At 45.5% G+C, this 272,641-nt stretch overlaps 1 protein-coding gene across 1 annotated transcript; it reads left to right on the forward strand.

Annotated features, from left to right (window-relative positions):
- The first annotated feature begins 45,571 nt into the window (after positions 1 to 45,571).
- GPR107 (G protein-coupled receptor 107) lies at positions 45,572 to 213,937 on the forward strand. Its single transcript, XM_082264241.1, has 18 exons — positions 45,572 to 45,778; positions 59,088 to 59,210; positions 64,935 to 64,985; positions 74,086 to 74,171; positions 77,986 to 78,179; positions 92,091 to 92,233; positions 97,546 to 97,587; positions 100,908 to 101,006; positions 113,664 to 113,797; positions 132,036 to 132,111; positions 139,224 to 139,297; positions 143,898 to 144,015; positions 146,544 to 146,674; positions 150,081 to 150,124; positions 185,232 to 185,281; positions 194,944 to 195,027; positions 200,500 to 200,627; positions 213,293 to 213,937. The coding sequence occupies exons 1-18, from the start codon at positions 45,680 to 45,682 to the stop codon at positions 213,387 to 213,389; spliced, it is 1,773 nt and encodes a 590-aa protein (XP_082120367.1). The 5' UTR covers positions 45,572 to 45,679; the 3' UTR covers positions 213,390 to 213,937.
- Positions 213,938 to 272,641: the final 58,704 nt, after the last annotated feature.

Here is a 272,641-nt window from a genome sequence, read left to right on the forward strand (position 1 = left end):
AGCGCTGCCATTCGAGGCAACGGGGCGCCACCTGGTGGAGGGTGGCTGTATGTGTAATACTGTACATCTAAAGCTGCCCATATATTATACGATTTTTTATGTTAATTTTTCTTTAGATTTACCAAGCCAGAAATTACGGTAAACCCCCAAAAAACTGTATATTTTCTGAAGAAGAGGCCCTGGCAGTTCTCATTTTTTTATGTGCAGTTTTTAGTTAAATACACATTTTTTTTTAGTAAAATACACATTTTTCTATATTTTTTTAGTTAAATACACTTTTTTTATTTTTTTCGTTAAATACACATTTTTCTTTATTTTTTTAGTTAAATACACATTATTTTTAGTTGAATACACATTTTTCTTTATTTTTTTTAGTTAAATACACATTTTTTTTAGTTGAATACACATTTTTCTTTATTTTTTTTAGGTAAATACACATTTTTTTTATTTTCTTATTTATTAAATACACATTTTTTTGTATTTTTTTAGTTAAATACACATTTTATTTTTCAGTTAAATACACATTTTTCTTTATTTTTTTTAGTTAAATACACATTTTTTTTATTTTTTTTAGTTAAATACACATTTTTCTATATTTTTTTAGTTAAATACACTTTTTTTATTTTTTTCGTTAAATACACATTTTTCTTTATTTTTTTAGTTAAATACACATTATTTTTAGTTGAATACACATTTTTCTTTATTTTTTTTAGTTAAATACACATTTTTTTTAGTTGAATACACATTTTTCTTTATTTTTTTTAGGTAAATACACATTTTTTTTATTTTCTTATTTATTAAATACACATTTTTTTGTATTTTTTTAGTTAAATACACATTTTATTTTTCAGTTAAATACACATTTTTCTTTATTTTTTTTAGTTAAATACACATTTTTTTTATTTTTTTTAGTTAAATACACATTTTTCTATATTTTTTTAGTTAAATACACTTTTTTTATTTTTTTCGTTAAATACACATTTTTCTTTATTTTTTTAGTTAAATACACATTTTTTTTAGTTGAATACACATTTTTCTTTATTTTTTTTAGTTAAATACACATTTTTTTTAGTTGAATACACATTTTTCTTTATTTTTTTTAGGTAAATACACATTTTTTTTATTTTCTTATTTATTAAATACACATTTTTTTGTATTTTTTTAGTTAAATACACATTTTATTTTTCAGTTAAATACACATTTTTCTTTATTTTTTTTAGTTAAATACACATTTTTTTTATTTTTTTTAGTTAAATACACATTTTTTTTATTTAGTTAAATACACATTTTTTAGTTAAATACACATTTTTCTTTATTTTTTTAGTTAAATACACATTTTTTTCTTAGTTAAATACACTTTTTTTTATTTTTTAGTTAAATACACATTTTCCTTTATTTTTTTAGTTAAATATACCTTTTTCTTTTTAATTTTTTAGTTAAATACACATTTTTTTATTTTTTTAGTTAAATACACATTTTTATTTATTTATTTTTTTAGTTAAATACACATTTTTTAGTTAAATACAAATTTTTCTTTATTTTTTTAGTTAAATACACAATTTTTTTATTTTCTTAGTTAAATACACCTTTTTTTTTATTTTTTTTAGTTAAATACACATTTTATTTTTTAGTTAAATACACATTTTATTTTTTAGTTAAATACACATTTGTCTTTGTTTTTTTTAGTTAAATACACCTTTTCTTTTTATTTTTTTTAGTTAAACACACCTTTTTTTTTATTTTTTTTAGTTAAATACACATTTATTTTTATTTTTTTAGTTAAATACACATTTATTTTTATTTTTTTAGTTAAATACACCCAAAAAGTGTATTTTAATTGGTTTTCACAAATGAATGCGGGGCTGTAGGCATGGTACAGGAGAATGCAGGGCTGTGGGCATGGTACAGCAGAATGCAGGGCTGTGGGCATGGTACAGGAGAATGCAGGGCTGTAGGCATGGTACAGGAGAATGCAGGGCTGGGGGCATGGTACAGGAGAATGCAGGGCTGTGGGCATGGTGCAGGAGAATGCAGGGCTGTAGGCATGGTACAGGAGAATGCAGGGCTGTAGGCATGGTACTGGAGAATGCAGGGCTGTGGGCATGGTGCAGGAGAATGCGGGGCTGAGGGCATGGTACAGGAGAATGCAGGGCTGCGGGCATGGTACAGGAGAATGCAGGGCTGCGGGCATGGTACAGAAGAATGCAGGGCTGTGGGCATGGTACAGGAGAATGCAGGGCTGTGGGCATGGTACAGGAGAATGCAGGGCTGTAGGCATGGTACAGGAGAATGCAGGGCTGTAGGCATGGTACAGCAGAATGCAGGGCTGTAGGCATGGTACAGGAGAATGCAGGGCTGTGGGCATGGTACAGGAGAATGCAGGGCTGTGGGCATGGTACAGGAGAATGCAGGGCTGTAGGCATGGTACAGGAGAATGCAGGGCTGTGGGCATGGTGCAGGAGAATGCGGGGCTGAGGGCATGGTACAGGAGAATGCAGGGCTGCGGGCATGGTACAGGAGAATGCAGGGCTGTGGGCATGGTACAGGAGAATGCAGGGCTGTGGGCATGGTACCGGAGAATGCAGGGCTGTAGGCATGGTACAGGAGAATGCAGGGCTGTGGGCATGGTACAGGAGAATGCAGGGCTGTAGGCATGGTACAGGAGAATGCAGGGCTGTAGGCATGGAACAGGAGATTGCAGGGCTGTAGGCATGGTACAGGATAATGCAGGGCTGTGGGCATGGTACAGGAGAATGCAGGGCTGTAGGCATGGTGCAGGAGAATGCAGGGCTGTGGGCATGGTACAGGAGAATGCGGGCTTCGGGCATGGTACAGGAGAATGCGGGGCTGCGGGCATGATGCAGGAGAATGCGGGGCTGCGGGCATGGTGCAGGAGAATGCGGGGCTGCGGGCATGGTGCAAGAGAATGCGGGGCTGCGGGCCTGGTTCAGGAGAATGCGGGGCTGAGGGCATGGTGCAGGAGAATGCGTGGCTGTGGGCATGGTGCAGGAGAATGCGGGTCTGCGGGCATGGTGCAGGAGAATGCGCGGCTGCGGGCATGGTACAGGAGAATGCGGGGCTGTGGGCATGGTGCAGGAGAATGCGGGGCTGTGGGCATGGTGCAGGAGAATGCGGGGCTGAGGGCATGGTGCAGGAGAACGCAGGGCTGCGGGCATGGTGCAGGAGAATGCGGGGCTGAGGGCATGGTGCAGGAGAATGCGGGGCTGCGGGCATGGTTCAGGAGAATGTGGGGCTGAGGGCATGGTGCAGGAGAATGCGGGGCTAAGGGCATGGTGCAGGAGAATGCGTGGCTTTGGGCATGGTGCAGGAGAATGCGGGGCTGCGGGCATGGTGCAGGAGAATGCGCGGCTGCGGGCATGGTACAGGAGAATGCGGGGCTGTGGGCATGATGCAGGAGAATGCGGGGCTGCGGGCATGTTGCAGGAGAATGCGGGGCTGCTGGCATACTACAGGAGATGCAGTGCTGCGGGCATGTACCATGCCCGCAGCACTGCATCTTCTGTAGTATGCCTGCAGCCCCGCATAATGGCAGGTAGTGTGGCTGTGAAGCAGTCTCCCTTACCTGTTCCTAAAGGCACCTTAGGATTTAAAAATGGCGCCGCCCGGAGCCAACACGTCACCGCGCAAAAAAAAAAAAAAGGTCCGCGGCCGGCCTGACATGCACACTGCGCATGTGCCGCCGCTCGGGAAAGCCCCTACATGTTCAGCTATTCCCGGAAATAGCCAAACGTTTACAGGCTTTCCGGAGCGGCGGCACATGCGCAGTGTGCATGTCAGGCCGGCCGCGGACCTTTTTTTTTTTTTTATCGACTTATAGCCGAAGAAGAGAAGAAGGGTCGGGAGCCGCCCCTCTCTAAGTGCCGCCTGGGTCCCATGGTCCCACCGGGACCCATGGTAGGGCCGGCCCTGAGTGTATCTTACATATAGTTACATAGTAGGTGAGGTTGAATAAAGACAATAGTCCATCCAGTTCATGTGTGTAGGTGTGTGTGGCTGTAATCATCTCTCATACCCCTGAATGTTCTGATCCTTGAGATGTACATCTAAGAGTCTTTTGAAAGTCACCATACTTCCCGCAGAAACCACCTCTTGTGGTAGAGAATTCCACAATCTTGTAGCCCTAACAGTAAAGAACCCCCCACGTTGCCTGAGGTTAAAACGCTTCTCCCCTAATCGCATTGTATGCCCTCGAGTCCTCATGCAGTCCTTTCGACTGAATAGCGTTTTTTCTATGCTGAGATCACCATTGAGATATTCATAAATTGCTATCATGTCCCCTCTCAGGCGTCTCTTCTCCAGGGAGAATAAATCAAGCGATTGCAGACGCTCTTCATAATTAAGATCCTCCAATCCCCTAATTAGTTTAGTTGCCCTTCTCTGGACTCTCTCCAGCTCCGACACATCCCTCCTGAGGACTGGCGACCAGAACTGGACAGAATACTCCAGATGTACCTGAGTACCTGTCTGCAGCCCATCAGAGTACCTGAGTACCTATCTGCAGCCCATGCCTCCTAGATTATGTGTTGGGGTGTTTGCTTTCCAAAATGGGGTGTTTCCATTGTCCTGGTGCTCCAGGGCCTTCAAAAGTGTGATGGGTTGTAATGAAATGATATGTGTAATTTATGCTCCTAGAACACCTGACGGTGCTCCTTGCATGTTGGGCCTCTGTATGTGTATAAGGTGAGGGTAAGGAGCATATGGTTATAAATTGCTGTTGTGGGTCCCTGTATTAAAATAATACTTGTCTGACCTAACCAAGGCAAGCATACAAAAGGTGTTCTGTTCAGGTGTCAGAACTAAGGGTAGGTTAGATGGTCAGTGCAAAAATATAGGGATTCAAACGTAAAAAGTAAACATAGCAATTTATTGTGAAATAGTATTATCTTTAGTACATTTCCGTACAGATATAGGCTCAGCCTTTTATATGAGACCAGTATAAACACAAAAAACATACGTAAAAAACAAGACATACAACGTAAAACATTAAACATTTAACAGGGTACCGGCCGGTGCATAATAAGACATCATTAGGGTATTAATAATCAAAATTGAATCATTCTGGCGATGTACATCGTTTTTATATTCTCCTATGATGTGTGTCTGTGGATTTGTGGGGGAAATTGTTAGTCAGTAGTTTTTTGCTTGAAATGTATGTGGCCAGGCTGTGACAAAGTCCCACACATGTGGTATCGCCATACTCCAGAGGAGTAGCAGAATGTAGTTTGGGGTGTCATTTTTGCTATGTACATGCTATGTGTTAGAAGTATCTTATAAATTGACAACTTTGTGTAAAAAAAAAGAAAATGCGTTTTCACTTTCTTACCACATTTTCCAAAAACTTGTGGGAAAAAATGACATGTTCAAAAGACTCATTATGCCTCATTGAATATATGTTGGGGTGTTTGCTTTCCAAAATGGGGTCATTTTGTGGGTAATTCCATTGTCGTGGTGCTCCAGGGCCTTCAAAAGTGTGATAGCTTGTAATGAAATGATATGTGTAATTTATTCTCTTAGAACACCTGACGGTGCTCCTTGCATGTTGGGCCTCTATGTGTGTGGCCAGGCTGTGTAAAAGTCTCACACATGTGGTATTGCCATAATCAGGAGGAGTAGCAGAATGTATTTTGGGGTGTAATTGCAAGTATGCATATACTGTGTATAAGAAATAACTTGTTATTATGACAATTTTGTGTTAAAAAAAAATAGTATTTCTTAATTTTCCCAAGAATTGTGGGAAAAAATTACAAACTTCAAAAAACTTACCATGCCTCTTACTAAATACCCTGGAATGTCTACTTTCCAAAAAGGGGTCATTTGGGGTGTATTTGTACTGTGCTGACATTTCAGGGCCTCAAGAAATGAGATAGCCCGTCGGTACGTCAGGTGTGATCAATTTTCAGTGATTGGCACCATAGCTTGTAGACTCTATAACTTTCACACAGACTAAATAATAACCACTAATTTGGGTTATTTTTACCAAAGATATGTAGAAGTTCAGAGGTTCAGATTGCAGTGACCTCATTAAAATTGGTCAGCAACAGGACAGTTTTACATCAACAAGAACACAGAAAGCCTCAGCAAAGCGCTAGGCAATTTCTATCTGCTGGTCTGCAGGCCTGTTGCCACCTCTGTGTGTGGGTGGTTGCTGCGCAGTGCGGCGGCATCAACACACACTCAGTCCAGAGGCATCTTTTTGCCTCTGGGGCACCAGGAGCTAGAGGCTCTAGCAGCAGAGGGGACAGGTACCATTCCTCAGGCACCTCCTGTACTGGTGGGATATCCACAAAGTTGAATGGTTCTCTGTCTCCAGCTGGTTTGGTAGGCAATCGCCACTCAGCACACAGGGTTTCAGTAGGTTACAGTAAAGATGTCTCTTAATGGGCCTAGGCCCTTTCAAGACTACATCGTACACTGGAGTTGGGGGGAAAGGCTGCCCTTCCACCTGATAGAAAGTACGTTCCCGTTTGGGTTCCAGTTTGCTGCCTCTCTCATTGGTATTTTTTTTACCAACACCCAGTCCCCCGGTCGCAACGGTGTCCAGGGTTGGGAGTTCCCTGAAGAGTCCATCAGGAGGTTCACCGGCAATCTCCCATAGCTTCCAAACATAAGGAAGAAGGACGTGTGTCCTGTAGCATAGTGGGCTGTATTGTTGTAGGCCCGCACTACGGCCCCTACATGCTGATGCCAGTAATCACAATGTCCCTGCTCAAGGGTCCTTAGCATGCCCAGAAGACTGCGATTGAACTGCTCACAGGCCCCATTACCCTGGGGGTGATACAGAGTGGTATGCAACTTCCTGATGCCACTGAGATGACAACATTTGGAGATCACTTATTCAAAGTTCAGGCATTGATCCGAAAGAATCTGCTTCGGGCAGCCATAAGGTTGTACCACATGCTTCCAGAAATGCTGGAGTGGGCTATATCTGTGACATCCAGGCTTTGGATTTTCTTAAATCCATACTATAACTGGAATCAATGTCCATGATTCCTAGTAATTTTAGACGATTCCTGGCTCCTCTGGTCTCACCTCCATTGTTTCTCTTGGAATATACTAATTGCAAGTAAAGTAGAGAGCGTAGAATCTAAAACTCCAGATGAAGCAATTTTGCGAAACATGTTGAATGCTCCAGCTCAATAGATTCTGCTTATTATATGTACCTGTGGTGACCACTCCGATTGATTCCGTCGCAGGACAGCCTCATCTACCTGTCTTCTCCGACGGATCCCTCTCATGTGGACTTCACTACAGATAACTATTGTAGCACTACTCCCATGGGAGCTGCTGGTTATGGATTACCCTGGGTTACCCATAGCAACAACTTGACAATATAGCATTTTCAAAGTGCTTGGCTCAGTCAGAAAACAGTCCAGGGGTTTTGGTTTTTGTTGTTTTATTTGAGAACTTGGATAGGAGAAGGGATGAGTGGGATACTCCAACTGATGAACTATGCACAATTGCTGGGACTGCTGAATATAACTGAATGCGGCAAGGCCGCTGCTTCACCTTGACAATGCAGTGAAGTAGTATTAGATGAGCTGTACTCTACTGTAGATAACTCTTCAGGGTCCTACTTGGTACCCCCTTCGTCCCTATTCTTCAGGGTTCTACACGGCACCCCCTGTACTGTAACACTCTGTGTGGGCTGACCCCTTGATCCTCTGACTTCACTGGAGTGGTCCCCCTTTCCTGGGCTGACCCTTTGCCAAGTCCCCTGGTACTCACGGACACTGTTTTTCCTGGAAGACTCTGCCAGCAGCTCCGGGCGCTCCACTGAATCCTCTGCAGCTCAGCTCCACACCTGGTTCACTAGGCCGACTGCCTATGACCACCCTTCTCATGTAACAGGAGGAGAGACAGCCGTCACCCTCCTCCTGCAACTCTGCTTCCCGCCAAAGACGCCCTGTCACATGTCCCCTCAGCTTTTATGAGCAATCCCAGGATGCACTGCAAGGGTGCCTTCCCACTGGGACTCCCACAAAAGCCAATGTGTCACTGGCTGGGTTTTCTCCACTGTCCAACAAGCTCCCTCATTGGATGCAGTGGGGACACTCCCTCAGACCCAGTGAATCACACCTGGAGACATGCAACAGGCAACCTAACAGATCAGGCTCCCCTGATAAGCAGATGGAACATTAGATGCATTTACCTAGCACCTGCCTATCTAGGAGGGTGCTACATACAGGTACGTGATTTCGCACAGGGGGGGGGCGAGTTGCCGCAGTAAAAGTACGTTAGGCGGTTGGCAAGAGGTAATGATCATGGTATCGCTCTGCTTGATTGGCCAATAAACTCGCCTGACCTAAACCCCATACATACCTCCCAAATTTTGAACTTCAGAATGAGGGACAATTGAGGGAGTAAGTGAGCTGCGGCATGGTTAACGGCAAAATGTGGGTGTGGCCAAAGCCTTAATGGTGGGAGGAGCTTAATGGGTCTGATTACTCTCAATAATGCCGCCCCAGCTCTCTCACCTCTCACAAATGCCTCCCCAGCTCTCTCACCAATGCCCCCACCCTAGCTTTCTCAGCAATGCCCACCCCCCAGCTCTCTCACCAATACTTTCCCTCCTCTCTTACTATAAAATTCGCTATTGTCACACGGATCCTCCTCCTGGCCAATCAGGAAGCGGGTCTGACACTCACTTCCTGATTGGCCGAAAGTCGAGTTTATGCCATTGGCCGAGGAGGAGGCGGGAGGACTCGAGGAGATGCTGGGGGACTGAAAAGAAGCCGCCGCTGCAGGTAAGTGCACTGACTGGTCTGTCTGCATTGAAGGGGGCACGCTGGTCTCTACATTGATGGGGGGCATACTGGTCTCTGCATTGAAGGGGGCATGCTGGTCTCTGCATTGAAGGGGGCACGCTGGTCTCTGCATTGAAGGGGGCATGCTAGTCTCTGCATTGAAAGGGGGCACGCTGGTCTCTGCATTGAAGGGGGCACGCTGGTCTCTGCATTGAAGGGGGCACGCTGGTCTCTGCATTGAAGGGGGCACGCTGGTCTCTGCATTGAAGGGGGCATGCTAGTCTCTGCATTGAAAGGGGGCACGCTGGTCTCTGCATTGAAGGGGGCATGCTGGTCTCTGCATTGAAGGGGGCACGCTGGTCTCTGCATTGAAGGGGGCACGCTGGTCTCTGCATTGAAGGGGGCACGCTGGTCTCTGCATTGAAAGGGGGAATGCTGGTCTCTGCATTGAAGGGGGCACGCTGGTCTTTGCATTGAATGGGGGGCACGCTGGTCTCTGCATTGAAGGGGGCACGCTGATCTCTGCATTGAAAGGGGGCACGCTGGTCTCTCTGCATTGAAAGGGGGCACACTGGTCACTCTGCATTGAAGGGGGCACAATGGTCTCTGCATTGAAGGGGGCATGCTGGTCTCTCTGCATTGAAAGGGCGCACGCTGTGGTCTCTCTGCATTGAAAGGGGGCACACTATACCTTGATTACTAAAGGCCCCTTTCACACTTTTGTGACCTCAAAGTCACACAATTTTTTACAGCGTTTTTTGCCGCAAAGCAATGCCTGCTATTGTCACACGGATCCTCCTCCTGGCCAATCAGGAAGCGGGTCTGACACTCACTTCCTGATTGGCCGAAAGTCGAGTTTATGCCATTGGCCGAGGAGGAGGCGGGAGGACTCGAGGAGATGCTGGGGGACTGAAAAGAAGCCGCCGCTGCAGGTAAGTGCACTGACTGGTCTGTCTGCATTGAAGGGGGCACGCTGGTCTCTACATTGATGGGGGGCATACTGGTCTCTGCATTGAAGGGGGCATGCTGGTCTCTGCATTGAAGGGGGCACGCTGGTCTCTGCATTGAAGGGGGCATGCTAGTCTCTGCATTGAAAGGGGGCACGCTGGTCTCTGCATTGAAGGGGGCACGCTGGTCTCTGCATTGAAGGGGGCACGCTGGTCTCTGCATTGAAGGGGGCACGCTGGTCTCTGCATTGAAGGGGGCATGCTAGTCTCTGCATTGAAAGGGGGCACGCTGGTCTCTGCATTGAAGGGGGCATGCTGGTCTCTGCATTGAAGGGGGCACGCTGGTCTCTGCATTGAAGGGGGCACGCTGGTCTCTGCATTGAAGGGGGCACGCTGGTCTCTGCATTGAAAGGGGGAATGCTGGTCTCTGCATTGAAGGGGGCACGCTGGTCTTTGCATTGAATGGGGGGCACGCTGGTCTCTGCATTGAAGGGGGCACGCTGATCTCTGCATTGAAAGGGGGCACGCTGGTCTCTCTGCATTGAAAGGGGGCACACTGGTCACTCTGCATTGAAGGGGGCACAATGGTCTCTGCATTGAAGGGGGCATGCTGGTCTCTCTGCATTGAAAGGGCGCACGCTGTGGTCTCTCTGCATTGAAAGGGGGCACACTATACCTTGATTACTAAAGGCCCCTTTCACACTTTTGTGACCTCAAAGTCACACAATTTTTTACAGCGTTTTTTGCCGCAAAGCAATGCCTATTACATTTTTATGTTTGCGCCCCCCCCCCCCCCCCAAAAAAAAATTTGAGCACCAGCCGCCACTATATAAATAAAACAATAAAAAATATGCACATTGGAATTCGTTCATATTTTAGTCCGGCCCCCAACAGTGTCTGAGGGACCGTGAACTGGCCCCCTGTTTAAGAAGTTTGACGACCCCTGAGCTAGAGTGAAAATTGACCTTTGCTTGGTACTGTATATGTGTTAGTGTAACCTGTTCCTATATAGATGTAGTAGGCAGCCAAAAAAAAGAAAATATATATAGTGTGATACCGCTTACAAAAATGTATTGTATTAAACAAGGAGCATGCACATATGTTCACCCAACACCAGACGAGTGTATAGTATACCATATTATTTGATAAGAGTGTTTAGACCTTATCCTGTTTGGTGACGGCACATCACGCATTCTGGTTGATTACCCTCCCACCGGTTCCACTTCTCCTGCATGTGAATGTTATCTGTGAAGTGTGTTTTAGCCTATATACTATAAGGTATTATAGGCACATATCATCTGGTAAGGGTACATATTATTGTCACTTTCCCAATGGTGATGGGACCCAGCTGTTAAAGATTTGTTGGTGGATCCCAATACTCTCACCGGATGACTAACCGTGTCTGGTTATTTCATCTATATGCTCTATAGAAATGCTATTTCTGGTAAATGCACATCTCATCCATTTCACTTGGTGATGGGCTGATCTGAACACTGAATTGTAGTTCACATCTTTTTATATATTTTTTAGCATTTTTTATTATATATCTTTTCTGGTTCTTTGGAGGATTCATAGATCCAGAATTTATATTCTCCTATACACTCGTCTGGTGTTGGGTGAACATATGCGCGTGCCCCTTTTTTAATACAATACATTTTTGTAAGCGGTATCACACTACCATATATATATATTTTCTTTTTTTTGGCTGCCTACTACATCTCGTTTTTGATGAGGGACCCATCCTCCTTCTTCTGAAAATCATACATCTATGAGCAAAAGTTCGGCGACACTTTTTCCAGAGACACTCCACACCTCTTTTGATTGGCTCAACTGACTTGCTTACCGTAAGGTAATGTAAGTCCACTTGTTCTGGCAAGCGTGTATATATATATATATACCACTACAAATGGATGGCAAGATTTGAATATCTTCCTTAATCCTCTACATTTATGTCTGGACTTTCTACAGAATTCTTTGTCTATTAAGTCTTTAAAGATTTAAGACCAAATCAAACATTGGTTCATAGACCATGAAAAACCTAAGTGGGCCCTATTAGAGGAACATCTAGTCCCAACTAAAAAACTGATACATCTACTCTTGAGTGATCTTTGGATCCCCTGGCAATGGACGAATTTACCGATCACTATTAAAGCTTCACTTCAAGCCTGGAGAGCTATCTTTAACATATCACCAAAAACAAACACCCTCTCCACCCACAACATCCCCATTCAGCTACTCGACCATAAAATTAAAAAATTGAACACAATAGAGCTGGGGAACTATGGATTGTCCTCAACCTCACAATTCTACACTGAGAAAAAAACTAAAAAAAACTGAAGAAATTCTAGAAGAATTTTCCCTCCCCCAAAATCTGTCCATTAACATCTCTAAAATAACATTGTTATTGGCAAAACACCCAATCATAGACCTACCCACCAATACCCAAGCATGGAAATTCCTCACTACGTTTCCCCTCCAAACCAAAGGAATATCTGTCTTCTACTCCATCCTAACGGCCATTACCCTCACCACAAAATCCTCACATATGGAAAAATGGGAAGAATTAGTAAACCTATCTTTTACTCTTAAACAGTGGCAAAAAGCACTCATCTCCACTCATAAATTGTCACATTGCACTAACCACTGGGAGATGATGACAAAAATTACCAACAGGTAGTACTTCACACCATATAGACTGTCTAAAATGAACCCAGCTATATCACCACTTTGTTGGAGAGAGTGCTGAAAATTGGCACACTTCAACATATCCTTTGGGAATGCCCATCTTTAACAAGCTTTTGGAATGCCATATTTAAATGTATAGCGTCCACCACGGGTATGTTATCCCCACCTAGACCAGAATTGGCCCTTTTGAACCTCAACTTAGAATACTATCCGCCCAATTTCCGACAAATAATTCTTCACCTCCTCCTAGCTGCCAGAACTTTAATAGTGCGTAAATGGAGAACCGTTGAAACGCCAAACATTTCTGAAACTATACGTTTAGTGAATGAGAATTATAAACTAGAAAAAGCTCTTTCTCTGAATAACTTATCCTACCACAAATTTAAAAAAGCCTGGTTGGCGTGGCCTTAAAGACCACAGTAATTATTTAGCAATTTCTTACTCAATAAATGACTACGTTTTGTACAATGCTGCCCGTGCAGGGGGGGGGGGCTTCGCCACCCGACTCGGCAACATTGTTCCCCTTGGGGCTCTGGGCCGGGTGGGCGGGAGCTACCCCTTCCCTTCTCTTCCCATTTGGAAGTTTGAACCATAGTTCCACCATTAAATATATATTTTCTCCTATGTATATGTTCTCTCTTGCTTATATATTTACTATTGCCATCTACTATTGTAATATTTGAATGACAATCTTTGAAATGAACTCCACTACCCTGTTTCTACCCCTGTTTTCTACATCCAGTTGATGTAACTTTGTTGTTATTGTCTTTTTTGATGAAACCAATAAAAATTTATTGATTGAAAAAAAAAGTCTTTAAAGATTTCAAGTCCTCACAGACTTACTTTGTCTGATCAATTCAGATTTCTTCCATTTCATGGACAGTTTTGATTAGACATTTTCTTATGTGGATTTTATCTTCACATGGGACTCACTTCATTCATTTATTATTCATCTTTTGATTTATTTTAAAGTTATTGTGTCTTCTTACAATTAACTCTTATACACTTAACACATGAACAGTCATAGTTCATTTTTATATTATCATTAGCGTTGCACTTTTTTACACTATATTCTTTACCAATTTTTTGTCAGTTGGCAGTGCCAGCAGCTTTTTTAGGGTTAGCGAGATATTTATACTCTTTTACATTTTGTGACACCCTATATAGATGTACTCTATATGGCCAAAAGTTGCCGACCCTGACCGTCAGGCCTACAATGAAAGGCCAAAATATGTGGACATTCTTCCAAACGAATGAGTCCTAGTTGTTTCCAGAGGAGGGTACTGGTAATATTATAGACATTTTGGACGACTGTAAAACCCCAACCAGTTTGGGTAAGGCCTTTTTTTGATCCAACATGACTAAGCCCTTGCGTACAAAGCCAACTTCATAAAGACATGGGTTGATGAGTTGGGTATGAAGGAACTTGAGTGGCCTTCACAGAGCTCTGACCTCAACCCTACTGAACACCTTTGGGAAGAATTGGAATGCCCATGGTGATGTCTGACCTCAGCCCTACTGAACACCTTTGGGAAAAATTGGAATGCCCATGGTGATGCCAGATCTTTTTTTTCGCAATACCTTTATTAGATTTGTTTTGAGGAAAGCACACTGCATGGTTTACAGAAAAAGAAACGGAAAGGACATTAATGGACCATACCATCTGTCCCATAAACAAATATTCTTCTAAGCTGCCCATGGATGGCATTAACAACAAATATGAGTGCCAATGTAACATTGAGTTCCCCTTAAGGGGTGGTGATAAACAGAATTTATATAATTTAAGCAATAACAAACGTGTATTGAGATATAGGGGCGCCAAGCCTCATAAGTTTGGTAGAGCAGCACGTGAGAACAGTGATTGCCGAGGGCCGGTCTATAACAAAATAGAGCTACTGAGACAACCACTGAGGCTAACACTCAAAATGGTGCCCTCCCAGGTTTGATCATGAAGGTTCACATGAGGTTTACACTGATTATATTCTATTTGATCATGAACAAAGGTAGGTTTCAAGGGGACCAAAGATGATTAGATGGTCCTATCTTAATTACCTATGATATTCGTAGACCTAACAAAATAAAAGGAAGGAAGAAAATGAAGGGAAGGAAAGAAAAAGGAGGCAGAAAAGTTTGGGGGAACTCTCTGGGGGGCATATGCCTTTGGTGAGGAATCGGATTCTTTTCATTCAACACCAGTACCCAACTTCACAAATTGGCACAAATTCCCACAAACACTCCAAAACTTGAAGCAAAGTCTTCAGATAAATGTGAACACATGGGCTCCAACTCCATATTAGTGCCCATGGGTTTGGAATGAGATTTCCAACAAGGTCATATAGATGTGAACGTCAGGTGTCTACAATTGTTTGGCCATATAGCTTATGTGTATAAAAGCACTATTTACATTCTAATCGGATAAAAGTGGATGTGAGGTTTTTGTTTGGAGATTGTTATATGTGTATTGTGTTTCGGCCTGCTGCCATTTTATTGGTAGTCCCTCAATCTAATACTCACCCTTGATATAGTTTTCTGTTTGTGCAACTGGATTTACCCTATTTGTGCCCTAAATAAATCAGACAATGTTCTCTGTATAAGTTACTTTTGTGGTATTATGACTCTTTTATTGCTCTGCAACACGTCCATTTTGCTTGACATTGTATTTGGAAATGAATATTACTGTATATGTTTAGAGAACAAAATGCATAACCTAGACTTTTTCAACCTTTTGAACACAGAGGAACCCTTAAAATATCTTTCCGGTCTCAGGAAACCCCTACTAAATATTACGATATCTACAAGTCATGATACATTAGTGTTATATTCAGTGGGAATGATGTTCCTTACACCTGTAGGTATTGGAAAGAGTTATCCCCTTACAGATGGCTAAAAACAAATTAATGTTGTCAGTGGGAAATTATCAGAGGCAGAAATTGCTCATTGCTCAAAAACCTCAAGCAACCTCTGGAGGAACCCTAGGGTTCCATGGAACTCATAGCAACCTCTGAAGGATCCATAGGGTTCTATGAAGCCCATAGAAACCTTATGGAGGAATCCTAGATTTCCATAGAACCCTGGTTGAGAACCCCTGATATAACCCAACTAAATGTTGTTGTAAAAAAAAGACACTCACACTTTAACCCTAAAACGGGTTATGGGGAGATGGGAAAGAATTATCCCCTTACAGATGGCTAAAAAATAAATAAAATAAAAAAATAATGGTGTAAGTGGGAACCTTATCAGAGGCAGAAATTGCTCATTGCTCAAGGAACCTATAGAAACCTCTGTAGGAACCATAGGGTTCCATGGAACTCATAGCAACCCTCTGGAGGATCCATAGGGTTCCATTGAGCCCATAGCAACCTCTGGAAGAAAAAAACATGAATTGTGTCAGTGGGAACTTACCAGAGGCAGAAATTAATTGCTCATTGCTTAAGGAACATCTAGCAACCTCTGGAGGAACCCTAGGGTTCCATGGAACTCATAGCAACCAATGGAGGATCCATAGGGTTCAATGGAGCCCATAGCAACCTCTGGAGGAATCCTAGAGTTCCATGGAAGCCTGGTTGAGACGCCTAATATAATAAAATGAAATGTTATCGTAAAAAAGAGAGACACTCACGCTTTAACCCTAAAAGGGTTCTGAGGAGATGGGAAAGAATTATCCCCTTGCAGATGGATTAAAAAAAAAGAATGATGTCAGTGGGAACTTATCAGAGGCAGAAATTGCTCATTGCTCAAGAAACCTCTGGAGGAACCCTAGGGTTCCATGGAACTCATAGCAACCTCTGGAGGATCCATAGGGTTCCATGGAGCCCATAGCAACCTCTGGAGGAAAAAAAATGAATGGTGTCAGTGTGAACTTATCAGAGGCAGAAATTGCTCATTGCTCAAGGAACCTCTAGCAACCTCTGGAGGGACCCTAGGGTTCCATGGAGCTCATAGCAACCTCTGGAGGATCCATAGGGTTCCATGAATCCGATAGCAACCTCTGGAGGAATCCTAGAGTTCCATGGAAGCCAGGTTGAGAAACCCTGATATAGCCCAACTAAATGATATTATAAAAAAGAGAGACACTCCCACTTTAACTCTAAAAAGTGTCATGAGGAGATATGGATATTTATTGTGCCCAAAATTAGACAAAAGGAAACATATATAAAAACACATTTATTTTTACATTAAAAATGTGTTTTCCAGTTCATAAAAGCAATTGTCCACAGCTGAAAATTTCAACATTCAATGTATACAGTGGGATCAGTATGTAAGTATAACCATGGATCAAAGTGTTTCACCCAAAAACAGGGCTTCCTCAGGATCCACTTGATTGTAAACCCTTTCATTTAATGCAGCTGATAAAGAACAAAATGTATATTATTAAAAACAGCCATGTATAGATAATACATATTAATATAATATATAATGTTTGTTTTGGCACTATAATTTATAGAGTTTACAATAAAGTAGATCCTGAGGAAGTCCCTTTTTGGGGTGAAATGGGTTGAGCCATAGATTTACTTACATACTGATCCTACTGTATACATTGAATGTTGAAATTTGCATTTTTCTTTTTGTCTTATTTTGGGTACATTAAATATCCCCATCTCCGAATGACCCTTTTTAGGATTAAAGAGGAAGCGTCTCTGTTTTTTACAATTTGATATTATAGGGAGTAGCGCCATGCATATGTGACAAGGACTACCACCTATTTTATTTTAATCTACAATAAAATTTTACTGTCAAGCAGACAGAGTCACATTTAAGTCTTGCGTGTGTCAAAGAAAGACTCTCACTAGGGAACGGGGGCGGGTAGGTCAAACTGATTCAGATATAAAGTGGCAGCAGCCCGAGATGCCTCCACATAACCTGCAACTACGGTCCAATCTACGGGCCATTGGTAAAATTTAGGCTGTTATAAAAAGGCTTGATTTGCATATTTGGTGTGCTCTGGCAAGTGGTCCATCAGTCTGCCCTTGACCCCATGTAATCTTCCAGGATTCAAAAAGAAGGATCAAAGCCACCATGACCATGAAAGGGAACACCGTCAGCCTCAGGAAAGGAGGTTTATAGGTTCCTCGGCAGCAGGTGTTTCATCTGTTGCCCCCTTCTGTATGGGCAGGATGAGCTCTTCGACTTTTCCTTTATAATGACCAGGAGGGAGCTAAACAAGTAAAAGTCCCTCTGATGCCACAAATTATGGGGTCCTATAGCAGGCACTGGAGCATAAAGAAGTCAATCTACCACATATCACCAGAGGTTACCAAAGGCAGAGGAACCTGAGTCCTCGGACAGCGCTGTCCTCAGCTATCTCTCCTCACCCAGAAGTCCCAGGGTTTGTGAGGGATGAAACCCACCCCTGGAAGAAGGAGTGATCTTGCAATGATCTATAAGTATATGTGTATGTAATACCACCTCATTCCAGAATCTGAAGACGTCGCACTTTGATGACGAAACGCTTCATTTTTGAACGCACGCAGGGGGCACGTGACCGGTAGTCGGATAGACGGAGTGGAACGCACGCGGAAGCCGGCGCTCTCCGTCTTTGTTACCTACTGACTCCAGCGAGTCTTTGTCCGTGCCTGCCTCCTTATTATTAAAACCTTGTTTTACTTTATGTTTTTACACTAGTTATGACTAGTGTTTGAATCTGTCTCCTATGCATATGCATGTGCATGTGCAGTGTTTTATATGACAGACCAAATCTTTTTGCATGGAATTTTTTGCATGAAATAAAATTTTAAATGGATTTCACTATGAAGTTTCCTATATATTTTGTCTACCTCATCACTGGCCGTCCATTGGAGTATATTAAAGGGGACCCTGTGCCCAGGAGCAGTGCGAGGATCAGCCATATTGCTTTAAGCCTTGGAGAGAGGAATCCCCCCTGCTATAAGCCTGTATGACCCCCTACCGTAAGGTTAGAGGGGATCCAACGTATCTGGTGAGCCTCCTGACAAACCCCCTTGAGCACCTTATGAACACCTTTATCACCGTCTTACCCTTCTTTTTGGATCATTAACATTTGGGAATTTTTTTTGGACATTATATTCTATATGTATGGTTCATACCCCATATAGATCAACTAGTTGTGGACATTATTTATATATTTGTTATCCCAATTTTTATTGTATTTATACCTCTATTAGTTGGTTGTAATATCTTGGTATTATTGCATTTAGTTAGTTGTTGGTATAATCCTTGAGGTGGTATTACATACACATATACTTATAGATCATTGCAAGCGCACTAAACGTGGGAGATCACTCCTTCTTTCTTTGTATACACTTTACCCATCTATTAGACGGGCAGGAGTTTATTGCAGCTGCACTTTACATTATTTATACTATTTATTATCTTTATATACCAACTTTTACAAAATTATATAAGGTGCACTTATTTATATAATTTATTTATTATTAAGTACCCATTGGCGCAGGTGAATCCCTCATTTTTCTGTCCACCCCTGGAAGACTACTCAATGTTCTCCTTCTTCTAAATGCATCCTGTGCCTGTTGTCGCCTCACAAGGACCGGGTCAGCATAAAGTGAACCCTGAAACACCAGAAAGTCCCCTTTCTTAGTTTGCTGTACTTCCAGTGCTCAGTCTATTACCCTACACTGTGTCTGCTCCATCAGATTGAGGACACATGTCTGGAAACAGCTTGCTTGTAAACCTTCCCTGCTAAATGGTGAACAGTGGGTTGGTAACTTTTTTACCTATGACCTTTCCTGCCACAAGATGGTGTGGGATTAACAGCCTCTGGACCTGCCCCTGCAGAGTTGACAGAATCTATGCTCCAGTGTTTCTCCTGTCCTTTAGCCATACCAGCTGCACAACTGTGTGGTAGCATTTTGCCTGAGTTGTTGGATAGCCTCTTGAACGCTTGAGGAGATTGGTGGTTCTAGGAATTGCTCACCAGAAGAGGGAAATGAGGTGGAAGTGATTTATCTATCACCTAACACAAGATTGAGTGGGATTAACAGCCTAAGGACCTACCCCTGCAGAGCTGACAGAATCTATGCTCCAGTGTTTCTCCTGTCCTTTAGCCATAGCTGAAAAACTGAAGGGTAGCATTTTGCCTGAGCTGTTGGATAGCCTCTTAGATGCTTGGGGAGACTGGTGGTTCTAAGAACAGCTCACCGGAAGAGAGCATTGAGATTAAAGTGACTCATCTGTCACTGTCACCAGGTATCGGGATAGAAAGGGGCACAAGCAGATCCAGCAGTGTGCCCCATCTTTCATCCTTCCCTGCTACAGCAAAATGACTCAATGGGCGATAGACAAGGTATACCTTCCCTACCTATACTTGCCGGATGCATATTTGTGGCCATATGGACAACGCATCTGACCACATTGTACAGGACATGGAAACATTACATTATACATTATGGTGGAGGGAAGGGATGGCCTTACAAGATAGCAAACAGATGGCGGGTGGGAACCAGTCACTGCGGTAGGGCAGAGGCTGAAAAATTAATAGAAAGGGACAAACTCCACCAGATGGAACATCAGCGGCTGTAAAGTCAGATATTTTGCAAAGTTGGCATTGAAATGCCTGGCATGGGGGTGGTTGAGGGTGCAGAAAAGCTGGAAGAAGATGGAAAAATGTGGCCCTTTTGCTGCCTACCAATATTCTTCAGGTGCTGCTCTCACCAAGCTGCATGGTAAGTGCTTCATACATGTGTTACCCAAATGACTGATGTTATTAACACACTTGAGACCCTTCTGACTGCAAATGACCATGGTGAGGGTTGCATGTGTTGAAAAAGGAAGGAGATAGCAGGGGCCTGGACCCCACAGCTCTGCCATCCAGGAGTATAATGGCTGCTTCCTCTACTTCTCATTGAGCTGCCCCTAGCTGACCTGCTGCCTCTCTTATGTTATGCCTGTCCCTCACTTGCCTCCTCTAGTATATCTGGTACTAAAGCATGGTCAGAGAGCTCAACATCATCATCCAGACCCAGTCCCTAAGAGGGCTCCATTATGCAGAGGCCCTAATGTAGGGACCCTGCTGTTTGACAGGGTGGACCATACAGCCACTAATCCACACCTCCGACTGAACCTCTATCACCAGCCACCACCACCTCCTGCCCCGAGCTGGCTGCTTCCCCTTCTCTTTTCTTTTTACTTTTCATCACCCACCAGGCTAACATGAAGCATATAGGTAAAAGAAAGCTGGCAGCTTGATCTTCCACAATGAAAGAGTTTAATATATCAGGTGTAGTACAACAGGGGAATTACAACAGGTGTTTTCTACTATATTTCAAGTGATTGTTCTCTCTTGTTTTTTTTTTAATTAACAAACATGTAATGCTTACCTGCTCTGTGCAGTTGGTTTTGCACAGAGCAGCCTGGATCCTCCTCTTCTCGAGTCCCTCTTCAGCTCTCCTGGCCCCTCCCTCCTGTTGAGTGCCCCCACAGCAAACAGTTTGCTATGGGGGCACTCGAGCCGAGTCACAGCTCCCTGGGTCCATTCAGACACGAAGCTGTGGCCCGGCCCCCTCTCTTTCCTGTTTGGCTGAATGCTTTTGATTGACAGCAGCGGGAGCCAATTACGCCACGCTGCTGTCTCAGCCAATGAGGAGGGGAGTTCCAGACAGCTTAGACACTCCTGCAACATTGCTGGATAAAGACTGGCTCAGGTAGGTATTAGGGGAGCTGAGGGGGGCTGCTGCACACAGAAGGGGTTTTTTTTATCTGAATGCATAGAAAAAAAAACCCTTTGACTTTACAACCCCTTTAAGGTTAAAATGAAGGTTTACACTTCCTTTCCCATCACCATTCACTATAGGAGGGGGCCGCATATATTTTTTGCTATGGGAACTTGTGATTTCTCGCTTCACCTCTGCTTTCAATTGACATATCTATTTAATCTCATGTTGCAATGTAACAAGATCAAAACCTTCCCCGTGGGGGTTCTGGAGGATCTAAATCATAGCTACAAAGGATCACTTGCAAGTACAAAAACCTGGGTTTGAACCAGGGACCTTTAGACCTTCACTGAAAGCCTAACGCACTCCCAACTGAGCTATTTTAGCCTGTTAATGTCCCCAATAGATATGCAAGTAGGATCATAATGTTGATAAAACGCATCATGCCTACCAAAAGGGATGATGGTTCTCTAGTACTAATGGCATGGAAATGATTGTGATAGGAGACATGAACTAGGAGGTATAACATTTCTTTTATTACATATGCAGACATTTTGTCATGTACTTGTACTAGCAGTTGTCCATAATTGTCCATTTGACTGCAAGGGATGCACAGGCATTTTGTGCATCCATGTAAGGCAGTCCCATTAATTTATTGTGTTTTTCTTGTTTCTCTTTGAATTTTGTTGGTTTTATTGTGTTGTTTTGGTTTCTTGTCTGTCCGATGGTTTGACATTGCAGCCCTGTGGCTGCAGTATCTGACTGCTCGGTGTCAGTAGCTGTCCATGGTTGCTTGGTTTTGGTAGTTGTCCATTGTTTCTTAGTTTTGGTATTTGTCCATGGTTGCTTGGTTTCGGTAGTTGTCCATGGCCATATGGTGGGACTAAATCCCCATTTTTATTTATGGATTGTCTCCATATTTAATAGTCATTTCTTTTGCATGGTTGCGCTATTCTTTTTGAATATACATGTTGCTTGGTCCATAGCTGCACCGGCTTTAGATATACATGTTCAGGGTTTGCTCCCCCAATTTTTTGCTTGTTTATTATGTATTCGGTCTGACCAGACTTCTGAGGTTGAGCATCCCACCCCCCACACACACCTGTACTCTATCAGAGTCCACCATCAAGTAGATATAGGAGGAGTCCTTTGTAGTGCATTAGCACATCCATCCCAGCAAGGAGTGTTGTCTCCAAGGCTTGGAGAGGCTGGATTCACCCCTTTCTTATGGATAGTGTAGGACCCACTGATAATGGGGTACTTTGACGCAGTGGTGGGCTTGAGCACGATATGGCCATATGGTGGGACTAAATCCCCATTTTTATTTATGGATTGTCTCCATATTTAATAGTCATTTCTTTTGCATGGTTGCGCTATTCTTTTTTAATATACATGTTGCTTGGTCCATAGCTGCACCGGCTTTAGATATACATGTTCAGGGTTTGCTCCCCCAATTTTTTGCTTGTTTATTATGTATTCGGTCTGACCAGACTTCTGAGGTTGAGCACCCCACCCCCCACACACACCTGTACTCTATCAGAGTCCACCATCAAGTAGATATAGGAGGAGTCCTTTGTAGTGCATTAGCACATCCAGCCCAGCAAGGAGTGTTGTCTCCAAGGGTTGGAGAGGCTGGATTCACCCCTTTTTTATGGATAGTGTAGGACCCACTGATAATTGGGTACTTTGACGCAGTGGTGGGCTTGAGCACGATATGGCCATATGGTGGGACTAAATCCCCATTTTTATTTATGGATTGTCTCCATATTTAATAGTCATTTCTTTTGTATGGTTGCGCTATTCTTTTTTAATATACATGTTGCTTGGTCCATAGCTGCACCGGCTTTAGATATACATGTTCAGGGTTTGCTCCCCCAATTTTTTGCTTGTTTATTATGTATTCGGTCTGACCAGACTTCTGAGGTTGAGCATCCCACCCCCCACACACACCTGTACTCTATCAGAGTACACCATCAAGTAGATATAGGAGGAGTCCTTTGTAGTGCATTTGCACATCCATCCCAGCAAGGAGTGTTGTCTCCAAGGGTTGGAGAGGCTGGATTCACCCCTTTTTTATGGATAGTGTAGGACCCACTGATAATGGGGTACTTTGACGCAGTGGTGGGCTTGAGCACGATATGGCCATATGGTGGGACTAAATCCACATTTTTATTTATGGATTGTCTCCATATTTAATAGTCATTTCTTTTGTATGGTTGCGCTATTCTTTTTTAATATACATGTTGCTTGGTCCATAGCTGCACCGGCTTTAGATATACATGTTCAGGGTTTGCTCCCCCAATGAATACAGCTTCTGGCTCTTACTCTCCTTGTTGCAGTAAATGAAATCTAGCTTCTTCTCACTCTTTTGGTGTTTTTTGCGCCTCTTTGTTGGACATTGGCATCGGAATCAGCAGTTCCTGGTTCTTTGGAGGCTTGCTTGATCAAACTGTCACCTACGAATTGTAGTTTAAGTGACTTACACTTCCTGATATTGCTGGATGGGACCAGTTCAGATGTATTCTTGTTGGTGGTGGGGGATGGACGGAGCTGGGAAAGACTTTATACTTTCAACATCCCTTGCTTACCGGAGATCGGTCATTCACCTTTTCACTGTCAATTTTGCTCTGTGGGTTCAGCCCATGCATTTTGACTCCAAGATGTGAAGACACCAGAGGTGATGGCTTACTCCTTTTAGACTTTGGAGTTTTTTTGCTCTTTAAGGGGCTGGTGGATGGAGCTAAAAATATTTTTTTAATTTCAGTGGTGGAAGGAGTGGTAGGATTTTGTTGGTCCTCCATAACTGCTTCTGATTCAGTGTTTTCTCACTCTCCATGGTATTTTATGTGACCAGATTTTGCTGGTCCTCCATTGTTGTGTTCAGTTTGGTTATTATACTCTCACTGGAAGTAGTAGCCAGTGGAGTTTTCTCATTGTCCTTCTTGGATGGGATGACTGGGCATTGCTGGTCTTCCACAGTCAGAGATACTGTAGTTACCTCAACCTCATCCCGACTGGTGGATCAAACCAGTGAGGTTTCCGCCCTCTCTTTGGTGGATGGGGTGACTGCAATTTGTTGGTCATCCACAGTCATAGAAGGTGTTGTTGCCTCGCAATGACTGGTGGATGGAACCAGTGCAGTGGTCTCCCCTTCAATAGTGGATTGAGTGACTGCATTTTGTTTGGTCCTCTACAGTCAAATATGGTGTTGCCTCGCTGTCACTGGTGGATTTAACCAGTGCACTAGTCTCACCCTCAATGGTGGATGGGGCGAGTGCATTTTGTTGGTCCTCCATGGACATAGACAGTGTTGTTGGCTCACTGTCACTGGTAGATGGATCCAGTGCAGTGGTCTCGCCCTCAATGGTGGATGGGGTGACTACACTTTGTTGGTCCTTCATGGACATAGCTGTTGTTGTTGGCTCACTGTTATTGTGGATGGATCCAGTGCAGAGGTCTCGCCCTCAATGGCTGATGGGGTGAGTGCACTTTGGTAATCCTCCACAGACATAACTGGTGTTGTTGGCTCGCTGTCACTGGTGGATGGATGCATTGCAGAGGTCTCACCCTCAATGGTGGATGGGGTGAGTGCTTTTTGTTGGTCCTCCATGGACATAGCCAATGCTATTTGCTCACTGTCACTGGTGGATGGATCCAGTGCAGAGGTCTCACCCTCAATGGTGGATGGGATGAATGCATTTTGTTGGTCCTCCACAGACATAGCGGTGCTGTTGGCTCGCTGTAACTGGTGGATGGATGCAGTGCAGAGCTCTCACCCTCAATGGTGAATGGGATAAGTGCATTTTGTTGGTCCTCCGTGGACATAGCCAGTGTTGTTGGCTCGCTGTCACTGATGGATGGATCCAGTGCAGTGGTCCTCCATCGAACATAGCTGGTATTGTTGGCTCGCTCTTATTGGTGGATGGATCAAGTGCAGAGGTCTCACCCTCAATGGTGGATGGGATGAGTGCATTTTGTTGGTCCTCCATGGACATAGCCGATGCAATTGGCTCACTATCACTGGTGGATGGATCCAGTACAGAGGTCTCACCCTCAATGGTGGATGGGGATTAGTGCATTTTGTTGGTCCTCCACCAGACATAGGCAATGCTATTGGCTCATTGTCACTGGTGGATGGATCCAGTGCAGAGGTCTCACCCTCAATGGTGGATGGGGTGAGCGCTTTTTGTTGGTCCTCCATGGACATAGCCAGTGTTGTTGGCTCGCTGTCACTGGTGGATGGATGCAGTGCAGTGGTCTCACCCTCAATGGTGGATGGGGTGACTACACTTTGTTGGGCCACTCGTTAACTTCCGTAATCTCCTGCTGCTTCCATGATTGGGCTCGAGGTACAGGTAGTATTTCTGAAAATACTACCTTGGAGGTCTTAGTCCTCAACTTAGCTCCTAAGTCCCTGAAATTGTTTAGGACTCTCTCTCTCTCTCTCTCTGCCTATGTCATTGGTACCCACGTGCACCATGACAACTGGGTCTTCCGCATACCCACCCAGAAATCTGTCCACCCAATCCGTGATGTCCCGAACCCGAGCACCCGGTAAACAACAGACAGTTCGGTGCTCACGGTCTTTGTGACAGATTGCCCTGTCTGTCCTTCTAATGATTGAGTCCCCTACCACCAGCACCTGTCTTTCCTTTCCCTTTCTCCCGGCGTCCCTGGAGAAGTTCTTCCCCTGGCAGCTAGGGGCGTTGCTCTGGTTGCTTTGTTTCTGCAGTTGTCCATAGTTGCTCGGTGTTGGTAGTTGTCCATGGTTGCTTGGTGTTGGTAGTTGTCCTTGGTTTCTCAATTTTGGTAGTTGTCCATGGTTGCTCAGTGGTGGTCGTTGTCCATGGCTGTCCATAGAATGCAGATTCTGGCTCTTACTCATTTTGTCGCAGTCAATGAAATCTAGCTTCTTCTCAAGCTCTTTTGGTGTTTTTTTGCGCATCTTTGTTGGACATTGGCATCGGAATCAGCAGTTCCTGGTTCTTTGGAGAATTTTTGATCTTTGGTGGCTTGATCAAACTGTCACCAATATATGAAAAATTGATGAACTTCTCCTGATCTTTTGGCGATATTGCAGCCTTTCGTTGATCGCAGTCCATAAAATCAGCTAATTTTATACTGCTAAATGATGGCTTCTCATGAATCTGTAAAGAGAAAAAGGCATTCAGCACTGTTTCTAATTGATAAAGAAAATGGTCACAAAGCATGGTGAACCCCAACCCCTGAGGTGCGGCAGATTTCACATAACAGGCTTTCTCCACGCTAGCTCCCTATAGTGGTCAAAGGAAACATTAGACTGCATTATTCCACCCTTGAAGAGTATCTAAACCCAATAACAAATGTAGTATTTTTCAGCTTAGACCTTGAACCAACACACCTCTATGCAATGGAGATAAGGAGAGGTGGAGGAGTTTTTAACCCTAATCAGAAAAGCAGGCTAGGGTGACAACACTGCTTCTCCATAGATGCTGTACAGTGAGTGATTGTTGCCACCCTTGGGCAGGAAATGTGGAGCAGACAGGATTAATTAAAGTAAACCAGGTCTAAACTGTGCACCTGACCCATACTCAATAATCATCTCCAGTAATAACTAGAATTAATTCAGACCAGGCCGTATGATTGTGTAGTTATCGCAAGTTCATAGACAAGTCTAAAAATACTATAAAAACAATTGTCTTAGGTGGTTGAAGTGCCTTCCGGTGAAAATCTTCCCTCACCCTCCAATGTGGTTGGATTCCATTATCCGCATACTTACCAGTCCTGATTCAGATGGCGTGCGTAGCTTTCTTCCTTCTAACTCTGCCCAGTCAATGGTCTTGAAGAATGGGTGGTTCCTGATGTCACTGACTTGGTGTTTTCGTTCATCTTGGTCTTTCCACAGAAGCTGTAAAATAGAATGAAATATAATGAGACACTGAAGGAGCAATAACAATATCTGAGCAATAACAATATCTGAGCAAAAAGCAATAGAGAAGCTGAGGCTCTAAGTATATACTTACGTTCTTTAGGAGGTCCTGTAGGTCAGGGTCCATATTCTTCGGATAATTAGGATCCTGGCTGATAGTTCTGTCGATACAATTTTGGAAGGCGTCCTTGCGTTTGTAAAAGGGGTGTTTGCCAACCGCCATCTCATATACTATTACTCCAAGGGAGAAATAGTCAGCCATAGTGAAATAATTCATGTTTTGCAGGACCTGTAGAAACATAAAAGAAAGAAAGATGAGCACATTGTAAGAGCAGGCAGGGGAAAGAAATGACAACATAGTGACATATGTGATGTAAGAAGCTCATGGAGGACTAAAATCGTGCTCAAACGGCACCAAACTGAGGTGGAGCTTGTGACCATTGGAAGTAGAGAAGGGGTCTCCAAACTTACTAACTTTACTGTCCTTCAGACATTAGGAGGACTATGTGGTTAGTGGGAGTAAAAAACCCTCCTCTTTGGTATTGTGTTGGTGTCAGTGGGAGGAATAGTGCCCCGTCATTAGTATCAGTGGGAGGAATAGTACCCCATCCTTGGTATCAGTGGGAGGAATAGTGTCCTATCATTGGTATCAGTGGGAGGAATAGTGCCCCATCATTGGTATCAGTGGGAGGAATAGTGCCCCATCCTTGGTATCAGTGGGAGGAATAGTGCCCCATCCTTGGTATCAGTGGGAGGAATAGTTTCCTATCATTGGTATCAGTGGGAGGAATAGTGCCCCATCATTGGTATCAGTGGGAGGAATAGTGCCCCATCATTGGTGTGAGTGGAAGAAAAATGCCTGGCTGATTAAGAAGAAGGAATGGTGCCCCAAGGGCCAGATAAACGCAAGTACTTTGCGTATACTTACCTCTGGGGCCATGTAGATTTCTGTCCCCACAAATCCATTAGTTCTCTTAGACTCGGTGACTCCCCTCACTGCCACTCCAAAATCTGCAATTCTTGCGTGTCCGGTCCTGTCTAAGAGAATGTTTTCTGGCTTCAGATCTCTGTGAACGATCTCTTTGGCGTGCAGGAATTACAAGCCACATATCATTTCCGCCGTTAGGTTTCTGATGGAGCGAAAAAAAATACATGGATTAGCATTGAAGTTCATCAAAGACCAGTTAAAGCTAAAGATGAAGTGACTTCTCACTATAGGACATAGGGGTATGGATGTAATCAGCTGGAGGAGCGTGGCTAGGTAACTGCCTGTCCTCAGTGGTCAGCCACCCCCGGCTCCACAGTGACCTTAATATAATATTGAACTTACCTTATCTTTGCTCTGGTTGCTTGGTTTCGATAGTTGTCCATGGTTGCCTGGTGTTGGTAGTTATCCATGGTTGCTTGGTGTTGGTAGTTGTCTATAGTTTCGCAATTTCGATAGTTGTCCATGTTTGCTCAGTGGTGGTCGTTGTCCATGGTTGTCCGTTGAATGCAGCTTCTGGCTCTTACTCTCCTTGTTGCAGTCAATGAAATTTAGCTTCTTCTCAGGCTCTTTTGCCCCATACCCACCTTGGATTTAGGAACTCTGAACACCCTACTGCTAATGTCCCCATTTGTGCCCTCTGAATCTTGCTCCCCGCTGGCTAATTCTACATCTTTACCCCCCCCCCCCCAGTCACCTAGTTTAAAAGCTCCTCTAACTTTTTGGCCATCCTCCGACCCAGTACGGCTGCACCCTCCTCGGTTAGGTGCAATCCGTCCCTCCAAAAGAGTCGGGGGCTGACTGAGAAGACGGACCAATTCTCCAGGAACCCGAAACCCTCCTTACTACACCAGTTTCTCAGCCATTCGTTAACTTCCCTAATCTCCCGCAGCCTCTCTGGTGTGACTCGAAGTACAGGTAGTATTTCTGAAAATACTACCTTGGAGGTCCTAGTCCTCAACTTAGCTCCTAAGTCCCTGAAATCGTTTAGGACACTCCATTTCCCTCTGCTTATGTCATTGGTACCCACGTGTACCATGACAACTGGGTCTTCCCCAGCCCCAGCCAGTAATCCGTCCACCCGATCCATGATGCGCCGAATCCGAGCGCCCGGTAAACAACAGACAGTTCGGTGCAAAGGGTCTTTGTGACAGATTGCCTTGACTGCAAATCTAATGATTGAGTCCCCTACCACCAGCACCTGTCTTTCCTTTCCCTTTCTCCCGGTCTCACTGGAGGAGTTCTTTCCCTGGCAGCTAGGGGCGTCGCTCTGGTTGCTTGGTTTCTGTAGTTGTCCTTGGTTGCTTGGTGTTGGTAGTTGTCCATGGTTGCTTGGTGTTGGTAGTTGTCCATGGTTTCTCAATTTTGGTAGTTGTCCATGGTTGCTCAGTGGTGGTTGTTGTCCATGGTTGTCCAACCGCAGTTCCTGGTTCTTTGGAGAATTTTTGATCTTTGGTGGCTTGATCAAACTGTCACCAACATATGAAAAATTGATGAACTTCTCCTGATCTTTTGGCAATATTGCAACCTTTCGTCGATCGCAGTCAATAAATTCAGCTAGTTTTATACTGCTAAATGATGGTTTCTCATGAATCTGTAAAGAGAAAAAGGAATTCAGCACTGTTTCTAATTGATAAAGAAAATAGTCACAAAGCATAGTGAACCCCAACCCCTGAGGTGCGGCAGATTTCACATAACAGGCTTTCTCCACACTAGCTCCCTATAGTGGTCAAAAGAAACATTAGACTGCATTATTCCACCCTTGAAAAATATCTAAACCCAAGAACAAATGTAGTATTTTTCAGCTTAGACCTTGAACCAACACACCTCTATACAATGGAGATAAGGAGAGGTGGAGGAGTTTTTAACCCTAATCAGAAGAGCAGGCTAGGGTGACAACACTGCTTCTCCATAGATGCAGTACAATGAGTGACCGTTGCCACCCTTGGGCAGGAAATGTGGAGCAGACAAGATTAATTAAAGTGAACCAGGTCTAAACTGTGCACCTGACCCATACACAATAATCATCTCCAGTAATAACTAGAATTAATTCAGACCAGGCCGTATGATTGTGTAGTTATCACAAGTTCATAGACAAGTCTAAAAATACTTTAAAAACATTTGTCTTAGATGGTGAAGAGCCTTCCGGTGAAAATCTTCCCTCACCCTCCAACGTGGTTGGATTCCATTATCCGCATACTTACCAGTCCTGATTCAGGTGGTGTGCGTAGCTTTCTTCCTTCTAACTCTGCCCAGTCAATGGTCTTGAAGAATGGGTGATTCCTGAGGTCACTGACTTGGTCTTTTCGTTCATCTTGGTCTTTCCACAGAAGCTGTAAAATAGAATGAAATATAATGAGACACTGAAGGAGCAATAACAATATCTGAGCAATAACAATATCTGAGCAAAAAGCAATAGAGAAGATGAGGCTCTAAGTATATACTTACTCTCTTTAGGAGGTCCTGTAGGTCAGGGTCCATATTCTTCGGATAATCAGGATCCTCGCTGATAGTTCTGTCGATGCAATTTTGGAAGGCGTCCTTGCGTTTGTAAAAGGGGTGTTTGCCAACCGCCATCTCATATACTATTACTCCAAGGGAGAAATAGTCAGCCATAGTGAAATAATTCATGTTTTGCAGGACCTGTAGAAACATAAGAGAAAGAAAGATGAGCACATTGTAAGAGCGGGCAGGGGAAAGAAATGACAACATAGTGACATATGTGATGTAAGAAGCTCATGGAGGACTAAAATCGTGCTCAGACGGCACCAAACTGAGGTGGAGCTTGTGACCATTGGAGTTAGAGAAGGGGTCTCTAAACTTACTAACTTTACTGTCCTTCAGACATTAGGAGGACTATGTGGTTAGTGGGAGTAAAAAACCCTCCTCTTTGGTATTGTGTTAGTGTCAGTGGGAGGAATAGTGCCCCATCATTGGTGTCAGTGGGAGGAATAGTGCCCCGTCATTAGTATCAGTGGGAGGAATAGTACCCCATCCTTGGTATCAGTGGGAGGAATAGTGCCCCCATCATTGGTGTCAGTGGGTGGAATAGTGCCCCATCATTGGTGTCAGTGGGAGGAATATTGCCCCATCATTAGTATCAGTGGGAGGAATAGTGCCCCATCATTTGTATCAGTGGGAGAAATAGTGCCCCCATCATTGGTGTCAGTGGGTGGAATAGTGCCCCATCATTGGTATCAGTGGGAGGAATAGTGCCCCATCATTAGTATCAGTGGGAGGAATAGTACCCCATCATTAGTATCAGTGGGAGGAATAGTGCCCCATCGTTGGTATCAGTGGCAGGAATAGTGTCCCATCATTGGTATCAGTGGGAGGAATAGTGCCCCATCATTGGTATCAGTGGGAGGAATACTGCCCCATCATTGGTATTGGTGGGAGGAATAGTGCCCCATCATTGGTGTCAGTGGGAGGAATAGTGCCCTCATCATTGGTATCAGTGGGAGGAATAGTGCCCCATCATTGGTATCTGTGGGAGGAATAGTGCCCCCATCATTGGTGTCAGTGGGAGGAATAGTGCCCCATCATTGGTATCAGTGGGAGGAATAGTGCCCCATCATTGGTATCAGTGGGAGGAATAGTGCCCCATCATTGGTATCAGTGGGAAGAATAGTGCCCCATCGTTGGTGTCAGTGGGAGGAATAGTGTCCCATCATAGGTATCAGTGGGAGGAATAGTGTCCCATCATAGGTATCAGTGGGAGGAATGGTGCCCCATCGTTGGTGTCAGTGGGAGGAATAGTGTCCCATCATAAGTATCAGTGGGAGGAATAGTGCCCCATCATTGGTATCAGTGGGAGGAATAGTGCCCCCATCATTGGTGTGAGTAGAAGAAAAATGCCTGGCTGATTAAGAAGAAGGAATGGTGCCCCAAGGGCCAGATAAACGCAAGCACTTTGCGCATACTTACTTCTGGGGCCATGTAGATTTCTGTCCCCGCAAATCCATTAGTTCTCTTAGACTCGGTGACTCCCTTTACTGCCACTCCAAAATCTGCAATTCTTGCGTGTCCGGCGCTGTCTAAGAGAATGTTTTCTGGCTTCAGATCTCTGTGAACGATCTCTTTGGCGTGCAGGAATTGCAAGCCGCATATCATTTCCGCCGTTAGGTTTCTGATGGAGAGAAAAAAATACATGGATTAGCATTGAAGTTCAATAAAGACCAGTTAAAGCTAAAGATGAAGTGACTTCTCACTATAGGACATAGGGGTATGGATGTAATCAGCTGGAGGAGCGTGGCTAGGTCACTGCCTGTACTCAGTGGTCAGCCACCCCCCCGACCCTGATATTGAACTTACCTTATCTTGTCCACAGGTAGTCGAGCTGAAGGTTTCATCAGTTCACGGAGCTCCCCTCCACTTAGATACTCCATTACAAAGATCAGATGAGTCTATAAAAATAAGAAAAACAGGTTACGTTAATGAGATTGAATATTTCAGATTGGAAAGGAATATATGTAGATGCGCACACTGGCAGACAGTGAATTGTGACATCTTTACTAAGTGCTTCCGGGGGGAACTGAGAGACAGGTGACAACGACACTGGAATTTCTTGTCTGGCTGTTAGGGTGATCCAATGACTTCCATACTTTGGTTCCCAAACCTGGAAGATGCATTTAGATTGGGAGTCCTGACTTCTCCTGTCTTGCTAGTTATAGACTTGTTCTGGCTCAGTGACTCAGCTTTGAGACAGCTAGCAAAGTCTGAACACTATCATCTTATGGGGTAGGGGGATGCTTAGCCTTGTATAGGTTTTGACTTCCAAAAAAGTCACCATTTGCAGAACAATTGTAGGGGGTCTGGATGAGTAGGGAAGCACAGTAAAGGGAGGAGATGAAGAAATTGATAGATGAAAAGACTTACCTTTGTCTGGAATGATCCGTACATATGGACAATGGATGGGTTCTCTCTGCTTGCTTCCAGGATGTATCTCTCGGTAAGGGCAACACCGGGATCATTTGCCAGGAGTTGTGTCTTGCTGACAAACTTCACCGCTAGCTTTTGGTCAGTGGCGGGATGGGTGGCCAACACCACTTTGCCAAAGCTCCCCTCTCCAACTACCTTATAGAAGGTGAAGCTATTCAATTGTAGTTTGGGTGACTTGCCCTTCATGATATTGCTGGGTGGAGCCAGTTCAGATGTATTTTTGTTGGTGGTGGGGATGGATGGAGTTGGAAAAGACTTTTTACTTTCAACATCCCTGCTTACCGGAGATCGGTCATTCAACTTTCCACTGTCAATTTTGCTCTGTGGATTCAGCCCATGCATTTTGCCTCCAAGAGGTGAAGACACCAGAGGTGATGGCTTACTCTTTGGAGGTTTTTTGCTTTTTAAGGGGCTGGTAGATGGAGCCAAAAATATTTTTTTGACTTCAGTGGTGGAAGGAGTGGTCAGATTTTGTTGGTCCTCCATAACTGCATTTGATTTAGTGAATTTAATCTCACTGTTGGATGGAACCAGTGTTTTCTTACGCTCCACTGTGTTTGATGCAACCAGATTTTTCTGGTCTTTTATTGCAGTGTCCAGTTTGGTTATTATACGCTTACTGGCAGTAGTAGCCATTGGAGTCTTCTCATTATCCTTCTTGGATGGGATGACTGGGCATTGCTGGTCATTCAACTTTCCACTGTCAATTTTGCTCTGTGGATTCAGCCCATGCATTTTGGCTCCAAGAGGTGAAGACACCAGAGGTGATGGCTTACTCTTTTTGGACTTTGGAGGTTTTTTGCTCTTTAAGGGGCTAGTGGATGGAGCCAAACATATTTTTTTGACTTCAGTGGTGGAAGAAGTGGTCAGATTTTGTTGGTCCTCCATAACTGCATTTGATTTAGTGAATTTAATCTCACTGTTGGATGGAGCCAGTGTTTTCTTCCTCTTCCCCTTGTTTGATGCAACCAGATTTTTCTGGTCTTCCATTGCTTTGTCCAGTTTAGTTATTAGACGCTCACCGGTAGTAGTAGCCAGTGGCGTCTTCTCATTATCCTTCTTGGATGGGATGACTGGGCATTGCTGGTCATTCAACTTTCCACTGTCAATTTTGCTCTGTGGATTCAGCCCTTGCTTTTTGGCTCCAAGAGGTGATGGCTTACTCTTTTTGGACTTTGGAAGTTTTTTGCTCGTTATTATACTCTCACTGGTAGCAGTAGCCAGTGGAGTCTTCTCATTATCCTTCTTGGATGGGATGACTGGGCATTGCTGGTCTTCCACAGTCAGAGATACTGTAGTTACCTCAACCTTATCCCCACTGGTGGATTGAACCAGTGAGGTTTCCGCCCTCTCCTTGGTGGATGGGGTGACTGCAATTTGTTGGTCATCCACATTCATAGAAGGTGCTGCTGCCTCGCAGTGACTGGTGGATGGAACCAGTGCAGTGGTCTCACCCCCAATGGTGGATGGGATGAGTGCGTTTTGTTGGTCCTCAATGGACATAGCCGGTGTTGTTGGCTCGCTGTCACTGGTTGATGGATCCAGTGCAGAAGTCTCACCCTCAATGGTGGATGGGGCGAGTGCATTTTGTTCGTCCTCCAAGGACATAGCCGGTGTTGTTGGCTCGCTGTCACTGGTTGATGGATCCAGTGCAGAAGTCTCACCCTCAATGGTGGTTGGGATGAGTGCGTTTTGTTGGTCCTCAATGGACATAGCCGGTGTTGTTGGCTCGCTGTCACTGGTTGATGGATCCAGTGCAGAAGTCTCACCCTCAATGGTGGATGGGATGAGTGCATTTTGTTCGTCCTCCAAGGACATAGCCGGTGTTGTTGGCTCGCTGTCAATGGTGGATGGATCCAGTGCAGAGGTCTCACCCTCAATGGTGGATGGGATGAGTGCATTTTGTTGGTCCTCCACGGACATAGCCGGTGGTGTTGGCTCGCTGTCACTGGTTGATGGATCCAGTGCAGAGGTCTCACCCTCAATGGTGGATAGGATGAGTGCATTTTGTTGGTCCTCCACGGACATAGCCGGTGTTGTTGGCTCGCTGTCACTGGTTGATGGATCCAGTGCTGAAGTCTCACCCTCAATGGTGGATGGGGCGAGTGTATTTTGTTGGTCCTCCATGGACATAGCCGGTGTTGTTGGCTCGCTGTCACTGGTGGATGGATCCAGTGCAGAGGTCTCACCCTCAATGGTGGATGGGATGAGTGCATTTTGTTCGTCCTCCATGGACGTAGCCGTTGTTGTTGGCTCGCTGTCACTGGTGAATGGATCCAGTGCAGAGGTCTCACCCTCAATGATGGATGGGATGAGTGCATTTTGTTCGTCCTTCACGGACATAGCCGGTGTTGTTGGCTCGCTGTCACTGGTGGATGGATCCAGTGCAGAAGTCTCATCCCCAATGGATGATGGGATGAGTGCGTTATGTTGGTCCTCCATGGACATAGCCGATGGTGTTGGCTCGCTGTCACTGGTTGATGGATCCAGTGCAGAAGTCTCATCCCCAATGGTGGATGGGATGAGTGCATTTTGTTGGTCCTCCATGGACATAGCCGGTGTTGTTGGCTCGCTGTCACTGGGGGGTGGATCCAGTGCAGAGGTCTCACCCTCAGTGATGGATGGGATGAGTGCATTTTGTTCGTCCTCCATGGACATAGCCGATGTTGTTGGCTCGCTATCACTGGTTGATGGATCCAGTGCAGAGGTCTCACCCTCAGTGGTGGATGGAGTGAGTACATTTTGTTGGTCCTCCATGGACGAAGCCGATGGTGTTGGCTTGCTGTCATTACTGGATCGAACCAGGGGAATGTTCTCACACTCCAGGATGGTGGCGGTGACACTGGGAGATGGTGGATCATTTTCGCCTGCAGAGAAAAAAAAAATGTTTAATTCTTTCTGTTTATGTTATACAAATCTGTGGACATTTAAATATATTTTGCTTTTCATTTGTATGTGAGTGTCATGAAAATAATCTGTGCTACACGTCTATAGAATATATCTTCTATACAATATTGTTGTCACCCCAGGAGTCCATTCTCAGCTCATGGCTTTCTGTGCCTAAACACGTATACCTTAAAGTGCCCCCATGTCATCTCTAACACCAATCCCCCCCGCCCCCGGCAATATCCTAATGTGATATCTTGGTGCCATGGACCACCGATCTGCTGCAAAAACGGGGGGAAGGGCACCATATTGGTAAAATATGCATGCAGGTTGTGCTGCCTTTTTAAAAGTGTTTGTGAGGTCATGTGACTTCCTCTTACTGCATTTACATCATTCTGCTAAATATTAATAATAATCCCCGTATTCTGTATTTGGTTTGGTTTCAGTAGTTATGCAGCAAGGGTACTGTCTGATTTCATTCATGCTCCAGAGGCATTCATAGTGTATATATGTTATGCAATATCTATCTATCTATCTATCTATCTATCTATCTATCTATCTATCTATCTATCTATCTATCTATCTATCTATCTATCTATCTATCTATCTATCTATCTATCTATCTATCTATCTATCTATCTATCTATCTATCTATCTATCTATCTATCTATCTATCTATCTATCTCTAGATCTAGAGGCATACACATAGTGTATATATGTCACACAGAATACAGTATATATATATATATTTATATATATTTATGTATTTATATTTTATACATAATATATAAAGTATGAGTATCTATATATATATATATATATATATATATATATATATATATATATATATTTATATATATGCTCTAGAGGCATACATAGTGTATGTATGTATGTATGTATATGTATATATATATATATCTACATCTATATCTATATGTATATATATATATATATATATATTTTTTTTTTTTTATGCAATTTCTATCTATCTATCTAGCTATCTATACACTGTACTTATATGTGTATACAGAATACAGTATTATATTATTATTTATTTATTATAGTATATTATTTTGTATATATTTCTTTGTTTGGTTTAGTTATAGTAGTTATGCAGTAACGGCACTGTCTGTTCATCATGCTCTAGAGGCATATATAGTGTATATATGTATGTATTTATTTATATATATATATATATATATATATATATATATATATATATATATATATATATATATATATATATATATATACACTATATATGCCTCTAGAGCATGATGAACAGACAGTGCCGTTACTGCATAACTACTATAACTATATATTTATAACTACTAATATACTATATATATTTATATTTATGTTTTTTTTTTGTTTTTGTTCTATCTATCTATCTATCTATCTATCTATCTATCTATCTATCTATCTATCTATCTATCGTATATATATGTGTACAGTATATATATATATATATATATATATATATATATGCATACATTATTTTATTTATTTATATTTTTTGTATATTATATACAATATGTGTGTATATATAAACACACACACAGATATATATGTGTATATATATATAATATATATAGATAGATATATATATGTGTATATATATGCATATATATATATATATATATATGTATATATATATATTTATTCATTTTTTTATGCAAGGTCCTATTATCAATACACTGTATATAATAATATACTGTATGTATATATATATAGTTCATCGATACATAGATCTTGCATTTAAAATCATAACTGAAAATGGTGATGGGGACCCGGGTGTTTGTCAGTCTGTTGGGTTTTCTCCTTCACATTGGGCAGCCAATCAGATCTGGCCATTCCTCCTGCACACCTGATACATGTCTCCTGCAGACCAACTGACATCTGAAGGAGTGGGCAGTTATGAATGGCTTGATATGAAATATGTGAAGATTTAATTATGGACATGGCTGTGAAATGGGGGTGACCTGTCATTAATGTCCATGGCAACCCCTATACATGTGTACATATGGGGGGGGGGGTGACCTGTCATTAATGTCCATGGCAACCCCTATACATGTGTACATATGGGGGGGTGACCTGTCATCAATGTCCATGGCAACCCCTATACATGTGTACATATGGGGGGGGGGGGTGACCTGTCATTAATGTCCATGGCAACCCCTATACATGTGTACATATGGGGGGGGGGGGGTGACCTGTCATCAATGGGGTGGAAGGATCCAATGAAAGGGTGTCGGTTATTTTGTATCTATCAATATCCATAACACTTACCAATCCCGGTGTCTGTATTTCGGGGAGGTCCACTGGCTTTACGGCCGGAACCAATACAGCTAAGAACGGCTCTGGCGCAGCCGCGCACAAAAGCCCGAGCCCTCTTCATTTTGGAGGGCTTCTTGGTTGGGGTATCTGCAGGATGGTCAATGATACCTCCTTCCATAGCTGCTCTTCCTATGGGGGTTTTCTCTTTGGTGTTTTTCAGAGAAAAAAGCTGTTTACATTTAAATTGGTTCATTATTAAGAATAACGAAACACGCTTTAAACGTACAACAATGAAATCGCAATGAAATTGAAATCGAATGAAATCAAATCCAATGAAATCGCAAGAAATATCTCAGCAGAGATGAAGACAGGTCTTCACTGGTCAGCGTCAACACTTGTCTCAGTGATTTCCCGCTCCTGCGGCTCCTTATATAGGCTCAGCCACCTCTGGCTCCTCCCACTGGTCATGTGACGTTTTTCTTTTTTTTCTCATGGTGACTCAGCAAAAAAAAATAACTGACGATTTTTCTTAAAGGAGCCTCGTCCTTGTTTGTGAGCTGTGTGAATTCAGCCTGTAGGCTCAGTATACGGATCTAATAGGGATACGGCTCCTGTAATAACAGGTTTTTCTGGAAGTGACAGTTATTTTCACTGACATTTAACCCTTACAGTCCCATGGCTGAAATAAAGATCTGTATTCCTATGATAAGACGGTGAGTGGAGCCTCCATAGAGATCAAATCTTCCCATTTATTTGATCATTCTTACAAAACAATTATTTTTCCATTTTTAACCCTTTAACTGACAAACCATTTTATTTTTTTGCTTTCCACTTTTAACCCATTCTCTACCAAACTATATATTTCATTGTTTTTTAAACACTCAACTGTAAAAACCAATGTTTTCCCCTTTTCATTTATTAACCATTTTACTGCCAAACCAAGTAACCCTCTCCACACACACTTTAACCCTTTCACTGCCAATTTTTTTTTTATATATATATATATATGTTAAAAATATAAATAGTGGGAGGGGTTTAAAGGTGTGGGTAACTAAAACAGAACATGCAAGAGTTCCACAGACATGTATAAACTTCAGCACAATTATTTAAAAAATAAAACTTTTCCATTTTGTCTGATTTTGTGTACATTGGAAATAAATGCAGAGCTAACACTTCATCTGAGCCGACCATAAAGAATTATTTCACCTTTTACCTAAGAATAATAAATGTCAATTTTTGGGCAGGTAAAAAAATATACATTTCCTTCTTTTTTTTTTGTTTTAGGATCCTGTAAAGCATTGCAGTGAGATTAGCAGATCCCGGGTACCATGCCGCTCTCCTTCACACTGACAGTTTAAAGAAATAAATAGGTTGGCAGCTAACAGGTGAGGAGAGAAAGTTGGGGGGGAGACTTGGCTCCCTGTATACAGCTCCAAGATTTATAATTTGTTTCTCTTGATTTAAAAATCTGCAGATTTCTGTTTACATGACAAAAGCCAGCAATGTCCATGGCAATCCCTATACATGTATACATATGGGGGGGGTGACCTGTCATCAATGTCCATGACAACCCCTATACATGGGTACATATGGGGGGGTGACCTGTCATCAATGTCCATGGTAACCCCTATACATGGGTACATATGGGGGGGTGACCTGTCATCAATGTCCATGGCAACCCCTATACATGTGTACATATGGGGGGTGACCTGTCATCAATGTCCATGGCAACCCCTATACATGTGTACATATGGGGGGGTGACCTGTCATCAATGTCCATGGTAACCCCTATACATGTGTACATATGGGGGGGGGGTGTCCTCTCATCAATGTCCATGGCAAAAACTATACATGTGTACATATGGGGGGGGGGGCTGACCTGTTATCAATGTCCATGGCATCCCCTATACATGTGTACAAATGGGGGGGTGACCTGTCATCAATGTCCATGGCAACCCCTATACCTGTGTACAAATGGGGGGGGGGTGACCTGTAATCAATGTCCATTGCAACCCCTATACATGTGTACATATGGGGGGGGTGACCTGTCATTAATGTCCATGGCAACCCCTATACATGTGTACATATGGGGGGGGGGGGGTTACCTGTCATCAATGTCCATGGCATCCCCTATACATGTGTACATATGGGGGGGGGGGGTGACCTGTCATCAATGTCCATGGCAACCCCTATACATGTGTACATATGGGGGGGTGACCTGTCATCAATGTCCATGGCATCCCCTATACATGTGTACATATGGGGGGGGTGACCTGTCATCAATGTCCATGGCATCCCCTATACATGTGTACATATGGGGGGGCTGACCTGTCATCAATGTCCATGGCATCCCCTATACATGTGTACATATGGGGGGGTGACCTGTCATCAATGTCCATGGCAAAAACTATACATGTGTACATATGGGGGGGGGGGGTGACCTGTCATCAATGTCCATGGCAACCCCTACACATGTGTACATATGGGGGGGGGGTGACCTGTCATCAATGTCCATGGCATTCCCTATACATGTGTACATATGAGGGGGGGAGGGGTGACCTGTCATCAATGGGGTGGAAGGATCCAATGAAAGGGTGTCGGTTATTTTGTATCTATCAATATCGATAACACTTACCAATCCCGGTGTCTGTATTTCGGGGAGGTCCACTGGCTTTACGGCCGGAACCAATACAGCTAAGAACGGCTCTGGCGCAGCCGCGCACAAAAGCCCGAGCCCTCTTCATTTTGGAGGGCTTCTTGGTTGGAGTATCTGCAGGATGGTCAATGATACCTCCTTCCATAGCTGCTCTTCCTATGGGGGTTTTCTCTTTGGTGTTTTTCAGAGAAAAAAGCTGTTTACATTTAAATTGGTTCATTATTAAGAATAATGAAACACGCTTTAAACGTACAACAATGAAATCGCAATGAAATTGAAATCGATTGAAATCAAATCCAATGAAATCGCAAGAAATATCTCAGCAGAGATGAAGACAGGTCTTCACTGGTCAGCGTCAACACTTGTCTCAGTGATTTCCCGCTCCTGCAGCTCCTTATATAGGCTCAGCCACCACTGGCTCCTCCCACTGGTCATGTGACTTGTTTTTCTTTTTTTTCTCATGGTGACTCAGCAAAAAAAATAACTGACGATTATTTTTCGTCCTTGTTTGTGAGCTGTGTGAATTCAGCCTGTAGGCTCAGTATACGGATCTAATAGGGATACGGCTCCTGTAATAACAGGTTTTTCTGGAAGTGACAGTTATTTTCACTGACATTTAACCCTTACAGTCCCATGGCTGAAATAAAGATCTGTATTCCTATGATAAGACGGTGAATGGAGCCTCCATAGAGATCAAATCTTCCCATTTATTTAATCATTCTTACAAAACAATTATTTTTTCCATTTTTAACCCTTTAACTGACAAACCATTTTACTTTTTTTGCTTTCCACTTTTAACCCATTCACTACCAAACTATATATTTCATTGTTTTTTAAAACACTTAACTGTAAAACCAATGTTTTCCCTTTTTCATTTATTAACCCTTTTACTGCCAAACCAAGTAACCCTCTCCACACACACATTTTAACCCTTTCACTGCCAATCTTTTTTTTTTATATATATATGTTAAAAATATAAATAGTGGGAGGGGTTTAAAGGTGTGGGTAACTAAAACAGAACATGCAAGAGTTCCACAGACATGTATAAACTTCAGCACAATTATTTAAAAAATGCTGTAAAGCATTGCAGTGAGATTAGCAGATCCCGGGTACCATGCCGCTCTCCTTCACACTGACAGTTTAAAGAAAAAAATCGGTTGGCAGCTAACAGGTGAGGAGAGAAAGTTGGGGGGGGGGTAGACTTGGCTCCCTGTATACAGCTCCAAGATTTATAATTTGTTTCTCTTGATTTAAAAATCTGCAGATTTCTGTTTACATGACAAAAGCCAGCAATGTCCATGGCAACCCCTATACATGTGTACATTTATACACCCATTTATTAAAAAAAAAATGACAAACATCAGATTAAAATTTAAAATGATTTATTAAGTATAAATACAAAATTCACAAAAGCATAGAAATCAGTTTATCAAATGTTTACATTAGTATTCATGAAGAGAAGAAAAGAAAAAGAAAAGAAAAAAGAAAAAGAAAAAGAAAAGAAAAAGAAAAGAAAAGAAAGAAAGGAAGGAAGGAAAAATAATAATCACCCACAAAGAACTCCTCCTACAAGCTTTAACCAGACACTGATAGAAGTCACAAGACTGCTACATACTGATGATGAGAAAAGGTATTTAGCAGTTTATATTTACTAAAACTATTGCATTTCCATGTTCTGTGTGGTGTGACTGTGGGAGATCAGATATTGTGAATGCAGGGTCCTGGGGAGACCAGATATAGTGAATGCAGAGTCCTAGGGAGACCAGATATAGTGACTGCAGGATCCTGGGGAGACCAGATATAGTGAATGCAGGATCCTGGGGAGACCAGATATAGTGAATGCAGGATCCTGGGGAGACCAGATATAGTGAATGCAGACTCCAGGGGAGAGCAGATATAGTGAATTCAGGCTCCTGGGGAGACGAGATAAGTGAATGCAGACTCCAGGGGAGACCAGATATAGAAAATGCAGGGTCCTGGGGAGACCAGATATAGTGCCATGAGAGGCGGGATCAGGGGCCATGAGAGGCAGGCTGGGTGCAGTGAGAAGTGGGATCGGTGCTGTGAGAGGCGGCATCGGTGCCATGAGAGGTGGGCTCGGTGCCATGAGAGGCGGGCTCGGGGCCATGAGAGGCGTGATCGGGGCATGAGAGGCAGGCTCGGGGCCATGAGAGGCAGGCTCGGGCCATGAGAGGCGGGATCGGTGCCATGAGAGGCAGGCTCGGGGCCATGAGAGGCAGGCTCGGGCCATGAGAGGTGGGATTGGTGCCATGAGAGGCAGGCTCGGGCCATGAGAGGCGGGATCGGTGCCATGAGGAGGCAGGCTCGGGGCCATGAGAGACAGGCTCGGGGCCATGAGAGACAGGATCAGGCCAAGAGAGGCAGGCTTGTGCCATGAGAGACAGGCTCGGTGCCATGAGAGGCAGGCTCCGTTCCATGAGAGGCAGGCTCGTGCCATGAGAGACAGGATCAGGCCATGAGAGGCAAGCTTGTGCCATGAGAGACAGGCTCGGTGCCATGAGAGGCAGGCTCGGTTCCATGAGAGGCAGGATCGGGGGCCATGAAAGGCGAGATCAGGGCCGCTGAGAGGCAGGCTCGGGCCATGAGAGGCGGGATCGGTGCCATGAGAGGCAGGCTCGGGGCCATGAGAGACAGGCTCGTGCCATGAGAGACAGGCTCGTGCCATGAGAGACAGGCTCGGGGCCATGAGAGACAGGCTCGTGCCATGAGAGGCAGGTTCGGGGCCATGAGAGGCAGGCTCGGGGCCATGAGAGACAGGCTCGGGGCCATGAGAGACAGGCTCGTGCCATGAGAGACAGGATCGGGCCATGAGAGGCAGGCTTGTGCCATGAGAGAAAGGCTCGGTGCCATGAGAGGCAGGCTCGGTGCCATGAGAGAAAGGCTCGGTTCCATGAGAGACAGGCTCGTGCCATGAGAGACAGGCTCGGGGCCATGAGAGACAGGCTCGTGCCATGAGAGGCAGGCTCGGGGCCATGAGAGACAGGCTCGGGGCCATGAGAGACAGGCTCGTGCCATGAGAGACAGGATCGGGCCATGAGAGGCAGGCTTGTGCCATGAGAGAAAGGCTCGGTGCCATGAGAGGCAGGCTCGGTGCCATGAGAGAAAGGCTCGGTTCCATGAGAGGCAGGCTCGGTTCCATGAGAGGCAGGCTCGGTTCCATGAGAGGCGGGCCCGGTGCCATGAGAGGCAGGATCGGGGGCCATGAAAGGCGAGATCAGGGCCGCTGAGAGGCAGGATTGGGAACCGAAGATAGGGGAGGAGCTGAAAGAGGCCTGCAAATGATGTCATCAGTTGCTAGGACGCCAGCGGTCCTAACAACCGGTGACTGAGGAGGGGGGAGCAGAGATTGCCGGCCAGATCTTCTCCCAGGAATCCTCACTTGGTGCTGCGTGGGAGAGTCCACATTGCACCCATTAAGTCTACCACTGAGTGGAGCCCAGGGCTGGAACTTTTTCCTGGGACTCCAGCCCAGATCCGCGGGACTAAGTTAATATCGTGGGGTGGTCCCGTGGAATCCGGGACGGTTGGGAGGTATGCAAATCTGTGGGATATTGCCAAGAGGAAGATGAGAGACACCAGACCCAACAATGCAGAGGAGCTGAAGGCCGCTATTAAAGCAACCTGGGCTTCCATAACTCCTCAGCAGTGCCACAGGCTGATCGCCTCCATGCCACGCAGCATTGATGCAGTAATTCATGGAAAAGGAGCCCCAGCCAAGTATTGAGTGCCTCCTATACTGTACATGGACAGACTTTTCACTAAGCCAACATTTCTGTATTTAAAAATTGGTATTTTTTTTTTTTATTGGTCTTATGTAATAGTCTAGTTTTTGGGGTGTCACTCGCTGTAAGCCTTAATCATCAAAATAACAGGAAAGAAATCTTTTACTCTGTGTGTAACGCATCTATATATATAAAATATAGGAATTTCACTTTTTGAATTGAGTTACTGAAATAAATAAATTGAAGATATTCTAATGTTATGTGATGCATCCTGTATATCAGGGATATGCAAACTCTGGCCCTCCAGCTGCTGCAAAACTACAAGTCCCATCATGCCTCTGGGTGTCATGCTTGTGGCTGGCAGTCTTGGGACTTGTAGTTCTTCAACATCTGGAGGGCCACAGGTTGCCCTATCCCTGCTGTCTGTTTAAATGTATGCGGATCTCCACAATGTGACCCCGCTTGTGAGTGCACAGCCCCGCCCCGCGCTCTCTAAGAACTAGTGAGACACCGGTGGGCGCGCCGCTTGCGACACCACGTGACCCCCTCCGCTCCTCCCCGCGCTGCACTGACACTCGCTTCACATCAGTTCCGGTGTAACGTTAAAAAACCATACCCGTGGAGAAACCATACCCTCGTCACTTCCGGGCTGAAACAGCTGAGCAGCGCAGCAGTGCGCATGCTCAGAGCCCCGGATACGTGATTGAACATTAAAGAATGAGACAAGTGCGCATGCTCGGTGGGCATGAAATTCTCACGGCACTGTGTCTAATGTTATACTTGCGGCGCTTACATTAAAACAGCTCATCTGAAACGTAAATCATCTCCGCTCTTCGCCCTGTCACTGCCCTCATCTCCGGTAATAAATATAAAAGCGGCGGCGGGTGTATGAGATGTAAATGTGACGGCGATCGCGGCTCCGTGATCCGCTTTTATATTTATTACCGGAGATGAGGGCAGTGACAGGGCGAAGAGCGGAGATGATTTACGTTTCAGATGAGCTGTTTTAATGTAAGCGCCGCAAGTTTAACTACCGTGAGAAATCCATACCCTCCGTAGCGGAACCGGAAGTGATGAGGGTATGGTTTTCTCACGGGTATGGATTTTTCACGGAACACCTGGTTCTGCGGCTGACGTCATCGCCGGGTCTGAGCCTCGTATGGTCGGGCTGCGGCTGTCATGTGACTAGGGGGGCGGGATTAGCTCCCGGAAGTGAGAGGGATGCTGATGCTGGAATAAACATGGCGCTGCGCAGTACGCTCTGCTCGGGGCTGGTGGTTTTTGTTGTACTGTTCCTTGTGTCTGTGTGCCGGGCCCGGATCCACCATCTCACTCTCAAGGTAAGATCGGCAGACGGGTCGTGGGCAAGCGGAGGAGGAGCCGGACTTCTATGGGGGGGCTGGAGGCCCTGGACACTGACAGGAGAGGGGGACACTAATGAGGGAACACTGACAGGAGAGGGGGACACTGAGGGAACACTGACAGGAGAGGGGGGCACACTAATGAGGGAACACTGACAGGAGAGGGGGGCACACTAATGAGGGAACACTGACAGGAGAGGGGGGCACACTAATGAGGGAACACTGACAGGAGAGGGGGACACTAATGAGAGAACACTGACAGGAGAGGGGGACACTAATGAGGGAACACTGACAGGAGAGGGGGACACTAATGAGGGAACACTGACAGGAGAGGGGGGCACACTAATGAGGGAACACTGACAGGAGAGGGGGGCAATAATGAGGGAACAATGACAGGAGAGGGGGACACTAATGAGAGAACACTGACAGGAGAGGGGGACACTAATGAGGGAACACTGACAGGAGAGGGGGACACTGAGGGAACACTGACAGGAGAGGGGGGCACACTAATGAGGGAACACTGACAGGAGAGGGGGACACTAATGAGGGAACAATGACAGGAGAGGGGGACACTAATGAGAGAACACTGACAGGAGAGGGGGACACTAATGAGGGAATACTGACAGGAGAGGGGGACACTAATGAGGGAACACTGACAGGAGAGGGGGACACTGAGGGAACACTGACAGGAGAGGGGGGCACACTAATGAGGGAACACTGACAGGAGAGGGGGGCAATAATGAGGGAACACTGACAGGAGAGGGGGACACTGACATGATAGGGGGGACACTAATGAGCGGACACTGACAGGAGAGGGGGACACTAATGAGGGAACACTGACAGGAGAGGGGGGTCACTAATGAGGGAACACTGACAGGAGAGGGGGACACTAATGAGAGAACACTGACAGGAGAGGGGGGACACTAATGAGGGAACACTGACAGGAGAGGGGGGACACTAATGAGGGAACACTGACAGGAGAGGGAGGGACACTAATGAGGGAAAACTGACAGGAGAGGGGGACACTAATGAGGGAACACTGACAGGAGAGGGGGACACTAATGAGGGAACACTGACGAGAGCGGAGGGGGACACTAATGAGGCGACACTAATGAGGAAACAATGACAGGAGAGGGGGGGACACTGAGGGAACACTGACAGGAGAGGGGGGCACACTAATGAGGGAACACTGACAGGAGAGGGGGGCACACAAATGAGGGAACACTGACAGGAGAGGGGGGCACTGACAGGATAGGGGGGACACTAATGAGCGGACACTGACAGGAGAGGGGGACACTAATGAGGGAACACTGACAGGAGAGGGGGTCACTAATGAGGGAACACTGACAGGAGAGGGGGACACTAATGAGGGAACACTGACAGGAGAGGGGGACACTAATGAGGAAACAATGACAGGAGAGGGGGGCACACTAATGAGGGAACACTGACAGGAGAGGGGGGCACTAATGAGGGAACACTGACAGGAGAGGGGGACACTAATGAGTGAACACTGACAGGAGAGGGGGACACTAATGAGTGAACACTGACAGGAGAGGGAGACACTAATGAGGGAACACTGACAGGAGAGGGAGGGACACTAATGAGGGAACACTGACAGGAGAGGGAGGGACACTAATTAGGGAACACTGACAGGAGAGGGAGGGACACTAATGAGGGAACACTGACAGGAGAGGGGGACACTAATGAGGGAACACTGACAGGAGAGGGGGACACTAATGAGGGAACACTGACAGGAGAGGGAGGGACACTAATGAGGGAACACTGACAGGAGAGGGAGGGACACTAATTAGGGAACACTGACAGGAGAGGGCGGGACACTAATGAGGGAACACTGACAGGAGAGGGGGACACTAATGAGGGAACACTGACAGGAGAGGGGGACACTAATGAGGGAACACTGACAGGAGAGGGGGACACTAATGAGGGAACACTGACAGGAGAGGGGGACACTAATGAGGGAACACTGACAGGAGGGGGGACACTAATGAGGGAACACTGACAGGAGGGGGGACACTAATGAGGCGACACTAATGAGGAAACAATGACAGGAGAGGGGGGAACACTGACAGGAGAGGGGGACACTAATGAGGGAACACTGACAGGAGAGGGGGGTCACTGAGGGAATACTGACAGGAGAGGGGGACACTAATGAGGGAACACTGACAGGAGAGGGGGGTCACTGAGGGAACACTGACAGGAGAGGGGGACACTAATGAGGGAACACTGACAGGAGAGGGGGACACTAATGAGGAAACAATGACAGGAGAGGGGGGCACACTAATGAGGGAACACTGACAGGAGAGGGGGGGCACTAATGAGGGAACACTGACAGGAGAGGGGGACACTAATGAGTGAACACTGACAGGAGAGGGGGACACTAATGAGTGAACACTGACAGGAGAGGGGGACACTAATGAGGGAACACTGACAGGAGAGGGAGGGACACTAATGAGGGAACACTGACAGGAGAGGGAGGGACACTAATGAGGGAACACTGACAGGAGAGGGAGGGACACTAATGAGGGAACACTGACAGGAGAGGGAGGGACACTAATGAGGGAACACTGACAGGAGAGGGGGACACTAATGAGGGAACACTGACAGGAGAGGGGGACACTAATGAGGGAACACTGACAGGAGAGGGAGGGACACTAATGAGGGAACACTGACAGGAGAGGGGGACACTAATGAGGGAACACTGACAGGAGAGGGGGACACTAATGAGGGAACACTGACAGGAGAGGGGGACACTAATGAGGGAACACTGACAGGAGAGGGGGACACTAATGAGGGAACACTGACAGGAGGGGGGACACTAATGAGGGAATACTGACAGGAGGGGGGACACTAATGAGGCGACACTAATGAGGAAACAATGACAGGAGAGGGGGGTCACTGAGGGAACACTGACAGGAGAGGGGGACACTAATGAGGGAACACTGACAGGAGAGGGAGGGACACTAATGAGAGAACACTGACAGGAGAGGGAGGGACACTAATGAGAGAACACTGACAGGAGACGGAGGGACACTAATGAGAGAACACTGACAGGAGAGGGAGGGACACTAATGAGGGAACACTGACAGGAGAGGGGGACACTAATGAGGGAACACTGACGACAGCGGAGGGGGACACTAATGAGGCGACAATGACAGGAGAGGGGGGACACTGAGGGAACACTGACAGGAGAGGGGGACACTAATGAGGAAACAATGACAGGAGAGGGGGGCACACTAATGAGGGAACACTGACAGGAGAGGGGGGGGCACTAATGAGGGAACACTGACAGGAGAGGGGGACACTAATGAGTGAACACTGACAGGAGAGGGAGGGAACTAATGAGGGAACACTGACAGGAGAGTGGGACACTAATGTGGGAACACTGACAGGAGAGTGGGACACTAATGTGGGAACACTGACAGGAGAGGGGGGACACTAATGAGGGAACACTGACAGGAGAGGGGGACACTAATGAGTGAACACTGACAGGAGAGGGGGAAACTAATGAGGGAACACTGACAGGAGAGGGGGAAACTAATGAGGGAACACTGACAGGAGAGTGGGACACTAATGTGGGAACACTGACAGGAGAGGGGGGGACACTAATGAGGGAACACTGACAGGAGACGGGGACACTAATGAGGGAACACTGACAGGAGAGGGGGCACACTAATGAGGGGACACTGACAGAAGAGGGGGCACACTAGTGAGGGGACACTGACAGGAGAGGGGGGACACTAATGAGGGAACGCTGACAGGAGAGGGGGGCACTGACAGGATAGGGGGGACACTAATGAGGGAACACTGACAGGAGAGGGGGCACACTAATGAGGGGACACTGACAGAAGAGGGGGCACACTAGTGAGGGGACACTGACAGGAGAGGGGGGACACTAATGAGGGAACACTGACAGGAGAGGGGGGACACTAATGAGGGAACACTGACAGGAGAGGGGGCACACTAATGAGGGGACACTGACAGAAGAGGGGGCACACTAGTGAGGGGACACTGACAGGAGAGGGGGGCACTAATGAGGGGACACTGACAGGAGAGGGGGCACACTAGTGAGGGGACACTGACAGGAGAGGGGGAACACTAGTGAGGGGACACTGACAGGAGAGGGGGCACACTAGTGAGGGGACACTGACAGGAGAGGGGGACACTAATGAGGGGACACTGCCAGAGGAAAGTGACAGAAGATGGGACACTGACAGGAGAGGGGGCACACTAGTGAGGGGACACTGACAGGAGAGGGGGAGACCAATGAGGGGACACTGCCAGAGGAAAGTGACAGAAGATGGGACACTGACAGGAGGGGAGACTAATGACAGAAGGGAAGACACCAGCGAGGAGACACTGACAAAGATGGAGAGAGGACACTGAAGAGGGGTTGGTTATCACACTGATGAGGGGCCAGTGAAAAGTAAGGGGGGGGGGGTCATGACAGTGTAGTTCAGGGGTGTCAAATTCAATTTCATTGAGGACCGCATCAGTATTATGGTTTCTCTCAAAGGGCCAGCTGTATCTGTAAGACTATGTATGCAGGGTTCAGGAGTTGTGCAGAACTCAGTGCTCAGGAGTTGCGTGGGGGCCCAGGAGTGTGCAGGGCCCAGGAGTGTGCAGGGCCCAGGAGTGTGCAGGGCCCAGGAGTGTGCAGGGCCCAGGAGTGGGCTACGTACAGAGTGCAGGGTTCAGGAGTGGGCTACGTACAGAGTGCAGGGTTCAGGAGTGGGCTACGTACAGAGTGCAGGGTTCAGGAGTGGGCTACGTACAGAGTGCAGGGTTCAGCTCTTTCACAGGCTGTCCATATCTCATTTCTACCCCTCCTTCTCGGGTCTTACCTCTGCACCACACTCCCTGAACCCCCCCCCCCCCTCTGCAGACATCTCCATCTTCCATCATCTCTTCCCCCACCCCGAAAAGCTTCCTCGCATCTTGCCCACCCAGCCCTGCTCTAGTAGCTCCCGCCAGTGTAGGCGTCTCCACATCTCTCTCTAACTTGCAGAGAGATCATTGGTCATCATCTGTCCCCGCCATGAGTACATGCAGGGCAGGCAGGGATATGTGAGAGCCGCGAGCCACCCATAGGAAAGCTGTCCTTGTAACCGCCAAAGTCTTCTGTGTTTACAAGTGATAGCGGGGAGCAGAGGGCGAGAGCCAAAGGTGGCAGAATGGAGCTCGACCACGTTCCGACTGGAAAAAAAGCCCTGGCTGCCAGAGCAACATGAAAGGGCTCAGGAGTTGTGCAGGGTTCAGGAGTGCGCGTTTTACAGAGCGCAGGGTTTAGGGGGTGCAGGGTTCAGCTCTTTCACAGGCTGTCCACATCTCATTTCTACCCCTCCTTCTCGGTTCTTACCTCTGCACCACACTCCCTAAATCCCCCCCCCTCCTCTGCACTACTCTCCCTGATACCCCCCCCTCCTCTGCACCACACTCCCTGATACCCCCCTCCTCTGCACCACACTCCCTGATACCCCCCTCCTCTGCACCACACTCCCTGATACCCCCCCTCCTCTGCACCACACTCCTTGATACCCCCCCCCTCCTCTGCGCCACACTCCCTGATACCCCCCCCCCCATCCTCTGCGCCACACTCCCTGATACCCCCTCCCCCCCTCCTCTGCACCACACTCCCTGATACCCCCCCCCTCCTCTGCACCACACTCCCTGATACCCCCCCTCCTCTGCACCACACTCCCTGATACCCCCCCTCCTCTGCACCACACTCCCTGATACCCCCCCTCCTCTGCACCACACTCCGCGATACCCCCCCTCCTCTGCACCACACTCCGCGATACCCCCCCTCCTCTGCACCACACTCCGCGATACCCCCCCTCCTCTGGACCACACTCCGCGATACCCCCCCTCCTCTGCACCACACTCCCTGATACCCCCCCTCCTCTGCGCCACACTCCCTGATACCCCCCCTCCTCTGCACCACACTCCCTGATACCCCCCCTCCTCTGCACCACACTCCCTGATACCCCCCCTCCTCTGCACCACACTCCCTGATACCCCCCCCTCCTCTGCACCACACTCCCTGATACCCCCCTCCTCTGCACCACACTCCCTGATACCCCCCTCCTCTGCACCACACTCCCTGATACCCCTCCTCCTCTGCACCACACTCTGCGATACCCCCCCTCCTCTGCACCACACTCTGCGATACCCCCCCTCCTCTGCACCACACTCTGCGATACCCCCCCTCCTCTGCACCACACTCTGCGATACCCCCCCTCCTCTGCACCACACTCTGCGATACCCCCCCTCCTCTGCACCACACTCTGCGATACCCCCCCTCCTCTGCACCACACTCTGCGATACCCCCCCTCCTCTGCACCACACTCCCTGATACCCCCCCCTCCTCTGCACCACACTCCCTGATACCCCCCTCCTCTGCACCACACTCCCTGATACCCCCCTCCTCTGCACCACACTCCCTGATACCCCCCTCCTCTGCACCACACTCCCTGATACCCCCCCTCCTCTGCACCACACTCTGCGATACCCCCCCTCCTCTGCACCACACTCTGCGATACCCCCCCTCCTCTGCACCACACTCCCTGATACCCCCCCTCCTCTGCACCACACTCCCTGATACCCCCCTCCTCTGCACCACACTCCCTGATACCCCCCCTCCTCTGCACCACACTCCCTGATACCCCCCCTCCTCTGCACCACACTCCCTGATACCCCCCCTCCTCTGCACCACACTCCCTGATACCCCCCCTCCTCTGCACCACACTCTGCGATACCCCCCCTCCTCTGCACCACACTCCCTGATACCCCCCCTCCTCTGCACCACACTCCCTGATACCCCCCCTCCTCTGCACCACACTCCCTGATACCCCCCCTCCTCTGCACCACACTCCCTGATACCCCCCACCTCTGCACCACACTCTGCGATACCCCCCCTCCTCTGCACCACACTCTGCGATACCCCCCTCCTCTGCACCACACTCTGCGATACCCCCCTCCTCTGCACCACACTCTGCGATACCCCCCCTCCTCTGCACCACACTCTGCGATACCCCCCCTCCTCTGCACCACACTCTGCGATACCCCCCCTCCTCTGCACCACACTCCGCGATACCCCCCTCCTCTGCACCACACTCCGCGATACCCCCCCTCCTCTGCACCACACTCCCTGATACCCCCCTCCTCTGCACCACTCTCCCTGATACCCCCCTCCTCTGCACCACTCTCCCTGATACCGCCCCCTCCTCTGCACCACACTCCCTGATACCCCCCCCCTCCTCTGCACCACACTCCCTGATACCCCCCCCTCCTCTGCACCACACTCCCTGATACCCCCCCCCTCCTCTGCACCACACTCCCTGATACCCCCCCCCCTCCTCTGCACCACACTCCCTGATACCCCCCCTCTTCTGCACCACACTCCCTGATACCCTCCCCCCCCTCCTCTGCACCACACTCCCTGATACCCCCCCCCCTCTTCTGCACCACACTCCCTGATACCCCCCCTCTCCTCTGCACCACACTCCCTGATCCCCCCCACCTCTGCACACATCTCCATGTTTTTCCGGCTGAAAAAAAGCCACATAAAATGGCCTGGAGGGCCTGATTGGGCCCCCGGGCCTTGTGTTTGGCAGGTGGTGTAGTGGGATGTGCTGAATATTGTCTTATGGCAGCACACAAATATTTTGAGTTTCATTAAATTGCGATCTTAAAGTGATTGTACAGCAATCTTTTTAATTGAAATAACAAACATAAAGAACTAGAACGGTCATGGGACTGTAAATGAGGCAGGTGACTCGTAAAACATAATAATACATACAAATACATAATAATTCCATTCTAGTTCTGTTTTGTATACACATTAGGGATGGAGGCATTGCCACTGCAGATGCTGCAGGGCCACAATCCTTTTCCTATGTATAAATAACAAACATGTTATACTTTCCTGCTCTGTGTAATGGTGTTGCACAGAGCAGCCCAATCCTCCTTTTCTGGCGTTCCCGGCTAATCCTCTTTCTGAGTGACGCCATATCAAGCTGCTTCCTATGGAGGCACATGTGCCACTTCCATCCAGACCTGAGCTCTGTGTGTCCATAGATACACACAGTGCAGCCTCGGCCCCGCCCACCCACTCCCTCCTCCCAGGAGTTGACTGACAGCTTCCCAGTAAAGCCCACCAATTGGGCTGGATTGAGATTGGCGTCAGGTAAGTGTTTGGGGGGCTGGATAGACACAATTTAAAGGGTCTGTAAAGGCAAATGTATTTATTTATTTATTATTTTAAATTTACGAAGGTGAAGAAAAGACTGTAAAGGAAGAAACACAGAAGTGGAATTATTTATGATACAATTAAGTAAACTAAATGTCACTTATTGGGGCTTATCGCTACTTTCATGTCACCTGGGTACTGTGTGACATTGTTCTCTGTACAGTAAATGTTTGTGTAATGAGGACAGACGGTTGTAGTGAAGGAACTATTGAATGATCTGTAATGTTTATTTAACACAGCTTTGCTAGTGTGTGTGTGTGTTTTTTGTGAACAAGTAGTACAGGTTCTCTATGGTGAGTGACTCATGGTTCAGGGTAATTGATAACAGAACTGTCCTGGTGGGTATCCTTCTAAGATTAACCACTTAAGGACTGCAAGGTTTTACCCCCTTAATGACTAGGCCATATTTTGCGAAACGGCACTGCGTTACTTTAACCACTTAAGCCCCGGAAGATTTTACCCCCTTCCTGACCAGGGCCTATTTTGCGATTCGGCACTGCGTGACTTGAACGGACAACTGCGCGGTCGTGCGACGCCGTACCTAAACAAATTTGACGTCCTTTTTTTCCCACAAACAGAGCTTTCTTTTGGTGGTATTTGATCACCTGTGCGATATTTTGATCATGCGCTATAAACAAAAAAAGAGCGTCCATTTTGCAAAAATAACAATATTTTTCACATTTTTTTTTATATGAAATTCCCTCCAAAAAATGTAAAAATCAAAATTTTTTTTAACATTTTCGGCCAATTTGTTTTATGCTACATATGTTTGGTAAAAAAAAATTGCAAAAAGCGTATTTTGATTGGTTTGTGCAAAAGTTATCGCGATTACTAACAAAGGGAAAGATTTTTGTTGTTTTTTTTTAACGCGTAATGGCGGCGATCTGCGATTTTTTTTTTTTTTTTTTTTTTTTTTTTTTTTTTTTTTGTTTTTCTTATTGCAACATTGCGGCGGACAGATCGGACCCTTGACTGACATTTTTGACACTTTTGGGGTTACCAGTGACATTACTACAGTAATCAGTGCTATACATATGCACTGTTACTGTAAAATGACACTGGCAGTGAAGGGGTTAACTTTATTTGAGAGGGAGGGGCTATGTGTGTCCCTAGGGGCGTGATTCTAACTGTGATTGGCTGTGGCTTGAGCTGTAGGAACAGTGATCAACGGTCCTACATAGTAGAACCATATAATCACTATTCCTACACAAGGGAGAATGACAGGCGGCTTGTTTACATCAGCCCCCTGCTTTTATCCCGCTGTACCGGACGATCGCCGAGTGACCGGCAGACATCGGATCCGCCGCTCACACGCGCAGGGGGGTCCGTGACCGTGCGGGAGCGCACGCTCACTCCCCAGAGCCTCACAGGCTAGTGACGTGTGTGTGTGTGTATATATATATATATATATATATATATATATATATATATATGTCGCTTTGCCTGTGAGCTGCTGACCGCCGCAGTATATCTACTTGCATCGTTCGGCAAGTGGTTAACGGACAATTGCGCAGTCATGCGACGCTGTACCCACAAAAAAATTGAAGTCCTTTTTTCCCCACAAATAGAGATTTCTTTTTGGTAGTATATGATCGCCTCTGCGGTTTTATTTTTTTTGTGCTATAAACAACAAAAAGAGCGACAATTCTGAAAAAAAAAAAAAAAAAAAAAAAACACAATATTTTTTACTTTCTGCTATAAAACATTCCCAATAATAAAAAAATCATCATTTTAGGCCAATTTGTATTCTGCTATATATTTTTGGTAAAAAAAAAATGCCAATAAGTGTATTTTGATTGCTTTGCGTAAAAGTTATCGCGTTTCTAAACTAGGGGAAAGATTTTTTTTTTTGCTAGTAATGGTGGCGATCTGCGATTTTTTTTTTTTTTTTATGTATTTTTTTTTTAGCGGGACTGCGACATTGCAGCGGACAGATTGGACCCCTAACTGACATTTTTAACACTTTTGGGGGGATCAGTGTAGGGCTACAACGACGCGCCAACACGCATACCAAAGATACAGCCGGTTCTTTCAACTTCACTTCCGCCGCGAGTACGAGACTTCTAATAAGACTTCCAATGCGATGCTCGTGCACAGTGGAGAACACTTTTTATTTTTTGTGGATTACAGATCAGGTAGGAAGACGGACCTACAAAGACTTTGACGTCTTTAGCAGAACTGGATTTTCACTGTCATGTTGTGGTTTCGTCTTTCTCACAGTTGATGACTCATTTTGTTATCACCGCAGAATGAATATCTTTATCTTTATCTTCATCGCGTTCTCGTTCAAATTTCCAGCTCTTCACACTTCTAAACAACAAACTTCTCCTATTTGCTCCCTTCTGGGCTATTTAATATAAATCCTTAAAGCGGAGTTCCGGCCGCAAAATCGTTACTTTACATTTTGTGGCATCCGCTTCCTTATTGTAACCTGAAAAAGAATTGGATATTCCCGAATTTTTATTTTTTTTTACTCACCTTGTTTCAAAAGAAAATATACTCACCTTTCCTTCCACTTCCTCCCTGTGTGGCCGCGGCCCCGGGCCGTCACTTCCTGTCCCGCAATGCGTCCTGGGAGCTCTTACTCATCACTCCCAGAAGGCAATGGGCAGTGACGTAGGCGACCAGCCTCTCCTCTCACCGCGTTATTTGCAAAAAGGAAATGATGCGATGATAGGGAAACGATCGCGTAGTACTGCGCATGCGCGAGATTTCGCGCTGCATTCTGCATACACAACCAGGAAGAAGGGAAGACATCTATACACTGCGGCTTCGTATAAACCCAGCAAAGATGGCCATGCTCAGCAAAGGATTTTAAAAGTAAGAATTTCTGATAAAAACATATAAAACTATTAACTACCGGATTAGCGGATATATTAAGGGCTAAGGATCACTATTTGGGCAGTATTATTATCAAAAGAAAGTTTCTGAGGCCGGAACTCCGCTTTAAATGCGTTTAATCTTACTAATGGGTGCAAAAAAAATCCCAGTTGATTCTGTTAGAAATCCAGTGTTGTCCTGTGTTCAATGCTTTCTGCATTATCAGCCCAGGCTAGTTGACCTCTTAACTACAGAACAACTTACCCTTTGTTATGGGGGTATAGGAGCGAGGGAGGCATCCTGTAGTCCTAACTCACTTCCTGGCCTAGAGTGATATAGCTGCTTCTACGTAGATCCAGTACAGTGTGTGAGTGTTGTCATCCTAGGACAGGAATTGTTACAACCGCATTTCCCCGAAAATAAGACCTACGGGGAGGGCTGCAATAAAAGACCTACCCCGAAGATAAGCCCTAGTTTAAAGTACCGAAGATATAAAATCCTAAAATCCACTCTATTACTGTTTTATATAATGTCCAGTGTGTGTTTCTGTATTCTAATTGTGTGAAATACCTTCGGTTCAGCACCGCATGGCGCTCAGCTGACCCCCCCCCCCCCCTTTTCCTCTTCTCCCAGCTGTCAGCGGGAGATCTTAGCCTCTCCCCTCTGCAGTGTTGAGAGCAGGTCACGGAAGCGCCAAGTATTATATTATAAATGTGTGAAATACCTTCAGTACAGCGCCGCTCACGCTTCCGTGACCCGCTCTAAGCTCTGCAGAGGGGAGGGGCTGAGATTCCCCGCTGACAGCTGGGAGAACAGCTGAGCGCCAAACGGCGCTGTACCGAAGTATTTCACACAATTATAATATAATACCTTTTGCTTCCGTGACCCGCTCTGAACACTGCAGAGGGGAGGGGCTGAAATCCCCTGCTGACAGCTATGAGAAGAGAATGAGAGCAGAGCGGGAGATCAGCTGAGCGCCGAGCGGTGCTGTACTGAAGGTATTTCACACAATTATAATATAATACTTGGCGCTTCCGTGACCCGTTCTGAACACTACAAAGGGGAGGGGCTGAGATTCCCCGCTGACAGCTAGGAAAAGAGAAGAAGAGCAGGCGGAGATCAGCTGAGCACCGAACGACGCTGTACCAAAGTATTTCACACAATTACAATATATTACTTGGCGCTTCCGTGACCTGCTCTGAACACTGCAGAGGGGAGGGGCTGAGATTCCCCGCTGACAGCTGGGAGAAGAGAAGGAGAGCAGAGCGGGAGATCAGCTAAGCGGTGCTGTACTGAAGGTATTTCACACAATTATAATATAATACAGCCGCTTCCGTGACCCGCTCTGAACACTACAGAGGGGAGGGGCTGAGATTCCCCGCTGACAGCTGGGAGAAGAGAAGGAGAGCAGAGCGGGAGATCAGCTGAGCGGTGCTGTACTGAAGGTATTTCACACAATTATAATATAATACAGCCGCTTCCGTGACCTGCTCTGAACACTACAGAGGGGAGGGGCTGAGATTCCCCGCTGACAGCTATGAGAAGATTAAGAGCAGCAGCGGGAGGTCAGCTGAGCGCCTAGCAGGCGCTGTACCGAAGTATTTCACACAATTATAATATAATACTTGCTGCTTCAGTGACCTGCTCTGAACACTGCAGAGGGGAGGGGCTGAGATTCCCCACTGACAGCTGGGAGAAGAGAAGGAGAGCAGAGCGGGAGATCAGCTGAGTGCCGAGCGGCGCTGTACTGAAGGTATTTCACACTATTGTATTACAGAAGCACACACATTGGACATTATATAAAACAGTAATAGAGTGGATTCTAGGATTTTACAAACACATTTACTCGGTTCACACAGGGGATTCCTGACAGGCAGGGAGGGGAGAGAAGACAGCATGTTACAGATAAGACCTACCCTGAAAATCAGCCCTACTGTGTCTTTTGGTGCCAAAATTAATATAAGACCCGGTCTTCTTTTCGGGGAAACACGGTGACAGGGTCATAAGTTTAAAAAAAAATGTTGTACCCTTTTCTAATGTGTACTTTGTTCAATAAAGCTTTTTTGGAAAAAAAAAAAAAAAGTCAGAAAAAATAAAATAAATTTAACCACCTGACTGAAGGACTGGTAAGCATTTGTTCTTGTGTTCAGAAACTCTTTAAAACACACTTTCTTTTCTTTTTTTTTTGTTTCATTGAAGGATGACCTGCGACAGAAAGTCCATCTGAACACATTTGGCTTCTTCACTAATGGATCCATGGATGTGAACATCTCCAGCTTGTCTGTGAAGGATGAAGACCTGACTCGTGTGGGCAGTTTACTGGTAAGTGATGTGCTTTGCTGAAACTTTTATTGGGAGCATTTAAAGTTGTTCTAACGCCTAAACATTTTTTACCCGAATGCATTCCTTGCGTGAATTTAAAAAATGCTTAGGCAGCCGTTTTGGCACCTCACCCCCCCCCCCCTTTTTAAATACCTGAGCCCTCATTCGATCCAGCGCTTTGCACTTCTGTGTCTCACTGGCTTTGCTGGGCTGCCCAGCTGCTGCTAATCAAAGCCAGTTACAAGGAAATGGGGGGGGGGTCCGAGTCCTGCTGTATGTGTCAATGGATACAGCAACGGCTCGGGAGTGAGCATGCACAAGTGCCCCCATGGGAAGCTGCATAGATCAAGAATAGGAAGTTCAGGGCTGCTCTGTGCAATTCCATTGCCGAGAGCAGATGTGTATAGAAATGTTACTTGTGTGTTTTTTTTTTTTTTTACTTTATAATCAATTTAAGCCTCCGTTCACATCGATGCGATTTGACAAACAAAATCGCGGGACGCAATACGCTCCAAAAAAGTACAAGAGCTTCTTTGGAGCGTATTGCGTCCCGCGATTTTGTTTGCGCGATGTTGCCGCGATTTTAGGGGGCGTAAATCGCGGCAACATCGCTCGGCGTTTGGGGGGCTATTGCAAATCAACGGGCAACGCTAGGCGTCCCGCGATTTGCAATAAATCTCCGAATCGCGGGCGGAACCGCGGCGGTTCTGCCCGTGATTATAAGCTGACATGTGAATGCAGCCTTACGAGCAAGGCCCTCTGATTCCTAACCACTCTGGACCTTGTATCTAATCCTTGTAAATGGGATAATGAGGGAATAACACACACCTGGCTATGGAACAGCTGAGCAGCCAATTGTCCCATTACTTTTGGTCCCTTAACCACTTAAGCCCCGGAAGTTTTTACCCCCTTCCTGACCAGGCCCTATTTTGCGATTCGGCACTGTGTGAATTTAACGGACAATTGCGCGGTTGTGCGACGATGTACCTAAATGAATTTGACGGCCTTTTTTTCCCACAAACAGAGCTTTCTTTTGGTGGTATTTGATCACCTGTGTGATTTTTATTTTTTGTGCTATAAACAAAAAAAGAGCAACAATTTTTCAAAAATAACAATATTTTTTTTTTATATGAAATTCCCCCCAAAAAAAATGTAAAAATCAAAATATTTTAACATTTTAGGCCAATTTGTTTTATGCTACATATGTTTGGTAAAAAAAATCACAAAAAGCGTATTTTGATTGGTTTGCACAAAAGTTATTGCGTTTACTAACTACGGGAAAGATTTTTGTCATTTTTGGTGTTTTTTTTTTTTTTGTAATGCGTAATGGCAGCGATCCGCGATTTTTTTTTTTTTTTTTTTTTTTTTTGCGGTACTGTGACATTGCGGCGGACAGATCGGACCCTTGACTGACATTTTTTATACTTTTGGGGGTACCAGTGACATTTCTACAGTAATCAGTGCTTTACATATGCACTGTTACTGCAAAATGACACTGGCAGGGAAGGGGTTAACTTTATTGGGAAGGAGGGGTTAAGTGTGTCCCTAGGGGCGTGCTTCTAACTGTGATTGGACATGGCTACTGGTGTAGGAACAGTAATCAAAGGTCCTACATAGTAGAACCGTGTGATCACTATTCATACACAGGGGAGAATGACAGGCGGCTTTGTTTACATTAGCCGCCTGCCTTTCTCCCTTCACGGCGGACAATCGCGAGTGACTGGCGGACATCGGGTCCGCCGGTCACACGCATGGACTTCCCTGCGAACGAGCCGGGGCGGGCGCGTGCCTCAGCCAATAGCTCGCTCGCTATTGGCTCACATGCAAGTGACAGGTGAGTGACGTACTGATACGTCACTTTGCTTGGCCGGGGCTGACCGCCGCAATATATGTACTTGCGGCGGTCGGCAACCGGTTAATGGAGTTTTTATGGACCGGAAGGATTTGCCCCCTTAATGACCAGGCCATTTTTTTACAATTCGGCACTGTTATTTTAACGAACAATTGCGTAGTCTTGCGATGCTGTACCCAAATAAAATTGATGTCCCTTTTTTCCACAAATAGAGCTTTCTTTTGGGGGTATTTGATCACTTTTTAGACCCCCAGATCCCTCCACAAGAGTACCTGTCAATTAGAAAAATAAAAACATTTTTTAAATGTACGAAAATATCAGCCGATATACGATGATCAAAATATGGGCAATAAAATAACGATATCGGTCGATCAGTGATAGGTTTTACCATGTACCAATTACACGTCTATTGCAATATCAAACCTTATTCTACTTTTATATGAACGTCCGTGTGAGAGCGGATTATTTCACCAAAAGGAAGCAAGAAAAATAATGAGAACAAAGCCAAGTAACTGAGAATCTTTAACAATATGGAAATGAAAGGAAGCAAATTGGCTTTTAAAAGGAATTGCTATTTTGTTATTCAGCTGCCAGCCGCCCTAAAATCATCATTTCTCTGCAACACACATACATTAGAAAAGTCATGTCACCAAATAGAAGAGGCTGCAGTGTTTGGAGGTTACACAATAAATGCAAACACGTCTTTCAGATATGCATGCTCATTGTTGATCTGTGTTGTCTCATAATGCCCCAGCCTTGGTGAATTCATATATAAAGAGATGTCACAGATGCTTTTTTTATATAACCGCATCCTGGATTTGATGGTAATGGGTCTCAAATAGTGGCCTTGATGGCTACAGAACCGCTATCCATAGGATAGGAAGCAATGGAGCCAAAGGTGAAAGATATTTGTTTGCATACTTAGTTGATTTGTCTGGATTTTTATCAAAGGAACTCCTTTTTTTTTTTTTCACTGTTTATTACCCTAAGTGCCGGTTCACATATATGCGATGACAGACATTGCATGTAATTCGCAGCGCACTGCTTTTTAAAACGTGTGCGATGTCCATGAGATGCAAATTCAGCCATATGGATTGTAAGGCTGGATTCGCATCACATTCGGACACAACTCGCACACGACACTTTTTTGTGTCCGCACCAGAATCGGATCGCATGAGTGTTCACACATATGCGATCCGATTCATGTCCAAACTGATAGTGTGTACTGCGATATGCAAACTGATCTGGGGGTGTCATTAACTTTGTATTGTATATGGCAGTGTGACCTGCCTGCGAGTTGAATGCAATGTGGATTTGCAGGGTTCCTGCATCGCATGTGTGTGAACCCGGACTTAGGCCTCATGTACACTGCTGCTGATAAATGGACGTTTAGGAGCAGTTGGGCGTTTTTTTTTTTTTTAGCAGCCCCCGGACTCTCCTCTGTTATATTATCTGTCCATGTACACTGAGACATTTGAAGTCGTTTAGAGGCAGTCGAGTTTAGGCTACATTCACACCTGAGCGTATCGATTTCTGGTGGTTTTTTTGGGCTTTTTTTCCGGTGTTTTTTGGGCTTTTTTTCAGGTGTTTTTTGGGCTTTTTTTTCAGGTGTTTTTTGGGCTTTTTTTTCAGGTGTTTTTTGGGCCTTTTTTTTCAGGTGTTTTTTGGGCTTTTTTGAGGTGTTTTTTGGGCTTTTTTGAGGTGTTTTTTGGGCTTTTTTTCAGTTTTTTTTGGGCTTTTTTTCAGTTTTTTTTGGGCTTTTTTTCAGGTTTTTTGGGCTTTTTTCAGGTTTTTTTGAGCTTTTTTTCAGGTTTTTTTGGGCTTTTTTTCAGGTTTTTTCGGCTTTTTTTCCAGTGTTTTTTTATGCTTTTTCCGGGGTTTTTTTGGGCTTTTTTCAGGTGTTTTTTGGCCTTTTTTTCAGGTGTTTTTTTGGGCTTTTTTTTCAGGTGTTTTTGGGGCTTTTTTTCAGGTGTTTTTTGGGCTTTTTTTCAGGTGTGTTTTGGGCTTTTTTTTCAGGTGTGTTTTGGGCTTTTTTTCCAGGTGTTTTTTTGGGCTTTTTTTCCAGGTGTTTTTTTGGGCTTTTTTTCCAGGTGTTTTTTTGGGCTTTTTTTCCAGGTGTTTTTGGGTTTTTTCAGGTTTTTTTGAGCTTTTTTTCAGGTTTTTTTGGGCTTTTTTTCAGGTTTTTTCGGCTTTTTTTCCAGTGTTTTTTTAGGCTTTTTTCCGGGTTTTTTTGGGCTTTTTTCAGGTGTTTTTTGGCCTTTTTTCAGGTGTTTTTTGGCCTTTTTTCAGGTGTTTTTTGGCCTTTTTTCAGGTGTTTTTTGGGCTTTTTTTCAGGTGTTTTTTGGGCTTTTTTTCAGGTGTTTTTTTGGGCTTTTTTTTTCAGGTGTTTTTTGGGCTTTTTTTTTCAGGTGTTTTTTGGGCTTTTTTTTTTCAGGTGTTTTTTGGGCTTTTTTTTTTCAGGTGTTTTTTGGGCTTTTTTTCAGGTGTGTTTTGGGCTTTTTTTCCAGGTGTTTTTTGGGCTTTTTTTTCAGGTTTTTTTGGGCTTTTTTTCAGGTTTTTTCGGCTTTTTTTCCAGTGTTTTTTTAGGCTTTTTCCCGGGTTTTTTTGGGGCTTTTTTCAGGTTTTTTTTGGCCTTTTTTCAGGTGTTTTTTGGGCTTTTTTTCAGGTGTTTTTTTGGGCTTTTTTTCAGGTGTTTTTTTGGGCTTTTTTTCAGGTGTGTTTTGGGATTTTTTTCCAGGTTTTTTTTGGGCTTTTTTTTCCAGGTGTTTTTTTGGGCTTTTTTTCCAGGTGTTTTATTTGGGCTTTTTTTCAGGTGTTTTTTTGGGCTTTTTTTTGGGTGTTTTTTGGGCTTTTTTTCCGGTGTTTTTTTGGGCTTTTTTCCAGGTGTGTTTTTGGGCTTTTTTTCAGGTTTTTTTTTGGGCTTTTTTTCAGGTGTTTTGGGCTTTTCAGGCATTGTTTGGGGGCTTTTCTCAGGTGTTTTTTGGGGCTTTTTTCAGGTGTTTTTCTGGCTTTTCAGGCGTTTTTTTTGGGGCTTTTTCAGGCTTTTTTTTTTGCAGTGTTTGGAAGCAGGCATTGACAGTTGGAATCACTCCCCTAGGCTTACATTTAACCCCTTGATCACCCATATATTAACCCCTTCCCTGCCAGTGTCATTAGTACAGTAACAGTGCCTATGTTTTAGCACTGATTCCTGTAGTAATGCCCCCCAAAAGTGTAAAAAATGTCAGTTAGGGGTCCGATCTGTCCGCCGCAATGTCGCAGTCCTGCAAAAAATTGCAGATCGCTGCCATTACTAGGAAAAAAATAAAAAGCAATAAAAATTACAAATTTTTCCTGTAGTTTGTAGACGCAATAACTTTTGCGCAAACCAATCAAAATACGCTTATTGCAATTTTTTTTTTTTTTTTTTTACCAAAAATATGTAGCAGAAAACAAATTGGCTTAAAATGTTAAACTTTTTTTGGGAATGTTATATAGCAGAATGTGAAAAATATATATATATGTATTTTTTCTTCAAAATTGTCGCTCTTTTTTTGTTAACGCAAAAAATAAAAATCGCACAGGTGATCAAATACCACCAAAAGAAAGCTCTATTTGTGGGGGAAAAAAGGACGTCAATTTTGTTTGGGTACAGTGTAGCACAACCGTGCAATTGTCCGTTAAAATAACGCAGTGCCGAATCACAAAATAGGGCCTGGTCATTAAGCAGCAAAATCTTCCGGTCTTAAAGTGGTTAAACAGAGACCAATTGTCACGATTTCGTTAGAAATATCTATTCATCTTGTGTGAAATTCCATCTTCTATTTTAAATATATGTCTCTGTTGATGCACACCTAACACAATACTATTTTTTTTTTTTACTTTTCATGCAGTTTGGATTTAGCATAGACAGGACCAAGAATGACGGCTTCTCATCTTACCTGGTAAGTTTATGTGATTTCCTGCACTAAAGAAATCTAAAAAGAAAATACTTGTTTTGGGGGCTCGTTTGGCTGTACATCTCCTGTGGGTCACAGGAGTGGATATCCTTCTGCACTCCTGTGACCCCTTTTCAGCAGACGACGATCTGAAGCCCACTGTCGGCTGATGTCCCAGAGCCGGTCCAGGTTCAGGAAAGATCGTGACCATATGGTCGGGGATCGGCCTACATGCTGGGACCTGCCACTCCGCTCAGCCTCTCAGCCAGCCGCTGAGAGCCTCAGCTGGCCTCCCCCTCACCCTCCACAGCCCAGCACTCCAATGAGCGTGGGGGGGGGGGAGCAGAACAGAGAGCCGGTGACTGTTTTCAGCAGACAACGATCTGAAGCCCACTGTCGGCTGATGTCCCAGAGCCGGTTCAGGCTCGGGAAAAATCGTGACCATATGGTTGGGATCCGCCTACATGCTGGGACCGCCAGTCCGCTCAGGCTCGGGAAAAATCGTGACCATATGGTTGGGATCCGCCTACATGCTGGGACCGCCAGTCCGCTCAGCCAGCCGCTGAGAGCCTCAGCTGGCCTCCCCCGCCCCCTCCACAGCCCAGCACTCCAATGAGCTTGGGGGGGGGGGGCAGAACTGAGAGCCGGTGACTGTTTTCAGCAGACAACGATCTGAAGCCCACTGTCGGCTGATGTCCCAGAGCTGGGCCAGGCTCGGGAAAAATCGTGACCATATGGTTGGCATCCGCCTACGTGCTGGGACCGCCACTCCGCTCAGCCTCTCAGCAAGCCGCTGAGAGCCTCAGCTGGCCTCTCCCCCGCCCCCTCCACAGCCCAGCACTCCAATGAGCTTGGGGGGGGGAGTTGAACTGAGAGCCGGTGACTGTTTTCAGCAGACAACGATCTGAAGCCCACTGTCGGTTGATGTCCCAGAGCCGGGCCAGGCTCGGGAAAGATCATGACCATATGGTCGGGATCCGCCTACATGTCAAGACCGCCACTCCGCTCAGCCAGCCGCTGAGAGCCTCAGCTGGCCTCTCCCCCGCCCCCTCCACAGCCCAGCACTCCAATGAGCTTGGGGGGGGGCAGAACAGAGAGCCGGAGACTGACAGTCACCTGCTCCCTGCTCAGGGAGCACTGACAACCGAGAGATCAGCAATGTTTGATCGTTCGGTTCTCTGCCTTAGAACTGGAAGGGGATGGAGGTTGCAATGGACCAATGCTGCATCCACCTAGATTTAAAAAACAAATTCCTATACTCTTTTAAAGTGATGGTTGCATAACAGCCCCTTTAAATCTAAACTCTTTGCTGCCAGAACACAGCGCTATATATTGTATGTGGCTGATGCTCACAGCAGACACATCTTTTAGTAAAGATAATCGTTTGTTTGGACCAGCTTGGCCCAAACAAATTATTTGTAAAGTTACAGGAAGCTGGGGTTAGGCTTAAAGTCCAATGACATATTCTATGCATGGAGCATAGAAAAAAGGGTCCTCCTTATTCCTGAAGTTTAGCTTTAAGCTTGTAAACCCTTGTATAGAATCTCTGTATTGTAACAAATTGTTAGAAATGTAAAATTTTTTAATTTACGTAATAAAAAAAAAAAAATCATACGCAATACTTGCACAATTCTCTGTTTAATTAAAGAGGAACTGCAGTCTGCTCACATAATTTGTAATAAAAACATTATTACCGTTCTGAAGCTTCCCTCCAACCACTTTGCATATTATTTTATATATATACTGTGATTCTGTACTTGTCAAATATGTTGCAGAAATCTCCCTCCACTAAGTCTGGCTGCAGCCATTTTAACTGTGGGCTGCTGAAGCTGCTGCCTGTTCACTTCCTGGATTTACAAACAGACACACACACTGTACATGTATATGTATATATGTGTGTGTGTATATAATATGTATACAGTATCTCACAAAAGTGAGTACACCCCTCATATTTTTGTAAATATTTTATATCTTTTCATGTGACAACACTGAAGAAATGACACTTTTCTACAATGTAAAGTAGTGAGTGTACAGCTTGTATAACAGTGTAAATTTGCTGTCCCCTCAAATAACTCAACACACAGCCATTAATGTCTAAACCACTGCCAGCAAAAGTGAGTACACCCCTAAGGGAACATGTCCAAATGGGGCCCAAAGTGTCAATATTTTGTGTGGCCACCATTATTTTCCAGCACTGCCTTAACCCTCTTGGGCATGGAGTTCACCAGAGCTTCAAAAGTTGCCACTGGAGTTCTCTTCCACTCCTCCATGATGACATCGCAGAGCTGGTGGATGTTAGAGACCTTGCGCTCCTCCACCTTCCATTTGAGGATGCCCCACAGATGATCAATAGGGTTTAGGTCTGGAGACATGCTTGGCCAGTCCATCACCTTTACCCTCAGTTTCTTTAGCAAGGCAGTGGTCATCTTGGAGGTGTGTTTGGGGTCGTTTTTATGTTGGAATACTGCCCTGCGGCCCAGTCCCTGAAGGGAGGGGATCATTGCTCTGCTTCAGTATGTCACAGTACATGTTGGCATTCATGGTCCCCTCAATGAACTTTAGCTCCCCAGTGCCAGCAGCACTCATGCAGCCCCAGACCATGACACTCCACCACCATGCTTGACTGTAGGCAGGACACACTTGTCTTTGTACTCCTCATCTGGTTGCCGTCACCTACACTTAACACCATCTGAACCAAGTACGTTTATATTGGTCTCATCAGACCTCAGGACATGGTTCGAGTAATCCATGTCCTTAGTCTGCTTGTCTTCAGCAAACTGTTTGCAGGCTTTCTTGTGCATCATCTTTAGAAGAGGCTTCCTTCTGGGACCACAGCCATGCAGACCAATTTGATGCAGTGTTCGGCGTATGGTCTGAGCACTAACTGGCTGACCCCCCCCCCCCCCCTTTATCCTCTGCAGCAATGTTGGCAGCACTCATACTTCTATTTCCCAAAGACAACCTCTGGATATGATGCTGGGCACGTGCACTCAACTTCTTTGGTCGACCATGGCGAGGCCTTTTCTGAGTGGAACCTGTCCTGGTAAACCGCTGTTTCATGTTGGTCACCAAGCTGCAGCTCAGTTTCAGGTTCTTGGCAATCTTCTTATAGCCTAGGCCATCTTTATGTAGAGCAGCAATTATTTTTTTCAGATCCTCCGAGTTCTTTGTCATGAGGTGCCATGTTGAACTTCCAGTGACCAGTATGATAGAGTGATAACACCAAATTTAACACACCTGCTCCCCATTCACACCCGAGTACTTGTGACACTAACGAGTCACGACACCGGAGAGGGAAAATGGCTAATTGGGCCCAATTTGGACATTTTCACGTAGGGGTGTACTCACTTTTGTTGCCAGCAGTTTAGACATTAATGGCTGTGTGTTGAGTTATTTTGAGGGGACAACAAATTTACACAAGCTGTACACTCATTTCTTCAGTGTTGTCACATGAAAAGATATGAGAAGACAAATATGTGAGGGGTGTACTCACTTTTGTGAGATGCTGTGTATATATGCACACACACGTACACATATAAGCTGACACATACAGACAGACATGCTCACACCTCTGCTTGCTTGCACATTTCTTCTCTCTTGATGAATACTCATGGATCTCTGCAGTCTCCTGCTATCTCAGCCCTCTCCAGCTCTGCAGCTGTCCTTTGCTTTCCTATGACCAATCCCTCCCTCGCTGGCATTAGATGTGCATGATGTCATTACCTGACTGTTCACTTTCTAGATTTACACAGACATACACGCCTACACACATATCCCTCCTCCCCTGCTGGCAAACTCTGAGAGTGAGAGAGAGATGTGCATGATGTTATTAGCCTAGGCGCAGTGATGGCAAACCCTGGCACCCCAGATGTTTTGGAACTACATTTCCCACGATGCTCGACTACACTGCAGAGTGCAGGAGCATCATAGGAAATGTAGTTCCAAAACATCTGGGGTGCCAAGGTTCACCATCATTGGCCTAGGGGCAGATTACTAGACAAGAAAGAATAAGTGGGCTGTATAAGGTATTTACTGGCAGAAAAAAAGTTTTACTATCCAAAGTTAAAACAACAAGGGCAAAAGATTTAATAGATGGAAAATGAAAAAAAAAATGACTGAAGGTCCGCTTTAATTTAAAGGCTCTGTAAGGACAAAAAAAATAATCTGTCGATCTGCCAGAAATGCACTTAGGCCCCTTACACAGGCGGATAGCTTATTCAGAGCGGACGCAGACACATCTCAAGGGGCAGTGGGATGTAAACGGGCTGTCTGTCCATTCACACCCAACTGCCATCTGATCCGCTAGACCAGTGATGGCAAACCTTGGCACCCCAGGTGTTTCGGAAATACATTTCCCATGATGCTCAACTACACTGCCGAGTACATGAGCATCATAGGAAATGTAGTTCCAAAACATCTGGGGTGCCAAGGTTCCCCATCACTGCGCTAGACTGATGAGGCACGGATCCTCAGCCATATGTTTTATTAGCTTGGCTGTCGGCTGGTGTAAACAGACATGTCCGATCAGATGTGCCTGAAAGACTGACAGGCGGTCCTGATTGGTCCGCCCTTGTGAAAGGGGCCTAAGCTGTTAAAGCCACTTGTGGGCTGACAACACACAGCTTTTTTGTTTAACAAGTGTTGTCATTTGCTAAACTACTCCAACCAGTCTAACTCTCCGATTTCTAAAGCATAATTGCTATCATTTTGTAGTCCAAAATAACAAATAGGTGAGCTAATCGGGTGGGCTTCTCCGGTGTGTGTGTGTGTATATATATATATTATATTCAGTGCTGTGCAGGGCTGCATCTATTCTCCTCGGAGATTCAGCGCTGTGCACGGCTGCATCTATTCTCCTCGGAGATTCAGTGCTGTGCACGGCTTCATCTATTCTCCTCGGAGATTCAGTGCTGTGCACGGCTGCATCTATTCTCCTTGGAGATCCACTGCTGTGCTTGGCTGCATCTATTCTCCTCGGAGATTCAGTGCTGTGCACGGCTGCATCTATTCTCCTCGGAGATTCAGTGCTGTGCTTGGCTGCATCTATTCTCCTCTGAGATTCAGTGCTGTGCACGGCTGCATCTATTCTCCTCGGAGATTCGGTGCTGTGCACGGCTGCATCTATTCTCCTCGGAGATTCAGCGCTGTGCACGGCTGCATCTATTCTCCTCGGAGATTCAGTGCTGTGCACGGCTGCATCTATTCTCCTCAGAGATTCAGTGCTGTGCACGGCTGCATCTATTCTCCTTGGAGATCCACTGCTGTGCTTGGCTGCATCTATTCTCCTCGGAGATTCAGTGCTGTGCACGGCTGCATCTATTCTCCTCGGAGATTCAGTGCTGTGCTTGGCTGCATCTATTCTCCTCTGAGATTCAGTGCTGTGCACGGCTGCATCTATTCTCCTCGGAGATTCGGTGCTGTGCACGGCTGCATCTATTCTCCTCGGAGATTCAGCGCTGTGCACGGCTGCATCTATTCTCCTCGGAGATTCAGCGCTGTGCACGGCTGCATCTATTCTCCTCGGAGATTCAGTGCTGTGCACGGCTGCATCTATTCTCCTCGGAGATTCAGTGCTGTGCACGGCTGCATCTATTCTCCTCGGAGATTCAGCGCTGTGCACGGCTGCATCTATTCTCCTCGGAGATTCAGTGCTGTGCACGGCTGCATCTATTCTCCTTGGAGATCCACTGCTGTGCTTGGCTGCATCTATTCTCCTCGGAGATTCAGTGCTGTGCACGGCTGCATCTATTCTCCTCGGAGATTCAGTGCTGTGCACGGCTGCATCTATTCTCCTCGGAGATTCAGTGCTGTGCACGGCTGCATCTATTCTCCTCGGAGATTCAGTGCTGTGCACGGCTGCATCTATTCTCCTCGGAGATTCAGTGCTGTGCTTGGCTGCATCTATTCTCCTCGGAGATCCAGTGCTGTGCACGGCTGCATCTATTCTCCTCGGAGATTCAGTGCTGTGCATGGCTGCATCTATTCTCCTCGGAGATTCAGTGCTGTGCACGGCTGCAACTATTCACCTTGGAGATTCAGTGCTGTGCACGGCTGCATCTATTCTCGGAGATTCAGTGCTGTGCACGGCTGCATCTATTCTCGGAGATTCAGTGCTGTGCACGGCTGCATCTATTCTCCTCGGAGATTCAGTGCTGTGCTTGGCAGCATCTATTCTCCTCGGAGATTCAGTGCTGTGCACGCCTGCATCTATTCTCCTCGGAGATACAGTGCTGTGCACGCCTGCATCTATTCTCCTCGGAGATCCAGTGCTGTGCACGCCTGCATCTATTCTCCTCGGAGATTCAGTGCTGTGCACGGCTGCATCTATTCTCCTTGGAGATTCAGTGCTGTGCAGGGCTGCATCTATTCTCCTTGGAGATTCAGTGCTGTGCAGGGCTGCATCTATTCTCCTCGGAGATTCAGTGCTGTGCACGGCTGCATCTATTCTCCTTGGAGATTCAGTGCTGTGCACGGCTGCATCTATTCTCTGGAGATCCAGTGCTGTGCTTGGCAGCATCTATTCTCCTCGGAGATTCAGTGCTGTGCACGCCTGCATCTATTCTCCTCGGAGATCCAGCGCTGTGCAGGGCTACATCTATTCTCCTCGGAGATTCAGTGCTGTGCACGGCTGCATCTATTCTCCTCGGAGATTCAGCGCTGTGCACGGCTGCATCTATTCTCCTCGGAGATTCAGTGCTGTGCACGGCTGCATCTATTCTCCTCGGAGATTCAGTGCTGTGCTTGGCTGCATCTATTCTCCTTGGAGATCCACTGCTGTGCTTGGCTGCATCTATTCTCCTCGGAGATTCAGTGCTGTGCATGGCAGCGTCTATTCTCCTCGGAGATTCAGTGCTGTGCAGGGCTGCATCTATTCTCCTCGGAGATTCAGTGCTGTGCACGGCTGCATCTATTCTCCTCGGAGATTCAGTGCTGTGCACGGCTGCATCTATTCTCTTCGGAGATTCAGTGCTGTGCACGGCTGCATCTATTCTCCTCGAAAAATTCAGTGCTGTGCACGGCTGCATCTATTCTCCTCGGAGATTCAGTGCTGTGCACGGCTGCATCTATTCTCCTCGGAGATTCAGTGCTGTGCACGGCTGCATCTATTCTCCTCGGAGATTCAGTGCTGTGCACGGCTGCATCTATTCTCCTCGGAGATTCAGTGCTGTGCACGGCTGCATCTATTCTCCTCGGAGATTCAGTGCTGTGCACGGCTGCATCTATTCTCGGAGATTCAGTGCTGTGCACGGCTGCATCTATTCTCCTTGGAGATTCAGTGCTGTGCACGGCTGCATCTATTCTCCTCGTAGATTCAGTGCTGTGCTTGGCAGCATCTATTCTCCTCGGAGATTCAGTGCTGTGCACGCCTGCATCTATTCTCCTCGGAGATCCAGTGCTGTGCACGCCTGCATCTATTCTCCTCGGAGATTCAGTGCTGTGCACGGCTGCATCTATTCTCCTCGTAGATTCAGTGCTGTGCTTGGCTGCATCTATTCTCCTCGGAGATTCAGTGCTGTGCACGGCTGCATCTATTCTCCTTGGAGATTCAGTGCTGTGCAGGGCTGCATCTATTCTCCTCGGAGATTCAGTGCTGTGCACGGCTGCATCTATTCTCCTCGGAGATTCAGTGCTGTGCACGCCTGCATCTATTCTCCTTGGAGATCCACTGCTGTGCACGGCTGCATCTATTCTCCTCGGAGATCCAGTGCTGTGCACGGCTGCATCTATTCTCCTCGGAGATTCAGTGCTGTGCACGGCTGCATCTATTCTCCTCGGAGATTCAGTGCTGTGCACGGCTGCATCTATTCTCCTCGGAGATTCAGTGCTGTGCACGGCTGCATCTATTCTCCTCGGAGATTCAGTGCTGTGCTTGGCTGCATCTATTCTCCTTGGAGATCCACTGCTGTGCTTGGCTGCATCTATTCTCCTCGGAGATCCAGTGCTGTGCACGGCTGCATCTATTCTCCTCGGAGATTCAGTGCTGTGCACGGCTGCATCTATTCTCCTCTCTCTTCCTCTTTACACAAGGCCTGGAGCAGCAGCAGAGCCAGTGGCTGCAGCTAATCGAATGTAGTAAGGAGGAAGTGGGGGGAAGGGTTAGGCTCCATTGTGTGTGTCTATGGGGCGTGGCTCCAGAGACGCACACAGCTCAGGAGCAAGCAGGCATTGTGTGCCCCCATAGTAAACGGCTAGCTTTGGGGATACACAAAAGTGAAGGAGCCACGACTGATGGCGGGGGACCCAAAAAGAAAAGGATCAGGGCTGCTTTGTGCAATACCATTGCACATAGCGGGTGAGAATAACATGTTTGTTATTTTAATTTAAAACAAAAAAAGAATTAGAGCCGGTTCACACTGGGGCGACTTGGTCGCCTGACAAGTTGCCGCGGGTCGCCTGCCATAGATTAGCACAGGACCCGTTCTAATAGGAAGGACACAAGTCGCTCCGACTTAGAAAAAGGGTCCTGAGCTACTTTGGGGCGAAGTGGAGCGACCTGCATTGACTTCAATGATATGAAGTCCGTGCATGTCTCTCCGAGGTCGCGGTGCGAGCTGCGCACCGCGACTTCACAGGTCGCCCCAGCAAGTCGGGTCGCGCCTATGTGAACCGGCTCTCAGACTTTGGTAACACTTTGAGATGTCAAGGGTGTACTGTTTATTTAACAAGACGATTGATCATTAACTAGTAAGAGGGATCTGCCTATAGTTAAGGCAAATCCTTCTTAACATAACTCAGTAATTACACTGACAGTCTGCCTCTTTCATTGCAATATATTATTATTATTATTATATTATACAGGATTTCTATAGCACCAACAGTTTGCGCAGCGCTCTACAATATGAGGGAAGACAATACAGTTACAATACAATTCAATACAGGAGGAATTAGAGGGCCCTCCTTATATCGTTAGAGCTTACAATCTAGAAATATATAGATATACTTTCACTGTAAAGGTCTAAACATTGCCTATAACATTGTCTAAACTTGCCTGTAGGAATCATATAACGTAATATGTACATGAGTTTTCAACTGGTTTGATTACATTTTCGGATTAAATTGATGTTGCATATCTCACGTTATTCCCTTTTTATTTCCTTTTAATTTGTTGGAGGACCAAGATTTGCATACCTGTATTCTACAGAAACGTCCACCAGGGGTCGCTCTACTCAAGCTGAATTTCTTAGCCAAAAAGTGAGGTTTTATATATTTTTATATATATATATATATATTTTATATTTGTTTTGTTAAATTATGTTCAAATGTAGCTAGTGCTCTCTAAAATCTTCACCTCAATTTTGAGTGCCGGTTCACATATTTGCTATGCGGGAATCCTGCAAATCTACTGCGGGTTCCCACATAGCATTCAAATCGCAGGCAGTTCACACTGCCATATGTGAATCGCGGGGGGTGAAAAATACAAGGTAACGACACCCCCAGATCAGTTTGCACTTCGCAGTGCGAACTGTCATGAATCGGATTGCATAGGTGTGAACCACCATTATTATTATTATTATACATGATTTATATAGCGCCAACAGTTTGCGCAGCGCTTTACAGTGTGGGGGAAGACAATACAGTTACAATACAATTCAAAACAGGAGGAACTAGAGGGTCCTGCTCGTTGGAGCTTACAATCTAGAATGCGATCTGATTCTGCTGCAGACCCAAAAAAAGGGTCCTGTGCGTCTTCTGTCCGAATCCGATGCAAATTCATCCATACAATCTGTGTGGCTGAATTTGCATCGCACAGATATCACATGTGATTTGCAGAGCAGTGCGCTCTGAATCAGATGCGATGTCTGCTATCGCTATAGTGTGACCAGGGTCAGTGCAATTGCAGCATTGTTTTTATGCAATCTGCCATGGGCAGTATAGAGAGCAACATAGCTACAGACCAAGACTGAGAACCATAGGGAAGGCATCAGTGGCGGCCCGTCCATTGGGGGCGCCGCCCCCCCTTTCCATGCGTCCGGCCCCCTAATCTACATGCAGGGAGCCGGACGCATGGATTCCAATGGGTTTTTTTTTTTTTTTTAAGCATATGATTAGAGCCAGAGGCTCTAATAGGCTTTAAAAAAGGGTGGGCTCGGGGCGCAGAGCACTGCGCCCTGACCCCACCCAGTTGACAATAGCAGATGAAAATTCGCTATTGTCACATGGATCCTCCTCCTGGCTAATCAGGAAGTGGGTCCTGAGACTCATTCCCAATTGGCTGAAAGGAGAAGCCATGCCATTGACCGAGGAGGAGGAAGAGACGCAGGAGAGTGAGGAGAACCTGCTGCTGCTGTCTGCCTGCCCTTCACATGTTCAGGGTGAGTGAGCCAACGACCAGGGGGGGCAGGGGTATGGTGTGCGGGCTGGTGTGGTCCGGGGGGGGTATGGTCCGGACCACAGCAGCCCCCCCTAATACTTTTTTTTTCTCAAATAAAATTTTTATTGAATGAACAATTGTGCCAGCATTACAGTCTCCAGCTCAGTCAAAATACCATACAACATACAGTTTTAAAAGCATAAAAAGTATTCCATCCATAGAAACATAGTAAATCATAACCACTAACAGATACACAACTTGTATGAATATGCCCATAACCCCACACCCCATTACCCAAGGGTAACTTCTAAAACCTGAGCCCCCTCTCTATCCAGCGATGTCCATGAATCCCTCAGCCGTTCGGGACTCTCCCTCCTGATTGGCTGAGACACAGCAGCAGCGGCATTGGCTCTTGCTGCTGTCAAAGTCAGTTAGCCAATCAGGGGAGAGAGGGGCGGGGCCAAACCACAGCTCCGTGTCTGAATGGACACAGGGAGCTGCAGTTTGGCTTGGGTGCCCCCATAGCAAACTGCTTGCTGTTGGGGCACTCAACATCAGAGAGGGGCCAGGAGCAGCAAAGAGGGACCCGAGAAGAGAAGGATCCAGGCTGCCCTGTGCAAACCCAACTGCACAGAGGAGGGAGGTATAACATGTTTGATATTTTTTAAAAAAAGAGAGAATTTACAATCCCTTTAATGACACCCCCAGATTGGGATTGCGGTGCGAACTGTTAAATGGTGCAGGAATCGGATCACATAGATGTGAGCACCCATGCAATCCAATTCCAGTGCGGACCAAAAAAGGGTCCTTTATCATCTTGGTGCAAATGTGATGACATTTCAGCCATACAGTTTGTGTAGCTGAAATCGCATCGCAATGACATTGCGTGTGATCTGCTGAGCAATGCGGTGCGAATCACATGTAATGTCTGCCATCGCAGTAGTGTGAACCGGCCCTAATGGAAGGTTATAGCCTCCTCCTCATTGGGGAGAATTCTCTTTTCACTCTGCCTCGTAGTGAGTGCGGGAAATAGGTTTGTCACAAAGGTCCCCATTGGAAGATTTCCCCTCTTTTCCTCTCCTGCGGATAGTCCAAAATTTTGGTATTTGCTTTTACTTTCAATGATGATGGAAAACAGGACAAATAAAGGCGGTGAATCCCCCCTAATGGGGGGCACAGACAGCAATAAAGAGGGTAATGGGGGGCACAGACTGCAATAAAGAGGGTAATGGGGGGCACAGACTGCAATAAAGAGGGTAATGGGGGGCACAGACTGCAATAAAGAGGGTAATGGGGGGCACAGACAGCAATAAAGAGGGTAATGGGGGGCACAGACAGCAATAAAGAGGGTGATGGGGGGCACAGACAGCAATGAAGAGGGTAATGGGGGGGCACAGACAGCAATGAAGAGGGTAATGGGGGGGGGGCACAGACAGCAATAAAGAGGGTAATGGGGGGGGGTACAGACAGCAATAAAGAGGGTAATGGGGGGGCACAGACAGCAATAAAGAGGGTGAATCATGGGGGGCACAGACAGCAATAAAGAGGGTAATGGGGGGCACAGACAGCAATAAAGAGGGTGAATCATGGGGGGCACAGACAGCAATGAAGAGGGTAATGGGGGGCACAGACAGCAATAAAGAGGGTAATGGGGGGGGGGCACAGACAGCAATAAAGAGGGTAATGGGGGGGCACAGACAGCAATAAAGAGGGTGAATCATGGGGGGCACAGACAGCAATAAAGAGGGTAATGGGGGGCACAGACAGCAATAAAGAGGGTGAATCATGGGGGGCACAGACAGCAATAAAGAGGGTAATGGGGGGCACAGACAGCAATAAAGAGGGTGAATCATGGGGGGCACAGACTGCAATAAAGAGGGTGAATCATGGGGGGCACAGACTGCAATAAAGAGGGTAATGGGGGGGCACAGACTGCAATAAAGAGGGTAATGGGGGGGGCACAGACAGCAATAAAGAGGGTAATGGGGGGGGGGCACAGACTGCAATAAAGAGGGTAATGGGGGACACAGACAGCAATAAAGAGGGTAATGGGGGGCACAGACAGCAATAAAGAGAGTAATGGGGGGGCACAGACAGCAATAAAGAGGGTAATGGGGGGCACAGACAGCAATAAAGAGGGTGAATCATGGGGGGCACAGACTGCAATAAAGAGGGTAATGGGGGGGCACAGACTGCAATAAAGAGGGTAATGGGGGGGCACAGACAGCAATAAAGAGGGTAATGGGGGGGGGCACAGACTGCAATAAAGAGAGTAATGGGGGGCACAGACAGCAATAAAGAGGGTAATGGGGGGGCACAGACAGCAATAAAGAGGGTAATGGGGGGGGGGCACAGACTGCAATAAAGAGAGTAATGGGGGGCACAGACAGCAATAAAGAGGGTAATGGGGGGGCACAGACAGCAATAATTCCTCTCTGCTCTGTCTAAAATAAAAAGTCTTGTCTTCATTTAACTTCATACATTAAATCTTTCTGCATTGAGGGGGCAGATTATTTTTATTTTTACTCTGCTGCCCAGCGTTAGGCCTTATACATAAACTAGACCTGTGATTAGAATTGTATTTTTCTCCCCTGATGGCAGGATTTATTGAAGTCCTATGAATAATGCCATCAGACAGCAGCAGTATTTGCCTGTTTTCTTGTGTGGTCAACTCTTATTTATTGCCTTCCATAGAATTTGTATCACAAACGATACTGATGTCAAACTGCCAGACATGGTCTTCTACATTTCCAACGAGCAAGAGAAAACCACCCCAACACAAAGCCCGCCTGCAAAAATCAAAGCCAAGGAAATCCCTGCAAAGGAAACCCCTGCCAAGGAAATCCCTGCCAAGGAAACCCCTGTAAAGAAAGAACGCAGAGATGCAGGTAAATTTTATATCCAGGACAAGAAGGGTAATCTACAATTTTTATTATTTTATTTTTATTTTTTTTACAGTTCTACATTTTCAAATTAAATAAACTTATAATACAGGGTGCTTCCGTGACTGTTTTGTGCTTTGTAAAAAGAATGGTGGATTTCCTAAGAGCCCAGCATTTTTTTTTTTATACATAAATCCTCTAAATCCGCGTCTCCGGTGAGCGGGCGGCACTGCGGAGGCTTCGGTCTAAGGTAAGTATTTCATAATGCGATGCATAGTAGCTCATTGTGCCTTTTATCTTTCAGGTTTTTATTTTTTTTCTGAGGTTTACAACCTCTTTAAGATAAAATAAACCTTTCTGACTTTACAATTACTTTATAAAGTCAATGTAAAATACACTATATTACCAAAAGTATTGGGACGCCTGCCTTTCCACGCACATGAACTTTAACCACTTAAGCCCCGGAAGATTTTACCCCCCTTCCTGACAAGGGCCTATTTTGCGATTCGGCACTGCGTGACTTTAACGGACAATTGCGCGGTCGTGCGACACTGTACCTAAACGAATTTGGCGTCCTTTTTTTCCCCACAAACAGAGCTTTCTTTTGGTGGTATTTGATCACCTGTGCGATTTTTTTTTTTTTTGATCATGCGTTATAAACAAAAAAAGAGCGTAAATTTTGCAAAAATAACAATATTTTTCACATTTTTTTATATGCAATTCCCCCCCAAAAAATGTAAAAATCAAAATGTTTTAACATTTTCGGCCAATTTGTTTTATGCTACATATGTTTGGTAAATAAAATCGCAAAAAGCGTATTTTGATTGGTTTGCGCAAATGTTATCGCGTTTACTAACAAAGGGAAAGATCTTTGTCATTTTTGTTGTTTTTTTTTTTTTAACTAGTAATGGCGTTGATCTGCGATTTTTTTTTTTTTTTTTGCGACATTGCGGCGGACAGATCGGACCCTTGACTGACATTTTTGACACTTTTTGGGTTACCAGTGACATTTCTACAGTAATCAGTGCTATAAATATGCACTGTTACTGTAAAATTTACACTGGCAGTGAAGGGGTTAACGTTTTTTGAGAGGGAGGGGCTATGTGTGTCCCTAGGGGCGTGATTCTTACTGTGATTGGCTGTGGCTTGAGGTGTAGGAAAAGTGATCAACGGTTCTACATAGTAGAACCGTATGATCACTATTTCTACACAGGGGAGAATGACAGGCGGCTTGTTTACACTAGCCGCCTGCCTTTCTCCCTCACCGACGATCGCGAGTGACCGGCGGACGATCGGGTCCGCTGGTCACACGCACGGGGGGGGGGGGTCCGTGACCGCGCGGGAGCGCGCCTCTGGACGGCGCGTGCTCGCTCCTAAGACCCTCACAGGCTAGCGACGTAGACCTACGTCGCTCTGCCTGTGAGGGGCTGACTGCCGCAGTAAATATACTGTGAGCAGTCGGCAAGTGGTTAATGGCATCCCAGTCTTAAGCCTCGTACACACGCAACGAATTTCCGCTGACCGGTCGTCCGTCTTTTGTCCAGAGTGGTGTCTGTTGGTTGGAATGTGCTCTAGACCAGTGGTCCTCAACTCCGGTCCTCAGGGCCCACTAACAGGCCAGATTTTAAGTATTACCTTGGGGAGATGCAGACTAGAGTACTGCAATCACTGAGCAGCAAATGATATCACCTGGGATGTATTTCCATTATCTTGCAAATCTGGCCTGTTAGTGGGCCCTGTAGGCCAGGGTTGAGGACCACTGCTCTAGACTGCACACGAATTTTCCCGCACGACAGAATTCTACTTCAGAAGGGATGTCATGTGTTGGATTGCTTTCTTTGTGTTCTCTTATCTCTGAGCATGCCCAGTCTTGCTCATAAGATTTTTCCCCATCGAAATCTGTACTAATGAGATGAAAATCGGACGTGTTTTGACGGTCGACAAAAATTTTATAGCCTGCACACCAGGATTTTTTCGGCCGAAAAGTTGGAGTCGGTTGTCAGAAGCACCATACTAACAAGCCGAAAATCGTCCGATCGGTCGCCGGACGAAAATTCCCGGCCGAATTTCGACTCGTGTGTATGGGGCTTAAGTCCGTAGGGTTCAATATTGAGTTGGCTCACCCTTTGCAGCTATAACAGCTTAAACTCTTCTGAGAATGCCGTCCACAAGGTTTAGGAGTGTCTATGGGAATGTTTGACCATTCTTCCAGAAGTACATTTGTGAGGTCAGGCACTAAAGATGGACAAGAAGGTCATCACAGTTTCAGCTCTAATCTATCCCAAAGGTGTTCTATCGGGTTGAGGTCAGGACTCTGTGCAGGCCAGTCATGTTCCTCCACCCCAAACTCGCTCATCCATGTCTTTATGGACCTTGCTTTGTGCACTGGTGCGCAGTCATGTTGGAACAGAAAGGGACCACCCCCAAACTGTTCCCACAAAGTTGGGAGCATGAAATTGTCCAAAATGTCTTGGAATGCTGACGCCTTAAGAGTTCCCTTCACTGGAACTAAGGGGCCAAGCCCAACCCCTGAAAAACAACCCCACACCATAATCCCCCCCTCCACCAAATGATTTGGATTGTATGGCTAATTTCGCATTGCATTTGGGCCAAAGTCGTGCAGGACCCATTTTTCCGCACCAGAATTGGATTGCATGGGTGTGATCTGTTTCCTGTCCGAATTGACAGTTCCCACTGCGATATGCGAACTAATCTGGGGGTGTCATTAACTTTATATTGACAGTCTCAGCGGTTTGCATAGGGCAGTGTGAACTGTCTGCGAGTCGGGTGCGATGCGGGAACCCGCAGTGGATTCGCAGGGTTTCCCGCATTGCACCATTACGAACTTGCCCTTAGGCAGATTCACCCCCTCTATTTGTCCTGTTTACCATTATCATTGAAAGTGAAAGCAAAAGAAAATCCCACATTTTGGGTTGTCCCCAGAAAACTAATAGCAGGGAAACGTGTCAATAGGGATACTAGTTCTGGTGATCTGGGCGTGCCCAAAGAATTCCCTTAATTTGTAGAGATTCTCTCCCACTTCCTATTTGTCTATTGGACAGGAAGTGAAGGGAAATTTCCACAATGGGACATAGATGTTGAAAAAAAAAAAAATCTTACAGGGGTTATAATCCTCCCTTGCTCTATCCAAAATGGAAAAAAAAAAGTTTTGTCTAAAGTTTTACTTTAACCACTTTACCACCGGAGGATTTTGCTGTCTTGCGTCCAGGCCACTTTTTGCAATTCGGCACTGTGTGACTTTAACTGACAATTGCGCGGTCGTGCGACGCCGTACCCAAACGAAATGTACGTCCTTTTTTTCCCCACAAACAGAGCTTTCTTTTGGTGGTATTTGATCACCTGTGCGATTTTTACTTTTTGCGCTATAAACCAAAAAAGAGCGTTTATTTTGAAAAAATAACAATATTTTTTTAATATTTGACAGTTAAAAATATCCAATATATTCAGTTTTTGTCATATATTTAGGCCAAAATGTATTTAGCTACATGGCTTTGCCAAAAAAAATTCTCAATGAGCGTATTTTTAACCGCTTTAAGACTGGAAGATTTTACCCCATTCCTGACCAGGCCATATTTTGCGATTCCGCACTGCGTTACTTTAATGGACAATTGCGTGGTCGTGCGATGCTGTATCCAAATTAAATTGACGTCCTTTTTTTCCCCACAAACAGAGATTTCTTTTGGTGGTATTTGATCACCTGTGCGATTTTTTACTTTTTGCGCTATAAACAAAAAAAGAGCGACAATTCTGAAAAAATAATATTTTTCAAATTTTTTTTATATGAAATCCCCCCCCCCCCCCCCAAAAAAAAAAATGTAAAAATCAATTTTTTTTTTAACATTTTAGGCCAATTTGTTTTCTGCTACATATTTTTGGTAAAAAAAAATCGCAATAAGCGTATTTTGATTGGTTTGCGCAAAAGTTATCGCAGTTACTAACTACGGGAAATTTATGTCATTTTTTTTTTTTTTTTTTAACGTGTAATGGCGGTGATCTGCGGGACTGCAACATTGCGGCGGACAGATTGGACCCTTGACTGACATTTTTGACACTTTTGGGGGTACCAGTGACATTACTGCAGTAATCAGTGCTATACATATGCACTGTTACTGTAAAAATGACACTGGCACGGAAGGGGTTAACTTTTATAGGTGATCAAGGGGTTAAAGCGGAGTTCCGGGCACAAAAGTCAATTTTCAATAAACATACCCCCGGGACAGTCAGGGCTAGCACATTCCACAATGGCTAGCCTCTGATCTGTCCCGGTTCGCACTTACCTTTTAGAAGAAATACTTATAAAATTTCTTCCACAGCGTTTCCATCTCTCTTGTGGGCAGCTGAAGCCGGCGCGGTCCTCTTCTGTGTCTTCTTCCGCGTCTTCTTGTCCCAGAATGCGCCTGCACCGGCCCCTCTCGTCACTTCCGGTGCGGCGCCGCATTCCTTCACAGCTTCTGGGCATGCCCAGAAGCTGTTTAGCAGGGGAATGCGGCGTCGCCCGGAAATGACGCCGCATTCCGCATTGATTCCTGGGAGCTATGACGTTCAGCTCCCAGGAATCATAGCGAGACAGGAAGTGACGGGGTGAGCCGCGACTCCGAGGGAGGAAGTACCCTGAGGTGAGTATCTTCAATTAAAAGGTGAGTGAACAAAAAAAAAAATAACTATCCAATTCCTTTTCAGGTCAGGTCTACCTAGCGGAGGGTCACAAAAAAAAAATATTGTTTTTGTGCCCGGAACTCCGCTTTAACCACTTAAACCCTGCTCACATTGCTGCTACTGCGGCAATGTGGCACGATCCCGTCCAGCGACGTAGACCTACGTCGCTGGACTCCGCCCCTTGTGGGCGGCGCTCGCGCGCCGCCGGAGGCTCGCTCCCGCTGTATTCAGTCACAGCGGGAGTCGGGCCAGGGGAGGAGCAGCGGCGATCGCCCCTGCTCTGCCCCGATCGTCGGGGAATCGAGTGAGGAGATGCGCCCGCTTGTGTAAACTCCATAGTGACAGGGACTGACAGATCGGAGTGTCCAGCATAGCTGGACATGCGATCTGTCCTTCTGTCACTCAGTCACCTCCCCCCCCACACGTCAGTAAGCACCAGGCATACATTAACCCCTCCCTCTCCAATAAAGTTAACCCCTTCCCTGCCAGTGTAATTTTTACAGTAACAGTGCATATATATATATAGCACTGATTACTGCAGTAATGTCACTGGTACCCCCAAAAGTGTCAAAATGTCAGTCAAGGGTCTGATCTGTCCGCCGCAATGTCGCAGTCCCGCAAAAAAAATCGCAGATCACCGCCATTACGCGTTAAAAAAAAACATCAAAAATTACATAAATCTTTCCCGTAGTTAGTAAACGCAATAACTTTTGCGCAAACCAATCAAAATACGCTTATTGCGATTTTTTTTTTTTTTACCAAACATATGTAGCAGAAAACAAATTGGCCAAAAATTTTAAAAATTGATTTTTACATTTTTTTGGGGGGGAATTTCATATAAAAAAATTTGAAAAATATTGTTATTTTTTCAAAATAAACGCTCTTTTTTTTGTTTATAGCGCAAAAAGTAAAAATCGCACAGGTGATCAAATACCACCAAAAGAAAGCTCTGTTTGTGGGAAAAAAAGGACGTCAATTTCGTTTGGGTACCGCGTCGCACGACCACGCAGTTGTCAGGTAAAGTCGCACAGCGCCGAATCGCAAAAAGTGGCCCAGACGTAAGACAGCAAAATCCTCCGGTGGTAAAGTGGTTAATGTATGCCTGGTGCTTACTAGGGATGTAACGTTATCGAAGATATCGCGATATCGTATCGTCGTGGTCGTCTCGATATCGTCGTGGTTGGGTTACAATATTAAAAGGACAGGTGTCCGTCAAAAAGCAAGAGGAGTAAACACAGTCCCGCGGAACAAATCAGTGTTTTATGTTGTCATGGATCCATAAATACAACAATAAATTGCCTGTTGACTGGCAAAAGCAGAATAAATGTCGGTATTTTTTTGCTATTATCATCACAAACACTATCATGAGCTATTTAACAATACCATGAGCTTTTCCACAATATCGCAATAAATATCGTACCGTGAGGTCAATATCGAAATTGTATCGTACCGTGAGATTTTGATATCGTTACATCCCTAGTGCTTACTAACGTGTGTGGGGGGAGGGGACTGAGTGACACAGGCAGAGATCGCAGGTTCAGCTATGCTGAATCCTGCAATCTGTCACTCCCTGTCACTTAGGAGATCCGCCCGCTTTGTTTACACAAGCTGGCGGATTTCCTCACTTTTTTTTACCCGACGATCGGGGAAGAGCGGCGGTGATCACCGCCTCTCTTCCCCTGGCCCCACTCCCGCTGTGACTGAATACAGTGGGAGCGAGCCTCCGGCAGCACGCGTGCGCCGCCCACAAGGGGAGGAGTCCGCTTGACGATATCGAGCCACTTTGCCGCAGTACAGTCAACGTGACCTGTCGGCAAGTGGTTAATTCTGTTTCTCTCTGCCCTGCGGAAACCAGCCTTTTGCAGCAATCAGGGAAATCCCCTTGGATGATTTCTTTTACAAAGTAGCGATCACCTGTCAGCTGTGTTTTTTTTAGTTCCTTCACAAGAAGAGTGTCTCCTCATTCTTCACAAGGACAAAGTAGTGTTGCACATGAATTAAAAAAGGAGGCGCAAACACCTAGTGCATTACCCGTGGACACCTTTAAAAAAAAAAAAATAGTTTTGTGCCCAAGACCCTCATTTTTCCTAAAGTGGTATCAATCGTCCACTTATAGAAGACATAGTCCTTCCCTCTTTGTGCCCCACTCTTAAGCACCCAAAGGAAATTGCTTTTCACTGCCTGGACATGGTCAGGGCCATCAGAGTCTATCTTAAAGAATTAGTGACCCCAGTATTTCATATTCCTGATATGTGCCTGCTGTATCCTGTGTACTTGTATGGAAAATGTATTGTGTTCTCTTTATAATGCTTCCTTTGTATGAAATCACGGGTGTTACTGCCAGTCCCTTTGCTTTCCTATTAAAAACAGACCACACTAGACATGAGAGCACAAAACTGACCACATTAAAACTGACCACGTTGGGTATGGGAGCACAGCATGGTCAGTGTTCTGGCTGTGCTGGGAACTCAGCCTGCTTTCCTCCCAGTGATCTTGTGCTGACACCCCCCCCCCCCCCCCCCCGCACAGCCAGTCACTGGGAAGTTCCACTGCCGCTGTTTCTCTTCCCCCATCTCTTTGAGCTCCTTATGCGGCTGAGAACAGAGGTTATGTCTTCAGTTACAAAAAAAAAAGGGGGGGGGGCAGTATTTATAATATTTTTCCATATACAATATAGATAGAGAATATAAATATAAATTAAAAAAAATATATATATATCTATAAATAGATAGTGAGATATAGATACAGTGGGTACGGAAAGTATTCAGACCCCCTTACATTTTTCACTCTTTGTTATATTGCAGCCATTTGCTAAAATCATTTAAGTTCATTCTTCTTCCTCATGAATGTACACATAGCACCCCATACTGACAGAAAAACACAGAATTGTTGACATTGTTGCAGATTTATTAAAAAAGAAAAACTGAAATATCACATGGTCCTAAGTATTCAGACCCTTTGCTGTGACACTCATATATTTAACTCAGGTGCTTTCCATTTCTTCTGATCATCCTTGAGATGGTTCTACACCTTCATTTGAGTCCAGCTGTGTTTGATTATACTGATTGGACTTGATTAGGAAAGCCACACACCTGTCTATATAAGACCTTCCAGATCACAATGCATGTCAGAGCAAATGAGAATCATGAGGTCAAAGGAACTGCCTGAAGAGCTCAGAGACAGAATTGTGGCAAGGCACAGATCTGGCCAAGGTTACAAAAAGATTTCTGCTGCACTTAAGGTTCCTAAGAGCACAGTGGCCTCCATAATCCTCAAATGGAAGACGTTTGGGACGACCAGAACCCTTCCTAGAGCTGGCCGTCCGGCCAAACTGAGCTATCGGGGGAGAAGAGCCATGGTGAGAGAGGTAAAGAAGAACCCAAAGATCACTGTGGCTGAGCTCCAGAGATGCAGTCAGGAGATGGGAGAAAGTTGTAGAAAGTCAACCATCACTGCAGTCCTCCACCAGTCGGGGCTTTATGGCAGAGTGGCCCGACGGAAGCCTCTCCTCAGTGTAAGACACATGAAAGCCCGCATGGAGTTTGCTAAAAAACACCTGAAGGACTCCAAGATGGTGAGAAATAAGATTCTCTGGTCTGATGAGACCAAAATAGAACTTTTTGGCCTTAATTCTAAGCGGTATGTGTGGAGAAAACCAGGCACTTCTCATCACCTGTCCAATACAGTCCCAACAGTGAAGCATGGTGGTGGCAGCATCATGCTGTGGGGGTGTTTTTCAGCTGCAGGGACAGGACGACTGGTTGCAATCGAGGGAAAGATGAATGCGGCCAAGTACAGGGATATCCTGGACAAAAACCTTCTCCAGAGTGCTCTGGACCTCAGACTGGGCCGAAGATTTACCTTCCAACAAGACAATGACCCTAAGCACACAGCTAAAATAACGGAGTGGTTTCACAACAACTCCGTGACTGTTCTTGAATGGCCCAGCCAGAGCCCTGACTTAAACCCAATTGAGCATCTCTGGAGAGACCTAAAAATGGCTGTCCACCAACGTTTACCATCCAACCTGACAGAACTGGAGAGGATCTGCAAGGAGGAATGGCAGAGGATCCCCAAATCCAGGTGTGAAAGACTTGTTGCATCTTTCCCAAAAAGACTCCTGGCTGTATTAGATCAAAAGGGGGCTTCTACTAAATACTGAGCAAAGGGTCTGAATACTTAGGACCATGTGATATTTCAGTTTTTCTTTTTTAATAAATCTGCAACAATGTCAACAATTCTGTGTTTTTCTGTCAGTATGGGGTGCTATGTGTACATTCATGAGGAAGAAGAATGAACCTAAATGATTTTAGCAAATGGCTGCAATATAACAAAGAGTGAAAAATTTAAGGGGGTCTGAATACTTTCCGTACCCACTGTATCTATCTATAAATAGACACACACACACACACGTTTTGCCTTTCATTTCTATTTTTAACTGAATGAGCTGTTTTACAAGGTGAGGGTTTACATTTACTTTAAGGGCTCTTTCACACGGGCGGTGCGCCCGACGGAGCCCATTCTGCTCTGCAGTGGACCGACCCGCTGAGCAAGCCGATGACCGCTCCGTCTCCGCTCTGTGTGCAGAGACGGAGCTGTCAGATCCCCGCTGTCCTCTATGGGGAGATCGGATGAGAATGGACCGCCTGTCCGTTCTCATCTGATCCCATCCGATCCTCCAGGCGGATGGAAAATAGGGTTTCCATCCATCTGGAATTCACGGACAGGATCGGAATCGGATAGCGGGTGTCAGTGGGGAATCGGATAGCGGGTGTCAGCCGAGATCTCTCCGCTGACACCCGCTGCCCCATAAGGATGCATGGAACATACAATCCGGTCCGCCTGAAAAACTGACAGGCGGATCGGATCACCCGTGTGAAAGGGGCCAAAAGCTACAGCTTCTGTCAGGAAGATGGACTGCCTATTCATCCTACCTCCAAGATTTCGCAGTGATGTCCTCCTTCAAAATCTAACATCGCTAGATGGATAAGACAGCTCATCTGAAGAGCTTACACTCTGAAAGAGAAGGCTCCTCTTGCACTGTTACTTGCTCACTCCTCTAGATTGGTGGGAGCTTCCTTGCCATTCAGATGTCAAGTCTCAGTTGTTGGGTTTTGTATTGGTGCCGCCTTGTCTTCTGTTCATTCCTTTTCAAAGTTTTACTAGTTGAACATTTAGTGTTTTGTGAATGCAGCTTTCACCTACAAGGTTCTTGCAGTGGCACTTTGAAGCTGGGTCTGTTGACCCTTGTTATTGTTGTGTCTGTTGGCACAGTATTGTGGCCTAGTCGGTGCTTGGGGATGTTCTAGGAATATCAACCCCGTGTCCTACACTATACAATTTTGAATAACCTACAGTGCATCTAGAAAGTATTAATATCGCTTCATTATTTTCCTCAAAATTCTACAAACAATGCCCCATAATGACAACATGAAAAGTGTTTGTTTTAAATCTTCGCAAATGATTTTTAAAAAATTGCATGTACATAAATGTTCACAGCGGTTGCCATGACGCTCAAACTTAAGCTCATCCTATTTCCACTGGTCATCCTTGAGATGTTTCTACAACTTTATTGGAGTCCACCTGTGGTAAATTCAGTTGATTGGAAATTATTTGGAAAGGCACACACACCTGTCTATATAAGGTCCTACGGTTATTGGTGCATGTCAGAGCTCAAACCAAGACATGAAGGCTCCATTCACACTACCGCGACTTGTCAGGCGACTTGTCAGCCTGACAAGTCGCGGTCCGTCGTGGTCCATGCAGTGCTACAGGACCCATTCTAATAGGAGCGACACAAGTCGCTCCGACTTAGAAAAAGGGTCCTGTACTACTTCGGGGCGACCTGGAGCGACTTGCATAGACATTCATTATATGAAGTCCGTGCAAGTCGCGCCGAAGTCGCAGTGCACGGGACTTGTGAAGTCGCCCCCGAAGGCGTGCCGCTTCAGTGTGAATGCGGTCGAAGTCCAAAGGAATTGTCTGTAGATACAAGATTGTATGGAGGCATAGATCTTGGGAAGGGTACAGAAAAATTTCTGCAGCATTGAAGGTCCCAATGAGCACAGTGGCCTCCATCATCCGTAAATGTAAGACGTGTGGGACCACCCGAACTCTTACTAGAGCCGGCTGTCCGGCCAAACTGAGCGATACAGGGAATAAGGCCTTAATCAGGGAGGTGACCAAGAACCCGATGGTCACTCTGACAGAGCTCCAGCATTTCTCTGTGGAGAGAGGAGAACCTTCCAGAAGAACAACCATCTCTGCAGCACTTCACCAATCAGGCCTGTATGGTAGAGTGGCCAGACGGAAGCCACTCCTCAGTAAAAGGCACATGACAGCCCACCTGGAGTTTGCCAAAAGGCACCTGAAGGACTCTCAGACCATGAGAACCAAAATTCTCTGGTCTGATGAAATAAAGATTGAACTCTTTGGCCTGAATGGCAAGCGTCATGTCTGGAGGAAACCAGGCACCGCTCATCACCTGACCAATACCATCCCTACAGTGTACTCCATGAAGAAGAATATGGTACACATTTATTGTTGAACAAAAAAAAAAAGGAAATTTATTACCTTTATACAGTACGGCAGTAGTGGGGTATCAGGGTGGGGTATCAGGGTGGGGGGGGGGGGGATCACTTAAAATGACACGGGGGGAATCAAAATGGCACAGGAGAATCAGAGGGGGGGGGGGATTACCATTTTAGTAACCCCTTCTGATCCTCCTGTGTTATTTTGATTGCCCCCTCTGATCCTTCTGTGTCATTTTAAGTGATCCCACTTCTCCCACCCCTGTGCCAGTGAACACATCCCCCCCACCCCTTTATCAGACATTTCCCCCCTACCTCAGTCACCCCTGTGTTTCCACACAATGTGCCCGACTCCTGCCCCGCGCGACTCACTGTCTAAGTGTGAGTCAGCCAGACTCCATTAGGGCAGAGCGAGCAGCAGGCGGCAGCTTGTCCTGGCGGCGGCGTGGGCTCTCTTATTAAAAGAGACCTTGCACTTCCTGTCTGCTCCGGCTGCGCTGCGGCGCCCGCCGCTTCGGTCCAGAGTCCAATGTTACGGTAGCTTCGGGGGGCCTTATTATCGGGGAGACCTTATGTTCGGGGGAGGCCTTATTATCGGGGGGATGCCTTATATTTCAGCGAGAGGCAAAACTGTAAGTAGGTCTTATTTTCGGGGATGTCTTACTTACGGGGTAACAGGATATATATATATATATATATATATATATATATATATATATATATATATATATATATATGTGTGTATGTATGTATTTATGTGTGTGTGTGTGTGTGTGTATATATATATATATATATATATATATATATATTATACAGTGGGTACGGAAAGTATTCAGACCCCCTTAAATTTTTCACTCTTTGTTATATTGCAGCCATTTGCTAAAATCATTTAAGTTCATTCTTCTTCCTCATGAATGTACACATAGCACCCCATACTGACAGAAAAACACAGAATTGTTGACATTGTTGCAGATTTATTAAAAAAGAAAAACTGAAATATCACAAGTATTCAGACCCTTTGCTCAGTATTTAGTAGAAGCCCCCTTTTGATCTAATACAGCCAGGAGTCTTTTTGGGAAAGATGCAACAAGTCTTTCACACCTGGATTTGGGGATCCTCTGCCATTCCTCCTTGCAGATCCTCTCCAGTTCTGTCAGGTTGGATGGTAAGCGTTGGTGGACAGCCATTTTTAGGTCTCTCCAGAGATGCTCAATTGGGTTTAAGTCAGGGCTCTGGCTGGGCCATTCAAGAACAGTCACGGAGTTGTTGTGAAGCCACTCCTTCGTTATTTTAGCTGTGTGCTTAGGGTCATGGTCTTGTTGGAAGGTAAATCTTCGGCCCAGTCTGAGGTCCAGAGCACTCTGGAGAAGGTTTTTGTCCAGGATATCCCTGTACTTGGCCGCATTCATCTTTCCCTCGATTGCAACCAGTCGTCCTGTTCCTGCAGCTGAAAAACACCCCCACAGCATGATGCTGCCACCACCATGCTTCACTGTTGGGACTGTGTTGGACAGGTGATGAGCAGTGCCTGGTTTTCTCCACACATACCGCATAGAATTAAGGCCAAAAAGTTCTATTTTGGTCTCATCAGACCAGAGAATCTTATTTCTCACCATCTTGGAGTCCTTCAGGTGTTTTTTTAGCAAACTCCATGCGGGCTTTCATGTGTCTTACACTGAGGAGAGGCTTCCGTCGGGCCACTCTGCCATAAAGCCCCGACTGGTGGAGGGCTGCAGTGCTGGTTGACTTTCTACAACTTTCTCCCATCTCCTGACTGCATCTCTGGAGCTCAGCCACAGTGATCTTTGGGTTCTTCTTTACCTTTCTCACCAAGGCTCTTCTCCCCCGATAGCTCAGTTTGGCCGGACGGCCAGCTCTAGGAAGGGTTCTGGTCGTCCCAAACGTCTTCCATTTGAGGATTATGGAGGCCACTGTGCTCTTAGGAACCTTAAGTGCAGCAGAAATCTTTTTGTAACCTTGGCCAGATCTGTGCCTTGCCACAATTCTGTCTCTGAGCTCTTCAGGCAGTTCCTTTGACCTCATGATTCTCATTTGCTCTGACATGCATTGTGATCTGGAAGGTCTTATATAGACAGGTGTGTGGCTTTCCTAATCAAGTCCAATCAGTATAATCAAACACAGCTGGACTCAAATGAAGGTGTAGAACCATCTCAAGGATGATCAGAAGAAATGGAAAGCACCTGAGTTAAATATATGAGTGTCACAGCAAAGGGTCTGAATACGTAGGACCATGTGATATTTCAGTTTTTCTTTTTTAATAAATCTGCAACAATGTCAACAATTCTGTGTTTTTCTGTCAGTATGGGGTGCTATGTGTACATTCATGAGGAAGAAGAATGAACTTAAATGATTTTAGCAAATGGCTGCAATATAACAAAGAGTGAAAAATTTAAGGGGGTCTGAATACTTTCCGTACCCACTGTATGTATGTATATATGTAATTTTTTCTGGCAAAAAGAAATCCTTTTTTTTGTAAACAACAAATGTCAGAAAAAGGCCTGGTCTTCAAGTGGTTGATATATCATTGCTTCATATTAAACATGACAGAAAAATCTGATTGGCTGAATGTTGGTGTTGGCTAGATTCACAAGAAGCATCAGATCAGTGTCTTTATTGGGGCAGTGGGTGTTGCTTTGGGTTCACTGCACAACTTTTGATATCTAACTTGTATTCTGTGTGTTTTGTGTAGACAATCCGCCGGACACAAATAGCAAAGATACAAAGCCGGAAGAAAAGCTAAAGACTGGAAAGTCGGATCATCCCGAGGAACAATCTCACAGCAATGCAGGAATCTCCCTAGCAAAAGAAATCAAAAGTAACGCCAGTGAGCTGGTAAATGTTTTTTTTTTTTGTTACACAAAGTTGTCCATTAATAAGATATTTCTAACACATAGCATGTACATAGCAAAAATGACACCCCAATATACATTCTGCTACTCCTGAGTATGGCGATATCACATGTGTGAAAGTTTTACACAGGTGACAGGGGCAAGTGACACGCTGCATCTGGGGGCAGGAGACAGTGGCAAGTGGCACGCTGCATCTGGGGGACAGGAGACAGTGGCAAGTGGCACGCTGCACCTGGGGGACAGGAGACAGTGGCAAGTGGCACGCGGCATCTGGGTGGCAAGAGACAGTTGCAAGTGGCACGCTGCATCTGGGTGGCAGGTGACAGTGGCAAGTGGCACGCTGCATCTGGGTGGCAGGAGACAGTGGCAGGCTGCATCTGGGTGACAGTGGCAAGTGGCACGCTGCATCTGGTTGGCAGGCGACAGTGGCAAGTGACACACTGCATCTGGGTATGGAAACAATTAAACTCGCTGCTCCAGGTGAAGCCTGATGTTACGTGTGCCCGCCTCGGCTCGCCTCCGCATACAATGGATATAAAAGAAATGGCCGCACTCCAAATTCCATCAAAATTCTTGTTTAATGAACAAACATCCCAAGTGTTGCAAAGAATGCAAGGTAGACGCTGCATCTGGGTTGCAGGTGACAGTGGCAAGTGACACACTGCATCTTGGGAACAGGAGACCGTGGCAAGTGACACGCTGCATCTGAGTGGTAGGTGACAGTGGCAAGTGACACGCTGCATCTGAGTGGTAGGTGACAGTGGCAAGTGACACGCTGCATCTGGTGGCAGGTGACAGTGATGTACAGAATATTGGGACCTGATATCCGCTAACCGCCTGGCATGCGGCTGAAAAATTGGTATCGGCCCTGAAAAAAACATATCGGTCAACCCCTATCCAGTAGTGTATAGCATACCTGAAAAAAAAATCGCCGCTCAACCCTATCCAGTCTATGTGGTTAACATGTATAAGCTGGCCTCCTCCGCCTTGCACCACTCCACTCGCCATGTCCTCTGACCTGTTTCACCCCACCCTCCAGGTCTTAGTCATAGAGGTGTTCCTTTATGTAGCTCTACATTGCCCAATTTCTGGGCTGTTCTGACAGGAAAAGATCTTATTTTTATTTGTGTGATCTTCCTTTTTGAAGCATTAAAATGGAACTATAATCCCCTCTCCGGCACTGCGCTGTCCCGGACCTCTCCATCAGTTGCTGTCATCTTTTGCTGAGTGGCTTCCAGGTACCGATCTCTGGCTATAGCCATGCACAGGAGTTTGTCAGCTCAGCATTGCTAAAATTGTGCACTGCACTATGCATGTCCTGCTTAGTGCACAGTGACAGACTGGCAGGTAGAAGTAGTGAGGTTTATTTACTAAAATTCTACAGTGCAAAATCTGCTGCAGCTCTGCATAGAAATCAATAAGCTTCCAGGTTTTATTTCCAAAGCTTAACTGAACCAGCTAAAATTGGAAGCTTGATTGGCTATCGTGCACAGCTGCACCTGATTTTGCACTCTTCAGTTTTAGTAAATTAACCTCAGCATGTCTGTTTTGCAATAAAAATCCTGCCTGTCCCCAACTTTATTTTCCTTTATTTTTTATACCTAATGGAGTAGTAAAGTCAGAAGGTTTTTTTTTTTTTTTTTTTTTTTTTTTTAATCTTAAAGCATTCTATCCATTAGGATAAAAAGCCTTCTGTATGTAGCAGCCCCCCTCAGCCTCCCTAATACTTAACTGAGCCCCATTTCTGTCCTGCAATGTCCACGAGTCCCTCGACCGTCCGGGACTCTCCTTACTGATTGGCTGAGGCACAGCAACGGCGCCATTGGCTCCTGCGGCTGTCAATCAAAGTCAGCCAATCAGGAGAGAGGGGGTGGGGCCGAACTGCAGCTCTGTGAATGGATACACAGAGCTGCAGCTCAGCCCTGGTGTCCCTATAGCAAGCTGCTTGCTGTGGAGGCACTCAACAGGAGGGAGGGGCTAGGAGCAGCAACGAGGGACCCGAGAAAAGGAGGATCCGGGCTGCTCTGTGCAAAACCACCTGTATAGAGGAGGTAAGTACAGTATAAATGTTTAACAGAGTAAAACACTGCGCTATGAGGTAAGTAGCTAGCACTTGGAATAAAGATACAGACTTCCAAAAACAAAATGGCAAACAAATAGTGCAGCGCTAGTCAAAGTTAAAGCGGAGTTCCGGCCTCAAAATCGAAAAAATCAATTTTGGGCCATCCGCTTGCTGAGGGCCACCTGAAAAAGAAATGGATGCTCCCAATTTTTTTTGGTCACTTACCTTGATATAGAAGAAAATATACTCGCCTTCCTTCCACTTCCTCCCTCTGCGGGTGCGGCCCGCGCCGTCTCTTCCAGTTTGCGATGACTCCTGGGAGCTGAACGTCATCGCTCCCAGGAATCAATGCGCCTGCACCGGCCCCGCTCGTCACCTCCGGTGCAAGCGCAGCATTCCCTGCTAAACAGCTTCTGGACATGCCTAGAAGTCACCGGAAGTGACGAGCGGGGCCGGTGCAGTGCATTGTGGGACTCCGACGTGACGGAAGAGGACACGAAGAGGGACGCTGCGGCTTCAGCTGCCCACACCTGAGATGGCAGCACTGGAGAAGAACTTTTCAAGGTAAGTATTTCTTCTTACAGGTAAGTGCGACCCGGGACAGTTCAAAGGCTATCCATCCGAGATTTTGGAGCGAACTCCGCCAGGAAAGCCGCAGCATGACATATGAGCTGGTTGACGGCTGATCCTTCATGTACCAATGCCTTATGGGTGGATGATCGGTGGATTGCCTATTTGGACCACCTATGATTTAGTGGTCATACATACAGAACATTTTTTTTTTTTTTTTTTAAAAACTAGACTTTACAATCACTTTAACCAATTAAGCCCCGGAGGATTTGGCTGCTCAATGACCAGGCCCTATTTTGCGATTCGGCACTGCATGACTTTAACGGACAATTGCGCGGTCGTGCAACGCTGTACCTAAAGGAATTTGACGTCCTTTTTATCCCCATAAACAGAGCTTTCTTTTGTTGGTATTTGATCACCTGTGCGATTTTTTTTTTTTTTTTTTGCGCTATAAATAAAAAAAGAGCGACAGTTTTGCAAAAATAACAATATTTTTCACATTTTAAAATATGAAATTCCCCAAAAAAAAAAAATGTAAAAATCTAAATTTTCTAACATTTTAGGTCAATTTGTTTTCTGCTACATATTTTTGGTAAAAAAAAATCACAATGAGCGTATTTTGATTGGTTTGCGCAAAAGTTATTGCGTTTACTAACTACGGGAAAGATTTATGTCATTTTTATTGTTTGTTTGTTTTTTTTTTAACAAGTAATGGCGGCGATCTGCGATTTTTTTTTTTTTTTTTTTTTTTTTTTTTTTTGCGGGACTGCGACATTGCGGTGGACAGATCGGACCCTTGACTGACATTTTTGACACTTTTGGGGGTACCAGTGACATTACTACAGTAATCAGTGCTAAAAATATGCACTGTTACTGTAATAATGACACTGGCAGGGAAGGGGTTCACTTTATTGGTGATCAAGGGGTAAATGTATCCCTAGGGGCGTGTTTCTAACTGTGGGGGGATGTGGCTAGTGATGTAACCACAGACACATACGATCCTACATAGCAGGATCGTATAGTCTCTGCACTTACATCAGGGAGAATGACAGACGGATGTGTTTACATCAGCCGCCTGCCTTTCTCCCTCTCCTGAGCGGGAGATCGCGAGTGGCTGGCGGGCATGTGAGCCGCCGGTCACACGCGCAGGGATGCCCGTGAACGAGCGGGGGCGGGAGTGTGCCTCCGGCGGTGCGCTCTCGCCCCCTACAGGCTCCTGGGCGAGCGACGTAGCCCTACGTCGGTTTGCCCAGGAGCGGCTGACTGCCACAGTAAATATACTGACGACAGTCGGCAAGTGGTTTTAAGAGCCAGCCATAGACAGAGTGACTTTCGATCCATGTACGGGCAGGCTGGTTGTACTGAATTCGAACACTCAATTAACTTCAGTACAACCAGGGTTTTTTTTTTTTTTTCGATCCACGCTGCCACCTATAGCAGCCAGCAATGATCATTGTATTCTGGGGGCGGGAAAACCTCCTGCCGTCAGAATACAATAGCTCCTAGGGAGGGATTCCTTCATCCAACACTTAATGTGCTGATGGGGGAAATCAAGCAATGTATGGCTTGCTTTAAAGTTCCACTTTAACTGAAGCTGACTTTCTCACAATTTTGCATAATAGAAAGCCCAGGATTTTGTGAGGTAATTGGAGACATGTAGACCCGGAGGTGCTTGCTCTGGCATATAGCTGGCAGTTGTATAAAATTAATACAGCCACCCTTTTTCACTTTTTGTTTCTGGAAGTATCTAGGGCAGGGGTGTCCAACTCCATTTCATTGCGGGCCGCATCAGCATTATGGTTGCCCTCAAAGGGCCAGTTATATCTGTAAGATTGGATGTCCAGAGCACCCCATGCCCCCTTATACCCTTACATGAGATGTCAAGAGCCGTCCCACTATCAGAAGTCAAGAGTCACCCATCCTTTCTTACATCACAATGCACCCCCTTTCCCTGTGCTGCTGCCAGGAAGAAGATGCGGGTGGATCTGAAAGAAGTGCAGGGTCTGGAGGAGACCCAGAGGAGGGCTGGAGTCCGCTTCCAGAGTCTGCTGAATGCTGAGACCAGGGGAGGCAGAGGCAAGGTGGTGTTGCGGCTGCACAGAGAGGTGCAGGATCTGTAGGAGGAGTTCTGCCCTCCTCTCTGCTGTGGTCTGTTGGTAAAGGGGGGGCAAAGATGAGCCTTTCTGCAGCTGCAGGATCTGGCAAAGGAGTTGTGTCCTCTCTTCTGCCGACCACAGAGCCAAGGTGGGGGCAGAGACAAGGGGGGTGCCGCAGCTGCAGGAGAGGTACGAGGGCCACATGAAATAGGGGGGTGCCGCAGCTGCAGGAGAGGTACTAGGGCCACATGAAATGGCCTGGGGGGCCGCATTCGGCCCGTGGGCCTTGTGTTTGACACTTGTGATCTAGGGCCACCACCAAGCCTGTGTGTTTTGAGCCGCCAGACGGCCATCATTTCAATGATAAATGCACCTTGCAAAAACTTGAGTTCACCAAATATTATTTGATGATTTTTTGTGGAGGATGCATGCATTCCCATGCCACCCAGGCAGCCAAAAATGTCCTAAAAATACTTAAAAACATTTATTAATTTACTTCTGTTATTGTAATTTTATGCAACTTGATCACATCAGCCATTGCTAACCTTTTCTTTTTCTCTGTTGCAGTGTTATCAGATTAAAGTTGATAAAGGGGTTGCATCCTTCCAGGTAAATTTTCATCTTCTATTGATATCCAACTTCCTTTCTGCAGGCTGGGCAGTGTTTAGATCTTGCGGTTCCCTGTATTCCTGCGGTCCGAACATGCACCAGACTTATAGTATTTTAGAGATTACTGGCTGATCATGGCTAGAAGTGGTGTTGATTTGAATTTAGGCATCATTCACACAGCCAGTCAAGACCATACACAGCCAAGAATTCGCAAAAATCTCCGGCAAGAATCACACGTGTGTGTGATCATCCATAACCAGGCAGCCTGTACAAATCAATGACAGGCTGACAGCTGCAGTGGCTGTTGTCATGTAAACGGACATCCGATGTGGTAAATGCAATTAGGAACAAATGAGCAGCCTGTGGCGCAATCCGTCTGCTCAGGGCCACTCACCTGAAATCTTCATTGCTTTGTGTCCTCTTGAGGAATCCCTTTTTCACACGGGCGATCCGATCCCGACTATTTACTGCGGCGGTCAGCCCCTCACAGGCAGAGCGACGTAGTACTACGTCGCTAGCCTGTGAGGGTCTAGGGAGCGAGTGCGCGTCCCCGGAGGCACGCTCCCGCGTGGTCACGGATCCCCCCCCCCCCGCGCATGTGACCGGCGGACCCGATGTCCGCCGGTCACACGGCGATCGTCGGTGCAGAGGGAGAAAGGCAGGCGGCTGATGTAAACAAGCCGCCTGTCATTCTCTCCTGTGTAGAAACAGTGATCATACGGTTCTACTATGTAGGACCGTTGATCACTGTTCCTACACCTCAAGCCACAGCCAATCAGTTAGAATCACGCCCCTAGGGACACACATAACCCCTCCCTCTCAAAAAAGTTAACCCCTTCACTGCCAGTGTCCTTTTACAGTAACAGTGCATATGTATAGCACTGATTACTGTAGAAATATCACTGGTAACCCCAAAAGTGTAAAAAATGTCAGTCAAGGGTCCAATCTGTCCGCTGCAATGTCGCAGTACCGCAAAAAAAATCGCAGATCGCCACCATTAACAAAAATGACAAAAATATTTCCCTTTGTTAGTAAACGCGATAACTTTTGCGCAAACCAATCAAAATACGCTTTTTGCGTTTTTTTTTTTTTTTTACCAAACATAGGTAGCATAAAACAAATTGGCCGAAAATGTTAAAAAATGTTGATTTTTACATTTTTTTGGGGGGGAATTTCATATAAAAAAAATGTGAAGAATATTGCTACTTTTGCAAAATTGTCGCTCGTTTTTTTGTTTATAGCTCATGATCAAAAAATCGCACAGGTGATCGAATACCACCAAAAGAAAGCTCTGTTTGTGGGGAAAAAAAGGACGTCAAATTCGTTTAGGTACAGTGTAGCACGACCGCGCAATTGTCCGTTAAAGTCACGCAGTGCCGAATCGCAAAATAGGCCCTGGTCAGGAAGGGGGTAAAATCTTCCGGGGCTTAAGTGGTTAATGACCAGGCCATTGTTTGCGATTCGGCACTGCTTTACTGTAACGGACAATTGCGCGGTTGTGCGATGCTGTTCCTAAATAAAATTGATGTAGTTTTTTTCCCTCACAAACAGAGCTTTCTTTTGGTGGTATTTGATCACTTGTGAGATTTTTATTTTTTGCGCTATCAACAAAAATAGAGCGACAATTCTCAAAAAAAAAATATTTTTCACATTCTGCTATATAACATTCCCAAAAAAAAAATGTAAAAATCAAAATTTTTCAACATTGTAGGCTGATTTGTTTTCTGCTACAAATGTTTGGTGAAAAAAATCGCAATAAGTGTATTTTTGTTTGGTTTGCACAAAAGTTATCGTGTCTACTAACTACGGGAAAGATTTAGGTCGTCTTTTTTTTTTTTTTTTTTTTGTAATGGCGGCGATCTGCGAATTTTTAGCGGTATTGCGACGGACAGATCAGACCCCTAACTGATATTTTTGACACTTTTAAGGGGATCAGTGATATTACTACAGTAATCAGTGCTAAAAATATGCACTGTTACTGTAATAATGCCATTGGCAGGGAAGGGACTAACCCAGGGGCGATCAAAGGGTTAAATGTGTACCTAGGGGAGTGATTCTAACTGTATGGGGGTTGGGCTTTTGAAATGATCATAGAGACATGTGTTTCTATATAGAAGGATCACAGAGCACTCTGTGATCATTCCAGAGAGAAGAACGGTCGGCTGTGTTTACAACAACTGTGTGTTCTTCTCTCTCAGCAGGTAACGATCGCAGGTGTCAGACGGCAATCGGAGCCGCCTGGTCCGTGCATCAGAGTCCCCGCTGCCGAGTGGGGGCAGGAGCTCGCTGCCGGCTGTGCGCGCTCGCCCCCTAGCTGCTGGCGCGCGACTGACGTATTTGGGCTGGAGGGGCCGCTGTACCGCAGTATTTCTGTGGCGGACGGTCCGAAAGCTGTTAAAGCACATGTAGTACTAGTTAGGGGAATCGTTTTTGTTGTGCCCTCCCTCCTGCCGAGTGCCCCCAGAGCAATCAGCTTGCAGTAGGGGCACTCAGACAGGTTAGTTCCCAAGCCGTGGCTCTGTGTGCCCCACCCCCTCTATCCTCATTGGCTCACTGGCTGTGATTGACAGCAGCGGGAGCTACCGCCTCAGCCAATGAGGAGGATGAGTCCCTGGAGAGCTGAGGTTCTTGTGCACATCGCTGGAGGAAGATCAGGCTTGGGTAAGTGTTAGCGGGACTGCTGCATACAAGTTTTCTACCTTCATGCGTAAAAAAAACCTTGAGTCTTTACATATGCACTGTTACTGTAAAAATGACACTGGCAGGGAAGAGATTAACTCTATTAGTGATCAAGGGGTTAAGTGTGTCCCTAGGGGCGTGATTCTAACTCAAGGGGCGTGGCTTGTGATGTAACCACAGAGACTTACAATCCTACATAGCAGGACCGTATGATCTCTGCTGTTACACCAGGGAGAATGACAGGCGGCTTTATTTACATCAGCCGCCTGCCTTTCTCCCTCTCCAGCGGGAGATCGCGAGTGACCGGTGGACATCGGAGCCGTCGGTCACTCGCGCGGGGATCCCGGTGAACGAGCAGGGGTGGGAGCGCGCCTCCGGCGGCGCTCGCTCGCCCCCTATTGATTTGCGGGCGTGTGACGTACCGGTATGTCACTTTGCCCAGGAGGGGCTGACTGCCGCAGTATATGTATTTGCGGCAGTCGGTAAGTGGTTAAAGACAAATTGAGGTGTGTATACTAGCTGTGTTTAATATGGTGTATTTATGTCTGCTCATAGTTCATTTATAGTGAGTAAGTAAACATTTTTTTAAATTGACTATTCTGTACCTGAACCTTATTGTTTTTTTTCAATTTACTTTCTAGTTTGCATTTAATGTGACTGCAAACTCTTTGGAGGGCCTTTACAGCTTGTACTTCCACATATGTCCTAAAGAAATTGATCAAAACCCCTTCAGCCTTGAGGTAAGTGTACCTATTTTAAGGATAACAATGTACACCCCTCACATTTTCGCTTGTATAGCAGTGTAAATTTGCTGTCCCCTCAAAATAACTCAACACACAGCCATTAATGTCTAAACCGCTGGCAACAAAAGTGAGTACACCCCTAAGTGGAAATGTCCAAATTGGGCCCAAAGTGTCAATATTTTGTGTGGCCACCATTATTTTCCAGCACTGTCTTGAAGTGGTTGTAAACCCACTTTAAAGTCTTTTGCTAATAGTTAATCCTATATTAAGGCTTACCTATAGGTTCTATAATTATCTCCTAAACATGCACCGTTTAGGAGATAATTACAGTGCATGCGGCCGATGACGTTCCTTCAGAGTCCTATGGCGTGAACGGCGGCTCCCGCGTGCATGCACGGGAGTGATGTAATCGCGCCTCCGGCCAATCAGATGGAACAAGGAAGCAGGACGGCCGGACATGTCGGCCATCCTGTTGCTGAGTGGGAGGCACTGCGAGGTCTTCGTTTTAAGGTAAGTATTTCATAATGAGCTAGTCTTCCTGATTCCAGGGGAGTGTTCTGGGAGTTCTTCCTGATTCCGGGGGAGTGTTCTGGGAGTTCTTCCTGATTCCAGGAAGTGTTCTGGGAGTTCTTCCTGATTCCAGGAAGTGTTCTGGGAGTTCTTCCTGATTCCAGGGGAGTGTTCTGGGAGTTATTCCTGAATCCAGCCTTCTGGGAGTTCTTCCTGATTCCGGGGGAGCGTTCTGGGAGTTCTTCCTGATTCCAGGGAGTGTTCTGGGAGTTCTCCCTGATTCCAGGGAGTGTTCTGGGAGTTCTTCCTGATTCCGGGGGAGCGTTCTGGGAGTTCTTCCTGATTCCAGGGAGTGTTCTGGGAGTTCTCCCTGATTCCAGGGGAGTGTTCTGGGAGTTCTTCCTGATTCCGGGGGAGTGTTCTGGGAGTTCTTCCTGATTCCAGGGAGTGTTCTGGGAGTTCTTCCTGATTCCAGGGAGTGTTCTGGGAGTTCTCCCTGATTCCAGGGAGTGTTCTGGGAGTTCTTCCTGATTCCGGGGGAGTGTTCTGGGAGTTCTTCCTGATTCCGGGGGAGTGTTCTGGGAGTTCTTCCTGATTCCAGGGGAGTGTTCTGGGAGTTCTTCCTGATTCCAGGGAGTGTTCTGGGAGTTCTTCCTGATTCCAGGGGAGCGTTCTGGGAGTTCTTCCTGATTCCAGGGGAGTGTTCTGGGAGTTCTTCCTGATTCCAGCCTCCTGGGAGTGATGACAAACAACTCCCAGGATGCAATGCAAAGGCAGAAGGGATGTCGGTGGCCGCGGCCACAGAGGGGGGAGAAGGAGGTAGTACAATAAAAAATGCCCTGAAAATAAGGTAAGGGACCTCCGAAAAAAATTGAAAATGCCCAATTGTTGATCAGCATAGTGAGCACTCCAGGAATCACTAAAGTTGCAAAATAGGCCAGAACTCCACTTATAGCAGCATGGTTAATAGATAATAAACAAGCAAAAAATTGGGGGAGCAAACCCTGAACATGTATATCTAAAGCCGGTGCAGCTATGGACCAAGCAACATGTATATTAAAAAAGAATAGCGCAACCATGCAAAAGAAATGACTATTAAATATGGAGACAATCCATAAATAAAAATGGGGGTTTAGTCCCACCATATGGCCATATCGTGCTCAAGCCCACCACTGCGTCAAAGTACCCCATTATCAGTGGGTCCTACACTATCCATAAAAAAGGGGTGAATGGTTAATAGATACAATAAGGATAACCTAGAACTGGCATCACTGTATGGCGGCCCACATCCGCCCCGAGCTGTTGCACTATCAGGACCGCCGTGATCACGCCATTTGGCTGCTGCTTTTCTTCCCTGCCTCTGCCGCTGTTATTAGCAGAGCAGGGTGGATGGCTGGAGGCGGGACCGTTCTGGACTGGGGGCTGGACCGGAATTGAATGGAGAGAGGCAGCTGCCTGATTTAACTTTTCACGTTGGAGGTGATTGGCTGCTGGGAGGTGATTGTGTGTGTGTGTGGGGGGTGGTGATGTGAAGGGGGACAGTGCTGTGGGTGGTGATGTGAAGGGGGATAAGCAGCTGCACAGAAAACGTGCAGGGGGTACCATTGACTCTTAAACGCAATGAAATACAAGGTGTGGTTTCCCGCACATGGAAATTACATGGTGCAAACGCCACCATGCAGTTTCCATGTGACTGCATTTTTAAAAAGGTGCCGGGGCTTTTTTCCCAGCAGAAAATGCAGACGCAGCAGCCCATTCAAATAAATGGGCTGTCGTGCCTGCACACCTGGGCTGTGATGTAAAGAATCCAAGTCCTCACACAAAAAGGCAATCTGAACCTCTGCTGGAAGAAAATGTTACTAATCGGACCTCCATGAATTTTAATTCAATACCTCTGACCTAGAAATTAGGATATGCCTTTTCCCATGTTTCCATACATTTTTACAATGACATATTTTTTTGATGCGCCTATGTGACAGCAATTTAATGCATATATTCTAAAGTATTTAATGTTTTGCATCTATTATGTTTTATCTGATTTGCTACACAACCCTGCTCAATGGAATTTGTACCCACAGACATCACTGTATCACTCTGAACTAAACAAGTGGCAATTTAAAGCCACAAAATGCATCTTTTTTTTTTTTTTTTTTTGGCAAAATAAAGCAATTTAATGTTGTGTATATGTAAGGGTTTACAATCGCTGTAACGAACTTTGAATTGCTTTATTTTGTAAAAAAAAAAAATGCATTTTGTTGCTTTAATGCCAATCTAAAGTGGTTGTAAACCCTACCATATACCCAGTTAAGTTTCTGGCCTCAGGTGATAGAGATGAAACAAATCCTCCTACATACATTATACTTGTTTAGATGCAGCCCTCTCTTCTCTGAGGCCATTGAAAGTGCAGCATTTGCCCCTTTGACGCAAGAGGAAATAGTTGATTCAATTGCTAAGTTTCCCAGATCTAAGTCCCCCGGATTGGTTGGTTTACCCATCGAATTCTACTCTACATATTCTGAAGTCCTGGTGCCGCATCTTCTGACCATGTTTGAAACAGCTTTTGATACCTCTTCCTTGCCCCCTTCCATGTGGGAGGCCCTTATAGTACTTATACCCAAACCCAGCAAGGACCCCCACCTTCCGGCCTCCTACCGTCCCATATCCCTTTTACAGGTGGATGTTAAAATCCTGGCCAAAGTACTCTCACTCAGACTCAAAAAAGTTATGCTCTCTCTGATTAACCCGGATCAGTCAGGTTTTATGCCTGGTAGAAACTCCTCGTTCAATCTGCGATGCCTTTTCATGAACTTGCAGGCGCAACACAGCAATTCTGGCTCTAGAGTCGTGGTGTCCTTGGATACAGCTAAGGCATTCAAGTCTGTCGAGTGGAACTTTCTTTGGCGCTGCCTAGAGGGCTATGGTTTCGGGCCTAACTTTATTAAGTGGGTTCGCGTTCTTTACCAGGCCCCGGTAGCCAGGGTACTAGCCAACGGGTGCACCTCGGCGGTGTTCCCTCTTACTAGGGGGACCCGCCAGGGCTGCCCTCTATCCCCTTTACTTTATGTCCTCGTTGCCGAGCCCCTGGCGATTGCTATTAGGACGCACCCCGACATCCGGGGCCTAAGGGCTGGCGCCTCAGAGGAAAAAATTGGTATGTATGTGGATGACACTCTACTTTACTTGGCTGATCCAGGTGAATCCCTCCATGTAGCCCTAACCCTCATTGAGCATTTCGGCCGGACGATTAACTGGGATAAATCTCAGATCCTATCGATAGACGATATTCCTCCCCGCCCTGTGGTCCAGCGCTTCCCCCTGCAGATGGTGGAGCGCATCAAGTATCTGGGGATACAGGTCACTAATTTCCCTAAAAACTACCTACCCGATAACCTCCAACCCCTTTTTGCCTTACTCGAGTCTAAAACCCAGACGTGGGCGCGTCTCCCACTGGGGGTACGGGGGAGGATAAACCTGGTTAAAATGTTTTTTCTCTTACGTCCTCCGACAGTCGCCGCCTCTTCATATTCGTCACATATGGGGTATTAGACTTTGCTCCGAAGGAGTAGCTAGGCAACAGAATATGTTAACATTAAAGCTTTTAACATATCCCACCCTCAAGGGGTGGTCCCCTCAGTCAATACCCTCCTACTTCCTGCAACCATATCTCAGTTTTTAATGTCTAGCTTGTCAGGAGTGGCTGGCTTTTCCTGTGCTGGGGCTTTCTGCCCCAGACTCTTTCTTCTTTTTGAAATTTTGTTTGAGTTTTCTCTCTACCTTTACTTAGCTGTTCTTTTTGTCAGCGTTAGTTAGTTCTTCTGATGAAGAGGATCATGCGGGCTGGGTCTCGGGCTGATCCCCCTGGTCGCAGGTCGTGGGTCAGTGGCTTCCCAGCCTGCCATCGAGCGTTCAGCCAGGTAACGCTCCTGGCACAGTGAACGACCCATCCCTGTTCGGTGCAGGGATGATTGGTGAGGTGGCTACCTCACTGGACGCTGTGCGGTTTCTTAACCCCCATTTTGTGCGTCTTGAATGCGACTCTCCCTGCCTCATGTGCAGCGGCTTGTTCGCCTGTGCGGGTCCCCCACGCCATGTGAGGTAAGTGTATTTATGTGGGGACCTGTCTGTCTGGGGGGGTGTCAATCTGGGACTGTGTAACCTGCCTCTATTCACGCTGCTTGTCTCCCTATCTCTCGGCTGCATGCTGTGGGCTGCAAGGGGGGGGGGGAGCTGTATGACACTGTGTGTGTCAGACTGGTCAGTGTGTGAAGCTGTGTGCTGTGGGGCATGTTTTTTTGGCATGTTTGGGCATATACAGCGATCGCTGCGGCGATCTGACATGTATTCTTATACAGGGATGTCATGTGTGCATTACTGCACTGTGGAGCGGCGGTTACGGCGCCATTTTGCCTACACTCGCTCCGGCCGCATGTTTTACATGCATGGCGGCCATTTTCTTGTAGCCTCCATAGGCTTTCATAGAGCGCCCTGGCAGCATCACTTCCTCTTTCCAGGAACACCAAACGAGGCAGCAGCAGCAGCGGCGAGGGTCTCCTCAGGTTTTATCCTTCTGTTCTTGCTATCCATTGCCTGTGTTCAGTTTGCATATTCCCTGTGGGGGTCTCATTGTGCTTGAGTGTGGTGCGGTGGGCTGCGCTTGCCGCGCTTGCTTAAAGGGGCAGATAACCCTTTATTGTACGGCATTACAGGGGCAATGGATTCTCAGGAGGGCAAATTTCCTACCGCCTTGGCGGAAAGCCAGGGGACCGCTGTTTCCCCCCCAGGGGGGGATTTAGCCACTATTGTGGCTGGCCTTGCTGCTCAGGTACAGATGCTGGTGGCTGCTCAATCTACTAAAAGGCCCAGAGTTGCTCTTTCCTCTGATTCTGAGGGTGAAGGTGATGGGGCTGTTATGGCGGGGGCCTCCTTATCGGGGTCCCGCTCCTCCCTAGATCTAGTGGGGTCCGAGGTGGAGGCTGAAGTTGAGGGGGTTGATAATTCTCCCCCTGGCTCGCCTGAAGAGCTTGCAATCATGGATGAGTTGATTGCTTCCATAAAGCAAACGCTGCTTTTGCAGGATGAAGTGTGTCCCCCCGCCGCCTTGGCGGCTTATGGGACGCAGAGAAAACGCAGGGCGCCGCAGGTTTTTCCCTGCAATGATGATTTTCAGTGCGCTGTTAAGGAACAACGGCGCAATCTGCGCAAACTTTTGCTGTGCCAAGTAGATTCAAGCTGCGTTATCCTTTCTCGCCTTCCACTGATGAAAGGTGGTGTGTGCCTCCCCCAGTGGATCACGCAATTGCGGTTTTAAACAAAGCCACTGCGATTCCTGCAGAGGATTCCCCTGTGTTCCGTGATGCCACGGATAGGAGATTGGAGTCTCTTGCCCGTCATACTTATTCTGTTACGGGTTCTATGCTTAAGGCTCTGTTTGCTTCTCTCATGGCGGCCCAGGCGATCGCAAGTTGGACGCAGATGCTTAGGCGCGTCCTAGTGGCCGATTCGGCCTCGCCGGCGACCCTGGATATGGTGGATCAAATCCACCAGGGTGTCATGTATCTGTGTGATGCGGACCTGGACCTGGTTCCGTTGGCTGCACGTGTGCACAGCGTGGCGGTGTTGTCTCGCCGCCTGGTTTGGTTAAAATGTTGGTCGGTGGACCAGTCCTCACGTAAGACCTTAGCCAATCTACCTTATGATGGGTCTCGCCTTTTTGGGGAGTCCTTGGATGTGTTGATTAAGGGGATCACCGGGGGTAAGAGCACTCTCTTGCCCCATTTCCCCAAGGCTAAGGGGGCTTCTGGGAAGAAGCATGCTAATTTTCGGCCCCCTCAGGGGTCCTTTCGTGCCTTTCGGCCGCACTACAAGGGCAAGCCGTTCAAAGGTCAAGGCTCTCAGAAGAAGCCCTGGTCTGGGAAACAGAAGTCCGGTCAATCCGGATCTGCAGCCCATAACAGTTCGGCCTGAAGGGACGCCCTCACCCAGTTTTGGGGTGGGGGGACGCTTGCTCGGTTTTCTTCAGCCCTGGTTGGCCCGTGTGCGGGACAGATGGGTTCAGGAAATCGTTCGATCTGGTTACAAGATCGAGTTTCTCTCTCGGCCGGAGAGCAGATTTTTTCCCTCAAATCTTCAACTGTCTCCAGAGCGTTTGCGGGACCTGCACCTGGCGGTGCGGGACCTGAGGGCTCAGGGAGTGGTGGTTCCGGTGCCTCATCGGGACAGATTTCGGGGGTTTTATTCCAATCTGTTCACCGTGCCCAGAAAGGAGGGCAAGGTTCGTCCAATTCTGGACTTGAAGGCTCTGAACCGCTCTGTGCGGGTTCGCAAGTTCCGCATGGAATCCCTGCGGTCGGTGGTGGCTGCCCTGGTTCCGGGGGAATTCATGGCCTCCATCGATTTGAAGGATGCGTATCTTCACATCCCCATTTTCGAGGGTCACCAGAGGTTCCTTCGATTTGCCATTGCGGAGGATCACTACCAGTTCGTGGCGTTGCCTTTTGGTCTCGCCTCGGCTCCGCGGGTCTTCACCAAGGTGCTTGCACCGGTTCTGGCATTATTGAGGGCCCAGGGCATTTCTGTCCTGGGGTATCTGGACGACATTCTGGTTCGGTCTGCGACCAGCCAGGGTCTGGAGAAGGACCTGTCTGTCACGATGCAAACTCTGCAGGAGTTTGGTTGGACGATAAATTTTCCAAAGTCGACACTGAGTCCGTCGGTTCGTCTTCCCTACCTGGGAATGATTCTGGACTCGGTGCAGGCGAAGGTCTTCCTGCCGGAAGACAAACTCAGAACTCTTCAGGAGGAAGTCAGGTCCCTCAGGGACGTTCCGCACTCGTCTCTGCGGACGTGCATGAGATGTCTGGGGTTGATGGTCTCGGCCTTCGAGGCGATTCCCTTCGCCCAGTTTCACACGCGGGGTCTCCAAGCGGAGATCCTGTCCAGGTGGGACGGGCGACCTCAATCTCTGGATCTTCTAATCTCGTTGAGTCATCGCACCAGAAGAAACCTTCTGTGGTGGCTCCAGACCCCGTTGGTGTCCGGGGGCAAGTCGTTTCGTCCTGTCTCGTGGACGGTGATCACCACGGATGCCAGCCTGTCGGGCTGGGGTGGTGTTCTGGGCGTTCTGTCCGCCCAGGGAACTTGGTCGGAGGGGGAGTCTTCCCTTCCGATCAACATTCTGGAATTGCGTGCGATAAGTCTCTGTCTTCATCGCTGGACGGACCGGCTGCAGGGCTGCCCGGTTCGGGTGCAGACGGACAATGCCACGGCGGTGGCCTACATCAACCACCAAGGGGGCACCAGGAGTGCCCGAGCGGCTCGAGAAGTGGCCGACATTCTGTCTTGGGCCGAGACTCGTGTCCCGGCGATAACGGCGGTTCACATTCCGGGGGTGGAGAACTGGCAGGCGGACTATCTGAGTCGCCAGACCCTGGATCAGGGGGAATGGTCTCTCCACCCGGCGGTCTTCCAGATGTTGTGCGCGAAGTGGGGTCTTCAAGATGTGGACCTGTTCGCGTCTCGTCTCAACAACAAGGTGAGAAGGTTCGTGGCAAGGAGGCGCGACCCTCGGGCAGACGCGTCGGACGCGTTAGTGGCCCCGTGGCATCAGTACAGGCTAATGTACGCTTTTCCACCGATTCAGTTGCTGTCCAGGTTCCTTCGCAGGTTACACTCGGAACGCAGCACGGTGATTCTTGTGGCACCGGACTGGCCTCGCCGGTCCTGGTACGCAGACCTCGTGAATCTGGCGGTCGACGCCCCGTGGCGTCTGCCTCTTCGAGACGATCTACTGTCTCAAGGACCGATATACCATCCTGCTTTACAGTCGCTGGCTTTGACGGCCTGGCTGTTGAGACCGAGGTCCTGAAGGAGAAGGGTCTCTCTCCAGAGGTCGTTCATACCTTGATCAACGCGAGGAAGTCTTCCTCGGGGAAGGTTTATTACCGTACTTGGAAGGCCTATTTTGCCTGGTGTGAGTCCAGGGGGTTTTCACCCCGCACGTACTCGGTTTCCCGAGTGCTGTCCTTCCTTCAAACGGGTGTCGATCAGCGTTTGGCGCTGGCTACGATAAAGGGTCAGGTGTCTGCGCTGGCCGTTCTGTTTCAACGTCCCGTGGCTTCCAACTCCTTGGTTGGCACTTTTGTTCAGGGAGTGCGGCATCTGGTTCCTCCTAGGAGGGATCCTCTGCCCCCTTGGGACATGAATCTCGTTCTGTCTGTGTTGCAACGTGCTCCTTTTGAACAGATCAGGGAGATCTCGTTGTCTATGTTGTCCAAAAAGGTCGCCTTTTTGGTGGCGATCACTTCGGCTCGCAGAGTGTCGGAGCTGGCAGCTTTGTCCTGCAAGTCTCCGTACCTGGTTATTCATTTGGATAAGGTGGTCTTGCGACCTAATCCTTCTTTTCTTCCGAAACGAGTTTCGGAATTCCATCTTAATGAGGATATTGTCTTACCTTCGCCGTGCGCGAAGCCTAAACATCCAAAGGAGGTGAGATTGCATTCTCTGGATGTTGTTCGGGCGATAAGGGTTTACCTTAAATCGACTGAGTCTTTTCGAAAGAAGGACTCCTTGTTTGTTCTTCCAGAGGGTCCTCGGAAGGGCATGGCGGCTTCGGCCTCTACCATCGCCAAATGGATCAGGCAGACCATTGAACAGGCCTATGCCTTGCAGGGGAAGGTTCCCCCTGTACCTGTGAAGGCGCACTCTACTAGATCTTTGAGTACGTCTTGGGCCTGTCGTCATGGGGCTTCTGTAGCCCAGGTGTGTAAGGCGGCGACCTGGTCGACCGTACACACGTTCACAAGATTCTACAAAGTAGATGTTCAGGCATCGGCGGATGCTTCCTTTGGCCGCAAGGTTCTTAGTGCGGCAATTCCCTAGGGTCCCTTGTTGGGGACCTCTGGCTGTTGGGATAAGTTTTGTATCCCCTGGTTTTTTGTCTTTTCCTGGGTTGTTGCTCCTGTTGAGCACTTGTTTTTCCTGTTGCCCAGCTGGTTTCCTTCCTTTGGTAAGGTTCCTTTCTTTGATGCGGAGACTACGTTGCCTTTTCGGCGCGGATGCGTTTCCCACCCCTCATGTTTGCACTGCTTTGGGACGTCCCCATATGTGACGAATATGAAGAGGCGGCGACTGTCGGAGGACGTAAGAGAAAACTGAATTTTTGTAAAATCTTACCTGTAAAATTCCTTTCTCTGAGTCCTCCGACAGTCGCCGCCCCCGCCCCTCTTTTGGGGTTTGGTTGTGTACTCTACTGCTATTCCACTAAAACTGAGATATGGTTGCAGGAAGTAGGAGGGTATTGACTGAGGGGACCACCCCTTGAGGGTGGGATATGTTAAAAGCTTTAATGTTAACATATTCTGTTGCCTAGCTACTCCTTCGGAGCAAAGTCTAATACCCCATATGTGACGAATATGAAGAGGCGGCGACTGTCGGAGGACTCAGAGAAAGGAATTTTACAGGTAAGATTTTACAAAAATTCAGTTTTTCTGCCCAAACTACTATATGTTTTTTGGCACTCCCCGATATATCTCCCCCTTAAATACTTCCTACAATTCGACTCCATCCTCAAACCCTTCATATGGGGTTCCAGCCGGCACAAACTTGCCTGGCGGAAACTTAAAAACCCTACGGATCTGGGCGGACTTGCGCTCCCTGATTTCAACATGTGTTACCTGGCATCACAATTGTCCCATTTTTTTCCACGGTGATCCAGCCAGCCTCTTCTTGCTTTGGGTGACTGTTCTATGTATGGAAGAGCAACAGAGACACACTTGGAAAGAAGCATTGTCTGCAAATAGCCTGCTAAGAGTAATGCTAGGTGGATTACTAGATTTGGATGCACTTCAGGTAAATTTCGAACAAGGAGAAGTCAACCCCAACACTAAAATCTCTACATCTACAGACATCCACATTCTTAGACTAACCTATCTAACACTGTAAAGAAGAAACCGCTATATATACCTTTTTGGAACTTCTCCACTGCAAGTACCGGCTAGTACCGGCTCGGCTCTACTCGGCCCTGCTTGGCCCGGTTTGCTTTTCCACTGCAGTACCGCATGGTATAGTGTCGGAACGGTTCGGTACGGTACGGTATAGGTTTGCTTTTCCACTAAAGTAGTACTAAAGTTAAGTGGGTGGGATAACAACGGGGTGGGTGTGATTCTCTGACCAATCAGTGGCTAGTAGTGACTGCATGCAAAGGATTGTGGGATATGGTACCAGTTTGGTACCTGTTGGAACCACAATCGAGTAGGTACTGTTTTTTCAGAGCCGTACCGTACCGTTCGGTTCCATGCAGTGGAAAAGCAAACCTATACCGTACCGTACCGAACCGTTCTGACCCTATACCATGCGGTACCGCAGTGGAAAAGCACAAAAGCGTGCCGAGCCGGTACGGTTCTATGCAGGGGAAAAGCGCCATTTGTGAAGCTGATCCGGTCCCACGCTGAGCTGTCAGCGGCAGCTTCACTGTGGAGGCGGGTGCAGAAAAAAAAGCAGGCAATGGAACCCCCATAGTAAGTCTATGGGTGACATCACTTCCCATTCATTTCACAGCCATTGTCGGCCGTGTCCTCTGCAGAGCTTCCGCCGCTGGAGACCGGATCGGCTTCAAAAAAGGTAAGTATACTGATTTCTTCTTTACAGGGCTAGGGTGTTCGATCGTGGAGGTCTATAGATGTAGCGATTTTAGTGTTATGGTGGACTTCCCCTTTAAAGCTTAAAGCATTTTTGTGGGGAAAAAAAACAGCAAATAAAGAAAAAAACAATATAGCGTATACAATTGCGACACAAATCATATTGTAATTGAATGTTATTAAAAATTACCTTTCCTTTTTAATCTGCAGCCGTTGTAATTTTCCGAAAATGCAATATGGCCGTCTAGAGGTGTTCTGTACACAGAAGGTTTACTGACCACACCCCAGAAACATAATTTCCTACTTCTGTGATTGGCTCACCCATTTTCCGAGAAGTCTGTCTAACATACAAGTCAGATTTCTGGCATCCCCTCCAACACAAATGTCATTTTTGGTGAGATACTCCCAATAGGAACACACCTAAAGGGATGCAGGCCCAGCATATTTCCTCATTAGTGCCCTGCAGCTGCACAGCTGATAGATAATTATGAAACCACTCCCATTAGACCCACTCAGCACAGAGGAACAAACAATGATTTCTTTAGAATAACAAAAGTTTGGAATCTGCAACAAAGTTTGTTATAATCCTTGCAATGTACAGAGATCACCCAGAGGGGAATGTTTTTTTTTTCTCAACAAAAGTGGAGTTACACTTTACCTAAAGCATATTAAGCAGTTACAGAGCAGGTGTGTGTTTTTTTTTTTTTTTTTTTCCTTTTTGGGATAAATGTTTAACTAAATGAATAGAAGCTGTCCATTGTAAGCACCCCTGTTGCACAGCTTGGGCTGTTGAAGGAAGTTGAAAAACAGCGGCAGGATCAAAAGATGAAACAAAGTTATCGGAAGGCCTCGCAAAATAAACAGACTGCTCTGTTAAAGAGGAAGTAAACCCTCCTCTGACACTTGTACCTATAGGTAAGCCTATGATAATTCTTACCTATAGGTACTGTAAATATCTCCTAAACATGCACCGTTTATTAGATATTTACCTTCCATGCAGCCAGTGACGTCACTGGCGCATGCATTCTGAAGGAACGGCCGCTGGTGCCGTTCCTTCAGAGCTCCGTGCCGTGACGTCGGCTCCCGTGCGCGGGAGTGACGTCACCGCGGCTCCGGCCAATCAGATGGCCGGATGCCGCGATCCCAGAAGACGGGCGACTGGACATGTTGCCCATCATACAGGTAAGTGGACGGCACGGCGGGGGCTCGTTCTAAGGTAAGTATTTCATAATGAGCTAGTATGCCATGCATACTAGCTCATTATGTGTTTCTCTTGCAGGTTGCAAAAAGAAAAAAAAATTTTTTGGGGGGGGTTTACAACCTCTTTAAATTGACAAACTTGCATCATATGTCATTTTTTATTTTGCTTTTAATACCATTTTAAGCTATATGGGCAGATATTAAAGTCCGGATTTTAAGGGGACCTGAAGCATTGTTTTAAAGAGAGAGCTTTGGCCTTTTTTTTTTTCCTTTTCTTTAATTCTGGTTGTTTATTTTTATTTTTTTGCAGATCGTTATCACAGAACGAAACCCCGATAGCTTCCTGTCTGCGGATGAAATCCCTTTACCAAAGCTGTACATCTCAATGGCTTTCTTCTTTTTTCTTGCTGGCCTTGTCTGGGTTCACATCCTTCGGAAACGCAGGTGTGGAATTAACGTCTTATTTATATAAATGCAGCATGAAAGTAGAACAAAGAGACAAAAAAATACCCCCTAAGGAGTGGGACTATGTTGGGCGACCAAACATCCCAAAAATATTTTCAAGTAGAGTTTGATTAAAAAAAAAGCAGTTTTTTATTGTACATAAAGTATAAAATGTTAATATAAATAGACCTGCGCACCCTGCTGGGCACCAGCAGCTAGCTTAAACACTGGCAAGGAATACAATACGATATACACACAGGCAGCGCTGGTTAACCGGTTGCCGACCGCCGCACGACTATATACGGCGGCGGTCAGGCCAGGCAAAGTGACGTGTATATATACGTCACTAGCCTGTCACTTGCTTGGGAGCCAATAGCGGGCGAGCGCGCGCCCGCGGAGGTGCGCTCCCGCCCCGGCTCGTTCCCTAGCAAGTCCGTGCGTGTGACCGGTGGACCCGATGTCCGCCGGTCACTCGGCGATCGTCGGTGCAGAGGGAGAAAAGGCAGGCGGCTGATGCAAACAAGCCGCCTGTCATCCTCCCCTGTGTAGGAATGGTGATCATACGGTTCTACTATGTAGGACCGTTGATCACTGTTCCTACACCAGTAGCCATGTCCAATCACAGTTAGAAGCACGCCCCTAGGGACATACTTTTAACATTTCCATCCTATGAATTTCCCCAATTTTGGCAACCCATAGCCGCACAGTAGGCGGCTGTGTTTGTCTCCACAATGCTGGTATGCAGGCTTTAGCCGCATTCAATAAGTGCGGCAACAAAGAGTTCCTATAATTCTTTACTGAGCTCCCCGTGCCATGTAATAAACACAGCACGGGGTCATCCCGTACCTTGGTCGAGGTTAGGTTCTCTGTTATACGAGCCACCTCATCCCAGAAACTCCTTATTGCTGGGCACGTCCAAAAAATATGCACCATTGTTCCACCCTCCTCTCCGCATCTCCAGCACCTATCCTGATGTTTCCTATCCATTCTGTGTAGTGTTGCTGGAACACGGTACCATCTAGCTAACACCTTATAACTGATTTCTTGATATCTACTAGCTATGGATACCTTATGAGTCAGTCTCAAGATTTTATTTATTTGTCGCTGATTAAAGGAGATACCTAATTCTCCTTCCCATTTTTGCAGGAATTTAAGTGGTTCCGAATCACGCGATGTCCCCAGAAGTGCATATATATGTGATAGTGCATGTGGTATTCTCTCCTCTGCTCTACATAAAGTCTCAAATGGCGTTAGGGGGCGTGGGATATAGCCTGTCTTCTGCATTTGTTTTAAATAATGTCTAACCTGGTAGGCACTGAATGCATCTAAATTTACTTCGGGCCATGCTAGCATTTCTGTCATCGTAGGTGGTTCCCTGTGGGTCCATATGTCACACAATCGTCCTCTACCCCCATTAATTAAACCTATAATTTTAGCATTCGTTCTACCAGGGGGAAAGTTTATGTTATCCCCTAAGGGGGTCATTGGTGATATTGTTGGTGCTACCGAGCTATTTTTTTGTGCTTTAATTGCTTCGCTTACCGTCGCCCCTATCGTCGGATGTAAATGTATTTTATCATTTTTTAATATCGGAGTCCATGGGGCTAAGGCCACTGTTGTATTCATGGCCTCCCTTTCCAATTGCACCCACTGTTTAAAGGTCCCACTGCCGTGCCATTCCATCACTCGCGTCAGGTGCGCTGCTCTATAATACCGCAACAGATCCGGTAACCCTACTCCTCCTCTCACCTTCGGGAGGGTTAAGATCTGCATCCCTATTCGCGGGGATTTTCTGGCCCACACAAAATTTCTGAACACTGCCCTTGCCTGTACAAAATATGTCATCGGGATTGCTATCGGAACAGCCTGGATAGCATACAGTAACCTAGGTAATACGTTCATTTTCACTGCGCTGCATCTCCCAAACCATGACAAAAATAGTGTCTGCCATCTTTGTAGATCTGCTTTAATAGATTTTAAGAGTGGAATGAAATTTGCCTCAAACAAGTCCTTCGGATCTGCTGTAATGTGAATCCCCAGATACACCACCGATTTCTTATTCCACTGAAAGGGAAAGGAAGATCTCATATGGTTCCATCTAGTCCCTAATATAGACACATTCAATGCCTCTGACTTCGACACATTTATTTTGAAGTACGATACTTCCCCATACTCTCTGATAGCCTTTAGGATTGATGGTATTGTTCTGTCAGGGTTTGTAACATAAAAAAGCAGGTCATCTGCGTAGGCTGCCACTTTATGTTGACCTCTACCCACTTGTACGCCCTCTATTTCTGCACTTTGACGGATTTTGCACAGTAAAGGTTCTAACGCCAAGACAAAAATCAACGGCGATAGGGGGCAGCCTTGTCTAGTGCCATTTTTTATCTTGAAAAAACTTGAGCACCAACCATTTGCCCTTACTGCCGCCGTAGGACCGGAGTACAATGATAGGATACACGTCATCATCCATTCCCCTAGGCCTAAGTGTGACAGGGTGGCCCGGATAAAATTCCATGCCACCCTGTCAAACGCCTTTTCCGCATCAACTGATAGCAGCATCATCGGGATTCTCCGCAAACGCACATTATATATCAAATCTATTGTTCGAATAGAGTTATCCCTTGCTTCTCTTGTAGGGACAAAGCCGACCTGGTCGAGATGTATTAATTGTGGTATATATGGCAGGAGTCGATTTGCCAATATTTTAGAAAACAACTTGGTGTCTAAATTTAATAATGAGATTGGGCGGTAACTCCCGCACACCGCGGGGTCCTTCCCTTCTTTCTGGATCAATGTGATGTAAGCTCTCAGAGAATCTGTCGGCATGACCCCTCCCTCCCCGATGTAATTTAGATGTTCCAAAAGGGGGGTCTTTAAATTTGAAAAAAATTGCTGATAGTATAACAGTGATAGTCCATCTGGACCTGGGGCCTTGTGTGGTTTTAACTGAGAGATAGCTGTTTTTAGTTCCTCTTCTGTTATCTTTCCTTCTAATGCCAATGCCTGTTCTGCATCCAGCGATGGCATATCTGTCTTTTTGATATAATTGATCGCCTCATCGAAGCCAGCACCCCCCCTATCAACTGATTCCGATGAGGCGATGTCATATAACTTCTGGTAGAATTTGCTAAATTCTTCGGCAATCTCTGATGATCCATATTTCATTTGTCCCCCGCCTGTTTGAAGTTGTGCAATTACCGTCCGTTTCTGGGGCCCCCTTAGGGCTCTGGCTAACATAGTTCCTGGTTTATCCGAATATTCGTAGTAATGTCTTTTTTGTGACACCAGTACTCTCATGGCTTTTTCATAAAGTAACTCGTTGAGTTTTTCCCTGGCCGCAGTCAGGGGCACTAGATGTTCCATCGCCATCGATCTTTTATGAGTGGCGCTTAATTCTTCTATCTGCGCTAGCAGCTCTGAGATCTTCTCCTCCCTTTCTCGTTTACGTTTTGCTCCCATTCTAATCAACACTCCCCTAATGACGCATTTGTGGGCCTCCCATATGTTCGACGGAGTAACTTCTGGTGTTTTATTTTCCTGGAAATATTTTGTCAGTTCTGCCTCTAACTCTGCTCTTGTCTCTATTCCTTGCACCAGTGATTCATTCAGTCTCCATGATGGTGGCTTTACTGGACCTGCCTCAAAGTTAATTATAATGTGGATGGGGGAGTGATCCGACATGGAGAAAGAGCCAATCTGTGAGGCCACTACTCTAGACAGATCGCCCCTTGAAATTAGGATGCGATCTATTCTAGAGTACCTATTATGTACTGACGAATAGTAGGTAAAATCTTTTTCACTTGGATGCATAATGCGCCAGGGATCGACTAGGTTGAGGAGTGTGATTTCCTTACTAAGTTTTTTAAGTCGGGCATATGAGAGATGTGATGTACCTTGTGATGTATCTAAGAGTGGCTCTGCAGCGTAATTAAAATCCCCCCCCATGATTACCAGCCCTTCTTGAAAGTTTAACTTTATTGGTGCCACCAGTGTTAAGAATGAAATCTGATTCTGGTTAGGGAAGTACACATTAATCATAGTAATCAGCCTTTCACCTATCTTACCCTTTACCATCAAGTATCTTCCTTGTGGATCAATACAAGTTTCTAAAAATGTCCATGGAACCTCTTTGGCCACCAATATGCTAACCCCTTTTGATTTAGGAATAGGGGTGGGGGCGTGATAAGACCATGGGAAATCCTTATTTTGTAATTTTGGGATAGATTCTTTTTTAAAATACGTCTCCTGGCAGAAAACTATCTGCCCATGGTTTCGTCTCATGTCTGCCAGGAAGCGTATTCTTTTTTCAGGTGTAGACAACCCTCTAACGTTTAATGACATAATTTTCACTTCCTGCATTTTTCCTGTCTCAAATGATTCTAACCAATTTACTACTTTACTTCTGAATTTTCTTACTCAGCTGTCTTCCTCCCTTTGTCCCCTCCAAGTGCCAATGGCTTTAGGGCTTACTAGGCCTAGGATTTATCCAAAGTCGATAAACTGATCCCTCTGTACAGAAAGCCCCCTAGACCTACTCAGACCTAATAGAGACAGGGGGAGACCGAGTAAAAAAAAGGGACAGAGAGAGAAAGAAAAAAAAGAAAAAAGAAAAAAAAAAAAAAAAAAAAAAAAAGAGAAAAAAAAAAAAAAGACAGAACAACCCCCCCCTTTTCCACCCCCCCCCCCAAAGAAGTGCCAGTGGGGCGTGATCCTATTGGTCGACTCTCGACCCTGCGTAACTAGACGCAACCTATTTGGGTGGGCAAATCCGAGGATTCATACCGTGAACAGGAGCAAATCTAACACAACCCGCAATATCTGTATCTCCTAATGAGTTGACAAATTAACATAAGCCTGTAGGTGCATTCATTTCCTCCAGTTTAGGATATAAAGAAAAAAACAAAAAGAAAAAGAAAAATGAAAGAAATAAACACACCGACCTCTGCAGGTCCATGTACCCTAGGCATCCGCCCCTGTGTTGCTATCTCTAGGGAGGATTGGGGTTCCCGTATATATTCCCCCCTACCTATACATTCCTGTATCCACCCGCTGTATCAGGATCCCTTTTCTTTTGTAATTACCAAACACATTATTTAACTCCTGAGCCCCCCTAGCTACCTAGTATTGGTGATCCTCCTCCCTCGACCCCCTCCCCCTCCACCATATCACGTATGTGCCCCCTCTGACCTGCTCTGTGCCTCCTATTGGAATTACTCTACCTTTTCTAATCACTCATCTGCTCGTTTCCAAACTCATAGGGCTCCTACTTTCGAAGACCATGCCCAGAGAGTTTTAGACCCAAGAGAGGAACCAAAGCACTAGACCAGCAGGACACCGAGGGGGATAAAGAGAGAACACAAATATAAAGGAAAGAGAACACCGCAAATTACTGCCCTTGAATACCAATTAATCCAGAATAATCATGGCTCCCCAATTACCCCTGGACCCGCATCCTCCCCCGACCGTGACCCCAAGTCAATCCCAGATTAGTCATATATGACTTATATTAATAATAGCTTTATTCTTGTATTGATATTCCTGGGTTCTACTTAAAAGCTGAGGGGCCCAGCCAGTCAGTGACCCTGATCGGCTGAATCTCTAGGAAGGCAAAAAGTCCTGGCAGTTGATCAGGCCAGCGCAGTGTAAAGGTCAGTTCCCCTTTCTTGACTTTTAGATGAAATGGGTGACCCCAGTGATAGATGGCCCCTGCCTTCCGAATTTCCTCCAGTAGGGGTTTCACTGCTGCTCGCATTCTTAGGGTGTTGCTTGATAGATCTGGTAAGAGCCGGATCGTTGCCCCTTCAAACTCAAAGGGGCCCCTATCCCATGCCTTCCTCATTATTTTTTCTTTTAGGGCGTAAAAATGTACCCTAGCCAGGACATCTCGTGGGTATCCCTCGCCCATGCTCCTTGGAGCCCTTACTCTGTGGACCCTGTCCATCTCAATTGCCTCCAACTGGGGTCTGTCCAGAAGGCTATTAAAAATCTCGGTCATTTTGGCAGATAGGTTGGGTCCCTCCACTGTCTCAGGTAGCCCTCTTAGGCGTATGTTATTCCGCCGATGCCTATTTTCTCCATCATCTTGTTGCAGCTGTATCATGATTAGCTGTTTGGCAAATGATCTCTGCGAAGACTCTATGCTCTCCACTCTCTCTGCCATCTGGGCCTGGTCTTTTTCCACCCCCTCTATCCTTCCATCCATTTTCTGTATCTGACCCCTTAAAGAGTTGATTTCGCTGGTTAATGAGCTGACTATCGAGGCAGCCATTGCAGTTAGATCTTGTTTCGTAGGCATAAGAGATATTAACTCTTTCCATTCAGGAGACTGTATTGATAAATTTTGGGGAGGGGGGGATTGTGCCGTTGACTGTTCCTTTCCCGCCACCGCCATCTGCTCAGCTGTGTCCGCAATGTTCTGAGCCTGTAATTCCTTACTGCTGTTATTATTTTTACTGTCTTTCTTTGATCCTGTGTTCCCTGCTGTTCCAGCCTTTGTTGGAGCCATCCTATACTGTTCCTCCACTCTTTCACAACGTGCTCCCCTTAAAAAGTAAGCGGAGATATCTGTGGACCGGCCTGGTCTCTTTATATTGTACAGTTCACTAGTCTGCATAGGAAATGGGGGGGGGAGAGCAGACATTTACCAGCGTCCGTATCCTTTATCCCTCATATTTCTTAATGGGATGTTATATCTTCCAACCCCCCCCTTTCCTGAACCTCCTCCGTTTGTGAATGTACTCGTGTGGCACGGCCAAACATACAGCTCAAGTTGTAATAGTCTCGGGACTCACCAAGGCCGGTCCCACCGTCTCTGCACGACCTCCAACGTACAGCCTGATCGTTCCAAGACTCTCCACTCCGCTCTGGGGAAAAGGAGGCTCCACTCCGGTCTAGGCTCGGCTCCTTTGGAACGGCTGCTCTCTGGCGCGCGGTGTGTCACCACGTGTACTCCCTTCCGGGTCTGAGGGGGGAGGGTGCCGCACGCTGTCTGTTGTGGGCGGATGCCTGCCTACGGGTCTCTGGACTCTGCTACGGTCCTCCTCACGGCATCATCCTCTTGCTCCACCCCTAGGGACATACTTAACCCCTCCCTCTCCAATAAAGTTAACCCCTTCCCTGCCAGTGTCATTTTGCAGTAACAGTGCATATGTATTGCACTGATTACTGCAGTAATGTCACTGGTAACCCAAAAAGTGAAAAAAATGTCATTTAAGGGTCCGATCTGTCCGCCGCAACGTAGCAGTACCGCAAAAAAAAATCGCAGATCGCCGCCATTACGCGTTAAAAAAAAACAACAAAAATGACAAAAACCTTTCCCTTAGTTAGTAAACGCAATAACTTTTGCGCAAACCAATCAAAATATGCTTTTTGCGTTTTTTTTTTTTTTTTTTACCAAACATATGTAGCAGAAAACAAATTGGCCAAAAATGTTAAAAAATTTTGATTTTTACATTTTTTTGGGGGGGGGGGGGGGATTTCATATAAAAAAATGTGAAAAATATTGTTATTTTTGCAAAATTGTCACTCTTTTTTTGTTTATAGCGCAAAAAGTAAAAATCGCACAGGTGATCAAATACCACCAAAAGAAAGCTCTGTTTGTGGGTAAAAAAGGACGTCAAATTTGTTTAGGTACAGCGTCGCACGACCGTGCAATTGTCCGTTCAAGTCACGCAGTGCCGAATCGCAAAAAAAGCCCTGGTCAGGAAGAGGGTAAAATCTTCCGGGGCTTAAGTGGTTAAAATAAATCACAATGGTATTAGAATGTTCATCAAAGTCCTGGCATATGTAAATGATCCAAAAGGCCTTTGAACACGAACTTCCACCCAGGTGCTTGAAACCACACAATCGTGAGATAGAGCCTCCACCACACACTGACTCTTACTGACAGATATGGAATATCAGTGGTCAAACACAGCGGTGGGTGATTTGAAGGATCACTCAACCTTGTATCTCCGGGATGATTCCAATCAGCCAACAGGTAAGAAGCATCAATAGCCAGATCCAGCAAAAGGGGATTTAGGAAATCGATCAGTCTTACACCTCTTAAATAATGTGTAAAAGACATTAATTTTCAGTTGACCTCATGCATAGAAAAAGGTCAAGGAAAGAGGCCCATAGTGTTATGTTTCAAAACATTTACTAAAAGCTTAGACTTGCACTCACCAAACAGCAGATAAAATAAAGCAGGATATGCAAAGAACGCTCATCAGTTCCACCAGAGCAATGGCCGACTTCCGGGCGTGACGATGTGACGTAAGATTAGCTCCTCCCAATGCGTTTCACCATCACAACGTCATCAGGGGTGTATATAAAATGTGTACAGAGACTGAACGTCTCTAAATGACAGACATTAATTAAAATTGAATAACACGGCTTACAACAGTGGGTCATATGAACAAATGGTGACTGTAGTGTGGCATATGTTCCAAACTGACAGTCAATATATTTTTTGGATGTTTTGGTCACCCACATAGTCCCACTCCTTTTTTGGTCTCTTTTCAATTTTGGGATGATGGCCACCTACATCTAGGTATGATGTGGTAAATATTGTTTGGAAAATGGAACAAAGGGTGGGAGTTAGGAAGTAACATGGCACATGCTTTTGGGGAAGTTTAACAGCCAATGCAGTGCTGTTTTTCTCCCTTGTAAAAATGTGGCAGAAATGAGCAGGGAATTATTCTGATATCTAAATAGTAGCGTTGCATCGATACCGGTATCAGTGCCGATACTTAGCATTTGCATGAGTACTACTCGTTCAAATGCTCGGATACTAAAACCGATACCTTCAAGTCCTAAAACTGTAACCGCCGCCTTTATGGAGAGAGGACGCAGGAGGACGTCGCCACAGTGTGAGAGGTGACATCCGGACTGCAGAAGTTCTGGCAAGTGCTCTACCGCTACACCATCAGGGCAGAGACAAGTCAGCTGGGCGTTGTGTAAAAAACGAAAAGTAGGTATTGGTAATTTGGTATCGGTGAGTGCTTGAGAAAAAATATCTGTGCTCGTGCTCGGTCTTAAAAAACTGGTCTCGGTTCATTCCTACTAAGTAGGTGAATTTTGGAAATGTTTCTCAAAAGAACAATCGCGAAAGAGTAATTTCAGCCCTTAGAAATACGTTTCTAAAAGTGAACGCCAAACAAACGGCTAAATTCACAAAAATATTCACAAAAAATATGAGCGCGGTTTTACATGCCAGAGGATTTGTATTTCTGTCCATTCAGTTCTGTTCCACACAGTCCTATCTGAAGTCCTGTAACCAGGCAAAATAAGAAAATCCCTTGCCAACCTTGTTCAAAGTTCAGACCTCATTTGTAGCTTTTTTTGTTAAGACAGTCTTTATATTGGGTATAGCGGTGTTTCTCAACTCCGGGCCTCAGGGCACACTAGCAAGCCAGATTTTAAGTATTACCTTGGGGAAGATGCAGGCTAGAATACTGCAATCACTGAGGAGCAAATGATATCACTGGGGTTTAGTATATATAGTAAGGGTCTTCAAACTATGGCCCTCCAGTTGTTGAGGAACTACACATCCCATGAGGCATTGTAAACCTCTGACATTCACAGACATGACTAGGCATGATGGGAATTGTAGTTCTTCAACAACTGGAGGGCCATAGTTTGAAGACTCTTGCTATATACCAGTTATGGGGAACCTTGGCACCCCAGATGTTTTGGAACTACATTTCCCATGATGCTCAACTACACTGCAGTAGTATTGTAGTGGAGCATGATGGGAAATGAAGTTCCAAAACATCTGGGGTGCCAAGATTTGCCATCACTGGTATAGGCGCTTTAATTGTCACATCGATGGTACAGTGTTGGCCCGCCTTATCCCACCCAAAATACCTCTATGCATGCACGTCTATGTCCCTTTTTTTTTTGCGGAAAAAAGCGGTGCCTGTGGATGTCCTAAGTTGGTGAAATTGAGTGATTTCCACAAATTCTGATTATTAGGACATTTTTGGAACACGAAAGTTAAAGGAGAAGTACAGCCAAAGCTCATTTGGGTGTTTGTCCTGTGCATCACGGTAGTGAAGCTCATTATGTATTCCTGTGACCCGTTTTCAGCAGACAGCAAACTGAAGCCTGCTGTCGGCTGACATCACGGAGCCGGTCCAGGCTCAGGAAGGATCGCGACCATATGGTCAGGATCCGCCCACATGCCGGGACCAGCATCCAGCTCAGCCTCTCGGCGAGCCACTCAGAGCCTGAGACTGCTGCTCCTGCCCCCTTCCACAGCCCAGAGCTCCAGTGAGCCCAGTGGGGCAGAGTAGAGATCCTTCTCAGCCAGTGGGGGAAAGATACAGCATCCACCTAGGTAAGTAAGATTAAAAAAAAAAAAAGGAAATCCCATACTCTTTTAATACCATGTGTTCAAACTTGATATATAACTGCCCAAAGCTCAATCGGCATGTTTTAACATTTTTGAGGTTCTTTTGAGAGTAATTTTAGATGGACTAGTAGATTTAGATGGACGTTCCAAAAAATGACTAACAATTTTATTTTATTATTCTTTTTACTGCTTATTTTAATAAACACAAACATCACCCACGCAGGGGTAACCTTGGGCAGACCGCCGGAGCCCCGTGCGGCCACCAACAACAAAAAAAAGAAATGCAAAGCAACTCAAGGTGTGTGTGTGTGTGCGTGGCTCACCCCAATAATTGAATGTATATCGTAGAGAAAAGAAAAACCCCAGTAGACCAGCCCAGCCCTGCTCACCCTCCCACTGTATTAAGATGGCTGAGCAGAACAAGGAAACAGGATTTTAAGCCTTAATGAGAAACAGGCATGTGTGCTTTAGAGTCATCTTTAAGCCGTTTACCCCAGACTTTGTCAATTGTCGTCGGACAACCTCTATCATAGTAGGTGTCCTTATACAGAGGTATGGCCAGGTTTTTTCCAACAACGTCCGTTCTTCCTCTGTAGGGGTCAGCTCCTCAACCAAGCTCAGTAGGCAAATACGTAAGGAGGGCGAGGTCCCATACGGAAACCCTTTGTTAGACATGAGCCACTGCCTCCCAAGTATTGTGCGATGACTGGGCATGACCTAAAAATGTGAGTGAAGTCCCCTGTAGAGTGAGTGAAGTCCCCTGTAGAGTGAGCGAAGTCCCCTGTAGAGTGAGCGAAGTCCCCTGTAGAGTGAGCGAAGTCCCCTGTAGGGTGAGCGAAGTCCCCTGTAGGGTGAGCGAAGTAGTCCCCTGTAGGGTGAGCGAAGTAGTCCCCTGTAGGGTGAGCGAAGTAGTCCCCTGTAGGGTGAGCGAAGTAGTCCCCTGTAGGGTGAGGGAAGTAGTCCCCTGTAGGGTGAGGGAAGTAGTCCCCTGTAGGGTGAGGGAAGTAGTCCCCTGTAGGGTGAGGGAAGTAGTCCCCTGTAGGGTGAGGGAAGTAGTCCCCTGTAGGGTGAGGGAAGTAGTCCCCTGTAGGGTGAGGGAAGTAGTCCCCTGTAGGGTGAGGGAAGTAGTCCCCTGTAGGGTGAGGGAAGTAGTCCCCTGTAGGGTGAGGGAATTAGTCCCCTGTAGGGTGAGGGAATTAGTCCCCTGTAGGGTGAGGGAATTAGTCCCCTGTAGGGTGAGGGAATTAGTCCCCTGTAGGGTGAGGGAATTAGTCCCCTGTAGGGTGAGGGAATTAGTCCCCTGTAGGGTGAGGGAAGTAGTCCCCTGTAGGGTGAGGGAAGTAGTCCCCTGTAGGGTGAGGGAAGTAGTCCCCTGTAGGGTGAGGGAAGTAGTCCCCTGTAGGGTGAGCGAAAAAGTCCCCTGTAGGGTGAGCGAAAAAGTCCCCTGTAGGGTGAGCGTCTCTCCAACAATCCGGTGGTGCATTAGGAATCATTTTATGCACTCTATATGGCGTATAGTAGGCTCAATGTACTACTTATAAATTGAATAAGGCAGTCCCTAAGGGAGACAAGCTGCTTAAATAGGAAGTCCAATATATTCAACTAATCAACCCTGTCAAGATCCAGAATATCTACTAGCCATTTATTCCAAAGAGCTGACAACTCCCTGAGTGTAACTGAGCATAGGTGATTATAGAGAACTGACACAGGTTTTTTTTTTTTTGAACAGCTAAGTCTGCAAAGTCTCCTCAAAAGCTGACCTGGAGGGGCACAATGAAGAGTCAGGAAATTGGCTGCTAAAGGCATAGGATAGGTGCCAATATCTAAAAAAAATAGGACAGAAGGACATTGTATTTCGAGCAAATATTAGGCAATGAAATCAATTTCCTTTGATCCACAATGTGTAATAGTGCTTTTATATGGAATTTGGTCCAAGCTTGGATCTGGGAGTGAAAAGAAATGAGGTAAGGTGGGATTAATCCCTAAGGGAGTGTTCAGGGGAAATCTGCAAGGCCCATTTTCCAAACCCTAAAGCGGAGTTCCACCCAAAAGTGGAACTCCCGCATTTTAATCACTCCTCGCCTCCTTACATACCACATTTGGCATGTCACTTTTTTGGTGGTGGGGGGGGGTACCTAGTTTTGACAGATACCCAGTTCCCGCTTCCGCTCTGGCTTCCTAGGCGACTCGAGCGGAAGTTCCCCTCTCCCCCTCCCTCCCTGCCATCTTCTGGGACATGTCACAGGTCCCAGAAGATTGCTTGCCACTACGGAGGCACAGTGCGACTCGCACATGTGCAGTGCGCACCCGGCTGTGACGCTGCAAGCTTTCACACTTGTGATGCCGGGGAGAGGCGAGAGAGAGGAGTGAGGATTCGGGCGGCCGCATCGCTCGATCGTGGGACAGGTGAGTGTGTGTTTATTAAGTCAGCAGGTACACTTTTTGTAACTGCAGACTTCATAAACGTCAAAACGAGTGGAACTCCGCTTTAAGAGTGGTAAGCGTAAAAGGCGTCAATGGGTATGGGGCCTTATTCCCACGATAGAGCAATAATTAAAGGCCTTCCATAGATGGGAGCACCACCGCCTGCAGAACTGTTGCAGTATTAGAAATATCAGCCACCAGTAGGCTGTAACTAATTGCGAGGCTAAGAATTATTTAAAACAGTCCGGCATGGCAAGGCCCCCCTGTGAGGAAGCTTTCGTTATTAATATAATTATACAGCTTTTTTTTTTTATAGCGCCAACAGTTTACATAGCGCTTTACAATATAAAAGGGAGACAATAAAATTACAATAAAATACAAGAGTATTAAGAGGACCCCCTGCTCTTTCATTTTTACAAGATTTATGTGACGTAATGGGGATAGTGGCAAGTTCTCCCATACCTTAAAATGGTTGTAAAGGCAGAAGGTTTATTTATCTTAATGCATTTTATGCATTTAGCTAAAAAGCCTTGTGAGCAGCACCCCCCTAATACTCACCTGAGCCACCTATTGATCCAGCGATGTCCATGAGTGCCTCGGCCATCTGGGGCTCCCCTCCTAATTGATTGAGACATTGGCTCCCGCTGCTGTCAATCAAAGTCAGTTCGCTCATAATAAGAAAGAGGGGGCAGGGCCAAACTGTGGCTCCATGTCTAAACAGATACACGGAGCTGCAACTCAAGTCAGGTGCCCCCCATAGCAACCTGCTTGCTGTGGGGGCACTCAACATGAGGGAGGGGCCAGAAGCATCAAAAAGGAACCTGATAAGAGGAGGATCCGTGCTGTCCTGTGCAAAATCACTTCATATAGCAGGTAAGTATAACATTTGTTATTTTTAGAGAGAAAAAAATGAGACTTTACAATCAATTTAAGCTTCGCCTTAACAATGACCAGCGTTGGCAACAAAGTCAACTGTACATATTCAGTAGCAGAGGAAGAAGTTACAATATCTAGTTAATTAAACTTGTCTACCCGCTGTAGACAGGCCTCAGGCAGGGCACTCGCCCTGGTTGCAAGGTGAGCAGGAAAAAGCTGAGACGTCATCCAGTTGGGTCCCGCTCCCGGCTTGCCTTGCTCCTGTCCCACAGACCCACACATGAGGCTTTGGTTGCACCCTGTGGCTCCCTTGCATTATGACATCACATCACATGACATGTTCAGGCACTGCCCACGCCAAACCCGCCCCCACTGGCTCCGCCCAAACACACTGTAGCAAGAACTCGGATAGTCTCGATTGGCTCTGAATGATGTGCATAAGCATCACAGCCGTATTTTTAACTTGCAACCTTTTCCCATCACACCGGCAGGAGAAAAGTACCCATCTTTTATTGGCTGCTAATAAAAATACTGACAGTTGGGAACACCGCCTCGAACATTTTTAGCTGTGGCCATGTTGAGTAAGGACTTATAATTCATTTACTTCCTGGAATCCATCTGCCCTTAGCTCAGGCATGTAGGCAGGAGGGTGTGCTTAGCTAAGAAAATCCCTCCTGAAGACTTCTGGGATGTGGAAACCAGGAAGTAACTGAAGATATGTAAAAAAAAAAAAAGGTTTTAAAAACCAGTGAATGTGATATACTTTTCTATCTATTTACTAATGCTAGCAACATAAGAATTAAAAATCGGTGTTGATTGAGAGAGTGGAGTTTGTCTTTTAACTTGTGCTGCATTAAAGCGAGTCCATTTAAAGACCAAAAATCAGATTTGTGGCAACCTTTGTCAGCACAGCATTGCGGTACACTGCAGTGCAGGTGCATCGGAAAGGTGCGTTGGGATGCTGTTCACAATGAATGTCACCGCAGGGCAATATAGCATCTAATGCAGTAAGAGCGCTCCCAGTGGCCATTTGTGGGAGAGTAATAGGTAAAGGGAAGTGTTTGTCCCATTCTGTAGAATGGCGGGGGAAACCGAGTGTATTTATAATATTGTATATAATAGTGTATTATATAATATAATGTATAATATTGCAGCCATGAAATGATTTAGCAATTCGATGTTTCGGAATTCTTGGGGGGGGGGGGGAATGTTAATAATAATAAAATGATCATTTTAATAGAGCATCTTTTCTCAGAAAGGGGCTTTTGTTCTGCAGTAGCATTGCCTGCTTTTGATGAAATTAGAATTGCCTTCTATAATCCCTGTGACTCTCATCCTTGGTGCCTCTGAAGATAAATCGGATAACTGCACAGTCTCATTTAACAGATTATCTATTTGTGCTTCACTTGCCTTTATTAGGAGAATCTTAAAGGGCCCCAAAATACAATAGCCATATATTTTAAAGCTTAAGTTTATTCATAATGCCTAATGACATACTTTTGGCATATGCGTTTTTTTGATTCATTTATTTTAAATAACATTTCTTCTCCCTTTTGCATGATTTTTTACTTGTCTTTCTAGCTCTTTATTAAAAACATTTGTTGCCTGCTGTGGGTGATCTGTACATGCGCAAAGCCCTGATGTGTGTAAATACATACATACTCTTGCTAGATGTCCTAAAATAATTTTATTTGACCTTGCATATACAATTGATGGAGGAATCCTACCCCTGTAACTTACTTAAAGTGGAGTTCCACCCTACATTTATACTTACCTCCATCTTCTCGCTCCGGGTCACCTGAAAAACAAATGGATAATTTACTTACCTCATATAGAAGAAAATATACTTACCTTACTTCCTTCTTCCTCCCTCTGCGGCCACGGCCCGTCGTCACTTCCTGGCTTTGCAATGATTCCTGGGAGCTAAATGTCATCGCTCCCAGGAATCAATGCGCCAGCACCGGCCCCGACGTCAGTTCCGGTGCAGGCGCGTCATTCCCTTCTAAACAGCTTCTGGGCATGCCCAGAAGCTGTGGAAGGATGACGCGCGCGCACCGGAAGTGACGTCGGGGCCGGTGCAGTGCATTGTGGGACCGAAGAGGACGCAGAAGAGGACTGCGCTGGCTTCAAGCTGCCCACACCTGAGATGGCAGCGCTGGACAATACTTTTTCAAGGTAAGTATTTGTCCTAAAAGGTAAGTGCAACCCGGGACAGATCAGAGGCTAGTCATTGTGGAATGTACTAGCCCTGACTGTCCCGGGAGTATTTTTATTAAAAAAAAGTTTCTCTGTCGCTCATTGACAGATGTAGTCCTCTTTGATTCACATCAATTGGGTTATGTTGTCTCCGCAGGAGTAGGACTAGGCAGAAAGAAAAAACGTTCTGGCTCCACCCTAGGGGCAGTCCCAGAGGGTATATCCTCCCTCTCTCTGCTACAGGAAATCAGTTTTGATTTCTGTCAATCCCACCCCTCATTTGTGGCACTGCTTCTGGATGTCCCAATTGATGTGAATCAAAGAGGACTACGTCTGTCAATGAGCGACAGAGAAAATCGGATTTTTGTAAGATCTTACCGTAAAATCCTTTTCTCTTAGCTCATTGACAGACGTAGTACCCGCCCCTCTATCATTGAGTTGGGTTGGGTTAAATTCTCTGTTACTGCTTTACAACAGAACTGATTCCCTGTAGCAGAGAGAGGGAGGATATACCCTCTGGGACTGCCCCTAGGGTGGAGCCAGAACGTTTTTTCTTTCTGCCTAGTCCTACTCCTGCGGAGACAACATAACCCAATTGATGTGAATCAAAGAGGACTACGTCTGTCAATGAGCTAAGAGAAAAGGATTTTACGGTAAGATCTTACAAAAATCCGATTATTCCAGGGTGGAACTCCGCTTTAACTCCTCAAAGCGCCCTTCCTCCCATATGGGTGCGCACATAGATCGGTTTCATCCCACCCCACACTTTATTCATTGTCAGTGAGGGGTTCTGAATCCCACTCGTCTCCAACTGGGACAGAAGATGGTATTTAGAATCATGAGACATTAAAATAACTTTGATGGAATCAAACACCTTAGCATTACCCTGTTATCTTGAAAAATTCTGTAGTTGCACAGCAAGAAAATATAATCTTGCATGGAGTACAGCGAGGCCCCCCACTATCTTTTGGTAGTTGTAAGCTAGGCAGACAAATTCTGGGATTCCTGCAATTTCAGATAGGAATTCTGAACAGGGAGTCTATCTGGAGAACTCCAACACTGGAGAACTCACACTTTTATGCCAATAATTGGCGCCAAGGTAATTTCAACCAGGCTTTACTTTTTAATTTTCATTTATCCAGGAGAGGCTGCAGATTATTTTTAAATTGTCTTCCACGGCAGGGTGGACCCAAATCCCAAGACATTTATGAAAGGTCACTTCTTTGATCTGCCATCGCATTGGGGTAGAAAGAGTTGCTGGGAGTGTAGAGGCAGGAGAAAAGCTTTGTCCCAATTGATGATGAATCCTGAAAAAGATCCAAATGTAGTTATGGTGGACATGAGGGAAGAGAGTGAACATTTGGTGACTCCCAAGAATATCAATGCGTCATCCATATATGGGGATATCTTGTCTTCCCTCTCTCCCTTCCTGAACCCTGAAATGGATTCCGATAGACAGATAGCCGTTGCCAGTGGCTCAATCGCCAATGCGAAGAGGGGAAAGGGGACATCCTTGCCTTGTTCCTCTATGAAGAGGGAACGAAGCAGAGTGGGATCCATTGATGAGCATGGTGGCCTTAGGAGTGGAATAGAAAAATTTGATCTAGAACAATTTGTTCTAGTAGGTATGAAGCCTGACTGGTCGGGATGCACTAAACCAGGGATCCTCAAACTACGGTCCTCCAGCTGTTGCGGAACTACACATCCCATGAGGCATTGTAAAACTGACATTCACAGACATGACTAGGCATGATGGGAATTGTAGTTCCTGAACAACTGGAGGGCCATAGTTTGAAGACCCCTGCACTAAACTGGATGACCTTGCCAAGTAGGTTTGCTAAAATTTTGCCTAGAAGTTTAACATCTGACTTTTTAGTAATGAGATGGGTCGGTATGACTCGGTAAAGCTTGTCCTTCCCTGGTTTCGGTAGACTATGATACTAGCTACATTCATTGTTTCTGGAAGTTGATGCAACTCCTAGGCCTCATTCAAAACAGCTAATAGCTCGGATGGCAACACTTTTCTATAGGCATTGTAAATTTCGACTGGAAGGAGTTTGTCTATTGTCAGAGGGGAATTTAAGAATCTCCTGTCCTCTTGGGACAGACATGGCAATTTTATGGAGCGTAAAAAGGTCCCCCCTGTCAGAAGACAAAGGCACAGTTGCAGAGATTGCTGCACTAACATTGCTTAGTTAGTACAGCGATCTTAGTTTTTTATATTCTGCCCATTGGCTTGAATGAAACAAATGTGTGTACTAGGCTTTAGTAACAATTTGGTTGCTGTGGGCATCACAAGGATCTTTCAGGCACCTTCATGTAATATGCTCCATGTACATTGTAAAGAGATATACCCAAATGCTTGTGTGTAAAGGAGAGGAATAATCATGCTTATTTCTGCTATAGGAGTGATGTATTCAAGATCCATTGGCTGATGGCTGCTCTACCCTTCACCAAGTCCCTGTCATTGGTGTTCCATGCGGTAAGATACTATTAAGGAAGCTAATTACATTTGATTTTTCCAAATTATTATTATTATTATATAGTATTTATATAGCGCCAACAGTTTACGCAGCGCTTTACAACTTGAGGGTAGACAGTACAAATACAATACACTTTAATACAGTAGGAATCAGAGGGCCCTGCTCGTTAGAGCTTACAATCTAAGAGGGAGGGTCAAATGATACAAGAGGTAATAACTGTGGGGGATGGGCTGATGGAGAAAATAAAAGTACAGTTGGGTGGATGCCAGATAGGTTTCTCTGAAGAGATGTCTTTTCAGGGATCGTCTGAAAGTAGACAAAGTAAGAGATAGTCGGACAGGTTGGGGTAGAGCAGTGATCTTCAAACTGCGGCCCGGGGGCCGGATGTGGCCCTTTGCCTACTTTTATCTGGCCTTTGGGGCACTATTTCCTTCATTGTCATCAACAATGGGAAACATTTCCTCCTAATGACACCAACAATGGGCCTCAATTCCTCCAAATGACACCAACGATTTAACCCAATGACAGTTATGATGGGGCACAATTCCTCCCAATGACACCAATGATTGGGCAAAATTCCTCCCAATTAAGCAAACAATGGGGCACAATTCCTCCTAATGACACCAGCAATAGGGCACAATTCTTCCCAATGACACCAATGATAGGGCACAATTCCTCCCAATGACACCAATGATGTGGCACAATTCCTAGCAATGACACCAACCATTGGGCCCAATGACAGCAATGATGGGACACAATTCCTACCAATGACACCAATGATGGGGCATTGTTTACTCCAACTGATGCTTGGACATTTTCTACTCCCAATGGCCGCAGTCCGGCCCCCCTTAACTCTGAAGGACAGTAAACCGGCCCTTTGTTTAGAGAGTTTGGAGACCCCTGGGGTAGAGCATTCCAGAGGATGGGAGAAGCTCTGTAGAAGTCCTGGAGGCGAGCATGGGAAGTGATTACAAGGGAGCTAGAGAACAGGAGGTCCTGGGAGGAAGGAAGAGAACCAGTTGGTTGGTATTTTGAGACCAGATTAGTGATTTAGCTGGGCGCCAAGTTATGTATGGCTTTGTAAGTTATGGTTAGTAACTTGAATTTAATTGGTTGGTTGAGTGGCAGCCAATGGAGGGATTGTCAAAGAGGGGTAGCAGACATAGAGCGGTAATGTCCTGAGTACGCTATGCTCCGGTTTTGCTTAAGGGTTTGAAACCTCTATAGTCATTAACCACTTGCCGACCGCCGCACGCCGATCTACGTCGGCGGTCAGCCCCTAACAGGCAAAGTGACGTAGGGCTACGTCACTAGCTTGTGAGGGTCTAGGGAGCGAGCGCGCGCCGCCGGAGGCGCGCTCCCGCGTGGTCACGGACCCCCCCCGCACGTGTGACCGGCGGACCCGATGTCCGCCGGCCACTCTGCGATCGGCGGGGGAGAGGGAGAAAGTCAGGCAGCTTGTGTAAACAAGCTGCCTGTCATTCTCCCCTCTGTATGAGAGCTGATCATATGGATCTACTATGTAGATCCGTTGATCACTCTGCATACAGCTGAAGCCACAGCCAATCACAGTAAGAATCACGCCCCTAGGGACACACACAGCCCCTCCCTCTCAAATAAAGTTAACCCCTTCACTACCAGTGTATTTTTACAGTAACAGTGCATATATATAGCACTGATTACTGTAGAAATGTCACTGGTAACCCCAAAAGTGTCAAAAATGTCAGTCAAGGGTCTGATCTGTCCGCCGCAATGTCGCAGTACCGCAAAAAAAATCGCAGATCGCCGCCATTGCGCGTTAAAAAAAAAAAACAACAAAAATGACAAAAATCTTTCCCTTAGTCAGTAAACGCAATAACTTTTGCGCAAACCAATCAAAATACGCTTTTTGCGATTTTTTTTTTTTTACCAAACATAGGTAGCATAAAACAAATTGGCCGAAAATGTTAAAAAATTTTGATTTTTACATTTTTTTGGGGGGAATTTCATATAAAAAAAAAGGGAAAAATATTGCTATTTTTGCAAAATTGACGCTCTTTTTTTTTGTTTATAGCGCGTGATCAAAAAATCGCACAGGTGATCAAATACCGCCAAAAGAAAGCTCTGTTTGTGGGGAAAAAAAGGACGCCAAATTCGTTTAGGTACAGCGTCGCACGACCGCGCAATTGTCCGTTAAAGTCACGCAGTGCCGAATCGCAAAATACCCCCTGGTCGTTTAGCAGCCAAATCCTCCGGGGCTTAAGTGGTTAAAGGACACACTCTGTATTTATCTTGCCCCAGGCCCCCCTAAAATAAACATCTCAGCCAGTAAAGATATGGTGCCAGGCTGCCCATGCCTGTGTATCAATACCCCAAAGACTTGAATTGGATTTTGCTTTTGCAACCCATTCAATTCTGGCCCTACATGTTTCCAGACTGGAAGGTAGACAGCATAGGAGTCAGAGGAGAAAGTAAACTTCTGCAGGAAAATGATTTAGCTTTGGTGAGAAAAAAAATTAATGGCTGTCTTTTTTTGCCAAGATATCCAAGTATGCTCAGAGACCTACTTCTTTCATTAGCCAGTAAGAAATAAAAAGATGGCTGAAAACGAATGAAGTTGACCTGCTGGGCAGCCCACCTAAATTTTAGTTATAAAGAACCAGTTACAACTTGGTTAATGCAAGGCTCCACTATTTAAGCCTTACATTATTAGACCTTTGCAGGCTTCCAGAGATCCAGTCAATATTTGACATGTGAATCTGAATAATTAGTCTTGAATTGTTAAAAATAATGTGGGTAAACCTTTGAAAGATGTATTTATTCACCTTATTTTGGTTTGTGTCTGAGGATGACTGTCAGGACTCTGGGGGCGAGCCTGACGTGCAGAGGGTAGCCTCTAGCTTACCGAGGGATGGAGCACAGATGAGTCACCCAGGCAGTAGACACAGGCTAACCCGAGGTGCGGAATCCAAGTGCCAAATGGTTTTCACCAGAGCCTCTGATGGTGAGGATTGATTTCGCTGCGTGTATAGCACCAGGTCGCGGTCCTTGGGGTTGCCCCGCCAGGAGGTGAACAGGTCCGGATCTGGTGGCAGATAATCAGACAAGGATCAGGCAGAAGAGTGGTCACAAACAAGCCGAGGTGAGTGACTAGCCAGGAGGTCAAACAGGAATCAAACTGGATACAACAGATCTCAGGTTCAGGAACACAGGAGAAGCTGCAGGCAAGACCGCAAAGTGTAAATGAACCATCCACCCTTAAATAGGCCGTTTGGACGCCAAGACCAAAAAGGTCATTGCGTGCGCATGCGCGTTCGCCTACATGCCCGGGTCACGTCCGTCGCACATTGGCGAACTTCTTTTAGCCATTGAATGGGCAAAGGGGAGATTCGCACCTGCGCACTTCAGTGTGCACATGGAGCGTTCCTGACAATGACTCTAGGCCCTGGGAAGTACGACAGAAGCACGTGCTTCAATGTTATTATATTATCTGATATGATGTACAATTTTATCAAAACTATTGAGTACAATCAATCAAATAGCCATAACTTCCCTCCTGACCGTTTTAGACGTGATTTAGAGAGAGTTCCAGCAAACTGAGTCAATCGGCCAGGGCAGACAGTTAGCAATTGTTTTGCATTGATCGGCAGCACCAAATTGCCTTGCTCACGAATATCAGACTATGAGATGGAAGCCGGTCCTGGGCGGGGGAACACAGTAATTTTTGCTTGCAGCTACAACAGCCGCTAGCAATAATTGCATGTAAAATACAACCTGATTGATCTATTAACTTGAGTACATTCAGCCCGCCCATGCATGGTTCGAATCTCAGTAGGAACTGGCTGAGATTTGAACCACATATGGCCAGCTAATGTTACAATTTCTTTTTGGTAATATCCATTAAGTACACACAGAAAAAATACCCACGCCCCCTATAGGACACCAGCTGCCAACTCAAACACTGGAAGGTTTAAGCAAAATGGATACACACAAGAGCAGCGCTAGTAAATTAAATAATGTTAATAAAAAATTGATGCTACATTAATAATGTCCATACAAAATTCCACAGTTTGGTTGGTTGTAGGCAGTAGATGTAAGGGTGTGCATTCTTTACCCAAAAGTGTAACACAACCCAGCCAACACACACTGACTCTTACCAGCTGGTAGAGGAGTACACCGCAGTAAGCGGTTAAGGGACCACTAAACCCCGCTCACATGGACCAAGCAGCTGGGGACATCCACAGTACGAAATAATCACCAATCCTGAGTAATGATACTCCACAAATGGTATATTATGGGACCTGATCCTCCGGTTAATAATCAACCTCATACATGAGAAGAGACACCAAGAGGAAACGGCCCATAGCGTAGTATCTCAAAACGCCTTTATTATAAAAGCTAGGCAGGCACTCACCATAAAACGAAGGTATCAAGAGCATATAAGCATAAGAACATAGGCTGGACAACGTTCCTAAGGTTCCCACCAAAAACATGGCCGACCTCCGACTTCTGGGTGTGATCTGTGACGCTTGGCAAGCTCCTCCCGACGCGTTTCGTCACTACGACGTCTTCATTTAGTGGATTGATTATTTTTATCCGAAGAGATTGATAAGAAAAGATATCGATCATTTATTAAAGCATTTTTGGCCAGCTAAAAAAAGTCATTTTAAATGTTTTATTGTTTCGCTTGCCTAAATGTTTACATCCTTGAATAGGTCCAGACAGGTTTGATTTTTGAAGGTTTTATGTCGGTCCTCTTTTTTATCTTTACTTTTTTTTTTTTTTTAATCATGCTGACCTTTTACGTTCAGGCTGAAAAGCCAAAGTATCAAGGCTTCTGCCCTGCCAGACTGTCACACTTCTGAGTGTGCATAGCAGCAGCACATAACCTCGTCACCTATCCCAGTTCCTTCACCCAGGATCCCTACCAGCTTCACAGTCTATTTCCAGCAAAATCCCCCCACCCCATCCCAATCTTCAATGCAGTGGTTGGCATATCAACAACTTGACACTCTTTTGTCCATTTGGGTTCAAATAAATCAAATCTGTCTATTAACCCAACATCCTATGAGACGCTATGAACATCAGAGAAATGGATTTTCCGTTAAGTCCAAAAATCCCATTATCACTGTGCTGCACATAGACTGTGCAGAGAACGGAGCTGTGGGAGGGGCCTAGCAGGGCCCACCCACTGCAGGCTACCTGAAAAGAAAGAATAGGACGGGCAGGCAGATAGAAGATCAGTCACTTTGCACAGAGGGAGATCGTAGCACTTGCTGGTCTTTAGTCCAGAAAGTTCTTACAGAGAGGCAAAGTATCACACTGGATTACTGCATAAATGTGGAAGAAATACACATAGGACACCAAGATTCAAGTAAGAATGCACATGCTTCTTGCGTTTGTACAATATTTGCTTATTCTGTTCAGTTTAAAATCTTGGTTAACCACTTAAGCCCCAGCCCTATTTCGGACACTTTTTGTTTACTAGTTAAAACCAGTATTGTTTGTTTCCTAGAAAACTACTTAGAACCCCCAAACATTATATATATTTTTTTAGCAAAGACTCTGGAGAATAAAATGTCGGTCATTGCAAAATTTTTTGTCACGCGGTATTTGCGCAGCGGTCTTTAAAACGCCATTTTTTTGGAAAAAATTTGAAAGATCACATTTCACTGCATTTAAAAAATACTAAACAGTAAAGTTAGCCCATTTTTTTCTATATTGTGAAAGACGATGTCACGCCGAGTAAATAGATACCCAACATGTTACGGTTTAAAATTGCGCCCCCCCATGGGATGGCGACAAACTACGGTCAATAGAGATCTCAATCTGCGACGCTTTAAATTTATTTAACGGTTACCAGTTTAGAGGTAGAGTGTAGCTCTTTTTTTTTTAAATTATTGCCCACGCTCTGGCGATCGCGGCGATACCTCGCATGTGGGGTTTGAACAGCGATTTCATTCGCGGCTCGACTTGCGTATATGTTTTTTTGTGTGCGCGAGCTAACGGTGACGGGGGCGGCTACATTTTTTTTTTTTTTCCTATTTATTATTTATTTATTTTTTCAACTTTATTACAGGTTTTTAAAAAAAAAAAAAAAATCTGATCACTTTTATTGCTGTCACAAGCAATGTAAACATCCCTTGTGACAGCAATATGTGTGACAGGTACACTTTATGGAGGGATCGAGGGTCTAAAAGACCCCAAACCCCTCCACTACACTTCCCTGTATGCAAAACGCCGAAAACGGCATTTTTGCATACAGCCGTTTTTTAAAACTGCCGCCTTTTGCAGCACAGTAACCCGGAAGTGACGTCATGGACGCCGCCTCCGGGTTACGTCATCGGAGACCCGATCGATGCCATTTCCGGCATTCATCGGGACTCCATCCAGCCAGCGGACGTGCCGGCTGGGTGCTCGGGGCTCCCGGTGGGACGGGAGCCCCGAGCAAAGCCACGGAAGGCGGCGGGAGGGGGGGGGGACGTCCCCTCCCGCCCCCCCCGGGTAACGATCGAGCGGCTCCCGAGCCGCATCGGTCGTTACCGACGGAAAGCCGACCGTCGGCTTCAAACCACGGTACCGGGATGATGTCTCTAGCTAGAGGCATCATCCCAGTATAAGCCCGCAAAGTTTACCAACGTAGCCCTACGTCGATATGCGGTAAGTGGTTAATGATACTGCTGGAGTACCATGGAGTCTGTGGAATCCATTGCAGACTCTAGATGGCCTTCATTTTTGTCCTGTCCTGACAATAAGCCCACCCGCTAGTCTGCAATTTGTTGCTAGATCCTCTAGTGCAGTGGTCCTCAACTCCAGTCCTCAGGGCCCACTAACAGGCCAGATTTTTAGTATTACCTTGGGGAGATGCAGACTAGAGTACTGCAATCACTGAGCAGCAAATGATATCACCTGGGATGTATTTCAGTTATCTTGCAAACCTGGCCTGTTAGTGGGCCCTGAGGACCAGGGTTGAGGACCACTGCTCTAGTGGACATATGTTTTTGGACCATTGGTATAGTGCAAAGTGTTACATTCACTGTGAACTTGTATCATGACCTGATTTGCAAACCTGGGAGACGATATACACAGTACTGATGTAGTAATGGTTTTGTTATGTTGTTTTTTTCTTTAGATCGATTATCATTATATCTCAACTGAAGGATCTCCCAATGAAGGATGGGCCGTGGTGTACTACATCACCCATTTGTGAGTATAATGTTGGCATACCATTAAGCAGAGGGCTTATATTGGAATTCCATGAAGCACAGCTTAGAAACATAACCACAAAAAATATCCATACTGATTGGACTTCACGGGCTTGAAACAGAACGGAACATATAAATTCTTCACAAATTTTATTACAAAATGTATTCTTAAAAACGCTCAAACCTATAACAGGTCATAAAAGCAAGTGTTAACACATATTAAAGTGGAAGTAAATGCCCATGTATGATTTTTACCTATAGGTAAGCCTATAATTAGGCTTAGCTATACACTACCGTTCAAAAGTTGGGGGTCACTTAGAAATGTCCTATTTTTGAAAGAAAAGCACTGTTTTGTTTTTGTTTTTTTTTTAAGAAGATAACATTAAATTAATCAGAAATACAGTCTAGACATTGTTAATGTGGTAAATGACTATTCTAGCTGGAAACGGCTGATTTTTAAGGGAATATCTACATAGGTGTACAGAGGCCTATTTCCAGCAACCATCACTCCTGTGTTCTAATGGTACATTGTGTTAGCTAATCGCGTTACCACTTAAGCCCCAGAAGATTTTACCCCCTTCCTGACCAGGGGGTATTTTGCGATTCGGCACTGCGTGACTTTAACGGACAATTGCGCGGTCATGCGACGCTGTATCTAAACGAATTTGGCGTCCTTTTTTTCCCACAAACAGAGCTTTCTTTTGGTGGTATTTGATCACCTGTGCAATTTTTTGATCGTGCGCTATAAACAAAAAAAGAGCATAAATTTTGCAAAAATAGCAATATTTTTCACATTTTTTTATATGAAATTCCCCCCCAAAAAAAATGTAAAAATCAAAATTTTTTAACATTTTCGGCCAATTTGTTTGATGCTACCTATGTTTGGTAAAAAAAATCGCAAAAAGCATATTTTGATTGGTTTGCGCAAAAGTTATTGCGTTTACTAACAAAGGGAAAGATTTTTGTCATTTTTGTTGTTTTTTTTTTTTTTTTAACGCGTAATGACGGCGATCTGCCATTTTTTTTTTTGCGGTACTGCGACATTGCGGCGGACAGATCGGACCCTTGACTGACATTTTGACACTTTTGGGGTTACCAGTGACATTACTGCAGTAATCAGTGCTATACATATGCACTGTTACTGTAAAAATACACTGGCAGTGAAGGGGTTAACTTTTTTTTGAGAGGGAGGGGCTATGTGTGTCCCTAGGGGCGTGATTCTAACTGTGATTGGCTGTGGCTTGAGATGTATGAACAGTGATCAACGGTTCTACATAGTAGAACCGTTGATCACTGTTCATACACCGGGGAGAATGACAGGCGGCTTGTTTACACTAGCCGCCTGACTTTCTCCCTCTCCGACGATCGCAGAGTGACCGGACCAGACCCTCACAGGCTAGCGACGTAGACCTACGTCACTTTGCCTGTGAGGGGCTGTCCGCCGACGTAGATAGTCGTGCGGCGGTCGGCAAGTGGTTAAAAGGCTAATTGATGTTTGCAAAACCCTTGTGCAATTATGTTAGCATTGCTGAAAACTATTGTGCTGATTATAGAAGCTATTAAACTGGCCTTCCTTTGAGCTAGTTGAGTATCTGGAGCATCAGCATTTGTGGGTTCGATTATACTCTCAAAATAGCCAGAAAAAGAGAACTTTCTTCTGAAACTCGACATATTCTTGATCTGAGAAATGAAGACTATTCCATGTGAGAAATTTCAGACACTGTAGATTTCCTACAACATTTTGTACTACTCCCTTCAGAGAACAGCACAAACGGGCTCTAACCAGAATAGAAAGAGAAGTGGGAGGCCCAGGTGCACAACTAAGCAAGAGGACAAGTACATTAGAGTCTCTAGTTTGAGAAATAAACGCCTCACAGGTCCTCAACTGGCAGCTTCATTAAATGGTACTCGCAAATGCCAGTCTCAACATCCACAGTGAAGAGGCGACTCCGGGATACTGGCCTTCTAGGCAGAGTGGCAAAGAAAAAGACATATCTGAGACTGGCCAATAAAAGGAAAAGATTAAGATGAGATGGGCAAAAGAACACAGACATTGGACAGAGGAAGATTGGAAAATAGTGTTATGGACAGACGAATCTAAGTTTGAGATGTTTGGATCACACAGAAGAACATTTGTGAGACGCAGAACAAGTAAACAGATGCTGGATGAGTGCCTGACGCCATCTGTCAAGCATGGTGGAGGTAATGTGATGGTCTGGGGCTGCTTTAGTGCTGGTAAAGTGGGAGATTTGTACAAGGTAAAAGGGATTTTGAATAAGGAAGGCTATCGCTCCATTTTGCAAGGCCATGTCATACCCTGTGGACAGCGCTTGATTGGAGCCAATTTCCCCCTACAACCGGACAATGACCCAAAGCACACCTCCAAATTATGCAAGAACTATTTAGGGAAGAAGCAGTAAGCTGGTATTCTGTCACCAGATCTCAACCCCATTGAGCTGTTGTGGGAGCAGCTTGACCGTATGGTACGTAAGAAGTGCCCATCAACCCAATCCAACTTGTAGGAGGTGCTTTAGGAAGCGTGGGGTGAAATTTCTTCAGATTACCTCAGCAAATTGACAGCTAGAATGCCAAAGGTCTGCAAGGCTGTAATTGCTGCAAATTGAGAATTCTTTGATGAAAGCAAAGTTTGGAGGACAAAATTATTATTTCAAATAAAAATCATTATTTCTAACCTCAATGTCTTGACTATATTTTCTATTCATTTTGCAACACATTTGATGAATAAAAGTGTGAGTTTTCATGGAAAACATGAAATTGTCTGGGTGATCCCAAACTTTTGAATGGTAGTGTAGGTACAGAAAATATCTCCTAAACGTACACCGTTTAGGAGATATTTACTTTAGATACAGCCGGTGATGTCACCAGCGCATGCGCTCTAAAAGAACGGCATACCGTGCCATTGTTTCAGAGCCGTGCTGTAAACAGCAACTCGCGCATTGCTGGCTCGGCCATTCATATCGCGGAAGCCCCCAAACCCAGAAGGAAGACGGGGTGAAGATGGAAGCTCGTTCAGCGTTGAAAGCGCACTGCTGGAGTGCTTCGTTTTCAGGTAAGTCTGGCAATGCATACTAGCACATTATTAAACTACCCTGTGCCTATTTTTATTTATTTTTTTTGATTGATGCGGTTTACTACCACTTAAACAAGTACAAAAACCACTATATCTCATTTACCACAATACCCTAGTGTGGCTTATATACTGTACATGCGCAATGTGCTTTCCAATTATGGCAAAAATATACAGTGGCAGGAAGTCTCTGAAGGGTCAGCACATTTCTCATTTTTGCTTCTTCAGGACTTAAGGGAAAATAGCAGTGGTAACTAAAGAAAAAAAGATTTCATTAACATTTGTGTATTAATATTGGTACAGATAACATAATTAACGTAATCTCACTGCTCCACATCTGAGCATGCGTGTATGACCGGCATAGTTACATAGTTGCATAGTAGTTGAGTTTGAAAAAAGACAAAAGTCCATCCAGTTTAACCTGTGTAGGTGTGTGTGGATGTATTCATTTCCCATACCCCTGAATGTTTTGATCTTGGAGATGTACGTCCAAGAGTCTTTTAAAAGTAGCCATGCTTCCTGCAGTTACCACCAATTGTGGAAGAGAGTTCCAAAATCTTATAGCCCTTACTGTAAAAAAAACCCTGCGTAGCCTAAGGTTAAATCGCTTCTCCTCTAATCGCATTGTATGGTTTTGTGTCGTCTTGCACTCCTTGCGACTGAATAGTTTTTTCTTTGCTGAGATCACCGTTGAGGTATTTGTAAATCGCTATCATGTCCCCTCTCAGGCGTCTCTTCTCTAGGGAGAATAAATCGAGCGCTTGTAAACGCTCCTCGTAATTTAGGTCCTCCAATCCCCAAATTAGCTTAGTTGCCCTTCTTTGGACTCTTTCCACTTCCAGCACATCCCTCCTGAGGACTGGTGACCAGAACTGGACAGAATACTCCAGATGTGGTCGGACCAGAGTTTTATAAAGTGGTAGAGTTATAGTTTTATCTCTGGAATATATCTCCTTATGCATGCTAATATTCTGCCAGCTTTGGCAGGTGCAGCTTGACATTGCATGCTATTGCTTAGTCTATCTTCAACTAAGACTCCCAGTTCTTTCTCCATTCTTGATTCCCCCAGAGGTTCCCCCCCTAACGCGTATTTTGCGTTTATGTTTTTATTCCCGAAGTGCAACACCTTACACTTCTCCAGATTAAACCTCATTTGCCACGTAGTTGCCCACCCTCCTGTTGTTTTGTTCAGGTAATTCTGTTAGATTTCTGCATCATGATGTGAAGTTATTGCCCTGCTTAATTTTGTGTCATCTGCAAAAAACTGAGATTGAGCTACTGATCCCGTCCTAGGATAGAATGCTGGGGGACTTTGCAGGAACACCAGAGAGTTCACATAAAGAAAGCAATACAAAGAGAACAGGATACGTTTTAAGTACATGGTACAGCAGGCACATATCAGGAATATAAATGAAATGTTGAGTTTAGATATTCTTTAGGTATAATAATCCTGTTTTCAGAGGTCAAAATGCCTTTTAATACAAGCTGATCGCCATTTTTTCTCATTCATCAGGCTGAAAGGAGCCCTCCTGTTCATCACCATTGCACTGATTGGAACAGGCTGGGCCTTTGTGAAACACATCTTGTCTGACAAGGACAAAAAGATCTTCATGATTGTGATTCCTCTGCAGGTGAGTGCTTTCTAGCTGCTTATGTACTTCAAGTAAAGCCCTAAAATGTTCTTACCCAACAACACAGGCTGCCTATTCTTGTTTTCATCAGCCAGAAAATGTTCTCATCTTAATGGCACAGTACAGGATATAGGAACTCTATTTCCAGACCATGGGCTATTTCAGTGATGGTGAACCTTGGCACCCCAGATGTTTTGGAACTACATTTCCCATGATGCCCAACTACACTGCAGAGTGCATGAGCATCATGGGAATGTTGTTCCAAAACATCTGGGGTGCCAAGGTTCGCCATCACTGGGCTATATGCTTGCTACCCAGTGTGCACTTGTATAACCCCACCCACCCCGTAAAACTGTTTTTCTGGTGTGCTCAGGTGACGTACCTGCTTTCCTCCAGAGAAGCATTTCTTTTTTTTTAGGCCCCTTTTTCACTTATGTGACCTGGCTGCGATTTATTTTTTTTTTTCGCAACAACTCTGAATGGATTTGAAGCAATGCCTGTGTAATCTTGAGGTCTGTTGACCAAAGTAGTGCAGAGAAGTTGCTGCGACTTGAAGTTGCACAGATATGAACGGTACTCATTGGAAATCATGGGGTACAACTTGTCATGCAACTTTACAGTCCCAAGTCACACAAGTGTCAAAGGGACCTAAACCAATTTTTTTTTTTTTTGACACTTCTTTCAAGATCTGACTGCTTATTGACTTGGGCTATCTAGCAGTTTCCAGATCGGTACCCCTCGTTATTACCTCAGGAGGATTGTATTAGGATCCCACTGCATGGGGCCGACCTGCAATGTTTGCTTCGGGCACTGAATTCTGCGGTAGGCAGTCACTTTATAATGAAATGCAACATGCTGCAGCGTATAGTACAGGTCCAGCGTCCAGGTTCTCAGACGCTGAAGACACATTTGGGGTTATGGCCTACGTGATGGATGAAGCCTGAACCTCCGGTAATAGACTGTGTCATGGATAAGGTAAGACTGGGTTTTATTGAGTGCTGGAACTGGTACCTGGCTTTTAATAGGATAAACTATAGTAGGGATAGACCGATATGCTTTTTTCAGGGCCGATACCGATATTTTGGTCACAACGTATCGGTATCGGCCGATATAGGCCGATATTTTGTACATTTAAAGTTTTGAAAAATAGACAATTTTTGGCACAAATCTGGTACTGAACATGTGGGGTAGGTCTTTTAGCTGTAATGTGCGGTCTTCCCTTCTCTCCCTGCCTGCCAGGAATCCTGTGTGAACCAAGTTTAGTGTCATTAAAATCCTAGAATCCACTTTATTAGTGTTTTATATAATGTACAGTGTGTGTTTTTGTAATTGAATAGTGGGAAATACCTTCATTACATCGCTGCTCCGGGCTCTCCTTGCTAATCTCCCATTCTGCTGTTATCTCCTCTCATAGCTGTCAGAGGAGGATCTCAGCCCCTCCCCTCTGCAGTGTACACAGAAGCACCAGGTATTAGATTAGAATAGTGGGAAATACCTTCATTACATCGCTGCTCCGGGCTCTCCTTGCTAATCTCCCATTCTGCTGTTATCTCCTCTCATAGCTGTCAGAGGAGGATCTCAGCCCCTCCCCTCTGCAGTGTACACAGAAGCACCAGGTATTAATTAGAATAGTGGGAAATACCTTTGTTACATCGCTGCTCCGGGCTCTCCTTGCTAATCTCCCACTCTGCTGTTATCTCCTCTCATAGCACAGAGCAACAAACAATGATTTCTTCAGAATAACAAAAGGTAGGAATCTGCAACAAAGTTGATTAAAATCCTTGTAATGTACAGAGATCACCCAGAGGGGAATGTTTTTTTTTTCTCAACAAAAGTGGAGTTATGCTTTAACTGTTTTTCCTTATCTTACAGTATATGACACAGGTTGCACCCCTCTATCTTCACAAAAAATCATTGTCTCAAGGAGTAGGAGGGGTTGTGTGATTGCACACAAGCAAGGTTTTTGCCATTGTTTATCACCTGAAGGTAGCCTGCATGCTGTACAGCCCAAGGTTTATTATTAAAGGTTCGGTGTCCTGTACTGTACTCCAAGAAAAGGAATATTACAGACAAGGCAAAATTCCCATTTTTGCCCTCCTCTGATATTCACTTTGTCGCAGGGGTCTAGCTTTCCCTAATTTCAATCCAACCATGCCAACTGCTATCCGACATCCAGTAAGGCTTCCTTTAGTGGGCAGTCTTGCCTCTCTCATAGTGAAGTTAAAGGGTACATGATTCGCTGTTTGGCTTATTATGTTAATGCATGAGTGTGTCAAAAAATCATCCGCTGAGTGCATTTGCTTCCTTTTATTTTTATTTTTTTTCACACATAATATAACTTTTTACTCACAATTTTTAATTTTGTTGACCCCCAGCTTTTTTTGGACACGCTGAGCACTTATGTTTTCGCAATTGAATTAATTCTACTGATATTTGTTGGGATTTATATCACTCTCACCTTATTACGTGAATTGTTCTTAATAATATATGTATATACATGCATTTTAAATCTTTGATTCTATTGGCAGGTACTAGCTAATGTAGCATACATCATCATAGAGTCTACAGAGCAAGGTACAACAGAGTATGGGCTGTGGAAAGAAATCCTGTTCCTTGTAGACCTCTTGTGTTGCGGTGCCATCTTGTTCCCAGTCATATGGTAAGTCTTCCTGGTTGTCTTGCCATTGAAATCTTTCTGTACAAGGAAGGACTTGTTTTCCGACTTTTTGCACTACAGGCAGGACAGTTAAGGCTCGTACACACTGAACGGGAATCGGACGAGATATCGTCCGATTTTTCTAGCTCTTGCTCAGCGGTCATAACCGTTTTTATTTGACAGTGCATAATGTTGCACGAAATTTCTCATCCAATCTCTCTTTTTTTCTTGGGACGTTTGATCGTAGTGTGTGATCTAAGTACGTATACGTGTATATATCCCCTGTACACTGTATGTGTGGCTAGAGATAAAGAGAGAGAGCGAGAGCTCAGTTCATATTAGTGCAACGAATATAGATACGAATTATCCATTTGTGTTTTTTATTGAAACATTTCCGGGTCGTCAGCAACTTCCAATCATGCGCGGTCTTTCGTATCTGATTTTGTGTATTGCATACACATTAAACGAAAATTGGTAGTGCTGAGGACGGGCGATGAAAAATTTGGAGTTTGTCCCTCCGTTTTTTTTTTTTTCTTTAAAGCGGTAGTATCATTTTTTTTTTTACTTTTACCTACAGGTAAGCCTATATTAAGGCTTACCTGTAGGTACAATTAATATCTCCTAAACCGGCACGGTTTAGGAGATATTTGCAGTGCATGCAGCCGCTCACGAGAGCGGCGCATGCGCTCTGAAGGTCCGGGGGGACCTTCAGTTTTGCTTGCCGGACGGGAGTGACGTTATCGCGGCTCCGGCCAATCACAGCGCCGGAGGCGCCGGAGGCGCCGAACCCGGAAGAGACGCCGAGGGATCATGGCAGCGCCCGCAGCGATGTCCGGGGGTCCGTGTCGGGGCTTCGTTCTAAGGTAATACATAATGAGCTAGTATGCAATGCATACTAGCTCATTATGCCTTTGTCTTGCAGGTTTTTTTTTTTTTTTTTTGCGTTTTTGGGTTTACAACCGCTTTAAGATTGTCGGAATCGGCTGCTGAAAGTTGCGTACACACTAGCCGAAAATCGTTCGATCTTTCCTCGGACGAAGATTTTCGGCCAATTTTCCTTTAGTGTGTACCCCAATTTATGTTCCCGACCTGACCTTAATTGCAGAAAAGCAGCTTGATCATCGCCCCACCCCCAAATTGCTAATAGGACAGTGATGGAGCATCACCACACTGGTGAGGTCGTCATTCTACTCTCAACTCCTGTCAGCAACATCTTGTATTTAATTGACAGGTTTGTGTGACTCAGTAGAGATTCATTGATTTTCACTGATGTCCCACCCTTCTACAGTCTGTGCCCTGCTGTGAAGGGGATCACAAATAACTAATAAGACAAAATTTGGGAGCTCATGTGACTTTTACATACATTTACTGTTGTGTTTTTTTTAATGGGTAGCTTTGCTTTGCTTCTGCACTGCAAAGCAACAAGGTAACTCTGCCAGCTCCCACCGCTGCTTGAATTTACCTTCAATTTATTTCCATGCTGCTCAGTTTACTTGAAATAGAAACCTGACATATCAGGTACTTCTAGGTCCATACCATGGATCCTGTCTTCCCGTGTGTTGGCACTGGTGTTCGGCAATTAGCCACTGATATCCCTGGCCCTGTTACCAGTGGCATCTTAAGAGCATTATAGGCCCCCGGGCAATGCAGTGCACTGTGGACTCGCCTACACAATCACCTACCAGAATAGAAATGCAAATTATCGATAAGGTGATTGTTAGGAACCTGTCGGGAAGGCTCTGGCAGAGGATGAGTTAACCTCACTGGCTATTCCGGCTCCACCCTTCTCATCAAGAAAGAGCACTATTTAAGCTGGATCAGCACACAGATTCAGTGCTGTTTCGTCTTCAGCTCCTGCCGTTGTTCCTGAACCTGTGACCTTTTTACTGCTGATTTCCTGTTGACCTTTTGGCTTGTTCCTGACTCCGCTCGTCTGCTGCCCGTCCTGACCCCGGCTTGTTTGACCATTCTCTGGGATCTCCCTTGTCTACCTGCCTTCGAACCTTGATTGGTTCTCCCTTGGCGGGGCGACCCTGAGGCCGCGACCTGGTATCCACACGCAGCGAAGTCCATCCACACCACCAGAGGCCCTGGCGAAAACCGGTGGATACTTAGACTCAGCACCTCAGCCTAGCCTGTGTCACTTACCTTGGGGGTTCCGTCCAAGCTCCGCCCTCTAGCGGACATCGGGGCCTATCTCTGTCGTCAGGTTACCACCAGCACCCTAACAGTGATATTTATTGGTACAGCAGTGCCAGGCTAATGACACCTCCCAAGTTCGGCGGCTGGGTCCGGTAAACACACACACACACACACACACACATGGACGGGAGTCAGACTTGACTGTCCTGTGTGTGCCTGTTCCCGTGGAGGCGGACAGGCATTCCTGCAGCTGTGGGCTCCCCCTCCACGGCCCTGGTGGCCTGACAGTAGCGCAGGGCCGACATGCGCTTGCCACCTGCTAAGTTTGCCAGTGGGATGCACACGGGAATCAGGACTAATGCTTGGCTATGGCTGGGTCACTGGGCAAGTGGGGACCCTGGGCAACTGCCCAGCGTGCCCATTCGGTAAGATGGCCCTGCCTGTTACATGGGGGCGAATTTAGAGGCCTCAACCCTGTGTAAGCTCAAAGTTGGGGCTTAGGACATAACAATGGCTTCTTTTCACTGCCATGGGCAAACAAGAGTCAGCGGGAGCGAAGGAAGGAGTATGTAGAAGCAGCTAAAACCCAACCAAAAACAGTGGGAAAAATCAAGGATTTGGAACTTTCCGATACCACAAAAATGTAAATGGTAAACAGTATACAAAGAGGGAAAAAAGTATCTAAAATGGCATCATTTTATTAGACAACATCATTGTCTAATGATGGGTTTTTTAGCTGATGGTGTACTAGTTCATGGCACCTGTGTTCATTTATTTTCTCTGGTGCCCCCATAGCAAGCTGCTTGCTGTGGGGGCACTCAGCAGGAGGGAGGGGCCAGGAGCTCCAGCCAGGGACGTGAGAAGAGGAGAAATCGGGGCTGCCCTGTGCAAAACCACTTCTCAGAGGAGGTAAGTATGACCTGTTTTGTTATTTTAATAGAAAACAAAAAAAACAACAAGGCTTTACAATCACTTTAAACTAGAGCAAGCCGTTATTAGAGAGCTTTACATAGCTTGACCTTCCTGACACCAGCAGTACCGCCTGACCAAAAGGGGTACAGCAGGGAAGGACTAACAAAGTGGACTTCGCCTCTCTGTAGGTGTCAAAAGTTAGGCCAGCACTGCTTTTTCAGTTGGTTTTTAATAGTGAGATAGTGTGAAAGGTTTATGTACTGTCAGCTAGGAGATGGGCTGTCATACCATGATTTAAGATGTTTTAATACCCTGCTTTATACGTACTGCAGTTACATTTTGCCTGTCTTACCAGGTCAATCCGCCACCTACAGGAAGCCTCAGCAACAGATGGAAAGGGTAAGTTCATATTTTCCTTTTTTGCTGCCCTCCAAATTCGATCTCTTTTAAATGTCTGTAACATCTTTCTTTGCTCTGACTTCTAATATATGAGTAGTACGGCTGTATAAAATAGGATTTTAAATACCCCTCTTATAAGCACAAATACCAGAACTTGTCTTAAAAATATACAAATCTTTATTTTCACCATTAAAAACATTGGTAATAAAAGCCTATATTTTTCCTGTATACACTTGTACATAACTATCCTCGATTGGTATCATTTAAATGGGTATGGACCATGGTGGTTAAGTTGAAACAGACAAGATGTAAGGTCAACGCATTTCGCAGGGTTATCGCTTCATCAGGACCTTCTGTTTCTGACATATGCATAAAAGGTGTTAGTATGTTATGTATGGGCAATGGCGCTACTCAGTAGGGTTGATTCAAATGGTTATGCACTATCCAATCAATATATTAAAACCATAAATAAAAATATGAATTAAATGTATAAAGTGCTGGTGCCCGCCCGTGAATCCAACTGTATATGTATACAAAATATCAATAAGGTGACATGTGCATCAATAAATATATTAGTAAAGTGACTCGGTGCAGTGAAATCAAGTAGGTAGTGAGTCAAATATTATACCATGTGAGAAGGATTATATACACACACACACACACACACACACACACACACACACACACACACACACACACACGCATGTCATACAATAAAAACAGTAAAAAATGTATACAAAATCAATGGTCTTTATATTGTGCCTTATAATGGAGAAAGCACTAGGACAGTGCTGGATGTAGAGGGGTTCCCTCTATAGCATATGTCCAAGTCTTGTAAATTGCACCTAAGAAAGGTGCTATGTGCAGATGAAACAAACGTGCGATCCAATACACCAAGTGTATTTAAAAAGCCAATGGTGGAAGCGGAGGATGTGTCGGTGCTGTAACATACTTTGCCCTTTGCTGTGCGCGGTGTGGTATTCCGTGCCCCTTAGGAATTGCACTAACCCAATTCCCTCCCCATATAGGGGTATTGTCAGCGAGTCTATGGTAGTGAGCCCTTATAGATCCCCAGCTCAGGATTCCCCAGGGCGCGGAGTTTAAGCCCCAGCCTGCTTCTTCACCAGGGCCCCTGATGGTGGGGATGGACTTGCAGCAGACTGGAACCAGGTCGCGGCCCCCAGGTAGGCCCAGCTGAGGATGTGGAGGCCGCTGGCGTGTGCAGAGTAAACAGGAGACTATAAGGATATCCAAGAGACAAGCCGAGGTCAGGACAGGCAGCAGATGAACATAGACTTAGAAACGAAGCCGGGACGGTACACAGGAAATCAGATACAATAGCCAAGGGATACACAGATGGGAGCTCAGAGAACAGTGATGTTGCTCAAGCAAGGAGCAGAGCACTGAGCATGTGTATATATAGGGAAGCACACAGGGAGGTGACCCAGGAAGTAATACAGGAACAGGATATAACCCACAGTGGAGCAGGCGATGCCCATAGGAGAACAGAGCAGCCAAACACCACATGTGAAGAGGGCAGCAAGGAGGTAAGAGATACAAACAAACTACAGGCTAACTTGTGAAGGGTATGATGCCTTGCACAGCAAGATGGATGGTCCTGCGGTTCCCTCTGGATCCGTTAGATCCTAGCAGGTATGGGTGAACGTGTCTTCAATGTTCCAGGGTGGTCCCTCCAATATGCCCCAAACATGGAAGATAGACACTCCATAGTGAAGTAGGTTTAAAACTTTTATTCCAACAAAAAACAATATCCACTCACAGTTTGGCGTTCAGTTCAGCATTGGTAGTGTAGCGTCCGAGCCAGATGTCCGGGTACTAGTGCGTTCCGAGGTCTGTAACCACTTAAGCAGAAGTGATGGAGCGATGTAAATTACAGCCCTACCAATTTCGTCAGAATGGACGTCATCAGGAGCTCCTGATGACGTCAATTCTGACTAAACCAGTAGGGCTGTAAAAAAACATAACAGTATATTAAAGTTTATTAAAAAAGAATAAAGCACACATGCAAAAGAAATGACTATCAAATATGGAGACAATCCATAAATAAAAATGGGGATTTAGTCCTACCATATGGCCATATCGTGCTCAAGCCCACCACTACGTCCAAGTACCCCATTATCAGTGGGTCCTACACTATCCATAAAAAAGGGGTGAATCCAGCCTCTCCAACCCTTGGAGACAACACTCCTTGCTGGGATAGATGTGCTAATGCGCTACAAAGGACTCCTCCTATATCTACTTGATAGGGGACACGGATAGAGTACAGGTGTGTGTGGGGGGTGGGATGCTCAACCTCAGAAGTCTGGTCAGACCGAATACATAACATTAAAGTTTGGCTTCAGTCAAAGCTTTTTATTTATTTTTTAATACTGGGTGGTGTGTGGAAAGCTTTCCCCTCACTCAAGGCTGATGACACGGCATGATTTGGGGTGTTGGTGCAACAGAAAGGGGTGCAATCTTCCCATTCTGTTTCCCTACATGATTTAAAAAAACGAAACTATCCAAAACTTAAAAAAAAGGTTTATCTTTTATTGTACTTTAACTCTGGCTCTGACTTTCAACTAATGTTGGCTGGCCATACACATACAGTGCCTTGAAAAAGTATTCATACCCCTTGAAATTTTACATATTTTGTTATGTTACAACCAAAATTGTAAATGTATTTTATTTGGATTTTATGTGATGGACCGACACAAAGTGGCACATAATTGTAAAGTGGAAGGAAAATTATAAATGGTTATCCAAACTTTTTACAAATAAATATGTGAAAAGTGTGGTGTGCATTTGTATTCACCCCCCTGAGTCAATATTTTGTAGAACCGCATTTTACTGCAATTACAGCTACAAGTCTTTTTGGGGATGTCTCTACCAGCTTTGCACATCTAGAAAGGGACATTTTTCCCGATTCTTCTTTGCAAAATAGCTCAAGCTCTGTCAGATTGGATGGAGAGCGTCTGTGAACAGCAATTTTCAAGTCTTGCCACAGATTCTCAATTAGATTTAGGTCTAAGCTGTGACTGGGCCGTTCTAACACCTCAATATGCTTTGATCTAAACCATTCCATTGTAGCTCTGGCTGGATGTTTTGGGTCGTTGTCCTGCTGGAAGGTGATCCTCCGCCCCAGTCTCAAGCCTTTTGCAGACTCTAACAGGTTTTCTTCTAAGATTGCCCTGTATTTGGCTCCATCCGTCTTCCCATCAACTCTGACCAGCTTCCCTGTCCCTGCTGAAGAAAACCATCCCCACAACATGATGCTGCCACCACCATGTTTCACGGTGGTGATGGTGTTTTCAGGGTGATGTGCAGTGTTAGTTTTCTGCCACACATAGCGTTTTGCTTTTAGGCCAAAAAGTTCAATTTTGGTCTCATCTGACCAGAGCACCTTCTTCCACATGTTTGCTGTGTCCCCCATATGGCTTCTTACAAACTACAAACTGGATTTCTTATGGCTTTCTTCTTGTCATTCTTCCATAAAGGGCAGATTTGTGGAGTGCCGACTAATAGTTGTTCTGTGGACAGATTCTCCCACCTGAGCTGTGGATCTCTGCAGCTCCTCCAGAGTTCCCATGGGTCTCTTGGCTGCTTCTCTGATGAATGCTCTCTTTGCCCGGCCGGTCAGTTTAGGATGACCATGTCTTGGTAGGTTTGCAGTTGTGCCATACTCTTTCCATTGATCCAATGATGGATTGAACAGAGCTCTGTGAGATGTTCAAAGCTTGGGATATTTTTTTATAACCTAACTCTGCTTTATACTTCTCCACAACTTTATCCCTGACCTGTCTGGTGTGTTTCTTGGACCTTCATGATGCTGTTTGCTCACTAAGGTTCTCTAACAAGAACAGTCTTCACAGAACAGTTGTATTGATACTCAGATTAAATTACACGGAGAAAGTTCTGGCTGGGGTTAGGCTTTAAATGAGATGTACAACCGAAGCTCATTAATCTCCTATACATCACAGGAATGCAATTCGTTCTGCACTCCTGTGACCTTTTTTCAGCAGAGAGCTGGCTGATGTCTCTCTGCTGACATCACAGAAGTTGGTCCAGGCACCGCGTCTTCGCGACCCCGGAGTCGGGATCCGCCAGGTGCTTGGACTGACACCCGGCTCAGCCTCTCAGCGAGCTGCTCCACCCGCTCCTGACCCTCCACAGCCCAGCACTCCAATGAGTGAGGAGGGGGCAGAGCAGAGAGCTGCTGGCTGACAGTCAGCAGCTCTCTGCTCAGCGAGCTGTTGGAACTGAGCGATCGGTGGTGTTCGATCTCTCGGTTCTCAGTGCAGAGGTGCCGGGGGACAGATGCAGCAGTGGACCCAGTAAGTATAAATGGGGGAAAAAAAAAAAAAAATTCTCATACATCTCTTTTAATGGATTGCATAAAAATGATTCAAGGAGTCTCCAGCAGGTGGCAGTGTGTGTACAAATACCTGTAGTGTACAGTGAATCAACTTGCTGTAGATTATAGAACAGCCCAGTGGGCTTTCATTGTTATACCATAGCACTATGCTTATATACAAAATTGTGTATTTGGCTCTTAGGTCGTCCAAGGCAGTGTCGGCAAAATGGGGTCTGTGATGGAAAAACATTAAGACATTGGCACCTTTCTCTCCCAGTGTTTAGTTTTGGGTGGAAATAATGTAATTAATTGTGTCTGCACAGACCTTGCTCTGAGGTCCCTTTTGGTTTACGGGAACCCCAGATACTGTGAAGTTGCTTGTTGAGAGAAAGATGTAATTTGCTGAAATTCCCAGCTTGCACATATTCTTTTTATGGCCAAGTGAGAAGCTAGAGTTGAGTTTAGAGCTGCACAATTCTGGATAAAATGAGAATCCCTATTTTTTTTTGCTTCACGATTCTCAGCGGAACATCATCTTTCACATTATACTTAAAAATTTGGCTAACTGTACTGTTTAGTGTTTTTTTTTAAATTCATTAAAGTGTATTTTTTTCCCAAAAATTACATTTGAAAGACCACTGCGCAAATACAGTGTGACATAAAATAGTGCAACGACCGCCAGTTTATTCTCTAGGGTCTCTGCTACTATATATATATATATATATATATATATATATATATATATATATATATATATATATATATATATATATATTGTACAGGTCCGGGTCCCTCTCAAAAAAATTAGCATATTGTGATAAAGTTGATTATTTTCTGTAATGTACTGATAAACATTAGACTTTCATATATTTTAGATTCATTACACACTACTGAAGTAGTGCAAGACTTTTATTGTTTTAATATTGATGATTTTGGCATACAGCTCATGAAAACCCCAAATTCCTATCTCAAAAAATTAGCATATTTCATCCGACCAATAAAAGAAAAGTGTTTTTAATACAAAAAAAGTCAACCTTCAAATAATTATGTTCAGTTATGCACTCAATACTTGGTCGGGAATCCTTTTGCAGAAATGACTGCTTCAATACGGCGTGGCATGGAGGCGATCAGCCTGTGGCACTGCTGAGGTGTTATGGAGACCCAGGATGCTTCGATAGCGGCCTTGAGCTCATCCAGAGTGTTGGGTCTTGCGTCTCTCAACTTTCTCTTCACAACATTCCACAGATTCTCTATGGGGTTCAGGTCAGGAGAGTTGGCAGGCCAATTGAGCACAGTAATACCATGGTCAGTAAACCATTTACCAGTGGTTTCGGCACTGTGAGCAGGTGCCAGGTCGTGCTGAAAAATGAAATCTTCACCTCCATAAAGCTTTTCAGCAGATGGAAGCATGAAGTGCTCCAAAATCTCCTGATAGCTAGCTGCATTGACCCTGCCCTTGATAAAACACAGTGGACCAACACCAGCAGCTCACATGGCACCCCAGACCATCACTGACTGTGGGTACTTGACACTGGACTTCAGGCATTTTGGCATTTCCCTCTCCCCAGTCTTCCTCAGGGTCCGGTCACCTCTTCTCGTTGTGCAGCGTTTTCTGCCACACTTTTTCCTTCCCACAGACTTCCCACTGAGGTGCCTTGATACAGCACTCTGGGAACAGCCTATTCATTCAGAAATGTCTTTCTGTGCCTTACCCTCTTGCTTGAGGGTGTCAATGATGGCCTTCTGGACAGTAGTCAGGTCGGCAGTCTTACCCATGATTGCGGTTTTGAGTAATGAACCAGGCTGGGAGTTTTTAAAAGCCTCAGGAATCTTTTGGAGGTGTTTAGAGTTAATTAGTTGATTCAGATGATTAGGTTAATAGCTCGTTTAGAGAACCTTTTCATGATATGCTAATTTTTTGAGATAGGAATTTTGGGTTTTCATGAGCTGTATGCCAAAATCATCAATATTAAAACAATAAAAGGCTTGCACTACTGCTCTTTTTTGTTTATAGTGCAAAATCTAAAAACCGCAGAGGTGATTTTTTTCTGTACGGGGATACTACAGCTTTAAGGAACAGTTGTTTTATATGTAATTTACTGATTAAATTTACTTTAACTTCCATTTTTAGATGTGACGGTTTTCTCTGTTCTTCTTTTATTTGCGGTAGACAAAGCTGCCCGGTAGAAGGAAGTGTTCTATAGTCTATGGCAGGTCAGAGGGTTGCACGCTGTATTGTCAAAGACAAGATGACCTTTTATCACCAGCCTTCTGCAGCTTTTTATTACTGCCTCTACCCGCATCAGACATTCACTCTGACATGTGCATGGCTCCCTCCCTTCCCCCCACTTCCTATAGAAGCACCGGCTGCTTATTTAGCATTGAGGGGTGACCCTGCTGCTGGAGGGCACTTTGCGGATCATTAATAACACCTGGAGTTATTGTGTAGGGATAGACGGAGAATGTAAATGTAAGGTTTTGTATAAAGACCTCTCTGTGGGATGAAGTTGGAGCTTTTCTTCCTTCTTACTCCAAATATAAAATTATTAAACCTTTGGCGTTGGCAGCCTTGTAGCTGACCGGACATCTGCAGCCGTATAAACCTCACTATCTGTGAGCTGTTTTCTGTAGATTTTTTATCCCCGTACCAAAGCTCTAAGACTGGCAGAGAACAGGTAAGACAATGCAGCTACGTTGTAGGCGGTTTGATGTGTGCGCGGGATGCTTTGACTGCTGTATTCTGATCACGAAAAGCTCGCCTGTGTGAGTGTGGCACTGCAGTATAGCGGAGGGCCGCAGTATCAAGAGCAATTATCAAGCAAACGCCTCCCCGGGCACACACAGTTACAGAGGTGCCAGGGCATTCATGTACCCGCTGGCTGTAACCTTTCACCTCTGTCAGTTCCATGACTGTCAATGTTCTGAATATAATTTGAGGCGTAGTATGGCTGCTGGAGACAATTACATTGTGGTTATGTAAAAGAGAGCGAATTTTATCACTTCTGTACATGATCGTAGAACATTTAGTTAACAGGGCAGGATAATTATTCACGCTGATGTGGGAATAAAGTATCCCTTAATGGAGAATAATTGTTTGAGCAGTTAAAGAAATGCCCACCCCCCCCCCCCCCCCCCCAAACTGCAGCCCTTTGCCTGCATTTTTTACCTTGGGGAATAATGTCTTCCATTGATGCCAACGATGGGTCACTATTCCTCCCACTGATGCCAATGATGGGGCACTATTCCTCCCACTGACACCAATGATGGGACATTATTCCTCCCATGGATATCAATAATGGGGCACTATTCCTCCCACTGATACCAATGATGGGAAACCTTCCCACGGATACCAATAATGGGGCACTATTCCTTCCATGGATACCAATAATGGGGCACTATTCCTCCCACTGATACCAATGATGGGACACTATTCCTCCCACTGATACCAATGATGGGAAACTATTCCTCCCACTGATACCAATGATGGGACATTATTCCTTCCACTGATACCAATGATGGGGCACTATTCCTCCCACTGATACCAATGATGGGGCACTATTCCTCCCACTGATACCAATGATGGGACACTATTCCTCCCACTGATACCAATGATGGGACACTATTCCTCCCACTGATACCAATGATAGGGCACTATTCCTCCCACTGATACCAATGATGGGGCACTATTCCTCCCACTGATACCAATGATGGGGCACTATTCCTCCCACTGATACCAATGATGGGGCACTATTCCTCCCACTGATACCAATGATGGGACACTATTCCTCCCACTGATACCAATGATGGGACACTATTCCTCCCATGAATACCAGTAATGGGGCACTATTCCTCCCACTGATACCAATGATGGGGGCACTATTCCTCCCACTGATACCAATGATGGGGCACTATTCCTCCCACTGATACCAATGATGAGGCACTATTCTTCCCACTGATGCCAATGATGGGGCTCTATCCCCCCCCCCAATACCAAAGATGGGGCACTATTCTTCTTCCTGCTGATACCAATGAAAGCAGGAAATGAGGGGAGCAGTCCGGCAACCGAGACAGCTATGATAGGAGTTGGTTAAGTGTTTAGGGATGGAGGTAGGTAGGACAGATAGTGGGACATTTTTTTTTACCTTAATGCTGGGACTTTAGAACCACTTTAAGGATTTGTAAACACAATCATCTTTAACACATAACAGGTTAATGTAATTTCAAAAGTCCCTACTTTTAAAGCGGTTCTTAAGGCAGAAGATTTTTTTTTTTTTTTTTACCCTAATGCATTCTATGCGTTAAGATAAAAACCTTCTGGGTGCAGCTTCATACCCCTGGCACCCTCTTATACTTGAGTCCCATTTCAATCCAGCGATGTGCATGAGAGCAGCAGTTTCCCTGGTCTCTCCTCATTCGCTGACACAGCAGCGGGAGCCATTGACTCCTGCTTCTGTCATTCACAGCTAATGAGGAGATGGCAGGGGGGCGGGGCTGAGGCTGAACTCCGCCCTGTGTTGGAAATCGACACTGTCCATTCACAGGAGCGTGGCTCGGAAGCGAGCCTACCCGGGTCACAAAGCAGGGGAGAGTAGCCAGTACTGCCGACAGGGGACCCCAAAAGAAGGGGATTTGGGCTGCTCTGTGCAAAACCATTTCACAGAGCACTTAAGTATAACATGTCTGTTTTTAAAAAAAATAAAAAATACCTGATTCAGGCCAAGCTATCCTGGATAATGAACAATGAGGGACAATAATATTCCATCGTTCCAAAAGATTTGGGAGCCTTGGATTACCTACCTTGTAGAGAATTTGTCTGAAGGCCCTTCTGGAGTCCTGGTTTGGAGCTTTGTCATTGCGCTAAATACCTTATTTACTCTTTTCCTTTTCCTCTTTTTCTTCTTTGACTGCACCCCCAGACTAGTTATTTGCAGTCTAGGAATTCTTCTGATTAAGAGGGTGTAGATTAGGGATCGACTGATATCGGTGGGGCTGATTACCAGAGGCCGATATTCACTTTTTTTTTTTTTAAGACCCCGTTCACACTGGGGCGACCTGTCAGGCGACCTGGTTGCCTGACAGGTCGCCGTAGGTCGCCTGCCATAGAGAAGCTGTGGACCCGTTCTAATAGGAGCGACACAAGTCGCTCCGACTTAGAAAAAGGGTACGGAGCTTCTTTGGGGCGACCTGGAGCGACCTGCATTGACTTCAATGTTATGAAGTCCGTGCCGGCCGCTCCGAGGTCGCGGTGCAAGCTGCGCACTGCGACCTGTGAGGTCGCCCCGGCAAGTCGGATCGCCCCAGTGTGAACGGGGTCTAAGTATCGGCCACAAACTTGCTGATATTGCTTCAAGTGGTTGTACCAGAGTGATGCCTGCAGCTACAGACATCACCCCGATACCGTTTCTTTTAGAGAGGACGATTGGCTTTCTTGTAATAACAACCGATGCAGCTTAGCAGCCGCTCGGCTGTTATTACAAGCATGGGAGGAGATGTCCCCCCCCCCCCCTCCTTCCGTCACTTCACCCGGGTCTCCCGTCCCACCTGGAGGCCCGAGCGCCCAGCCGGCAGGTTCGCCAGTTGGCCAAAGACCCGAACAAAGCCGGACGTGTTTCGTCTTATTGCTTCTTCAGGGATATTTGCACATAGGTTTCACATGAGTTACTTTAATTATAAAAGAATAACATATCAACTTATTCTTCAGCATATATATTGTTTTAATGTAGATTTTTCACAGAACAACACTTACAGATATGTAAACAATATAGCGGTCAACCATAAAGGGATTAGAGATCAATGTATGCAGGTAGGAAGACAGCCTCAGCTAGAGTTTAATGACCAAGAATGGTCACAGGGCACAGCGAAGTACCTCCTAGATCCTCAAACGAATGCAGAGCTGTATCTCAAAAAATGGCCTGCTCATGAGGGGGGGGAGAGTAATGTAAATCTTCTAGAGGTCAAGTGGTTATTCATATCACCTGAAATCTGCCGAAAAAATAAAATGTAACCTTTTAGAATCACTTTAAATCTACAACTTTTTTAAAAAACTATTATATGATGATCCTGCCGTAAATGTCCTTGTTCACGCACTTCCCGTTTTAGTGACAACGCTCTGTTGTCTCCCAGTTGTGCTCCTTCGTTGTCACCTAGGCTGCATTTACAACGCACACAACTGTATTTTATTGCAGAATATTATTATAATTATTATACAGGATTTATAAAGCGCCAACAGCTTTATAATATAAAAGGGAGACAATACAGTTACAATACATTAAAATACAAGAGGAATAAGAGGGCCCCCTGCTCAGAAGAGCTTACAATCTAATAGGGTGGGATAGTCATTTCATGTCTCTCTTCCAATAAAAGAGCCTGCCTGTTCACACCTTTATTTTCTAAGTTCAGTTCTGCTTTAAATAAAAAAAGAAACCCCTAATGCGCTTAACCTGAAATTATGTAAGATTACCGGTGATTCTTTTTTTTTCTGACCTATTTACCTTTCAGATGATACATTTTTGCAGGTTTTCATTCTATATTATTTGTATGTAGCATTCTTGACCTGAGAGGTTGTCTTTGCTAGGTGAGAATTTGTATTCCTTTTCTACAAGTTATTCTGCAGAAGGAATATCTGGGAATGACCGGAATGCTGTTGGTAACAATTTTACAGACTATCACAGCCTTTTTTGTAGAGCCTCCAATCAGGCACACTACTTTGTCCTGTGTAATCCCATCACTACTGCAAATGCTAATAGGTTAATTGACTTCAGCCTCTGCCATCTGCTCCTTTAACAAAAGATTTAGAATTGCCATGATTTGTGAAATGACTTTTGCGTTGAGCTATTTTATAGTCCTAGCATGATCATCTGCCCTCTATAGACCCTCAGCCATGACACGAATTATGCGTGTCTACAGCTGCTGTGAACTATTATTTAAAGTATTCCAGCTCATCCATGTGCTTTCCCTTCCAGAAATGATGGCCCTTATGTTAGACTGGCAGCATTGTATAAAGCAGTAGAGTCTTGTTTTTGCTCTTCCTATCCCATTGTGAGTTAAACCAACACCAGCATATGACACGGCTTCCCAAATCATCGCTGACTGTGGAAACTTCACGTTGGACCTCATGCAACTTGGATTCTGTTCCTCTCCACTAGTGATCCACCGATATCTTTTTTTTTTTAGTGCCGATACCGATATTTTGGTCATTGGATATGACAAGCAAACACAAGGGCACACCGGTCTAGTGCATTATCCTTTTGGAAGGTTTATTAAAAAGAAAGGTTAAAATACTCAAACGAGTACTTGATAAAAGCATATCAAACGAGGTACGCAGTCCTCAGCATCGAGATCCAAGGGTATAACGTCCCCTGGAGCTGTAAAGGCTTACGCATTTCGAGGCTTAGCCTCTTCTTTAGAGCCTCTGTGGAAACTTCACGTTGGACCTCATGCAACTTGGATTCTGTTCCTCTCCACTAGTGATCGACCGATATCGTTTTTTAGTGCCGATACCGATATTTTGGTCATTGGATATCGGTATATATTTTTTTATTTTTCACCGGTACTCTGGTGGAGGGATCTGGGGGTATAAAAGACCCCAAACCCCTCCTCTGCACTTAAAAGCATTCAACCCGTCAAGTTTGGCTGTTTTGAATGCTCAAATGTTTTTGAATTTGGCGCCGAGTACCCGGAAGTGATGTCATGATATAATTTCCGGGTTTTTTTTTACATGGAAACCTTGATCTCTTAGGCGGCTGTGCAGGTAGGAAGGGAAGGGAGACCCGGGCGAGCCGAGGGGGGAGACGTCCCCTCCCGCTCCTTGTAATGACAGCCGAGCGGCTTCTCTGCCGCATCGGTTGTCATTACAAGACAGCCGACCATCAGCTATGGACGCTGATACCGGGTGATGCCTCTAGCTGCAGGCATCACTCCAGTACAAGCACTTTCCCGAAATATCAGCAAGATGGGTAACTTACAGGGCCGATTCCGATATATTGGGGAAAGCGCATATCGGCACACGATATATCGACATTGCCGATGATCGTCTATCCCTAATCTCCACTCTTCCTCCAGACTCTGGGAACCTTGATTTCCAAATGAAATGCAAAACTTTCCACAGTCTGTGGTGATTCGGGCAGCCATGTCATCTGCTGGTGTTGGTCTACTGTTTTTTATCAAGTCCAAAGTCAGCGCAGCCCTCTACTGTGTTTACCCCAAAAATAAGATCGGGTCTTATATTAATTTTGGCTTCAAAAACCACACTAGGGCTTATTTTCAGGGGATGTCTTATTTACGGTATGTACAATGACTATCTTCAAAATGATTGTAACCCTAAAATAAATATCCTGATCCTTTAAAGCATGATAGACAGCACAGTGCTTGTGCTGTGTCATTTAGCCCTCTCTGTTCTAAAAAGCATAGAATAAAACAATAAAATTTTAAAAGCTCTCTCCCCCTGTCAGCTCAGAAATCAGCATTATGACATTCTGTCCAATGCTTATGTTTATTCATTCCCAAAAATAAACCTTGGATAAAGTCATTGTAAAGTTATGTAATCGATTTTGTCAACTTTATTGTGGAAAATACCTTATTTACAACGCTGCTGGGCGCTCACGTGACCTTCTGGAGCTCTACTTTCCCTCTCTGAATACTGCAGAGGGAGGAGCTGAGATCAAGGATTTTACTAGGGTTTATTTTCGGGGTAGGGCTTATTTTGCAGCCATCCCTGAAAATCATGCTAGGTCTTATTTTCGGGTAGGGCTTATTTTCAGGGGAACAGGGTAGCAGGAAATTCTAGAGCACTTAATGCTTCCCTCTGCTGACCAGCTTTATGGAGATGCTGATTTCATTTTCCAGCTGGACTTGGCACCGCCCACACTGCCAAAACTACCAATACCTGGTCACATGATCATGTTATCACTGTGCTTGATTGGCCAGCAAACTCAGCTGACCTAAACCCCATAGAGAATCTGTTGGGGTGTTGTCAAGAGGAAGATGAGAGACACCAGACCCAACAATGCAGATGAACTAAAGGCCAAAACTACCAATATCTGGTCACATGATCATGGGATCACTGTGCTTGATTGGCCAGCAAACTCAGCTGACCTAAACCCCATAGAGAATCTGTTGGGGTGTTGTCAAGAGGAAGATGAGAGACACCAGACCCAACAATGCAGATGAACTAAAGGCCAAAACTACCAATATCTGGTCACATGATCATGGTATCACTGTGCTTGATTGGCCACCAAACTCGCCTGACCTAAACCCCATAGAGAATCTGTGGGGTATTGTCAAGAGGAAGATGAGACACCAGACCCAACAATGCAGAGGAGCTGAAGACCGCTATCAAAGAAACTTGGGCTTCCATAACACCCCAGCAGTGCCAAAAGGAGCCCTGACCAAGTATTAAGGGCATACTATACTGTACTATACTATAGCAGTCCCACAGGCTGATGGCCTCCATGCCACGCTGCATTAATGCAGTAATTCATGCAAAAGGAGCCCCAACCTAAGTCCTAAATAGCAAACGTTGTCCTGGTCATGAAGGTGGTAAAGCCTTCCGGAGCTGAAGAAATGACAGAATCTTGTTGATGTGGACAATTTTCCAACGTCACCTCTGATTTGGTTTCCCGGTAGGTTCTTGGAGCCTAATTTGGGAAATCTAGTAAAGGAAAAGGACAGTGTTGCCTGGGGTGGTATCCGACTATTTGGTATGCAATACAGCTAATCAGATACAACCTAAAGCCACATGCAGCCAGTGCCGTATGGGGTGCAAGGTCACCAGTAGGGATTTTTAGGCCATAGTAAATGGTGACCAAGTAAGATTTAAGCAGTGCTGTACTAAATTGCCGTCTCTCCCTTCCCCCCTCTATTGCACACACCTCTCCCCATCACAGCCTGATCTGTTTGTGCTCCGTTTTGTAATTAATAATGTAGGTTGAGGTAGGAGCTCTGCTCTGTCACATACCTCTACCCTGGGCCTGCCTATATAAGGGCCGGGGGATATGCCGCGCGACTGTTTCTCTGTCTGACGCGGTGACCCCGGGAACACAGCATGTTTACACATGTAAACAAAACCTCCATTACTTACATTAGCCCAAATCATGCAGAGGGGACTGCTACATTTTAATTACTAAACTGTCAACTCCGAGGCTGTGTGCCACCCTGCCATCCCTCGTGATGTTAAAATAAAGCAGGCTTTGTAAGGACCTCTCCACAAAATGTACCTTTTTTTACTTGCTTTATACAGTAGGAATGACGCAGAGACAGGTTTGTTGACGTGGACCAATTTCAAAATATGAACCCGTGTTTTTGCACATGCAGCGCCTTGAAAAATTATTCATACCCCTTGAAATTTTCCACATTTTGTCATGTTATAACCAAAAACGTAAATGTATTTTATTGGGATTTTATGTGATAGAGCAGTGTTTAACTCCAGTCCTCAGGGCACACTAACTTGCCAGATTTTAAGTATTACCCTGGGGAGATGCAGACAACAATACTGCAATCACTGAGCAGCAAATGATATCACCTGTGATGTATTCCAGTTTTCTTGCAAACCTGGCCTGTTAGTGTGCCCTGAGGACCGGAGTTGAGAAACACTGATGGTAGACCAACACAAAGTGGCACATAATTGTGAAGTGGAAGGAAAATGATAAATAGTTTTCCAAATTTTTTACAAATCTGTGAAAAGTGTGGCTGCATTTGTATTCACCCCCCGAGTCAATACTTTGTAGAACCGCCTTTCCCTGCTATTACAGCTGCAAGTCTTTATGGGGACGTCTCTACCAGCTTTGCCCATCTAGAGAGGGACATTTTTGCCCATTCTTTTTTGCAAAATAGTTCAAGCTCTGTCAGATTGGATGGAGAGTGTCTGTGAACAGCAATTTTCAAGTCTTGCCACAGATTCTCAATTGGATTTAGGTCTGGACTTTGACTGGGCCATTCTAACACATGAATATGCTTTGATCTAAACCAGGGGTTCACAACTCCGGTCCTTGGGACCCACTAACAGGCCAGGTTTGCAAGATCACTAAATTACATCACAGGCGATCTAATTTGCTGCTCAGTGATTGCAGTATTCTAGTCTGCATCTCCCCAAGGTAATACTTAAAATCTGGCCTGTTAGTGGGTCCCAAGGACCGGAGTCGAGAACCACTGATCTAAACCATTCCATTGTAGCTCTGGCTGTATGTTTAGGGTCATTGTCCTGCTGGTAGGTGAACCTCCGTCCCAGTCTCAAGTCTTTTGCAGACTATAACAGGTTTTCTTCTAAGATTCCGTTTATTTGGTTCCATCCATCTTCCCATCAACTCTGACCAGCTTCCCTGTCCCTGCTGAAAAGCATCCCCACAACATGATGCTGCCACCACCATGTTTCACAGTGGGGATGGTGTGTTCAGGGTAATGTGCAGTTTTAGTTTTCCACCACACAGAGCGTTTTGTTTTTAGGCCAAAAAGTTCATTTTTGGTCTCATCTGACCAGAGCACCTTCTTCCACATGTTTGCTGTGTCCCCCACATGGCTTCTCACAAACTGCAGACTTCTTATGGCTTTCTTTCACCAATGGCTTTCTTCTTGCCGCTCTTCCATAAAGGGCAGATTTGTGGAGTGCCGACTAATAGTTGTCCTGTGGAAAGATTCTCCCACCTGAGCTGTGGATCTCTGCAGCTCCTCCAGAGTTAACATGAGTCTCTTGGCTGTTTCTCTGATGAATGTTCTCCTTGCCCGGCTGGTCAGTTTAGGTGGACGGCCATATCTTGGTAGGTTTGCAGTTGTGCCATACTCTTTCCATTTTCCGATGATGGATTGAACAGTGATCCATGAGATGTTCAAAGCTTGGTATATTTTTTTATAACCTAACCCTGCTTTACACTTCTCCACAACTTTATCCCTGACCTGTCTGGTGTGTTCCTTGGTCTTCATAATGCTGTTCGTTCAATAAGGTTCTCTAACAAACCTCTTAGGGCTTCACAGAACAGCTGTATCTATACTGAGATTAAATTACACACAGGCTATTTACTAATTAGGGGACTTTTGAAGGCAATTGGTTCTACTAGATTTTAGTTAGGGGGGGGGGGGTGTGAATACAAATGCACGCCACACTTTTCACATATTTATTTATAACAAATTTTTAAAACCATTTATCATTTTCCTTCCACTTCACAATTATGTGCCACTTTGTGTTGATGGCGAAACTTGGCACCCCAGATGTTTTGGAACTACATTTCCCATGATGCTCCGCTACACTGCAGAGTGCATGAGCATCATGGGAAATGTAGTTCCAAAAAATCTGGGGTGCCAAGGTTCACCATCACTGGCCTATCGCATAGAATCCCAATAAAATACATTTATGTTTCTGGTTGTAACCTGACAAAAAGCATGTATAATTTCAAGGGGTGTGAATACTTTTTCAAGGCACTGTAGAACTTCTCCATCATGTAGATAAGTCTTATGATTTTACAGGTGGAAAGAGTTTTATGTTATTTCCACAAACTTGTACAACAGTTTGCTTCATGTGCAAAGACATCAATGGGTAAAAAAAATGGTTAAGCATCAAATTGTGAGCAACTTTATTGGCCAGCAGGAAGAACATCATTTTAAAGCCCCTTTCTTACAGGCAGATGGGGGGATGATGTAAAGGAGGGGGGGGGGGCTGTGCTGTGGAGTTGATGTAAAGGGTAGGCAGTGCTGGGGGGGGGGGGGGTTTGATGGGAAGGGGGCAGTGAAGTCGGGGTCAGGGTTGTATGGGGGGGTTAAGGACACTGATGTAAGAACGGGATTGGGATATACAATGAGAGGGCTGTGATTGGAAGAATCTGAGACATTGTACAAACATGCGATTGGACCTCTGCTGGAAGAAAATTTTACTGATTGGACCTTCATGAATTTTAACCGCTTGCGGATCGCCCATCGCAGGCCGTCTCTACCGCCCATCGCAGGCCGTCTCTACCGCCCATCGCAGGCCGTCTCTACCGCCCATCGCAGGCCGTCTCTACCGCCCATCGCAGGCCGGCTCTACCGCCCATCGCAGGCCGGCTCTACCGCCCATCGCAGGCCGGCTCTACCGCCCATCGCAGGCTGGCTCTACCGCCCACTGCAGGCTGGCTCTACCGCCCATCGCAGGCTGGCTCTACGTTGGCCCCTACGTCGGTTTTTCACGGGAGTGGTCCTGGGGGCGTGTGCCCGTCCCCACTAGGCAGCGAGAATGCCGATCCACGGGACTGGCGGCATTGATTGCTGTCGGGCACCCGCGATCGCTCCCCGCCGTAAACACAGCTGGCCGTTGGTCTCTCTGAAATGATCAGAGCGCCTGGGATCCTCCTACGTAGGATGTTCATTTCACAAGTCCCTCCCCCATACAGTTAGAAAACACTCCCCTAGGCTCACACTTAACCCTTTTGATCACAGTGGGTTAACCCCTTCCCTGCCAGTGTCATTAGTACAGTAACAGTGCATATTTTTAGTGCTGATTACTGTAGTCATGTCACTGGTCCCCACAAGAGTGTCAAATATGTCAGGGGTCCGATCTGTCCGCCACAATCTCGCAGTCCAGCTAAAAATTGCAGCTCGCCGCCAGTACTAGTAAACAAAAAATAAATGACATCAATCTTTCCCCTATTTTGCGCACATTTTTTTAACACTGATTACTGTAGTAATGTCACTGGTCCCCCTAAAAATGTCAGGGGTCTGACCCGTCTGCCGCAATGTCACAGTCCTGCTAAAAATTTGCAGATCGCCGCCATTACTAGTAAAAAAAATAAATAAGTCTGACATAAATCTTTCCCCTAGTTTGTAGATGCGATCACTTTTGCGCAAACCAATCAAAATATGCCTACTGCGTTTTTTTTTTTTTACCGAAAATCTGTAACAGAATAAAAATTGGCTTAAAATTATGAAAAATTAGATTTTTAAATGTATTGTTTTTTTTGGAATGTTATACAGTAAACCCCCCTCCATTGCGGGGGTTACGTTCCGGACCCAGCCGCGAAAAGTAAAAATCCGCAAAATAGAAAAACCCTATTAAAATGCATTGTAGGCATTTTCTTTACTGTCACTGTACGTGTAGAAGCATTTTAAGGTCTTTAAACACACTTTTAAAACCATAGAAACTCATTTAAACACACAAAAGATACTGGGAGACATAGCAAGAGCTATGGAAAACACAAAAATATTTCATTTTTAATGATTTATATAGTAAAACAACATTACAAAAAAAAACGCAATATACCGGGACCGCAAAAACTGAACCGCGATGGAGCGGGGGTTTACTGTATAGCATTTTTTTTTTTTCCAGAATTGTCGCTCTTTTTTTGGTTTATAGTGTAAAAAAATAAAAATCGCAGAGGTGATCAAATACCACCAAAAGAAAGCTCTATTTGTGGGGAAAAAAAGGACATTAATTTTATTTGGGTACAGCGTCGCACGACCACGCAATTGTCCTTTAAAGTAACACAGTGCTGAATCGCAAAAAATGGCCTGATCATTAAGGGGGGAAATCTTTTGGTCTAGAACTGGCTGATTCAATACCCTGCTGTACAGGAGGGCTGCACGCGTTCTATGCAATCACGGTAAGAAATCATTCCTAAAAGGACTCTGCCAGGAGTAAAGTTATGGGGGGGGGGGGGGGCGTTATTACAGGCCTCCTTCTGAAAATACGAAATTGGCTGACATCAGCATGTTGTAGTCACGGTCTCGGAATGAGCCTGCTGTAAATGGGTGTCAGAAAAGTGTATCTCTGTATTTGTTCCGGGTCAGCGACTCCGAATATTCAAGTCAAAGCATCAGAATATCAAGCAGCGAACTCGCATTATAAAAGAAGAGTTCAGTAATGACATGCTCCACTACTAACCTCTCATGACCGTGTCCCTTTAAGGATGGAGACAGAATGGTGGCTGAATAAATGGTTGCTCCTTCTAGTGATTAATCTACACGTCCTTTTTTTTATTTCATTCTTTTTCTCTGTATTTTTACAGTAACAAAATATGGAAGTGCAATATTCGAAAGTCAAAACACTGCTTTAAGTCCTGGTTCACACACATGCGATGCGGGAACCCTGCGAATCCACTGCGGGTTCCCGCATCGCATTCAAGTCGCAGGCAGTTCACACTGTCATTTGCCAATCGCTACATAGTAGTTGAGGTGTGTGTGTGTGTCAGTGGCCTGATCATTTCCCATAACTCTGAATATTGTGTTCTGTGAGATGTATGTCCAAGAGTCTTGTAAAAGTAGCCATACTCCCCGCATCTATCACCAATTGTGGAAGAGAATTCCACATTCTCACTGCCCTTACAGTGAAGAACCCCTTACGCAGCTTAAGGTTAAACCGCCTCTCCTCTAATCTGTCTTCTTGCACTCCTTGGGACTAAACGGTTTTCTACCTATGCTGGGATTACCGTTGAGGTATTTATAAATCGCTATTATGTCCCCACTCAGGCGTCTCCTCTCCAAGGAGAATAAATCAAACGCTTGTAATCGCTCCTCATAATTTAGGTCCTCCCATCCCCTAATTATGGATTTGGAACGTGGGACTTTGTTTTCAATGGTTTTTATTGAGTTTTCAGAGAAGATAACAATAGAACTGCATAAGAACAATCAAACAGCAAGGATTCGCATACAAAAAGTTCAACATAGAAAAAGTATTGTATGTACAAACTGACTTTCTTCCCACAATTGAGGCAGTAGCAATGGCCGAACAAGAAAACGTAATGAAGTGAGAATGCCAAACCAGTGGGAGGGGGTTAGTGGGGCTGACATCTAGGAGGAAGAGCGGGAGCCAGTTCACCCGGGGCACCCCTAAGGGTATCACGCTGTGCCCCAGACTGAAGCAGCTAAAAGAGGTGTAATAGAAGCGAGAAGGATGCCAGTCCCCTAAGAACTGGGAATAAAGATGTAGTAAATCGCGTTAAAAATGGTGAGGCGGATCAGTAGGCCTAAAGCTACCATAAAAATGGGTGGAAGAGTAAAAAAAAAAAAAAGTGAGAAAGAAATAAAGAAAAAGCAATCCTTGCAGACTGATACAAAAGTGAACAGGAAGAGAAAAAGTCAAGGAAAAGAGCGAAAGAGGGAGAAGGAAAGTAAAGGAAGAGAGGAAAACGGAAAACCAGAAGGACTGGGGGGGAAGGGGGAGGAGGGGCCAGAAGGGGGAGGGCAGAACCTAGAGCATCCCATGGTCGGAGCCAGTCCCACCACAGATTAGCAGGGAGGGGGAATGTGGGACTTTAACGGTACTCTGAACAAAATTGATTTTGAGAGATAATCAATAATTGATGTATAATAACATATATATTTGTTTACGTGGACATGCCAAGTCCTGATTAATGTGAATGTGATTTTATTTATATTGTACAAAATAAAGTTGATATATTTTAGAATACTTGATGACTCTCTCAAAATCAATTTTGTTCAGAGTACCGTTAAAGTCCCACATTCCAAATCCTTTTCTTCTATACGTATTTATAGGGATGTTGGTACTCTAATCATTGTTTCCTCTGGCTCCACCCACTATTTTCCTACAATCTCCTAATTAGTTCAGAGAAAGGGAATACAATAAGACACGTGGTCACTCACTAAAACTAGAGGAAAGGCGGTTTAACCTTAAAGTGGAGTTCCACCCATTTTTGAAACTTTAGATCTATGTAATCCCCTTTAAAACGGCTTTTACCAATGGAAACTTTTTTTTTGCTAGTAAATACCTTAATTTCTGCTTTATTCCTCCTCTCCTCACTTCCGGGTCCGATCGGCGATGACGTAATTCGGCGATTCGCAGTGTCTGCTGGGATGTATTCTATTCCAGAAAACTCGCAGTAGCTGAACTGTACTGAGCCGTGCCTGCCCCGCCTCCGCCCCGCCTCCTCTCATTGAGTTGTATTGTATGCATGTATTAAGGCTGTTCTCTGCCCCGCCTCCTCTCATTGAGTTGTATTGTATGCATGTATTAAGGCTGTTCTCTGCCCCGCCTCCGCCAGGCCTCCTCTCATTGAGTTGTATTGAATGAATGTATTAAGGCCGTCCTCTGCCCCGCCTCCGCCCCGCCTCCTCTCATTGAGTTGTATTGTATGCAATGTATTAAGGCCGTTCTCCGGCGGAGGCGGGGCAGAGAACGGCCTTAATACATTGCATACAATACAACTCAATGAGAGGAGGCGGGGCAGAGAACAGCCTTAATACATTGCATACAATACAACTCAATGAGAGGAGGCGGGGCAGGCACGGCTCAGTACAGTTCAGCTACTGCGAGATTTCTGGAATAGAATACATCCCAGCAGACACTGCGAATCGCCGAATGACGTCATCGCCGATCGGACCCGGAAGTGAGGAGAGGAGGAATAAAGCAGAAATTAAGGTATTTACTAGCAAAAAAAAAAAAGTTTCCATTGGTAAAAGCCGTTTTAAAGGGGATTACATAGATCTATGTATTCCAACCTATTAAAAATGGGTGGAACTCCGCTTTAAAGTACGTAGAGGGTTCTTCACTGTCAGAGCAGTAAGGATGTGGAATTCTCTTCCACAGGCAGTGGTATCAGCAGGGAGCATTGATAGTTTCAAAAAACTATTAGATGTGTACCTTAAAGACCACAACATACAGGGGTATACAATGTACGGGTAACAGCAAACACACACACACATCATAGGTTGAACTGGATGGACGGATGTCTTTTTTCAACCTCACAAACTATGTAGTTTAGTTGCCCTTCTTTGGACTGTTTCCAGTTACAGCACATCCTTTCTGAGGATTGGTGACCAGAACTGGACGGAATACTCCAGGTGTGGCCGGACCAGAGTTTTAGAAAGTGGCAAGGGTGTCGATACAAAGTTAACGACACCCCCAGATCAGTTTGCATATCGCAGTGCAAACTGTCGGTTAGGACATGAATCGGATCGCATAGGTGTGAACCACCATGCGATCTGATTCTGCTGTGGACCCAAAAAAGGGTCCCATGCGTGTTGTGCCTGAATCCGATGCAAATTCAGCCGTACAATCTGTATGGCTGAATTTGCATCGCACAGACATCGCATGTCATTTTCAGAGCAGTGCGCTCCAAATCACATGCGATGGACATTGCACTGATGTGAACCGGGGCTAATGGTTAAAAAACGTGCACTCATTGACATTGCAGTAATGTAGATTTTCTCCATGGTCTAATATTGGTTGTTTTTTTTTCTGTTGAAAGAGTTAAAGCAGAATTCTTATTTGTTGGTACAGTGCAGTGTGTACTGACATAGGAGAGGACAGGAAATTAATGGAGGCATCTGATATAAACACAGGGAGTGGGTATCCCAGCTGAGGACGACGTGAGATGTAGAGATGCTATTTTCTTTCCCGGTTATAAAAGAACTGACCTTCCCACAATCTACTTGGCTTCAGGCCCAATTGAACATTCAGTTTAAGTCTGCTAAATACAACTGCTTGATGCCTAACAACAAGTAATGCTGTAATGTTTTTTTTTTTGTTCAATAAAATCTGTTTGAACGAAATCAGCCAAGGTGCATCAAAGTAAACCTTTTTCCCAAGTTATCTTCCACGGCTTAAAGCGGAGTTCCACCCTAAAAAAAACATTTCACCGTCCGCTAGCTTACACAAACCTGAGAAAGAATTGGATAATTAAAAAAAAATTTTTGTTTCCCTTACCTTGTTTTTAATGAAAATATCTTCCTTCCTCTTCCTCCCTCTGCCGACACGGCGCCTGACGTCACTTCCTCCTTGCATTGACTCCTGGGAGCTGAGCGTCATCGATCCCAGGAGTCAATGCGCCTGCACCGGAGTCACTCGTCAGTTCCGGGGCAGGCACGTCATTCCCTGCTGAACAGCTTCTGGGTATGCCCAGAAGCTGTGCAGGGATGATGCGCCCGCACTGGAAGTGACGAGCGGGGCATTCTGGGACTCCGACATCACGGATGAAGACCCGAAGAGGGACGCTCTGGCTTCAGCTGCCCACACATGAGATGGCAGCGCTGGACAAGACATTTTCAAGGTAAGTATTTCTTCTTACAGTTAAGTGAAACCGGGGACAGTTCAGAGGCCATAGTTGCTTAAATGCACTAGACCTGACTGTCCCGGGGGTATTTTTAGGTAATTTTTTTTTTTTTTCGCCTGGAACTCCGCTTTAATTGAGCAAGTAAAAAACTCTTTAGGCTCCTTTCACATGGGCGATCGGATCCGCCCTATCAGTTTTTCAGGCGGACCTGATCGGATGCTCCATGCATCTCTATGGGGCAGTGGGTGTCAGCAGAGACATCTCCATTGACACCCGCTGCTCTCCGATCCGATGTGGTCCGTAAAATACAGATGGATGGAAACCCTATTTTCCATCCGTCTGGAGAATCGGATCGGATGAGAACGGACAGGTGGTCTGTTTTCATCCGATCTCCCCATAGAAGACAGCGGAGATCTGACAGCTCCGTCTCTGCACACAGAGCGGAGACGGAGCTTTCATCCGCCTGCTCAGCGGGGATCGGCGGATTGATCCCCCACTGAGCAGAAAGGACTCCGTCGGGCGTTGCGCCCGTGTGAAAGGGGCTTAACACTGGTGGCTACAGGAAGGCAACCTGGCAATGGGGAGCGAGTACAGAATTTCCTCCTTTTTTGGAGTGGCTTGTTTTTTCAACCCACCATTGCGTCCACTTGTGTTGCAAGGACTCCGGACCTCTGGTTGAAACAATTGCGGATCCTCTTGGAATAAGACACTCCAAAGGAGGAAATTCTGGACTCGCTCCCCATCGCCAGGTTGCCTTCCTGTAGACACCAATGGAAAGATTTTTTTACTTGCTCAATTAAGCCGTCCTGGAAGATGACTGGAAATCAAGTTAACAGGTAATATAAAAAGTATCAACTAAAAAGAGGGTTACTCCCCGCGCCTAGGAGTTGTGATTAATTCTAAAAATTTAAATATATAAATATAAATAATGTGACAAACTATAATTAATTAGCAGCAGCAGTAGTATAAAGGTTTGTATGAAAAAAATAGTCCTGGTAGGGGCTATCTACAGCGCTTGCTAAAAAATGTGCAAATTGTGCAAGATTGTGTGCAAACAAAAATTAATAGTGTATTCTTAATATTCCTGGGACTAAAATTATAATCATTTAAAATTCATCTTTGTGCAAGTGTGCAAATTATGTGCAAACAATCACAATACTACCAAAACTAAAAAATCAGAGACTTGAAAATATATATGTAGTTAGTAAGCGTTCATCTTTGTGATATAAATATATAAAGTGCAACAAAGTCCAAAATTCTGTGGTTTCCATTTTTTTCCAAAAATGGTGAAAAGTGCTTAATAATTATATTCCATTGGTGATATATAAGGTGCAGGTGCTGAATTCCTTATTACCAGTATAATTTAAAAGATGGGTGACTTACCGAATGTCGTGGGTCTCGTATACCCTACGATCCTGAGACCAATCAAGCCTGTCGGTAGGTCCCCTTTAAATATCTCCTGGCTGTGCTGATGGTGATTTCCTCCTCACCGCTCCATAGGACAGCGTATAGTGTTGTTAAAAAAGAAGATAAAAGGCTCCAGATAGTGTAATATTGTTTTTTAAAAGGATTTATTCCATAAATTGTGACAGTTTCCAAAAGACAAATAAGCACCGTTCGGCAGAAATGGTTTTAAACGTTTCCGTGACTCAGTGGTGTAAACCATGCAGAGTGGCGAGCGGAGGTAAATCCGGCTTGCGTTCCAATGCACGTCACGTTGTGCGTTCCACGTCCTGACGTGTTTCGTCACATCCGGAAACTGAAACTTTGTCACAATTTATGGAATAAATCCTTTTAAAAAACAATATTAAACTATCTGGAGCCCTTTATCTTTTTTTTTTTTTACTAGGGGAAGATTTGGCTCTAACTCTTACCAACTCTTCCCCCCCCCCCCCCCCCCCCGTCAGAAGATATTTCTGGTGGCATCCCCTGCAACAAAAATGTAATTTTTGGTGAGATACTCCCAATAGGAACATGTCTAATCGGATGCAGGGCCAGAAGCTTCCTCATTCGAGCCCTGCAGGTGCCACAGTTGATAGATAATTATGAAACCACTCCCACTTAGCACAGAGGAACAAACAATGATTTCTTCAGAATAACAAAACCTAGAAATCTGCAACAAAGTTTTTGTAATCCTTGCAATGTACAGAGATCACCCAGAGGGGAATGTTTTTTAAAGCCAATTTTCGGTTATAACAGTTTTTACATTGGTCCAATGTATGTGCCATACCTGTGGGATTCCCATAGAAGCTGGAAATCACTGTAGTAGGCACCACTGCTGCAGTGATCCCTACTAGCTCTTGGGCCTCCTGCCGAGTGGCTGCCATGCTGCTTACTGAACACAAGAGATCGCCCGCTTACCACCGAGCTCGACCCATGTTGAAACTGCCATACGTGGAATACATCTTCAAGTTCTAATGAGCCTCAGGAAGACGATTAAAGAAGGACTCGGAGTAGTTACAAAATGTTTTCAATATTGCAGAATGGGTCATTTGAATGTAACAGACAGCTAATAGATTAACAATGACCTGGATGAATGAGAACCTTCAATTGGGCTTTTGGAATCTTTTCACTGTGAAAAAGTTCATGTTGGACAAGATGACCGGTTATTGTTAAGAATTCAACTGAACTTGGTGATTATAATAATTTCCAGCCTTAATCAAAATAATTCTCTCTTCCCTCCACTCCTGATTCTAGAAAACCACCACTGTCTGATCCCTTGCTGCCCGCTCTGCCATCATTAATTATTTGGTCACATAGGTACAAAGTGGCCTTATCTGAATGTTTTATAGTGTAACCTTTGGAGATAATGATTTTGATTTTCTGTTACATTGTATTAGAGTGATTTAATATATTTATCCAAAAGAATCAATAAAATTCTGTGCTGCTCTTACAAGACCATATCCATGTCCTGCAACTACAAAATTTACATGGGAAATTTGTAAAGTGGTTTGAATGAGGAGGGGAACTTTTTTTTTCTCCTATTGTACAATTCTTTTACCATGTTTCCCCGAAAATAAGACCGGGTCTTATATTAATTTTGGCACCAAAAGGCAGTAGGACTTATTTGGGGGGTAGGTCTTAACATATAATGTGCTGTCTTCTTCTCCCCCCCCTCTCCCTCCCTGCCTGTCAGGAATCCCCTGTGTGAACCAAGTAAAAGTGTTTGTAAAATCCTAGAATCCACTCTCTTATTAGTATATCATGTCCAATATGAGTGGTCCTGTATTATATTTGTGCCAAATACCTTAGGTACAGCGCCGCTCGGCACTTCTGTGACCCCCTGGAGCTCTCTTCTCTTAGTATATCGTGTCCAATGTGTGTGTTATATTTTTGCCAAATACCTTAGTTACAGCGCCGCTCTGTGCTTCCGTGACCCCCTGAAGCTCTCTTCTCTGTGTATATCATGTCCAATGTGTGTGTTCCTGTATTATATTTGTGCAAAATACCTTAGTTACAGTGCCGCTCGGCGCTTCTGTGACCCGCGAGATCTCTATTCTACTGTAGCTGTAGCTCCCCCTTTGTCTCTGCCTCCACCTTGTCTCAGTAGTTGCCAGCAGAGAGGACAGAACTTCTTTGCCAGATCCTGCTCTCCTCTGTGCAGCTGCAGAAAGGCTTGTCTTTGTAATGTTCCGGTACCTTTGGTACCCTAAATTACACTTTCCACAAGTATATGCGCCCTACCATTTACTTTTGGAAAGGTGCGCATACACCTTTAAGACTGGAGCTGTCATCACTCAGCGCCGGACTAGATGGCTATTTAGGGCGTCGGTTCTCACTCACATGTGTTCGTTCAAACACCCTTATCTGGATGCTAACCTTGCTTGAAGCTTCCATGCTTGCAAGCTTACTTCGCTGACGGAACCTCGCTGCGCTGATCCCTGTATCCCGCTACTGGATCATCCGCCTCTCCTGAACCACCCTTCGGCTGTATCGCTAATAGTGCTAAGTACCCCGCAGGGGAATTCTCTATAAACTTATACTAAGCTTACACTATCTAGCTCTGCATAGTAGAGACTGTTTATCACATCTGCATAAACTAGATTGCTAGCTCTTGAGACTACTGCTACTTTTCTGCACTGGGTTGATCTCTTTTGTATGTCCACCTGCTATTCTATCATCTGCTATCATACAACATTGCTAAACCTTCCTGCATCCATCTGCTACTGTCTCACCTTCAAGTGTCTATCACCTACCACCTCCACTCAACCTATCCCTCAAGCTTCATCATTGTGTTACCACATGCATAAAGTCACTCTAAGAACCAGCTTGCTAATTGTGTGTATTTACTGGCTGAAATAAGACCTTCCACACATGATGAGTCATTGAGGTTGGGAATGGTATCTCAGCATATCTCTTACATGACTGCTGATGTGGAACTATTTCTGCAGCTGAAAATCCACACCATATAAAAACGCAGGAGCGTTACAGTCTTAGCCCATCCCCCTCCCCTCTTCTCAGCAGTCCACAGCAGAGAGGAGGGCAGAACTCCTCCTACAGATCCTGCACCTCTCTGTGCAGCCGCAACACCACCTTGCCTCTGCCTCCCCTGGTCTCATCATTCAGCAGACTCTGGAAGCTGACTCCAGCCCTCCTCTGGTTCTCCTTCAGACCCTGCACTTCTTCACAGATCCACCCGCATCTTCTTCCTGGCAGCAGCACAGGGTAAGGGGGTGCATTGTGATGTAAGGAAGGGTGAGTGAGTCTTGACTTCTGATGGTGGGGGGGCTCTTGACATCCCATGTAAGGGTGTAGACGGACGTGGGGTGCTCTGGAAATATAAACTTACAGATGTAACCGGCCCTTTGAGGGCGACCATAATGTTGATGCAGCCCGCGATGAAATAGAGTTTGACACCCCTGCTCTAAGCACTGCAGAGGGGAGGGGCTGAGATCCCCCGCTGGCAGCTGGGAGAAGAGGAGGAGAGCAGCAGGAGATCAGCTGAGCACCGAGCAGCGCTATACCAAAGGTATTTCACACAATTATAATACAGAAACACACACATTGGACATTATATAAAACAGTAATAGAGTGGATTCTTGGATTTTTCAAACACTTTAAACTAGGGCTTATTTTTTGGGTAGGACCTATATTGCAGCCCTCCCCGAAAATCACAGTAGGTCTTATTTTCAGAGAAACACGGTATGATCTATTCAAGTGCCTGAAGTTTTACTCTGCTCCCCCTGTGTAGTCTGCGAACAGTATGGTCAGAGTGAAGCTATATTGTTGGATAATAAAATATTCACTAGTGTGGCAAAATGTTTATTGGGTTCCAGGACGGAGAATCCCAACCAAACAGCTTATGATGGCTGTTTAACTTCTGGTTACCCCATGTATTCTACCCATAGTCGCTAGAGGTCTATGAAAGCCATAAAGTATGTGTCCTCAAAGGAAACTGTAATGACTTTGGCTCCCTTTTATTTGAACTAAAGAGGAGCTTAACAAATGTGGGTTTAAATCCTCTTACCTTTTTAAGCCAAGCTATCTTAAAAAAAAAAAAAAAAAAAAAAAAAATATATATATATATATATATATATATATATATGCAGAGAGAGAGACTTGCAGTTGGCAAATCCAGTGTTGGAATCCCTACTTCTGAATCCCTGAAATCTGTCACTCCATGATGCACACCAGGTCCCATGCTGCCATCTTCCTTTCTGGCATCTACACAAGCTAGCTGTCTCTTCCTGGTTCAGACATGTGCCCCCCCAATGATGGGCTACAAGGTCTTCCCTCCTGGTCACTCCTGTTGTAGCTGATGTCCCCTGGGATATGTGATGTGCATGCAGTTTCAGAGTTGAAACTTGAAGTTGCATTCTCGTCTAGGGGAAAACTGAGGCAGGGGGCAGGTTGTAGCTAAAAATTAAAGAAAAGAAAAAATCAGCATTTGGGGATTCCAGTAAAGGTTATTGTGAAGGTCTGCTTTCATTTTTGTGTGTATGCTGTATACAGGTATATATAGGTTTGTGTCTATACAGAAGTACGGTGTGGCTTGAAACTGCTTTCTTAAACCTGTGACATCACTATCATGCTTGTAAAATTATTGCTGGAAGATGGGTTCCTATTGGTGTAGGCCCCCAGAACTACACCTCCCAAGAGCCCTTATGCTGCACACACTGCATCGGCAGGCTGTGGAGTCAAGGCATTAGTATTGTTTGCTAGAAAATAAATCAATAGGTTGATTTACTAACATTAGAGAGTGCAAAATCTGGTGCAGCTGTGTTTGGTAGCCAATCAGCTTCTATCTTCAATCGAGATGAGCTTGGGCGTGTTCGATTTCGTACGTGCCCGATCCCGCCAAGAGGTCGACACTGCACTCCACTAATCACAGGCAGTGAGACATTTCCCAGTCGGTGCAGCTGTGGATCCGGAAATGTCTCATTGCCTGTGATTAGCGGAGTGCAGTGTCGGCTTCCTGGCGGGATCGGGCAAATACGAACTCGAACACACCTGAGCTCATCTCTGATCTTCAGCTTGTTCAATAAAAGAGCAGGTCTGGACTCCTTCAGAAAAAATTCATTCAGCAGCTACAAATACTGTAGCTACTGACTTTTAATATTAGGACACTTACCTGTCCAGGAATGCAGCGTTGTCTTCCCCGCCAGCTGATTTTTCCTTCGGCTCTCAGGTGCTGCCACCGCCATTGCTTGTAAGGGAAACCAGCAGTGAAGCCTTGCGACTTCACAGCCGGTCCCCTAGAGCGCATGTGCGAATACAGATATGCTGTATACAGGTATGTACAGTGCATTGCGAAAGTATTCGGCCCCCTTGAACTTTTCAACCTTTTGCCACATTTCAGGCTTCAAACATAAAGATGTAAAACTGTAATTTTTTTTGAAGAATCAACAACAAGTGGGACACAATCATGAAGTGAAAAAAATTTATTGGCTATTTCAAACTTTTTTAACAAATTAAAAAACTGAAAAATTGAGCGTGCACAATTATTCAGCCCCTTTACTTTCAATGCAGCAAACTCTCTCCAGAAGTTCAGTGAGAATCTCTGAATGATCCAATGTTGACCTAAATGACTAATGATGATAAATAGAATCCACCTGTGTGTAATCAAGTCTCCGTATAAATGCACCTGCACTGTGATAGTCTCAGAGGTCCGTTTAAAGCGCAGAGAGCATCATGAAGAACAAGGAACACACCAGGCAGGTCCGAGATACTGTTGTGGAGAAGTTTAAAGCCGGATTTGGATACAAAAAGATTTCCCAAGCTTTAAACATCCCAAGGAGCACTGTGCAAGCGATAATATTGAAATGGAAGGAGTATCAGACCACTGCAAATCTACGAAGACCTGGCCGTCCCTCTAAACTTTCAGCTCATACAAGGAGAAGACTGATCAGAGATGCAGCCAAGAGGCCCATGATCACTCTGGATGAACTGCAGAGATCTACAGCTGAGGTGGGAGACTCTGTCCATAGGACAACAATCAGTCGTATACTGCACAAATCTGACCTTTATGGAAGAGTGGCAAGAAGAAAGCCATTTCTTAAAGATATCCATAAAAAGTGTCATTTAAAGTTTACCACAAGCCACCTGGGAGACACCAAACATGTGGAAGAAGGTGCTCTGGTCAGATGAAACCAAAATCTAACTTTTTGGCAACAATGCAAAACGTTATGTTTGGCGTAAAAAGGTGAGGTGGCAGATGAGTGTAGCTTTCCCTTTTGGGTGGAGCTCCGCTTCAAGCTTTGACAAAAAACCTGGAAGCTGATTGGTTTCTATGCAGAGCTGAACCAGATTTAGCACTCTCCAATTTTAGTAAATCGACCCCAATGTATGAACGTGAAACAGGACAGAGATAATTAGTGATAGGCAGAGTTTTGTTGTCGAGCAGGAAATTGGGCAGGGCTGTAAATCCTGCTTGGAATTTCGGTGACAACAAGCATTTTGTTGTCAATCACAGCAGAAAGATAGGACCTCACTGGCTTTTTGGCAGAATCCGCAGGTATTTTTCTGCTTTTGCCACATTTCTCAAGGGTTGAAACATGGGAGAACGTGTATGTATCTTTTATTTTGCCCAGACATACACTTTAGATTTCCTTCAGAGAAGAAGTACCACTTCAGGGAACCACATAAACTATTTGCAATTAGCTCTGTTGTAGTTCAGCACTCTCATTCTTGGATCACAAGGGTTTCTCCCTGCAGACAATGACCACATGGCCCCACCAAGTGCAGAAATCTCCCAGCTCTTCCTTGTCTGCTCAGTGTTTTCCCAAATAAACATTGAGCTACATTAGCTTAGAGCTGTCCAGTGTTGCGTGGGACCATCGCTGGTGCTGGTATATATCTTCAGTGTTGTCTAAAACACACGGACACTCCACTTCATTTCCCAGGGATCAGTTTTATCATTCCCAAGTGCTAAGCTTTTGTTCGACCATAATTTCAATTTCGGTTTGCTTAGAAGAAAAATGCATTTAATAAATGAATAATCCACTATTTTCAGTCAGTTGCTGAGTATAGAAATTATTTAACAGGATTCCTGTTTTTGATTCATTTATTTAACCGCAGTTATCCTTTTATGCCTCGTTTCCATTGAGCGGTACGGTTCTGTTCGGTTCAGTACGGTTCGGTACGGTTCGGTACAGTTCAGCACGGTTCGGTACAGTTCAGTATGGTTCGGTACGGTTCGGTACAGTTCAGTATGGTTTGGTACAGTTCAGTATGGTTCGGTACAGTTCAGTACGGTTCGGTACGGTTCGGTACGGTTCGGTACGGTTCGGTACGGTTTGGTACGGTTCGGTACGGTTTGGTACGGTTTGGTACGGTTCGGTACGGTTTGGTACAGTTCGGTACGGTTTGGTACAGTTCAGTACAGTTTGGTACAGTTCAGTACGGTTCGGTATAGTTCAGTACGGTTCGGAACGGTACACCTTGATCAGGCTTTTTTTTCCACCGCCAACAGTACCTCAACTCAACAGTACCTCAACATTGTAGCTCCACCCTGTTGGTACAGTACTAATTTGCTTGGTACCCCAACGAAAGGGTCCCAAGAAAGTGGTACGGTACGGTTCAGAATTAGGTTACCATTCACAACTTTTGACACTGGAAACAGCAAAAATTGCGTACCGTACCGCTCAGTGGAAGCGAGGCATTATTGTACTTATTCGAATGTAATCTAAAATTTTCTATGTGTGTCCATTGATCAAATCCATTGATAGTAGGTTGACTTTGCTGTTTCTTTCCAAGCTGGTTGCAATCCCTTAAAGGGTAACTCCCCTTTCGTGGGGGGAAAATAGTACATAAAGAAAAAACAATATAGCGTATAAAATTGCGACACAAATCATATTGTAATTGAATGTTATTATAAATGACCTTTCCTTTTCAATCTGCAGCCGCTGTAATTTTTTGTAAAATGCAATGCATTATGACTGCCTGGAGGTGTTCTGTACACAGAATATATACTGACCGCACCCCCAGAAAGATCATTTCCTGCTTGTGTGATTGGCTCACCAATTTTCCCAGAAGTCTGCCTAAGATGCAAGTCAGATTTCTGGCATCCCCTGCAGTACAAATGTCATTTTTGGTGAGATACTCCCAATAGGAACACCTCTAAATGGATGCAGACCCAGCAGCTTTCCTCATTAGAGCCCTGCAGTTGCCACAGCTGATAGATAATTATGAACCCCCTCCCATTAGATCCACCCAGCACAGAGAAACAAACAGGGATTTCTTCAGAATAACAAAAGGTAGGAATCTGCAACAAAGTTTGTTAAAATCCTTTTTCCAGAAGTCTGCCTAAGACACAAGTCAGATTTCTGGCATCCCCTGCAACAGAAATGTCATTTTTGGTGAGATTCTCCCAACAGGTCTAAAGGGATGCAGCTTTCCTCATTAGAGCCCTGTAAGTGCACAGCTGATAGATAATTATGAAACCACTCCCATTTGTTCCTCTGTGCTGAGTGGGTCTAACAATGATTACTTCAGAATAACAAAAGGTAGGAATTTGCAATGGTTCAACACTCTAAACCAGCGGTCTTCAAACTATGGCCCTCCAGTTGTTTAGGAACTATAACTCCCATCATGCCTAGTCATGTCTGTGAATGTCAGAGTTTTACAATGCCTCATGGGATGTGTAGTTCCTCAACAGCTGGATGGCTGTAATTTGAGGATCCCTACTCTAAACTATATAAAGTAAATTAAAATGAATCCCATTCAGACTGGGTGGAGGGGGCAGCTCTAGTAGCCATTCAGGTGTGCTGCATATATACTCTCCAGGTTGTTGTTCACAGGAGGAATCCGCAGATGGGTGAGCTCCTATGTCTACTGCTGCTCCTTCACTGTCCAGTCACAGGCTGTGGGCAAGGGAGACGGCCCAACTATATTTAATGAGGAAGTAAACTTTCCTATCGTTTTCAACCAAGGAAGCTGCCATCTTGGCCTTTGTTGAGGCCTCATGCAGACAGGGCATTTTTACAGATGCTTTTAGGAGCATCAGACATTTTTTTTTTTTGCAGCTTAAAAACACCCCTCCATGTTATTCTATGGCCTCATGAACACACAGGCTTTTTAGGAGCTTTTTCAAGCTGTAAAAAAAACCCAGGGCCAGTGCGTTCTGGAGCAGAGGCGTTGGGCTGTAAAAACGCCTGACGCACCTAAACGCATACAACGTTCAGCCACGTCAAGCATTTTTAAACTGTAGTAGTTGGATTTGAGAGTGGAAAATAGAGGGCAGAGAAAGGTTGCTAAACGCTAGCGCTGCTAAAAGTGGCTAAAAGCCAAAGAAAAAAGCGCGTTTTTACAACTGCTTTTTCCTTGCTTTCGGAACCGGCTTTGCAGCTCGTTTTTACAAAGGCCCCGTGTGCATGAGGCCCTAATCTTTACCTGCCATGGTGCTGCACATGTGATTTAGTTAGGACACCAGCTATTGGATGGTTTGACAGTTTGGATGACAGCGCAAGCAAATTTGACAGTTATGGCGCTTTTCCACTGCATGGAACCGAACGGTTCGGCTCGCTTTTGCGCTTTTTCACTGCATGGTACGGTGTTGGAACGGTTCGGTACGGTACGGCAGCGCTTTTCCACTACATGGAACCGAACGGTATGGCTCGCTTAAACAGTACCACCATGGTTGTGGTTCCAAGATGGCCGTACCGGTACCATATCCCACAATCCTTTGCATGCAGCCTTGACTGTTTGTCACTACTAGCCACTGATTGGTCAGAGAATCGTTGTTATCCCACCCACTTACTAGTTTAGTGGAAAAGCAAACCTTACCAAACTGTACCAAACCGTTCCAACACCGTACCATGCAGTGGAAAACCAAACCGAGCCAAGCAGGGCCGAGTGGAGCCGAGCCGGTACTTGCAGTGGAAAAGTGCCATTAGCAATCCTGGCATGCTGGGAATGTAACTGTTTTCTGGAACCAATAAATCAAATGGGTTTACTTCCACTTTAAACCCTCATTCACATTAAACGTGTGTTCTAAATTCGCACGTTTTCAAACCGATATTTCAGTGCGAGTTCGGGGGTGACTTGAAAGACATTTCTGCGGGTTCATGAAACCGCCCCCCCAAGTCGCCAAAAGTATTGCAGGTACTACTTTTGGAAATTGGTGCGGCGCCGCATCGATTGGGTCATTGCCGTTGCCGGCAATAGGCTGCGATTTGGTATGCGGTTTGTCAAATTGCGCCAGTGTGAACGGGGGCTATGTGAAAAAGAGAAACGCCAAGTAACCAGGTTGGCTGAAATGTCTGCCAGGGCTACAAAAAATGATCTGCCTAACATATCATCTGTGTGACTTTTTTGGTAATTGTTTTTTTTCTCTTTTTTTCTTTTACAGCGGCCATTAACTTGGCAAAACTGAAGCTCTTCCGGCACTACTATGTGATGGTGAGTGTGAAAAATATAGGGTGCTGGATGACACAGGGAGGGTGTTCTGTATGTTGGAAAATACAGTAAAAGCTGAATATCAATAATGGCTGAATACACTGGCTCAATATTTTATAACATGCATGTAGTTCCAGTGAACATTGTGCCTGACTTGACCTCTGGAAAGGTTTAACCCCCCCCCTTTATGACCAGGCCATTTTTTTTTTAAATACGGTACGATTGGTTTTTCAAAAATTATACAGCTACAGACTATGGAATATTTTTATTTATTTTACTTGTAATGACCAGCAGTTATTATTAGTAGTATTAATATTATAATTAGAGCAGTGACTTTTAGCGAGACTGCGTTACCGAGGCGAACATTCTGACACTTTGGGGACTATTGACACTAATCAGTGCTAAAAAAAACTGTCACTGTACTAATGACACTGGTTGGGAAGGGGTTAAAATCAGGGGCGATCAAAGGGTTAACTGAGTGCCTAGCCAGTGATTTTATTACAGTGCGGGAGGTGCTTTTACTAGAGGATGCATGGATCCATATCCCTGCTTTCCAGAGACAAAGGATCCATGCCTTCCCTTCTGTCAGAACGACAATCTGCCTTGTTTGCATAGGCAGACCGCTATTCTGCGTTCTGCCTCTCTGCTCGATCATCGGCGGGTATCTGCAGACATTGAATGATCACAGCTAACCACTAGCGGTGCAATGGGTGCTTCCTACCCGGAAGAACCAGATCACGGATATATACGTGATTTGGCGCACAGGTGCCAAACTGTAGCAGTAAAACTGCTATAGGGCGAACCTGAAGTATTTAATTTAGTGTCTGATTATATGGAGTCCAGCATTAAACACACTTTCACACGAGCGTACTGTTGAATACACCTGTGCAAAGGGCCAAATTTACCCACAGGGGAGGCACAGGTGTTCGTGCTGACAGTCTGTGCTTAACGTGCAGGGAAAGGCTGGGTTCACACTTGAGCAATGCGGGAACCACAGCGAATCCTGTGCGGGTTTCTGCATCACATTTGAATCGCAGGCAGTTCACACTGCGCTCTGCAAACTGCTGTGGGTGTCAATGTAACATTTATGACACCCCCAAATTGATTCGCAGAATGCAGTGTAAATTATAGAATCGGAGGTGGAGGTGTCTTTTGGGCACGGGCTGGCAAAAAGCGCCTCCTGCCTCATCTGTTTTATCAGATCCTGAATCTAATTTGGCCGCTGCAGACTTGGGTCACCCTGCTGGGTCTGCGACCACGTGCCCTGAATCCTCAGATAATGAGGAGGATTCCTCTACTTCTGCAACTTTGTACGAAAAGGCACTGGTGGACGCACTGATTGTAACTGTGCATGAAACCTTAAAGATGGAGGACACAGCTGAAGCTGTGGCGGAGGCAGCGCAGGTTCCCTTTGGCATTCACAAGTCATCCAGAGCGGAAAAGGTGTTCCCTTTCCTCTCCTACTTTGACAGAATTGTCTCTAAAGAGTGGGGACGATCAAAGCATCCCTTGGGATCCCTAAGAAATTTTGCTAGGCGATACCCCTATGAGGAGTCCCTTCTTAAGAAATGGACTGTTTCACCTGTGGTGGACCCTTCAGTTTCCAGATTAAACAAGGTAACCTTGATTCCGGTTGAAGAGTCCCCAGCATATAAGGACTCGGGTGACAGGAAGGCAGAGGCTGTGGTCCGCAATATGTGCACCCTGGCTGGTTCGGCACTGAGGCCGATATTCACCATTTCCCTGATATTGCAGACTCTGACCGAATGGGCTAGGCTTTTACACCATGACCTGGAGGGGGAGTAGCTCCCCCCTGCCTTTTCTGAGCTGGTGGACCAGCTGGTCCAGAGGCTGCAGTTTATCTATGATGTCTCTTTGGATGCGGCTCCCCTAGTGGCTTGGCTCTCTGTTTCAGCAGTGGTCCTTCAGCGTGTCTTTTGGCTTAAATTCTGATCTGCGGACCCGACTTCTTAAAAGGCCTTGACTGATCTTCTATTTCAAGGAGATCCCCTGTTTGGTGCTACCCTGGATGATGTCATTAAAGGTCTAAAAGGCGGGAAGAGTACCTTTCTTCCCCAGGTTACTAAGGGCAAGGACCCTCGTCATAGACATGGGCCCTCCTTTCTCTGCTCATAAGAAGTTTTTTCGTCCCTCAGGGTCGACTGACAAGGGACCGGCCACCTCTGGAGGATCCAAGCAAACTTGGTCTGGCAAGTCAACAGCTGGCTTCTCCAGACCCGCGGACAAGGCCCCTTCAGCATGAAGGTGTTCCCTCACCCATATCTGGGGTGGGGGGGACGTCTTCGCTGGTTCCAGGACCCGTGGTCTCCCCTGGTACAAGTCAGGTGGGTCCACAAGGTCATTTGGTCCGGCTACAAGATCGAATTTCGTTCTTACCCTCCGGTAAGGTTCTTCCTTTCAAGGTGCGTCTGTCCCCGGTCCGCTTACAGGCTCTTTTTAGGGCGTGCAAGACCGGTCCGCTTACAGGCTCTTTTTAGGGCGTGCAAGACTTTTTTACTTTAAAGGGTGATTGTCCCGGTTTCCAACTTCAGAAAATTTTCAGGAGTTTTACAGTCCCCAGGGAGGATGGCGAGGTGCGTCCAATTCTGGACCGCAAGGCGCTGAACTGCTTTGTGCGGGTGCAGAAGTTCAGAATGGAGTCCATTCGCACAGTGGTGGCTTCCCCGCATCGGGAATTTTTCTTGCCTCCATCGACATCAAGGATGCTTACCTTCACATTCCAATATGTGTCGGTCTCCACTCCAGTGCTTCCTCTGCTTTGCCGTGGGAGAGGAGCATTGGGGGATCGCGATACTGGGCCACTTGGACGGCCTCCTTCTGAGAAGCAGAGTCTCCTACTGCTCTTGTGGAAAACCTGGAAATCACCATAAGAGCTTGAGGGTGTTTGGCTGGATTCAGAATTTTCAGAAGTCTGCTCTGGTTCTGTCCACAAAGCTGGACTATCTGGGTCTGACTCTGGACTCAGCCTTAGCCAGAGTGCTCCTTCCTCTGGACAAACTCCAAAAACTGCAGGCTGTAATTTGTGTCCAGCAGATGGGTATCCCTCCGGACTTGCATGCGGGTGCTTGGCCTGATGGTGTCTTCGAGAGGAGTCTGTTTTTCACCGTTCCATAGGAGGTCCCTGCAAGGGAGATTCTGGCCATTTGGGGACAAGAATCCACAGTCTCTGGACAATCAGATCCGGCTGAGCCGGGGAATGAGAGTCTCCCTGATATGATGGCTTAGTTCTTCGGCTGGGAAAATCCTTCCTTCCCTTGTATTGAACAGTGGCCACCATGGATGCCAGCCTGTCCGGTTTGGGAGGCGTCCTCGGCAAAATTGCCACTGAAGGGGTCTGGACACTGGAAGAGTCCAGACTACCGATCAATGTCTTGGTACTCTGATCGATCAGACTGTGCCTGGAACATTGAACGGATCCTCTTCCGGGATATCCAGTGCACATTCAGTTGGATAATGCCACAGCTTATATCAATCACCAGGGGGGCACAAGAAGTGTCCTGGCGACTCTGGAGGTAGCCGGCAATCTAAGGTGGGCAGAATGGTTTGTTCCAGCCCTCTCCGCTATACACATCCCCGGGGTGGAAAACTGGCAAGCGGATTACCTCAGTCAGCAGGCATTGGACCAAGGGTAGTGGTCCCTTCATCCGGAGGCGTTTCATCACTTGTGTCTCTAGTGGGGTATTTCGAGGTGGATTTGTCGGCATCCCGGCTCAACAGAAAGGTGCAGAGGTTTGTGGCTCGGTCAAGGAACCTCTGGCAGACGCCATAGACGCGCTAGTGGCCCCATGGGGGCAGTATCATCTGATTTTCGCCTTCCCTCCTCTCAATCTTCTGCCAAGACTTCTACGCAGGATCGAGGCAGAAGGGATTTCAGTCATCTTCATGGCCCGGGCTTGGTACGCTGATCTAGTGCGGCTGTCGGCGACGTTCCTTGGAAGCTTCCTCTCAGGGAGGATCTGCTGTCTCAAGGACCAATCTCCCATCCTGCTTTAGTCCCTGGCTTTGACGGCTTGACTGTTGAACACCAGGTGCTGATGGATAGAGGTTTGTCTGAGTTGGTGATTCCAATGCTGTTAAAAGCTAGGAAATCAACCTCTAGGAAGATCTACCATCGTACATGGAAGACGCCCATTGCGTGCTGTGAGTCTCTTGGGGTTCATCCTCGCTCTTTTTTTGGTGGATCGGATCTTGACCTTCCTTCAACGGGGGGCTGAGCAGAAACTGGCCTTCAGTACTATCAAGGGTCAGGTGTCAGACTTGGCGGTCTTCTTTCAATGGCCCTTGTCACATACTCCTTGGTGCATACTTTTCATTAGGCAGTTAGGCACTTGACCTCTCCAGTGCAGTCTCGGTTGCTGCCTTGGGACCTCAATTTGGTGCTCTCAGTCCTCCAGAAGTCTCCTTTTGAAAATCTTCGGAAGATTCCCCTGCTTATGCTGTCCCAGAAGGTGGTGTTTTTGGTGGCTTTCGCCTCTGTGCGCAGAGTTTTTGGAATTGGCGGCGTTACCTTGCCGTTCACCTTACTTGGTGGTTCACAGTGATAAGGTGGTTCTTCGCCCCTGTCCGTCGTTCCTTCCTAAGGTTGTCTCTCATTTCCATTTGAATAAAGACATTGTGTTGCCTTCCCTGTGTCCCAGTCTAAAACATCCGAAGGAAATTGCTTTGTATTCCTTGAATGTGGTCCGGGCGATTAGGGTGTACCTGACAGCTACGGAGTCTTTTAGGAATTAGACTCACTATTTGTGCTTATGCTTGGGACCTGGAAAGGGTTGTCCGCTTCCTCTGCGACCATTTCTAGATGGATCAGACAGACTGTGGTTCGGGCCTATTCCATCAGGGGTCAGGTTCCTCCTTTCCCTATCAAGGCACACTCTACTTGTGCTCTCAGTGCCTCCTGGGATTCCGTCATCTGGCGTCAGTGACGCAGGTTTGCAAGGCGGCCACCTGGTCGTCGGTGCACATTTTCACAAAGTTCTGTAAAGTGGATGTGTTCACATCTGCAGATGCTTCCTTTGGCCGCAAGGTTTTGCAGGCTGCTTTTTAGAGGACCTGGTCCTCTTTGAGGGTGTATTGTCTTTTCAGGTGAGCTACAGTTTTTTTGGTTGAGCTCCTGTTTACCTGGTTGGCTATAGTTTAGCCTTGGGAATTTATTTTTCGCTGTTCCCACCCCTCATGTTTAACACTGCTTTGGGACATTCCAATGGTTAAGAAGTTTAGGAGCTGTGTCTGCCAATGAACGAAAGAGAAAATGGGATTTTTGACTTACCATAAAATCCAATTCTCTGATGTTGCATAGTTACACAGTAGGTGAGGTTGAATAAAGACAATAGTCCATCTAGTTCAACCTGTGTAGGTGTGTGTGGCCGTAATCATCTCACATAGCCCTGAATGTTCTGATCCTTGAGATGTAGGTCTAAGAGTCTTTTGAAAGTCACCATACTACCCGCAGAAACCACCTCATGTGGTAGAGAATTCCACAATCTTGTAGCCCTAAAAGTAAAGAACGCCCCACGTTGCCTGAGGTTAAAGAGGAAGTAAACCCTCCTCTGACACTTTTACCTATAGGTAAGCCTATAATAAGGCTTACCTATAGGTACTGTAAATATCTCCTAAACATGTACCGTTTAGGAGATATTTACCTTACATGCAGCCAGTGACGTCACTGGTGCATGCGCTCTAAAGGAACGGCCACTGGTGCCGTTTCTTCAGAGACCCGTGCCGTGACTGTCGGCTCCCGCGTGCGTGCGCGGGAGTGACGTCACCGCGGCTCCGGGCAATCAGATGGCCGGATGCCGCGATCCCGGAAGACGGGCGACTGGACATGTCGCCCGTCATAGAGGTGAGCAGACGGCACGACGGGGACTCTTTCTAAGGTAAGTATTTCATAATGAGCTAGTATGCGATGCATGCTAGCTCATTATGTGTTTATCTTTCAGCTTGTAAAAAAAAAAATAAAACATTTAGCAGAGTTTACAACCTCTTTAAAACACTTCTCCTCTAATCGCATTGTATGCCCTTGAGTCCTCATGCAATCCCTTCGACTGAACAGCTTTTTTTCTAAGCTGAGATCCCCATTGAGATATTTATAAATTGCTATCATGTCCCCCCTCAGGCGTCTCTTCTCCATGGAGAATAAATCAAGCGATTGCAGACGCTCTTCGTAATTAAGGTCCTCCAATCCCCTAATTAGTTTAGTTGCCCTTCTCTGGACTCATTGACAGATGATGTTCATTGACGGACACAGCACCCACCCCTCTGTGGAGTTGTAATTCTTCTGACACTGCTTGTAACAAAACGGGAGTACCTATAGCAGAGAGAGGGAGTTATACCCCTTGGGACTGCCCATAGGCGAAGCTAAACTTTTTTTTTTTCTGCCTAGTGTCCTTCTCCTGTAGGGGGCAGTATAACCCAATGGTTAATAGGATCAGGAGCTGTGTCCGTCAGTGAACATCAGAGAAATGGATTTTACGATAAGTCAAAAATCCCATTTTCACACAATGCTCAACTACTCTGCAGAGTGCATGAGCATCATGGGAAACATAGTTCCAATACATCTGGGGTGCCAAGGTTCACCATCACGGCCCTAGTGTATTAGGGATATAAAGGGCATGAGGAGTGTGCTCCCCTACCTGAAAGTTCTGTGCTGTCAATTTGGAGCCTGCTGCAGTAAATAACAAACCATGTGAGGTTTTCTTTGATATGTGGGCAGTTACCAGGAACGGAGGCACAGGATGTATCCATAAGGATAAAACACTGAGTATTTAATACTTTTCTACTTTTTTTACAGTAATATTAAAAGGTTCTGCATTAGAGAGAATGTGGCCAAGCCTGTAATGGTCACTGTGTGATCCATTCTATTCTGCTCTATTTGGCTCTTTGATTGGATAATGAGCCTGCCCATCAAACTCTGTAGCCACTAGGGTAGGCGGCAAGCAAAGCAGGAAGGTGTAAATTTTAGAGCAACCATTACCAACCTGGTCACTTTTATTGATTGATTTTATTGGCTTGTTGATTCTACTAGTCCTCCTGTGGTGACCTAATTTCCTGTGCCAGATCAGTAACACCATGGTCCTCGGCACTGTGCCTCCCCATTAAGCTCCTTGGTGACATTATCCTCCATAATACTGTCGTTGTCGGCTGCAAGATAGTGCTAATGATGCAAAGAGCATTAACTTTCTGCTCTGCCCATCCTCCTTTTATTAGAGCCTGCCCACTGCATGGACAGGAAGAAGTACTTTTAAAAGAGAAGTATGGGTCTTCCTTTTTACTTCAGAATCATACCCACCTTGGTGAATGGCAGCATCTGTCCCCTGGCGCCTCGCAGACTGAGAACCGAGCGATCAAACACCGCTGACTGTCAGTGTCCACTCTCTGCCCCTCTGTGCTCACTGGATTTCTCGGCTGTGAAGTGGGTGGGAGCTGCCTGCTTAGGCTCTCAGCAGCTTACTGTGAGGCTGAGCCAGGTGCCAGTCCAGGCATGAGGGCAGATCCTGACCATATGGTTGCGATCCTTCCTGAGCCTGGATCGGCTCTGTGATGTCAGCCGACAGCCGGCTTTAGCTGAAAACGGGTCACAGCAGTGCAGATCGAACTGCTCTCCTAGGATCCACAGCAGAAGTACTGCCAAATGAGCTATGGCTATACTTCTCCTTTAACCTGTTGATAACCAGGCCACGTACAATTACAGCGGGGCGTCGTCTCCTCTGCGCAGAATCCCATATCTGTACGTGATTCTGCACTTCTGGGTCTTGGGCACGCATGCACATGTGCTGCCGTCGACCTGCTCCCACTGTCATTGGACACAGTGGGAGCAAATCAGCGGGTACGACAGACTCGATGTCCCCCCGCACTGGTGCTTCTTAGTGAGAGAAGCAGTACAGCAGTCTTCCTATGTAAACCAGGCAGATCGTCGTTCTGTCAGTAGGGAAGGTAGTGATCTTGTGTTTCTGCTAAGCAGGAACACGGCTCTCTGCCTTCCCACAGTACAAGCACCTCCCTACACAGTTAGTAAGCATTCCCTAGGCACACATTTAACCCTTTGATTGCCCTGGGTGTTAACCCCTTCCCTGCCAGTGACAGTACAGGGACAGTGCATATTTTTAGCACTGATCACTGTATTAGTGCCACTGGTCTTCAAAAAAGTATCACTTACTGACGATTTGTCCGCCGCCATATCGCAATCCTGCTATAGGTGGGGTAATCTAGTGAAAAAAATAAATATATCCCATCGTTTTTAGACGCTATAACTTTTGCGCAAACCAATCAATATATGCTTATTGGGATTTTTAGTTACCAAAAATATGTAGCAGAATACATATTGGCCTAAATTGATAAAGAAATTTGAATTTTCCATTTTTTTTTTATTAGATATGTTTATGTGGATTTGTCACTGCATGCTTTCGTTAGATCTGTGACTTGTATATATTAAATCTGTTACAACCAAGTATTTCTCCCTGTGCAGGTTTTCTGTAAGGCCCCTTTCACATGGGCTTTCCAATCAGGTCCGCCTGAAACACTAATTTAGAATGATGATAATGAAACAGTTTTTCAGGCAGACTTGATCGGACACTCCATGCACCTCGGTGGGGCAGCGGATGTCAGCGGTGACATGTCCGCTGACACCCGCTGCTATCCGATCTGATCCTGTCCTTGAAATCCAGACGAATGGTAACCCTATTTTCCATCTGTCTGGAGGATCGGATGAAAACGGACAGGCGGTCCATTTTCATCCGATCTCCCCATAGAGGAGAGCGGGGCTCTGACAGGTCTCTCTCTGCCCAGTGAACGGAGACAGATCGATTCGGAGTCAGCCGGGCGGAACGCCCGTGTGAAAGGACCCTAACAATGACCACTGAATGAAAGTTTATTTATGCATAATGCTGGCCATCTGGCAATTTAAACCACCTTCTTCAATCAGCTTCTTCAGCCCAAAAACAATCAAATGGATCGATGCAGCCTACCAACACCCCTGCTGTCCAGATATAAATGTAAACTGTCTGTAGTAGGTTGACTTGATTTGTCTCATCACATTTGTAAAAGCAGGTTGAAAGTGCCTCCGGTTGGCAGAAAACGGCAGTATGTATGGGCAGTATAAAAGATAACGATTTTTCTGTTTATTGGTGAATTGGGCATCTGTTCTGCATTAGTTGAGCTGACATACAGACAAGCTCTCCTGTGATTCTTTGTCACATACAAGCTATAAATGTGACCCGCCTTACTTTGCTGCTAACACCCACCAGATCTTTAAACTGAGCTGAGGATGTTACTGTCCCCTGGTGAATGAGAATTGATAGCTGGCTAGGCGGGTGGATGAATAGATGGTCGGCTCCCACAGTAATTGCATTAGATTAATCTATCCTGGAGATGGCCTTGGGTGCTTGAGATGCAGACATAATAACCTGCAGCTCACAGAGTGATATATTAAGTGGGTGCCATAAATTCCTCTCAGCCAGATTAATCCCAGATCTGCAGGCTGACATGTGTTTCGCAGAGATGGCAGGTTGCTGTCAAGCGGAATCAGGAAAAAGGGGAGGGCAGTTTTGGAAAGACGGCTCTGCACGCCAAGTGGTTTGCAGTATACAGAGAGAATAGGCCTCAGCCTTCTAGATAGCATATCTCAATTTTCCCACTTCTTTCTGTCACAGATTGTCTGCTTCATCTACTTCACCCGAATCATCGCCATTTTCATCAAGGTCGCAGTCCCTTTCAAATGGAAATGGATGTACGAGGTAAGCCAAAAATACAGTGTGAACGCTGCTGGCCGGCGAATGTGGTTAAGGTGAATTGTAGGCCTTTTTTGCTTTCTAGTATTAAATAGTATTTCTCTTTCATTCATTGATGGATGCAGCGCTCAATAAATTATAACTAGTGGGTTATATTGCCTCCTCCAGTAGTAGGACTAGGCAAAATAAAAAACACCTTTCTACACCCATGGGCTGTCCCCAGCTTGGTATATAACCCCCCTGTTCTCTAGGTAATCTTTTTTTTTTTTTTTTTTTTTTAATCTGTCTAGTCAGGAGTAAGGACCTAGGCTCCCGGCTGGGATCTCTGGTCCTTGCAATTTTTTCTCCTTCTTTTTTGCGGGGTCCAGTAGGTGGTCCATTGATGGGCCCTCGGTCAGCGGCCCTCCCCTGATTGTTACATCAGATCCTGAAATTGTTTTGGCCTCCACGTATGCGAGTCACCCTGCTGCGTCTGCGTCCGTGCACCCTGAGTGCTCATATAGCGATGATGATTCCTCTGCTCCTTTAGCTGCGCATTAAAAGTCACTGGTGGATGCACTGTTTGTGTCAGTGCGCAAAATTTTAAAAATGGAGGTTGTGGCTAATGCTGCGTTGACGGCGCCGGTCCCTTTCAGCACCCACAGTCCCTCCAAAGTGGCGATGGTTTTCCCCTTTCTGCTTACTTTGACAACCTTGTCGCAAAACAGTGGGGTTGTCCACAACCCAGTGCTTCCTAAGCTTTTTTGCCCTGCGGTATCTTTATGAGTATTAACTGCTTAAAAGGTGGACGTTCCCACCTATAGCAGACTCGTCGGTTTCCAGGTTGAATAAAGCTACCTTCATTCCGGTTGAGGAGTCCCCGGTCTTTACAGATCCAGCTGATAGGAGGGCGGAGGCTCTGGCCCGCCATATGTTCGCTGTGGCTGGTTTGGCAGTTCTTTCCTTAAAAACTGGACTATCTGGGTCCGACTCTGGACTCGGCTTGAGCCAGAGTGTTTCTTCCTTTGGAAGTACTCCAGACATTGCAGGAGACAATTCAGCTTCTGTTGTTCAGGAGACGGTCATCCCTCCAGGCTTGCATGTGGGTGCTGGGCCTGATGGTGTCCACCTTTTGAGGCGGTCTGTTTGCACAGTTCCACACAAAAGAGATTCTGGTGAAATGGGACAAGGATCCACGGTCTCTAGAGGTGGCTTCGTTCTCTGGCGCTTCGACAGGGAAAGTCATTCTCCCCTTGTACTGGACGGTTGTCGCCAGGGATGCCAGCCTGTCAAGGTGGGGAGAGGTCCTCAAAACAGATGTGCTAAAGGGGTCTGGACCAAACTGTCGATTAATGTACTGTTCAGACTTGTCTGGCTCATTGGACAATTTGTCTTCAGGGGTGTCCGGTACAAATTCATTCGGACAAGGCCACAGCAGTGGCCTATGTCAATCACCAAGGGGGCGCAAGAAGTGTCCTGGCAGCTCGGTAAGTAGTAGTAGGCATTCTGATGTGGGCTGCCAATTCGTTCCAGTCCTCTCAAACTCCTGCCACGACTAGGATTTCGGTCATTCTAGTGGCTCCAGACTGGCCTCACTGGTCTTGGTATGCTGATCTGGTACAGCTGGTTACCGATGCTCCTTGGGGACTTCCTCTCAGGAAGGATCTGCTGTCCCAAGGACCAGTCTTCCATCCTGCTTTACAGTCAATGGCTTTCGTGGTTTTTTTTCTAATGACATTTGGCCACACTCGCTGGTGCGTACCTTTGTTCATGGTGTGCGACATTTGGTTCCTTCAGTGTGGGCTCCGTTGCCGCCCTGGGATCTGGTGCTTTCAGCTCTACAAAAGCCTCCCTTTGAAAATATTCTGTAGCTTTTGCGTCTTTTGCTGTCCCAGAAGGTTGCCTTTTTTGGTGGCTTTCACCTCTGCGCGAAGGGTGTCAGAATTGGCAGCAATTATCCTGTCGTTCACCTTATGGTGATTCACAAGGATAAGGTGGTGCTTCGTCCCTGTCCATCATTCCTTCCCAAGGTGGTCTCTGACTTTCATTTGACTGAAGACATTGTGTTGCCTTCCCTGTGTCCCAGGCCTAAACATCTGAAGGAAATTGCCTTGCATGCCTTGGATGTGGTCCGGGCAATTAGGGTGTATCCGCCAGCTACGGAGTCTTTTAGGAATTCAGACTCTCTATTGTGCTCATGGACGGACCTCACAAAGGGTTGTTCGCTTCCTCTGCGACCATTTCCAGATGGATCAGAAAGACAGTGGTTCAGGTCTATTCCTTCAAGGGTCAGGTTTCTCCTTTCTCTGTCAAGGCGCATTCTATTAGGGTGTTTAGTGCCTCCTGAGCTTTCCGTCATCATGCCTCAGTGACGTAGGTTTGCAAGGCGGCCACCTGGTCGTCGGTGCACACTTTTACAAAGTTTTTATAAAGTGAATGTGTTGTCATTTGCGGATGCTTCTTTTGGCCGCAAGGTTTTGCAGGCTGCTGTTTAGAGGACCTGATCCTCCTTGAGGGTGTATTCTTTTTCTGGTGAGCTCCAGTTGTTAATGGTAGAGCTCTATGTTACCCAATTGGCTATGGTTAGCCTTGGGAATTTTTTTCTGATGTTTTTCCGACCCCTCATGTTTAACACTGCTTTGGGACGTCCCATTGATTAAGAAGAATCAGGACATCTGTCCGTCAATGAAGGAAAGAGAAAATGGGATTTTTGACTTAACGTAAAATCCATTTCTCTGATGTTCATTGACGGACACAGCACCCACCCCTCTGTGGAGTTGTAATTCTTCTGATTCTGCTTGTAACAAAACTGAGTGCCCAGAGCTGAGAGTGGGACTGCCCATAGGCGTAGTCTAGCTTTTTTCTTCCTAGTGTCCTACTCCTGTAGGGGGCAGTATAACCCAATGGTTAAGAAGAATCAGGAGCTGTGTCCGTCAATGAACATCAGAGAAATTGATTTTACGGTAAGTCAAAAATCCCATTATTTACAACATTTTCTGACAGAAACTAACAAAAACTTTTTTTTTTACCTAATTTTTCATTTTGCAGCCAAAAAAAAAACCCAGCAGTGATTAAATACCACCAAAAAAAAGCTCTATTTGTGTGAAAAAAATGCTAAAAATGTTGTTTCTGTAAAGTGTTGCATGACCACGCAATTGTCATTCAAAGTGTGACAGCGCTGGAAATTGGCCTGGGCAGGGAGGGGGTAAACGTGCCCAGTATTGAAGTATAAGTCCCATGTTTCAAAAGGACGTATGTAGCCTGCATCTAGGGATGATCAACAGTCCAGAAAATCGCTGGCTGTGAAATTACCTACAAACATCAGTAGACCGCTATGGCTACTGTCCATATATCATTTTGCACAGGCTTCCTATCTGCGGCTGCCCACACACACCTGAGCTCCTGGCTGCGGTTATTCACAGCATATTTGCTGCACCATGGCCAATTTGGCCACGTGAACAAGGCCTAAATTTATGTGCTGGAGCAGCTTCTTCAGGAAGGTGATCCGCACAGAGGGCTTGCACAGTACCTTTTTCAGCGAGTAGTTCTTTTTCTTTTATCTTAAAAGCATTACAGTAAAGAAGTGAAAATTCCTCCAGAAACGTGACATTTTTAACCCTTTGTCAAGCCTGAACTACTGTCAAGCCTGTACTGTATTCCATCACCCAAATACCTAGCACAAATCATGAGGTGACAGCAAGATTTAATGTCCACTCAAAGGACCTGATTTAAGCGGGGGGGGGGGGGGGGGGGTTGATATTGATAAGACCCCATTATTCACAAAGACTCTTCCACTCCCACTCTTGTAGGATCATATTCTCGATATGATCCTACAGCTTTACTGTAGGATAATGCCCTCTTCTTGCGATGGGCCTTTAGTACCTAAAATCTTCATTCATTCACTATTTGAGCTGAACTTCTGGCAGATGTAAAAACACCACCTAATGTGCTTTGCGGTTTTCTTTAACCGCTTTAATACCGGGCACTTTTACCCCTTTCCTGCCCAGGCCAATTTTCAGCCATCAGAGCTGTCACACTTTGACAATTTCATGGTCATGCAATACTGTACTTTTTTGGCACAAATAAAGCTTTCTTTTGGTGGTATTTAATCACCTCCTGGACTTTTTTTTTTTTTTTGGCTAAAAAAACAAAAAAAAAACGAAACGAAAATTTTGAAAAAGAAATTAGTTTTGTTAGTTTCTGTCAGAAAATGTTGTAAATAAATGTTAATAATAATAAATGTTGTAAGTAATTTTTCTTCACTGATGTGCGCTGATGAGGCTGCATTGATGGGAACTGATGAGCAGGCCGCACTGATGGACCCTGATATGCCACATTCATGGGTGGCATTGAAAGTCAGCATTGAGTGCCATTATTGATGGGCACTGATCAGGTGGCACTGATAAGGGAGGCATGAATATGCCGCACTGATGGACCCTGATATGCGACATTCATGGGTGGCATTGAAAGGCAGCATTGAGTGCCATTATTGATGGGCACTGATCAGGTGGCACTGATAAGGGAGGCATGAATATGCCGCACTGATGGACCCTGATATGCGACATTCATGGGCGGCATTGAAAGGAAGCATTGACTGGCATTACTGATGGGAACTGATTGGCAACAATGATGGGGCTGTACTGATGATCAGTGCCCTGATTACCTGTATAGGTCTCCCCAGTGTGAGGCGAGGAGAGCCGATAAAGGGCACTTCTGTGTTTTACATGTGATCGGCTGTGATGGGACACAGCCAATCACATGGGTAAAGAGCCAAGGTCGGGTGTCACGCTGCAGGCACGCAAGAGCGGTGACACTGGGACGATGTCATATGACGTCGTCCCAGGACGAGCGGGAACCTGCCCCCTTTTCTTTTTACTATAAGGCGGGCGAGAGGTGATTAAAAACAATATCTTGCTAGCAGTCTAATGTTATACCACACAACAGCGCTCTGGGAAAAGGAAGGGCAGTAGTAGAAGCCAATTGGAGCTCTAAAGCATGTACATGTGCTGACAGGAGGCGGGAGCACAGCCTAATTTTGTGGTGCATCGTCATTGTCCAATTATCAGGCTGCAGACAGAGAGGTGACAACATTGCAGTAAAGCTATTGGAGAGAGGTGATTTCACTCTCCTGACTTTGCTGTGTTCATCTTTCCAAAGCTTGTTAGAAAATATGTAAATCTTCTAGATTGTAAGCTCTTCCTCTAATTCCTACTGTATTGAATTGTATTGTAACTGTATTGTCTTCCCTCATAATGTAAAGCGCTGCGCAAACTGTTGGCGCTATATAAACCCCTAAATAATGATAATAAATGATTAAGTCAGACAGTCCTGTATTTGCTAGGGAGGAATGTGTTCCTCCTCTGAGAAAATTGCTGATGTTGTTTAGAGCTCAACACCTACTGGTGGCAAATGGTAGATATTTACTGCTTTTTATTAACTATTGAATATAGTAAAGAATACAATATATGTAAAAAAATTATCAATTTGTGGTTTTCGCAGCTACTTGATGAATTGGCCACGTTTGTCTTTATTGTGTTGACCGGGTACAAATTCCGACCAGCATCAGACAACCCATACCTTCAACTTCCACAAGACGAGGACATGGATGACCTGGAAATGGAAGCTGTGTAAGTAGAAAGGAGCAGAGATGTTGAAGCTGATGGGTGACTGTTTATAAAGCGCTATTCTGCTACAAGCAGTTCCTCCTACCACAGCTCACTGTGAATTCATACTATTAGTTCTCTACAGCTGGTGTTCAGAATGCCTCCAAAAATGTAATTTTCCTGCTTGTGTGAAGAACTTTGCACTAATGGCACTTTCCACTGCAAGTACCGGCTCGGCTCCACTCGGCCCTGCTTGGCCCGGTTTGGTTCTCCACTGCATGGTACCGTATGGTACGGTGTTGGAACAGTTTGGTACGGTTTGCTTTTCCACTAAAGTAGTAAGTGGGTGGGATAACAACGATTCTCTGACCAATCAGTGGCTAGTAGTGACAAACAGTCAAGGCTGCATTCAAAATATTGTGGGATATGGTACCGGTACGGCCCTCTTGGAACCACAACCGAGGTGGTACTGTTTAAGCGAGCCGTACCGTTCGGTTCCATGTAGTGGAAAAGCACCGCTGTACCGAACCGTTTCTAACACCGTACCATGCGGTACCAGCAATGGAAATGCGCAAAAGCGAGCCGAACCATTCGGTTCCATGCAGTGGAAAAGCGCCATAAGATACAAGTCAGGTTTTAGGAATCATCTGCAACATAAATGTCATTGTTGGCAATAATTCAGACTCGCATGACCCTAGGCATCAAAGTTTCTTCAGATATCTGGGAGCACTCTATGAGACACAGAGACGGCAGGTGCGATGTCACAGAATGCTCGCTTTATTCAAACAGTAAAGAACGTTTTATAGAGAGAGTAAAAGGGGGAAGTCCCTTTCCAGTAGATTATACATAGAATTGATACAAGAATAGCAGTTTACCATTACGTTCTTCAAGTCACATACTTACATATTAGTTGATTAAAATAAGGCATAGTTATAATTGGCATTACATCAGACTTGGTCTAAGGGTTAAGGCATAATTAGTTACTTCAAACAGGCTTGCTCGAAGGGTCAGTTTGACCACAAAGCGGGGCGTCCTGGAAACTTTCAGTGCCGGTTCACACTTGTGTGGTTTGCGAGATTGCATGTAATTCGGAGCGCACTGCTCCTTCATTACATGCGATCTCATGTGCGGATACGAGTTCAGCCATACACTTTGTATGGCTGAATTCGCAGCGCATCCGCAGCAAACTCGCACATGAGGCTTTTTTTGAGCCGCATCAGAATCGGATCACACAGTGGACCTCCTCTGTAACTCTAAACTGGTAACCTGTAGAAATTTTTAAAGTGTCACCAATGGGGATTTTTAAGTACCAATGCTTGTGCGCAATTTTGAAGCATGACATGTTGGGTATCTATTTACTCGGCATAACATTATCTTTCACATTATAGAAAAAAAATTACTGTTTTCTTATTTTTTAATTTAATAAAAGTGAATCTTTTCCCAAAAAATTGTGTTTGTAAGACAGCTGCGCAAATACGGTTTGATAATAAACATTGTAATAATCTCCAATTTATTCTCTAGGGTCTTTGCTATATATATATATATATATATATATATATATACATATTATGGCTGGGCAAAAAATCGATTTAATCGATTTATCGATTTTGTGATGTAAAACGATTTTTATTTTGCAAACTCGAGTTTTTTGCCACAATAGTTTTTTCGGACTTTTCCGTGTTTCGTCCTTGTGCGTTACCATAGCACGATATGAGCCAGCCCCCGCCCCGCGTAACCGACAGTACACACACACTAGAGGTCACTCAGGGGCCCCCATGGCCTGCATGCGGGACACTTACCTGTACAGGCGGGCCGCCCTGGGCTCCAGCCAGCTCCCAGTCCACTGCACACCGCACAGCCAGGCCCGGGAACCGGCCACAACACACCGAGAACTCCCCAGTAACCGGGCCGCTGCCATCTCTGCTCAGAGTCTACGAGAATTGAGCCAATCAGCGGCCACCGCCAGGCCTGGATGTGACGTCAGCTGCCGGGAGAGGAAGCGGGTGGTGCGTCTGAGGGGAGGTGGGGTTATACCTGTACAGGGGCAGTGATAGGTACAGAGACTAGCCACACCTGTACAGCGCTTCTCCTCAGTCCTCCACACAGGTGTGAACTTTCCTCCTGTTAGCCTTCCCTCCCTGCTTAGCGCCCCTCATTCCACACAGTTCTTGTGCCTTACCATAGATATGAGCCAGCCCCCGCTGCGCGTATCCAGAGCCTCATTTACTTTGTTTTGGGATTCTACGCGTTTTAACTCTTGAGGACAATCCTAGCAATAAAGTTGCACTTTTGACACTATATCTGATGTCTGCTGTCATTTTTTAAGTGCATTGAAAAAGAAATCGAAGATTTTTTTTTTTAGGCAAAATCGCCCAGCCCTATATATATATATATATATATATATATATATATATATATATATATATAATGTGTATGTTTGGGGATTCTAAGTAATTTTATAGCAAAAAAAAAAACTGATTTTAACTTGTAAACAACAAGCGTCAGAAAAAGGCCCGGTCTGCTGTCCAAAAGTGCTCCTTCATCCAGAGTGTAGGCACTCTAATAGAGGAGGAATGCTACTGGCAAGATTACCACATGACAGCAGAGGGAAAAAGCTAAAAAAAAAAAAAACGTAAATAATGCAGCCACCACATCGAATGATTGGTTATCTGCAATATATAAAATTTTTGGTTTTGGGTTCATTACTGGTTTAATATTTGTTAGACCCAAATCCGCCTTTTAGCACCTGTCTAAATCGGTTTTCACGTTCCTTTATTTCTTTGCTTCCTTCCATTTTAATTTCATTTTTTTTCCTCATTTTATATATAAAAACTGTAAATAACACAGCGCGCTGAAATATAATAAAGCAGATTGAAAGAGAATCTTACAATGTATTAGTTTAGTCAATTTATTGCTCATGGAACCTGTAAATCAGGGAGGTACCTGCTGTTTTCCAACAGGCTGTTTGGTAATTGAGAACATAGACGAGGCAGAATAACAAAATAAGATTTATGTAATGATTAGTAATTTTCTAAACACACAAAGCACTTGCTAGCTTTTCAGAATCGCTATAGAAGAGAGAATTGCTGGAAGAATCCATGATGGGAACCTGTAAACACTGGAGCTGTTAATCTAGCTGAAATTATAGAATTTGAAAAATATAATCGGATTGTTCACCCCACTGATTATTCTTTCATAAGCAGTTGTGTTTAGTGTGATGTCATCAGACCTACCCCATACTAATAAATAGTGCGGCATTTTATTATTTATAGTCATTTATGAATCAATTCCTATTGATCCCTGCATACCAGATAAAGAGAGCACATCAGAGTTTTTCACTCATCAGCTGTGTAGTGGCTATATGGAGGCATCCATGGAGCACACATAGTTAAATATATCTGTTATAAACCTGGGCACTTCAAATTAAGCATATGATAAACAAAATGTGTATGCAGAGGTTACTTTCAGTGAAAACCACTTTCAAAATTATCAGTAATTTCTGTGATTTAGGATCTAATCCTGACATTTATTGTATAAGCCCACCTTCTGAGCCCCCATATTGGTAAGTCTCAGTTCACACATATGCGATGCGGGAAACCTGCGAATCCACTGTGGGTTTCCACATCGTATTCAACTCGTAGGCAGCAAATCGCTGGGGGTGTGACTGCAAAGTTTACCACACCCCCAGATCAGTTTGCATATCGCAGTGCGAACTGTCAGTTCGTACATTAATCGGATCCCATAGGTGTGAAAACCCATGCGATCCAATTCTGGTCCGGACCCAAAAAAGGGTCTCGTGCGAGTGGTGTCCGAATGCGATCTGTATGGCTGAATTAGCATCGAGCAGACATCGCATGTGATTTGCAGGGCTGTGCGCTCTGAATCATATGCAATTTGTCTGTGCAATGCAAATTCAGCCATACAGATTGCATGGCAGAATTCACATCACATTAAGACACAACTCGCACGGGACCCTTTTTTGGGTCCGGACCAGAATTGGATCGCATGGGTTTTCACGCTGGTGTCAATCAAAACTCATGGGCCACCGCTGTGTCTTGGCCCATCAGCAGAGAGAGTCCCCGACATCGCTAGAAAGAGATGGGGCTCTGGTAATTATTAGGGGGCCAAGGAGGCTGCTACACCCAGAAGGTTTTTCTCTATCGCTCATTGACAGACGTAGTCTTCTTGATTCTCAAGAGCTGGGTTATGTTGTCTCCGCAGGAGTAGGACTAGGCAGAAAGACAAAACGTTCTGGCTCCACCTTAGGGGCAGTCCCTGAGGGTATATCCTCCCTCTCTCTGCTACAGGGAATCAGTTTTTTTCTGTCTAGTCAGGAGTAAGGACCTAAGTTCCTTGCTGGGATCTTTTGGTCCTGGCAAGACTTTTTTTCTTTAAGAAAAAGACATTTTTTAGGTAGTTTTCTCCAGTGTTTTTTCCTGTGAGATCTTCAAGCAAAAATGCCGGACTGGGCGACACTTGTGGTCACCCCAGCCGGCCTACGAGCGCGCGCAGACCATGGCATTGCGCTTGGTCGGCCGCGACATATTCAAGTAAGTATGCGGGGCCGGGCGACGGGCTGGATGTTGAGATCCAGTGGTCACCCCGGTTTCTGCCTACGAGCGCGTGCAGACCAGAGCTCCGCGCTGGGTCGGCCGCGACGGAGTCCCAGTGAAGGGACTGACTTTGCGAGTTAAAAGTCTCGCTTGGACGCCAGGTACCAGAGAGTCGAGGCGTCCACAAACCCCCACCCCGGTGGAGAGGGTATTGTGAAGAGAGGGTGCCTGTCGGTTCGGTATGGTGAGTAAACGTTCCCTTTTTTCCTCATTATGAGGCAGTATATATTATGGGCCCCTCCATATATGGTCAGTATATATCTGATACTTACAAGTCCCCCTTGTAATACAGCATGTGTTTGTGGGAAGTGGACTTGGTTCAAGAGCTAACACTCTACCCAGCAGACTGTAACATTACAGCAGACATAGGAGGTATAATCCTACCTTATGTGCAGTGTATCTCTGTAGATCCATATGTCACCTCTTAGCAGAGTGCAGGTGGATGTGCTGGGAAGACGATATCGGCGGTCCGCCGCCATTTTGCCGTAGACCGAATGCATGTATGTCCTCAGGTCACGCCGGCCGCCATGTTTTTGGAGTCTTATGTCTCTTCTATGGGGGCGGCCATGTTTTGTGAGCCCAGCTACCTCGTGGAGGGCTGGGAACGCCGGAAGGCGTACACAGGGGGCGGAGCCACGCCTTCTGCCCGGGAAAAAGCAAACAGCTCCTTCCAGTCTGTGTAAGACAGACGCTGACTGCAGTTTGTTGGAAACTGCACTGCATCGGTTGGTGAGCCTTGGGGGTCCCTCTCTCTCTCTCTGGGATCGAGAAGCAGGTACTCTGAGGGGCGCTATTGCGCTAGGGGGAGACACATAAAAAAAAAAAAATTAAAAAAAAATAAAGAGGTATTTTTTATTTAAAAAAAAAAAGTTTTTTTGTGTTTTCTGGCAAAGGTGTTCTGAATTAACATGGACCCTGCCACTCATGTATCTCTTCCGGATCCCCTCGAGGGGTCTGCGGGATCCTCCAGCACCCCACTGACGATTATATCATTGTCCGCTATTATGGAAGCTTGTGTCCCGGGTGGAAGTGGCTTGTCAGGGACTAACCCACCGGCGCGATTCTTCCCTTCCAATATCCGACTATCCTCAGATCGTTTAGAAGATCTGCGGAGAGCAGTCACAGATCTACTACAACAAGGAGTGGTAGTCCACGTTCCTTGGACAGAACGGTTTCAAGGGTTTTATTCAAACCTGTTTACAATACCCAGGAAAGAGGGCAAAGTGCGTCCAATTCTGGACTTAAGAGCACTCAATTCTTTCGTCAACATAAGAAGATTCAGAATGGAGTCCATTCGCACGGTAGCAGCCTTCCTGCATCCAGGGGATGTCCTAGCGTCCATAGACATCAAGGACGCCTATCTTCACATTCCCATTTTCGCAGGACATCAGCGTTTTCTACGCTTTTCCGTAGAGGAGAACCACTATCAGTTTGTGGCTTTACCTTTCGGTCTCGCCACGGCTCCGCGGGTCTTCACAAAGGTGTTGGCCCCAATGTTGGCACTTCTGCGCCAAAGAGGTATATCGATTCTAGGTTACCTAGACGATCTTCTGCTTCATGCAGAGTCTCCTCAGACCTTGCTACAAAACATAGAAATTACTATGATTTCTTTACAGGAATTCGGGTGGCTGGTGAACCAGCAAAAGTCATTTCTGGTTCCCACCCAGAGGCTCGAATATCTGGGTCTAATTCTAGACACAGTCAGGACAAGAGTTTTCCTTCCGGTAGGGAAACTCCGAAAGATTCAATCAGCAGTCCAGTTGTTACTGTCCAACAGCGGGTCTTCCCTTCGGACTTGCATGAGGGTTCTGGGGTTGATGGTGGCTTCATTCGAAGCAGTCCCATTTGCCCAGTCCCATACCCGAATTCTTCAGCAAGAGATTCTTCTCAGATGGAATCGGAATCCGGAATCCCTGGACAATCAGATACGATTGAGCAAACAGACCAGAGAGTCTCTGGTTTGGTGGCTTCGGTCTCCAATGCTCAGCCAGGGAAAGTCATTTCTGCCAATATATTGGATGATAGTGACCACGGATGCCAGTCTATCCGGATGGGGAGGAATTCTTGGTCAGTTATCTGTCCAGGGACTTTGGTCCCCGGAAGAATCCAGGTTACCGATAAATGTATTGGAACTGAGAGCGATCAGACTTTGTCTGATTCACTGGACCGAGCAGCTCCAGGGCAGCCCGGTTCGGATCCAGTCGGACAATGCCACGGCCGTGGCTTATGTCAATCACCAGGGGGGCACCAAGAGTGTCCGAGCGGCCAAAGAAGTGGCTTGCATTCTTCGCTGGGCGGAACGATTTGTTCCAGCAATCTCTGCGGTGTTCATTCCGGGGGTGGAGAATTGGCAGGCAGATTATCTCAGCCGTCAGACCCTGGATCAGGGGGAATGGTCCCTTCATCCAGACGTTTTCCACCAGTTGTGCCTACGGTGGGGCACCCCGGATGTGGATCTGTTGGCATCACGATTCAACAGGAAAGTTCAGAGATTCGTGGCTCGCTCCCGCGATCCTCTAGCAGAAACCGCAGACGCACTGATCGCCCCGTGGGGGCAATACCAGCTAATATATGCCTTCCCTCCTCTCGCGTTACTGCCAAGACTTCTTCGCAGGATAGAGGAGGAAGGAATCCCAGTAATCCTGGTAGCTCCGGACTGGCCTCGTCGAGCTTGGTACGCCGACATGGTCAGACTGGTGGCGGACGTCCCATGGAGACTTCCTCTCAGGGAGGATCTACTGTCTCAGGGACCGATCTTCCATCCTGCTTTACGATCGCTGGCCTTAACGGCCTGGCTATTGAGACCCAGGTGCTGAAGGACAAAGGTTTGTCAGTTTCAGTTATTCCTACTCTAGTTGAAGCAAGGAAAGCGACTTCCAGAAAGATTTATCATCGCACATGGAAGTCCTACATTGCATGGTGTGAACCTTTGGGGTTCCGTCCTCGGTCTTATTCGATTAGTCGAATATTGGCTTTTCTGCAACAAGGGGTTGAGCAGAAACTGGCCTTGAGTACTATCAAGGGTCAGGTCTCAGCATTAGCCATCTTCTTTCAGAAGCCTTTGGCTACTCATTCCTTGGTGCGGAATTTCATCCAGGGGGTGCGACATCTGGCTCCGCCAGTGCACGCGCCGTTACCCCCCTGGGATCTTAATTTAGTGTTGTCGGTTCTTCAGAAACCTCCCTTTGAAGATATTAGGGAGATTCCTCTACCCACGTTGTCCCAGAAGGTGGCCTTCTTGGTGGCTACTACTTCTGCACGCAGGGTGTCAGAACTGGCCGCATTATCTTGTCGTTCACCATATCTGGTGGTTCATAGAGATAAGGTGGTTCTTCGTCCGAATCCATCCTTCCTACCAAAAGTGGTTTCAGAATTTCATCTGAATGAAGAAATTGTATTACCTTCCCTGTGTCCTAAGCCCAGTCATCCTCGGGAGTTTGCTTTACACTCCTTGGATGTGGTCCGGGCAATCAGGGTATACTTGAAAACGACAGACTCGTTTCACAAGACGGATTCACTTTTTGTGATCCCAGATGGACCCAAAAAGGGGTTGCCTGCATCTGCCGCGACCATTTCCAGATGGATCAGACAGACGGTAGTGCAGGCTTATTCTATTAAGGGTCGGGAGCCCCCGTTCCCTGTTAAGGCGCACTCCACTCGGGCACTTAGTGCGTCATGGGCCTTTCGCCATCAGGCGTCAGTGGTCCAGGTGTGCAAGGCGGCTACCTGGTCGTCGGTGCATACCTTTTCTAAACATTATAAAGTTGATGTAACGGCATCGTCTGATGCCTCGTTTGGCCGCAAGGTTTTGCAGGCCACAATTTGAGGAGACCAGTGGTCTACCTCGAGGGTTTTTTCCGTTGGAAAATTTTTCTTTAGTCTCATTCTTTGTTTATAATGAGCCTTTAAAGCTTCTAGTTTGGCACCGGTTGGGCCTTCTAGATTGGATTTGATTTTGTCAATCCCACCCCTCATTTGTGGCACTGCTTCTGGATGTCCCAGCTCTTGAGAATCAAGAAGACTACGTCTGTCAATGAGCGATAGAGAAAAATGGTTTTTTGTAAGAACTTACCGTAAAATCCTTTTCTCTTAAGCTCATTGACAGACGTAGTACCCGCCCCTCTATCATTGATTTGGGTTGGGTTAAATTCTCTGTACTGCTTTAAACAGAACTGATTCCCTGTAGCAGAGAGAGGGAGGATATACCCTCAGGGACTGCCCCTAAGGTGGAGCCAGAACGTTTTGTCTTTCTGCCTAGTCCTACTCCTGCGGAGACAACATAACCCAGCTCTTGAGAATCAAGAAGACTACGTCTGTCAATGAGCTTAAGAGAAAAGGATTTTACGGTAAGTTCTTACAAAAATCCATTTTTTTTATCTTAATGCTTAAGATAAATAACCTTCTGACTTTACAACTCCTTTAATGCATACTATGCATGAAGATAAAAAGCCTTCTGTGTGCAGCAGCCCCCCTATTACTCACCTGAGCCCCCTCTCTCCCCAGCGATGTCCACAAGTGCCTTAGCCATTCGGGACTCTCTCTCCTGATTGGCTGAGACACAGCAGCTGCACCATTAGCTCCCGCCGCTGTCAATCAAACTCAGCCAATCAGGAGACAGAGGGGCAGGGCTGAAGGATCGCTTTGTATCTGAATGGATACACGGAGCAGCGTCTTGGCTCGGGTGCCCCCATAGCAAACTGCTTGCTGTGGGGGCACTTGGCAGGTGGGAGAGGCCAGGATACCCAAGGCTCTGTTCAGGCCTTTTGTCCCATATATCCTACTGCTTAATCCCAACTCCAGACCATGCCCTCATCAGTCAAGGCTCTCTTTCCCTACAGGGGTCAAGAGGCCTTCATTTTGTCTAGAATGAATAAGGGGTGTACTCCCCTGAATTGAACAAGTGTGTCTCTGGACCCCACCTGGATTATATTCATAAGATTTGGTTGTAATTGCAATGTAGCTTCTATTTTGTCTCTATACCATCAGACCCCTTGTGGGTAAACCTATCATTTTTTGGAAAATGAAATTAAAGCATTAAAAAAAAAAAAAAATAGCCATCTGGGCAGCTGCTTGTTTAGATCCCACAAATCTTTCATAGGCTTTTGTGATGAAGGAAGTCCTGTTGTCTCCAACAGATGAAGGAGAGTTTTCCATCGGAATCCGTTCTCCTTCACTGTATGTGTCTGTTTTTTGTCCACCGGGTCAGATGTCCTAGTTTAGGCAGCCCAGGCTAACAACACCCCCCCCCCCCCCCCCACCAACAATCCCTTTTGCATCATATGTGCCTGGTTTTCTGCAGTCCCCTGTTTCTGAGGGATTCTGTGTGTGTATACAATGGCTACAGACCAAGTCTCCTCTTAGGACTTAGTGATTTTCTTTGTGTTTACTCCTTCTCTGTATTCTGTGAGCACAAATTATTACAGTGACGCGGAATTGGTTTTGTGGGTAGCATGCTGATAAAGTAGTAGTCATGTTTGTGGCAGCCAAGGAACGTCTAGCTCTCTTTGACTTGTGTGCAGACCAGGGCCGCTGATAGGGGGGGGACCACCAGTCCTCCTGTAGGGGGCCTGGGCACAGAGGTGGGCCCAACAGCACAGATAATTGGTGCGGTCGGGTAGAGGGGCAATTACAGAAGGAAGTCCTGTGTGGCTCTCTGCAGCAGCTGAAAGCCAGTTTCTCCCCTTTCAGCTGGTGCTGAGTGACCTTGTCCCTGTACCGAAATAATTAAATAAAAACAAATACGCTCGGGTATATCCAACAAAAAAATCTTTGGATGAGAAAATAAAAATTATCAGTTCAGGATTAAAATATATATATATTAATGGGAAGTCCATATAAAACTAAAGTCCAGTGATGCAGTAGGCGGTGACACCTACACCGAGCAGCTCTTCTCAGAAGTAAGGAAAAACTCTGGGAGGAATATAAGAAACACAGAAAAGCGCTCTAAGTGTAGACTGATTTAATAAAGCATTTAAACGTGATAGTAACAACTCACAAGAGCCAAAGATAATCAGGCTTGCAACAAGGCTCAAACGATACTCCTCCTGGTGATGCTGTCCATCCACTCGAGGTATGCGTCCGGGATACTCAGTCCGTCACGGGAAGAAAAACGCCAGCTAACTCCTGTGAACTTCCAGGTCCCGGGCAAAGCCGTGATGGGAGGTGGAGTGATGCGTGTGGCATCACCGGGGAGCTGGTTCAACACGACGCGTTTCTGAGCATGCGCCAAGTCCCGAATGGGCATGCGTGCTTTTTCATCAGGTGTGAGTTGTTACTATCACTCTTAAATGCTTTATTAAATCAGTCTACACTTAGAGCACTTTTCTGTGTCCCTGCACTGGATCCCCGCATTAACACAAGCAAAGTTGGTGCAGGGATCTCTAAAAGCCCCCCCCCAATATACAGATTAGCGCTGATCTTAATGCTGGCTGTACACACAGAAACTGGGGCGATTCCTGCTGAATTCCATTAGGTGTATATCAGGCTTTAGTCAGAAGGAACAGCAAAACACAGTTGAGGTCATCTTTATGCTCTAACTTCTGTATGTTAAGTCAGCCATGCCAAAAGTACATGCAAAGTAGTGGAGATCTAATTGGCTCAGTGTGCAGCCTCTCCTCCCGCCAGTCTTCAGTGCTGCTATATATATATATATATATATATATATATATATATATATATATATATATATATATATATATATATATATATATATATATATATATATATATATTAGGGCTGAACGATAGTCGATGTGATATCGACTATCGTTCTGCGGGCGTGGGCGATATTAATATCGCCGAAGACATGATATTTACCATTAGGCAGGGAGAAGTCGGGACTCGGGGGGGAGGAGGAGGACTCACAGTGCTGGCAGCCGTCCCACACGTTCAGCGGTGAGCAGCGCGCCGTGAGCAGCTGCACAGCTAACCAATCACGCGTGCCTGCACACCTGATTGGTTCCCTGTGCCGCTACTCACGTGATTGGTTTGCTGTGCCGCGCTCACCGCTCGGTCAAGAGAACTAGCTCCAGGGCAGCAGAGGGAACGTGTGGGACAGATGTCATGTCGGGCTGTGTTCCTCTACCTCCTACCACAACTGGGAGTCCCGACTCTGCCTAATCCGTCTTCTGCATTCCACCCAGAGAAATATCGCGATATATATATTTGAAAACGAAATATCGCAATGTTCTTTTTTTCCCAATATCGTGCAGCCCTATTTTATATATTTATATATATATATATATATATATATATATATATATATATATATATATATATATATATAGTTCATCTGAACTCCGATTCTGGGACTCAGCAATTTTTGTGATTACACTTGTGTTGTGATTATATATAATAAGTGCCATAAATGCATATGGGGGTAAGTGCAAAAGGTCCCCTAAGACACAGGTGTCACACAAGGCCTGCGGGCTGAATTCGGCCCCCCAGGCCATTTCATGTGGCCCTTGTACCTGCAGCTGTGGCACCCCCCTTGTCTCTGCCCCCACCTTGTCTCTGTAGCCAGCAGCAGAGAGGACAGAACTCCTTTACCAGACCCTGCACTCCTCTGTGCAGCTGCAGAAAGGCTCGTCTTTGCCCCACCCCTTTTCTCAGCAATTCACGGCAGAGAGGAGGGCAGAACTCCTCCTACAGATCCTGCACCTCTCTGTGCAGCCGCAACACCACCTTGCCTTTGTCTCCCCTGGTCTCAGCAGACTCTGGAAGCCTACTCCAGCCCTCCTCTGGTTCTCCAGACCCTGCACTTCCTCCCAGATCCACCCGCATCTTTTTCTTGGCAGCAGCACAAGGTAAGGGGTTGCATTGTGATGTAAGGAAGGGTGGGTGACTCTTGACTTCTGATGGGGGGGGTCTTGACATCTCTTGTAAGGGGGCGTGGGGTGCTCTGGACATCTAATCCTACAGATATGACTGTCCATTTGAGGGCAACCATAATGCTGATGCGGCCCGCGAATAAATTGAGTTTGACACCCCGGCCCTAAGAGGTTTAGCCAGTACTTAGTCAGTAGTAGATATTTTCATATTGAACACTAAGTGAGTTTTCTATTTCCCTTTCTTACAGAGTTACAACCACGGGAGCCACGGAGGGTGTAAAGAAAGTGAAAAAGGTGGTCAATGGCTCTTCAGATCCTCGTTCCGAGTGGGAAAACTCTGCGTGAAAGGACACACTGACCAAGTGGCTTTTAATTTATTACCAATTCTACTACTCCATGCAAAACAAGCGGGTGAGGGAGGAACCAAGCCTCCATCCCACTTATCACACACACCATATCCTCCCTGTGCAGACACAGAATGGACCTGACCAACAGTAATGGTCAAACAGCACCTCTGAACACTCTCCGCCACGAGGAATTGTCTCCGAAAGGCACACATCCAATACCCTGGATGTTAGGACTCAGCAAATACTTTTCTGATGTTTTAAAATTCCTATTTTTGTTTAAACAAGGAACTAAATTTATTCACGTAGCACCCAATCAGGTTTGTACGTCATATTCCAAGTAATACGTAACCCAGCGAATGGTATCAATTATTTTCCTACGCTATTTGTTGACTGTGCAGCGAGGGCACTCAGTTGCAAATTGCTACTTAAATCGCAGAACTTATTTTTTTTTTGGCTGCGACATGATTTTCTTTTTCCCTGACACTTTTAGGTCAGCTCCATATCTATGCCTCAGTTAGTGAAATAATAAAATTTTGTGTAAATATATATTTTTGTTTTGTAGGAGAAGATATAATGGATTTATGAAACTTAACAGGGAAATTGTGTTTTAACAGATATTAGATACAGCAGAAGCTGCAGTGTAAAGTGCTTTTAGATGCCATGGTTGCCCCTTTCAGTTCCATGCTGGCAATGGCATATTTAAGAGAACCAGTCATGATTGGGCTCATGCATTAATAAGAATGTCCAACAATAGAAAATTGTGTGCTGTCTTATAAAAAGTTTTTACTTGCCTTTCAATCTGTTTTTTTTATTAATCTGTAGCTTGACAGTCAGCACTCCCATTGTGATCTGTATTGCACATCTCCAAGCTATAGCTGACGAGTGCTAAAAAGACTTCAAAGAAGTTGCCGAAACCAAACTGAAATCTGCAAAATTAGGGAACAAATCGAAATTGAAAAAAATAAAAAAATCGAAAAAAAATAAAAATAAGATGGCATGGTTATGTTTGATTCTTACATAAGCCCATTCATGGTTCTCCTTCATGTGTTTATTTCAGCCACACTGAATGGATGATCCTGTTTTTTGGACTAAAACAATATTCTGGTGAATAATGCACAGTGGCTAAGTGGTTGTACTTTTGCCTAGCACTAGGGTTGTTGGTTTCGACTCCCAACCACAACCTGGAGTTTGCATGGAGTGGACTAAAACAATAGTCTGGTGAATAATGCACAATGGCTAAGTGTTTAGTACTTCTGCCTAACACTAGAGTCGTTGGTTAGACTCCCAACCACAACCTGGAGTTTGCATGAAGTGGACCAAAACAATAGTCTGGTGAATAATGCACAGCGGCTAAGTGGTTAGTACTTCTGCCTAGCACTAGTGTTGTTGGTTCGACTACCAAGCACGACCTGGAGTTTGCATTGAGTGGACTAAAACAATATTCTGGTGAATAATGCACAGTGGCTAAGTAGTTAGTACTTCTGCCTAGCACTAGGGTTGTTGGTTCGACTCCCTACCACGACCTGGAGTTTGCATGGAGTGGACTAAAACAATATTCTGGTGAATAATGCACAGTGGCTAAGTGGTTAGTACTTCTGCCTAGCACTAGGGTTGTTGGTTCGACTCCCTACCACGACCTGTAGTTTGCATGTTCTCCCTTTGCCGGCATGGATTCCTCCGGTTTCCTCTCACACTCCAAAGACATACTGGTAGGTTAATTGGCTCCTTTCTAAATTGGCCCTGGTATGTATATGTGTAAATGTGAGATTGTAAGCTCCTTGGGGGCAGGGACTGATGTGGATGTACAATATATATGTGAAGCGCTGTGTAAAATTACCTGTAATTGATACTTAAACATTGCAGAGATCCAAACAGCAAAAAAAATTCAATTTTGGGTGCCCCTCCCCCTGCCCACACTCCTATAATAAAGGTCTAATGTTCATTTAGTCTAGGGGGGGATATAACGGAGATTGCTATTGTCACACAATGGGTGGGCTCGGGGCGCAGTGCTCTACGCCCCGCTCCCATCCTTTTTTGAAGCCTATTAGAGCCTTTTGGCTCTAATCGCATGCTTAAAAAAAAAAAAAAACCCCTATTGGAATCCATGCGTCCCGCGCCCTGCATGTAGATTTGGGGGTTGGATGGATGGGGGGGGGGGGCAGCTGCCCCTGAGTATAAGATGATTGTTATTTTAATTTAAAATATATATATGACTTTAGTAACACTTTAAGAATTTAGCTTCCCAAAATGCCTACTTTCTGCTACTTGTGACAGATATACAGTTTAAAACATAACCCCCCACCTTCTGACGAATCTGATATTGTAAGACCAAACCGTAAAATGATAAACATGCTAAACAGTATTTATAACCCATTTTCCTCCATTGTTGCTGTACCGGCCTTTAAATTGTGAACAATGTCCCCTGGAAAATGATCAAAATTTTTCCCCTTTTGGTCAGTAGCCGTCTACAGTGAAAATAAAATGCTCAATATTCAGTTCCAGCGCTTGGCAGAATGTTGGGCACAAAGCATCCTTCAAAAGCCTGAGCTAAATATATGTAATGTATAATCAAGTCATATATTATTAGCAATCATGTCCTAAATTGTTTCATTCATCCAGAAAGGTGTAAGAAAAAAAATTGATTGGTTATAAGCTGGGTGTTCTCTGCCCCCCAGTTTCAGTTTGAGTGTTGCCTTGAGGGAAGGTAATAATTATGTGACTCAAAAAGAGAAGGAAACTTAATTCACCTTTTAATGGGTACCTGTTTGTTTATATAAGGTGTTCCATTCTAATGGCAGGCTGGTAGCCAAGAACCCTGATATCTGACAACCAGCCAGTAATCCCAGGATGGAATAGCAGGTATCCAAGCCTGTAATGATTTCTCTGGCTCCTATGGGACAGTTCAACTGCAGTGGCGGCTGGTGCTTCATGGGCCGGGGGGGGGGGGGGTAGATGGGCCACACCATACCCCTGGACCACACCAGCCCGCACACCCATCGCCGGCTCACTCACCCCTCACCCTGGATATGTGGACAGGCAGCAGCAGGAGCAGCGGAGGTGGCTTCCCTCTCAGTCTTCTGCGTCTTCTCCCTCCTCCTCCTTGGCCAATGGCATGGCTTCTCCTTTCGGCCAATCGGGAAACTGGTCTCAGGACCTGCTTCCTAATTGGCCAGGAGGAGGATCCATTTGACAATAGCGAATATTCATTCGCTATTGTCACACAACTGGGTGGGCCCCCCACCCCACCCAATGGCATGGCTTCTCCTTTCGGCCAATCGGGAAACTGGTCTCAGGACCTGCTTCCTAATTGGCCATGAGGAGGATACATTTGACAATAGCGAATATTCATTCGCTATTGTCACACAACTGGGTGGGCCCACCACCCCACCCCACCCAATGGCATGGCTTCTCCTTTCGGCCAATTGGGAAACTGGTCTCAGGACCCAATTCCTGTTTCGCCAGGAGGAGGATCCCTGTGACAATAGCGAATATTCATTCACTATTGTCACACAACTGGGTGGGCTCGGGGCGCAGTACTCTGCGCCCCAAGCCCACCCTTTTTTTAAGCCTATTAGAGCCTCTTTCTCCAATCACGTGCTTAAAAAAAAAAAAAAACTCCTTGGAATCCATGCGTCCGGTGCCCTGCATGTAGATTAGGGGGCTCCCAATGGACAGGCCGCCACGGTTCAACTGACTGACCTCTAATTATATAGCAGATTTTGGCACTACTGGTGCCATGCTGCTTAGTGGGGAGGGGGAGCATAGGTCATCCCTAAAGTGGACCTAGCATCACATTTTTTTTTTATAATGTTAAATGCATATTTGCTAAATGTGTATGTGTAACCCTTACAGGTATTTATTGTCCATCACAGTACTCCCTCTGGCAATGCCTTTATCTCCAGGAAGCCAGTGCCATCTTTGTTCCGATATCACTCAGGGTAAGCGTCAACTACACTGAGTGAAGTAGCAGCTCAGAGATGGCAAATCCTGGTGCCTGTGTAGTTCTTGTCTGTTCCTGCTGCAGCTTCTGATCTTTTTTTCTTGCTACAAAATTTACAAATGTTTTAGCTTCATTTTTGGGGGAGAGAAAATGCTTTCTCCTGCTTGCAGCAAACCTCGGCCTACTCAGCAAACTGCAGGTCAAAGACTGTTTTTTTAATGATGAAAGGTACAGCTTTTTTTTTTTTTTTTTTTTTTTTTATTATGTTGCTGTGTGTTATGACATGTCAGGAATGTATTCAAGAAGATTTTTAAAGTTACTGAAAGGTCCACTTTAATGAACAGACCTACTTCAAATTAGGCTCTTGTCTTCAATCACCAGAGATTCCCTTACGAGTTAGTGACCTGTCATCATAGGGCAGTGATGGCTAACCTTGGCACCCCAGTTGTTTTGGAACTACATTTCCCAAGATGCTCAACTACACTGCAGAGTGCATGAGCATCGAAATGTAGTCCCAAAACATCTGGGGTGCCAAGGTTCACCATCACTGCCCTAGTCCATACCAGACAAGGACTCTAGAGATTACCTGTAAAAGAAAAGGCCTTTCCAAGGGCCGTTTGATATGCTGCCTCTTTTCTATCATTCGGCCAATGCAGGCATTTGACCAGATGGATATTTCAGGAGGAACCACTGCATGTGATAGGGCAAACAGGTATTTGATCGATCCATCCATCCAGTGAAATACTTGCAGTGACCTTGGAGAAGTAAAGAGGCAGCATATTAAACAGGCCACTAGAAAAGTAATTACAGTGTTTCCCCGAAAATAAGCCCTAGTCAAGTCCTTGTAAAATGATATATTCAGTTTTTGTAAAAACATTATATGATGTCCAGTGTGTCTCCTTTTGTAACTTTATTGTCAAAAATACTTTATGTATGGACCCGCTGGGTGCTCACGTGACCTGCCGGAGATCTTTTCTTCTCCTCCCAAATTACATCAGCAGCCCCTCCCTCTGCAGTGCTCGGAGCGGGGCTGATATCAGCGGGTATCTCGGGGCCTTCCCTCGGCAGTGCTCAGAGCAGGGCTGATGTCAGCGGGTATCTCGGGCCTTCCCTCATAAGTGCGTGGCTGATGTCAGCGGGTATCTCTGGCTTTTCCTCAGCAATGCTCGGAGCCGGGCTGATGTCAGTGGGTATCTCTGGCTTTCCCTCAACAGTGCTCGAAGCCGGGCTGATGTCAGCGAGTCTCTCGGGCCTTCCCTCAGCAGTGCTCAGAGTGGGGCTGGTGTCAGCGGGTATCTCGGGCCTTCCCTCAGCAGTGTTCGGAGCGGGGCTGATGTCAGCGGGTATCTCGGGCCTTCCCTCAGCAGTGTTCGGAGTGGGGCTGATGTCAGCGGGTATCTCGGGCCTTCCCTCAGCAGTGTTCGGAGCGGGGCTGATGTCAGCGGGTATCTCGGGCCTTCCCTCAGCAGTGTTCGGAGCGGGGCTGATGTCAGCGGGTATCTCGGGCCTTCCCTCGGCAGTGCTCGGAGCCGGGCTTATGTCAGCGAGCGGGTATCTCGCCTTTCCCTCAGCAGTGCTCGGAGCCAGGCTGATGTCAGCGGGTATCTCGGGCCTTCCCTCAGCAGTGCTTGGAGCGGGGCTGATGTCAGCGGGTATCTCTGGCTTTTCCGCAGCAGTGCTCGGAGCGGGGCTGATGTCAGCGGGTGTCTCTGGCCTTCCCTCAGCAGTGTTCGGAGCGGGGCTGATGTCAGCGGGTATCTCTGGCCTTCCCTCAGCAGTGTTCGGAGCAGGGCTGATGTCAGCGGGTATCTCGGGCCTTCCCTCAGCAGTGCTCGGAGCGGGGCCAATATCAGTGTGGCATCTCGGGCCTTCCCTCAGCAGTGCTCGGAGCGGTGCTGATGTCAGCGGATATCTCGGCCCTTCCCTCAGCAGTGCTTGGAGCGGTGCTGATGTCAGCGGGTATCTCTGGCCTTCCCTCAGCAGTGTTCGGAGCGGGGCTGATGTCATCGGGTATCTCTGGCTTTCCCTCAGCAGTGCTTGGAGCCGGGCTGATATCGGCCGGTATCTTGGCCCTTTCTTCAGCAGTGTTTGGAGTGGGGCTGATGTCAGCGGGTATCTCAGCCCTTCCCTCAGCAGTGCTTAGAGAAGGGAAGATCACGTGAGAGCCCAGCAGCATTGTAAATAAGTTATTTTTAAAAAAAAAATTAAAAAAGGAGACACACTGCACATTATATAATCTTTTTACAAAACGGATTACGTATTTTTACAATATTTTTGGGATTAAAGATGTCATAATGATGACTCCTGAGCTGAAATGGGGAGCGAAGACAGGGGACATGGATAAGACATCCCCTAAAAATAAGCCCTAGTCTTCTTTTCGGGGAAACACGGTATGTTGCCTCTTCTTTTACAGTGCTGACAGGGTCAGCTAAAAATGAGTACTTGAGGATTCAATTTTTTGCATTACAAGGGAAACTACCTCTAGCAAAACTATTGTCATGAATGGTTTAACAAAATCCAAACATCATTCAAACACTCCATACAGACAGAAATCCCAGTTTTGTAGGTCTGTAAAGGTGCAAATGGCTTCCAGTACATTGAATAAACTGAACCCAATTACCCAAATGACTGTGTGATCCTGTAAGAGAATAGTCCTGGTATTAATCCGCTTGGCCCTATGTTTCCTCTTGCCAGAGTCCTGTACAAATTGTTTTTAATACTTTTTGAAGTTCTCTGGCAATCGAACAAATGAGTTTAATTTTGATTTTTATTATTTTCTGTTAATTTTAATTTAGGAATATGGATACTGTTTCTTTGTAATAGTTCAATTTTCTTTGCTTCATTCAGTGGTGTGGCTAGGGGAACACAGTCTTATTTATTAGTGCTTGAGAAGGCACATTAATATTCATTACCTGGTTTAATGGCTTGGGGCATATTGGAGGGAGGAGTAGAACACTGTGTGCCTCTGACCCTTTCAGTGCTGTTTTTATTTTTTTTTTAGAGCAGTCATTCCAGAAATAGTTAATCTATATTGGATACAGCACTTTTGCTATCTGTAATAGATGTTATTTGAAGCTAAAATAGGGTCTTATGCCTCGTACACACGCATCAAGTATTGGCCGGGAATTTTCGGCCAACATCCAATCGGCCGATTTTCAGCTTGTTAGTATGATGCTTCCGACAACCGACTCCGACTTTTCGGCCGAAAAAAATCTGGTGTGCAGGCTATAAAATTTTTGTTGGCCGTCAACACAACGGCCGATTTTCCGTCAGTCAGTACAGATTTCGGCAGACAAAAATCTGATGAGCAAGACTGGGCATGCTCAGAGAAGAAAAAACACACGGAAAGTAAACCAGCACATGACATCACTTCTGAAGTAGATTTTTGTTAGCCGAGAAAATTCGTGTGCAGTCTAGGCACATTCCAACCAAGAAAACACCACTCTGGACAAAAGTTGGACGATCGGTCGGCCAATAATCATTGCGTGTGTACGAGGCATTAGGGCTCTTTCACATGGGCGGTGCGCCAGAAGGAGCCTGTTCTGCTCAGCGGGGGATAGATCCGCCTCTGTGTGCAGAGACGAAGCTGTCAGATCCCCGCTGTCCTCTATAGGGAGATGGGATGAGAACAGACCACCTGCCCGTTCTCATCCGATCCTCCAGACGGATGGAAAATAGGGTTTCCATCTGTCTGGATTTCACGGACCGGATCGGAATCGGATAGCAGCAGGTGTCAGCGGAGATGTCTCTGCTGACACCCGCTGCCCCATAGGGTGCATGGAGCATCCGATCAGGTCCGCCTGAAAAACTGACAGGCGGATCGGATCACCCGTGTGAAAGGGGACAAAAGCTACAGCTTCTGTCGGAAAGATAGACTGCCTATTCATCCTACCTCCCAAGATTTCCACTGCCCCGTAGGGATGCATGGAGTATCCGTTCAGGTCCGCCTGAAAAACTGACGGGTCGGTCGGATTGGATTGCCTTAGGCCCCTTTCACACCAGCTGACAGATTCGGTCCACCTGTTAGTTTTTCATGTGGACTCAATCGAACCATCCATTGCCCTCTATGGAGCCGGGGATGTAAATGGACATGGCAGTTTTACACCCGCTGACATTTAATCCTATCTGTCAAAAACAAACGGATCGAATGACAGGCCGATGTAAACTGACAGGCGGTTCTTTTACATCTGACCGCCGATAGAGGAAAACGGGCTGTGTCTGCTCTGCATAGGCAGAACGGACACGGACCTTCACCCGCCTACTTAGCAGGTGTCAGCGGACAGATCCCATGTGAAAGAGCCCTAAAAGTCTTTCTTCAACTAGAGTCCATATCTCTTTATGAGTAGATACTGTTTGGGAGGCTCACCCCATGTGTTTTTATTTTTCAGACACTCCCGCAGTGAGATGCATGAATTCATACAGGGAGCATGAAACTCCCCATTTTTAGTTTGTTGAATGGGTGGAGCTGGGAACTCAGATGTATACATCCCACCAGTGGAGTTTTGACACGATATAAAGGAACCAGTGGATAACCTTCTGCTCATTGGGTGGACGGATGCTTTCATGACAGCACCAGATAAGCCTTGTAGCTGAAAATGTAAGGTTTAGTTGACTGTATACTAGTAGTAGTAGTGGGTAAATGCTGGTGGGTTGAACCACTCTTTAGTGTCTCCTTATCTTTTGGGTGATTGAACACACAAGCATCTGTCCATACACATCCCACCAGTGGAGTTTTGGCACGATATAAGGAATCATTGGATAACCTTCTGCTCATTGGGTGGACGGATCCTTTCATGACAGCACCAGATAAGCCTTGTAGCTGAAAATGTAAGGTTTCGTTCACTGTATACTAGTAGTAGTGGGTAAATGCTGGTGGGTTGAACCACTCTTTAGTGTCTCGTTATCTTTTGGGTGATTGAACACACAAGCATCTGTCCAAAGATGACATTTTGGTAGATTGACCATTTTTATTTAATCATTTTGTAGTTGAACAGTTTTAGTTATATATAACTGCAACTCCTCTAAACGGTTCCTCCTCCAGACCCCTCTTCTGCTCATGCTGCTTGTCTTGGTTAGGATTCCATTGTTTGTCTGGCAGGTGTCCTGACGGGCAACTGCACCCTGATCCAGAGGAGATCTTCAGAGGAACCACATAGTTCTTGTAACTTTACAAGTATACAATCATGTTACATACACATTGTCACTGAAACAATCCTAATTGTTTTCTGTACAGGTCTCCTATCACTGTTTTGGGGCCTAAGTATGAAGTAACACAAAAAGTCCTGTAGCAACCAATCAACTTCTCGGTTTATGGTGTCCATACACATACCAATCTAATCAGCTGAAAGGTTACAGATTTTATGTCTTTAACCAAATGGGTAAAAAGAAAAAAATATTGTTAGAAACAGTAACCAAACCTGCCTGATAGATTGTTGTACGGCATTATTGAAACTCAGGGGATTGGGCGGTGAAGCATTGCAAGAACGATGGTATGGTCAATGAGAAACTAACATCTATACCAGTGATGGCGAACCTTGGCACCCCAGATGTTTTGGAACGACATTTCCCATGATGCTCAACTACAGTGCAGAGTGCATGAGCATCATGGGAAATGTAGTTCCAAAACATCTGGGGTGCCAAGGTTTGGCATCACTGAATACTGTCTGATTCCCATGACCAGTTTCTGTGAGTTTGGCAACCCTGGATATCTTAAGCCCATCCCTCATGCTTTGACCATACATTACTGACATTGATACTTTCAGGTACATTGTCCTCTCAGACCACTTTCTCTCAGTTTCTTTTTTTTCTTCTACCCTACCTTTTCCACTTTCTCCTCTTTCCCTGCATCTTGAAACTCCTCCTATTCAACCTGGGAGGTTTTCTTCACACTATATTTCTTTTTAGACTTCAGTTAGGGCAAGGAGTGGGCAGGAGGGGAGGAGTGGCTGTTCTGAGTGCGGTTGGGGATTTAGAGGGTTGTGCTAGAAGTTGTGATTTGGAGGGAGATTTGTGTTAGGAATAGCAATTTGGGGGGGGGGGGGGGGTTGTATAGGAATGATTAGAGGGGATAAGTGCTAGGAGTGGAAATTGAGGGGAGGATTAGTGCTAGGAGAGGATATTTGGGGGGATTGGGAGAGGGGGTTTTAGAGGGGGGGAGAAAATTTTTGCTTATAGGGAAAATTTAAGGGGTAGAGGATTTGTGCTAGGAGGGGGAGTGGATTTTAGCAGGGAGGATTTTGTACCTGAAAAGGGTACATTTTTTGTTTAGGGAGAATTTTGACTTGCAAATGGAATATTTGCCGGGGTGGGGGTTTGCTGACACACAATGCTTATACATTTAGGGGGGCAGGACGCCATTTGGCATCTTCACCCTGGAAGCTAGATGACCTTGTTCCCTGCACTGCTTCAGTTGACTGACGCTCCTCCAGTGCCATACCCGAGAACACGCTGTAGCGTGGGGGTCAGCAACCAGTAGTTCGCAGCCAGGTGACTGGTAGATGGCAGTCTGGGCTTGCTGAGCCACCATCCCAGAGCATCAAATGGAGTACAATGCAGAGGGACTACTTTGGAAATTTGGAGCTGTAGTAGGGAGCAAGAGCCAGAATGGCCAATGCCTCCTTTGTCGTGCTGGCTCCTGTCCCATGCGGAGTGATACCAACTGCACTCCACCTCTTATCCTGGCTAGTAGTCTCCAGAGTGGTGCCAGCAGAAGGAAAGAAGAGCTCTTCAGGGCTGCTAAATATGTTCTAACCTTTAAGAACATCTGAACATCACTTTCATAGGCCGGATCAGTTTGGGTATTGAAATAATTTACTCGTTATTCCCTCTTATTCCACTGTATTCTGGCGCTCCAAGTTATGTTGCACACTCCGGATTATTGTCAGTTGGCTCTGTATGTCTATGCTACCTGTTATTAAAAACCTTTGTAAAAGAAATTTAGGGGATTTGGTGTGGCCGTAAATTACATTAATTGAAATTTAATTTAAACGCTTAGGATCCATTGTTCGATTTTAATGACCAAAATTAACTTTTGATAACGCAAGACTGATGGATCAAATTTTCACAAAATCTGTTACGATGGGTATCTGATTCCAATCACTTGTTGACGATGCAGCTTAGAATGGTCAACCAAAATCAATCGGTAATCAAGTTGATGCATTTTTGGCCTACTCTAGGTTTCATCCTGCTTGCAACCTGGGAGAAGCTGATTGGTTTACAGGAGGGAGACAGACAATTCATTCTTGATCCTCCTTAGTAGCAGGACAGTTGACCCATGTCATTTACTGAAGGGCCTTATGTGAGAGTGCTTTGTCATTAAGTAAAACAAACCTCAAAAGATTCCTCTTAATCCATCGCTTCGGGGGGCGATGGCTACAAAGCTCAAACCACTTGAGCCATACCTCGGGAAAGTCATAAAAATGTCTGTCATGGTTTGTGATTAAAAGATTTTTTTTGTGACATCAAAGTCAAAGGATTCCAAGAATGGAAAGGGTTACAGTATGGCTGACAGACAATCATTTGGGTGCCAGATTTTGCATGGGCATCCACCCAATGGAAGGGATGACAGACCACTGGTGGAACCCGTAAGGGCCAATCATGGGGAAAAGCCCCCCAATGGACCAGGCAGAGAACCTCAAACCGCCGGATGGTGCAGCTGGTGTAGACTGACGGCGTGTCGGATGTAATGTCACCAACACGGAGCATCACCACAATGAGGCTTGTGATGGAAGGCTGTCAGCAGGCTGTAGTCATGACCATGCATTTTGGTACAAATCAGATGAAATGTGTTGTCATGACTACAGCCTGCTGACAGCCTTCCATCTGCTGTACTACCGCATCTGTGTTCCATCCCAAGCCTTGTTGTGTTAGGTTGGTCAGACATTGCTCCGTGTTGGTGACGTCCCATTCGGTGCGCCGCCCGACTACACCAGCTGCACCGTCCGGTGGTTTGGAGTTCTCTGCCCCGTGCATTGGGGGTCCTCTCTACATCACTGACCCTTAGGGGTTCAACCAGTGGTCTGTCCTCTCTTCCATTGGGTGGATGCCCATGTGACATCTGGCACCCACACATCTTTTGGCAGCCCCCCAGCATACCGGCCCTGATATGCCTTAGTCAGCCTGCCGAGGCTTGGGTGAGATAGAGGTACATAATCAAGCGGGATGTTTAGCATGGATTGTCTGTCAGCCATATTGTAACCTTTTCCATTCTGGGAATACTTTCAATTTGATTTCACAATAAATTTTTTTAATCACAAACCATGGCATAGACATTTGTATGACTTTTGTGAGGTATGCCTCAAGTGGTTTGAAGCCATCACCCCCCCCCCCCCAAGCACTGGATTAAAAGTAATCCGGTTCGTTCTTTTGCACAACACCATCCCTGGTGCTTTGGTTCCCCTCTAGCTGCAGAGGGACTAACATTCATTACACCGACTGCCACGTGTTGGTTCTCCAAACAGCGCCAGAACTTTTTAGGAGTACATTTTGTCATTCTGTAGCCCATTCATGAGGTTCTGCAGCAATTACTGAACTTAGTGGACCAAATTATTACTATCTCCTCACTGTCTTCATAGAACTGGCTGAAATTGTTAGTCAAAAGCAGAATCCCGTTACTTCTATAGGGTTTCGTTAGTCATAGCTGAGCTGGCTTGTTCCACCACACCACTGAAAGGGTTCAGACAGGCAGGTCCAGTGAGCACTGCTCTGATCACGAGTTCTGCTTTTACAGAGACCCTTTATTATGTGAATAAAAAAAAAAACCTGTTGCTTTATTAATAAATGCTCCCTGTTGTACATGTAGCTGCAGACCCCGACCCGACCTCCACTGGTAGTCATTGCAGACGTCCTCGCAGAAGAGACTGGAGAGGGGTCTTTGTGTTTTTTTTTTTTTTTTGTTTTTTTACCTTCTATGCAAGTGAAATAAAAGGGGAGCTGCTAAAAAAAAAAAAAAAATAAGTCTTCTGATGTTTTTGATGTTTGGAACCAAAAAGTTGTACAGTTATTGGAATTAAAATGCATTCCGTTTGTCTCTTGAGATTGAGAGTTCTGGGTAATTACATTGATTAATGTGTGTGCTTAGTCATTCTAAGGAGGAGCTGGAACAAATATTGTTTGCTAATGCGACTGAGAAGTTACTTTGTAAAATAATCTGATTTATTTGCTTGTGTTTATTGCTTGAGGGCTAGCACAATTATAACAGAAGAGGCTCACGGCGCACAAAACAATTGTCAACATTGGGACAGATATTGGCTAGAAATCATGCTAAACTCCAGACAAATCCTAAATTAAAAAAAAAAAAAAGAGAGAAAAACCTAAATGGGAGAGGTTTTACCTGCCAAAGGATTTGTCTGTCTGTGCATTCCTAAGATTCGCACAGCTCTGTTCCCACAACACAAAACACACAAGTGGTTGTAAAGGCAGAAGGCTTTTTTACCTTAAGCGCCGGTTCACATTACCGCGACGCTACTTGCAGGGGCGACCTCCGAGATCGCGGTGCGAGCAGCGCGCCGCGACCTCGGAGCGGCCGCCACGGACTTCATAACATTGAAGTCTATGGCGGTCGCCTCCTGGTCGCCCCAAAGAAGCTCCGGACCCTTTTTCTAGGTCGGAGCGACTTGTGTCGCTCCTATTAGAACGGGTCCGCAGCTTCCCTATGGGAGGCGACCTGCGGCGACCTGTGAGGCGACCAGGTCGCCTCACAGGTCACCCCAGTGTGAACCGGCACTTATGCATTCTATGCATGAAGGTAAACCTTCAAGTGATTGTAAAGTCTTGTTTTTTTTCTACAAAAAAATAACAAACATGCTACACTTACCTCCTCTGTGCAGTGGTTTTGCACAGAGCAGCCCAGATCCTCCTCTTCTCGGGTCCCTCTTCTGTGCTCCTGGCCCCTCCTTTCTGTTGAGTGACCCCACAGAAAGCAGCTTGCTATGGGGGCACTCAAGCCGAGCTGCAGCTCCCTGTGTCCATTCAGACACTGAGCTGCCGTTCCGTTCCCCCTGCCCTGCCCTCTCTCTCCTGATTGGTTAAATGAGTTTGATTAGGAGCAGAGGGAGCCAATTGGGCTGCTGCTGTGTCTCAGCCAATCAGGAGAGAGCGTCCAAGGTGGCTGGGGCACTCGTGGACATCGCTGAAACAAGAAGGGGCTCAGGTAGGTATTAGGGGGCTGCTGCACACAGAAGGCTTTTTATCTTAATGCATAGTATGCATTAAAGCGGAGTTCCGGCCACAAAATTGACATAATCGATTTTGTGGCCATCGGCTTGCTTTTCGGCACCTGAAAAGGAAATGGATAGTTACGATTTTTTTTTTTTTTACTTACCTTGTATTGTAGAAAAATGTACTCACCTTTCTTCCACTTCCTCCCTCGGAGGCTGCGGCCCGCGCCGTCACTTCCGGTTTGCAATGATTCCTGGGAGCTGAACGTCATCGCTCCCAGGAATCAATGCGCCGACACCGGCCCCATTTGTCACTTCCGGCGCATTCTGGGAGAAGAGGACACGGAAGAGGATGCAGAAGAGGATCGCGTTGGCTTCAGCTGCCCACATCCGAGATGGCAACGCTGGAGAAGAAATTTTGAAGGTGAGTATTTCTTCTTGCAGGTAAATGCGACCCGGGACAGTACAGAGGCTATCCATTGTGGAATGTATTAGCACTGACTGTCCCGGGGTATTTTTTTTTTAAAGATTTTTTTCATGGCCGGAACTCCGCTTTAAGATAAAAAAAACCTTCTGATTTTGCAATCATTTTCAGTGTGCAGCTCAGCCCCCCTCATATTTACCTAAGACCAATCTCAATCCAGCAATGTGCACGAGACCCGAGGCTCTCCCAGGACTCTTTTCTCATTGGTGAGATGCAGGAGCAGGAGCTATTGGCTCCCATCGTTGTCAATCACTGAGAGGCGGAGAGCAGGGTTGAGCCGCACTCTGTCATATGGACACAGAGAGCCGTTTTGGGAGCGAGGGCGCACGAGTGCCCCCATAGCACTCAGCAAGGGGGATGGGCCCAGTGTGCCGACGGGGAACCCGCGAAGAGGAGGATCGGAGCTGCTCTGTGCAAAAACTTTGAGAACAGAACAGGTAATTATGGAAAAAAATTCCTTTAAAAACACTTTAATTTTTTTTCCTTCAGTTTATAAATAAAACTAGGTTTTGCCTGCAGCCTGTGATTTTACACGAAAGGAGAAGCAACAGATTGGTGAGATCCATTCTCATTGTTACCATGCTTTCTTCCAATCAGCATGGTCATTGTTGGCACATAAGTTCTTTTGCAGAACTGATTGGCTCATTGTACTGGTTCTTCCACTCGCAGTCTTGATTTCTACTGTTTAGGGGCCTGCAGGAGGCTAACACTTAGTTAAATTCTTACACTAATTGCATTTAAAATAAGCTTAAATCTTGAGCGCATATCTGCAGGATTTTTTTTTCTCTGCCTGGAGATCTGCCTTTGCTAGGTGGATTAGACCAGTTATTGTCAAAACCTAAATGCTACAAGATCAAGTGCTTTTTGGGATTTTCAGCCTTACACATCTCTCCTAGATGCTACCTGGGCTTCTTTAACCACTTCCCGCAAACTGACCTACCTGTATGTCAGCTTGAAGAATTGGTGGTATCGGGATAATGCCTGCAGCTGCATGCATCAACCCAGTACCGTTTTTTTTAGAGCTGGCAGTCGGCTTTCAGGATATAACCAATGCTGCCCAGCAGCTGCTCGAGCTTGGTCCCAGCGAACAGGAGGGGAAGCCCCCTCCCGCTGCCTTCCGGGGCTCTGCCCGGGTTCTTGTCCCACCAGGAGACCCAAGCAACCAGCCGGCACGTCCGCCATCTGGTTGGAGTCCCGATCTAAGTCGTTTTGGCTCCGATCATGTAACCCAGAAGTGACGTCATGACGTCACTTCCAGTTTACTCGGCTGCCAATGGCTCCAATTTTTAAAAAAATGTCAGTGTTCAAAAATGCAGATTTTGGTGTTTTGAATACTTTGAAGTGCAGTGGAGGGGTCTGGGGTCTTTTAGACCCCTGATCCCTCGATAGTGAGTACCTGTCACAGTCTATTACTGTAACAAGGGATGTTTACATTCTTTGTGACAGCAATAAAAGTGATCAGTTTTTTTTTTTTAGAAACCGTACAAAAAAAAATAAAATAGGGAAAAAAAGTGAGCGCACGCAAGAAAACGCATAAGTAAGTCACACCCGCAAATGAAAACTGTGTTCAAATCACACATGTGAGGTATCGCCGCGATCGTCAAAGCAGGAGCAATAATGCTAGAAAAAGACCTCCTCTGGAATTCTAAACTGGTAACTGTTAAAAACTTAAAGGGTCACCTATGGAGATTCTTAAGTACTGCAGTTTGTCGCTCCAACCGTAACATGTTAGGTATACATATACTCGGCGTGACATCATCTTTCACAATATACAAAAAAATTGGGCGACCTTTACTGTTTAGTTTTTTAAACTCGGTGAAAGTTATTTTTTTCCAAAGAAATTGCGTTTGAAAGACCACTGCACAAAAACTGTGACAAAAAATATTGCAACAACCATTTTATTCTCCAGAGTCTTTGCTAAAAACAAATATCTATCTATCTATCTATCTATCTATCTATCTATATATATATATATATATGTTTGGGGGTTCTAAGTAATTTTCTACACAACATGTCCGAAATAGGCTTGGTTCTTAAGTGGTTAAAAAATTTTTATTCATTTTGAATAGAGTAAGGGAGGGTTCTAACGCCTGTAAGGTTTATTTTTGCCATTTGTGTTCCATTGGGTAGATTTCCCTTCACTTCCTGTCCCATAGCCAAACAGGAAGTGAGAAGAAATTCCTGCAAATTAAGGGAATTTCTTGGGGAGCCCCAGGTCACTGGAACTAGTGTCTTTCCTCTCCATTACTTTTCTGGGGCCAACCCAAAATTTGTGATTTTCTTTTACTTTCAATGATAATGGTAAACAGGACAAACAGAGACAATGTGGCAAAGTCGGTCTGTACCTTTAGCAGGGAAACAGCCCCAAAGCATATTGTTTCCACCTCCGTGCTTAACCGTAGGGATGGTGTTTTTAGGGTCATAGTCAGCATTTTTCTTCCTCCTAACAAAGCACGTTCACCTCCACACGATGGCACATGTACAGACCCGTTTGAAGTTTGCCAATGAACATCTAAATTATTCAGAGAAGAATGGGAGAAAGTGCTGTGGTCAGATGAGACCAAAATTGAGCTCTTTGGCATGAACTCAACTCGCTGTGTTTGGCGGAACAAAAATGCTGACTATGACCCTAAGAACACCATCCCTAGTCAAGCACAGAGATGGAGATATTATGCTTTGGGCCTGTTTCTCTGCTAAAGGTACAAACCGACTTTGCCGCATTGAGGGGCCAATAGACAGGGCCATGTATTGTAAAATCTTGGATGAGAACCTTCTTCCCTCAGCCAGAACACTGAAGATGGGTTGTGGATGGGTCTTCCAGCATGACAATGACCCCGTGACTGCCTAGGCAACAAAGGAGTGGCTTAAGAAGAAGCACATTAGGATCATGGCATGGTCTAGTCAGTCTCCAGACCTTAATCCTAAAGAAAATTCCTCTTTCGTTCATTGACGGACACCGCGCTTCATAAATCATAACTACTAGGTTATATTGCCTCCTCCAGGATTAGGACTAGGCAGAACAAAAAAACACCTGGCTACACCCAAGGGCCAACCCCAGCTTGGTTTATTCCCCCCCCCCCCCTGTCTACCCCTGACTAAACAGAGTAAAACTGATTAGCTAGAGCAAAGACCTAGGCTCCTGGCTGGGATCTCTGTTCCTAGCACTTTTTTCTCCTTCCTTACATCTTTTTTGTTTTTTTCTCTCGAGAGATCTACAAATAACTGTCGGACTGGGCAATGAGCTGGATAATCTAGATCCAGTGGGCCCCCCCAGCCCTGCCAGTGAGAGCGTGCAGACCGCAGCTACACACTAGGTCGGCCGCGACATAGCCTCACAGACAGAGGCTGGCCCGTGAGTTAAACGCCTCGCAGGGTCGCATACGGCCGGGCTTGGGTCTGAGTCGCAGTGGTCCCTTGTCCGACAGCTCCCCTACTTTTATTGGCGAGGAATCTGTGTGGAGCGTTACCCACACCATGGAAGGGTAAATACAGTCCCTCCTCTCCCCTTTTGGTGTTTTTTTGGGGTGGACGCGGGTAACCTTCAGGGACAGTCAGACCTACCTGAAGGTTTCCTCCTCACATCCTTAAATCCCTCAGTGAGCTGGGCATCCCCCACTCCCTTTTCCCCTGTCTGGACCTGGAGTCTGGTGGGGGTCCCAGGGCAGAGAATGCAGTGGAGACCTCTGTGGTCTCCCCTGCTATCCCAACTCTGTAAGGGTCCTAGGATAGTGTGTCCTCTCAGTGTAGGAGACCCCTAGGTGCATGCCCTATTAGCAGTGTGAGTATAGTGCATGGGGGTCCCAGTGCAGAGTGCACAGCGGAATCTCCCCTAACACGTGTCCTACCTTCGGCGGGGGGGTCCTCTTGCAGAGGGTGCAGCGTTACAGAGGGCGCAAGGAAGATCCTGGCAGCATGCTTCAGCGTTTGTAGCTGATGGTGGTCATTTTCCCTTATTCTGGCTGGTCTCTTGTTGTTGGCCATGTTTGTGTAGCCTGATGTCACGGGGCCATTTTCCCCTTAGTCTGGCTTAGTCTTAGTCTTTGTGTAGCCCAATGCTTGGTTCAAATTATCTGCGCTTCTCTGGTCGGTAGGGTGAGTCCTTGGGGGTCGCTGTTATCTCTCTCCCTCTGCTGATGGGTACCCTGAGCCTTGAGGGGATCTTTTAGTGGTGGCAAAAGATTGTTTTTTTACTGCAAGGTTTTCCTTTCCTTATGGAGCTTCAGAGTCACATCTCCACCACTGACCCCCTTCATGAAGGTGGGAGGTCCCTCGGAACCCCAGCTTCCAATGGTTGCACTGACGGCCGTTCTGCAGTCCTTAGTGTCCCAGGTGAAAGGCGCGTGTGGGCAAAGGCCCAGGAGGAAGCGTCCCCCGCCTTACCCTGTTCAGTCTGTCTCATCTGATTCTGATTCTGATCCTGATGCCTTTGCCCGTCCAGGGGGATTTAATGTTACACCCTCTGTTCCATTCGATAGTGAGGATGATTCCTCCATGGTCACAGCAGCGAATGAAAAAGTGCTGGTAGATGCACTTATCACTGCAGTGCGTGAGACTTTAAAAATGTAGAATGCGGTTGATGTAGCCATGGACGTGGCTGTGTCCTTTGGTATGCATAAGTCGCCTCGTATTCCAAAGGTGTGCCTTATTTTGACAGGTTTTCCTGTAAGGAATGGGAACAACCACAACTACACTTTGTGGTCCCCAAGCATTTTGCTGTACATCGCCCTTTTGAGGAGTCCCTTTTAAAAAAAGTGGACTAGTTTACCAGTGGTGGACCCCCCTGTTTTCAGGTTAAAAAATGCAACCATGATCTCAGTAGAGGAATCATCATTCTTTAAGAACCAGGCTGACAGGAAAGAGGAGGCATTGGCACACTGCATGTTTACTATGGCTGGTTCGGCATAGCTGCCAGTCTTTGCCTCAGCCCTGGTGTCTCAGACCCTTAGAAAAGAGCCTCTTACAGACAGGGGCCCTCCTTCTCAGCCCATAGAAAATTCTTTTGTGCTTTTGGGACGGAGAATAAGGGAAATCGATCTTTTAAATCTTCCCCAAAAGGTTCCAAGCAACCTTGGGTCTGGTAAGCCTAGAGCTAGCTTCTCCGAAACCAGCAGACTAGACCCCTACAGCATGAAGGTCTGCACTCAACCTACTATTGGGGTGGGGGGGCGGGGCATCTTCGCTGGTTTTCGGCCCAGTGGACTTCTTTGGTAAGTGTCAAGGAGATCTGCAAAATGTTTCTTCTGGGGTATCCAGTTTCTTTTAGGGTATCCAGAAAGGGGGGCAAAGTATGTTCTTTTCAGTTTTTTTAGGTCCTGAGTCTGCTTGTGTGGATTGAATCCCTGCAAAGTTTCAGGTGATGTTTTACCTCGGTCTGATTTTAATTCTGGCCAGGGTGGTCCTTCCTCTGGGCAAATTTCAGGAACCACAGGCCGTGATTCACTGGCTGCTGTCACACAGACAGTTCTCTCTCCCGATTTGCATACAGGTTCTTAGTCTGGTGGTATCCACCTTCAAAACAGTTGTTTGCACAGTCCTACATGCAGCTTCTTTAGCAGGTTCAGCTCCACAGGCAGATTCCGAAGTTCATGACGAGGTCTCAGGGTGCTCTGAAGACACTGCAGGTGTCCAAGGGCCATGGTAAGGCCAGTATCATCCTCGGCTCAGGCTTCTTCCGCAGTTCCTGCGAGGAATCAAGAGCGAGGATCTTCCAATCATCCTGGTGGTCATAAACGTCCCTTGGGCTCTTCCTCTCAGAGAAGACCTTTTGTCCCAAGGCCTAATCCACCATCCTGCTTTACAGTTGCTGGTTTTAATGGCTTAGCTATGGAAAGCCAGGTACTGAGGGATAGAGGTCTGTCTGGATCAGTGATCCCTACTATGGTGAAGGTGAGGAAGTCGTCTTCCAGCAAGATATACCATTGTACGTGGAAAGTGTACATTGCTTGGTGTGAGTCAGCTGGCGCTCATCCTCAATCCTTTTCTGTGACTTGGATCTTCACCTTTCTTCAACAGGGCGTTGATCAGAAGTTGGCCTTGAGTACCATCAAGGGCCAGGTGTCTGCCTTGGCAATCTTCTTTCAGCAACCCCTAGCCATGAACTCTTTAGTTTGTACCTTCATTGAGGGGATTCCACTTGTAACTCCACCTGTACGGTCTTTTTTTGCCGATATGGGATTTAAGTTTAGTGCTTTCGGTTCTCCAGAAACCTCCATTTGAGAATATTCGGGAGATTCCCTTGTCTATGTTATCCCAGAAGGTGACATTGTTAGTGGCTATTATCGCGGCTCGCAGGGTACCAGAATTGGTGGCATTATCCTGCCGCAGTCCCCATTTGGTGGTCCTTTGGCATAAAGTGGTTCTTCGTCCCTGTCAATCATTCCTGCCCAAAGTTGTCTCTGACTTCCATTTGAATGAGGACATTGTGTTGCTTTCCTTGTGTTCCAAGTCAGCTCATCCCAAGGAAATTTCATTGATTACCTTGGGTGTGGTTCCTGCGATTCGAGTGTATCTAGCAGCTACTGAGTCCTTTCAGAGGTCAGACTCGCTTTTTGTGGTTATGGAGGGACCAAGAAAAGAGCTGGCCGCATGTTCGGCTACTATCTCCAGATGGATCAGGCAGATGGTGACTCAATATCGCAAGTTTGCAAGGCGGCCACTTGGTCGTCCATGCATATCTTCACAAAATTCTATAAGGTAGATACTTTGTCATCCCAAAGTTTTGCAGGCTGCTGTTTAAGAGGGACTGTTCCCTCTTGAGGATGTGTTTTTCTTTAAACCTATTTTTTCAGATAGGGCTCCTGTGTCCTGGTTAAGGGCTCTTATGTTTAGCCTTGGGTTATTTTCCCCATCCCTCATTTTCCTTTTGGCACTGCTTTTGGACATCCCAGTAGTTATGGAGCTGTGTCCGTCGATGAACGAAAGAGAAAATGTGATTTTTGTACTTACTGTAAAATCCATTTTGTCTGAGTTCATCGACGGACACAGCACCCACCCCCTCTATGGCTTGCTACTAAACTGATTACCTAGAGCAGAGAGGGGGGTTATATACCAGCTGAGGATGGGCCCATGGGCATAGCCAGGAGTTTTTTGTTCTGCCTAGTCCTACTCCTCAAGGACCCTCGTCCACTCGTGTTACCACCCCCCCCCCCCCCCCCATTCCTTTTCGGTGTCTCGCCTGCTGGAGTTTCCACAAAGAGGTGTAGATCAGCGTTTGGCCCTGGGCACCATCAAGGGCCAGATTTCTGCTTCCTTCTTCCAACGCCTGTTGTTCACAGATTCCTTGGTTCACACTTTCGTTCAGGGGAATGTTTATATTCCTTGTGACAGCAATAAAAGTGATAAGAAAAAAAAAAATGAAAGTGCCCCGCATACATAAGTTGCGCCCGCATATGTAAGCGGTGTTCAAACCACACGCCGCGATTGTTTGAGCCAGAGCAAAAATTCTAGACTTCCTCTGCAACTAAACTGGTAACCGATATATTTATTTATTTTTTTTAAAGCGTCGCCTATGGAGATTTTTAACCAGTTACCGACCACCCGCCACAGTTTTACTGCTGCAGGCAGCCGCTCCTGTGCAAACCGATGTAGGTATATGTTGGTCGTGCGCCTGCAGCTAGGGGGCACCCCCAGCGGCGCGCTCCCACCCTCACTCGGCAGCGGGGACTCCAATGCACGGGGCAGGCGGCTCTGATTGCCGTCTGACACCCGCGATCGCTCCCTGCTGAGAGAGAAGTACGGTCGGCTGTTGTAAACACATCTGACCATTCTTCTCCCTGGACAGAGCCCCTGTGATCCTTCTTTATAGGATCACCGCTCTCTATGATCATTTCACAAGCCACACCCCCCCACAGTTAGAAAGCACCCCCTAGGTACAGATTTAACCCCTTGATCACCCACAGGGTTACTGTAGTAATGTCACTGGTCCCCCCAAAAGTGTCAAAAATGTCAGTTAGTGGTCCGATCTGTCCGCCGCAATGTCGCAGTCCCGCAAAAAATTTGCATATCACTGCCATTACTAGTAAAAAAAAAAAAAATCAATAAAAATGACATAAATCCTTCCCGTAGTTAGTAGACGTGATCACTTTTGTGCAAACAAATCAAAATACGCTTATTGTGATTTTTTTTTTTTTTTTTACCAAAAATTTGTAGCAGAAAACAAATTGGCCTAAAATGTTAAAATATTTTGATTTTTTAATTTTTTTTTGGGAATGTTAAATAGCAGAAAGTGAAAATATATATATATATATATATATATATATATATATATAATTTTATTTTTATTTTTATTTTTTTTGCAGAATTGTCGCTCTTTTTTTGTTTATAGCGCAAACAATAAAAACCGCACCGGTGATCAAATACCACCAAAAGAAAGCTCTGTTTGTGGGAAAAAAAGGACGTCAATTTCGTTTAGGTACAGCGTCGCACGACCGTGCAATTGTCCGTTAAAGTCACGCAGTGCCGAATTGCAAAATAGGCCCTGGTCTTTGAGCAGCCAAATCCTCCGGGCGTAAGTGGTTAAAAAAAAAAAAAAAAATATATATATATATATATATATATATATATATATATATATATATATATATATATATATATATATATATATATATATATATATATATATATATATATACACACACACACAGTGCATTGCGAAAGTATTCAGCCCCCTTGAACTTTTCAACCTTTTGCCATAGATATAAAACTGTAATTGTTTGTGAAGAATCAAGAAGTGGGACACAATCATGAAGTGGAACGAAATTTATTGGATATTTCAAACTTTGTTAACAAATAAAACACTGAAAAATTGGGTGTGCAAAATTATTCAGCCCCTTTACTTTCAGTGCAGCAAACTCTCTCCAGAAGTTCAGTGAGGATCTCTGAATGATCCAATGTTGACCTAAATGACTAATGATGATAAATAGAATCCACCTGTGTGTAATCAAGTCTCCGTATAAATGCACCTGCACTGTGATAGTCTCAGAGGTCCGTTTAAAGCGCAGAGAGCATCATGAAGAACAAGGAACACACCAGGCAGGTTTCGAGATACTGTTGTGGAGAAGTTTAAAGCCGGATTTGGATACAAAAAGATTTCCCAAGCTTTAAACATCCCAAGGAGCACTGTGCAAGCGATAATATTGAAATGGAAGGAGTATCAGACCACTGCAAATCTACGAAGACCTGGCCGTCCCTCTAAACTTTCAGCTCATACAAGGAGAAGACTGATCAGAGATGCAGCCAAGAGGCCCATGATCACTCTGGATGAACTGCAGAGATCTACAGCTGAGGTGGGAGACTCTGTCCATAGGACAACAATCAGTCGTATACTGCACAAATCTGGCCTTTATGGAAGAGTGGCAAGAAGAAAGCCATTTCTTAAAGATATCCATAAAAAGTGTCGTTTAAAGTTTGCCACAAGCCACCTGGGAGACACCAAACATGTGGAAGAAGGTGCTCTGGTCAGATGAAACCGAAATCAAACTTTTTGGCAACAATGCAAAACGTTATGTTTGGTGTAAAAGCAACACAGCTCATCACCCTGAACACACCATCCCCACTGTCAAACATGGTGGTGGCAGCATCATGGTTTGGGCCTGCTTTTCTTCAGCAGGGGCAGGGAAGATGGTTAAAATTGATGGGAAGATGGATGGAGCCAAATACAGGACCATTCTGGAAGAAAACCTGATGGAGTCTGCAAAAGACCTGAGACTGGGACGGAGATTTGTCTTTCAACAAGACAATGATCCAAAACATAAAGCAAAATCTACAATGGAATGGTTCACAAATAAACATATCCAGGTGTTAGAATGGCCAAGTCAAAGTCCAGACCTGAATCCAATCGAGAATCTGTGGAAAGAACTGAAAACCGCTGTTCACAAACGCTCTCCATCCAACCTCACTGAGCTCCAGCTGTTTTGCAAGGAGGAATGGGCAAAAATTTCAGTCTCTTGATGTGCAAAACTGATAGAGACATACCCCAAGCGACTTACTGCTGTAATCGCAGCAAAAGGTGGCGCTACAAAGTATTAACTTAAGGGGGCTGAATAATTTTGCACGCAGTTTTTTTATTTGTTAAAGTTTGAAATATCCAATAAATTTCGTTCCACTTCATGATTGTGTCCCACTTGTTGATTCTTCACAAAAAATTACAGTTTTATGTCTTTATGTTTGAAGCCTGAAATGTGGCAAAAGGTCGCAAAGTTCAAGGGGGCTGAATACTTTCGCAATGCACTGTATATATGTATGTATATGTGTGTGTGTATATATATATATATATATATATATATATATAATTGTTTGGGGGTTCTAAGTAATTTTCTAGCACAAAATACTGATTTTTAACTTGTAAGCAACAAATGTCAGAAAAAGGCTTAGGCATGAAGGGGTTGAGATTGAATTCTGTGCAGGTATCTAGCATGAGAAGATTTAAACCCTTCTTGACGGATAGAGAAAGCAGTGACAGAGCCGTGCATCCTGTGGGCTGTGTTGTCACAGATCAGCATGAACCATGCCTGATGGGCAGTGCTGCAATGCAGTAGCGTGTCCTGTGTGCGATCCCTATGCGTACGGTGCATTCTACACAGAGGAGGTGTCTGCTGCAGGAATATCAATCCCCAGTGCATGGGGAGACTCCGCTGTTGGCTTGCACGGTTTTCTCCAAAGCTGCAGAGGGAGGGCTGCCAGTATCTAGAGACGTCACAATAATTAAACCCATCAACAGGAGAGATTCTTCACTCAGTCTGTCACTCCTCTCCTGCCATGCCGTAATATTAGGAAAAAATCACTTTTAAGCATTCTGTTCATTTAACCACTTCTGGACCGGAAGGATTTGCCCCTCTTAATGGCCAGGCCTATTTTGTTGCTTTCTGATGGGGAAATTCTCCAGAATTTGCACTTTACGGTTGTGCTGCTGTTACTGTCAAAAGCAATCATTCTGAAATTTCCATCGTCTGCTTGGTGGTTTCAAAATATCTTACAAATAGCACTTCCTTTGAGACAAAATTTATTGAAATTTTGCATAGATGAATGTCTACTGAATGATTATAGTTGAGATTTTCCATGCCATCCAATTATCCTCAGTGGTGCGCAATGGTTGAACAGCGTGCCCCATTGTCAATTAGATTGATTCCGCTAAGTCCAATGTGGCTTTTTGTAGGGGCTTGGTGTGTTGTCACTGGGGACTCCCTATCTGCAATAAAAACTGTGACGGTGGCCCCGTATAACCAGTTAGGGACCGCCCGCACTGCAGCAGGCAGCCCCTCCTGCGCGAACTGACGTAGGTATACGTCGGTCGCACACCTGCAGCTAGGGGGTGAGCGTGCGCCGCCGCTGGCACGCTCCCATCCCGCCGCGCTCCCACCACGCCGCCGGCACGCTCCTGCCCCCACTCGGCAGCGGGGGCTCCGATGCACAGGGCAGGCGGCTCCGATTGCCGCCCGCGATTGCTCCCAGAGAACGGTCAACTGTTGTAAACACATCCGACCGCTGTTCTCTCTGCAATGATCACCGAGCGCCTGTGATCCTTCTATATAGGATCACAGGTCTCTATGATCATTTCACAAGCCACGCCCCCATATAGTTAGAATCACTCCCCTAGGCTCACATTTAACCCCTTGATCACCCACTAGGATAACCCCTTCCCTGCCAGTGTCATTAGTACAGTAACAGTGGATATTTTTAGCACTGATTACTGTAGTAATGTCACTGGTCCCCCCAAAAGTGTCAAAAATGTCAGTTAGGGGTCCAATCTGTCCACCGCAATGTTGCAGTCCTGCTAAAAACTGCTGATCGCCGCCATTACTAGTAAAAGAACAAAAAAATACAAATGACATAAACCTTTCCCCTAGTTTGTAGACGCGATAACTTTTGCGCAAACCAATCAATATACACTTATTGGGATTTTTTTTGCCAGAAATTTGTAGCAGAATACAAATTGGCCTAAAATGATGAAAAAATTTGATTCTAAAAAGTGTCAAAAATGTCAGTTAGGGGTCCGATCTGTCCGCCGCAATGTCGCAGTCCCGCTAAAAATCGCTGATCACCGCCATTACTAGTAAAAGAAAAAAACAATAAAAATGACACAAATCTTTCCCGTAGTTAGTAGAGGCGATAACTTTTGCACAAAATACGCTTATTGCGATTTTTTTTAACCAAAAATATGTAGCGGAAAACAAATTGGCCTAAAATGTAAAAAAAATGTATTTGTAATTTTTTTATTTTTTGGGGGGAATGTTCTATATCAGAATGTGAAAAATATTGTTTTTTTTTTTTTTCAGAATTGTCGCTCTTTTTTTGTTTATAGCGCAAAAAATAAAAATCGCACAGGAGATCAAATACCACCAAAAGAAATCTCTATTTGTGGGAAAAAAAAGACATCGATTTTATTTAGGTACAGCATCGCACGACCGCGCAATTGTCTGTTAAAGTAACGCAGTGCAGAATCGCAAAATATGGCCTGGTCAGGAACGGGGTAAATCCATCCGGTCCAGAAGTGAATAAATTCCTGTATTTCCAGAGGGAAAGTCGTACATTTTACTCGATGCTGTGATTGTGTTTTATGAGGATCTCTTTGTTTTCTCCAGTATGCATCAGTGACAACTAAAAACAAAAACTTGCAAGCTGCAGACAAATATATTTGTTTGAAACGGTGTCAGCCGGCCTCCTCCTAATGCGACTTCTTATTACCAAGCAACCGCGTTGTTATGATGCATGTAGAGCGTGCAGCAAACATTAGCTAGGATTCCTCTCCCCCACCCACAGGAGAACCCATACACAAGCTTAGGCAGGAATCCTACACTGCTGATCGGACCAGGCAGGCAGGCTGGGAAATGCTCACACAGGGAAGGGGCGAGCAAATACTTGAATCAAAAGGCTTAAAATCAGCGCAAATCTACCCTCCCCTATTAGTGTTGCAGAATCCTATTATCTCCAATCATAAAAGTGCAAGTGCAATAATCTTAATGAATAATTATAGTTGCCAAATTATTATTATTTACACACTATTATTTCTAATAATTAGTAAAAAAATATATAGATATGATAAAAAAAAATGAACAAACAAAAGGGGGGGGGGGAGTATTTATATATTTAAAAAAAAAAAAAATATACACACACACACACACACACACACACACACACTCACAAAAGTGAGTACACCCCTCACATTTTGTAGATATTTTATTCTATCTTTTCATGTGACAACACTGAAGAAATGACACTTTGCTACAATGTAAAGTAGTGAGTGTACAGCTTGTATAACAGTGTAAATTTGCTGTCCCCTCAAAATAACTCAACACACAGCCATTAATGTCTAAACCGCTGGCAACAAAAGTGAGTACACCCCTAAGTAGAAATGTCCAAATTGGGTCCAAGGTGTCAATATTTTGTGTGGCCACCATTATTTTCCAGCACTGCCTTAACCCTCTTTGGCATGGAGTTCATCAGAGCTTCACAGGTTGCCACTGGAGTCCTCTTCCAATCCTTCATGATGACATCACGGAGCTGGTGGAAGTTAGAGACCTTGCGCTCCTCCACCTTCTGTTTGAGGATTTCCCACAGATGCTCAATAGGGTTTAGGTGTGGAGACATGCTTGGCCAGTCCATCACCTTTAACCTCAGCTTCTTTAGCGAGGCAGTGGTCGTCTTGGAGGTGTGGTTGGGGTTGTTATGTTGGAATACTGCCCTGCGGCCCAGTCTCTGAAGGGAGAGGATAATGCTCTGCTTCAGAATGTCACAGTACATGTTGGCATTCATGGTTCCCTCAATGAACTGTAGCTTCGCAGTGTCTGCAGCACTCATGCAGCCCCAGACCATGACACTCCCACCACCATGCTTGACTGTAGGCAAGACACACTTGTCTTTGTACTCCTCATCTGGTTGCCGCCACACACGCTTGACACCATCTGAACCAAATACGTTTATCTTGGTCTCATCAGACCACAGGAGATGGTTCCAGTAATCCATGTCCTTAGTCTGCTTGTCTTCAGCAAACTGTTTGCAGGCTTTCTTGTGCATCATCTGTAGAAGAGGCTTCCTTCTGGGACAGCCATGCAGACCAATTTGATGCAGTGTGCGGTGTATAGTCTGAGCACTGACAGGCTGACCCCCCACCCCTTCAACCTCTGTAGTAATGCTGGCAGCACTCATACGTCTATTTCCCAAAGACAACCTCTGGATATGACGCTGAGCACTCAACTTCTTTGGTTGACCATGGTGAGGCCTGTTCTGAGTGGAACCTGTCCTGTTAAACCACTGTATGGTCTTGGCCACCGTGCTGCAGCTCAGTTTCAGGGTCCTGGCAGTCTTCTCATAGCCTAGGCCAGTGATGATGAACCTTGGCACCCCAGATGTTTTGGAACTACATTTCCCATGATGCTCAACAACAATGCAGAGTGCATGAGCATCATGGGAAATGTAGTTCCAAAACATCTGGAGTGCCAAGGTTCGCCATCACTGGCCTAGGCCATCTTTATGTAAAGCAACAATTCTTTTTTTCAGATCCTCAGAGAGTTCTTTGCCATGAGGTGCCATGTTGAACTTCCAGTGACCAGTATGAGAGAGTGAGAGCGATAACACCAAATTTACCACACCTGCTTCCCATTCACACCTGAGATCTTGTAACACTAACGAGTCACATGACATCGGGGAGGGAAAATGGCTAATTGGGCCAAATTTGGACATTGTCACTTAGGGGTGTACTCACTTTTGTTGCCAGCGGTTTAGACATTAATGGCTGTGTGTTGAGTTATTTTGAGGGGACAGCAAATTTACACTGTTATACAAGCTGTACACTCACTACTTTACATTGTAGCAAAGTGTCATTTCTTCAGTGTTGTCACATGAAAAGATAGAATAAAATATTTACAAAAATGTGAGGGGTGTACTCACTTTTGTTAGAAACTGGTAAAATTAAAAAATGGAAGTTTTACTTTTTTCTTTAAGCAGACAGAACGGGGTGGGGGAGGGGATGATTAAGATTTCCATTCCTTGCATTCTGTGCCATACAACCTTTGATGTCCACCCGCATTATAAACCGATGTGTTTCAAAATGACGTCTATTTTCAGTTAATTACTGTAGGGCGGCACAGATCAAGCAGTAGAAGGACTTTCAGTGAACCAAAGAAAACATTGCTGGCCATTAAAGGCTTTAGCTAGCACGTTCGAAATACTGTAAAGACCTAACAAGGTCCCGTCACTATGAATTAGCCCGTCTGGATTATACAGTCCATTAGGCACCAACCCTATAGCATGCTGTACATTTCCGGAAAATGCTGCTTTTCAGCCCGCCTCCCTTCTACCTATAATGTTCCATACTGGAATCCGACAACTAAGGCCACTGATTATGCAATTTTCTTTCCCTTCATCCAGGGATTGAATTAAAACAAATCCTCTGCGACCTCCATAAACACAAAATCAGTGTTGAAGGGGTAATTCCCCCCCCCCCCACTGTGCTATTATATTCTGACAGCGGGAGGTTTTCTCGCTGTCACAATACAATGATCACTGACCCCCACAGACTTGTGCTGGTCGTTTCGTTCCAAATAAATTGTTTGTTATTCTGAGAATCGGATATATTCGAATACTCGAATTGCAGTATAAACAAAGTTTACCGAATTCTCCGAATAACGAAACTAAATTCAAATTAAAATTCGAATTGAATTTTATATCAAATTCCAGTAGAATTTGACAGATATTTCTGAAATCAAAGACAGAGGGGGTTATTTCCTAAAATTTAGAGCATGCAAAATCTGGTGCAGATCAGCATAGAAACCAATCAGCTTCCAGGTTTTATTGGCAAAGTTTAAGGGCCCTTTCACACACTCTGTCCGCCGATCCCCCGCTGAGCAGGAGGAGGGTAGCTGTTCTCTGCGCTGTGTGCGGAGACACAGCTGTCAGTTCCCCATGCATCTCTATGGGGGAATCGGATGGGAACGGACCGTCGGTCCGTTCTTATCCGATCCGATCCGCTGGACGGATGGAAAAACCCTATTTTCCATCCATCCAGTGCATGGCATCGGATGAGAACGGACCGACGGTCCGTTTCCATCCGATTCCCCCATAGAGATGCATGGGGAACTGACAGCTAATGAAAACCCTATTTCATTAGCTGTCAGTTCCCCATGCATCTCTATGGGGGAATCGGATGGGAACGGACCGTAGGTCCGTTCTCATCCAATCAGCTGGACGGATGGAAAATAGGGTTTCCATCTGTCCAGATTTGACGGATCGGATGTCAGCGGACATGTCTCCCGCTGACATCCGATGCCCCATAGAGATGTATGGGGGGACCGTTCAGATCTGCCAAAAAACGGACAGGCGGATCTGAACGGTCCGCCTATGTGAAAGAGCCCTAATTGAACAAGCTGAAGTTAGAAGCTGATTGGCTACAAGTCACAGCTGCACCAGATTTTGAGTGCACACGTTTTAGTAAATCTCTCTCTGTGTCTCTTATTAGAGTACCATTTGGAAATAATGCTGTTTTTGTGGGTAACTCCACTTTTGTGGGGGAAAAAAAATAGCAAAAAAACAATATAGCGTATACAATTGTGACACAAATCATATTGTAATTGAATGGTATTAAAAATGACCTTTCCTTACCAATAAAAAGATTTTCAAAAAAAAAATGACCTTTCCTTTTCAATCTGCAGCTGTTGTAATTTTCTGAAAATGCAATACAATATGGCCGCCTGGAGGTGTTCTGTACACAGAATGTATACTGACCACACCCCAGAAACATAATTTCCTGCTTGTTTGATTGGCTCACCAATTTTTCCAGAAGTCTGCACTAAGATACAAGTCAGATTTCTGGCATCCCCTGCAACAGAAATGTCATTTTTTTTTAGATACTCCCAATAGGAACACATCTAAAGGGATGCAGACCCAGCAGTTTTCATCAGAGCTCTGCAGCTGCCACAGCTGACAGATAATTATAAAACCACTCCCATTAGACCCACTTATAAAACCACTCCCATTAGACCCACTCGGCACAGAGGAACAAAGAATGATTTCTTCAGAGTAACAAAAGGTAGGAATCTGCAACAAACTTTGTTGCATATTCCTACCTTTTGTTACTCTGAAGAAATCATTGTTTGTTCCTCTGTGCTGAGTGGGTCTAATGGGAGTGGTTTCATAATTATCAATCAGCTGTGCAGCTGCAGGGCACTAATGAGGAAATCTGCTGGGCCTGCATTCCTTTAGACGTGTTCCTATTGGGAGTATCTCCCTAAAAATGACATTTTTGTTGCAGGGGATGCCAGAAATCTGACTTGTATCTTAGTGCAGACTTCTGGGAAAATTGGTGAGCCAATCACACAAGCAGGAAATGATGTTTCTGGGGGTGTGGTCAGTATACATTCTGTGTACAGAACACCTCCAGGCGGCCATATTGCATTACATTTTCAGAAAATTACAACAGCTGCAGATTGAAAAGGAAAGGTCATTATTAATACCATTCAATTACAATATGATTTGTGTCACAATTGTATACGCTATATTGTTTTTTCTTTATTTGCTATGTTTTTTTTTTTCCCCCACGAAAGTGAAGTTACCCTTTAAAGAAAATCTGTCACATTATTATGTTATGTTTGCAAAATTGGATTGTAATAATTTGAACTTTTAGCGACAACATAAAAGTCAAGGTAATAATAATAAAGGGCAGGAAATGAAGGCCGGTGATGGATGGGATTTTATTGAGTCGTTCAGTTGGGGACAAAATTCTGCTCTTGGAATGAAGTGACTGATGGTGACAGCGGGAATAATTTGGCTTTAACTCACGTATTTGAAAGGCAGGTCTGGTGATAACCATTGATCCGTCACACGAGCAACTTCAAAAATGCGCTGGAATAAAAAATAAAAAAGAAAGTCGCCTGGCGCCGTCTTATTGGTTTTCCTTATCTCCAATGAAGATTGTTGGCGTCCGCGCCGAGAAAAATTCATTTTGTTTTGTCGCTGCGATGTTATCTGACGGTAAACAATACTATATGTGCTTACTGCTGCCTTGTGTTAACGGCCCCTAATAAACCTTTACCCACGATGCACTGCAGCAGCTCGCGCTGACACGCTCAGAGCCTCATGTATGAGAACGGAGGAGAAAGATCTGCGTTATCCATAGGAGAGGAGCCAGCTTATCGTTCTATCCCAACCTGGCATCCTTCTTCTGTCTCATAAAACATACTTCTAGATTTTAAATATGCTTACATTTCTTTTATTTTATTTGTTTTTTATTTTATTTATTTTATTTTAATTTTTTTATTATTATTATTTATTATTTATTTATTTTATACATGTTTGCCCACTTCCTCCTTCTAGCGTCTGCACATAATGATTGCTGTCAGCTGGGATTTTGCCTTTGAAATAACTAAAACTACTTTCCTTTTCCAGTATTGCACAGCTGGTCTCTTTTTCTGTATTTGCACACACATAGAGCGTTACGGTGCTTAACCGCTTCAATACCGGGCCCTTTCACCCCCTCTTCCTGCCCAGGGCCAATTTTCAGCGTTCGGGGCTGTTGCACTTTGAACGACAATTTCACGGTCATGCAATGCTGTACTCCTATATATTTTCTATTTTTTTTTTTTTTTTATACAAATAGAGCTTGCTTTTGGTGGCATTTAATCACCGCTGGGTTTTTTATTTTTTTGCTAAAAAAAGGAAAAAGGGCCAAAAATATAAAAAAAAAAAAAAAAGTTTTTCTCTTGTTTCGGTCAGTAAATTTTCTCCTTCACTGATGTGTGCTGATGAGGCGGCACTGATGAGGCAGGACTGATGGGCACTGTTAAGCTGCACTGATAGGCACTGAGGAGGCGGCATTGATGTGCACTGATGAGGCGGCACTGCTGAGGCAGGACTGATGGGCACTGATACGCAGGACTGATGGGCACTGATGAGGTGGGACTGATGTGGCAGGACTGATGGGCACTGAGAGGCTGCACTGACGAGGCGGCACTGAAGGGGAATGATGAGGAGGCACTAATATGCAGCACTGATGGGCACTGATAGGGGGCACTTATGGGCAGTAATGGGTGGCACTAAAAGGCAGCACTGATGGCCACAGATTGGTCTCACTGATGGGCAGAGACTGGTGTCACTGACGGGCAATGTTGGGGCTGCATCGTAATCAGGGCACTGATGAGGAGGCACTAATATGCAGCGCTGATGGGCACTAATAGGTGGAAATTATGGGCAATAATAGGTGGCACTGAAAGGCAGCACTGATGGGCACTTATGGGCAATAGGTGCCACCCATGGGCACAGATTGGTCTCACTGATGGGCACAGACTGGTGTCACTGATGGGCAATGTTGGGGCTGCATTGTAATCAGGGCACCTGACACGCGGAGACAGAGCTGCCATCTGCCTGCTTAGCGGGGGATCGGCGGATCGATTCCCCGCTGAGAAAAATGGAGTCCGTTGACGGAGCGACAAGTGTGAAAGGGGCCTTTAGGATTTAGAGAAGATCTGTAAAAAAGAGAGGATCAAAATCCCTCCTGAGATGTGTGCAAACCTGGTCACCAACTACAAGAAACGTCTTACCTCTGTGCTTCCCAACAAGGGTTTCTCCACCAAGTACGAAGTCATGTTTTACTTTGGGATCAAATACTTATTTTACTCACTGAACTGCAACTCCATTTATAACATTTGTATCATGTTATTTCTGGATTTTTGGTAAAATCCACCTATGATAAAAATTATAGAGCCTTCATTTCTTTGTAAGTGGGCAATCTTACAAAATCTGCAGGGAATCCAATATTTATTCCCCCCCTGTATGTATGATAATGGCTGTCTAGTGTTGGAGTAATAGAAGTGCAGTGTGCATCCCCCAGAGCACATACTGTGTAATGTACATTTACAGTGACAGGGTGACGGATCTACGGGGACTCTTCTTCTCAGTGGTGTTGGCGCTGTTTAAGCAGCGAAGCTCTCACTGCTATTGATTAGAGCTCTGCAGAAGCCTAATGTATTTACATGCTGTCCATTTACTGCCTGCTCATTGGGCTCTGAGTGCCGTCTATACGATGGGGCATTCAAAGCCGCGATCAATACAGGTGGAACACAGATCTGCCTTAAAGTGGATACAGACCCGCAATGAATGACAGTTTGCTAAAGCATTGTTTATCATAAACAATTTACATTTTAAAATGAATAACTTTAGTTTTTTTTTTTTTTTTTCTAAACACTTCTGGACCGGAAGGATTTTTCCCCTGCGTTACTTTAACGGAAAATTGCGCGGTCGCTGTACACAAATAAAATTGATGTCCTTTCTTTTGGTGGCATTTAATCACCTGTGCGATTTTTTTTTTTTGCGCTATAAACAAAAAAGAGCGACAATTCTGAAAAAAAAAAAATATATATATTTTTCGCATTCTGCTATATAACATTCCCAAAAAAACACATTTAACCTTTTGAGTGCCCCTGATGTTAACCCCTTCCCTTCCAGTGTCATGTAACCGTATCAGAGCACCTCCCCCACATTTAGCAAGTACCGCCTAGGGCAGTGATGGCGAACCCTGGCACCCCAGATGTTTTGGAACTACATTTCCCATGATGCTCAACTACACTACAGAATGCATGAGCATCATGGGAAATGCAGTTCCAAAACATCTGGGGTGCCAGGGTTCGCCATCACTGCCCTAGGGACACTTTTAACCCTTTGATCACCCCTGATGTAAACCTCCTCTCTGCCCGTGTCATTAGTACAGTAACAGTGCAAATTTTTTTTAGCACTGATCACTGCAGTAATGTCACTGGTCCCAAAAAAGTGTCAGATGTCTGATTTGTCCGCCGCAATGTCGCAGTCCTGCTAGAAATCGCAGATCGCCGCCATTACTAGTAAAAAAAAATAAATAAAAATGACCAATCTTTCCCCTAGATTGTAGATGCGATAACTTTTGCGCAAACCAATCAATATACGCTTATTGGGATTTTGTTTACCAAAAATATGTAGCAGAAAACAAATTGGCCTAAAATGATGAAAAAATTTGATTTTTTATTTCATCTTTTTTTTTTTTTTTTTCAGAATTGTCGCTCATTTTTTGTTTATAGCGCAAAAAAAAAAAAAAAGAAATCGCACAGGTGATGAAATACCACCAAAAGAAAGCTCTGTTTGTGGGGGAAAAAGGACATCAATTTTATTTGGGTACGTCGCTTTGCGGGAACGCCCGTGCCCATTTGCCAGAGGGGAAGCTGATCTGCGGGGGCCGGTGGCTGCGATTGCCTCTGGACACCCGCGATCGCTCCCTTTGGAGACGGAACGGCGGTCTGCCGATGTAAACACGGCAGACTGCTGTTCTGTCAGCAATGAACACAGGGATCCTCCTATTTAGGAACACAGGTCTCTGTGTTCATTCAGCAAGCCCATCCCCCACACAGTTAGAAAGCACCCCCTAGGGACACATTTAACCCTTTGATCGCCCCTGGTGTTAACCCCCTTCCCTGCCAGTATCATTATTCCAGTAACAGTGCATATTTTTTTAGCACTGATTACTGTAATAATGTCACTGGTCCCCAAAAAAGTGTCAAATGTCCTATTTGTCTGCCACAATTTCGCAGCCCCGCTAAAAATCGCTGACCGCTGCCAGTTCTAGTAAAAAAAAAAAAATAAAAAAAACTGTAAAAATCCATAAAAATATCCCATCGTTTTTAGACGCTATAACTTTTGCGCAAACCAATTAATATACGCTTATTGGGATTTTTATTTCATTAAAATTTAGCAGAATACAAATTTGCCTAAAATGATAAAGAAATTTTATTTTTACATTTTTTTTAATGGGAATGTTTTATAGCAAAATGTAAAAATAATGTTTTTTTTTTTTCAAAATTGTCGCTTTTTTTGTTTATGGCGCAAAAAAATAAAAATCGCAGAGGTGATCAAATACCACCAAAAGTAACTATTTATGGGGAAAAAAGGACATAAATTTTATTTGGGTACAGAGTCGCATGACCGTGTTAAAGTAACGCAGCGCCGACTCGCGAAAAATGGCCTGGTCATTAGGGGGGATAAAACCTTCCAGGGGCTGAAGTGGTTAAGAGGTGTAAAATGATCTATAGATTTAAAATGATATAAAAATCTTTACGCAATTTTCAGCTGTGGATCAGCACATCTACGACTAAAGTCAGTGCGGAAAACTATAGCTGATTTTATTATTTATGTGCTGCGCTATTTACGTCGCTGGGGGCGAATGCCGAGCTACTATTCAGCCAGATTGCTGCAACGATAGAGCGGCAGAGGCGGACGTCCTGCCCCCAGCGCACAGACAGAGATGTATGCTCTCATTCCTCAGCCAGCTCTAGAATGTTTTACCAATAACATATAGGAATTTTACATTAGACAGCACAGAGTTCCAATACACTTTCACAGGCAGATGACCCAAGTGAGCCTCGCTGTGACTGCAGAGCTGAGGTTTCCACTAAAAGTCTCTACTTTTTCATCTGCGAGTAAACGTAAAGGATAATAAGGCATCACACGGGAGTAGTACGCTATTCACAGCATAGTAAACACCATGTGGAGTAGAGCTTTGTATACATACGAGCAGTCCTCCTAGTCTGCATGTTGAGGCACATTGAAGGAACAAATGTGGTTTTTGACCTCATAAACAGCATTTTTTGCTTCACTTTAGATCAGTGGTGGTCAACTTTCTTCATATGAGGAGCCTCAAGTGTGGCCCCCGATATCACCAAAGGGCCGCTCTTAGAACTCAGTGAATATTTAACATCAGGGACAGGAGATGCACAACAGGGTATAGTCAACGACTATGGGCATAATAGAAGAGAAGGTCAGAGACTGTGGACTCTATACAGGAGAAGGTCAGAGACTGTGGACTCTATACAGGAGAAGGTCAGAGACTGTGGACTCTATACAGGAGAAGGTCAGAGACTGTGGACTCTATACAGGAGAAGGTCAGAGACTGTGGACTCTATACAGGAGATGGTCACAGACTGTGGACACTATACAGGAGATGGTCAGAAACTGTGGACACTATACATGGGAAGGTCACAGACTGTGGACTCTATACAGGGGAAGGTCAGAGACTGTGGACACTATACAGGGGAAGGTCACAGACTGTGGACACTATACAGGGGAAGGTCACAGACTGTGGACTCTATACAGGAGAGGGTCACAGACTGTGGACTCTATACAGGAGAGGGTCAGAGACTGTGGACACTATACAGGAGAAGGTCACAGACTGTGGACTCTATACAGGAGATGGTCACAGACTGTGGACTCTATACAGGAGATGGTCACAGACTGTGGACTCTATACAGGAGATGGTCACAGACTGTGGACACTATACAGGAGAAGGTCACAGACTGTGGACTCTATACAGGAGAAGGTCACAGACTGTGGACACTATACAGGAGATGGTCACAGACTGTGGACACTATACAGGAGAAGGTCACAGACTGTGGACATTATACAGGAGATGGTCAGAAACTGTGGACACTATACAGGAGATGGTCAGAAACTGTGGACACTATACAGGAGATGGTCAGACACTGTGGACACTATACAGGAGATGGTCAGAAACTGTGGACACTATACAGGAGATGGTCAGACACTGTGGACACTATACAGGAGATGGTCAGACACTGTGGACACTATACAGGAGATGGTCACAGACTGTGGACACTATACAGGAGAAGGTCACAGACTGTGGACTCTATACAGGAGATGGTCACAGACTGTGGACTCTATACAGGAGATGGTCACAGACTGTGGACTCTATACAGGAGATGGTCACAGACTGTGGACTCTATACAGGAGATGGTCACAGACTGTGGACTCTATACAGGAGAAGGTCACAGACTGTGGACTCTATACAGGAGAAGGTCACAGACTGTGGACACTATACAGGAGATGGTCACAGACTGTGGACACTATACAGGAGAAGGTCACAGACTGTGGACACTATACAGGAGATGGTCACAGACTGTGGACACTATACAGGAGAAGGTCACAGACTGTGGACATTATACAGGAGATGGTCAGAAACTGTGGACACTATACAGGAGATGGTCAGAAACTGTGGACACTATACAGGAGATGGTCAGACACTGTGGACACTATACAGGAGATGGTCAGAAACTGTGGACACTATACAGGGACGTGCTTCCCACTGGCTACCAATGTAAGAGGCATTCTTCCCAGGGACCACCAATGTAAGGGCCATTCTTCCCACTAGCGACCAATGTAAAGGGCATTCTTCCTACTGACCACCAATGTAAGGGGAATTCTTCCCAGTGACCACCAATGTAAGGGGCATGCTTCCCACTAGCTACCAATGTAAGGGGCATTCTTCCCAGGTACCCCCAATGTAAGGGGCATTCTTCCCAGGGACCCCCAATGTAAGGGACATTCTTCCCAGGGACCCCCAATGTAAGGGGCATTCTTCCCACTAGCTATCAATGCAAGGGTCATGCTTTCATGTAAGGGGCATTCTTCCCACTGGCTACCAATGCAAGGGGCATGCTTCCCACTGACCACCAATGTAAAGGGCATTCTTCCCTCTGGCCACCAATGTAAAGGGCATTCTTCCCTCTGGCCACCAATGTAAAGGGCATTCTTCCCTCTGGCCACCAATGTAAAGGGCATTCTTCCCTCTGGCCACCAATGTAAAGGACATTCTTCCTACTGGCCACCAATGTAAAGGGCATTCTTCCCTCTGGCCACCAATGTAAAGGGCATTCTTCCCACTGATCACCAATGTAAGGAGCATTCTTCCCACTGATCACCACTGTTAGGAGCATTCTTTCTACTAACCCAGCCTGATAAATATATATTTTACTGGGGATTTTCAAGGGTTCCTTTGGGGTAAAAAGTTTGAGAAAGGCTGCTCCAGTGATAAAGAATCCTATTTGCATTCAGTGCATTCATATTGAGGTTCCCAAACTATATAAAAATGTCTTGAAACAGATCCTTCAACACGACCATTCTCATTAAATCCAAAATACTTTCTGCCTAAACTTCTCTCCCTTTCCGGTTATTATCACTGGGACTCAGCCATGGCTCTAGGTCTACTTATGGGCAACGTCAGCGGGCCACCGTTTTTGGTAAATATATACTGTTGAACACTTTCAATCATGTTTAATAGTTTCTCTGGAGCATTTTACATATTGCGGAATGATTGTTCGCTCTCTCTACCACGAGAGGTCAGACAACAACATTGGCCGATCTTATGCATTATAAATAACTTTCTTTTAACAAAAAGGAGATGAAAAAGTGCCCATCTGACCTCACCCAGAAGGCACTGGATAACTTCAAAGGAACATGCTGTAGGATTATGTTCCAACCAGGAGTTCAGCATTTCTGGTGTGTGCAAATGAATAGGTTTCAGTGTGCGCAGCGGTGGTATCTCTGCAATTATGGTTTTGTTTGAATGGGATTTGTTTCTTTACACACCAGGGTAATTTATTAATTTGCGGACGACCCTATAGAAATTTAACTGCTACAGGGTGGCTGCGCTGCGCAGGATCATGTGTATATATACGTAATCCTGCACTTCCAGGTATCGGACTTGAGTGCCCGCCGCCGACTGCTCGCTCCCGCTGTGATGCCTGATGTCCTCTAGCACCCGCTGATCGTTCGGTACACAGGCAGAATGCCAGTCTGCCTATGTATACAAGGGTACAAGAAGGGTGAGTGAGGGTTACAGGGAGGGATGGTGTTACGGTTATGGGGAGGGTTACAGAGAGCCCTAGTGTTAGGATTGTGAGGAGGTTGATTCAGGGTAACGAGGAGGTGAGTGAGGGTTGCAGGGAGGCTGATTGAGGGTAACGAGGAGGGTGGGTGAGGGTTACAGGGATGGTGTTCGGGTAATGCGGAGGTTTACAGGAAGGGCTAGTGTTAGGGTTACAAGGAGGGTGAGTAAGGGTTACAGGGAGGGCCAGTGTTAGGAATGCAAGGAGGGTGACTCAGGGTAACGAGAAGGGTGAGTGAGGGCTGCAGGGAGGGCTAGTTTAAGGATTGCAAGGAGGGCGACTCAGGGTAATGAGAAGGGTGAGTGAGGGTTACAGGAAGGGCTAGTGTTAGGATTGTGAGGAGGGTGAGTGAGGGTTACAGGGAGGACTAGTGTTAGGATTGCGAAGAGGGTGACTCGGTGTAACGAGAAGGGTGAGTAAGGATTGCAGGGAGGACTAGTGTTAGGATTGCGAGGAGGGTGACTCAGGGTAACTAGAAGGGTGAGTGAGGGTTACAGGGATGGTGTTGGGGGAATGAGAAGGGTTACAGGGAGGGCTAGTGCTAGGGTTACAAGGAGGGTGAGTGAGGGTTACAGGAAGGGCTAGTGTTAGGATTGCGAGGAGGGTAACTCAGGGTAATGAGAAGGGTGAGTGAGGGTTGCAGGGAGGGCTAGTTTAAGGATTGCAAGGAGGGTGATTAAGGGTAACGAGGAGGGTGGGTGAGGGTTACAAGGATGGTGTTAGGGGAATGAGAAGGGTTACAGGGAAGGCTAGTGCTAGGGTTACAAGGAGGGTGAGTGAGGGTTACAGGGAGGGCTAGTTTAAGGATTGCAAGGAGGGTGATTAAGAGTAACGAGGAGGGTGGGTGAGGGTTACAGGGATGGTGTTAGGGGAATGAGAAGGGTAACAGGGAAGGCTAGTGCTAGGGTTACAAGGAGGGTGAGTGAGGGTTACAGGGAGGGCTAGTGTTAGGATTGCAAGGAGGGTGACTCAGGGGAATGAGAAGGGTGAGTGAGGGTTACAGGAAGGGCTAGTGTTAGGATTGCGAAGAGGGTGAGTGAGGGTTACAGGGATGGTGTTAGGGTAATGAGGAGGGTTACAGGGAGGGTGACTCAGGGTAACGAGGATGGTGAGTGAGGGTTACAGGGAGGGCTAGTTTTAGGTTTACGAGGAGGGTGAGTGAGGGTTACAGGGAGAGCTAGTGTTAGGATTGCTAGGAGGGTGACTCAGGGTAACGAGGATGGTGAGTGAGGGTTGCAGGGAGGGAAGCTGTTCTGGTTATGAGGAGGGTTACAGGGAGGGCTAGTGTTAGGATTACGAGGAGGGAGATGGAGGGTGATTGAGGGTTACAGAGAGAGATGGTGTTACGGTTAGGAGGAGGGTTAAAAGGAGGGCTAGTGTTAGGATTACAAGGAGGGTGATTGAGGGTAACAAGGAGGGCGAGTGAGGGTTACGGGGGGGGGGGGTATAGATGAGGATCACAGGGAGTGTGTTAGGGTTACAGGGAAAGTATGTGTGCGGGTTATATTGAGGGTTAATGTGAAGGTTACATGGAGGGTCAGTGTGAAGATTACTATTGAGGTTAAAATTAAGGGCAGGAGTCACAAGGACAGTAAAGCCAAAAGTTGACTTCTGTTACGTGTGTACTCCTCTCTGTTCAACTAGAGCTGATCTAACAACTGGCTTCCGTCAAATGGTCATGATCTAAAACTGGCATTCAATCAGCATCTGCATCCAATGGCTGCAGCACTGATCTGTGTATTATGAAGAGGGTTGGGGGGAGAGTATTTTTTGTGCGGTTGTTGTTTTTATTAAATCAGTATTGGCAACACCAAACCCACACAGTGTAAGTATAAACACACTCTCACAGTGTTAACATCAAACCAGCACATTGTATGCAACATCAAACCAGCAGAGTGTGTGCAACGTCAAACCAGCACAGTGTGTGCAACGTCAAACCAGCACAGTGTGTGCAACGTCAAACCCGCATATTGTGTGCAACGTCAAACCAGCACAGTGTGTGCAACGTCAAACCAGCACAGTGTGTGCAACGTCAAACCAGCACAGTGTGTGCAACGTCAAACCAGCAGAGTGTGTGCAACGTCAAACCAGCACAGTGTGTGCAACGTCAAACCAGCACAGTGTGTGCAACGTCAAACCAGCACATTGTGTGCAACGTCAAACCAGCACAGTGTGTGCAACGTCAAATCAGCACAGTGTGTGCAACGTCAAACCAGCACAGTGTGTGCAACGTCAAACCAGCACAGTGTGTGCAACGTCAAACCAGCACATTGTGTGCAACGTCAAACCAGCACATTGTGTGCAACGTCAAACCAGCACAGTGTGTGCAACGTCAAACCAGCACATTGTGTGCAACGTCAAACCAGCACAGTGTGTGCAACGTCAAACCAGCACAGTGTGTGCAACGTCAAACCAGCACAGTGTGTGCAACGTCAAACCAGCACAGTGTGTGCAACGTCAAACCAGCACAGTGTGTGCAACGTCAAACCAGCACAGTGTGTGCAACGTCAAACCAGCACATTGTGTGCAACGTCAAATCAGCACAGTGTGTGCAACGTCAAATCAGCACAGTGTGTGCAACGTCAAACCAGCACATTGTGTGCAACGTCAAACCAGCACAGTGTGTGCAACGTCAAACCAGCACAGTGTGTGCAACGTCAAACCAGCACATTGTGTGCAACGTCAAACCAGCACAGTGTTGACAACATCAAACCAGCACACTGTCGGCATCATCAGACCTGCATAGTGTTAGCAACTTAGTATGGAGATGGCTGGAAGCTGTCATGGCTTTCCTCAGTCTTAGATCTGCAGGTAGAATTTACAACATACAAGATATGAGTAGTTAAATGCAATCCCTGTTGTTGATATGTCCCTTCTTCAGTATGTGAGCAGACATTGGCTCCGCATGTCAATCATGTACCTGTGTTTGTGAATACACATTCCTCGGCAAGGCCTGGCCCCTGGCAGACGGTCACTCCAAACAAAAATGTCTTTATTATGACAAAAATGTGATCTACCTTCTTGTATGTATCAACAAAGCTGCATATACAAAGAAAGGTTTATACACTGTGTGTTGACCACCCACGGTGCAGGTTAAGGTTTGGAAATAAGCAGCATTTTCTATGTACACAATAGTGGCTACACCACCATGTACTGTGGAGGTCACTGAACTCCGGCCTGTCGGCATGCAAATATTTGCAGAAGAAAAGAGAATTTTTAGTTTTAGATTAACCTCGTCCCCAGCACAGACGTAAACGTCACCTTATGTTTTCCCGGACAGGTGACTGTAGCATGTGAGAATGTTACATGTAGCCAGGGTGGATAAAAATGGATGATTTTTTTTTTTAAAGTCTTAAAAGGCCTTTTTGAGTATGAGGCTACAAGCTTGGCACACGTATTTTTGGGCAGCTTTTTCCATTCTCCTTTGCAGGACCTCTCAAGCTCCATCAGGTTGGATGGGTAACGTCGGTGAACAACCATTTTCAGATCTCTCCAGAGATGTTCAAATCTGGGCTCTGGCTGGGCCACTTAAGGACATTCACAGAGTTGTCCTGTAGCCACTTCTTTGTTCTCTTGGCTGTGTGCTTAGGGTCGTTGTCCTGTTAGGTGATGAACCTTCGCCCCAGTCTGAGGTCCAGAGTGCTCTGGAGCAGGTTTTCATCAAGGATGTCTCTGTACATTGCTGTATTCATCTGTCCTTTGATCCTGACAAGTCTCCCAGTTCCTGCCGCTGAAAAGCATCCCCGCAGCATGATGCTGCCACCACCATGCTTCACTGTAGGGATGGTATTGGCCAGGTAATGAGCGGTGCCTGCTTTCCTTTAAACATGACGATTGCCATTCAGGCCAAAGAGTTAAATCTTTGTTTGATCAGACCAGAGAATTTCGTTTCTCATGAGTCCTTCAGGTGCCTTTTGGCAAACTCTAGGCGGGCTGTCATGTGCCTTTTACTGAGGAGTGGCTTCGATCTGGCCACTCTACCATAGAGGTCTGATTGGTGGAGTGCTGCAGAAATGGTTGTTCTTCTGGAAGGTTCTCCTCTCTCCACAGAGAAACGCTGGAGCTCTGTCAGAGTGACCATCGGGTTCTTGGTCACCTCCCTGACTAAGGCCCTTCTCCCCTATTTGCTCAGTATGGCTGAGCGGCCCACTCTTGGAAGAGTCCTGGTGGTTCGGAAATTCTTCCATTTACGGATGATGGAGGCCACTGGGCTCAATGGTCCCTTCAACGCTGCAGAAATCTTTCTTTACCTTTCCCCAGATCTGTACCTCAATACAATCCTGTCTCAGAGGTCTACAGACAATTCCTTGGCCTTCATGGCTTGGTTTGTGCTCTGACATGCACTGTTAACTGTGGGACCCTATATAGACAGGTGTGTGCCTTTCCAAATCATGTCCAATCAACTGAATTTACCACAGGTGGACTCCAATCAAATTGTAGAAACATCTCAAGGATGATCAGTGGAAACAGGATGCACCTGAGCTCAATTTTGAGTGTCATGGCTCAGGCTGTGATACTTATGTACATGTTTTTTTTCTTCTTTTTTTATTTTTAATAAATTTGCAAAGATTTCAAGCAAACTTCTTTCACGTTGTCATTATGGGGTATTGTTTGTAGAATTTTGAGGAAAATAATGAATTTAAACCATTTTGGAATAAGGCTGTAACATAACAAAATGTGGAAAAAGTGAAGCGCTGTGAATACTCTCCGGATGCGCTGTATATGCTTTTTTTTTCTTTTTTTCTTTGCTTTATTTTTTCCCCACGAATGTGGGAGTTCTGTTTATGTTTGAAGCATCATACTTTATGATAAATCAGGCCGTGTCCTCGGGAACACGGACACAAGAACTAGCTGGCTGTACAGGGAAGGAGGGAAGAATTGCTTTTCAAGGACAAATAACTCGGCGGACATTACTGGCGTGTCTCTGGAAATTAGGTACGGGTGGTGGCCATGCAGTGACAATAGTCCTGAGAGTCCTCAATGGTTTTTAGGAGGATACAAAGAATCATGAAAGCCCTTGGGTGTACTAATGAGTTCAAATCTAATTCCATTAAAGTCGCTGGGATGTGCGATCAAGCAGGAGTGTTATCATTAATGGAAGTGACTCACACTGATAACACTGCATGGAGGAGATGCCGTCATTATAGGCCTCTGATTTCTCCGAAAGGACCTGACATGGGATGAGCGGTGTCTTTCTTATTTACACTATATTACCAAAGATATTGGGACGCCTGCCTTTACACACATGAACTTTAATGGCATCCCAGTCTTAGTCCGTAGGGTCCAATATTGAGTTGGCCCAACCTTTGCAGCTATAACAGCTTCAACTCTACTGGGAAGGCCGTCCACAAGGTTTAGGAGTGTCTATGGGAATGTTTGACCATTCTTCCAGAAGCGCATTTGTGAGGTCAGGCACTGATGTTGAACGAGAAGGCCTGGCTCGCAGTCTCCACTCTAATTCATCCCAAAGATGTTCTATCGGGTTGAGGTCAGGACAGTCAAGTTCCTCTTCCTCAAACTCGCTCATCCATGTCTTTATGGACCTTGCTTTGTGCACTGGTCTAAATAATTTAGTGGAGGGGGGGATTATGGTGTGGGGTTGTTTTTCAGGGGTTGGGCTTGGCCCCTTAGTTCCAGTCAAGGGAACTCTTAAGGTGTTAGCAATCAGCATACCAAGACATTTTGGACAATTTCATTCTCCCAACTTTGTGGGAACAGTTTGGGAACATTTAATGTTGACCCCTTCCTGTTCTAACATGACTACGCACCATTGCACAAAGCCTGGAAATATCTAATTGATAGATACATACATACATACATACATACATACATATACCTACATACATAGATTCAGGATAGATAGATTGATCGATCATTTCAGAATAGATAGATAGATAGATAGATAGATAGATAGATAGATAGATAGATAGATAGATAGATAGATAGATAGATAGATAGATAGATAGATAGATAGATAGATAGATAGATACAGAATATAAATAGATACATACCTACATCCATAGTTTCAGGATAGATACATACAGCATATATAGATAGATTGATAGATCAATCATTCCAGAATAGATAGATACATACACACATACATTCAAGATAGATCGATCAATCATTTCAAGATAGATAGATAGAGAAGTGTTGGCTGGAGGTAAATTACCTGTATATAAAAATACTGGCACTGTCCCCAAAAAGTAGAAAAGGTATGTTCCAGGACTCAATGGGAAAAGGGAGAAAAGGGGGAAGGGGAGAAGGAAGGAATAGAAACTGGAAATTGGGGATTTGAGTGAGCCCAAGACAAAAGGCTGACAATGGCTAAAAGCCATACATTTTAATTGGTAATATAATTAAAATATCACACAAAAACATGATACATTAAAATCCCTACATATATACATATAAGAGTACAATACACGTATTGAGATATTGGATAAACCCCGAAAGAGGCACTGATTGACGCGTTTCGTCGACAGTGCAAGCTTCTTCAGGATCCAGCTTCTATTCTATGTGAGCCTCCACAAGTCATCCACAAAACAAAAATGCAAGGAACAATCCTATTAGCATAAATATTGAAAAGGCAGAGGGACCTTAGGTGTAAATTTAAATATAATGTTGAATCTGGATGTTGAGAATAAAATTGGAATACAAAAAAAGCCAATTAAATCTCCCCAACAAGATGAAACTTCAGCTGGTAAACCCCAAGTAGAGCCAGTCATGGTCAAATATGGCACAGTGAGACATCCATATCCCAGTGGCAAATCCCGTATCCAAAAAATGTCCCTCATTTCCCCTATCCAAAAGGAGAAGAGCAGACCATTGATTGGTCGATCAATCGTTCCAGAATAGATGGATACATACATTACATATATACATAGATTAAAGATAGATTATGAAAGATATATTAAATATTAATAACAATAATAGATCGATTGATCGATCGTTTCAAAATAGATAGATAGATTGTAATGACAGAGAGAGATAGGTAGATGCAGAGAGAATAAATTATGTAATTTATGGCTAGATAGATAGATACAGAATAGTTCTGTAATAAATAAATTGATAGATAATAGATAGATTGATCCAGAAGAAATAGATACTGTAGATAGAAATAATAAAAGATGATGACATGCAGAAGTTTGTTTCGGAAGATTGGAAGGATTTGGTAATAAGAGATATGGGATGAAACACACATAAAGAACACAAAACTGAACATGTTGCCAAAACTAAAGAAATTGAATTTTCTGGAACATGTAATGAAGAATTCTGATTGGTCATAGGGACGGATTTTTCTGTTAATTTTCTTTTCACATTTTCATTTCCATGATCCGGCCCCATAGCCCGGTATATAATGATAATAAGACGTATGATGCGGCCCCATAGCCCGGTATATAATGATAATAAGACGTATGATGCGGCCCCATAGCCCGGTATATAATGATAATAAGACGTATGATGCGGCCCCCATAGCCCGGTATATAATGATAATAAGACGTATGATGCGGCCCCATAGCCCGGTATATAATGATAATAAGACGTATGATGCGGCCCCATAGCCCGGTATATAATGATAATAAGACGTATGATCCGGCCCCATAGCCCGGTATATAATGATAATAAGACGTATGATGCGGCCCCATAGCCCGGTATATAATGATAATAAGACGTATGATGCGGCCCCATAGCCCGGTATATAATGATAATAAGACGTATGATGCGGCCCCATAGCCCGGTATATAATGATAATAAGACGTATGATGCGGCCCCATAGCCCGGTATATAATGATAATAAGACGTATGATGCGGCCCCATAGACGTGTATATAATGATAATAAGACGTATGATGCGGCCCCATAGCCTGGTATATAATGATAATAAGACGTATGATGCGGGCCCATAGCCCGGTATATAATGATAATAAGACGTATGATGCGGCCCCCATAGCCCGGTATATAATGATAATAAGACGTATGATGCGGCCCCATAGCCTGGTATATAATGATAATAAGACGTATGATGCGGCCCCCATAGCCCGGTATATAATGATAATAAGACGTATGATGCGGCCCCATAGCCCGGTATATAATGATAATAAGACGTATGATGCGGCCCCATAGACGTGTATATAATGATAATAAGACATATGATGCGGCCCCATAGCCCGGTATATAATGATAATAAGACATATGATGCGGCCCCCATAGGCCGGTATATAATGATAATAAGACGTATGATGCGGCCCCATAGCCCGGTATATAATGATAATAAGACGTATGATCCGGCCCCATAGCCCGGTATATAATGATAATAAGACGTATGATGCGGCCCCATAGCCCGGTATATAATGATAATAAGACATATGATGCGGCCCCATAGCCCGGTATATAATGATAATAAGACGTATGATGCGGTCCCATAGCCCGGTATATAATGATAATAAGACGTATGATGCGGCCCCATAGCCCGGTATATAATGATAATAAGACGTATGATGCGGCCCCCATAGCCCGGTATATAATGATAATAAGACGTATGATGCGGCCCCCATAGCCCGGTATATAATGATAATAAGACGTATGATGCGGCCCATAGCCCGGTATATAATGATAATAAGACGTATGATGCGGCCCCCATAGCCCTGTATATAATGATAATAAGACGTATGATGCGGCCCCCATAGCCCGGTATATAATGATAATAAGACGTATGATGCGGCCCCCATAGCCCGGTATATAATGATAATAAGACGTATGATCCGGCCCCCATAGCCCGGTATATAATGATAATAAGACATATGATCCGGCCCCCATAGCTCGGTATATAATGATAATAAGACGTATGATGCGGCCCCATAGCCCGGTATATAATGATAATAAGACGTATGATGCGGCCCCCATAGCCCGGTATATAATGATAATAAGACGTATGATCCGGCCCCCATAGCCCGGTATATAATGATAATAAGACGTATGATCCGGCCCCCATAGCCCGGTATATAATGATAATAAGACGTATGATGCGGCCCCCATAGCCCGGTATATAATGATAATAAGACGTATGATCCGGCCCCCATAGCCCGGTATATAATGATAATAAGACATATGATCCGGCCCCCATAGCTCGGTATATAATGATAATAAGACGTATGATGCGGCCCCATAGCCCGGTATATAATGATAATAAGACGTATGATGCGGCCCCATAGCCCGGTATATAATGATAATAAGACGTATGATCCGGCCCCATAGCCCGGTATATAATGATAATAAGACGTATGATGCGGCCCCATAGCCCGGTATATAATGATAATAAGACGTATGATGCGGCCCCCATAGCCCGGTATATAATGATAATAAGACGTATGATCCGGCCCCCATAGCCCGGTATATAATGATAATAAGACGTATGAAGGATTCTAGGACAATATCCCCCCCGGACAATATCCCCCCTCTAACCCTAACCCTATGTCCAGGGGGATGTTTTCCAGGGGGATATTGTCCCGGGGGATGTTGTCCCAGGGGGATTATGTCCCGGTGGATGTTTTCCGGGGGGATATTGTCCCGGGGGATTTTTTCCGGGGGATATTGTCCCGGGGGATAATGTCCGGGGGATGTTTTCCCGGGGGATAATGTCCGGGGGATATTGTCCCGGGGGATATTGTCAGGGGGGATATTGTCCTGATACCGATAATAAGACGTATGATGCGGCCCCCATAGCCCGGTATATAATGATAATAAGACGTATGATGCGGCCCCATAGCCCTGTATATAATGATAATAAGACGTATGATCCGGCCCCAAAGCCCGGTATATAATGATAATAAGACGTATGATGCGGCCCCATAGCCCGGTATATAATGATAATAAGACGTATGATGCGGCCCCATAGACGTGTATATAATGATAATAAGACATATGATGCGGCCCCATAGCCCGGTATATAATGATAATAAGACATATGATGCGGCCCCATAGCCCGGTATATAATGATAATAAGACGTATGATGCGGCCCCATAGCCCGGTATATAATGATAATAAGACATATGATGCGGCCCCATAGCCCGGTATATAATGATAATAAGACGTATGATGCGGTCCCATAGCCCGGTATATAATGATAATAAGACGTATGATGCGGCCCCATAGCCCGGTATATAATGATAATAAGACGTATGATGCGGCCCCCATAGCCCGGTATATAATGATAATAAGACGTATGATGCGGCCCCCATAGCCCGGTATATAATGATAATAAGACGTATGATGCGGCCCATAGCCCGGTATATAATGATAATAAGACGTATGATGCGGCCCCCATAGCCCTGTATATAATGATAATAAGACGTATGATGCGGCCCCCATAGCCCGGTATATAATGATAATAAGACGTATGATGCGGCCCCCATAGCCCGGTATATAATGATAATAAGACGTATGATCCGGCCCCCATAGCCCGGTATATAATGATAATAAGACATATGATCCGGCCCCCATAGCTCGGTATATAATGATAATAAGACGTATGATGCGGCCCCATAGCCCGGTATATAATGATAATAAGACGTATGATGCGGCCCCCATAGCCCGGTATATAATGATAATAAGACGTATGATCCGGCCCCCATAGCCCGGTATATAATGATAATAAGACGTATGATGCGGCCCCCATAGCCCGGTATATAATGATAATAAGACGTATGATGCGGCCCCCATAGCCCGGTATATAATGATAATAAGACGTATGATCCGGCCCCCATAGCCCGGTATATAATGATAATAAGACATATGATCCGGCCCCCATAGCTCGGTATATAATGATAATAAGACGTATGATGCGGCCCCATAGCCCGGTATATAATGATAATAAGACGTATGATGCGGCCCCCATAGCCCGGTATATAATGATAATAAGACGTATGATCCGGCCCCCATAGCCCGGTATATAATGATAATAAGACGTATGATGCGGCCCCATAGCCCGGTATATAATGATAATAAGACGTATGATGCGGCCCCCATAGCCCGGTATATAATGATAATAAGACGTATGATCCGGCCCCCATAGCCCGGTATATAATGATAATAAGACGTATGAAGGATTCTAGGACAATATCCCCCCCGAACAATATCCCCCCTCTAACCCTAACCCTATGTCCAGGGGGATGTTTTCCAGGGGGATATTGTCCCGGGGGATGTTGTCCCAGGGGGATTATGTCCCGGTGGATGTTTTCCGGGGGGATATTGTCCCGGGGGATTTTTTCCGGGGGATATTGTCCCGGGGGATAATGTCCGGGGGATGTTTTCCCGGGGGATAATGTCCGGGGGATGTTTTCCGGGGGGATATTGTCCCGGGGGATATTGTCAGGGGGGATATTGTCCTGATACCGATAATAAGACGTATGATGCGGCCCCCATAGCCCGGTATATAATGATAATAAGACGTATGATGCGGCCCCATAGCCCTGTATATAATGATAATAAGACGTATGATCCGGCCCCAAAGCCCGGTATATAATGATAATAAGACGTATGATGCGGCCCCCATAGCCCGGTATATAATGATAATAAGACGTATGAGGCGGGCCCATAGACCGGTATATAATGATAATAAGACTTATGATGCGGCCCCATAGCCCGGTATATAATGATAATAAGACGTATGATGCGGGCCTATAGCCCGGTATATAATGATAATAAGACGTATGATGCGGGCCCATAGCCCGGTATATAATGATAATAAGACGTATGATGCGGCCCCCATAGCCCGGTATATAATGATAATAAGACGTATGATGCGGGCCCATAGCCCGGTATATAATGATAATAAGACGTATGATGCGGGCCCATAGCCCGGTATATAATGATAATAAGACGTATGATGCGGCCCCATAGCCCAGTATATAATGATAATAAGACGTATGATGCGGCCCCCATAGCCCGGTATATAATGATAATAAGACGTATGATCCGGCCCCCATAGCCCGGTATATAATGATAATAAGACGTATGAAGGATTCTAGGACAATATCCCCCCCGGATAATATCCCCCCTCTAACCCTAACCCTATGTCCAGGGGGATGTTTTCCAGGGGGATATTGTCCCGGGGGATGTTGTCCCAGGGGGATTATGTCCCGGTGGATGTTTTCCGGGGGGATATTGTCCCGGGGGATTTTTTCCGGGGGATATTGTCCCGGGGGATAATGTCCGGGGGGATATTGTCCTGATACCGATAATAAGACGTATGATGCGGCCCCCATAGCCCGGTATATAATGATAATAAGACGTATGATGCGGCCCCATAGCCCTGTATATAATGATAATAAGACGTATGATCCGGCCCCAAAGCCCGGTATATAATGATAATAAGACGTATGATGCGGCCCCCATAGCCCGGTATATATTGATAATAAGACGTATGAGGCGGGCCCATAGGCCGGTATATAATGATAATAAGACGTATGATGCGGCCCCATAGCCCGGTATATAATGATAATAAGACGTATGATGCGGCCCCATAGCCCGGTATATAATGATAATAAGACGTATGATGCGGGCCTATAGCCCGGTATATAATGATAATAAGACGTATGATGCGGGCCCATAGCCCGGTATATAATGATAATAAGACGTATGATGCGGCCCCCATAGCCCGGTATATAATGATAATAAGACGTATGATGCGGGCCCATAGCCCGGTATATAATGATAATAAGACGTATGATGCGGCCCCCATAGCCCGGTATATAATGATAATAAGATGTATGATCCGGCCCCCATAGCCCGGTATATAATGATAATAAGACATATGATCCGGCCCCCATAGCTCGGTATATAATGATAATAAGACGTATGATGCGGCCCCATAGCCCGGTATATAATGATAATAAGACGTATGATGCGGCCCCCATAGCCCGGTATATAATGATAATAAGACGTATGATCCGGCCCCCATAGCCCGGTATATAATGATAATAAGACGTATGATGCGGCCCCATAGCCCGGTATATAATGATAATAAGACGTATGATCCGGCCCCCATAGCCCGGTATATAATGATAATAAGACGTATGATCCGGCCCCCATAGCCCGGTATATAATGATAATAAGACGTATGAAGAATTCTAGGACAATATCCCCCCCGGACAATATCCCCCCTCTAACCCTAACCCTATGTCCAGGGGGATGTTTTCCAGGGGGATATTGTCCCGGGGGATGTTGTCCCAGGGGGATTATGTCCCGGTGGATGTTTTCCGGGGGGATATTGTCCCGGGGGATTTTTTCCGGGGGATATTGTCCCGGGGGATAATGTCCGGGGGATGTTTTCCGGGGGGATAATGTCCGGGGGATGTTTTCCGGGGGGATATTGTCCCGGGGGATATTGTCAGGGGGGATATTGTCCTGATACCGATAATAAGACGTATGATGCGGCCCCCATAGCCCGGTATATAATGATAATAAGACGTATGATGCGGCCCCATAGCCCGGTATATAATGATAATAAGACGTATGATCCGGCCCCAAAGCCCGGTATATAATGATAATAAGACGTATGATGCGGCCCCCATAGCCCGGTATATAATAATAATAAGACGTATGATCCGGCCCCCATAGCCCGGTATATAATGATAATAAGACGTATGATCCGGCCCCCATAGCCCGGTATATAATGATAATAAGACGTATGATGCGGCCCCATAGCCCGGTATATAATGATAATAAGACGTATGAAGGATTCTAGGACAATATCCCCCCCCGGACAATATCCCCCCTCTAACCCTAACCCTATGTCCAGGGGGATGTTTTCCAGGGGGATATTGTCCCGGGGGATGTTGTCCCGGGAGGATTATGTACCGGCGGATGTTTTCCGGGGTATATTGCCCGGTGGATGTTTTCCGGGGGGATATTGTCCCGGGGGATAATGTCCGGGGGATGTTTTCCCGGGGGATAATGTCCGGGGGATGTTTTCCGGGGGGATATTGTCCTGATACCGATAATAAGACGTATGATGCGGGTCTACACACAGGTCTGACACTGGATCACAGCTATCCTCTATAGAAGAAAACCAGCAGCATCATGTTATTTCCCCATGGTAACGGCATGCACAGTCATAATTATATAAATTATATAGCAGCAAGCATATCATTTAATGCAGGCAACCTTTTGCCCATATCAGGTTATGAGAGAGGTCTGAGTGACTGCAATGCATTTATAAGCGGATGAATAATCTATAGGGGGAGGGGAGGGCCGGAGAACAAAAAACGCATCCTAGTGTGAAAAAACAAATGGCTTCCCAATGTCGGGATTAGATCCTTCTAGAATTGGTGGTATCAGCCTGCTTATTGGTGCTTCCCCCAGTCTGGGCTCATCTAGTGACTTCACGGACTTTGGAAAGAGTTCAGTAACCAATCGGATTTTAGTGTATTGGAGAAGGCACAATTTGGTTGGATCATCTCCTTTAGGCTGGCCATACACGGATCCTCAAACTATGGCCCTCCAGCTGTTGCAGAACTACACGTCCCATGAGGCATTGTAATACTCTGACATTCAGAGACATGACTAGGCATGATGGGAATTGTAGTTCCTAAACAACTGGAAGGCCATAGTTTGAAGACCTCTGCCCTACACATTCTGATTGTACAGCCGTGGCCAAAAGTTTTGAGAATGACACAAAAATTCATTTTCACAAAGTCTGCTGCCTCAGTTAACAATTACATTAACCACTTTACCACCGGAGGATTTTGCTGTCTTACGTCTGGGCCACTTTTTGCGATTCGGCACTGTGCGACTTAAACTGACAATTACGCGGTCATGCAACGCCGTACCCAAACTAAATTTACGTCCTTTTTTTCCCACAAACAGAGCTTTCTTTTGGTGGTATTTGATCACCTGTGCGATTATTACTTTTTGCGCTATAAACAAAAAAGTGCGACAATTTTGAAAAAATAACAATATTTTTCACATTTTTTATATGAAATTCCCCCCCAAAAAAATGTAAAAATCAAAATTTTTTATCATTTTAGGCCAGTTTGTTTTCTGCTACATATTTTTGGTAAAAAAAATCGCAATAAGCGTATTTTGATTGGTTTGCGCAAAAGTTATTGCGTTTCCTAAGGGAAAGATTTCTGTCGTTTTTGGTGGTTTTTTTTTTTAACGAGTAATGGCGGCGATCTGCGATTTTTTTTGCGGGACTGCGACATTGCGGCGGACAGATCGGACCCTTGACTGACATTTTTGACACTTTTGGGGGTACCAGTGACATTACTACAGTAGTCAGTGCTATACATATGCACTGTTACTGTAAAAATGACACTGGCAGGGAAGGGGTTAATTTTTATTGGAGAGGGAGGGGTTAATGTATGCCTGGTGCTTACTGACGTGTGTGGGGGGAGATGACTGAGTGACACAGGGACAGATCGCATGTTCAGCTATGCTGAACCCTGCAATCCGACCCTGCCTGTCACTTAGGAGATCCACCCGCTTTGTTTACACAAGCGGGCGGATCTCTACACTCGATCCCCGACGATCGGGGAAGAGCAGGGGCGATCGCCGCCGCTCCTCCCCTGGCCCGAATCCCGATGTGACTGAATACAGCGGGAGCGGGCCTACGGCGACGCGCGCGCGCCACCGAGAGAGGGGAATGTCTGGTGACGTAGGTCTACGTCGCCAGACGTTATCGAGCCACTTTGCCGCAGTAGAGCTCTAGTGAGCAGCGGCAAAGTGGTTAAAGCGTAACTCCACTTTTGTTGAGAAACAAACATTCCCCTCTGGGTGATCTCTGTACATTGCAAGGATTATAACAAACTTTGTTGCAGATTCCTAACTTTTGTTATTCTGCTGAGCCTGAGTGGGTCTAATGGGAGTGGTTTCATAATTATGAATCAGCTGTGCAGCTGCAGAGCACTAATGAGGAAATCTGCTGGGCCTGCATCCCTTTAGCCACTTCAGCTCTGGAAGGTTTTACCCCACTTCATGATCAGCCCATTTTTTGGGATTCGGCACTGCGTTACTTTAACTGACAATTGTGCGGTCGTGCGACGCTGTACCCAAATACAATTTGTGTCCTTTTTTTCCCCACAAATAGAGCTTTCTTTTGGTGGTATTTGATCACTTCTGCGGTTTTTATTTAATTGCACTATAAACAAAAAATGAGCGATAATTTTGAAAAAAAAAAAACAATATTTTAAAATTTCTGCTATATAACATTCCCAATGAAAAAATGAAATTTCTTCATCAATTTGAGTCAACATGTATTCTGCTACAAATATTTGGTAAAAAAAATTCAATAAGCGTATATTGGTTGGCTTGCGCCATTGGATTGTGTCCAATCACAGCGAGAGCGGGTCACCGGTGTGGCGCACCCCAGACCCAGTGCATGAACAGGTACGTGATTTTGCCACAGTATAGCTGCATGGGGCCATCCAGAAGGGGTTAATATACACTTATTGGGATTTTTTTTTTATTAAAGACATTTTTGGCCAAATGTTATGAAGAAATTAGATTTTTTTTAACATTTTTGTTATTGGATATGTTTTATAGGAAATAAAAAAATATATTATTTTTTTTTTAATTTTTAGTTTTGGAAAAAAATAATTAGTTTATATTTTCAAAATATAAAAAAATGCAGAGGTGATCAAATACCACCAAAAGAAAAGCTCTATTTGTGTGATTGAACTTTCGTTTGGGCACAGCGTTGCATGGTCATGCACAGGGTTTAAATGTTATGAAATAAAATGGAGTAAAAAAAAAATAATAAAATCTGGCAACAAGAATTAAAAATTAGCACCCCCCACCTTCCATCACAATAAAACAAAGACAACGTTGTCTCTGGTGCAAAAAAAATCTCCCGGAGCTGAAGTGGTAAACATTTTTGTAACTAAAATTTGTTCTTCCATCTAGAAACTAAAGTCGTTTATGACGCGACAAAAAAATATGACGCAAATTTTATTCTTCAATTTGTTCCTTTTATAAAGGCACTAGAATTAGGATTCTGGTACAAACATGCTTTACAGTGGGGAAAATAATTATTTGATCCCCTGCAGATTTTGTAAGTTTGCCCGCTTACAAAGGAATGAAGGGTCTATAACTTTTATCATAGGTGTATTTTAAATGATAGAGACAGAATATCAACCAAAAGTCCAGAAATAAAACACATAAAGCAAATGCTATAAATTGGGTTGCAGTTCAGTAAAATAAGTATTTGATCCCCAAGCAAAACATGACTTAGTACTTGGTGGAGAAACCCTTGTTGGCAAGCACAGAGGTCAGACATTTCTTGTAGTTGGTGACCAGGTTTGCACAAATCTCAGGAGGGATTTTGGTCCACTCTTCTTTACAGATCTTCTCTAAATCCTTAAGGTTTCTTGGCTGTCTCTTGGCAACTCGAAGTTTCAGCTCCCTCCATACATTTTCTATGGGATTAAGGTCTGAAGACTGGCTAGGTCACTCCATGACCTTAATGTGCTTCTTCTTGAGACACTCCTTTGTTACCTTGGCGGTATGTTTTGGGTCATTGTTATGCTGGAGAACCCATCCACGACCCATCTTCAGTGTTCTGGCTGAGGGAAGAAGGTTCTCATCCAAGATTTTACAATACATGGCCCGTCAATTGGCCCCTCAATGCGGCAAAGTCGGCCTGTACCTTTAGCAGAGAAACAGCCCCAAAGCATCTTGTTTCCACCTCCATGCTTGACTGTAGGGTCATAGTCAGCGTATTTCCTACTCCAAACACGGCGAGTCAAGTTAATGCGAAATAGCTCAATTTTGGTCACAGCACTTTCTCCCAATCCTTCTCTGAATCATTTAGATGTCCATTGGCATGACTGCACATGTGCCTTCTTCAGGAGGGGGACTCGCCGTGTTTGGTGGAAGAAAAGTGCTGCCTATGACCCTAGGAACACCATCCCTACAGTTAAGTACGGAGGTGGAAACATTATGCTTTGGGGCTGTTTCTCTGCTAAAGGACTTTGCCGTTGAGGGGCCAATGGATGGGGCCATGTATTGGTAAATCTTGGATGAGAACCTTCTTCCCTCATCCAGAACACTGAAGATGGGTCGTGGATGGGTTTTCCAACATGACAATGACCCAAAACATACCGCCAAGGCAAGGAGTGGCTCAAGAAGAAGTACATTAAGGTCACGGAGTGGCCTAGCCGGTCTTCAGACCTTAATCCTATAGAAAGTTTATGGAGGGAGATGAAACTTCGAGTTGCCAAGAAACTTTAAAGATTTAAAGCGGAGTTCCGGGCACAAAATCGATCTTTTTTTTTGTGCCCGTCCGCTAGTTCTCCATCACCTGAAAAGGAATTGGATAGTTAGGTTCTTTTTTTTTTTTTTTACTCACCTTGTAATTGAAGGTCGAAAATACTCACCTCAGGGTACTTCCTCCCTCAGCGCCGCGGCTCCGCTGAACGTCATCGCTCCCAGGAATCAATGCGACGGCACCGGCCCCGCTCGTCACTTCCAGGGCGACGCCGCATTCCCCTGCTAAACAGCTTCTGGGTATGCCCAGAAGCTGTGGAGGAATGCGGCGCCGCGCCGGAAGTGACGAGAGGGGCCGGTGCAGGCGCATTCTGGGAGAAGAAGACGCGGAAGAGGACCGCGCCGGCTTCAGCTGCCCACAAGAGAGATGGCAACGCTGTAGAAGAAATTTTATAAGTGAGTATTTCATCTTGCAGGTAAGTGCGAACCGGGACAGATCAGAGGCTAGCCATTGTGGAATGTACTAGCCCTGACTGTCCCGGGGGTATGTTTATTGAAAAATGGTTTCTGTGCCCGGAACTCCGCTTTAAAGACAGTTAACAGTGCATGTCAGAGCAGACACCAAGCCATGAAGTCCAAGGAATTGTTTGTAGACCTCCGTGACAGGATTGTATGGAGGCACAAATCTGGGGAAGGGTACAGAAATATTTCTGCAGCATTGAAGGTCTCAATGAGCACAGTGACCTCCATCATCTGTAAATGGAAGAAATTTGG

The sequence above is a fragment of the Pelophylax lessonae genome, assembly GCF_965119305.1.
Source record: "Pelophylax lessonae genome assembly, chromosome: 7".
NCBI lineage: Eukaryota > Metazoa > Chordata > Amphibia > Anura > Ranidae > Pelophylax > Pelophylax lessonae.

Bases quoted from the DNA above. Each gene is read 5' to 3' on its own strand.
- GPR107 (XM_082264241.1), top strand. From the start codon at position 45,680: ATGGCGCTGCGCAGTACGCTCTGCTCGGGGCTGGTGGTTTTTGTTGTA. The intron at 144,016-146,543 runs GTGAGTGCTTTC...TTCTATTGGCAG, and splicing joins TGATTGTGATTCCTCTGCAG to GTACTAGCTAATGTAGCATA. The intron at 195,028-200,499 runs GTAAGCCAAAAA...TGGTTTTCGCAG, and splicing joins AATGGAAATGGATGTACGAG to CTACTTGATGAATTGGCCAC.